This window comes from Tenrec ecaudatus, chromosome 10 (assembly GCF_050624435.1).
Source record: "Tenrec ecaudatus isolate mTenEca1 chromosome 10, mTenEca1.hap1, whole genome shotgun sequence".
NCBI lineage: Eukaryota > Metazoa > Chordata > Mammalia > Afrosoricida > Tenrecidae > Tenrec > Tenrec ecaudatus.
This window is the reverse complement of record NC_134539.1, coordinates 134,537,211-134,804,740: the sequence shown is the minus strand read 5'-3', so window position 1 is coordinate 134,804,740 and position 267,530 is coordinate 134,537,211. Positions and strand designations below refer to the sequence as shown.

Sequence of the window (267,530 nt, the reverse complement as noted above, 5' to 3'; positions counted from 1 at the left end):
GAGGAGAAGAACCCAGGAAAGGTAGAGAGGGGCAAGGTGCGGCCAGGCCTGGACCCTCTGCGGGTGACCCTGGCCACAGGAAGCCTGGCTGGCCCTGCCATGCGAGTGGCCAGCCAGAGCTATTTGGCCGAGACAGGCAGCTGGTTTGTTTGTAGCAAAAAGAACTACAGATGTGTCACCGAGAGGCCTCTAGACCTTCAACGCCTCTGGCTTTCTCTAGGGCAGACCCCTAGAGGCGAGAAAGAGGACCAAACGCGGAGACTGAGTGACTCCAGGTGAACAGGGTAGCTGTGGAGGGCCTCGTCCCTGGAGTGCGTGACAGATGGAGACACGGGGCTCTTGGGCTCCGGCCTACAAATTGGTCTGATGGCCTAGGAAGGCCAGAGGTCATACTTCACACACTGGGACGGTCAACTGTGGCTGCCAGACTTCCGACCCCTCCTTCGTGGGCATGTGCCAGCTACAAGGAGAGCGGGTGGCTGGCTGGCGGCGCTCCACAGTGGTCTGACTGTGGGGGTGGGGAGCTTGGGGACAGCAAGCTTCAGTGCGGTGAAGCCGGGCTGTGGGGAGTTTACCTGTGCTACAGAGAGACTGGCAGCTCTCAGGAAGGCCCTGCTTTATACTGGGACACAGGAAGTTGGCCTCCTGAAAAGAGTAGGGACAAGAGGAGGAATGCAGAGGCTGAGTAGGAGAGGGGACTCATGGCTAAGGCTGCAAGCCCAACTTCATTCTTTTGACAATTGGCTCCCCCTGGACGGGAGCCCTGGGGACATAGCGGGTTCTGTGTGGGGCTGCCAACAGCCAGGCCAGCAGTTTGATTCCACCCGCCACTCCACGTGTCAAAAGATGAGGCACTTGTTTATTCGACGCCTAGACTTGTGGACTCTGATTCTAGAACACGACTGTGAGTCAGGTCATCGACTCCGGTAGAGCAGGTGGACTTTCAAAGCTTGGCCACAGGCATCACCTATCAGCTCAGCAGGTCCCAGAGTTCCAAGGGCCACATCAGGCCTCAACCTGGTACCTGAGGTACAAAATAACCTTGAGTCACTGTTAGAGGCCCTTAGTGACCTATTAAAGCAACGTATTCACGTAAATGTGTGCGTGTACCAGGGCCTCCCCTGTGTACCACACACACACACACACATACACACACACCCCACTCCTGTGCATGCTATAGCCGTAAGCATTGGACAAGGCTGTCTCTGCTCAGCCTTGCACTTGCTTTGTTCAAGGAAGACAGTGGCGAAACTGCCAGCCAACGACACTATGTATACAAGCATCCGGCTGTGGGCTCGCTTCTCTGGACCAGGCCAAGCATGGTTGTCAGAGACTCCAGGCACACGGGACTGAGCAGGGGCTGCACCCAGATTCCACTGTCACAAGGCCCAGGGGTCCGTGTCACAGTTCAAATGCAGTCTCTCTCTCACCAAAAACCTAGCTGAACTTACAGCACAAGGCGAAAGGCTCCGGGACCGAGGGCACGCTTCCTAAGTGCTGCTGAGTTGATGTTCAGCCCCACGTGACAGAGTGGAACTGCCCCAGAGGGCTTTCCGAGCTGTCAGCTTTCCGAGAGCGGCTTGCCAGATCTGCCTCCCACAGAGCTGCTGGGCAGTTTCAAACCACCAACCTTTGGTCAGCAGCCGAGGGCTTAGCCAGGGCAACACCAGGGTTCCTGAGGGCACTCTAGCTCACCTGAGAGCGACATGTTCACAGCTTCTGTGTGACTTCTGGGCACAGGAGGGGAGCCCTGGGGGGTGGGAGAGTTGGTTTTGCATTGGGCTGCTAGGTCAGCGGTTCAAAACCTCCAGCTGCTCACCCCATGGGAGAAAGATGCTACAAAATAAAAGTGCCAAGGATTGGGGGTGACATTCTGCAAACCGCTGCCCCATACCTCAGTCCTGATGGCTGCTCGTCCCGGATGGCCTCACCCGGCACCGGCCTCCAGCAGTGGGCCCATCTGGAGCGCCTTTGCCCACCACCTGCCCCGCTGCCACCAGAAACAGCCTGGAAAGAGACCCCAGCCAGTTGCTTCTTTGGGCTTGTAAATCCCTGGGAGTTTGACCTCATGGGTTTGTAATCTATCTAGAACCACAAAATAAAACCGAGTAAGTGGACGTAGTCACTCGTCTGGGCAGTTCGCATTCGGGCAACGTCCGCAGCCTCGTTTTTGTCTTGTTTCCATGTTCTTGCACATTTCCCTCACCAGCCCCCGGGAAGCAAACCACCACAGAGCGGGGAAGCATCTGAACTCCTCACGGCCCCAGTCAGCCAGATCAGACTGCAGGCCGCAAGCAAGCCACCTTAGAAATAGAGAAAGAGGAATGTGTCGGGGAGAGCGGCATGGACGGCAGAAGAAAGCCTGGGCTGGGCTGGGGGCGCTGGCCAGGAGGGTCACCTCTAGAGGCCTCACTGGGCCCATTTCCACCGCTGTCAGACCAGGGAGGAGCCGGGGTGGTGTCGTGGGTGATGACTTGCAAAAACACCCCACGGAAGAAAGGAGGCTTCCTGCTCCCATAGAGAGGGACGGTCTTAGAACCCTCTGGCCGGTTCTACTCTGTCCTCTGCGGCCCAGCATGAGTCCGAATCCACTCCAAGGGACTCCAGTCAGAGGATTTGGATTAGGGTTTGAAAGTAAGAGCGTGGGACTCCCTGGTGCAAGCCTCTCCTGTTTCTACTTGACTTTGTCTTGTTTGGTTTTCAGTTCAAACAGCGACTCCGGCAATGTACCCCTTTCTTCATCCTGAAAGAGCTGCCTGGTCATCCCATCCTCAGAGGGGACCTCCTCCCTCCCACCCACTCACCCCTCCCCCAGCCCATGGCGGCAGAGGTCATGTTGATGATTCCGAACACCCAGAGGGCAGGTCCGAGGCTAAAACCCGGCTTCTCCGAGTGCACCCCAGGGATGGCAGTGTCCCCACCCCTGGGCGCGGATCAGAACTGTACCGTTTCAGCCCCACCCACCCCAGATGTACACAGCGCTTTCTAGGAAATCACTTTACCTACCTGACTGCAGCCTGTGCGGGAGGCTTAGTCTCCCATTTCCCAGACGACACGGAGGAGCCGCGGACACACGCTGCCTTGCTCGTGTGCTCACTTGATTTGTCTTTATCCAGCAGTGCCATGCAGTGACGTGCCCACGGCCACACAGCTAGTAAGTAGTCAGGACAGTCGCCAAACCCAAGTCTTCTGATTTCCTTGCCAGGTTACTCCCTGGCTCCCAATGAGGGCTGCCTAGGAGCAGATGGTGGGTTCTGAGGGTCCCCCAGGCCTGAGAGGACCTCAGAAAGATGTGCAGTGTTAGTGACGTACCCCCACTCAGGACTCAGGGAACCGGGAGGTTAGCGTCTGCTCATCTCGACAATCCCATGTCCTCTTTGTTGCCGCCTCGCTCCCACTTCAGCACCTCTCCGCCCAGCTTCAAGGAACATAGAGGCAGCAGCCCCGTGCTGTTCATCTCCTTCAACACAGGACAGTGATCACTTCATGCGCCTCAGTGGGGTAGGCAGAATTCTTCCTTGAAGAGAAATTCTTTGGGGGGATGATTTTTCCCCCGAGTTTCCTAAAATATGTTTACAATTGGTCCCTAGAGAGAGAAAAATGAAAACCAGTCTCCCACAAAGCTGAAAGCACTGAAAAAGAATGGTCTGAATGTAACCCATTAAAACGTTATCACCACCTCCCAACATGTCAGGTTAAACCTCCCCTCCAGCTCAGTCTGCTGTCACCATCATGGGATGTCCAGCGAGTACTCTAAAAGGCGTGGCTTCTGTTTTGACTTGTTGAATTCCTGAGCACAGCTTAGCCTGCGGTGCAGGGCAGTGGATGTTGCTGGCACTCCCTGGTGCCCTTAGGTTTAGACTGTCACTCGCACCAGAAGAAGGCTCTCTGCTGAGCTGGGAGCGTCCCACGGACCACAGGACGAGGCATCCTCTGTCCCCATGGCAGCCCCCTGGGCAGCTCTGGAGAGTCCAACGGAGACAGACCCTTAACTGTGGAGTCACCTTTCGGGCTAAACTTTTCTGTGTCTTCTGAACATCTGCACGCGCTTATGCTCGTCACAGGAGCTGAGAAAGGGATGTTGCAGGATTCACCTTGAAATCCAACCCTGGAGGGTTCCCTGGGGATGGACTGAACAGGACAATGGATTCCCTTCCTAGGGCTAGTGGACAACAGGTCCATGCTGGGTGGCTCAAAACAACAGAACTCTGGGAGACCACAACGCCACAATTAGGGGGCCATCAAGGCATGCCCCCTCCAAAGACTCAAGGGGGGGATCTTTCTTTGCCTCTCCAGCTTCTGGTCCCTCCCGGCCTTCCTGGGCTGGTAGACATAGCACCGAGTCTCTCCCTCCATCTCTTTGCTCCTCGCTGCTCGCTCTTCTTATAGACTGGCTTCAGAGCCTATGCTAACCCAGAGGGCTCTCCTCCACCCTTAACTAATGATATCTGTGAAGTCCCTATTTCCAAAGAAGGTTCCAAGTGGATATGAATGTTGGGAAGAGGGGGGTCACAGGGGGGTCTATTGTGTCAACCTGGCCATGGGAACATGTGGAATTAATAAGGTTGCAGTTTGATTGGAGGGCAAAGAGATAAAGACTCGGCAAGGCCCACCCCTCTCTATTGCTTGCTGGTGATCAGACCAGTGTGGGGCTGCCTCGACTTGTGAGCTGCACTACCTGTGGGATAAGCCAACTTGTGAGCTACACTACCTGCAGGACAAGCCAACTTGTGAGCTACACTACCTGTGGGACAAGCCAACTTGTGAGCTACACTACCTGCGAGATAAGCCAACTTGTGAGCTACACTACCTGTGGGACAAGCCAACTTGTGGATCGTGTAGCTAGAGCTTGAGGTTCCTTCGAGACCTGCTTCACCACACTGCTAGTATACATACACTGCTTGAGCTTGAGGCTGGCGGATCCTGTCGTCTTGCAAGGTTTGAGTTTGATATCCCATCTGGGTCTGCTTTGCCAAGCTCCTGAGCTGCTGTTGGTGACCCACCTGCTGTTTGCTGCCTGTGGCCAGACTGCCTGCATTGCTTATGATCAGTTCTGGCACACAGTAGGCACTTCAGGAAACTCTATAGGAATGGTGAGCATAGAACAAGAGATTGGGAACTTTTTCTAAAGGAAAAGAGACCCCAAATTCAAATCTAGTTTATCAAGAATCTTCTATTAAGTTTTTTTTAAATCATTTTATTGGGGGCTCGTACAACTCTTATCACAATCCATCCATGCATCCATTGTGTCAGGCACATTTGTACATTTGTTGCCATCATCATTCTAAAAAACATTTGCTTTCTACTTGAGCCCTTGGTATCAGCTCCTCATTTTTCCTATTAAGGTTTAAACAGGACAAAGAGAAATCATCCGGATGAGAGCGAGACCATCAGCATGAGGCCAGAAGGGTGTCCAGGGGGGCACAGACATGGGGCCACTTCAACAGGACATGGAGGACAAAGGAAAGTGTTGCAAACTCATGACTGGAAGCAAGCGAGTCATCAGAACTGCAGGCAGGACAACAGAATTGGGAAAGGGGCCAAGACCAGGATCTGGGTGCTTTAGAGAGTGGAAACACTCACAAACTTGGTTCAATGCCCTCCCACGCCCGTGGTCAGAGTATGACCAATGACCATGGCCCTTGTACCCCAGTTTCCATCAAGATCTTCCCAGCAAGTTCCTAAGGGTGAGATTGCCCATCCCTGGGACAAGGGCTTCGAAGCAAACAGGCTCTGCCTCAGCAGGACTTTTCCTGCAATGGCGCCAAGGGTCAGAACTCAATGAAGGCTGAATCTGTATGGAGACTCAACGTGGATGGAGGATTCCCACTATAAACCATAGTCTTCTGTGGGAAGCTACACCGGGGGAAATGTGACAAGGACTATAGTCCCTAACTTATAACAGAGGGAATCTGGAAAGCTAGTGTTCCACGGTAGGAAAGCTACCACTTTGGTCAGTTAGAGACAAAAGTCCAAGTACATGATCCTGCGTTAAATATATTCCCACAGATTCTCCCCTAACAGCTATCAGCCTTAAAGTGAGCACATGGTTGATTCCATCTCCCTGTGGAAGCACAGTCCTGTTATCTCCTCCTGCCATGGCATCCATGCCCCATCATGCCTTCTCCCATGCAGGTAATCGGTTTCCTCACCTGTGAGCTCAGGGACTTGACCGTGGCTACCACCCACTTGCTGATGTATGTTAACTACTGAATATGCATGACTTATGGCTACCTATAAAAGCCCCTGTACAGTAAAGATGCTCTCTTCTCCCGCACCTCCATGTGGACCACCACGAGGGGCTGAGGTGCGCATGCTATCATGAAATGTCCGACTCCTTTATTTTATCTTCTCCCCTATCTCCTATGACTTCACTACGATCTTTATATATTCTAACTCCACAGTCGCGCTTGTGGAGCCCCATGATCGTTAGAGACTGGTTACTCTAGCAGCCGTCCGCAATCCTGGTGCTCAGCATTTAAGCCCTAATAAGAGCCTCGCCCAATCAGAACACCCTTCTTTTGCTCACCTGCAATCCCTCTTCTCTCTCTTGCTGAGAGCCAGGAGCACGAGGCCCTGGGGGTTTTGCAGAGACTGGTGGGAGGCCAAGCCCCGAGGTGGCCTCCTCAGAGGCCTGTGCATTTAAGAAGGGAAGGCGAGATAAGGCCTCCGCACCTGAGTGAAAAGGAGGGCTGGCCAATCCCTCGGCCTGTGGAACAGCCGGAGACCTGCGCTTTAACTCCCCTTGAACACTGGCCTGCTTTCTCTCCTTCCCAAGAGAAGGTCCACACCTGCTGTGGCCAGCAGGCCCCGGACAACAGAGCACCGGTCATGGAAACATTCCCCACACACAGAGGCCCAAGGCTGGATCTACCCACTTGCCCGTGGTTGTTGTTTTGCTTTGTTTTTTTGTGGGGAGGTGAAAGCTTAAATGAACTCCCAGTCCCCAGCACCCAAACAGATGACTCGGAGGCAGCCACCCAGCACCATGAAAGACACAAAAGGAGGAACTGCAGAGTCAGGGGCCACAGACACCTGATTCCTCCCTGGTCCAGGTTTCCTAATCCAGATTCTGGTGGGCGGGGAGTGGGGGGGCTGTGTGCCGGAGAACCACTTTCTGTAAAATAAACACCAGCCTGGAGCATGGGAGACACGGAATCATGCCGGGGGCGGGACAGAGGCAAGGACTGGGAGCTCGTAATGTGGCTTTCCTTTGTTACAAAAAAGCCCTTTGAAGCCACAGTGCATCCTCCAGACCACGGAGAAGCAGGAGACCCCAGCAGGGCCCAGCCCAAGGCTTCTCCCGGTGCCAGAGGGAGCTACCCAGCACCCCGCGTCCCTGGCTCCCACCCTACTTTCTCCTTTCAGACAGCTGTGTGCACTTGACAACTAGCAATTACAAGAACCTGGGTGAGCGGGCCAGTCTAGTCCCCACCCGCCAGCCCGTAAAGCAAAGCTCATCAGCTTGGCACAGAGTGGAGCTAGCTCCCAGCCCGCCTCCACCCCCATGCATAATAAAAGGCTCCCTTGTAGAGGACTTTACAGCTTTCAAAACAGTTTCATACTCTCAAGTCTTCAAATCCAGGCAAGCAGAGCTCATGCAGATGTGGGGCCAAGGGAACACCTCGTCACTGAACTTGCCACGGCCATCCTTGCAGCTAACTGGAACGAGGGGAGGGGTGTGTGGGAGGTGCCCTTGAGCCCTGGCCTGTGACGACTTGAGTTCATCCTGGAACCCCATGAGAATCCAAAGGTAAAGAAGGTTGGAGGGGCCTCAGTAAAGTCTCCCCTCTGTCATGTCGCTGGAAGGCAGCCGGCTAGCATCTGCTGGAACACCTCCACCATGAGGAGTCCATTGCCTTCATCGGTAGTGTGTCCCGTGCGTGGCCCCCTCGGATGGGGCAGTCTCTCCGTTCTGCGTCTGCCCTCATTCTCACAGAGGAGCGTGCCCACTTGAGCTGAGCTGGAGGATGGGCTAGGGTGTGCCTGCCTCTGAGGAGAGGCTTCAGGTCCAAGTGCAGCCGGGCGGAGCTCACTCGTTCTCGGGAAGATACATCCCACTCCCACCTCCACCAGGCCCAGCAATTCCTGCCGACTGAGCCACGTAAACCTTGCCTGGCTGCGCTTGCAGTTTCAGGGAGGTGGCTTTGTGGCCTCAGCTGCTGCCTGGATTTCCATTCATGGGAAGGCCTCCCACCGCCTGAAAGGGTAATTAGCCGCCTGCTGTGCTGACAGGTCCCCATCTGGTAAGGGCTGGGCGTGATGGCTTTCGAAAAGGTCCCCTGAAAAGGCAAGCTCCAGGGCGGGCGACATTGACAGATTCCTTCAGCTACTGGAAGAAGGAAGAACCACTGCTGGGAGAGGGATGATGCAGGCGGGGCGAGGGGAGAGGAGAAGCCACACCAGGAAAGGAAGAGGCGGAATCCCGGATGCTAATGGATTCCTCTGCTCTCCCTCTGGCCTTCCGGCACATGCTCCTCTGCAAAACTGGGTGGGGCGGCCTTGCCAGCTGGAGAGGCTGCCTGCTGCCTGCTCATAGGAAAACAACTGCTAGTAAGTCCACCCCTCCTAATGTCACCCCGTGTGGGTCAGAGTGGGACCGGGCTCCCTTGGGTTTTCAATGGCTGCTTTTCCAGAAGCGGCTCGGTTGACCTTTCTTCGGAGGCACCAACCCTTTCGGTTAGCAGCCCAGCAGATGAACCGTTTGCACCAGGGTGCATGTAGGAGAACTCATGGCAGGAAACAAAGAGGAAGATCTGCTAAAAGGATTCTCCCCTGCCCCCTTGACCTTTTGTTTCAGAGGTCAGCTTTCCTGGCCTGTACTTTCCTCCCTCCTTTGCAGGGAGAGCAGAGCCATGAGCCCAGGGGCCCTTTCAGACCAGAGAAACAATGGCATCCCCAGATCCCGCCATGGCCCCTTCCCTCCTCTCACGGTCACGGTCAACATCAAAAAGTGGAAGCAGACCCCCTGCCACATTAAGGAAAGGGTCTCTAGGCTTTGAGCTGAATCTACTGAAGCTTCTGAGTGATCAAGATTGCCAGCCGGGTGACAGCGTGATCCTAAGAGCTGGTTTGGCTGGAGGAAACCCCCCACTGCGTTTCTGATTGCTAACCATACCCCAAGGAGCCCTGTGTCATAGGGGGTGTATGTTGGGCTGCTAACCTCCAGGTCAGCAGCAGTTTGTCTACCAAATCATTAATCAGCCAGCAAGTAACGTGCTTGGAAGAGATGGAAATGAAAGCCAGGAAACTAGCCAGGGGCTCTAACTCGTGGTTCTCAACTTGTGGGTCGTGACCCCCTTAGGGGTCAAATGACCCTTTCAAAGGAGTTACCTGATTCATAACAGTAGCAAAATGACAGTGAGGAAGTAGCAAGGAAAATAATTTTATGGTTTAGGGGTCACCACCACATGAGGAACTGTATGAAAGGGTCGTGGCATGAGGAAGGTTGAGAGCCACTGCTGCTTGTTCTATTGAATTTTCTGTGGCTGGCTTGTCTGTGGCCCTTGTCGGAAGGTATGCGGGCCTCCTGAAATAAGCCCCTACTGACTTTCGACCAAGGAGGCCTGGTGGTGTAGTGGGCTGCATGGTGGACTGTAACAGAACCCAGCTCGCTTTGTGCGAGAAAGACGTGGCTTTCTGCTCCCATGAGGATGTACGGCCTTGGAAACCCAAGAGACGGCACTGTGTCTTATAGGGTCGCGATGGGTCAGGCTCAACCTGCTGACAGTGAGTGGTTTGGGAGTCTGGGCTTTCCACAAGGAGTCCTGGTGGGCCAATGGGTCCGGGCACATTGGACGCCCAACAGCGAGTCTGATGGTTCAAGTTCACCAGCTACCTAGCAGGAGAAAGATGAGGTTGTCTACTCCCATAAAGATGACTACCTGAGTAGGGAACAGGTGGAGAGGTTTGGGGGGCTGGCCCCAATCCCAACTACTACGTGGACACCTGCCCCTCCCCCAGAATTTATTTCAAAGGACGGCATTGAAACTGTAGCTCCGGGAGAGGGGCATATCTGATCCACGCACACGGGAGCAGATGAAGGGGGAAGAGGAGAGAGTGGAGCAAATCATGGCCCACCAAGCCTTGAGGATGAAGTTCCCGATTAGAGCAGCCACTCCACAGAGAGGACCACATGGCAGGCCCCATTATGAGACATGATGCCCCTCACTGACGCATAGCCCTACAGTTGACAACATCAGAGACACAGTGTGGGAATTGCACCCGATCTGATCCTGCCACACCAAGGCAAAACACTAAAGAGGTGCAACAGAACAGCAAGGGAATGGAGCGGTGAGGTCCCCAGGGAATGCTGAAGGTGTACTTTGGGGTCAGGGCGTGGTGCCCCAACAGGCTGGACTGAAAAACACTCCTAAAGGCCAACAAACAGTCCTTGAACTAACTACAAGCTTTTCTTTCTTGTGTTTTGTTTTGTTTCTTTGTCATTTGGTTTGTTGTTTTGTTGTATATTGTTGCTTGGTTTTGCTCTGTCTTGTTTTTGGGCATGTTATTATCTCCACAGGTCTGTCTAAATAAGATAGGCTGGATGAACAATCTGGAGGAGAAAACAACTGGACCAACAGTTCCGGGGGGACATGGGAGATGGGGGAGGAGGGGGGAAAGGTAGTGATGTTAACAAACCCAGGGACAAGCGAACAACAAGTGATCCAAATCGGTGGTGAGGAGGGTGTAGGAGGCCTGGTAGGACATAATCAAGGGTAATGTAACCAAGAGGAATCACTGAAACCCAAATGAAGACTGAGCATGATAGTGGGACAAGAGGAAAGTCAAAGGAAATAGAGGAAAGAGCTAGGAGGCAAAGGGCATTTACAGAGGTCTAAATAAAGGCATGTACATACACAAATATATTTATATATGAGGATGGGGAAATAGAACTATGTGCTTATATTTATAGGTTTAGTATTAAGGTAGCAGAAGGGCATTGGGCCTCCACTCAAGTACTCCCTCAATGCAAGAATACTTTCTTCTATTAAATTGGCATTCTATGATGCTCACCTTCCCAACACAACCACTGAGGACAAAGTATGTGAATAAGCAAATGCGGTGAAGAAAGCTGATGGTACCCGGTTATCAAAAGATACAGTGTCGGTTGTCTTAAAGGCTTGAAGGTAAACAAGCAGCCATCTAGCTCAGAAGCAACAAAGCCCACATGTAAGAAGCACACCTGCCTGTGCGATCACAAGGTGTCGAAGGGATCAGGTATCAGGCATCATCAGAACAAAAAATAGTATCATAGTGAATGAGAGGGGAGTGCAGAGTGGAGACCCAAAGCCCATTTGTAGGCCACTGGACATCCCTTACAGAAGGGTTTTGGGGAGGAGATGAGCCAGTCAGGGTGCAGTATAGCAACGATGAAACATACAACTTTCCTCTGGTTCCTAAATGCTGCCTCCTCTCCCACTATCATGATCCCAATTCTACCTTACAAATTTGGGTAGACCAGAGGATGTACACTGGTACAGATAGGAACTGGAAACACAGGGAATCCAGGGGGAATGATCCCTTCAGGACCAGTGGTGAGAGTGGAGATACTGGGAGGGTGGAAGGAGGGTGGGGTGGAAAGGGGGAACTGATTACAAGGATCTACATGTGGCCTCCTCCCTGGGGGACGGACAACAGAAAAGTGGGTGAAGGGAGACGTCGGACAGGGCAAGATATGACAAAATAGTAATTTATAAATTATCAAGGGTTCATGAGGGAGGGGGGAGTGGGGAGGGAGGGGAAAAATGAGGAGCTGATGCCAGGGGCTTAGGTGGAGAGCAAATGTTTTGAGAATGATGAGGACAATGAATGTACAAATGTGCTTGACACAATTGATGTATGTATGGACTGTGATAAGAGTTGTATGAGCCCCTAATAAAATGATTAAAAAAAAGAAAGAGTAAATGTTTAAAAAATGATGGCAGCATTTGTACAAATATGCTTGATACAATTGATGTATGGATTGTTATAAGAGCTGTCAGATCTTTAAATAAAAGTATCTTAAGAAAAAGAAAGATGACCAACCCGTCGTCGTGGCTAGTGCTGTTGCAGTGAGGTGCCAGAGACCCCATTCCGACTCCCGGGGGTCTGACCAACAACAGGACTAACGCTCCCGGGCCCGTGCCTTCCTCCCTGTCCTGTGTTTCAGCACATTGCTGCAAGCAGTGTCAGTCCCTCTTGAGGGCCTGTCTGTGTCTTGCCGACCCCCTACTTGCCGAGGGTGAGGCTTGAGCAGTTCTAATCTGTCCTTTAGTCACGCGGAGTCACTCTGAGTTGGAATGGCTGAGAGCCAGGGGTCTGGTTTGGAGGGGGGGGGGCGTTTCACCTTCCGGGCAGGGATGTTTTATTGATGCATAATTAGTTCTTGATATAAAACTCTTTATCACACATATACGAATGTCACTGAATTTGTTTCTCTAGTCAGCCGGGCCTAACACAAACAAGTACACAGTATGTGTCTAATAAGTACTCACTGGAAGGAAGCGGGGCTGTGGGGAGACTGGAGGGAGGAAGGAAGAGAGAGGGAGGCCAACAGGAAGGAAGTCAAACCTGCCAGAGCTGGGGGCTTTGGAGCTGGCTTAGTGGCTTAGGGCGAGGTAGGGAAGGCCTTTGGGGGGGGGAGGGGAGTAGAAGTGGCAAGGTGGGGGAGTCAGTTATTTCAGTCCGAGTGTTGTCTACAGGACTTGGCGGTGACTGGCCGTGGGAGGAAAGCAAGAGCGAGGCATCTGGGCTGACTAGGAAGGAGAATGATGGGACGTGAACAGGAATAAGACCAGCCAGCAGAGAGGCAGATTGGTGGGGAAAGGTCGTAAGAGAACGACTTCCACTGTGGATATTTGGAATTCAAGGTGCCAACAGGGCAACCGAAAATTGGTGCTAAAGCTCCAGAGGGGGTGGGGAACTCACTGTGCCAACCGTGGAGGCATTTTCCAAGGGGTTCTAGAGGCAGGCAGACGTGGGAGGGAGGGAGCCCAGCAGGCAGAGCGGGGAGAAACAAGAGGCCCGAGGGCAGGGATTTGAGGGATGCCAACGCTTAAGGGGAGAGGTCTAGCAACTGTTGGAGAGAGCGAAGGAAAATCGGGAAAGTGCTGGATCACCACCGCCAAGGAGGAACATGTCGAGAAGAGTGGGGTCAGCCAGGCCAGCTGCTTCAGCGGTCCAGTGAGCGGAAGCCTGGAGGAAGGCCCGCGGGGCTTGGCCACAGAGGCCCCACTAATCCTCAGGGGACTCAAAGACGGCGAGGGCGGGATACAGAGCTACAGATTGTGCCAGTTAAGGAGAGAGTGGGTAGTACAAGCCGCAAGCAGCCAGCTAAACCCTCATGAAGGTCTTGGGCAGAGATGAGAATAAAGGAAGGATCATGGCTTGAGGGGGAGGCGGGGCTGGAGAGAGCCCGGCTGGTAGAATGGGGAGATGCAAGCAGCTCTGTTTGAGAAGGCGGCGTTTGTGGAGAGGAGCAAGACAGGAGAGGACATGTTTTCATTTTCATACCTGCAACTCAGAGCACCTAATACACGATGATAATAAGAAACCCTATCTCTGCAGAGAGAAGGCTGGTTGAGCACTCCAGTGCTAACTGGGAGACTAGGGCAGTGGGGGGGAGGGGAAGGACCCCAAATTCAAGCCTATTCTGTAGAAACCCTTTTATTAAGGCTCAAACAGGACCAAGACAATCCTCCACAGGAGGGACGCCATCAGCGGGAGGCCAGTGGGTTTCACCGGATGCACAGCTGTGGAGACACCAATGCATAATAGAAAGCAGAAGAAATCAGGGAAATCACACACACACACACACACACACACACACACACACACAGAGCAAATCCAGAAATCACAGACTCCTGACCGGTGGCAGATCGATGCCTGACCGGTGTAAACCGGACTTAAGAAGCAGGGCAAAGGCCCTTGACTGGGGCACACCCACAACTGCAGATTTCTCACATGGTCCAGGGTCGTCCCTGGGGCTTCGACCACCTGCTCACATGGTAGTCAGGGGATGACTCATGACCATGTGGCCCTGAGTCATGGCCACCAAAACCCCAAACTTTTTAGGTTACACATCCCCGCTCTCCTCAGTAAATCGTGAAGAACATGCCCAGGCTGTTCCCAGACTGTTATGTAAGCCTGAGGATGAAGCCGCCCACCTCCCTGGGCTCGCTCTGGAAATCCAATGGACCTTCATCTACACTTGAGCTGGGGCATTCTCAGATTGGCCAGCGCCACATTGTGAGAGGGGAGCATGGTGAGGCTTTATCGGAAAGGGCGAAACCCTTCAGTAAAATGGATTCACACCAGGGCTCCAACAATGGGTTTAAACAGTTAAAAAACAAACCAAGAAACAATAGGCTCAACTATAACAACCATGGTAAGGCGAGCCAGCATCGCACAGTGCGTTCTGTTGGACAGAGGGAGGGTCACGGAGTCAGAACCAGCCCGAAGGCTTCTAAGAGCAACAGCACTGGCAATTTGATGATCAGAAGTCACTCAGGTGGAGTCAGACCTTATTTCAGGGTTTGAAATGGAATCAGGGGCCCCGGTGTGGAGCGCGGCCTCCCACCACACACCAAGGTGCCTTCAGATCCAGCTGCAATCGTACCATCGGCAGTTTGAACCCAGGCAGCAGCTCCACAGAAGAAAGACTTGGGGATCCATTCCGGAAAAGATGGACACCCCTGGGACCTATCTAGGGGAATAACACACAGCAAAAGGCAAAGTAAACGCATGAGCCCTCATAGATGTGAGAAATTCCATCACAGGACTCACCAACAACAAAAACCCACACCTGTGAAAAGGCAAGCTACCATGGATCTACTAACCTCACATACTATAAAGCCTTTGCTAACCTAACCCCAATCATACAATAGGCAAAGGCCACAGAACACGTGACAGGATGCCCCGCATCTTCAGCCGTCGGAGAGATGCCACTCAAAACCACCATGAAAGATCCAACTCCTCTAGGATGAGGGATTGAAGAGTTAGGGAAAAAAAACAAACAGAAAATAGCAGGTGTTGGCGAGGATGTGAGAAAACTGGAGCCCTTCTCCATTGCTGGGGGGAATGCAGGATGGCGCAGCTGCCGTGCATCTGAATCGCCCTATGACGCAGCAGTGCCATGCCAACGAAGAGGCCCCCGAGTCTTTTTTAAAAAACGTCAGAAGACACGTGCTCTGTTAAAATAAAAGCAAAGAGACATACTGAAGGTTCGAAGCAGTAAACAGTTTGAACCGGGACGCCCCAGAATGGTGGAGCGAAAGAGGCATATTTATAAGGCAAAACCAAGAACTCACGTTGTTTGGAAGGTGTAAGATCGGAGGAGCTGCAGGTGGGAGAACGCAAAGTGGGAGAGGCTTTCCAATGATTGGTTAAATTCATGACTACGGGGTTGGTCGTTTTAGCTTAACACCATTCCCGGGGGCTGCTGAGGGAACGCCTGGTTAGGGTCGGTGTCAAGACCCCCCCCTGAGGAACATTCCTCCCAGATGTGTGGTCCAGCTGCTGCCGCTGCTGTCTTGTTATGTGCAGACGTCAGCTCCGACCCATAACGACATGGTGAGTCAACGGCACGAGATGCTACTGGGACTGCGCCTTCCTCCCGGTGGCTCCAGCGTCCGTGTCCATGGCAGCGGCCACGGTGTCCATCCATCTCACCGAGGGCCTTCCTCCTTTCCAAGCCAGATGTCCTCCTCTGGAACCCACCTCTCCGGCCAACGTTTCCAAAATATGTAAGACAGAGTCTCGCCATACTTGCCTAGTCTAAGAGGCATTCTGGCCCAACTTCTGCCGAGACAGATGTGCTTGTCCTCTGGCCGCCCATAACTCACTGCCACTGAGTCGATGCGACTCACGGCAACCCGACAGGACAGGGCAGAACTGGCCCCTGGGAATTTCCGAGACGTAAACTGCAAAAAGCCCCGTCTTTCTCCTGCAGAGGGCCTGGTGGTTTCGGACCTTACAGATCATGGACCGCTGGGGCTCCTTAAAACTTTCCAAATTCTTACCCAGCACCACAGTTCAAACGCATAAGATGCCACTGAAAAGATCCTGCTTGGGTCAGTGTATCTTAGCCCTCAAAGTAACCCCCTTGCCTTTCAACACTCTCAAGAGGTCCTGCGGAGCAGACTGGTCCAACGCAATACATCCTTGATCTCTTGAGCTTCCTTGAGCATCCAAGCAAGACAAAACAAACATGTCAATCTTTTCGCCATTGATGATGGTCCAGTGGCGAGGACCTTGGTCTTCCTTACACTGAGTGGTCATCCACACCGAAGACTGCAATCCTGGATCTTCAGCAGCAAGTGCCTCAAGTCTTTCTCAAGTCCGGCTAGCAGGATTGTTTGTTACTTCTCCCAAAACATTTATTTGTTCTTTATTTTTTAATTTAATCATTTTATTTGGGGCTCGTACAACTCTTATCACAATCCATACATAGATCCATTGTGTCAAGCATGTTTGTACATTTGTTGCCATCATTATTCTAAAAACATTTGCCTTCTACTTGAACCCTTGATATCAGCTCATTTTCCCCTTCCTCCCCACTGCCCCCTCCCTCATGAAACCTTGATAATTTGTAAATTATTATTTTGTCATATCTTACACTATCCAACGGCCCCTTCACCCACTTTTCTGTTGTCCGTCCCCCAGGGAGGAGATTATATGTAGATCCTTATAATCGGTTCCCCCTTTCCACCCCATCCTCCCTCCACCCTCCCTGTATCACCGCTTTCAGCACTAGGCCTTAAGGGATCACCCGTTCTGGATTCCTGTGTTTCCAGTTCCTATCGGTACCAGTGTACATCCTCTGGTCTAGCCAGATTTGTAAGGTAGAATTGGGATCATGATGGGGGCGTGGGGGAAGCATTTAGGAACTAGAGGAAAGTTGTATGCTTCCTCCAGCAAGCAGGTTTGTGTCAGCTGTACATGAAAGGTTGTTAATAAACCTTCCTTTAATCATGATGTCATATTCTTCCCCATATAAACCAGCTTCTCTGGTTATTTGCTCAGCATACAGACTGAATAAGTATGGTGAAGACACAACCCTGATGCACACCATTAGTGATTTAAAAAAATTAATCATTTTATTGGGGGCTCATACAACTATTGACACAATCCATCCATCCAGCCATCCATTGTGTACCGTTCGTGATTTTAAACTGTGCGATATTCCCTGGTTCTGTTCTCACAACTTCCTCTTGATCTCTGCACAGGTTCCGCACGAGCACAATGAAGTGTTCTGGAACTCCCGTTCTGCTCAAGGCCATCCATAGTTTGCTGTGATCCACACAGTCAAATGCATTGGCAGAGTTAATAAAAAAAAAAACACAAGTAAATATCTTTATGGTGTTCTCTGCTTTCAGCTAAAATCCATCTGTAGCTCAACTTCAGAGAATATTAATTCAGTCTGTTTAGGACCTTGACAGTAAAATAAAACAAAAACCACCCCTTTCTGCCATCGAGTCGATGCTGACTGATAGCACGGTAGCCTGGGGAAGCCTTAGCCCATCTGCTGCTCTCTCTACAGGTTGGGCTGGTCCAGTCACTGTGAGTCAACAGCAACTGGACCAGGCCTGCAACACCACCTGAAGGCTAGTTGCATTGCAATCCACACGCATATTTTGACTTCATTTTCTTTCATCCTTTCGAGGATCATATTATCATCTCTACTAAACATAAGAAAGGAAAACGACTTCTTCAGGATCATAGAGTTAAGGAAGAGACTGTGGGGTCAAAGAGACAGATGTTTATTGCGCCTTGGTTCCAACTCTTTCAACATCACCCTAAGTTATGCTTTCCTCTCGATGCTCCTTTGGGTATGAGATAACATATGAATTGAATTTTAACATGTGAACCTGATGTCTTTGGGGGGTGAAAAATCATGAATCGTTAGACAAAGGAAAACATCTCAAGAGCAGCCGAGGCCTGCAACATTCACAGAGTTTGGGATTTTTCCAGCCCTTGTTTTTGTCTACTATTTTATCTTTTGGTTGAAACTTCCAGTTTTAAAGTACTTCTCAATAGTCCCAGGGTTTATTCTCCTCGTTAACATTTCTGGCAAACGGAACAGTTTAATGTTTATCAAAGGAACATTTTTTAAGGACAGAATGGCCACATTGGATAGTCTCCCTTTTCGACATGTCTGCTTGTGAAGCACATCACAGAAATGTTTGAAGCAGCTGACCCTCCACATATCATCATCAAAGAGCCTGCTTTAGTTTCCGTGGATGCACTGATTGTTGCAAGGAGAGTTTAAAAGAAAAACCACGTGGCAAAGGGGCGAGAAACAAACATTCTCTTCTTCCATGTATTTATTTATTTAACTAAATGCTCTCTGATCAGCTTAGAAGAAGCCCCCCGCGCCCCCACCAGCGCAGCACAGGCAGCAAGACGCCTCCTCACGGGGGACCTCTTTCTCCAGTTTCTTTCCTAATTTTCCGGCCTCTCTTCACCTTTTCCCAGAGTCTCTCCTCGTCCAGCTATTCCTTCAATGTCCAATCGTCTCAAGTCCACTCGTCTTCACCTTCCAAACACTCAGCCCCTACGCCCACAGTGGCTCCGTCCACTCTATTATGTTGGTGATCCGCAGGGATCTATGTGCAGGCCAGTTCCTCCCATGAGTCAAGACCTCCGTATTCAGTTACCTACTGAGCACCTCCACCTTCAGTGGTTCTCAGCCTTCCTCATGCCTCGGCCCTTTCATACAGTTCCTCATGTGGTGGTGACCCCCCCCCAACCATAAATTTCTCTTCGTTGCTACTTCATCACTGTCATTTTGCTAGGGGTTGCAACCCACAGGTTGAGAATCGCTTCTTAAGTCAACATGTCCTCAACTCATTTTTCTTCTCAACTCCCTCCCACTGATATCGGCATCTCTTCTTGCTTCTCTTTCTGCAAAGCAGAAACCTGGGAATCCTTCTAGACCTGGGAATCCTTCCAGCTCCTATCTTTTTCCTCTAAGGCTGTTCAATTCTTTAGATATAGATTTATACACAATAACTATACTTAAAAATCTAAATAACATTTAAATTATACACACACACACACACACACACACATTAACAGTTCCATTACAAATGCTACTGCCCTGGTCCTAGCTCTCACCCTTGCTTGCCTGGGGTACACATCTGCATCTTAACCAGTCCCGTAACATCTTTTTGTAATCTGTTCTCCACACTGCTTCCAGGGTCCCCAGAATGCTTGCCCTGGGATGCAAGCAAATTTGATGATAACTTTCTTTGCTAAAAACCCCTTCACTGGTGCTCTATCACACCATTGGAATTCCTCAGGACAGCATGCTCCCCTCCACCCATCGCCTACCTTGGCACATTTTCTCCCTCTACTCTGCCACACCTACCCTGTGGTTCAGCAGAGAATTGCTGGCAGTTCATCCAATCCCTAGGCTCTCCCACACTGGCCTCTTCTACTGCGCATGCCTTTCCTCTTGTCGCCCACTTCTCAGCCATCTCATTTGAGCTAGCCCTTCTAGATCCTGTTTACACACCACCTCCTCTGGAAAGCCTCTCTTGGCTCCTCTTTTCCCTTCCTCGCTCTGAGTTCGGGGTCCTCCTCTGGGCGTATTTGTGTTTGGAGCAGACTTGTCAGTAGAGAGAAGCTTGGCCCACAGGGTGGTGAGCCCTTTGAGGGCAGCAAAGCTTGGCACCTAACACAGTGACAGGCTGGCACTTAACCCACGAGAACCCCAGAACACTTCATTGTGCTCACACGGGAAAGGAACGTGTGCACGGAGCAAGAGGCAGCTGGGAGAACAGAACAGGGTCACACTGCATGGTTTAAAATCAGGAAAGATGTGTGTATGCTTATCCAGTCTGTATGCCGAGCAAATAATCAGAGAAGCTGGCTGATACAAGAAAGAAGGTGGCATCAGGATTGGAGGAATTGATTAACCACCTTTGATATGCAGAGGACACAACCGAACCAGTAGGTCGCATCAGACGAACGGAGAAAAGACTGAACTGGCCAAGGATTTCATCTTGCTTGGATCCCCAGTCAGTGCTCATGGAAGCAGTAAACAAGAGATCAAGTGGCACATTGCCCTTGTTAAATCTGCTGCACAAAATCTCTTCAAAGTTTTGAAAAGCAAGGCTGTTACTTTAAAGACTACAGTGGTCCTGACCCAACCCCGGCCTTTTCACTCGCCTCATACGCAGGTGGCATTGAATAAGGAAGACCGAAGAGGAATCGATGTGCTTGAATTGTGGAGCTGGAGAAAAATATCGAAAGTCCCATGGGTTGCTAAAAGAACAAACAAATCTGTCTAGAGGCAAGGATGGCAAGACACAGTCTTCTGTGCTGATGTGTCACCTGGAGAGATCATTCCCTGGAGAAGGGCGCATGCGTGGTAAAGCCGGGAGCAGTGGAAAAGAGGAAGCCCGTCCACAAGATGGACTGACACAGTGGCTGTATCCATGGATCAAACACACGAAGAACTGGGTCACTGTGAGTGGAAACCAACTGGCCGGCACCTAACACCACCACCTCTGTCCGTGGTCAATAAATCAATAAAAAGGAATCAATACTTAGGAATTTTGAAAGCAAAATTAATCTAAAGGACATAGTAAAATGCCAAACTGACATTCCAAAACCCTATAAAGGCAGCGCAAGGAAGAAGACAGTCACCAAATGTGTCAGTCTGGGCAGACTAGAGAAACAAATTCATAAACACGCATATGTGTATCAGAGAATTTTATATACAAGAGCAGTTGAATATTGAGAAAACATCTTAGCCCAGTCCAGATCAAGTCCCTAAAGTTCGATATTAGCCCATATGTCCAATACTAATCTATAAAGTCCTCTTCAGACTCATGAAACACATGCAATGACACCAAATGCAGGAAGATCACAGGCCGGTGGGTGGAAAGTTTTGTGGATGCAGTGGCAGTAGAAGTAACTCGGCACTGGCAGGGATCTCCACGTGGCTCCTCCAGCTCCCAGGACACAAGGTCTATCAGCGTAGTGCCATGTGTCTTGTCAGTAGAGCATCTCTCCAGGGTGTGCGTCTCTCTCCTCCAAGGAGGAAATCTAGGAGTTCCCAGAATCCTCAGGAGAAGGCCATGTCCACACAGAGGCCTCATTGGCTCTGACCTGATTGAGAGACCAGACTCCACTTCTTCACTCTTAATCCTCTCAAGTCCCAAACTGACACCAGATTATGTAGCTACCATACCAAGTACACCATGTGCATGCTTAACATACATGCACATATCGTAAGTGAACTATCAGCCAGCTGAATTCAGCAGTTTCAAGATGGAGAATACATGATTATCCAGATGGATTTATCTCAGAAATATCAGAAATACTTTGTGAATTTAATATTAAAATAACAGCTCAATGTACATTTTTCTTAGGTATGATAATATGAGGGGATTTTTAAGTTTATGGAAAAATCAATTTAAAGGATAATGGAATTTTCCCACTAACTTTTTGAAGCCCCCTGTATATTATGTATTCGTAGAATATCCTTGTTTTTAAGAATTTTGTGCTGCAGTATTTATAGGTGATATGTCCTGATAACTGCAGCTATATTGTACCTTCAAACGGGTTAGAAAATGTAAGATAAAGCAAAAGGGGTAAAATGTTAGCAAGTATACTTTATAGGTAGGTTTATGGGTGCTCACTGCACTAATCTTTCAACTTTTATGTATTTAAAATTATTTTTATGGGGAAAAACAAGTAATAAAATTCACCACATTAACAGAAGAAAAGTACTAAAGTATTCGACCAAATGAGCATCCATTTATGGTTTTTAAAATAAATAAACCTCTTAGCAAACATTAAATGAGAGGGGGACAAAAACCACAGCCTAGTTGATTCTAATCCATAGCAACCCTATAAGACAGAGTAGAACTGCCCCATAGGATTCCCAAAGCTGCCTCGATGGAAGCCAACTGCCTCATCTTCCTCCCCTGGTGCTGCTAGAGGGTTAGAAGCCCCGCACCTAGCCAATCCCTGGGTTACCAGAGCCTTTAGCAAACATAATATATAAAAAAGCATTTCCTTCAAGATAACAAACAAAGATAGCTGAGGTCCTGGTCATCAAAGTAAGGCAAGGACAGCATCATAATGGGAGAAGCAAAGTAGCATTATTCGTAGATGATGTGATTGCTTACATGGAGAACTTCCAGAATCCACAGTCCTATTATGCACACTGTAAGACAAGTTAGCAAGCAAGTTTATTAGCTAGAATAAGACTCATAATTTATTTGTCCCAAATGGGTTGTGTATTCAATGCAAATTCAATCAAAATCTCTGTAGGTTGTGTCAAGAACGTGACATGCTAATTTTGTGATGCAATTGAAAGTGCTCATGGCCAGGGAGAGACAGGACTCTTCTTAAAGAAGGATACGGGTCCCTACCAGATCTAGCCTTGTGAAGAGGCAATAGCAATTAAGAGTCTGGAACAAGGACAGGAAAAAATAGAGCAATGGGGAAAATAAAGAGCTCAGAAGCAGACATCCGCAGACAGGAGCCCTTGATATACAGCAGAGCAAGCCTTCCAGATGAGTAGAAGAAAGATAGGCTTTTCAATAAATAGCACAAAGACACTGAGTATCCACATAGAAAAAATAAACTTAGCTTACTTCTCCCTACTACCATTAGTTCCAGGTCGATCAGAAATCTAAATGTGAACAGCAAGACCATAAGTAAAGCTTCTAGAGGCGAAGAAAGCTGATGGTGCCCAGCTATCAAACGATATAGTGTCTGGGGTCTTAAAGGCTTGAAGGTGAACAAGCGGCCATCTAGCTCAGAAGCAACAATGGAAGAAGCACACCAGCCTGTGTGACCACGAACTGTCGAAGGGATCAGGTATCAAGCATCAAAGAACAAAAACTCATCATTGTAAATGTGGGTCAGTGCAGAGTGGAGACTCAAAGCCCATTGGTAGGCAACTGGATACCCCCTTTCTGAAGGGCTGTGGGGAGGAGATGAGCCAGTCAGGGTGCAGGGTAGCAACGATGAAACATATAACTTTCCTCTAGTTTTAAAATGCTTCTTCCTCCCACACTATCATGATCCCAATTATACCTTACAAATCTGGCTAGAGCAGAGGATGTACATTGGTACAGATAGCAACTGGAAACACAGGGAATCCGGGACAGATGACTCCTTCAGGATCAATGGTGAGAGTGGTGATGCCTGGAGGGTGGAGGGAATGTGGGATAGAAAGGGGGAACCAATTACAAGAATCTATGTATAGCCTCCTCCCTGGGGGATGGACAGCAGAGAAGAAGGCAGGTGGAGACGTCGGACAGTGTAACATATGATAAAATAATAATAATTTGTGAATTATGAAGCATTCATGAGGGAGAGGGGAGTGGGGAAAATGAGCAGCCGATATTAAGGGCTCAAATAGAAGGCAAATGTTTTGAGAATGATGTTGGAAACAGATGTACAAATGTGCTTGGCACAATGGATGGATGTATGGATTGTGATAAGAATTGTACGAGCCCCAATAAAATGATTTATTTTTAAGTAAAGCTTCTAGAAGAAGAGAGGTGGGCTTCGGAAACGGGACACCCAAAGCATTTAAGCAGGGGACAATTTTCTCCCCCAGGACATCTAACAGCGTTTGAAGAACACACCTAGGAAACTCCCCCAGACAAGAGGACAGCCCAGGAGAGCCCCGGGGCAGGTCCACTCTGTCCTAGAGGGTCAGGAGTCAGCATCGCCTTGACCGCGCACAACAACAGCAACGTCCCGAGCAGTACTGGGGACAGACTTACGCTAACAAGTAAGGAGCGCTGATAGCGTAATGGGTACTCGTTGAGCTGCTACCTAGATCGGCGGTTCAAACCCACCAGGTGCTCTGCAGGAGGAAAGACAAGGCTGTCTGCTCTTGTAAGTATTTCACGTCTCCAAGCCTTAGAGAGCGGTTCCAGCCTGTCCTGGATGGCAGTGAGTACACGGGAAAGCGGTTTGCTCTTAAAGAAAGTACCCGGTCTCTCTCCGGAGCGGGTGGAGACAGGATCTACATTTATTCTCAGATAGGTTTGAGCCAAGTTCAAGGCAAAGAAGATCTCATTTAAAACTTACTCACAAGGATCTACATATAACCTCCTCCCAGGATGACGGACAACAGAAACGTGGGTGGAGGGAGGCATAAGACATAACAAAATATTAATAATTTATAAATTATCAAGGGTTCCTGAGGGAGGGGGAAAAATGAGGAGCTGATACCAAGGGCTCAAGTAGAAAGCAAATGTTTTGAGAATGATGAAGGCAACAAATGTACAAATGTGCTTGACACAATGGATGTATGGATGGATTGTGATAAGAGTTGTACAAGCCCCCAATAAAATGTAAAAAAATAAAATAAAAATTTAAAAACATTAAAAAATATATAAACTTTATTTTTCAAAAAACCAAACTTAGAACTTCCCTGTGGGAAGCATATTCTTACTTCGTTTCACTACATGAAGTCAAAGCTTGAGTACTTTATTCGAGGTAAGACAGAGGCAGAAGATAGGTGAGGCGTCTAAGACAGCTTCGAGTCCCAAAACTGTTCACTTGTCCGGACAGCGCCCTCCCCTCAGAAAACTTTCAGATGAGCACCCCTCAGGGCTTTCTTTTTGTTTTAATATCATGGGTTAATATTTCATGTGAAACACAACAGTTGTCACATCTAATTAAATGTGCTTGCGCTGAGTGTGTGTCGTAGAAATGAAAGTGCCATAGTCCCAACATGGTTCAAGGAATTTACTTTAACGAAGATGTTTGCCTTGGGAAAGCCAGGTGATTTCTTTGGAGCTGTGCCCTCATCTGTAAACGGAGGGTGTTCTGTGACAGTGAACCTGCTCTCCATCTACCTTTCAGATTCCCTCCCACGCTTCAGAACCCAGATGAAATCTATTACGGATCTCTGCTGCCATCTGCTGGAAACAATTACAGCATCCCTTGCTGTGTTCAGAAACCAGTCAGGAACCCTTTTTACTCAGCAATTGTATTCAATTGATGAAAATTATGGCTTTCTGGGTTTTCCAAGTTTCCATGTTTTCAATTTGTAAAAGATGCCAAGTGAGTCAAGCCTGAACTTTTGTGTAACTGTAGCCATCTGGAAATTAATTAATTTTTTTTAGCAGTTTCCCACAGGGGAGTATTTTTTATATTTGTCTAATGTTGTGCAATGACTATCCTGCCAAATCTACTCACTTAGAATTTGCTTTAATAATTGTTTTTGGTTCTGCATTTTATGAAGTCTGACAAAGTTTTCTAATATAACCAAAAATTATTTTAATGATTAAAAAAAAGATATTTCTGAAGCATTGCATGTTTGTACAGTGAGAAGGCAAGCCTACAATGCTTCTTCATTTTTACACACACACACACGATGACATTCATCATTTTTTTAAAAGTCTGACTGCTTTCTGTCTATAATGTCTAAGTGTATTACCACTGGAAAATGATTCCTACATTAAAAGCTAAGTATTAGTCTTAATTTTCAAAACAAAAACCCTTTCCAGAATTCCCCTCATGACACTAAAAGTGCAGCCCAAACACTCCGGTCATAAACTCTAAAGATGAGACTGAGTTTATTGGCAGTTGGGGTGGAGCCAGCTCAGGGGGAGAGGAGGAGCAACAGCCAGCCCCTTCGGAGCTGGATTCACATAATCTCTGGATCTTCTTGTCGCGTCGCTAGGAGTGTGATGCAATCAAAGGGATAATAAAGAAAAGCAGAACTGTATGCCTTTCTAGGGCTGCTCTTGGGGAAGAGAGACCTTTAAAAGGTTAGGAACATAGCCTAGGAAAGCAGGTGCAGCTCATGTACTGCTACACGATTGGTTACGTCCACATCAGGATGCCAAGACACACCTGTCAATTGGCTTCAATATTTGAATATATTTGTTTGTTTATTTTTTAAGGATCCCCTTATTTATTTATTTATTTATTCATCATTTTATTAGGGGCACATACAGCTCATCACAATCCATACATACAACAATTGTGTCAAGCACATGTGTACATTCATTGCCCTCATCATTATCAAAACATTTGCTCTCCACTTAAGCCCCTGACATCAGCTCCTCATTTGCCCCCTCTCTCTGCTACCCCCTCCCTCATGAAGCCTTGATAATTTGTAAATTATTATTTTGTCATATCTTACCTTGTCCGACATCTCTCTTCACTCACTTTTCTGTGGTCCGTTCACCTGAATATATTTATTTATTACCATCTTTCCCTTATGATGATGACATTAAAATATGCGAAACTCAAAGGACGACATTGACTCTGCAGCTCCGGGAGATGGACATATCTGATCAGAGCACACGGGAGCAGATGAAGGGGCAGGAGGAGAGAGTAGAGCACAGCCTGACCCACCAGGCCGTGAGGATGATGTTCCTGAGTAGAGCAGCCAGTCCACAGAGAGAACAACATGGCTGGCCCCACTCTGAGACATGATGTCCCTCAGTGACCAAGGGTGATACAGGGGACTGCACCAGAGACACAGTGTGCGAATTGCACCTGACCTGATCCCACCACACCGAGGCAAAACACTAAAGAGGTGCAACAGAACAGCAAGGGAATGGAGTGGCAAGGTCCCCAGGGAATGCTGAAAGTGGACTTTGGGGCCAGGGCGTGGTGCCCCAACAGACTGGACTGGAAAACACTCCTAAGGGCCAGCAAACAATCCTTGAACGAACTACAAGCTCTTCTTTCTTGATGTGTTTTGTTTTGTTCTTTGTCAATGGTTTGTTGTTGTTGTTTTGTTGTCTGGTAGTATACTGTTGCTTTATTTTCCTCTGTCTTGTTTTCGTTAATGTTTGTGTCTCCACAAGTCTGTCTAAAGAAGACAGGCTGGATGAACTATCTGGAGGAAAAACAACGGGACCGACAGTTCTGGGGGGACTTGGGATAGGGGGAGGTGGGGTGGTAAGGAAGTGGTGTTAACAAACACAGGGACAAGGGAACAACATGGGACCCAAAATAGTAGTGAAGGGGGAGTGGCAGGCCTGGTAGGGAATGATTAAGGGTAAGGTTACTTAAAGAAGAGGTATAGCTGTAACCCAGGTGGGGACGGAGCATGATAGTGGGGCAGGAGGAAAGTCAAGGGAGATGGAGGAAAGAGATAGGAGTCAAAGGGCATTTATAGAGGTCTAGACAAAGACATGTACATGCAAATATATATATGAAGATGGGGAAATAGATCTATGTGTCTATATTTAGAGGTTTAGTATCAAGGTGGCAGAAGGACCTTGGGCCTCTACTCAAGCACTCCCTCAATGCATGAATACTTTCTTTTATTAAATTGGCACTCTACGATGCTCACCCTCCTGACACAACTGCTGAAGCCAAAGCGGGTGAACAAGTAAATGTGGTGAAGAAAACTGATGGTGCCCAGCTATAAAAAGAGATAGTGTCTGGGGTCTTAAAGGCTTGAAGATAAACAAGAGGCCATCTAGCTCAGAAGCAACAAAGCCCACATGGAAGAACACACCAACCTGTGTGATCACGTGGTCCTGAAGGGATCAGTTATCAGGCATCAAAGAACAAAAAATCATATCATTGACTGCACACCTCCATGATACGATCGCTGAAGAGAAACGGGTGCATAAGCAAATGTGGTGAAGAAAGCTGATGGTGCCCGGCTATCAAAAGAGATAGTGTCTGGGGTCTTAAAGGCTTGAAGGAGAACAAGCAGCCATCTAGCTCAGAAGCAACAAAGCCCACATGGAAGAAGCACACCAGCCTGTGCGATCACGAGGTGCTAAAGGGACCAGGTATAAGGCATCATGCAAATATATATATATATATATATATATATATATATATATATATATATATATATATATATATACACACACACACACACACACACACACACCATAGTGAATGAAGGGGGAAGTGCAGAGTGGAGACCCAAGGCCCATTTGTCAGCCACTGGAGATCCCCTTGCAGAGGGGTCTAGGAGAGGAGATAGGTCAGTCAGGGTGTGATATAGTACCGATGAAGAACACAGCTTTCCCCCAGATCCTGGATGCTTCCTCCCCTCAACTACCATGATCCCATTTCTACCTTGCAGGACTGGATAGGGCAGAGGTTGTACACTGGTGCATATGGGAGCTAGAGGCACAGGGAATCCAGGGTGGATGATACCTTCAGGACCAAGGGTGTGAGAGGCGATGCTGGGAGAGTAGAGGGTGAGTGGGTTGGAAAGGGGGAACCGATTACAAGGATCCACATGTGACTTCTTCCTCCCTGGGAGACGGACAGCAGAAAAGGGGGGGAAGGGAGACTCCGGATAGGGCAAGATATGACAAAATAATAATCTATAAATTATCAAGGGCCCCTGAGGGAGAAGGGTGCGGGGAGGGAGGGGGGACAAAAGAGGACCTGATGCAAAGGGCTTAAGTGGAGAGCAAATGCTTTGAAAATGATTAGGGCAAAGAATGTACGGATATGCTTTATACAACTGATGTATGTATATGTATGGATTGTGCTAAGAGTTGTATGAGCCCCAAATAAAATGTAAAAAAAAATATCCAAAACTATTTTACAATCTTTCATCTCTTCCTTCTGTGGCACAGTAAAAGATAACAGTGCATCTTTAGCATTTAAAAATATTTAATATTACTAATATAGAGAGGTATACAAAAAATCAAATAGAACTGGTGTATTATTTTTCCCAAATTTGAAATGATAAAGAAAAATAAGAATTCCTTATTCATTCAAGAGAAAATTCATAAAGCCCTAATGAAACTTTTTATTTCTATACATTGGGAATACAATTTGGCACTATAACAGTGCATCTTCTTAATATCATTGTTTCTCACTACACAAATAATATAGACATGAATAACAGAAAGCATGAATAACCCGGAAATGAACACACACACACGAAGAACCTAAATCTCCTTTAATCTATCTAGGCAAATTTAACCATTGCTGACACAATACTGTCAGCCTTCCAGGACTTTATATTATCTATGCATCTCCGTTTAATACAGTATACTACTGCACATATTGTCTTATAGTTGACTTTTTAACATGCCATTTTCCGGACAAAATTTTACACAACCCAAATGCAATTATTCAAACAGGCTTCCCATCATGTTCCCCCTGCCATTGAGTCAATTCCGACTCATAGCAACCCTATAGGACATGGCAGAACTGCCCCGGGGTCCCAGGAAAGCAGACTGCAACTTAGTTCTGAGGAGCAGCTGGTGGGTCTGAACCACTCAAATACTTACCCAATGCACCACCAGGGTGCTGGAGTTGAAAACCTTGGGTAACCTCTGTGCACTTTCATATCCTTGAAAAACGACAATTGTATTGCCAATCCTATGAGGCCTGACACTCCTCCTAACGCCTGTCTTTGACGGAAATCTCATCCTCGTGTTACACCCTGAGCACGCTATGCCACGGACTGCAACTTAGCAAGTCCTCACACACACAAATGTTAAATATGTAAGTACATGGAATTGTTGTATTTTCCCTCAACTGCCCTAGAAATGATCTCTTGAATGTACTTTATTATTTTTGCTAGTGATTTTCATAATTCAGCTTCCTCTGCCTGGTTTTTTAAAAATACAGCTATAGCTTGTTTTATTGAGCTTTGCTTTATTGCTCTTCGCAGATGCCACCTCTCTCAGAAATGGAAAGTTGGCACCACCCTACATCGAGCAAGTCTGTCGGCACCATTTTCCCATCAGTCTGTGCGACTCGTGTCTCTGTCACAGTTTGATAACTCTCACAATATTGCAAGTTTTTTCATAGTTTTATTTCTTGAACACTTATAGACTACCACATAGAGTAACTTTTATGTGTGCTGGGAAACCCAAAAATTGTATGACTCTTTTTATGGTGACATGCACTTCACTGCGGCATCTGGAACAGAACCTGACTCTCCCTGAAGTATGCCTGCAGCCATCTTTCCAATAAAATCAGGGAAGACAAGGAAGGAATCGTGTTGCCCAAATAACAATTGTTGGGCATAACATTTAGTATTTAAAGAAAGAGATGCACAAGAATATAGGGGGAAAGCACTAACTTTGTAGGAAGAGAAGGTAACAAACACACCTGGGGACTAAAATGAAGTACTCTCAATGGAAGATGAGAAATAGCTTAGAAATAATAGGCTCCAAGGAAGCTAAACTAGAAATTACTTTGTCTAAAGAAGGGAAATAAGAAGGCGGATGTAATTATTATCAATTGTATAAACAACGTGAGCAAACTGTGTTTCATCTCTACCAAAAAGCAAACAGGAAATGTGTTCAGATGGTTGTTAGTTTAATTTGGACATTAGCAAGCTACCGGTTAAAAGATGAGAACAGAATGCACCTGAACGGAAACTGTGCTTGGTTTTGCAGAGGGCTGTGGTAGCCTGCGCTCACTCCCCTTACCGCCCAGGCATTGAACCCCTTATTTTCAGCAGGCACATGACCTCAGAAAGAAAGAATGCATTCCCCAGTTGGGGTTGACTATGTGACCGAGTTTGGCCAACATGATGTCATAAAAAGCGCCCTTTTTCCCCGTTTCCTTGTCCTGGCTGGGTCAAATGCATATAAAATAGCTCAAGGGCAAGCCATGTCCTTAGACCATCAGAAGAAAGGTACAGGTTAAAGATGGGGAGCAACAAGATAGAGGGAGCTGGGTTTTGGATGATTGTGAGGATGTCCCTAATTGTTTATCTCTTGACTTTGTTTATAAACAAAAATAAACTTTGTTTATTGAAAAATAAACTTATATGTATTTTTCAAGCTACTGTGATTTGGAGTTTTCTATCATTAGGAACCTGTCCTAATTCTAAGTGATATATCTTTAAAACCAGCCATTAACTCTTTTTAGCAACTTTTAAAAAATGCAAGTTTAAACTGTGTTAAGATTTGTATGAGCCCCCAATAAAATTATTATTTTTTAAATTCAAGTTGATTAATAAGAATGAAATATTTGGGGAGGATAAGATTTACCTTATTATAGTTCAAAGGCAGTGTTCTCTATCATCAAAACATTCTATTCATCTGTTTATACTGACCTGAGATTATACATATTTTTCATATTTCAGGTTTGGGAATTATTTTCACACAGATAGGCATTGCCAAACACTGTAGCTCATCAGCATATGATTTTATTAACTACTTGGAGGGTATATATCAAGTTCTGTTAGACTTTTCTCTTAATATTTGCCTCTTGGCATCTCATTACATTACAAATGAATCATTTCCAATAGACGGTGAAGTAGAAACTCCACAATTGCGTAGTTACCGGCAATTGAATTTTTAAAAATTGTGTTGTGTTAGGCTGGGTCTCCTAGTGAAGCAAACCCAGTGAGTTTCTACATGTATAGACACAGAAAGATTGATCTCAATTAAGAGGTTTACTCAGTTGTTGAGACCAGGAAGTTCCAAGTCATGGGTCAGATGTCAGGCTGGAGGTGTCTCCTGTCTCACATGGCTGCAGGGTTGAAGAACCCAAGGTTGACAGGTCAGACAGCTGCTGGCTGCAGAGGCAAATGAATCCAAGATCAGAAGGTAATATAGCAAGATCAGGAGGCCGCTGGCTCAAGACCAAAGGACCAGAGGGTAGATAATGAACCAGATGCAGGATTCACATCCAGCAAAAGCAAGCAAGATTTCCCAGGGGATCCATATATCAGGGAGCTTCAAAATGTTCATGGGGTTCACAAGGTGGAGGGGAGTGGGGAGGGAGGGGGAAAATGAGCAGCAGATATTAAGGGCTCAAGTAGAAGGCAAAGGTTTTGAGAATGATGATGGCAACAAATGTACATATGTTCTTGACACAATGGATGTATATATGGATTGTGATAAGAATTGTACGAGCTCCCAATAAAATGATTTTTTTAAAGTTCATGGGAAACTTCCATTGTCCTTTAGTTCCATTTTCCATGATAATCAAACATTGGGAAAATCGAATGATGCAAACAAATTTGTGTGATACAGTTTTATAGTGGAATACTACGTAACCAGTAAAAATATCTCTATAAACCTGTATTTATTGCCCAGGAAAGATTTTTATCTGGAAATAAATGTTCTAAAACGTTATTAATCTACCTTTGGGTAGAAAGATTAGACTGTTTGGGGGGCAGGCATCTTGGGGGGGGTAGCTCATGTGTATTTATCCAACAGTTAAAGAACCCTAATGGATCAATGGGTTAAACAGTGGGCTGTTGACTGAAAAGTCAGCAGTTCAAACTCACGAGCTGCTCGTCTGGAGAAAGATGAGGCTGCCTGATCCCCAGAGATTTACTGCACCTGAAGTCCTAAGGAGTGGTTCTACTCTATTCCACAGGGTGTCTCCAAGCCAGAATCAACTCAATTGTAGTGAGTGGTTTGGGTTGGTTATCTAGCAGTTAACACTGTCTGGCAGAAAATGGGCATGGTTCAAATAATCAATGAATGAATGAAGGCAGGAGAAATAGATTCCAGAGAATACTGAGAGAGGGAGAGTTTGATGTGGTTGGCAAGGTAAAGTCACACTATGTTCATGAAAAATAAAAGGACACGGTGGGCCTACGGAAGCACTTCCATGGAAATGGGAATCCCAAACCCAATAGACATCTTGCTGAGCTAAACAGCTCCCAACACGGTGTACCTATCTTAGGGTACAAAGGAGACCCCCAAATCTCAAATATAATTTAAGAAGAACATTTATTAAGTCTTAATCAGGGCAAAGACAAGATAAAAGCAGACATGTCATCTGGATGATGAAGATCACTAGCATGAGGTCATAATCTCATCCAAATATTGATGCTAGACAGACAAGTTTACAAGATTGGTTCAGGGCCTCAAAATAAGGCAGTCAGGTTATGACTCATGACCCTGCGACCCAAGCACCCCCACTTCTATTTAGGTCATCCCCTAAGGAGCGCGGGTACCTTGACCTATAGGGTCACCATGTGTGAATCAACTGGGTCACAGTGCGTTTTGAGTTTTGGAGACAATTGTAAGCAGATGGGTGAAATTACCTGGTTTACATCATTAAAAGAGTGCCTGGCTTTTATGTGGAGAATTCAGTACGATCTCTTAGGACATTACTACAAGGACCCAGCTGGTAGCTAGGATGGGATGAATTTGAGATATATTTGGGGGACAGAAGTAACTGAATTTACTGACGGGTTGGCCACTTCTCTCCTTGGACTGGTTTTGGGAGTGACAGTGATCAACTCTCTAACCCACTCAGCCTGAGGGAAAGGCCATTCACACTGTCAGTAAAACGGAAAGAATCCACTGGAGGTTGAATTTATGTGAAGACTCGTTTTGGGGCTTTCACTGTAAAGCCTGGACTTCTGAAAGCTCGGTGGTCAGAAATGAGGTTCTAATACAAACCATTTCCCATTCTTAAAGCACAATTTTCAGGATTCTATAACTCTGTCCTTCCGGGGGGGTTTTTTGTTTTGTTTTCCATTTACTTCACTAGACTCTCCTTTTCAACTTCTCTTGAGAACTCAGCACCTCTTCCCCCTATCTGAATTTCAATATTCCTCTAATGCTCAAAATTCTCCAAAAATATGCCTCCAGACTAGAGCTTTCCCTCCAAGCTCCAGGTTTATAAATAAAAATGCTTCCTTGACACTTCCTCTGGATGTCTCATGAGCATTTCAAACCTCAGAAATGAAACTCTTGATTTCCTGTTGGTAAAACTCCTGTCCTCAGTAAAAACAAAATGCTTCTTACGGTCAGAAACCTGAAATAATCATTACCTCCTTTCTTTCTCTACTCCTTACCCAACATCTAACCCATCCGTAAATTTAGTTACTTCTATCCCCCAAATATATCTCAAACTCATCTATCTCTCCCCCACCTGGGTCCTATAGTAACTGCCTAACAGATCCTACTGAATTCTCCCCCACACGAAAGCCAGATACTCTATTAATGATGTAAATAAGATCGAAACACTGCCCTCTTAAAATTCTTTAGTCGTGTCCCACAGTTCTTGAACAAAATTGAAACTTCTCGCTTTTTTGGATCCTTATATTCTTTAAGGCATTCTTGGCCCACTACCTAGTATAGTAGCTGAGGCCTTGTCTCTAAAAATGTTTGAGACTGAGGAGAAAGAGAATTGGCTCCCCCAAAACTGCAAATTGAAATTTCAATCCCACCTTTCTGTAGTAATCTACATATTTTATTTGAATGTGGGGTGTGGGTGCATATCCATTTGGTGGCTCTAATATGGAGCGGATTGCTAAGGGTTCCACTCTGTGCCTACCTCTTCCTGTTTCCAGCTGCTTACTCACAAAATCAGTCAGCCAGTTTGCAAATTCCAAAATCATTCCTTCCTCCAAGGCCTTTGCTCTTGCTGTTCCCTCCCTCCACCTCCCCACCCAGTCCCACTCCTTTCCTGGCTGGCTCTTCCTTCTTCCTAAATTCTCAAAGGTCGGTCTAAAGCAGCCCCCTCCCCACCCCACCATCAGCCCCTGTTGCTCACTGCCTTCCTCCCGATCACTGCACCCAACCTGTGATTATCTTCGTTTGGTTTTGTTTACTCTATCACTCCCCTTGAAGCTAGTAATAGTCCGTTAAAGCGGGAAACGTGTCTTTTTCTCTGTAGTATCCTCAGGATCTACTCCATTGCCCAATGACAAAGTGAACGCCAGTAAACCGTTACTGAGTTAATGGGTAAGTGAATAAAAACTTCATCTTCAAGAGAGGAGCGCCAAGCTGGACAGATGGGCCTTGGACTCCACCTTGAGAAGGTGATGGGCACTTAGTTGTCTTCTTTCGATCTGTAGGCACCCAGATCACATTTCAAAAGAAGTGCCTGGAGTTTTATTCCCCCCACCCCCCACCCCACCCAGGGACGTTCTGATAGGAGCTCTCCTAACTGACCCCACCAGAATGAGGCTGACAAGCCAGTGGCTCGGTTGGCTGCTGACCCTGGTGTGTTGTTGCTGACTCATGGTTGCCCTGTGCACAGCAGCACGAATCCCCGCGGAACCGTCCGCCCAGTCGCCGCCTTTAAGCCCGTGGTCGCAACCACTGTGTCAACTCATCTGGTCTACCAAGCGCGGGGTCGCCCCTGGCAACATGTCCCTGGAGGGCAGCCCGAGAGCGGCTGAGGGCTTCGAACTGCTGACCTCGTGGCTAGCAGCCCAACACCCAGCCACGGCGCCCCTCCCCTTCTGGTCCTCAAACGGGAGCAGAAGGTTCCGGGTCTCAGACCGAGGGGCGGGAGGCGCTGCGGGGGCCGAGGCTGCGCGCGGTTCCTCGAGAGGCGCGGTCTCCCGCCCGCTGGGGCTTCTGGGAGCGTCCGCCGCGTTTGAGCCCCCGGGGGCTGGACGGGACGCCGGCTCGTTTCATATTCATGAGTGGGCGTGGCTGTGCCCGCGGGGGCTCCTGGGAGGGTTCTAAGATCGTCCTGCGGCCCCGGGGACGCCTGTGAAGTGGCTACGCAGCTCCCGCGCGACCGCCGCCAGGCCCACCCCTCTTTCCGGTGGGAAACTTGAGGGAAAAAACAAAAAATTTTTTTAAACATTGAGACATTTGAGGATGGTGGGGACAAAACGACTAAATTTCATTTCTTTAGCCGGAAAACTATCACAACTTGTGGTAAAATGTGGGGGGAAACGACCTTTTGTGCCCCCCCCACCGTCTTTTCCTGAGGTGATCGGTCCATCGTTACGTGGTATCATGTAGTTTGAGCCTAATATTGACCAGCTTCTCCGTGGAGATGGTTTTGGATTAATAACCTAGCAGATGAGAAGGGTCCTCTTCAAGGGGGATTATGTACAAATACAACCGCAGAAGCCCCGGTGGGATTCTAGTTGACGTTTTTTGACTCTGGGGGGAAAAAAGATGTCCCTTCTCTGGGGTCCCCACATAACCAAAGGCCGAGGAAGGGACGCGGTGTGGAGACAGCATCCTAATTTTGGCTTGATTCCCTTCCTCTGGATTGGGTGAGAGAATTTAGGATGACACCTTCAGGGTTTTCAGAAAACCAGCTGTTTCCCCCTAACGTGTGCGGCTCTGAGCGAGGGAAAGTGATAAATTATGAGGAGCCAAGAGTTGTAAAGAATTTAAGCATACCCTCCCCTCTTTTTTTAGCCCCCTTGTTAAAAAATAGATAAACTTCGAGGCTGCCCCTGAAGTTGTCCTGGGAACCCCGGTATCAGTGTCTCAGAAGACACAGGCCCTATTTAGGAAATGGCAAATTGTGGAACAGATTTGAATTTTATTATCAAGAAAATGCTTTGAAACATTCTGTGAAAAATTGAAAGCAGCCTATGGCTTAAGTAAATTAAGACTCTTCCATTTGGCTAAATCACACAGCCATTAGATAGATAGATAGACAGATAGATAGATAGATAGATAGATAGATAGATAGATAGATAGATAGATAGATAGATAGATAGATAGAGATGGCATTTTTATTGTCATGGAAAGAGGTTATAATATAGTAGTGCTTGAAATAAAGCAAATTACCAAAATAGTATGAATAGTGTGACAACTTTTTTATATAACAATAGGAATTTTGATACATTTAAAATTCAGAAAGGGTATAAACCACAGTGTTTATAAGTGAATTTAAGTTTCTATTTAAAAAAACTTTCTATTTAACTAAACTTCATAAAATTTTCAACAGTAAGATGTTATTTGTGAAATTTTAATGATGATTTTAAAATGTCTGCTAATCAAACATTCGTTGAATGCTGAAGCAACGCATTGTGGTATCATTCCCTTTCAGATAATGCTTCTCACTAAGCACAAAATTTATATCATATTTAAAAATATATAACTATTAGTGGTATAAGTTGCTATATAACCTTTTAAGATGAATAAGTAACAAAATTATTTTAACAATTTTGTGCCCAAATGGAAAAATATATTTTGGTCAGCTATGTTAGTAATTACTTGATGTGCTGTTGGTTTTTTTATTTATTAAATACTTTTATTAAGGGTTCTTACATCTCTTATCGCAATCCACACAATCATCCATTGTGTCAAGCACATTTGTACACATGCTACCATCATTTTCAAAGCATTTTCTTTTTACTTGGGCCCTTGATATCAGCTCCTCACTTTTCTCCCTTCCTCCCTTTGATGTGTTTTAATGCCTTGGTTATTACTTTAGAAACAAGGAGTTACACATACACCCATATATATAATGCATATACATGGACAGATGTATATGCATATACATGTGCATATGTCTAGAGATATGCACAAAAGACAGTGTTTTTTAAATTGGAACAATGAAGTGAATTGAGGTCATTGTGATGCATAATATATATGTATTAAATCATTTTATTGGGGGCTCATATAACTCTTAATACAATCCATACATACATCAGTTGTGTCAAGCACATTTGTACATTCGTTGCCCTCATCATTTTCAAAATATTTACTCTCCACTTAAACCTTTGGTGGTACATAATATATTTTTAAGACTTAGTGTCTACTATAAGTAAATACTCTGATTTTAATAAATTCCTTTAGGAAATGTTCATCTTTGATATCAAGTGATAAGGCCTTTCCTAAGATTTAACTACTATATTAATACAAAGTAGAACTGAAAGTTGAGCTGTTACTATACATTTGCTTATTGTAGTTTTAGTAATTTTACTGCCTATTTATTGTAGAGTACATAATTGGCAATAGCAACGTGACCTACTTAAGCTATTAAACTAAACAAAAGCCAAACCCATTGCCATTGAATGAGTCTAACTCATGGCAACACTATATAGGATTTTTGAGACTGTACGTCTTTATGGGACTAAACAACCTCACTTTTCTTCCTGAAGCAGCTGATGGGTTTGAAGTTAAAGTCTTTCACATTTTAATTTTATTGTTTCTCATAACAGATCTACTCAGTTTTAATAGAAAGAATATTACTACGAAATTTTAAAGTATATTACTACATTAATTTTTAGATAAGGGTTAAAATATTAATTGATTAATAGTGAATGTTCTTTATATTATATTGATTTTGTGTTATATCTTTTACTTTTTTCTATTTTGTATATTTCTTTTCTCAAATTATACCTTATCCACATATAACATGCCTCATGTTTGAGTAAAACCCTTATTCTGTCCAGAGTATTTTAAAGTGATGAAAATTTTTGAGGTCTTAAAAATGATCCATAGCTGAATAAATAGATCCATAGCTGAATAAATAAATAAATATCCATAGCTGAATAAATTACTGTTAGAAAATGACATATATTGGCCATCATATTAAAACTTTTATAAATATGGAGAGACAGCTGTTGCCCATCCACATAGCAACTTCTTTATTGTAAAACAATTCTTCATTGCTTTAATGTCCTTTCTTCTATTTTGTGTGTGTATATGTGCTGTTTTTCTAACCAGAGAAATGGATGAGATAAGAAGAAAGATGACATCCAGAATAAACACCAGCTTCACCTTGATCCCTAGCCAGAAATATAGACGAAGTAATCGTCAATTCAGCTATCTTTCCAAAGTCTTTGACTCCAATTCTCACTTATCAACCCTCGGAAATTTCAAAGCCTTACCACTGGAAATATTTCAAATAATCTTAAGATATCTGTCAGGTGAGGTTTGAGGACTATCTTAGGCTACTGAAGACACAAATATTTGTCTTCTTTGGCCCTGATAAACTGTTGATAAAGTTCACATTACGTTTATTTTCTAATGTTTCAGTATTGTAAGCTAAAGGTACAGTGAGAATAAAGTATGATCTTTTTCACTCTTTTAAAACCATGCTTCTAATTTCAATAGTATGGCAACTTATTACATTCACCATGTTACTAATTCATTGGAAACTGGATTTGAAATAATTGAAATAAATCTTTTTCCCCTACTAGGCTTATTATTTTTCTATTATTATTAATGGGTTTATTTATAAATTAATAGACAGTACTAATAGTGATGTTCTTTTTCCATCCCTTTGGTAGTGAAAGATATCAGCATGCTAAGCATGGTGTCTAAAACTGTCAGCCAATACATTATTAATTATATCTCAAGCTCATCAGGAAGCAGAAGATTTTTACTGCAGGACTTCCATAAACTTGAGCTGTCTGACAGAAGCCAAGATTCTGCTATACTGGAACACTACAAATCTCTAGGTAATTTATGTAATGAGAATTTCAAGTAAAGAACTATGTTTAATTTGGGGGATTTTATCATATAATTCTGTAATATCAGTGGGAAATGATATATTTCCTAAAATATGACAATTTCTGTGGTGCGTTTAATCTTTCCAATGTGAGAACTTCCTCATAGCAACAGTCTCTTGTATTTATCGTTAAAGATAACAGGATATACTGAAATGTAAAGTGTCAGTCTTAGTCTTTGTGATTTCGTGTGAACGCACTGTCACCTATGTTTCTTCTCTTAGGTGGCTTAACAGTTTAAGAAATTGATGTATTTTCTTTTGATTCGTTTCTGTGGATCTAATGAGTTTATTTCTATACCTTCTTTTCAATCATAATCTAGGCCTTAAAAAATAAGAAATATAAACACATTATTGTGGAAGATCACTTATTCTCTTCTCAGAATATAAGGTTTCCTTATTTTTAAAGCACTCTGAACATTTCCTAAGAGATCATTATGCTATAATTAAATTGATATTATCAAAGAAAGTTCTATAGAATCTTTCTCCTGTTGGTTTATGGTCAGTTTTATCTTTTACCTCATTCATTGATTTCCTTCTCACAGTGTGAAAATAAATTTCTAAGTTTGACTTAACTAATGACACTAATTTAATTATAAAACCACTGTTCAAGTAACCCAGGCACAACAATAAAACCAAACATCAAGGTGATGTTGAGATTTTAATAAAAGCATGGTAGTAAGCCAAGTGAATAGTGCCTTTTCAAGGGTGCCCAGCTTTAAGATAATAAACTATGTAGATGTACATGTACATCAAACTATATTTGACAAGTATGCTTAATAAGACAAAATGAAAAGTGTGATATCTGATTAGCAGTGTTGGTTTCAGTATTTATGCTTAGGCTTGGCGTAAAGCCTGTGAAGAATATGGCGATTACGTTTTACTACTTCTATTGTGTCTTGTTGTCAAACACTGCTAGTTGTAGGGGAAATTTTCCTTTGGTTTTGATCTGCAAGGATAAACTGGTGATGTTTTTCTGTATGAGCAAGTCTTAATTGCATAAACAAAATAAAGCATTAAGACAATTATGTGGATAATTCGGTGAGAATTACAAATTGCAAATATATTGACCTTAATGGCTGGATTTTAAAATATTTTATTCATGCAATGACTTCACCCTTCCATTTAATTTTGATGTGGACATCTGGTTTATTATTGATTATTCAGGTACATGTTTGCTGTACCTACCATTTTCTCATGTTGCCATTCATGTCAGATCTGCTCCTTTTTCAGACAATAAAATAACATTTTCAGAACCCTGCACATTGAAGATTATAAATTTTAATTTGCTTCTTTATATAAAGCAGAGCAGATGGCCAATGTAGAGAGAACATTACATCTGACTCTATTTTTGTGGAGAAGAAATTAGCAAAGTTGGCCTGTAAAGGGTATAGGAGCACACCTGTTTTTTAAAAAGATAAGTCACCCTGTCTTGGTGTTTATGGCAAGCTGTAACCTTTAAAAATAGGAGTTGTACATTAGAAATGATAACCAAAATGTAATTCCAGCTTACAACCTCCTTCTCCCCCGCTGTGATGATATGACTTGGGTCTCGATGGCAAAGTATGAAGGGAAAGGCACACAACAGCCTAAAAATGAAACACTGAAGATGTCCTTTTATCTAAAAAATAAGGATACATGTTTAAAATTCAAATCTGGTTATGTGTTATCCCAACATAGCAATTTCTAAAAATAAATGAGATTCTCACAGATTCTCCAGAATTATACAAAGTAATATATTATGTAAAATGCAGAAAGATGAAAACTAAAATAAGTCATAATATTCATATTTTTTCCTGCCACACATCTTATTTTTAGTGTAAGGACATTTACTTTTACAAGAATGTTAGCAATGTATTGCCATTTTAGGAAAATAGACCACTTAAAGTTAGAGAATACAAATCATTCTTTTCCTATCACTGTAGTTCAAGTTACATATCTCACTGGGAAATTGAGAGGATTTTTAAAAATATTTGAACACATAACCCTATACATTCTTAACATGAAAACTCCATAAAAGGGTATTTTTAAAAGAAGAGATGGATACTTAATCTAAATTGGATGCTGTCTGTGAATAGAAATGACTTCAACCTTCTGATATGTTCAGTATTTATGACTTTACATTTTTGTGTTTGGCAAAAAAATAATACAAGACAATCTTTTCTTGCCATATTTCACATTGGCAAAATTTAAAAATGTGTTCCTTTATGGACATGACGTTACTTTTAAGAAATTGTAGAATTCCTTTTCTATGGAATAAAGACAATCAAGGTTTCCCTAGTATACTTTTATGTTTTGTTATTGTATCTTTTTAAATCTAAATGTTTTTTCACATCTGCCCCATAGTATCAAGTACTTTTTTTTGCCAGGTTTTATCGCAGTGCCTTTTGGATGAGCGCATCAGTCACTTGTTAGTTGCCATCGAATAGCTTTCAACTTAGAGTGGCCTTATGTACAACAGAACAAAATACCCCCATTCTCACGACTGTTGTATTTGAATCCATTGTTGCAGCCACTATGTCAATCAGTTTTGTTGATAGTCTTCCTCTCTATCTCTGACCCTCTACTTTACCAGAGTCACTTAGTAAACGTCATATATTAGAAAGGCTTTGTACCTTTCCTCCCAAACTTTCCCGTATAAAAACCACATCAGCCATTATTCAGCTATAAAGAGAAATGGCATTCAGATACACGCTAAGATGTGGGATGAGCCTTATAATAATTTTCTGAAAACAAAACAATTTTCTGAGTCAAATTAGTCAGATACAAAAGGATAAATATTGTATGATCCCAGTTACATAAGAAAACTAGAATAGGTAATTGCAGAGATGCAGTTGATTAGTAGTTACTGCCTGGAAGGGGAAATGTGATGGTACTTAGGGAGTACTGGATTTCTGTTAAAAGTGATGAAAAAATTTGGAAATGGATAATTTCACTGCATTTTACATGTAAAAATAGTTTAAATGGAAATGTTTTATTGTTCTATATATTCTACTACAACCATATATTAGGGGTACCTCCCCCCCAAAATGGAGAAAAGCGTTGCTGGGTGGATCTGTTGTAATAAGTATTTTCCCCCTAGGCGAGCAGAGAATCGCGCAACTTGCTCTGAGTTAGTGCATCCAGTGGTGTCACCTGGAAAGGTTCTCTTTGGTCCCAATGAATTTTTTCATAACAGCAGTTTTGCTCGAACCTTGTTTTTTGTGATGGCCAATTTCAGAGAACAGTGTGTAGAAAATGCCATAAAAACTGTTGTGATGTAGAACAAAGCTTATGGGTAAAACTCAAGTGTACGAGTGGTTTTCTTGTTTCAAAAAAGGTGAAATGTTGAATGATAACAAACCTTGTTCTGACGTCCGTCGACTTTCTGAAAGGACAATGTCTACTCTACTCATAGTGCATTTGGAGTTCATTCCACCAGGTCAGACTGTTAATCAGGCTTCTTATTTAGAGGTTCTAAAAAGATAGCATGTCAGTGTGTGACAAAAAAGGCCTGATTTGTGGCAGACGGACTGGTTTTGCTACCACGACAATGCATCTGGCCACGCAGCCATGTCATTACACCAGTATTGGGCAAAAAAAACCCAGCTTGCCTCTCTTGTCTCGCCTGCCTTAATCACCTGACCTTGCCCTGTGTGACTTCTTTTGTTCCTGCAAATGCAGAGCAACATGAAAGGATAGCAATTTAACACCATAGAAGAGGTGAAGAAAAAATGAGGTGCTGTTAGCCATCCAAACAGATGAGTTTGAAAAAATGTTTCCAAGAGTGAAATCACAGATTTGACAAATGTATTAAGTGTAAGGAAAAGTACTTTGAAGGTGATAAGATTGTTTTGCAAAACATTTACATGGCTTTGAAAAAAAACTCCATTTGTTTTGGGTACCTTCTTGTATATAAGATATATATACATATACACATATATATATATATATATATATATACTAGAGTCCACTATGATATACTGAATCCTTGACTTTCATGAAAAGTTTTGCTGTGCTTATTTATATTAAATTAGCTGCTATTTTTTCATGTATGTCTTTTACTTTCCAGGTCTACTATTTAAAAGATGCACATTGCTGCTACCCACAAAGGAAAGGCTAAAGTACATTCACAAGATACTTGCAGAAGTAAGATAATAATTCTGAATAAAATTAAAAACTTCATTTCCAATAAAGACATTTTATTAGACTAACTTTAAGTCTATCCTTAATTATAACTTTATGGATTATCAATAAGCAATGGACTGATGATAATCTAATACTTTATTAGTACTTAGAGATTACATATCACCAAAATATGTTATTATTATTAGGTAATGTCCAGTCAGTTCCAATTCATAGTGACCCTCTGTACATGCTCCCATAGGCTTTACTTCATTCAGGTCATTATGGTTGACTCTGCATTTCTTCCTCAGTCATATTTTGAGTGCCTTCTAACCCGAGGGACTCATTTTGGCACTCTCTCTGACGATGTTGTTTCTCTTCACTAGATTTTCAGTAACTGACAATATTTCATAGCATTTTCAGTGACTAATTCTTCTAAAGTGGACAGCCTATTCCTTCTTGCTGTATTTGCTGCCAGTTAATTCCAATTGATAGTAAACAGAACTAGCTCACAGGGTTTCCTAGGCTAAAATCAATGTAGAAGGAACTGTAGTGGCATAGTGGATTACATGTTGGGCTGCTAAACTCAAGGTCAGTGGTTCAAATCCACCTGCCACACCCCTTGGTAGAAAGATACAGCTCAATTTACAGGTGAAGAAATCCATGGGGTCATTCTACTCTGTCCAATAGGGTCACTATTGGTTGCAATTGACTTGATGGCAGAGAGTTTGAGTTGTAAAACCTTTCAGTGAGCAATTAACCACTATGCCACCAGGGCTCCAGAAATATAGTATCATACTATTACTTATAAAATAAATTTTATGTAACTACATCATTCCAATTTATTAGGTGTCTCAGAATATAGAGGTATTTTTACGTTACATTGGAATGCTGTGGACATTTCAAAGCAGTGTTTAGTGTTTTATTAAAATATAATAATTTCTGAATATTAGAATCTTATTGTTTACATATATAAAAACATAAAGCATTTTACATATATAAAATGACAAACATTTATTAGATTTTATTAAACATGATATTAAACTTGGAAATATGTATTGATGTTTGCTGAGCGTTTCCAGATAAGTGTTACTGTACAGACCCAGACATTCAGCTCTGATGGCTCAGTTCTGCACTCAGTCATAGGCTGACTGTTTCTGATGCCCTTGCTTTTTCAGTGGCAGTATTTGCATGGAGCTCAATTCTATATTATTACAACAGTTTCCTACCTGATGAATTTTCTGCCTTCTCAACTTATTCTGTGCTTTAAATAGAAAGTTATCCTTTTTTTCATTCTTATTTAAAATATTGGACTTCTTTTATGCAATTCCAGGTGGTTTTTTGTTGTTTTGTTATTTTTTATCATTTTACTGGGGGCTTGTACAACTCTTATCACAATCCATTTCCATCCATCCATCCATCCATTGTGTCAAGCACATTTGTACATTTCTTGCCATCATCATTTTCAAAACATTTTCTTTCTACTTGAGCCCTTGGCATCAGCTTCTCATTTTTTCCCTCCCTCCCTCCCTCGTGAACCCTTGATGATTTATATATTTTTTTCATGTCTTACCCTAACTGCTGTCTCCCTTCACCCACTTTCCTGTTGTTTGTTTGATTATATGTCAATCATTGTGATTGGTTCTCTCTTTCTCCCCCCACCTTCCAACCTTACCCTCCTGGTATGGCTACTCTCAATATAGGTCCTGAGGAGTTTATCTGTCGTGGATTCCCTGTGTTTCCAGCTCTTATCTAGCCAGATTTGCTCTGGTCTAGCCAGATTTGCCAGAATTGGGGTCATTATAGTAGAGGGGCATTAAAGAACTAGAGGAAAGTTGTATGTTTCTTTTGTAAATTTATTGAGGGCTCATACAGCTCTTATCACAATCCACCTATCCATCCATTGTGTCAAACACATTTGTATATTTGTTGCCATCACCGATCTCAAAACATTAGCTTTTTACTTGAGCCCTTGGTATCAGCTCCCCATTTTCCCCTCCCTTCTCTACTCTCCCTCCCTCATGAACCCTTGATAATTTATAAATTATTAGTATTATGTCATATCTCACACTGTCCGATGTCTCCCTTCACCCACTTTTCTGTTGTATGTCCCCAGGGAGGGGGTTATATGCAGATCATTGTGATCGGTTCCCCCTTTCTCCCCTACCTTCCCCTTCCCCTCCTGTATCGCTACTCTCATTGTTGATCCTGATGGGGATATCTGTCCTGGATTCCATGATTCCAGCTCTTCTCTGTACAGTGTACATCCTCTGGTCTAGCCAGATGTGTAAGGTAGAATTGGGATCATGATAGTGGTGGGGGGGGGGGAAGGAGCATTAAAGAACTAGAGGAGAGTTATATGTTTCGTCGGTGCTATACTGGACCCTGACTGGCTCATCTCCTCCCTGCAAAGGTTATGCTTAAAGTATCACTTTCATCAAGTTAACTTTCTTGCTTAAAAATCTCTCAGTGGCTATTTACTTTCAGCAAGACAAAGTTCAAGCTCTGTCACAGTATTTGTGGTTCTAACAGGTAATGCAAACTTACTTCCTACTACTTTGAGCCCAGTAAAGCCATTCATATATTTCTTTCCTAAATATTTAATAACATCCAATAAACTTGTTTAATACTGCCTCCATATCAATATATTATTTTTTCTTCAACAATTATTTTATTCATTTTATTTGAATCCTACCAATACTTTAAGACATTGCTTGTCTTATATCTTTAATAATTTTTCTTGACCATTTCCAAAGCTCTTTTCTTTTTTTTTTAATAAATCATTTTATTCGGGCTCATACAACTCTTATCACAATCCATACATATATCAATTGAGTAAAGCACCCTTATATATTCGTTGCCCTCATCATTCTCAAAATTCGCCTTCCACTTGGGTTCCTGGAATCAGCTCATTTTCCTTTTTTCCCCTCCCCCTCCCTCCCTGCTCACCCTTCCCTCCAAGTCTCTTTTCTTTGTTTTCATATGGTGTTAAAATAGTGCCTATTCAGTCATTTTAGCATTTATTCAATATTCTAACTGATATTATAATCATTTTATATGTGTACTTTAAAAAATACTTTTATTGGGGGCTCTTACACCTCTTATCACATGCCATACATTCATCCAGTGCATCAGCACCTTTGCACATATGACACCATCATCATTTTCAAAGCATTCTCTTCCCGCTTGAGCCCCGATATCAACTACCCATTTCTTCCCCCTCCCTCCCCCACCCACCCTCCCTCAGGAAACCTTGATAAGCTATAAATTATTATTTCCAAATCTTACATCATCCTCTGGCCCCTCACCCACTTTTCCGTTACTCTTCCCTCTGGGTGGGTATTCCAGTTTATCCTTATGATCGATTCCCTCTTTCTCCTCCCACCATCCCCTAATCCTACTGTATGCGTACTTCTGCTCTTCCTAAATAAACTTCAAAATCCTTGAGGGTAGGGATTTTGTTTTATACTTTTTTTTGTTACCTCAATTGGTGTAACATAATGCTAATCAGAATATATATGGGGAAAATCTTGCTTATTTTCATTACATTTGAATGTCAAATCATTGTACAGTTCCACTGAAAAGGAGGGGTTAACGGCTGTTCTTTCTTATAGGTTTCATGTTTTAAATTCAGTGGCTGTGCAGTTCCTTTACAATGTGTAGGATTACCATGTTATGGCCTGTTTTTACAGGTATGTTTTTTAATGAAAGAAGAATATATTTTGAATTGTTAATATATAGAACATGTATATCTATTGGCCCATAGGTTAAAAGAAGTCATAATAATCTTAGAAAGCACAAAGAGAAGTTTAAACATTTGAGAATGTATTAATCTAACAGTGTATTTTCTACCTAAGTATTTTTTCTCCTTGGGTTTCTTACTAGTGAGAAATGTTTAACATTTATTCACACCCTTGTCCTTTTTAAGTTTCTAAAAATCTTGTAAAACTAGAACTATTATGGAGTTTAAAGAAACAAAAACTCTTATGTAAACAAAGACTGAGGCTAGCTATTTAAGGTATGATTTTTGAAATCTGTGTAATTTCAAGAACATTTCTGACTAATATTTTATTGTAAGCAAAAATCATTGCCACCCTGTCAATTATAACTCATGGTCACCCTTTATCGGTCATCCAGGAAAGTAAATCTTTACAGAAGCAGACAGCCTCATATTTCTTACAAAGAGTAGATTTGAACCCCCAACCTTGCAGTCGGCAGCCCAATGGCTCACTCAGTGCCACCAGGGCTCTGGAGTAAGCAAAAAAGGTCATAAAAATTAGCATTTGTCGAGCCCTTGCTGTGTTGTAGACACTATTCTAAGCTGTTTATATTTGCTTACTAAATTAACATGTAAAATAACATGAGGTTGGTTATTATCCTCATTTTGCACACAAGGAAATTGAAGCACAGGAAGGGAAGTAATTTGCCTAATAGTTGGAGAGCCAGTAAGTGAACTCAAGAATCAATACTTTCAAAATAAAAAAGGCAATACTTTCAACCACTACCATACTGCTTCTCAAAGTAAGAACTATTTAAGAACTAAAATATATTACTTCTGAAATAAAAAGAAAGTTGAACTTTGTGGGACAGAGAGTGTTCACCCAAATTCTCAAATTTTATGACTTCTATGGAGCTATAGTTTTCAGCCCTCTAATGGCCTACTTCTTCTCTGTGGCCTCTTTAGCACCAGGGTGTCATTGTATCTCTCCTCTCATCAAGCTCTGGCACTTGAAAAAACTTGCCCTGGAGCTCAGCCTATCAGCTACCAGCTCCTACAAACCAGATCCCAGGACCATCAGCTCTTCTACTAGCCTACTCTTCCAAGTCAGATTTTAAGGGATTTTTTCTTTTGTTTTATATTGAAATGTCTTTGGACTAGACAGTACATGTTCATGTACAAAGGGGCTTCCAAAAAAGTTTGTGAAAAAAAATCTATTTTTCCATTTTTTCATGAACTTTTGAAGCCCCATTGCATTTGTGTAAAATTTGAAATGGTAGTCATATAAAAATATAAAATAATATAGTAAAAAGTTAACCTCCCTCCTAGACCTGTCCCTAATCCACTGATTTCCCTTTGTCAGAAGTTTCTCATGTATCTTTACAGAGAGAATTCGTTTCTTAAACTGGTGCAATCCTATTAAACTATTTTAAGAAAATGTTATGTGATTAATAAACTTTCAAAATCTAATTGTAGTGGCTTACTATTTTAATCTCCTTTTCTTATATGTTTCACTATCCATTCTATTTTGCATTAAAATAATTATTAAATTTCTAAGTGCTAGTAATCGCCACTTAGCATTTGCAAGCAGTATCATAAATGATAGCTAGACGGGGTTAAACCTTAGCCACAGTTTGTGAGTCTTATATCTAAAGCTATGTTTTAGAGTTTGGGCCTTACTTTGTTACCTTCTTTGAACTGTAAGAGGTCTTATATGTTTCACTATCCATTCTATTTTGCATAAAGACAATTATTAAATTTCTAAGTGCTAATAATACCATTAGAAGTTCTCTGAAAAGGCACTTGCTTTCAAACTAAAAGTAAATTGGATTTTGGAACATTTCTAGTTCTTATTAATGTATAGTTTCTTATTAATTTGAACAGTGGATAAAAATTGCTTTTGACCTTGATTGTGGGCTATAAATTATGATCATAATGCAGAAGTGACTGACATATTAATTATATGGTCTGAACACCTAATAAACAGTTAGATTTCAATTTTTCAAATTTATGTTCAGAGCATTTAATAAAATAAAATGTTTATTATCTTCAGGCCTTAACAGCAGGTTGGGATGAACTCGAGTGTCATCGTGTTTATAACTTCTTATGTGAACTGACCAATCTCTCACGCAAGATACAGACTGTTGTCTACAGCAAACCAGGTAAAAGAATTACAATTCACAGAAAATATTGCACAGAAATTAAGGGAGAAAAAATTTAGAATTCAGAAGTATAGATAAAAATCAAATATGCTCTATTTAGTAGAAGAACAAAGAAATGTAAGGGAATGATACATACTGAACTGGATGGGAGGGAGAAAGAGGACGTATGCTCGAGGAAAGGAAAAGTCATAGAGAGCTTCCACTGTATTAATACTCTTATTCCTTAAAGGGTGGTGGATACAAAAGTGTTCATTATAGCATTCTTTCAACCTGAAAGCACAAGCCTGAAGTATTTTATTTATTAAAATATAGAACTCTACAAGCTAACACTTTCACTCTGAGAAACATCTAGAATGTTTGCAAAGACATGTATCCAAGAATGATAATTACAGCATTATTTATAACCATGAAAAGCTGCAAAAATGCTTGACCCGATGTATGTATGTATATGTATGGATTGTGATAAGAGTTGTATGAGCCCCCAATAAAGAAAAGCTGCCAAAAACCTAACTGCCTATTGTCAGGATACTCGATGAATGAACTGTGGTGTAGTCATACAATTAACAGCATCAGTAATTGAAATGAATGAACTAGAGTCAGATGTATTAATATGGATAAATCTCAAAGCAATGTTGAAGAAAAAGGTTGTTAAAGGATATTTTCAGTATACTATTTATATGCATATTGAAAACAAAATAACACTATTCTCTATAGTTATGTATAATGTAGATTCTTTGTGGTTATAAAATAAGTAAAAATACATATATGTAAATGCAGTTGGGAGTGATAAAACCCAAATTCAGGATACTGATTACCTCTGGGGATCAGGATAATGAGCTTTAGAAAGGATATACAAAAAGCTTTAACTGTATCTGTAATGCTTTATTTTTTAGTCTGAAGCAAATGTAGCAAAAGGTAAAGCTCTGACAGAGCTATGTGATTGCTACTCAGTGTTTGTTATAGCACCTCTGTTTTCCTGTCAGTTTGAAATAACTTTATTATAAAAAAAATTATGGACCAAAGAGGCTGATTTAGAAACCCCATGAAAACAATGACAAAATTAATTTATCATGTTCTTCCTTAAACAAAAGTGCTTACGAACTCCCTGTTGCCTTCAAAGCAAAACCCAAACTATACTTCAAAGCAAAATCACATTTTGGTCCTAACCTACATTTTCAAACCTATTGCACACCAGTCTTTGTATCTGTATTACATTCTCAAATTGCTCTACTCAATGTTTCTCAGACATACCTTATATATTTCTACCTCGGAACCTTTTTTCATTCTATCACTGTTTCCTGAAAACCGTCTCTTTTCATTCTTTAATACCCAGCCTGCAGACACTTACCTGATCTCCTTACGATTGCAGTATCTCTTTCCTAAATTTTCTTGTCCCTTGGTTTAACACACCAGTGTGTATTTATATATGGCTTTAGATCATCAGTAGACTCTTCATTTATACTAATCTACACTGAACAAAAGGATTTTGATAAATATTTCTTCACAACATGAGCCATTGGGCTAGGAGCTTGGGGAACAGAAGTTCAGCAATCTGCATTCTCCTAAATTGCTGCTATTGTTGTTCGGTACCATTGAGTCGGTTCTGACCCATATTGACCCTTTATTAAACAGAATGAAACACTGCTCAGTCCTGTGCCATCCTCACAATTGTTCCTATACTTGATCCCATTGTTGCAGTCACTGTGTAAATCTATCTTATTGAGGACCGTCCTCTCTCTCGTTGCCCCTCTACTTTACTAAGCATGGTATCCTTCTCCAGGGACTAGTCGCTCCTGACAACATGTCCAAAATATGTAAGATGAGCGCTCGTCATCCTTGCCTCTCAGGAGCACTCTGGCCGTACTTCTTCCAAAACAGAGTCGTTTGTCCTTTTAGCCGCCTATGGCACTTTCAATATTCTTCACCAGCGCCACAATTCAAATGCATTGATTCTTCTTCAGTCTTCCTTATTCATTGTCTTTATTTCTCCCAAACAGTGCCTGGCACATTTATTTATTCGACAAATATTTTCTGAGATCTGCCACATGTCAGGCTCTATAAACAAGACAAACCTAGCACTTTTTCATAGACACCTCATACCAGCAATGTCCAGAATGCTGTGTCATTGGCAAAATTGCTGATGTTATTAGTATAATTGCCTTATACCCCAGGGGGATGATTGACAATGTTTTTTACTTTTTTGTTTCTACGGGTTTTTGTTTTTCTACTTTAGATTGCTTGTTTTTTTTTTGTTGTTGTTGTCTGCTAGTTAGTTTGCTGCTGTTGTTGGGGTAGTTAGTCGTTTAGGGTTTTGATTTTGAATAAAATATAACTGCCAAAGTAAACCTGAGTCATGTATATCCCATGGATTCTGGGTCCCCACTTAACTCTAACCCAAATCCAAGAACAATCAGTTCTGATAACAGGGTCCTGCACAATACTCACCTTCATGAAATGATCACTGAAGATAAGGGTGCTACAGCAAAGTGTGATGGTGCCTGGTTATCAATCAGAATAGTGTCTTGGGTCTTAAACAAGCAGCCATCTAAGAGAGGAGTCAACTAAGTCCACATGGAGGAAGCACACCAGCTTGTGTGATCCAAGACGACAGTAACAGAATATAAAGATGACAAAGGGAAAAGTATCAGAGCTGAAATTGTGAACACCCAATTTGTAGAAGACTGTGGAGGGTAGTGGGAGCCCAAAATCGAGTTATAGAGTATCTGGTCAGATTAAGCCTCTGGCAGACTCCTTTAGCCACAGACAAAGGTCTCAAACAGCTTCACTGACTCAAACTTGACACTTGGTCAGTTGATCTCCCTTTTAACACAACGTGAAATTATTCTAGATGCAAGTATTTCTTTTTTGTCCCATGACAAAAACGTTTTGTCCAGACTTTTAAATATTGATGGTGATCTTTTCTTTTTAACTCGTTATTTATATTTTTATCTTTATATTATTATTGTTTTTCCCTTACCACTTTATTTTGTTTCTGTTTCTGTTGGGTTCTCCAGTTTGTGAAGCACAAGATGCATAGACATAATAACTGATGCAAGGGTTTATATTGAAGGTAGGGGTGGGGAGTGGGAAATGGGAGGGTAAGGGGGTTGGGGTATGTGGGTAGGGGGAGGGAGCACTAGAATGGATGGTGATTACACAACTCTTTAACACTTTATTAGGGACTCATACAACTCTTATCGCAATCCATACATGTACATACATCAATTGTATAAAGCACATCCGTACATTCTTTGCCCTAATCATTTTCAAAGCATTTGCTCTCCACTTAAGCCCTTTGCATCAAGTCCTCTTTTTTCCCCTCCCTCTCTGCTCCCCTCTCCCTCCTGAGCCCTTGATAATTTATAAAGTATTATTTTGTCACATCTTGCCCTATCTGGCGTCTCTCTTCACCCCCTTTTCTGTTGTCCGTCCCCCAGGGAGGAGGTCACATGTAGATCCTTATAATCGGTTCCCCCTTTCCAACCCACTCACCCTCTACTCTCCCAGTATCGCCCCTCACACCCCTGGTCCTGAAGGTATCATTCACCCTGGATTCCCTGTGCCTCCAGCTCCTATCTGTACCAGTGTACACCCTCTGCTCTATCCAGACTTGCAAGGTAGAATTCGGATTGTGGTAGTGGGGGAGGGGGGAAGGAAGCATTTAGGAGCTGGAGGAAAGCTGTATTCTTCATTGGTGTCACGTCGCACCCTGACTGACTCATCTCCTCCCCTAGACCCCTCTGAGAGGGGATCTCCAGTGGCCGACAAATGGGCTTTGGGTCTCCACTCTGCATTTCCCCCTTCATTCACTATGGTAAGATTTTTTTTATATAATGATGCCTTATACCTGATCCCTTCGACACCTCGTGATCGCACAGACTGGTGTGCTTCTTCCATGTGGGCTTTGTTGCTTCTGAGCTAGATGGCCGCTTGTTCATCTTCAAGCCTTTAAGACCCCAGATACTATCTCTTTTGATAGCCGGGCACCATCATATTTCTTCACCACATTTGCTTATGCACCCGTTTGTCCTCAGCGATCGTATCATGGAGGTGTGCACCCAATGATGATTTTTTGTTCTTTGATGCCTGATAACTGATCCCTTCGGAACCAAGTGATCATACAGGCTGGTGTGCTTCTTCCATGTGGGCTTTGTTGCTTCTGAGCTAGATGGCTGCTTGTTCACCTTCAAGCCTTTAAAACCCTAGACACTATATCTTTTGATAGCTGGACACCATCAGCTTTCTTCGCCACATTTGCTTATGCACCCGTTTGTCTTCGGCGATCATATCATGGAGGTGTGCAGCCAATGATATGATTTTTTGTTCTTTGATGCCTGATAACTGATCCCTTCGGAACCATGTGATCACACAGGCTGGTGTACACACTAATTTTTTAACTTTTTTTCACAACTCATTTTTAAAGTGATTTGACCATTAAAAATGTTCAAAATAATTGAAGTAATGATTGTACAATTCTTCCTGATACAATTATACTATTGAGTTGTATTATATGTGGATTATGTGTCAATAAAACTTTTTTTAAAAAAGACAAACCTTGTCTTTTCCTCATGAAGCTTATATTTTAATTGGGAGAAGGAAATTTTTTTAAAGTACATTTTGTGGCAGTGCTATGAAGGAAGTAAACAAAGTGCTCTTAACATAAAAAACAAAGCCCCCTAAAAAAGATTGTTTCTGAGGAGGTAACATATAAACTGATCCTAAAACATTAAAAAGGAGTCAACCATCAGAAGAGATCAACTACAATGTTCGCGGCATAGAGTACCTGAAGTACAAAGAGAATTTGATGTGTTATGCCAAACAAGCAAACAACCACCCAGCTCTCTAGTTGATTCTGATGGATAGGACAGAGTAGGACTGCTGCATGAATTTCTAAGTGTGTGATCTTTATGGAGGCAGACTGCCACATCTCTGATGGAGTGGCTGGTGTGTGTAGATGCCTAACCTTTCCGTTTACAGCTGAGTGCTTTAGCCATTTAACCATGAGGGTGCCAATGCTGTAAAAATATCAGGGAGGCCAGGTCAAAGTAAGGGAGTGGTGAGTGAAAGACTAGCCCACCAAAGGGCAAACCTATACTTCAAAAGACTACTCCAGCTATTGGGTACAAAGTGGATAGTAAAGAAGCAAGAGTGAATCCATCTTATTATTTTACCCTTGCCACTTTATTTTGTTTCTTCTTCTTTTTATTAAAAAATTATTTTATTGGGGGCTAATACAATTTTTTAAATTATTTTATTTGGGCTCGTACAACTCTTATCACAATGCATACATATATACATTGTGTCAAGCACATTTGTACATTTGTTGCCATCATCATTCTCAAAACATTTGCTTTCTACTTGAGCCCTAGGTATCAGCTCCTCAGTTTCCTCTCCCTCCCCCTCCCCCTCCCTCAAGAACCCTTGATAATTTGTAAATTATTATTATTTTGTCATATCTTATACTGTCCAACGTCTCCCTTCACCTTCTTTTCTGTTGTCCATCCCCCAGGGAGGAGGTTATATGTAGATCCTTGTAATTGGTTCCCCTTTTCCACCCTGCCCTCCCTCCACCCTCCTGGTATTGCCACTCTTACCACTGATCCTGAAGGGATCATCTGTCCTGAATTCCCTGTGTTTCTAGTTCCTATCTGTACCAGTGTACATCCTCTGGTCTAGCCAGATTTGTAAGGTAGAATTGGGATCATGATAGTAGGGTGGGGAGGAGGAAGCATTTAGGAAGTAGAGGAGAATTGTATGTTTAATCATTGCTACACTGAACCCTGACTGGCTCATCTCCTCTGTAAGGGGATTTCTAGTTGTCTACAGATGGGTCTTGGGTCCCCAATCTGCACTTCCCCTCATTCACAATGATATGATATTTTGTTCTTTGATGCATGACACCTGATCCCTTCAACACCTCATGATCACACAGGCTGGTGTGCTTCTTCCATGTGGGCTTTGTAGCTTCTGAGCTAGATGGCCCCTTGTTTACCTTCAAGCCTTTAAGACCCCAGATAGCCATGCACCATCAGCTTTCTTCACCACATTTGCTTATGTACCCACTTTGTCTTCAGTGATGGTATAGAAAAGGTGAGCACACAATGATATGATATTTTGTTCTTTGATGTCTGATAACTGATCCCTTTGGCACCTCATGAACACACAGGCTGGTGTGCTTCTTCCATGTGGACTTTGTTGCTTCTAAGCTAGATAGCCACTTGTTTACCTTCAAGCCTTTTAGACGCCAGATGCTATATCTTGTGATAGCCGGGCACCATCAGCTTTCTTCACCACATTTGTTTATGCACCTACTTTGTCTTCAGCGATCGTGTTGGGAAGGTGAGCATCAAAGAATGCCAATTTAATAGAAGAAAGTATTCTTGCATTGAGGGAGTACTTGAGGGGAGGCCTAATGTCCATCTGCTACCTTAATATTAAACCTATAAATATTTGCACATAGATCTAGTTCCCTATCGTCATATATATAAATATATTTACATATGTACCTGTCTTTATTTAGACCTCTATAAATGCCCTTTACCTCCTAGTTCTTTCCTCTATATCCTTTTACTTTCCTCTTGTCCCACAATCGTGCTCAGCCTTCATTTGCATTTTTACATTACCCTTGATCACACCCTACCAGGCTTCTTGCACCTTCCTCACCACCAATTTGGATTACTTGTTGTTCCCTTGTCCCTGAGTTTGTTAACACCACTTGCATTCCCCCAACCTCCCCTTCTCCCATGTTCCCCCAGAACCGTCGGTCCCATTGTTTTCTCTTCCAGTTTGTTCATCCAGCCTATCTTCTTTAGACAGACCTGTACAATAATAACATGCACAAAAATAAGACAGAGCAAAAGAAAGCAAAACAATAAAAAGCCAGTGACAACAACAACAACAATAACAAAGAAAAGCCTGTAGTTAATTCAAGGACTGTTTGTTGGCCTTTAGGAGTGTTTTCCGGTGGAGTCTGATGGGGTGCCTTGCCCTGACCCAAAACTCTACTTTTGGTATTCCCTGGGGACTTCATTGCTCTGTTCCCCCAGTAGGACTATGGGTCAGTGAGGGGTGTTATGTCTCATAATGGGGCTGGCCATATGGTCTTCTCTGTGGATTGGCTGCTCTGAGCAGGAATGTCGTCCTCAAGGCTTGGTAAAGGCCATTTCGTACAGTTTTTACCACAATCCATACAGACATCCACTGTGTCAAACACATTTGTACATTTGTTGCCATCATCATTTTCAAAATATTTTCTTTCTGCTTGAGTCCTTGGTATCAGCTCCTCATTTTTCCCCTTCCTCCCCGCACTCCCCCACTTTATTTTCTTTCAGTTGGGTTCTCCAGTTTGTGAAGCCCAAAAGGAGTAGATGCATAGAGATAATGACTCTTTATAGGGGAGGTTGAGATGGGGAGTGGCAATAGGAGAAGCTTCATAAATATTGAGTATATAGGCCCTTGAGAATCCTTTTTTTTTTTAATCCTGGAGAAAAATAAAGTAACTTTCAAGTAAAACACATTGATACTGTTTGCATTGAGTTTCCTATAAAACTACAATTTCTTTTAAAATTGGCAGTCTATGAGATCCTGATGAAAGCATGTCTTACATGATCGACTTACTATTCAAAGTGTCAAATATAAATTAAAAAGGTAGAGGTAAGTAGACAATTAAAAACATAAGATTAAGGCAGTTAAAGAACAGATAATCTCCTGATTACTTCCTGTTTAAGATCACTAACCACATTTCTAAGACTTATTCTGGTCATTATCCAATATATCTTATCAGTTCAATCAGGATGTATTTACATTTCTGTCTTCCTAGGAAGCGCCAGGAAATTGGAGTTAAGGATCAGGCTATTCTGTAGGAATGTCTTGCTTGATCATTGGACATATCGAAGTGACTCTGCTTTTTGGTTAACTCGTATATTAAAACCATGGCCTATGGTGAATCAGGCAAGGTTATTGTATATTATCTTCGGGCCAATATCTCCTCAAGATGGTGAGCATCTGTTTATCAGAAATGTATGCTATATAACTGATTATTTCCACTTATGGAAACAATATTTGTACCTGCTCAGTTACATCATCACTAACAGCTAAACCGTTTCAAGATTTCATAAATGTGTACTACAGAAACTTACGCATTACTTAAATTTCAAAGCAGAACTATTCTTCTGAAGGCCATTACCAAATATATTCTCTGCTGTTCTAGTTAAATTCTGAGTAGATAAATGTTAGGAAAAGCGTGCATATCTTTAGTTCACATTGACTTCTATTAGGAGGCAGCCAGTTTAAATAAGCTGCGTAGTAGGAAGCGAGTTGAGGATTAGAAATCTGTTGTATGTAATCCACAAAGAATATTGGTAATAGGAAAAGAATTAGAAATGAACTTAGTTCTGATACTCAGTTCTGATAAAAGTGTTTTGGAAGTTTTAAAATATGCTCGCTTTCAGAAAGGATAAAAGTAAGTACTTATTTTAGTAAGACAGTATCAATTGTCTATTCTAATTTCTGTTATGGGAATAGCATTGTCTGAAGTAGAACACTGTTCTGCTTGGTGAAACTACTATTTGTTTCTGCTTCATCACAATATTGAGAGGCATTAAATTTATTATAATCACAATAGAACATCTGTAATTAAAGTCAAAATGAAAGCAATGTATATAATAAAGGGGTGCCATTTTCCAATCCAATAACCTTTCTTAAATGATCCCCTTTATTTATTACAAGCCCCTTATTCTGTCATAGACTAGTTTTTGTTCAATTATAATCCAGGACAGGTGGTTTGGCAGAAAATGATAGAAGGACCTACAGATGAATCCAGTCTAAAAGATTTGGCCGATGCTATTAGACTACTATATGACACAGACACTAAAGAGTGGACAGCAGATGATGTCATCAGTCTTATAGATGAATTATCAGGTAAAATATATCTTACCAACATAGAATGATAGAATATTTCTATTAGAATATGGTTATAAAATTGTAATGATAACTCTACAGGTATCAAAAATTGGCCTCATTTTTGCAGAGAATTAATATAATCAGTTTATTGTTGCCAGCAAGTTGATTGTGGCTCATAGTGACTCCATGAATAAAACTGATGCATAGGATTTTCAGGGCAGTGATCTTTCAGATGTAGATCACAGGCCTGTCTTAAGTGGTGACTTTGTGGGTTCAAACCATCTAGTGCTTAACCATTTTCACCTCCCAGGGACCTTATAATCAACTTACTTTCCTTCAGTTACCAATTTTTAAATCGATTTGTGTCGGTACTATTTGAATGCTACCTGTTTTAGTTAGCTTAAGTATTCCTATGTTTGCAAAGTCTCAGACACAACTTCCATGGTTACATAAGAAAGAAAGCCATCAACTTCCATGGTTACATAAGAAAGAAAGCCATCTCCTGTTGGCACCCGAGAGATTAAATCATTTTTTCCATTTCTGAAAAATTCTTTACATTCTGAAGTTTAGAAGATTTCTTTCCTTACACCATGTAGGGTATCTGTTCATCTACTAGATGGGTAGAATGGCTTTGGTTAAATTTCTAGATCATTCTCAGAGCCACTATGACGTGATAATAATTTGTATCTGTAGTTGAATGCTATAATTGAAACAAAAGCATTTTTCTGAGTTTTCACTTGGCACTAACTGTATTTACGATCAAGTAGTAAAATATTGTGTGTATTTAATGATGTTTACTACAGCTACTGTGTGATTTCTCATTGAATAAGTGTTCTTCCTCTAATAAAAGTGATTCCCCGTGAGTGGCTTCTAGAGAATAATGCACGTCTACTAATCCTAAGTGGGAACAGCATCTGTTTCACTTTCATGGCTAGCAAAGCTGTGAATGGACGAGTCTTTGAACTAGCAAAGCTGATAGTCTTTATTGCTTTGGTAAGTAAAAACAAGATTTTTTTCTCTTGTATATTCTTTAACATAACAGTTACCTACCAAGAAGCTCCCTTGGAAAAATAAGTATTTAAATATAAATGTTTTAATGTTTTTTGCTTTGTTTTAATGTTTTTATTGACAATATTAAAACTTGTATAATAAACCATCCCATTTAGAGCATTCCTTATATTCCTCTCCCTTCTTCATGTGTAGGTTGTCATTGTAAAAATTCTATTTGAAAACACCTAATTTGATTTGCTTTGAAATCATGTGAGGCAACAGGGAGATGTGGAAGTGAATGGCAGTAGAGCTAAAACAAGATTGGTAATTGTTGAAGCTGGAAGGTGATACTAGGAATTCATTATGCTGTGTTCACCATTGTATAATCAGTTTTCCCCCAAATTAAAAAATATACTGAATATTTATTCATTTAACACAAATATATTAAGTGCTTACTATAGGCCATAAATTGTAATCAGATGCTATGCTGCACCAATTGCTCATGTGTAAATTCAGGTTGAAGTTGAGGAAGATTAAAACAAGTCCGTGAGGTCCTAGAGAATACCCCCCTTGAATCCCGATGACAAGGACATCTCTGACACATGGACCTGGCAAGCCATGACTGACATCAAGAACATCCGACTTAAGAAAGCCAAAAGCCCTTAAAAAAAAGGAAATTAGAAGAGACTCTAAAACTTGATCTTGAAGGTAGGGTAGCGTACGCAAATGGAAGAAATGATGATGTAAAAGAGCTGAATAGAACATTTCAAAGGGCAGCTGAAGAAGACAAAGTATAATGAAATGTGCAAAGACCTGGAATTAGGAAGAACACCCTCAGCATATGTCAAGCTGAAAGAACTCAAGAAAAAATTCAAGCCTCGAGTTGAAATATTGAAGGATTATATTGAAAACAATGTTAAATAATTCAGGAAGCATCTAAAGATGATGAAGGAATACACAGAATCACAGTCCCCCCAAAGAGCTGGTTAATATTTAACCATTTCAAGAGGTAGCATGCAAGCAGCCATTTAATTGGCAAGAAGAAGCACACCAGTTTTCTGACCCAAGAATAATAAATAATAAAAACTAAACCCAGACTATGGGATGATGTTAGAGCTTAAATTGTGAATGTTTGGTTTTCAGAAAGCTAAGGATGACAGTGAAAGCTCCAGACAGGGGTCTCTTGTAAATTCACATTAAGCCTCTAGTGACGCCCTCTGACTATGGACTGGAGATGGGAAAGACCTTGTTATCAGACCGAGAACATTCTAGGATGCATTGCGGCAGTTGTCGTTATTTCCAAATGTGACACGTTGTTATTGATCTCCCTCTTGACACAATATGTAATTGCTCCATTTTTTTCCAATTCACTTCCCTTAGAGTTTATTAATTGCCCACCCTCATCGTAAGGAAACTTGGCTGTGTTCCGTAAGGAACGAAGGGCACTGGAACTCCAGTTTTTAATGTTTTCAGCTTTATTGATTGAGATCTTCCTTTGTTTCATCATGTCGTTGTTGGATTGTTTGTTTGTATTCTGCCTTGATTTTGAATGATTTTCTGTATATGGAACCCAGATTAGGTAAACCTATCAAGACAAAATATAGATCAGTTGATTTAAAGGGACATAACAGAGGAGGCTGACAGGAAAGGGGGAACTACAAAGAAGAAGAAATGTCCTAGAATTGATTTTGGTGATGGTTGCACAACTCTTATGAATGTGATTGAACTATTGAAATGTATGATACGTGGTTTGTATGTCTGTGAAGCAGTTAAAAATAAACTACTTTTTAAAATTTTAATAAAAAAAAAAAAGGTAACTTGTGATGAAGAACCAATGGTACTGAAGAAAAAAGTTCTAGCTGCACTGAAAGCATTAACAAAAAACAAGGTTCCGGGAATTGACAGAATACAATCGAAATGTGTCAGCAAACTGATGAAGCACTGGAAACACTCACTTGTCTATACTAAAAAACTGCAAGACAGCTACTTGGCCTATCAACTGGAAAAGAGCCGTGTGTGCCCACTCCAAAGAAAGGTAATCCAACAAAATACGGAAATTATACAATATCATCAATAACGCATGTGCAAGAAAAATTATCCTCAAGATAATTCATTAATGGCTGCAGTTCATTGACAGGGAGCTATTAGAAACTCAAGATGGATTCAAAAGAAGATGTGGCACAATGGATATCAGTGCTGATGTCAGACGGATGTTGAGTGAAAGTAGAGAATATAAAAAAGATATTTACCTTACAGATCCAGCTAGACCAGAGGATGCACACTGGTATGGATACGAGCTGGAAACACAGGGAATCCAGCACAGATAAACCCCTCAGGACCAACAATGAGAGTTGCGATACCAGGAGGGGAATGGGAAGGTAGAGAAGAAAGGGGGAACCGATCATAAGGATCTGTCCCCTGGGGGACAGACAACAGAAAAGTGGGTGAAGGGAGACATTGGACAGTGTAAGACATGAAAAAATAATAATTTATAAATTATCAAGGGTTCTTGAGGGAGGGAAGGAGGAAGGGCAGGGAGGGAGGGGAAAAATGAGAAGCTGATACTACGGACTCAAGTAGAATGCATATGTTTTGAGAATGATGATGGCAACAAATGTAAAATGTGCTTGACACAATGTATGATTGTGATAAGAGTTGTACGAGCCTCCAATAAAATGATTTTTTAAAATAAAGATATTTACTTGAGTTTTGTTGACTACACAAAGATATTCCAACTGTGTGTTCCATAACAAACAATAGATAACATTGAGAAGAATGGGAATTGTGCTCATCCAGAACTTACACATGAAATAAGAGACAGTTTAAAACAGAACAAGGAAATATTTCATGGTTTAAAATCAAAGGCTTGTACCCTTTCTCCATATTTATTAAATCTGCATGCTAAGCAAATATTCGGAGAAGCTAGACTATGTGAAGAAATCCTTCCTGAAGAACAACCTTCCATATACACATGACCCAAACGTGCTTGCTGAAAACATAAAGGATTTGAAGGACTTGCTGTTGACAATTAACGACTGCAGCTTTAAGTGTGGAAAGCCAAAGTCCTCACAACTGGGCAAATAGGTAATATCTTGATGAACGGAGAAAAGATTGACATGGTCAAGGATTTTATTTTGTTTGGATCAGCAATCATTGCTCATGGAAGCAGCAGTCAAGAAAACAAACAACGTAGTGCATTAGGCAAATCTGCTGCACAAGACCTCTTTAAATTGTTAATGTACAAGGATATCACTTTGAAGACTAAGGTGTGCCTGACTCAACTTATGGTATTTCCAATTGCTTCATATGCAAGTAAAAGTTGGACCATGAATAAGGAAACCCTAAGAAAAATTGAGGCATTTTAATTATGGTGTTTGTTTTGATCCACACAGTCAAATGCCTTGGCATAGACAAAAAAATACAAGTAAACATCTTTCTGGTATTCTCTGCTTTCTGCCAAAATCCATCTAACATCAGCAGTGATATCTATCTCTTGTTCCATATCCTTTTCTGAATCTGATCCGAACCTCTGGTAGCTCACCTGTCAATATACTGCTGCAATCATTACTGAATGATTTTCAGCAAAATTTTACTTGCGTGTGATATCCATGCTAATTGTTTTATAATTTGAGCATTCTGTTGGCTCACCTTTCTTTGGAATGGATACAAAGATGGATCTCTTCCAGTCAGTTAACCAAGTAGCTGTCTTCTATATTTCCTGGCAAGACAAGTAAGTGCTTCTAGTGCTTCATCAGCTGTTGAAACATTTAAATTGGTATTCTATCAATTCCTGGAGCCTTGTTTTTGGCTAATGCTTTCAGTGTAGCTTGAACTTGTTCCTTCAGTATGATTGGTTCTTGGTCATATGCTACCTCCTGAAATGATGGAGCGTCAGTTAGTCCTTTTTGGTACCGTAACTGTGTTCTATTTATCTTCTTTCGATGCTTCCTGGATCATTGAATATTGTGCCCATAGAATCTTCCAATGTTTCAATGTGAGGCTTGACTTTTTTCTTGAGCTTTTTCCAGTTGAGGGTATGCGGAGCGTGTTCTTTCCTTTTGGTTTCTAATTCTAGATCTGTACACATTGTGTTATAAAATTCACTATGCCAAGGCTTTCGGCTGCATGGATCATAGCAAACTATGGATAACCTTGAGAAAAATGGGAATTTCAGAATATTTCATTGTGCTCATATGGAACCTGTACATGGATTAAGAGGCAGTTGTGCAAGCAGAACAAGAGAATACTGCATGATTTAAAATTAGGAAAGATGTGCATTATGGTTGTAACCTCTCATCATACTTATTCAGTCTGTATGCTGAACAAATCATCAGAGAAGCTGGATTGTATGAAGAAGAATGTGACATCAGGATTGGAGGAAGGCTTATTAACAACTTATAAGCAAATGACATATCTTCGGTTTTTGAAAGTGAGAACTTAAGGCACTTGCTGATGAAGATCAAGGATTACAGCCTTCAGTATGGATTATAACTCAATATAACGAAGACCAAAACCCTCACAACTGGACCATTAAGTAACATCTTGATAAAAGGTTGTGGTTGTCAAGGATTTTGTCAATGCCCATAGAAGCAGCAGTTAAGAGATCAAAAAACAAAAAAAATTAGATAAAAAAACAAGTTGCATTAGGCAAATCTGCATGCCTCTTTAGAGTACTGAAAAGCAAGGATAATCTTTTGAGGACTGAGACATGCCTGACCCAAGCCATGGTATTTCCAATTACTTCATATGCTTGTAAAAGTTGGACACAGGGGAAGGAGAGGGAGGGGATAAGGGAAAATGAGGAGGTGATTCCAGGAACCCAAGCGGAAAGCAAATTTTGAGAATGATGAGGACAACGAATGTATAAGTGTGCTTTACACAATTGATGTATGTATGGATTGTGATAAGAGTTGTATGAGCCCCAATAAAATGATTTTTAAATGATATAGAATAAATTAAAATAAAGGGATGAAACTAAACAAAAAAAAGAAGTTGGACATGGAATAAGGAAGACCAAAGAAGAATCAATGCATTTGAATTGTGGTGCTGGAGAAGAGTATTCCAAGTACCACATACTGCTAAAAGAACAAATTGATTGTCTTAGAAAAAGCACAACCAAAGTGCTCCTTAGAGGCAAGGATGGCAAGACTTCGTCTTACATCTTTAGACATGTTAGGAGAGAAAGACAACATGTTTGGTTAAGTAGATGTACAGCAAAAAAGGAGGTCTTTAAGATATGGACACAGCGGCTGCAACAATGAGCTCCAGCATGGGACCGCATGTGAGGCGGCTCAGGACGGGGCAGGCATAAGGGCATGCCGAGTCAGAACTAACTTGAGGGCACCTAACAACAACCATTGTGGTGTTGGAGAAGAAGATTGGAAGTACTGTGCACTGCCAGAACAAGCAAATCTGCCTTGGCATACGTTCAGCTAGAATTCTCCTCAAAAGCTAGCATGGTAAGCCTTTGTCTAACATATTTTGGACGTGTTATCAGGAGACACCTGCCCCTGCAAAAGGACATCATGCTTGGCCAGTAGAAAAGAAGACTATCAAGGAGATGGACTGACACAGGGGCCACAATGGATTCAAATATAACAGCAATTGTGAAAATGGCACAGGACTGGGCAGTGTTTCATAAGGTCACTATGAGTTGGAACCAACTTGATGCCACTAAACAATTACAATAAGCCATAAGAAGAGCCCCAGCTCTAACTGCTAACTGTTAGGTCAGCAGTTTGAACCTACTAACTGCTCTGGGGAGAAAAGATGAGGCTTTCTGCTTCCATAGAGATTGATAGCCTCAAAAACTCAAAGGGGCAGTTCTATCCTGTACTATAGGGCTACTATGAATTTGAATCAACTCTATGGCAGTGAGTTTGATTTGGGGTAGGTTATAAACTGTGTGAGATTCTGCTACTATGGAAAGTAATAGTACACAAACCCTGACCACATGCCACTTACAATCTTTTAAGAGCTATCAATGTGTAGAAATAAATTAAAATTTAGTAAGTGCAAAAATACATGTTGAAAAAAATCCAGAGGTAGCAGCGGGAGGTGGGGGTGGGATGGGAGAGAGAGATGTCTGGAGTGGAAAAAGAGCACATAGAGGACTTCCTAAATCCCAGTAGATGGCGTTTTCTTGTCATACAGGAGGAGATCACCAGGCAGATGGCAAATTATTCAGAACAGCAGGGACAGCATATGCAAAGACCCAGAGAAGGAGAACAGAGTGGATATATTCAGGGGTCGATAACCAATTTAACATTATTTCTGAAGGGTAAAATGTACACAATTACACCAACAGAAGGTGAAACTAGAAAGTGAGGGAATGGTTAGACCAGGAAAGAACTGTGGGACATAAGCCTGTCCTCCAGTAGGGAGCTATTGAAGTTTAAAAAGGAGAAACATGATCAGCGTTGTGTTTGGAAGAACTCTTTGGCAGTGGTAAAGCAAATGGAATCAATGTAGAGGAAATGACTAGGAATAGAAAAGCTTTCTCTCATATTCCCCTCTGATTAATATCTCAACTATAATCATTAATTTTTGCTAAATCGCCTAGAATCTGTCTTCATTTACCAGTAGTGTTCTGAAGGCATTGTATGTAGAAGATAAGTCATCTCTCAAAGTAGACTGCAAGCTTTTTGAGATCCAAGATTGTGTCATTTCTTTCTTTCATTTTGCCTGCCTGGTACAGTGCTTTATACATCATAGGTATTCAATAAATCTTTCTTTAAGAAAATAAATAATAAATAAAATGAATCTTTCTAAGAAGATTGATATTTAGTTCTCTACTATATAGTTTATTTTGTGCCATGGATTATGCATTTGACTAAGTGAATTAAATTGACCTTTTAGAATGTTAGTAAATAATCTTTCAGTCAGTTTTAGTCATGAACATGTACTCTTCACTTTAAATGTTTACCTTTTTTTCTGATCTTTAAAAAAAATCATTTTATTGGGGGCTCTTATAACATTCCATACATTAAATATTTACCTTTTAAATGATGAAGGTAAGAGAGAGTTGGTTATCCATAGAGTTCTCCTGCCTACTGAAACTACCCATGTGTCCATCACTCACTGGACTCCTGGAGAACAGAGACCATGTCTTTATGGTTCATCGTTGTCTCCTGAAAGAATGAATGAATGAAAAAGTCTTCTTTTTCATATGCTCTATAATTATTTCCTACCTTAATAAAATAATAGTAGATAACTATATTGAACCAGGATTTTACTTAACCCACACATTTTCTCATTAAATTTGTACCATTACAAAGCAAAAGAACAGGGGAGGGAGGGGGAAGAAATGGGGAGCTGATATCAGGGGCTCAAGGGGGAAGAGAATGCTTTGAAAATGATGATGGTAGCTCCTCCCCCCCAACTATCATGACCCCAATTCTACCTTGCGGACCTGGTTATGCCAGAGGATGTACAGAGGTGCAGTAGGGATCTGGAAACACAGGGAATCTAGGACAGACGAACCCCTCAACACCCGTGGTAGGAGTGGCAACACCAGGAGGGAAGGGGGTGTAGAAAGGGAGGGCCGATCTTGGAGATCTATGTGTAACCTCCTCTCTGGGAGATGGGTGAGGGGAGACGCCGGGGAGTGTAAGATAAGATATAATAATTATAAACTATCAAGGGACCAGGGGGAAGGGGGAGCCGGGGAGGGAGGGGGCAAAAAAGGGAAACCGAGCTGATTCCAGGAACCCAAGTGGAAGGTGATTTATGAGAATGATGAGTGCAATGAATGTATAAGGGTGCTTTGCTCAATTGATGTATGTACGGATTGTGCTAAGAGCTTTATGAGCCCCAATAAAAATATTTATTAATTTAAAAAAAAGAAAATGATGATGGTGGCATATGTGCAGATGTGCTTGACACACTGGATGAATGTATGGATTGTGATAAGAGATGTAAGAGCCCCAATAATAAAAAAAGAAAAAGAATATTAGATATAGGAGATTTTTCATTCACAAACTCAATATGTTATGTAATAAATCATGTGAAATTAGAAACCATCCTTGTCAATACAATTGTCAAATCTAGCTCTTCTTTACATACAGATTTAACAATAATGCTTTTTATATCTAAAATAGGTATGCGAGAAAGAATTATATTGCATGGACTGGGCAGTTAAAATGATGCAGAAAGTCTGTAAAGTCTTTAGCACTCCCATAGAAAGGAATAGCTTCCTGCAGAGTGTGGCAAACGCGTTTGCATGTATTATAATGGAAACGATGCAGTCCGTGCTGTCTGGTGAGTACACTGTAACATGGTGCGCAGGGGCGAGGGAAAATGCATCGAGTCTCCACTGAAGAGAGCTAATTCTGTGCAGACTTTTCTTTCTGAACTAACAATAGAATGAGCAAGCAAATCATTTTGGGTTTTTATGAGATATACTTAGTTCCTGGTTTTTGTCATCTTTATTATCTTGTATTGATTTTAATGGAAAATGTAAAGTTTAATAGTCTACTTTGGAAGGAATCAATTATAGTTTTACACAGGAAAAAAAGGAATCAATTACAGTTTTACACAGGAAAAAAGTTAACTAACTCGCGTTTAACTATCACATCATTATCATCGTCATAACAATACCTTAGATTTATAATTTTCAACATACTTTTACATATATTATTTGATAGTTTTACTAAGCAGTTAACATAAGTATCCCTATTTCACAGATGAAAACACTAAGCTTTAGAAAAATTAACCTCTCTGCCCAGCATCATAAAGCTAGAAGCAATAAAACCTGAACCAGCAGACTACTCATCTGTTTTTTAATCCAATATTCTCATATAATTCCATGATTTCAGCAATTAACATTTGCTTAGTAAAGGTCACTAATTACTCTCCTGTTAAAATATTACAAGGGAAAATTGGAATGTCTTATGTGTCAAATAAATCATATATATATATGTATATAAAAACTTAACTGTCATTTTCTTTTCCCTACTGTACTTTTTGTGTACGGCATACAGGAGAGCGTGATGAAGATGACAGGAACTTTTTAAATTTGTTCCATCTTGTGCATGCACAGGCCAACTTCCATAAGGAGGTCCTGTATCTGACCCTGAATACACTCTCTCTCTAGGTACTCAGAAAGCCATGTCTTTAGAGAATACCTTACTGAACTAGGAAATGGCTACTTTTCACATCCAAAGGATAGCATCTCTGGGACTTTTACTATGTAAATCACCGAACAGTTCATCATGTGCATAGAATTTCAGAAGCAACTGTTTATGCCAACATTCATGTAAAATAACAGGCAGATTCAAGAATGTAATAAGGTTCTCTGGAAAACAAACTGTGTCTCTTCAGATTTTGATCAACTTAATACCAAATTGAAATGGTTGCTAACTGTACAACAACCCAACCTGTCTGTGTTATCTGGCGAGCAGGCCAAATTCACTAAATAGTCTGTATCCGTTCACTTTGCTTGGGTTGTGTAGATATAGCCTGGAGTGTTTTGTGAAGACTTGCAATATGGTGTTTTGGAATGTGCAGAATATAAATCACATCCTTTGCCACCTTCTTGGCATATGATTATAAAGACTATTACATTTTTGTTCATGTTTGCAGGAATAGCTCAAAAACCAAAGGAAATGTGTGTGTATAAATGGATATGTGTATCTGTGAGTATACACACACACACACACACACACGGAGGCTTCAAAAAGTTCATGGAAAAATAGAATGAAAAGAAAATGTTTATTTTCCACCAACTTTTTGAAGACCCCTCATATATACTGATCCTTCTTTAAGATGAATCATACAAACTATCTATAAATAAAGGAAGGTGCATATTGTCTCAATACAGTAAAACTATCTTTCATACTTTCCTGAGGAATAGAGTAACAGGTCTCAAATAAGGGAAAATATAACATGAAATAGAGATATTTGGTCAGAACCATCTTCACAAGTGATTTGCACTCCTTCCTAAAGGTTTTCTCTGTCTCAGAAAGTGGGGTTTGTTGAAGGACTGGAAGTATGAATGGTTAGAGCAGCCCAGGAAGGGAGGGGAACCTCTTTTCATGGAATTTAATGGACTGCTGGAAGCTCCAGGACTTTTCAGCCTGGCTAGCATCTGCTACCACCACTTTTACTACTAAAGCAAAAAAATAAATAAAAATTAAAAATACTGCCTAAGGTGCTAAAATAAAAATGAAAAATACTGCCTAGGGGACTGAAATATCTCTAAAGCCTGGGTTTTCTTATCCATGGCTTTGCTCACTTTATCTCTCCAACGACCTGCCCCTCACACTGGACTTTGTACAAGCTAGCTTCCTTCCCCAGCTTTTGCTTTCACTCACTTCTGCAGTGGATGAAAAGAAGCAACATGCAAAGACGACAGGGAAAAAGTCCTAACAGAATTGGGGTATAAATAATGGGAAATTCTCAAGCATTTGGCTAGAGAAGATGGGTAAGCTGAGGTAGTCAGAGGTTTAGTTGGATTGAGAACACATGAAAATTATAAATAAAATATAAATTGTGGTAACAGATTTTAGTACATAGAGGGTTTCAAAATTGAATTAAAAATAATGGAATCATTGCATTTCAGGACTTGAAGTATTTATTTTCACTTTTGGAAAGTAAATTAACCTGTCTCTCAATGAAAAAAAGTTTACCTGAAAATGTCTTAGAGCATTTCACAAAGAGAAAAGAAAAGATTGTTCAGTCATAATTGGTAGTGCAATCTTTTTCTCCATAGCTTAGTATTTGCATTTTTGTACAGAAAGTTTTTGCTTTTATCCTGATTTTATTTTCTTGTCAATTTAAGAATTTGCCAAAAACTAAATTATGAAGAATAAAAATTGGCAGATGCCAGGGTATAAAATAACACCTTAGACTTTTCTCCTCTCTTTTCTCCCTTTCTCCCTCCCTTCACTTCCTTCTTCCTCCTCTTTTCTCTTTCTTTCATGCTCTCTTTTTTGCCCACACATGCTTTGGAAAACCTAGTAGATTTATTTATCCAAATAAGTTGAGAATATGCCCATTTAGATATTGGAGAGGGGAAGAAATAAAAAAGTAAGCATTTTAATATAGTGAATATTTTAAATATATACTGGGAGATGTCACATTTCATTCTCTTAGAGAAAAAAAATTGGCATGGTGAAGCATCCTTGAATTATTAAAAATTATCCAGGTCTCCACAGCAGTTATTTTTGGCAAATGCACAAAAGAAGCATGCTTCAACTTTAAACATTTTTTAATCTAGATTTTGAATTTCATTACACACTTGACATGGTAGGTGCTCTAAATTTTTTCAAACTTAAATGATTTCATGATTTTAATAATAGTGGAATTACTGTTTCACCCTCCCCAGAAATTGAAAGTATCTAAAATATGGATCCTTTCTTTGATATGATTTTGCTACCAATAAACAATAACACTGACAATTTTTTCATTCTGTTATTAATAGATAATAATCATATATTTGAAATCAAATTGATAATTTCCTCAATTCAGTCGTTCAGTTTTGTCCTCAGAAAAAGGTCTGATATGCAACCTTAAGGTTGGGATTAGCTTGCGAGAGCGCACATTATTATTACTATGAGCAGTGACGTAGAGGCAGGCAGATTGCCTCCTAGAAATGAACACTGCAAAATGAATGCCTACAAACGCTAGGATGTGGCTGATTTTAACCCTAGCTACCCTCTATTGTTGTCCTTCATTTCCTCCACCTGCCGATTTCAGTTTCTAGATGATTTTTACTTCTATGAAAAGGTGCAGCACATCATTTCTATTTATTATTATTTCTACATATATATACACAATGCCTATTACATAAACTGCTATTTTTCTTAGAAACTACAGTTTATATCTTAAGCTAAGTACTCTCATAAATACCTTATGAAGTATGAAGCCATAGGACATCTACCATTACTTAACATTTTGAATGATTTCTTCTGCCCTCCTGTGCCCTGCCCCAACCTTATCATATTCATAATGCAGGCAGCAAATGATTGTGGTTTGGAATTGGTTCAAGCTGCTATTTAACCAGATTGTCTCAGTCGCATGAGCAGTAGGCAGCTGCCTCACTTTTCATGTCATGCTTCCTGTTCTCCTGTAATGACAAACATTGTATTACCAGGCTAATTGCTCACCTTTGGAGACTTGAGCAATTAGGCGGTGCCCGACAAAAAAGTGGAATAGGAAGAACAATCTTAGGTTGATTAAAAAAAACCAGACAGTTACTCTCTTCATCTCATGGTTATTGAAAAGTTAGCCTCTTTATGTGAGGACCATTCATTGTAGCAGTATGGATTTTTATGCCAATGAATACTGAAAATTGTGAAAAACAAAGCTGCTACCAAAACCTCTTTGGTTATTGGACAACTTACTAGCAATGTGGATTCTTTAGCAATTTCACTAGCAAATAGTTATGAAACCTGTAAAGAATGAAGATATTTTCACATTGCTCCTTGCTTTATTGAGACTTCACTAAGACTGGAAAGATGACCTGAAAAGCAAGTGCTCAAGCAGGAACTAAACACTAATCTACTTTTTCATCAAGAAAGCAAATATAACTACAAAGATGCATTAAGTAACTGGAGTCTTTATAAGCAAATTGTTTAGCCCTCAAAGAGCTCTTTACAAAAAAAAAATGTTAATACTTGTAGACATTCTGAGATCACTATTTTCTTAAAGGTGCATAAAACTGGAAAATGTGCATTGTTATTTATAAGGTTTTATATTGTAGAAAATACATAAATTGATGTTTTGATGCCTAAATATTTACTACTTGCTATTTATATTTACTTGTATTAATAAAATTAAAAGGAGACATATTTCCAACGTGTCCAGAGTTTGCCATGAAAATCATTGAGCGTATAATTCCTCTAGATATTTTACATATGCTGCAATGATAGCTACGCCACTACGCCATAATAACAAAATGAAATGTTTTCACGTAGAATAATGTTGCACTTACCAATATATTAAGCATATGCTTCATATTATAATGTGTCAAAATTAAATAATTTGACCTCACAGCAATATCTAGTAAACAGAACAGTAATCTATAAGTAGAACACTAATCTATAGTCTGCTATTTTACTCAGACACAAAATCCTCAATTAATACTTGCTAAATTATAAATGCTACAATTATTTCAGTTTAACACCAGTTAAAAAATCAAAATATATAATTAAGTATTGTAGATTACCTTCAATTTCCCATAATGAAAAGGTATTTTTCAGTATTTTTCTAAAAAACAATTATTAGCTATTTCTACATTTATTTTCCTTATCATGTTTGATCTTGTAATGGAAGTTGTGCCACTGACTTCTTGTGTGTCCCGCTTTATATATAACTTAAATGTTATAATCTGTTTAAAGGAGAAAGAGAAAAACTGACTTTAAAAAGGCCATTCTAGACTTAGCAAATATTTGGAATTTGATAAAGCCAAAGGATATTGCTTACATGGACAATTTTCCATATCAACTATGCTTTCATCTTTTAGTAGGGATATGTAATACCATTATCTTTGAATAATTTAAAATCAATATAATATTTTGAAGAGTTTTGGAAATATAATTGAGACACTAAAGTAAGCCTTTTGAAAGTAAGCACATTTTTGAAATTTAGTAAGTCATATCAAGTCATGTTTCAAACTCACAGTTTGGTCTTCATTCCATCTACCCAGAATAATGAATCTTAGGTCTTTCTAACTTAGTAACATGACCTTTCCATTTTTTAACTGTTAAAATTTCCAAACTAGATTCTTTTAGTGATCTTTTCCTCTAAAATAAAATAAATAATTTTCTCACATTTATTTCATCAAGAAAGCAAATAGTCTTATAACAATTCTTAGAATTCTATCATACTAATTATTTAAAGCAATTTTATAATCACTCAGAAGTGTTCTTGCCACAATGATATAAGCCAAGTATAATCACTGTTTTATAAGATATGACTGCCCTAAGATACAGACTTATACAATGCATATAAATTTTATATTATGGAAGTAACTTTTTAAAAATCATTTTATTGGGGGCTCGTACAATTCTTATCACAATCCATACATCCATCCATTGTGTCAAGCACATTTGTACATTTGTTGCTATCATCATTCTCAAAACATTTGCTTTCTACTTACTTGAGCCCTTGGTATCAGCTCCTCATTTTCCCCCTCCTTCCCCACTTCCCCCTATGGAAGTAACTTTTAAATTGTTTTAGGGTGCTAATATATCTAGCTTTAATGTGAAACTAAAAACAAATGATGAAAATAGTTAAAACTCTTATGAGTTATGAAGCAGTAGATATAGACACAGTCATAAGAATTATTTCAAAATGTTTTTTTAAAACTATGATCTATGACAAGTTACTGAAATCTCTCTCCTTATATTGTGCCCAATACCGGCGGTAGACATAACTGGTGTCTAACTAAAATTGGCTGGCTGTTTTTCACTGTAGTAACGTGGTGTTATTTCAACTTCAGTGGCTATAGTCTGAAGAGCCATGTCCTCATCTAAGACGTCAGATGGAGCTTGTTTGCTTAGAGACTCTGCCATGAAGACCTGCACCACCACAGTGAGCTGTGCTAGATGGACCTCTCCAAAATACTGCCACCACCTGAGGCAGTTAGATAAGGGCACAGGGCTGCTGGCTTGGCTTGAATTGGAAATTTTAAATTTGAGACACAAGGATCGGGTGAATATTTTATTGGGAAATGTCACTTCAAGGATTCCACAGATAACTGAAGATCATTCCTAAATATATTACTTTTCAGAGCCATGCTTCTTACATGAATGTGTGTCAGATACCTATCTTTTGCCCCCTGCCACCATTCAGTATTATTTTTTACCATACAGTATTATGCTTCTCAATACTTCCTACACAGCTTACACAGAGATATATGTTGCCATTTTCTCTTCAAAATGTGGTTGTTGGTACTAGAAAAGATGTTCAATTTTCATTATTAAGTGTCATGCTGCAGAGTGCAAGTAGGAAAAGGAACTACAACTGGTGAACCATGAAGAGTTTGTTCCATGAGCAGTCAGCTACCCCCAAAAAAAGTAGTTTCCAACCATGCATTTTAAAATTCTAGCATTTCAAAATGGAAAGAGGTATTAACAATCTTCTCATCCCTTTCATTTGCCAACTAAGCTGCAGTTCTGAAGGTTAAGTGACGTATTGGCAGTTACACAACTGTTTGCAGAGACAAAGCTTCCAGAACTGTTTTCTTGGTCAGAACTGAAAAATCCTCTTTTAATTGTAACATAGCAAACTGCCTTGTTTTTCTATTTAAAACACAGAAGTTGAACACAACGTTACTGAAAACAAAAACTATTCATCTCACCTCTTTGTTTATTGTTAAACTAGAAAGGAGAAGTATATGTAGAATAATTATGAACTTTTCAAATGAAAAGGAACCGATTCTAATCCAGACCCCAGGTTATATTTATGATTTCTTCAACTCTACTTGGACAGAGAAACATGTTGAATTTTTTCCCCAGAGAAGGAATATTTGACAATATAAATGGGGATAAGAGAGAGATTTTTTTCTCCAATAAAAAGCATAGCCATTTTACTTCAGTGATTTCTAATTCAGCCAGGCACAAAAAATGAAGACGATTTAAAAATCTCTCAAAGCAAGAAGCTGGTATACATGTGGTAAAAGGTGGGGGAAGAAATGATCAATCTTGAAAACTCAGATGACAAGTTATTTCTGGCTAGACAGTGAGACAAGGGAAACCACACAAGCCCAGATTGCACAATCTGCAGACCGTGATAAGATTACTCCTCTGTACATAGACAACTGCTCTTAAGTTTACGAGGAATCCCCTCTGTATGTGAGAAAGAAGTTTGGCATAATACACATCACTGGCACTTAGACCTAAGGAAAGGCTATCAAAAAGAATCTGTGAGCAGTTATCCGTGGTAACTTTAAGCAGTACATTTTAGTCTCTCTGCTCTTTCCAGTTCAAAGGCACACGGCATCGCCAGCCTTGTTCATGGATTCCTGAAGTCCAAGTCGAGAACCTCTGTCTCTAAGCTCAAAAGGCCCCTCGCTTGCCAGACATTAACCGTATCCGGAAGGCTCTGGAAGAGGTCAGCCTGGGCAGCCCGCTGCTGCTGTCGGAAAAGAGGCCTCTTGGTGAACTGCAGACCTGGAGCTGGGGAAACCGGGAAACAGAAGGGGCAGTAAAGCAGGTGCTCCCAAGAAAAGAACTAGAAATTCCTCCCTGGACTCTGTCGAATCCCGCAAAAGAGGATACGTATTTCCACCCTCCCTGCCCCTCCCCCAAGTACACGTCATTTGCCCCCTTATCCTCAAGTGGGAATGAGTCCCCAAGGAGGCAAGCACCTTGTAAGCCACTGTGCTGACAAGTACTGATGTGCTTGAAAAGGCCACCCGTTTGAACAAAACTAGGGAACAATGGTCCATGCACACCAACTCACCCAGCTCTAAAACTTGGCATTGTGGGTTTTATTTAAAAATCATACTTTAAGTCCCATTAAAGAAAGTTGGCATAAAAAATTATTTTCAAGGTGGTCTGAGAAATACCACATCAATGCATCTGAGGAAGTGGGGGCAGGGAGAAATGAAAAACAAGCTCTCTTTTAGTGGTGTTTTTGATTCAATACCCGGAATAATGAGCAGAAGCATAAATCCACCGGTGCGTCCGCAGGCGGGATGCTCTGCCGCTGTTCAGCTTCATCTTTCCCCTCCGAGCTGCGCTCTGGCGGGCTCCGAGCCGCCCATCCCAGGCAACTAAAGCAGATAGATAATGTAGGACAGGATGACCAGGCCTATGATGGCGAAAAACATCAGGATGAAGATATCCAGCATTATGGAGCCTGGGGAACGTCAGCTATGGACCTGGAGGTCGCCGTTGGTGCAGAGAAATGGCTCCCTCCTACCTTCTCACCGAGGCTCGCCCTTCCGTCTTTCCCCTCCCCCTCGAGTCCTGAGCCTAAGGGATGCCGCAGCTCCATCAGCAGCCTCTTTCCCTCTCCCTGCCTCTCCACCCCGCACCATCGCTGTCAACCAATCAAAACCCCGGGGTGGGTAACCAGGGAACTGCTAGATTCAGACCAGGCAAAATGGAAGAGATTCCATTTCTTCCCAGGAACCTTAAGCCGCCGCTCAGAATCTAACTGCAGGCGGCATGATGTCGGTGTAGGAGGGGAGCTGCTCTCTATCCAGATCCTGGAATGAATCAACTGCTCCTCTGCTTCCTCTTTCCTTTCTGGAAAATTGCAGCCACAGAATAAGAATAGCAGGGAGTTGGCTGGGTCATCGGTCACTTTCCACCACCTGTCTGTCGACGAGTTGGCTGTAGTGTGACGATTTGCATGCTGCCTGTTGGAAACTGTGCCTCCCCTGTGTCACCCGTGGTGGTCCAGTTCCTGCTGGTGATGGAGAGCTTCCGAACGGAGGCTGCCTAGAAGGAAAAGCCTGGAGCCGAGAAGCACAGTGTCCTGCTGCTGTCTCGAGAACCTGTTGGAATGCCTCAAATTCACAGTGGCCGTCAGGACAGAGTCAAGTCGACCAAGGGCTGCTAAGACGGCAGTCCGTTGTACCTGGGGTTGTCATGAAATGAAGCAGACCAATGGCGGCCACTCACAGCGGTCACTTTCTAGAGTGAGGATGGACAACGATCTCACCTGAATCTCAGTTGGCGACCCTGGGGATGACAGTCATGTCTAGATATCCTACACAGGATCTAATGTCCACCTCCTACCACTCTTGTAAGTCCTGGTAGTGTAGTGGTTATGAGTTGGGCTTCTACCCACACAGTTGGCAGTTTGAAACCACCAGCAGCTTCCTGGGAGGAAGACTGGGCTTGCTGCTCCCTCAGTAGGGCGTCACTCACTGTGAGTCACTATTGACTCAATGGCAGTGAGTGTTTCGGTTTTAACCACTCTGATCGAGAGGCTGTGGAATTGCCTGCCCTTCCCTAGCTTGGAAATGGCTGCGAGCAAGATTCAAACACAGGCTTGGCTGACTGGACAGCCCGTCCTCTTTCTACAAGCACACCCCTCTGAAAGGCTAAAGCAGTTAGCCGCGCTGCTTGGTTCAAGCGGCCTCTTGCTCTGCTCGCAGCCTCTCCGTCCCGTCCATCTCTCCACAGTCGTCACCCACAGGCTCGTCTCCTCTTGCATCCTCTCTGGAGGCCTCAGCCCAGGATGTACATAGAGAGGACACAGGAATGCCACGAGACCCAACCCTGTGAACGGGAGAGTGTATAGAAAGAAGCGCACATGGAAGAGTGGGTCCTCTAGGGAAGGACCGAGGGTTGCGGCTGTGTTTCTTAAGCTGGACGTTGAGTGCTCTGTTAGTACGTCTTGTGTTGCTTGGTTTCCTGTTCTCATTGCCTTCTAAATTGGAGGGGGGCGGGGGAGCGTTCCCAGTGACATCTCTGAGACTTTCTCTTTGGTGCCAAGCTGAATTCCTTTTTGTTTATTCTTTCTTTTCTTCAAGGACCAGGAATTTAGGCCACTTCTGGAAGTCCTCCCACTGGCCCACCTCCGGAAGGCAGGGCCCACACTCCGCTTCCGGGAGCGCAGACTGGTGCCTGGGTCCTCAGAGCCTCCCACCCTCCGATGGCGAAGGAGGGCCTGTGGAGACAAAAGCCGGTAGGTGACAAGAATTCCCTTCCACTGGGAAAGTCTTCAGCAGTCAGTGCCTTTGGAGGGGTGCTGGGGTCCGCCGTGGCTCTACTTACACGAACTCCAGTGATGCCTCGGCCACTGCCCCCGCATCTTCAGTTCAGCTGACTTCAGTTACGGACTAGTCTCCTGACGACAGACCAATGTTCCCTTCAGGGAAAACTCCTTTCCACCCTGCTGCTGTCCCACAGGGGAAACGCCCCTCTCCACGAATGGCTGGAGGTGAGACTGACTGGGCGCCCTCCTTGACCACTGCCCCTTCCCCACCCCCACAGCTAGAGGGGAGGCATCTGGCCTTCCCATCAGAGCTCTCAGACCCTGGGCACCTGGAGCAATGAGGTCGGGGAGGAGTGCCGATCTCAGCTGTCAAAGGCAGCAGGCACAGCCCTGGGCAGCCCAAGACCCACCGCTTTGCTCCTATCTCTGTGCCCTGCACCAAACCACCCGCTTTTCTGGTCTCAGTGTCAAGTCTATAAGGCAGGCCTCCCCTGGAAAGCAGAGACAGAATGTGTTGTGCAAGACCACATGCGCATGGCCTTGTGAGCACTGACTTGGGTTGCCAGGCCACCTGATAGTCAGGGTTCACCCTGGAGAATCCCCCTCACCCTCCCGCCTGCCCCTCGCTCATTTTGTGCAAGGGCTTATAGGCCAGGCAGTGGCAGAGCCCCATAATCATTCTATTCCCAAGCATTCATTCAACCAATTCTTATTGAGCAGGGAGCCACGCTGGTCCCTGGGCAGGTACTGGGAATATAAAACTGAATTAGACCCATCGTCAGGTCTCACGGTCCCCAGGTGGCACAAAGGTTAAACACTCAACAACTAGGAGGCCAGCTTTGACCCCACCCAGTCACCTTGGAAGGCAAGCTTGGTGATCAGCTAGCCCAAGGTCCCAGCCTTGAAGCCCCCATGGTGCAGCCAAGCTCAGTCTGCATGGGATCACCATGAGTCTGAATTAGGGACTATGGTAGTTATATCATCTATTGTCAATTTGAGACTTAAGAGTGAAGGGGTGGAGTTTAGCCTGTCAATCAGGTAGCAGCTTGATGACCTCAATTGAAGGTGCTAAGTTGATAAATAGCTTGTTGGAGGGGGGACACTCGCTCACTCCCTGAAAGACATTCCTATTGACAAGACACATGGGGCTACACTAGAGCCCTGGAGCTGAAGGAGCCACGTGGAGACCCCTGCCAGCACTGGGATGCTTCCACTGCCACTGGATCCACAAGACCTTCCACCCACTGGCCTGTGATCTTTCTTCCTGCTTTCAGCGTCATTGCGTGTCTGAAGTCTGAAGAATTTTATAGACTAGTAACAGTAATGGGTTTATACCAGCCTTATGGACTTGATCTGGAACTAGGCTGGGATGTTTTCTTAATGTACAATTGCTCTTTGATATAAAGTTCTCACACACACACACACAGAGTGTCTCTGAATCTGTTTATCTAGTCAACCCTTCTAACACAGTGGCCAACTACCAGGTCCTCAGGAGTATTTGGGGCAGCAGTCGAGGCAGTGGGAGTATTCCCCAACTGAGCCCGAAAGGATGCAGGATGAACAGGCGGTGCCAGGAGCAGGCTTCTGGGCCCAGAGTTCCCAAAGACAAAATTAGGGGCCACAGGCTCAGCCGGAAACCAGGCAAGCTGTTCCTCTCTCAGGCCCCCATCCTAGCAGTCATCCTTCCTTCTGAGGGGCAGCAGGGCACCCCGGCGGGAAACTGGCCAATGCCCCCAAGCCAATAAGACTCCAGCACCTCCCCCCCCCCAGCATTTCAAGAGCCAGAGAGGAAGCCAAGTCAGCAGGTAAAAATTATATTTTTATTTGAGTCACCAGGAGAAAGATTCACTTGTGGTTCAAGTCAAGTGTTCAGAATAAACAGGCCAGAGAGATGTGATCCCAAAGACAAGCCCATAGGGAGGTTGGGGGGGGGGGAACCAACCAAAGACAACAATCCCTTATAAAAAGATGAATGGACAGCGTCACGCGTGTGCACGCACACGTACGCACACACAGATGAAATGTTCGGACAGAGGCAAATTCCATATGGTCATTTCTGTTTTAAATACAGGTTTGTGGTGTGGTAGTTGTGTTTGTTTTTTCTTCCAGCTATTGAAAAAAAAGGTGGGGGGGGGTCCAAAAGTGCATGTGAAGGGAAAAGGCAGAAATTAAGCCATACAGCCATTTTCCCTGGAGGACGCGAGGGAGGGAACTGGGAGCCGTGCTGGGAGAACTCACCTCGCCCCCATTGGGTTTCTTGGATTTTCTTATTGGTCCACTGACATGACAGTCACATCCTAGCTTTGATGTACCTTCTCTCCTGGGGTGAAATTGACCAAAAGACCTCGGTGTACTGTCAGAACAGAACAGGGACTCAGCCCAGGTCTCAGGCCTCTGTGCTTTTGGGGATGGAACGTTCTGGAAAGGAGCAAGGACTCCCAGCAGCCCCTGGGTCCCTCAGCACCTGTGGATGACCCCTCCTCTTTCTGGGGTGTGTATAAGAAAACATCCTGTTTTTAAGGTAGAGGGAGTACAAGGGCAGGCCAGCAAGATTCCAGAAGCTGCCTGGCCTTGACTTGTTTCGGAAGGTAAATTTTGTGGTGTTTCCTGTCCTCCAAGTCCTCCCTTGTGAGGGAAGATAGAGCCCCTCCCCAAATCCCTACCCTTCCAACCTCAGGTGCTCCTGACAAATGTGGCCCTGACCTTTGGTCCCAGAACCTACGTTGTGCTTTAGGATCAAGAAGCAATGGACTGGATCTGCCTTCCCCAAGGCTCCCGCGACCACTTCCCCACAGGTCAGGGCCTCTCTGCTTCCCTCGTTCCCAAACTGCCCCAAATACAAGGCACCCCTCCTGCTCTCACCTCCCACCTCAGGCAGGGGCTGCTCCCCCAGGCAGTCCCTTCCTCACCCAGCAGATTTGAGGGGAAAAAAATCTCCCAAATCAGCGAACAAGCAGTTGATAAAGCCACCCGTGACGGCTTGGTTGAACATGCTCCACTGCATGTTCAGGTCCCCACCTCCCAAGACCTGCAGGGACCAAGTACACAAAGGGACAAACTGCCCACTGTGGGACCCGGCTGGGCTATCAGGGAGATGACAGTGTGGGGGGAGGGAGCGTGGACCGGTGGCAGGAATGCCCGGAGATGAATACAGCCAGGCAAGGGCGACACAGCTGCCAATGAGCGGAGGGTAGGAACCTGGAAATAGCACCGCCACTTCCTTCCCCTCCAGGACCCCATGCTTCCAGTTATGTAGCCCTGGGACCCCTCCCTCTGCTCCAAGGGGAGGGGGGCCTGAGGGGAGAGACCCCAGAGGGAGGTGCCCAAGAGGAAAGGGAAGGAGTTCAACTCAACACAGAAGGAACCAGGGCCCTCTGCTCCCACTGAGGGTTCGGAAGAAAACATCAGTGGAAGATGGTTCCAGGAATACTCACAGGTACCACCTGCGTGAACACACACACACACACACACACGCACGCTCCCTCTTCCACGCATGCCACGCCCCGGAGACACGCAGGTTCCTGCTGGCTTTGCCCATTTGGCTTTGGGCCCGGTGTGAGGGAAGGCTATGGAAGGCATCTTCCCATGAGGGGTCCGGAGGAGCAGCCCACCTGAGCCAGATCACAGGGGGAGACGCAGGAGCAGAGGGACCCCGAAGCCTGGGGGGCTGAGGAGGGACAAGCGCTGTGGGAGGGGACCCCCTGTGCCCCTCCTCCCTCGCAGCTCTCCCAACATCACGAAAGGCAAGAACAGGAGCCATGCCTGCTCTTGGCCTACGCCAGGTCTGCATGGGCAGGAGGGCAGAAATCACAGTGAAAAGACCACGTGTGTGTAGAGGGGGGGAATGTTGATGAACTTCAACTCCGGGGCTTTACTCCCCCTTTTATTGTCCTTGAGAGAGGGAGGGGAGAGGGCCAGGAGGAAGCCCTGGGGTTCCCCCAGCAGCCCTCTCATCGAGAGGCAGAGGAAAAGCCCAGCACACAGCTCACTACACAACGGCAGCCCTGCGCCTGCCCCCGGGGCCGGACCCCACTCCCCACGATGGGGATCCGGGGACTCAGCTTGGTCCCGCAATGTTTGGGTGTGCCAGGGGGTGGACAGCGGAGGCTGGGGGCAGGGGCCGAGGCTTGCCGCCCAGCCCTACAGGCGACGCCTGCCCTCCACAGAGAGAAAGCCCGGAGGATGGTCAAGGGGGACCCCGGCCAGAGGATGGAGCCCGCGAGGGCGGCGGAGCGAGACTGCAGTTGGCAAGAGAAGCTGGGAAGGAGGTGGGAGAAAGAAGCTGTCGCAGACTGAAAAAACCCAAAACAAACAGACTTCCGAGGGACTGGCGGACAGACGGGACGGAGAGCGGCCTCAGGACAGATGCGATGTTGTGGAATGCGCTGAAGATGGGAGGGTGGGGCAGGGGTGCCACCGGCCGGCCGGGCTCAGATGGCCTCCACGTAGTTAGCCGGCAGCATGCCCGTGTCGCCGGTGCGCTCCACGGTCCCGTACATCCAGCCGTCGTCGATCTGCTGCACGTTGATGATGGTGTCCCCGTCTTGGAAGGAGACCTCGTCCTCATCGGCCGCACTGTAGTCGTACACGGCGCGGTACCGCTTCTGGGGCGGCGGGGTGGGGGGGAAGCGGAGCACAGTCAGCCCACAGAACCATTTATTAGGACCTAACGCTCTATCTTGCGTTCTGGGAACAATCTGAAGGAGCCAAGAAGCACCCCACTGGTGTGTGGTTAAGCTCACGGTCGGAGAACTTTGATCCCAGCAGCAGCTCCGGGAGAATAAAGACCAGTGACCTGCTCTGGTCAGGCTGGGGCCCCTGAACCCTGTCCTATAAGGTGTCGCTAAGCATCATTGGAATTGACACCCAGCAAGGAAGCCAAGGGCTGGGCACTGAGACCACGGCAGGTGCTGCCCAACACCAGGGCAGTCAGGCTCGGGGGCACGATGCCGGGCACCACGTGGATCTTTACACGCCCTCTCAGTTGCTGTCTGGATTACGGTTAAGCACCAGCATGTTCCTCTCGAAGCTGCGGTGAGTCGGGGGGCTTCTCTACCCAGCTCCAGGCAAAGACATTTTTTGGGGAGATACATGCCCAGGTGGCACAATAAGTATTCACTAGCAGGCTCTACCTGCCAAAGCCCAAACCTATGCACAGCGCCTGGACTCCATCAGCGGTCTCGGAGGCGGGCGTCAACCTGATGTCCCCCCGCCTTTGTTGTACCCGCAGCGGGCCCTGGGTCTGTGTGAGCTAAGTCCTCCTCCACTGTTGGGACTGGGGCAGGGCGGATTTGGGCGCCCACAGGCCTCACCTTATAGATGAGACACCAACCCGTAGCTAAGGCATACATATCCCAAGTTGGAACTCAGAACCCCAATCTCCCTGAGCACTACGTCACCTTCATCTCAGCCAGAATGGGGAGACTCCTATCACCAGGAGATCGCAATCGGGCCAAGGTTCAGTCAGGTGAAGCCAGGCCTCCTGGGTGGGGTCCCATGAGCTATGTCTAGGGGGGGGTGTCTTTCCTCAGGCCCACCCGCCTGGGGCCTCCAGGATCCCTCCCCCTCTGGGCTGGCACTCACCCCGCCCCCGCCTGGGGCGCTGCGCTGTACGGAGACTGGGGCTGCAGGTTCCTTGTAGCCACCGTAGGACTGGGCCATGGGCGGCTGCTGTGGCTGGTGGTACACTGCACGAGGAGCAGACAGGCTTCCAGAGACCGCCCTGCCCACCCTCCCTCGGCAAAGCCCACCTCCCATCCCACACCCCTCACCTGTGACCTATCTACCACCCCTTGCCCACAGGCTTCTGTGTACAACTAGGTGTGCACATTTGCAGAGGGTCACCGATTCTCCAGCAAGCATGGTGTCCCATCCATTCCAAAGGGACATCTGGGGGAGTGGGGCAAGGCGGGGAGGGCGCCCGCAGCCAGACCTGGAGGTTCGGGAGCAACCATCCCATCTGTCTGTGGACAGGGCTTCTCTCTGGCCACCCCTGTGACCCTCACCTGGGGCGCTGGTCGGAATGTGCTGTGGCAGCTGCTGCTCCTGGGGCCGCCGGTAGCTGCCGCTGTCCTGGGAGTCCCTGCGCTCGGGCTCCGTGCCCTCACCCCCACTGGGGCCCATGCGGCTCTTCTCAAACTCCTCGTGGTACTTGATCTACAAGGGCAGAAGGTCCCGGGTAAACGATCCCAGCACAAACCCCCCCGGGGCCCTTCTGTCCCAGCAGGGAGACTCCCACCGGGGGTTTGGCCTGGGAGAGCTCACTGAATTCGGGACCTCACATCTGTAGTGACCAGTGTCCACCACTGGGCAGCGGGCCCTGGAAGGTGGTGAAGGAGCCTGGTTTTGTGACCTTCAGCGCCTTCCAGGGCATGGTGCCCCGGCACTGCTGCAGAGTGGCCTGAACAGACCAGTACCCTGGAGGCCCTCCAGAGCTGGGTCCTCAAAGACTCACCTAGAGACTGATTCCGTGTGAACCACCTGGGCTGCCTGCCGGGGCGCAGGTTTCACAGAAGCTATACAACCAAGGCTGAAAACCCAGACTCACTGACATCGAGTCAACGCTGACTCGGCGACCCTGAAGGAGGCGGGGAACTGGCCCTGTGGGTTTCCCAGACAGTAACTCCTCTGCGAGTGAAAGTCTCATCTATCTCCCACAGAGAGGCTGGTGGCTGGAACTAATGACCTTGTGGCTAGCAGCCCAACACCAACACCTAGATGCCACCAGTGATCCAGAGCAGAAGTCCATGGGCCAAATCTGTTCCAAGGTCTCTTTGTAGAAGGCCCATGAGCTAAGAGCCATGAGATAGTTCAGGTTTATTGTGCCAACCTGGCCAATGAACACATGTGGGATTAATTGATGGGTGGAGAGAGAAACGGCTCGGGGAGCCTCCCCTTTCTGGTCTCTTGTTCTCTGATGGTTGGACCAGTGTGTGGCTGCTTTAGCTAGTTCTCTGCCTCAGCTGGCAAGGCTCACTTCCTGTGAGCCTTAGCCCGGCCCCGATGCAGCCCTGGGTGCTGGAGAAGCCGAGTGGAGACTCCTGCCAGTGCCGAGATGCTTCCATGCTCACTGATTGACTTTCCTCCCTCAGTTGGCGTCATTGTGTGTGCTTTGTGAGATTGAGGAGGACTCTGTAGATCAGTGTCGGACATATGGGCTAATGTTGGACTTGTGGGCTTGGACTGGACTGGGTTGGCGTGCATAACGTACAATTACCCTTTATATAAAATTCTTCCTTATAAAATATGGGTGTTTATGAATTTTGTTTCTCTAGTCTACCCAGACTAACACCAGTCATGTCGACGTTTTTCGGCGTTAGAGGAAAATAATAATATTCTGTGACAAGTGAAACGTCTGACATTCAACTCTCAGTGTCTACAAGAAGATTCTCGAGGAGCCCTGGTGGCAGAGTGGGTTAAGGGTCAGGCTGCCAAGTGCAAGGTGACGGTTCAAACCTACAAGCTAGGCTGTGGAGGAAAATTAGGCTGCTTGTCCCCAGAAAGATGTTAAAGTTGGAAACAGAGACCCTGCAGAGGAGCCCTGCTCTGTCCGATGGTGTCGCCAGGAGTGTGACTGACTGGGTGACCATGGTTTAAGGGCAGTTTTATGGGAGCACAGCCACATCCATTCATGTGCCTGTACACCCCCCTGCTCTTCCAGGACAGTCAAATGCTGGCCTCAGAGACCACAAGGCTTCTTTAGTCTCTTCATGGAAAAAGCCTGTCCACCCATTGACCTTCATCCTCTTATTGCAGATTATTTGAGAGCATTATCTCACACATTGTCACTTTTATACGGTATCTATGAAGGGCTTTAAAAAGCTTGTGGGGCAGGGGGAGGAGGGGCGGGGGAGCTCGTCTGCCTGTTAATCTCAGTCCCACTTCCTCCCCAACCTCACAGAGAGAGGCACACAGGAGTCCTGTAACAGGCAGGGCAGAGGCGGAGCCCCTGCCTGCAGGCCTCCCTTGTCACTTCCTGTCACCACAATGGTGCCAGTAGACAAGGTGGTGGGGAGGGGCAGGCAGAGGAGGAGGGTGAGCCTCTGGGAGCAGAAGGAACCAGTGACTGTGCATCCCCAGAAGCTCTGGCCACCGCCTGACCACAGTAGTGCTGTCCGCCCACTGCCCAGGCAGGTCCCTTGGCCATCCGCCCTGACACTGTGGGCTCCCCCCGCCCCTTGGCATCCCCTGGTCAAGGAGGGCCAGAGCAAACGCCTGGCCGGGCAGGGCCTGGGCACTAACAGCTGGGCCACAGGAGCAGACCCTGGCCGATGGGGCACACCTGCTGGCTAAATGGCCCGGCCCAGGACAGAGCTGGGGAAGGGGTTGGTCTAGAGGCAGGATCAGGACCAGACCCCTCCTGTCCCTGCCCTTTCCCTTCATGTCCAGGCAGGGACCTGCCCTCATAGGGTGTAAGACCTGGTGGGAAGCCTATTCCTGGGGGAGAGACAGACACTCCTGACCAATCTGATACCCAGCCACACCCCAACACCCATGCCCACTGAGAAGGGCCCCAGGGTCTACTCTCAGCTCCTCACAAGAATAAAAGACAACTGTCCAGCCCCACTCAGGGAGGGACAGCAGGGAAGGGGACACGCCTCCCCTCCCGAGGCCCATCTTCCTAGTTCCTGTCACTTCCTAGGTTTAGAAGGCAAATCTGCCCTTCCGACTTTTGTCCTGGGGGGAGGGGGCAAAGGTCGGCTTCCCGTGTGAACTATGTTCACCAGCAGAGGCCGGACCGCTGGCGCACGGGAGCAGGGAGGACGTTGCTCCCTGTGCCTTACAGGGCAGGTGTTCCTATGGTGGCCGCCGCTGCCCAGAGTCAAAGCCCCTCCTCTCTGGGTGTCTGCACAGTTGGTGGTGAGGTGACAGGAGCCCCGAGGACGAGGGCAGGTGGGGTCCTGGTTTTTCCTCCCGGATTCGGGTACAGGCCCACTAGGAAGCAAGACCCTTACCAGCAGACCGATGCCACCGTCACAGGGTGCACCCAACTCGCTGGCCCCAGACTCATGCTTCAGCCCACAGGTCAAGAGGACCCCCAGCTGATGCCCATGACCTCGGGCGAGAGTCCCTTCTGCTCAGGGCCTGTTTCCTCATCTGCAAAAACCTGCTGAGGGATTTTTTCTGCATGACACCGAGCAGCTTCCAGCCAGGCTTCATGTTCGGGAGGAGTCTTATGGGTGCCATGTAAACCTGAAACTTCTTCTAACTCTCATAAAACTCACTTGGATCATGAAAAAAAAAAACCCCGCTGAGGGGCCACCTGCTGCCACGCGGTCTCCAGGCTCCTCAGCTGGAAGAACCCAGCAAACTCGACTGCTGATTGCAAGTGGGGAAGGGAAGCCTGGGCTTCTTCCACAGTCCCTCTGGCCCCAGACTGTGACCCTGAGTGCCCCTTCAGGTGTGGACACCACACACACACACACACACACACACACACACACATACACCCCACCCCCCTCAACTGCCATCCAAACAAAGATCACTATGCGGGGAGCACTAACTCTGGAGTTAGCTCAGGAGGGGCACCCCCCCCAGAATGATCAACCATGTGGGCTCAAAAGTCAGCATTTACCCAAGGCCCAAAGTCAGCAGGGTCAGGAGAAAAGGAGGAGGAGGAGGAGGAGGAGGAGGAGGAGGAGGGGAAACCGGATGCTCTGGGAGGAAGTGGGCTACGCGGTGTTGACAACTGAGGGAACGGTAGTCCGGGGGCATGCTGGACGGGACCTTCACCCAACTCACCATAAAAAAAAATCCAAACATATAAAATGAGGGCCAGCTGACCTGACGGGGGCCGGGTGGGGTTGCCGATCAGCCTAAACACAAGCGACATGCATGCACCCCCTGTGGCCACCTTTGTCACCCTTCCCAAGCAGGGTTCTTCACTCAGGGAACCCCGGATTGACTCCTCCAGGATGCCCATGAGAAACCCTAATCATCAATCTCGCTGCCACCGGCCAGGCCCCACTCACAGCGACCCCCTACAGGGCTTCAGGGGCTGTGCCTCTCTAAGGGAGCAGCCAGTGGGTTTGAGTGGAGGACCCCGAGGTCAGCCTGCACTCTGCTGCTCATGACGGTCCCGCCCCTTCCACCCCAAAGGAAGTAGGCGTGAAGCCTTTAACCCCCACTTTACAGAGGACGAAGAGGCTCAGAAGTGACACGCTTCCCAGGCAGAGCTTTCCTTACTCAACAGCGGAGGCAGGGGACGGGGGACAAAGTCCACAGCCTAACAGGCCTCCTGCTGAGCGGGCTTGGAGCAGGGCAACCCCAGGCCAGTTCTCCTTGTTCCAGGACAAATATGAAAAGTGTTCCTTTGGGAATCCAGGACAGGTGACCCCTCAGGACCAGTGGTGACAGTGGAGATACTTGGAAGGTGGAGGGAGGGTGGGGTCGAAGGGGGAACTGATTACAAGGATCTACATTAACCCCCTCCCTGGACAACAGAAAAGTGGGTGAAAGGAGACATCAGACAGTGTAAGACATGACAAAAATAATAATTTATAAATTATCAAGGGTTCATGAGGGAGAGGGGTGGGGAGAGGGAGGGGGAAAATGAGAAGCTGATACCAAGGGCTCAAGTGGAAAGCAAATGTTTTGAGACTGATGGCAACAATGTACAAATGTGCTTGATACAATGGCTGGATGGATGGATTGTGATGAGAGTTGTACAAGGCCCCAATAAAATGATTTTTAAAATAAAATAAAGCATTAAAAAAAGTGCTCCCTTGTACTCATAAGAAGGATCACCCTCATTTGAGGAGGAAACCAAGCACGCGGACCCTAGAAAGCCGGGGTCAATGGAGTGACAGGCTGTGGTGCTAATCCTCATAGCTTCTCGCCCTCCCCTCGCCATCGGAGGAGGAAATGTGGTCAGACTTTGTGGACCCACCTTCGGTGCACACGTTCAGGAGTGTGAACATCAGGAGAAGCATTTTCCAGATGCTCAGGGCCTGGCTGAGCCCTGCAGGAGGGCCACGATGCCCCGGAGTACCAGAGAGCCTCCATTTATCCACAGTCCCCATCCCACCATCACCTGCCCATGCGGTCCGAGTACACGTGGGCTTGGGGGCCCACAGGTGACAGGAGCAGACTGAGGCCCAGGAACCCAAGGTCAGTCTGGCGTAACTCCAGGACAACCGGGTGAGGGTCTTTAACAAGGCGAGAGAAACTGAACCTTCCCTGCCAGTCCAGCGCTGCCCCCACTGCCCCGCAGAGAACAGAGCTCAGCCTCTGCCCGGGGCTGCCCACATGATTCCTCATCACAGCTCACCAGGGCCGGGCTCTGCCCAGAATCATCACCTCCCTCACTAGCCAGGCTCTGCTTTCTCGAGCAATGGCTTCATTTGGAAGGTGCCCTAGTGGCTTAATCGGTCATCCACTGGGCTGATACACTAAGGTCAGCAGTTCAAAACCAGAAGACGGAGCTTCCTACTCTGAGAGCGTTCCATTCTCAGAAACCCACAGGGGCAATCCCTACGGGATGCTCCGAGTTCGAATCCACTGGATGGCAGTTTATGCCCCACGTGCTGGCGGGGAAAGACGCTCAGGAGGTGAGCAAATGGCAGCTCCGTTGGCATCCAGTTGTTACATGCAGTACTGCTCCCCATTTAGAGACGCACATTTTTATTTTTAAAACAAATTTAAATCTGGGCTCCGTTTCATTAGTAATCAGAGAAATGCAAACGAACACATCACAGGATACCATCTGGCGATCGAAATGGCTAAAATTACCAAGTCTGAGGTTGGGGAGCCGTGGTGGTAGGAGGGTAAATTAGTCCAGCCTCTCCGGAGACGATTAACTTGACATCAGCTAGTAAAGTTAAAGGAATGGCCAGGCTAACAGCCAGCAATTCTCCCCTCATAAGCACTGAGAAACACCTATGAGAACCAGAGTTCACCTAGTACCACGAGCTCCGGAACATGCGGTACGATCCTGCCATGGAAAACTAGTGAACAAGGAAAAAGAATGAGCTACCGCCACAGGCAACATTAAGTCCAACACTGACACAAAAACCATCGTCACAGGTTCAAAAACCAAGTCAACCAAAACCGCCATGCCTGGGGACACGTCAAATACTGCAGCGGAGTCCGTTTCTAACTCAGAGTGATCCTCCTATGCCAGGTTACTAAGGCCGCCAATCTGTAAGGGACAGGCCTTGTCCTCTCCCAGGACTCCTAAGGGATCAATATTTAGGTCTAAAACCATGAAGCGCATGCTGTCCTGGTCACACTAGAGGGCTATCTAGCAAGTTTGCCTATTGTTGCAGCCATGCTGTCGATGGCTCGGGCGCAGGAGCAATTATGAGGATGGTGCAGGACCGGGCAGGGTTTTGTTCCGTTGTGCGTGGGGTCGCTATGGGTCTGGGCCAACTCCATGGCGCCGGACCCCAGTAACAAGTTTGCCTACAGGCCTTCTGACTCTGGGGAATGACTGAGGACTGACTGAAGCATGTCCTCCCATAGGCCCGGAATCTGAAGGCAGGTTCGAACCTGTAGAATTGACAGAAAAAATGTTCCAACTCGCAGCAACCCCATGTGTGCCGGAGTAAAACTGAACTCCTTGGGGTTTCCACCCGCTGGTTTTGCAGATGTGGAGCACCAGGCCTTTATTCCGACGTGCCTGGGGTAGACTAGAACTGCCAACCTCTTGGTTGAGGAGCCCAGCACACGACCCAGGGACTCCATTGGTCAACACGGATTATTTTTGACCCCAAAGCCTTCTGCCCTCAACTTGACGACCCTACAGGACAGGGCAGAACTACTCTGTAGGGTTTCCCAGACTGCTGTCTACACAGGGGCAGAGTGGCTGAGGGGCCTGGACCCTGACCTTGAGGTTAGTTAGCAGCTCCGCCAGCTATCAGAGCCGACAGCCACATTTTGCCTTCCCCACTTCACTTTTAGGATCTGTTTTTGATAACCAAAAGAAATCTGAAAAGAATTTTCACTTTTATTGGTGTGTGTGTGTGTGTGTGTGTGAGAGAGAGAGAGAGAGAGAGAGAGAGAGAGAGAGAGAGAGAGAGAGAGAGCACTAGGCCTCTCTGTTTTGAAGCGAGCTCTCCTGGAGGCAGTGAGGAGCACCCCGAGCCGCGGGGCCGTCCCAAGCTCCTTCCCCGGGGCCCCACTGATTGTATATTGCTCTGACTTCCTACATGGACTCTGCATGTACCACACAGGGTCAGTCACACGACCAGACTGCAGGGAGCGTGGTTTGATCTAGCATCCGCCCCGCTTTCCTCGGACGTTAGTGCTACTGTACGTTTCAAGTTTTAGGTGTTACTCCGTACGAGCTGGTGGGTTAAGTTTTGAGTCTGGAAACGCTGGGGGGAAAAAAATCCCACAAAAAGGAACGGCAATTGCTTCCTTGCTTACAGTGGCGTTGGCGTTTGGGAAGGTTTCCTTCCCTGGCTCTGCGTTTGGATATCGGCGGAAACCTGGCTGAAGAAGGGGCTTGCCTTTTCAAACACTCTTCACTGGGGTGTATGCGTCCTGTTGGTCGACCAGCACCTTAGCTCCTTCTAGGTTTTCCCAGCAGCCAAAGCAGCAGCTCCGTGGTCCCTCATCAGGGTACCCGGCCCACAGGCTTATCCCCCCCCCCCCCGCCCCCACCACCCTCCGTAACTACTACTGGTCACTAGACCATCTTGGAAAATTACATGTTTTTCTTTTTAAACCATATTGTGATTTTGGTAAACGCATACACAGCTGACCATTTCCACACACACTGCTCTGACATTCCTCACATTTTTCACACGGTGTCGGCATTCCGTTGCCTTCTGCTCTGGGACAGGAAGACATCTCACTGTGCGCTCCTTCACACACTTCAGAGTGCCTTTCTTTAAACACACACACACACACACACACACACACGGAAGGATGGTGACAAGACCTGCACCCAACGAATCTAGTGGCCCCTCTTTCCCAATGGCACGAGCTCCCTTTGTAGCCCTGGGCCCCATTCTGGTTATTGCCAAACTTTCCTATCATGCTCTCGGCACGCGCAGTAGGCCCTGACCACCAAACCCCAAACCCCAAACCTGCCGCCCTCAAGCCGAATCTGACTCTTCGCCACCCTGTTCTCCTGCAGAATGGCTGGTGGGGCTGAACTCTGCGATTTGCGCCCCAACACCTTACCCTCAGTGCCAGAGTACAGTATAAACATAACTTTCATATGCACTGGGAAAACAGGAGCAAGCACCTGGCTCACTGTGCTTCCATCCTTGCTCTATTGCAGTGGTCTGGAGCAGGAACCTGCCATCTCGCCAAGGTCTCCCTGCCAGAGTCCACGCTGATCCACACTGACCCCATAGGGCAGGCTTAGAGCTGCCCCTGTGGGTTTCCAAAGAATCCTTGAGCAGCTGGTGGTTTTGAACTGCTGACCTTGTAGTTAACAGCTCAATGTGTAACCACTATGCCACCAGGGCTCCTGCCCTAAAGTTTCCTTGCAAACTGCATTTGGTCCAGTATGCTCTGTATCTTTACCTGCATGGTGAGCATACAGGCGTTACTATATGTGCACTACATTTCATTAAAAAAAAACAATCGGTTTACACAAGCCATGTGTAATAAGAGAGTGCTGGACCTCTTTCACCAATGGCTCCTTAAAATAACTCAGGTTTCCCATCCATCATTCCAGGCCATTAGAGGTTGTGACCAAACGCCAGGACTCTCCACATGTAAACCCTCAGGGAGCACGGCTACATTCCGGGAAGTGGGTTTTAACGCCCGTTCCTGGGTCCCACGCGCAGAAATGCTAATCCACACAGCTGTGAGTCTGCTTTGTCAAACTCCCCAGGTGACCCTGACAAGAGTTTTTCAGAGGTCTGCATTTGAGAGACCCTAATTGCCTTCACGAAAACCAAGTCTCCCACCCAGCCTTGTGGTCACATCTCAGGGGCCTCAGCTCAAGCTGCAAAAGGGGGGCCTAGGTCAAGTTCAAGTCACTTCGCCCACCTCAGCCAATCAGCTCATTGCAGCCTGCGGTCAGGTGTGTGTGAAGGGTTATCTGCCCAGGGTATTAACCCCTTCAGCAAGGAGGGAAGCCCAGCACGTGGGATGGGCCGGTTACAGAGTCTTCCAGAAGCTTTCCACAGAGAGGCAGAGATGACCAGACTTCCTTGTCAGTCCATACCCCACCCCTCAAGGCTGAGAAATGCCTGAGTGCATTTGCAGGAGGGTGGGGGTCGGGGAGCTGCAGGTCGGGGCAAAATGTCAACAAAAGGCAAGCATCTTCACAAGGAAGAGCCACTGGCTGGAAAGTCCAGATTCCAGCGACCGGGGTCTCTCCGGGTTTTCCTCATTCCCCACGGCTACCTTGAGCTGGTATCCACCAGCCACACCTTAGCCACAACTTCCCCTTCCAGTGTGGGCAGCCTGGGGCTCAGGCCTTCTTTACCCAGCTAGGCAGGGGAGGCCCGATTTATGAAGTGGCAACTGCAGTGGAGGGGGCCGAGCCCTCTGAAGGAGGCCTAGCTAGCCCAAAGGGGGGCTCTCCACTTCCCCAGGCTACTCTTTCACACCACAGCTCAACAACCAGGTCGCGCTGAGCCTGCGGCAGCTCCGAGACTGGCCACCGCAGGAATAAAAGAGAGCAGAAAATAGACGGCTCTCGCCCCAACACGTTCTTCCAGGGAGAGCCTTCCATTCGGTTTGCGCTCTAAATACCTGCAGGTGTGTCTGGCGGGTCCCAGGGTAAAACGGATTCCTGAGCTGCAGGCCTGGCTGGTCTGCTGTCTGCCTGGCTGCTCCCAGCTTCAGAAAGCTGACCCATAGCCAGCTGGGCTCAGCCACCCTCTAGGGGTGCCTTTCCAAAGAGGCCTTGCAGACGGGTAGGGGGCTGGAAAGCCTAGGGGGGAGACTGGGGACTAGCTGGAAGCCTGCCGCCCTCCCCCACCCCTTTCAGCCTTGTCCTTAGTCTCCAGGTCCTGGGACAGACGCCACCCCTCCCCACACACCTTCACCGTGGAAGGCCTCCTGCCTGGGCTGAATGGCCACACCCTGCCCCTCAGCCCCCAGTCCCTGTGCGTGGGGCACTGCCCTCCGTGCCCTGCCCGCAGACGCCCAAGCCCACACAGCTTGCTGGTCTGCCAGGCAGGAAACCCAGGCCTTCCCTCTGGTCAAAGGTGCCAGCGGCCAGTGCACCGCGTGGGCGCCGCAGCCAGGTCCTGTGGACCTCGCATCCCAGGTCGGGGCGGGCCGGGGTGGGGGTGGCAGCGGGCAATGCCGGCTGGGGTTTTCACACAGGAAGGAAGGGCAAGCCGAGGTGGAGGAGGTGGCGAGGGCGGGCGGAAGTGACTGCAATGTCAGCACCCAGAGCAGAAAGGCTGGGCTCTCCCCTCCCCGTCTTCCCGTGCTGACCTTTGTGCAGAGATGAAGCATCCGCCTCCATCCCTGCACCGGGACGCACAGAGCGCAGCCGTTATGGCGGGTGGAGGCGGGGTGGAGGGGTGCACACACACCCATACACACGAACACACACACACCAACCTTGCAAGACGCCGGTCCCTTCAAGGGGGCACACTCTGGACTCAGAGGTGGGGGGAAGTGGGGACCCGCAGTAAAAGGGTACCTGGAACCCCCACACCCCTGCTTTCCCTCTGTCCCAGCAGCCAGGCCCACTCAGAGGGCAGGAGCAGCAGACACGACTGGCCCCGTCTGCTCCTGGGGGTGGGACGGGATGGGGTGGGGTGAGGTGGGGTGGGGGGTGGGCGTGCACACGCGGAGAGCTTACGTTACTGATCTGGTCCTGGGTCTTCTTGATTCTCTGCAGTTCGGGCGTGTCTGCCACCACGCTGAAGCCTTTGCCCTTGTTCTTCTCAAACTCTTCCTTGTAGCGAACCTGGAGCGCCCCGGAGAGAGGGGAGAGGGCCGGGTCAGGCCAGGGGAGCACACGGCCAGCTCCGGGGCAGCAAGCAGCCAGGGGATGGGGGCTGGGAGCCAGGTGCAAACTCCCACCCAGAAATGCCCTCCGCAGAAATGCGCCCCCACGCGAGGCATCCGGCCAGCAGCCATAGCTGAGACTAGGAATAGGGCAGCGGTGGCTCAGTGGTCCTTCCGCGCAGGAAATCGGGGCTCGAGTCCGACCAGTGAACGTAGCTCACGCCCAGCGGTGGAGGCTTGCAGGCTGCCAATGTAAGGCTGACTGAGTTGCAGCAGAGCGTTCAGACTCAGGTGGACGAGGAAGAAAGACCTGCATAGCTATTTCCACAAATTAGCCACCAACGAAAGCCACCAGGTATTGCTTCTTTCCATTGCTCCTGGGCACCCCCAGGAGTTGGGGGCCAAACTGAAGGAAGCAAACAAACAGCTGGCGCCATGCGCATGAGCTACCTCACCCAACTCGGTCTATATACTCAGCCCCATCTCACAGGAGGCCCAGTCCGCGCACCGAGATCAGAGCTGAGCCGCAAATGCTGAGAAGCACAACCCCGCCAGGCTGGTCCTGACTCTGGCCCTGAACCACCAACTCACTCTGCCTGACAGCCCAGGAGGGGCTCTGTGCCGAGCTCCCAGGCTGGGTGGGACCTTTTCAGAGGCCAGCTGAGGGAAGGCTGTGCCACGGGACCACGGAGGTCTCCAGAGGGCAGGGCTGAGGCCTCCAAAGGAAGGCTCCATTAATGAGCCTTCGAAGCCCAGAGGCTTCCTGGGGCCTGCCGGGCTGGCTTTCAGAAGCCACCACCACAGAAGGGGAGGATGGCTGTGGGGGGACAGACAGCACTGGAGCACTTGAACGCCTCTTCTGAGAATTTCACGGAAAAGCCAAGTCCTAGAGGGGCTTCAGGCTGACATCAGAAAGGACTTCCCTGATACCAATGGGATGAGCAGCTTTTCCTCCATGAGCAGCTTTTCCTCCCGGGGTGTGAGGAACAGACGCCCGTAAGACAGGAGCGCTGTGTTCTTTGGCTTCCAAATACCACTGTCCACTTCTGCGGCCAGCTGTCCCAGCCCCACCAGCTGCCTGGACTTCCTCTGCAGGGATGCGCCATCCTGGAAGGCAGGTCAGCCCAGGACACAGGCCCAGGCCCATGGGACCTTCCAGGATGAGGGGCGCAGATGGCCCCCGGGCAAGGAGTCAACCAGCCCCTGCGCTGAGCTGCATCCTAACCCCACCTGCCAGGCCCCTGCACAGCCCCGTCAGGGCTCCAGCTGCCCATCTGCGGGTTCTTGGGGCGGGGCGGGGATAGGGTAGAGAGGCCGTCTGAAAGACCCAAATGTGCTCTGGACACAGAGACCAGGCAGACAGCACTGAGACCCTGCCTGGCACTGCCCATCCTGGAAGCCTTGGACACTTAGCTGAGGGAGGTGTGTGTACATGTGTGTAGGGGTGGTTGGGGTTCCTCAGGGAAGGGAAGGAACCAGAGTCAAGAAAATGGTGTTCCAGATGCCCAAACCAAAAACCAAACTCTGCCAAAGAGTTGATGCCAATTCACAGTAACCCTACAGGATGGGCAGACCTGCCTCTGTGGGTTTCCAAGGCTGGTGGCTTCAAACTGCTGGCCTTCTGGTTAGCAGCCCAACACGGGGCGGCCAGGCCTCCTGACACAGAAGTCCTGCAGAATCCAAGGCCTCTGGCTTCAGGTCCCTAACCTGTCACAGGAGCCTCCCTGTCATCAAGTGTGGGGCTGACACACAGGCTGTGTCTCCCATCTGCTGAATAATCTTGAGCTAGTACTCTAAACACTTCAGCCTCCGTTTTTACATCAGTAAAATGGGCATCACAACACCAGTCTTTCCGAGGCAGGAGCAGATGTTAAGTGCAGCTCGCATGCATACCATGGGGTGTGCAATGGGGGGCATTGGGGTGGAGGGGGCGGCAGTAAGGCTGCCCTGAGGAGGAGTGAGAAAGTGCTCGGTCAACACTAAATTGCTGGGCCAACCGTCAGTCCCCGCCCCTCCTTCCTTACTTCCCAGGCTCAGAGGGTCAGGCCCCTAATCCAGGAACAATCACCATGGCAACACCGCAATGACATCAGTCGGTTCCCAGGCTCAGGAAGTGCCTCCCCTCCGGGCTAGGGAAGGATACTGAGCTTCTCTCTTGACCCAGAGGGTGGGGCTGGGGAAGGCCTGGGCGGCACCACTTTGTTGTGCGTCCCTGGGCAAGTCACTGGCCCTCTCTGGGTCCCCAGAGGGGCTGGCTAATCACCTCTGAAGACCTCTCAGCTCTGGAGTGTGGGACTACGGAGAATCAGAAGTAGACAGTTCTCCAGCATCCTGCTGGCACTGGCAGGAGTGCAGAGAGAAAGATGTCCGGTACCCGCCCAGTACCCTCCCACGCCCAGGCAGGGCTCCCTCCCTCATCACCCACGCTGTCATTGCCAGGACAGCTAGTCAGGCAGGGTGGAACCCTGTAGAGGTGACTGGACCTGGCCCAGCTCACGTGACCAGTTAAAGCCAGGGCCAAGACAGATGCCTGGGACTCCCTGTCCCCTGCCCACATCAAGCAGCCCCTGTCCATGAAATGAATCACTCTACTGGTCTCATTTGGCTTACTTAATAAGTGACCCTCCCTAGATCTGCCTGCTCCCCACTTAACCCAGCACACACACACACACACACACGTGCGTGCGCACAAACAGAAAACAGACATCTCCCACTCACGGCCATGGAACTGATTCTGACTCACAGCGACCCTCCAGGGCAGAGTCGAACTGCCAGTGTGGGTTTCCCAGGCTGTAACCCTTCAGGGGAGCAGAAAGCCTCCCCACACAAGCAGTGGAATGAAGGATGAAGGAATCCATGGCGGCAGGTAATCTCTACGCAAACAAGGCAGCGTAAGTCATTCAGCACATACAGATGTTATGTATCCCGGAGTCTTGAGAACGGTGGTGCTGGGCCAGCATCACAGGAATGGTGGTGGCTTCGGACACATGGATGACGCCCAAGATGACAGGAACCATGTCTCCTGACCAGAGGCTGCCAGGTGCTGGGACCACAGACGATGGAAAGGACCCTTCCAACGGAAGAGAAGCCCGTTTTGATCCGGCACACCCCTCTGCGGACACCCCGATGTGGAAGAGTGCTGGAGACAAGAGTCAGACGGGCCCCATTTTCTCTCCTTCTCAGGAGCGTAATCAGAGTCTTTATTGTAGGACCGAGTCTCTGCCAGGGATTCACCTTCCAAATACTCAACCTTTCGAGAGGCCATAGGAGCCCCATCCGTAAGACGGGGCTCAGGGAGGTTCGATGGCTTCCCCAAGGCCACACAGCTAGTGGTGACAGATCTGTGACCACACCATAGGCCAGCGGGCTCCACTCTTAAAAGGGTGTGTGATGTCCCCTGCAGGTCACAAGGGCGAAAGAGAAGAGAGGGTCCAATGCGCGGAGGGTGAGTTGTGGTGCTTTCCCCATCTCTAGGTCAGGGGGCGGGCGCACACCCCCTCAGGGGCAACCCTCTGAAGATGAGGACAGTCAAAACCACCAAAGGCTCAAAGAAGCAGTCAGTCCGAAGGACCAGTGGGCCATGCAAACCACAACCTCCACTGCAATGAGACCAAGAAGAACTAGATGGTGCCCAGCTCCCACTACCGACCACTCGGACCAGGGTCACAGAGAGCAAACCAAAACCCAAACTCACTGTCAAGGAGTCAATTCCGACTCACAGTGACCCTATGGGAGGGCCTTCGCCAAGAGGGAGGGTGGGGAGTAGAACAAAATTCAAACTCAGAACAAGGACCCCACTTTTCTGGCTGGTCAGAGACTGGTGGAACCCTTGAGACCATGGCCCTTAGAGGTCCCTGTAAGCGGGACCAGCTTCCAGCCAAACAGCAGATAGGCCTACCTCTGCAATAAGTAGACAGTGGCAGTAGGGACACCAGGGAGGACGGCACTCCTCAGAGGCCCAAAGGGCCACAAAGCTCAGAAGGCAAGAAAGGGCAGGAAAGAAAGCCGAGTGGAAACGAGGCCCCCGGGGAGGAAGTCGGGGGAGTGCAGCTGCACAGAGGGCCCGCAGCGAACACCGTGGAACACAGGGTGTACAAGCCATTGGAAGGAAAAGTTCAGTGTCTCTGTAAGCACCCCCCCCCAAACTAAAACAAGATAGGGGAACAAAATGAAAGAGACACGCTCCCCACAGTTCTCTCTGGGCTCACGGGGAGCCACAGAGATACCCACAACTGAGTCCAGCCCAAAGCAGCTGCCTGGCCTGTGTGGTGCTTAGGGTGAGGACGAGGAAGGCCAGTTCCCCTGCCCCAGCCAGGCTTGGGCAGGGCACCCCGAGAGCCAGCTCTGGGTACTTCCTCTGCAGGGGAAGCGCCAGGTGCTCCAGACACAAAGTACCACTTTGGAGAGACTGGCAAACAAGTAAAGGTTGAAAGAGCCTAGGGCTGAGTCACGCCAGGCCATGTCTACCAGGAAAAGGACCCAGGAAGGAGATGAGTGATACCTTGGGGTGGGCGGGGGTGGGGATGTCGGGAACTAACCCTAATCCCACGGCCGACAGGAGCTGGAACCGAAGCCAAGCCAGACTGCCCAGTGAGCCCACGGCCCTTCCCCTTCCACCCTCGGCTCACCCGTCAACCCCCCTAACTGGCCACCTGCCCTCTAAGGTGCAAATCTTTGGGCATGAAGGCCACACCCTGAGTGTACAGCCCTAACTCAGCCGGCTCAAGCCTCTCAGAACAGACTGGGAGAGCCTGGGGAGTCTGTCTCCTCCCACCAGCCCCCTCTCCACACACTAGCCCTGATGGAAGTCTGTCTCCAGGGCTGCCTGGGGACTGGAAGACACCAGACCCACCAGGGGGGCCTGTCAAAGCACAGTGCCAATTCTCCCGGGTTGTGTGCAGGGCTGCCAACCAGAAGCTCTACCTACCGGCGGGGCCTGGGAATCTGCACTCTAGCGGCCTCCCCACCCAGCTGCTGGTGATGCTACTGCACGGGGCAGGATGGGGCAGCAGACAGACTGCAGAGTCCTTGAGAATAAAACAGGGCTTGAAGTCCACCTGCAAGGGGCTCGGGACATGTGTCCCCACCTGCACAGTGGGGGGGTTCAGAGTCCCTCTGTCAGTAGACTGCTGTGAGGACATCGGGCCTGGCCCTCCTTGTGCACCTAATCCAGAGTTCCTCCCCCCACTGCTCCCCCAAGGTACCCCGAGGGACTGGAACTGGGAGCCCTAGACGTGGGCAGCAGGCAGGCCCCTGCAGAGCAGAGGAGGTCCCTGCAAAGGCACACCCTGTCTGCCCACTCCTTGCTCTTCCTGTTGGGCAGGGAGCCAGTAGAAGGTGCTTCCCCAGCAGGCCCTGGCCCCAGGGATGGGGTCCCCACAGTGAAAGGGAACGGACTTCAGTAGGACTCACAGGCAGAGAATGGAGCTGCCAACCGCCGCCGGCCTGGCTGGAGGGCGTGTGGCCCTTGCTTCTGCCCTTGTGAACGCCACACTCCTGGGCCACTGCCCTTCCAAATACCCACCACTGCCTCCTCCCCGATCTCTTCTCCCAGGTCCCTCCGCCCTGACTCCCACCACTTGGAATCCTGGACTGTCCACCTCAAGCTGTTGGGTGAGTACAGGCTGCCCCATGGTGCTCTCTGGTCCACCTGCCCTGGGAACACCTCCGCTTCTCCCACACACACGGGCGGGCAGAGGGACAGGGCCCCAGCCATCGCTGTGCAGACCAGGCTGGGGCCCAGCTGCCTCTGGCCCAGTTCCCTGCCAGCTGGGCCACCCAGCCCTCCTCAGAGGCCTGCACCCCCCTCCCCCCCATAATTGCTGCTTTCACACCACAGCAGTGGTGGGCTCTGGGGCTAGCAGATGCAAGCTGCCACAGCAGAGGACGCGGCGGCTCCCACTTCCTCTCCACCAGTGGGACACAGGAGGAGGTGGGGGTGCTGAGCCAGCACCAGCTCACCACACGATGGGGAAAAGACCAGAGCCCAAATCCTGAGCCATGTCACAGGGCAGTTCACTGGGCAGCACCCGGCCTTGCTGGGCCTCAGGTCCCCATCTGTAGGATGGGGCCCACAGGTCTCTGACCTACCTGGGAGTCAGGTCAAGGGAAAAACACACACAGGAATGGGGAGCACTGCATAAGGGTGTCATCCCCATGGGTCACTGACAGAGGCACTTCTCCTTCGGGGCCAGGGCAGAAAACTCCAGAGAACTGGAGCCTCCAAATGAGACAAACCTGCCTTCAAGGCCAGCTCTGCCACCTGCAGGTGTCCTCACCTGAAAGGGGATGGTGGTGGTCGGTGAGTGACATGCCCACTGCAGGAGGCTGTGGTGAGGCTTACACAGCTGATTTGTGCAGAGCAGTAAGCTCTCCGCCCGTCAGCTTTCCCTCACTGATTCCTCTACTGCCACCCGGATCCTCTGAGCAGGCCTGCTAAGGGCTCAGAGCCTCAGTTTCGTGGTCTGGGCAAAGGGACTAAGGGCACCCCTTTCTTTCCAAACCTAAAGAGAAGGTATGTCCAGGCCTATCCCGGCTGAGTGCATGCTCCCTGTTTGGGGCCTTCAGGAGATGGGGACCCAGAGAGGTGGCCTCAAGGTCAGGCTGATAGCAGCTGTGTCACCACAGGCTGACATGGGACTAAGACATGGGGTTCTCTGGTCTAAACACCAAGCCTGTGCGTCCTGTGTTGGAGGGAAGACGGGGGAGAGCAGCCGCTTTCTGAAGGAGACAAGCTTTGTTGGGGGAGTCCGTGTCAATGCTCAGAAAACATCAGAGAAGCCTAGACATGTCCACACCCCCCAAACCCAAGGGGGAGCCTTAGCTGCCCCAGCTCCATGCTCAGGTCAAGCAGCCTGTGGGGGCAGGGAGCCAGGGCCAGGGATTTCAGCACAAAGCAAGCAGCCACAGGGGAAGAAGCCCTTGCCAAATCAGGGGGTTACAACAGCACCGCCCGCCTGCCCCGCCCCCGGCGCCCTCACCTGACTCTGGAGCTCGCTCTGCTGCTTGAGACGGAGGTTTTCCGGGGTGTCGGCCACCATGGTGAAGGACTGCTTGGGGTAGTGTCTGCAGGAGAGAAAAACCAGGGGGTGCAGGGGGAGTCACTCTGGGGCACCAGCGAGGATCACTGGCCTTCCTCACAGGCCGGGGCTCACCCCACCGGCTCTAGCAGCAAGGGCTTCTCCAGTCAAGGGCAGGGAGGCTGTCGGGGGTCGCTCTCTGAGGGTTCCCAACGACCCTTGTTCTGGGATAAACCCTGACATGCCACAGGGTCCACAGTTAGGGAGGAAGCAGGGGCCGAACCACCCAGGAAGGTCTGGCCGGGTTGGGCTGAAGACTGGCAGAGGAGCGGGCAAACCTCTCCGCTAGGGCCAGAAATGGAGGCCAAGCCAGCAGAGAACAAGAGGGACGGAGAAGAGAAGACAGGAAGAGCAAATGATTGGCAAGATCCATCTCAGCACAAGGTGGGTGTTTCACCACAGCGACAGATAACACAGCCAACGCTCATCCCATGCTACGGAAGCCCTGACATGCCTTTCCCAACACCAAGACCGCTGCACCGAGTCGATTCCAACTCCCAGTGACCGACAGGACAGAGCAGGACTGGCCCCTTGAGTTCCTGAGACTACCATCTTTACAGGAGCGGATGGCCTCATCTTGGGCCGTGGAGCCGCTGGCTGGCTCGAACCGCTGATCTTGTCATTAGCCGCTCAACGTGTACACTCACTTCTTGCAGCCACCCGGGGTGGCGAGGACTGCCACTGCTCCCCTTCGACAGGTGGGAAAACTGAGGCGGTCAGAGCTTTAACACAGTGGCTGGGACACATGGCCAAGAAGTGGTAATGATCCACATCTGCAGCCAGACGCTCTGGAGTCCAGCACTCTCCACGGCTCAGGCCCAGGACAGACCCGGGTCCTGTCCTCCAAAAGACTAGTGTGCAGGGAAGAGAAGCCGGGGTGGTGCAGAGTCCAGTCTGCGTGGGGAGCTCTGGGGCCTTCCGGTTCCTCTTCTTCAGATCCCAGAGAAGCAGTGAAGAGCGCGCTGGCCCCAAGGCCTCCACACCCACACGCGTCCCGCTTTGCCTCAGCTAGCATGGCGGTCACTGTCTTCTCTCCACTACTTCTCTGAGAGGGGAGCTGGGGCCTCCTGGGATCACTGATTCAGCCTCACACTGGTACCTGGAGCTCACAAAGAGCTGCTGAATCAATGAAGGGCCGATCAGCGGTTGAAGCCAGAAGCCAGGTCCCCCAGCAAACCAGCTACAGCAGAGGCAGCCCTGAGTCGCTGAGGTTCCTATATGAACCATGTGGGAGCGTTCTCCAAGCAGGAGCGCAAGTATGTCCATGTCCAGTTTGGAATGGCCACAGCCCACCACAGCTGTGACCACCTGCCCACTCCGCCGGCCCCCCAGCTGCCCCCAGTAAGATACAGTTGGCCTCCTTCAAGGCAGTCCCTAGCTGCTGGTTGGATAGGCCTTACCCACCTGCCTCTGCGCCCTGAGCCAAACCTGGCACGTCTCCACACACCAGCAACACAGAGCTGAGCTACCTGCCAGCCCCAACTTCCCTGTGGACCACCGCTTATGGAGGAACAGGCTGGATGTGGAGAACTGAACCGAGGGGGGCAGGGCTGGCTAGCAGGTGGCTGACACTGACTAGCTAGGTGGCTTCGGCAAATCTACTTCCCCTCTGGTTAGTCTCACCAAGCTGGGCCCGGACGATTCTAGTTGGTGCCCTTCTCCGCCAGCCCCCACCATCTCACCAGGGTCCCTGCCCTCCGGGTCCGCCCAGAGTTTGCCCAGGATCGCAGCCCCAAGCAGAGGGAGAAGGAGAAGGCGAAGGCAGGCACCCGAGGCTGGTTGGGTGGGCATGGGGGAAGATTGCAGGCTGAGGCTGGGGGTCCTGGTCCCAGGTTTGGCTCAGCTCCATTCAAAATTCCAGAGGCCCTCCAGGAACGGAGGATTGGCTGTTGTTGGGGACCCGGAAGAGAACGGCACATAGGATTGGAGGGAGCTCTCTAGCAGAACCAGTTGGTCCCAAGGTTGGAGAAGAGTGGTTCTCAACCTTCCTCATGCTGCGACCCTTTCACACAGTTCCTCATGTGGTGGTGACTCCCCCAACCAGAAAACTATTCTCATTGCTACTTCATCACTGTCATTTTGCTACTGATAGGAATCAGGGAACCCCTGTGAAAGGGTTGTTCGAGCCCCACTCCACAGGTTGAGAACCGCTGTTCTAGAAGGGCTTCAGCTAGGGCCCTGCCCCTGCTTCAAAGCCAGGTGGAAGGCAGCCTGGGCCACAGGCAATGATGGTGACCATGAGGAGAGCAGATGTTAGCAGAAACCCGTGTAGCAGAAACAGGGGGGCAGGTCCTGAAGTGGGGGGGGGGGTTGACGGGAACCTTCAGGGCAGTCTGCCTGTGAAGACCTGCTGCTCAGTATGTGGCGGGGAGGGGCAGAGGCAGGCTGAGCAAGCAGACATCTGTGGGAGTCCAGTTACCTGCGCCCCCTGCGGGGGAGGGGGGCAAGCCTTGGGATTTGGACTGAGGGAGGGGGGTGTGGGGCGTGGAAGGGGCTTTGACTGTGACCTACTGAATGACCTCAGCACCTCTGGCTCCCCTGCCGCTAGTCTTGCCATCCTGGGCCCAGGTGATGCGACCTGCGCTCTTCTCAGCCTGCCTCCAAGGATACAAGGTGAAATGGATATGCCAGCGGCCCTGCACGGTGGGTGGCTGTATGGACAGACCCTTGGCACCAAGGACACACACACACACCAGCCATGTGCACCTGCCACACTGCCACCGCACCAAACCATCGAGTCGATTCTGACTCACAGCGAGAGGGAACTGCCTCTGTGGGTTCCCAAGACCGTGAACTCTTTACAGGAGCCTACACCCCCCAACCTTGGGGTTAATAGGCCAACTGGAAACACACTGTCACCATGGCTACTCCATACCACACCGGGTCCTTAAACTGGAGCTCAAGGGAAGCTGCAACTTGAAGCAAGTGCCTTGGGGCAGTACCGTCACTGAGACCGGTACCAAGCTCCTTTGCACACACCCCCGCCCCCAGCATCAGAACATAGAATCCTGAGTAATGCTTGTGATCCTACTCACAGAAAATGGGACACTCATAAATGGCTTAAGCATAATATTTCTTAAACTACATTAATACTAACTAACGAGCACTAGTAGCCTAGTGGGTGACGTGTTCGGCTGCTAACAGCAAGGTCAGCAGTTCAAATCCACCTGGCGCTCCAAGGGAGAAAGATGAGGCTTTCTACCACTGTCAGGAGTGCCAGTCTGGGAAACCCGCCTGGGCAGCTGTGCAGTGTCATGCAGGGTCATCACGAGCAGTGAGCAACACGTCGCTGTACAGATTCTTTCTACATGGAGTGACCTTATTGTAACTGCGCAGAAGCACCCCCCGCCCCGTCTTTTCTTCTAACGACTATTTCATCCTCAAAGTTCTCGAGTGTCACAAAGACTAATACCATAAGACTGTAGCCAAAACGCAGGACAATTTGATTACATTATTGACTATCAAAATACCAGCCACACAGAAACCACGTCAGCACAAGAAGACAAGCGCGGAATCGTGAGGGCTCTGGCCAAGCACAGGGGCACAGCAGTCTGGCTGCGAAGGTCTATTCAGAAATGCTTTGTGTGTTTGCTGTTACAGATATTTATCTATCTCTGTGTGTGTGTGTTTTCATGGCAAATTTCTACAGAAACAGTGAACAAAAATTGATTGAGTCATTTTGGCATCAGCCCCTCTGACAATGCCACTCGGTAAATTCTGCCCTCCGGCCCTCCCCCCCCTCCTCTAGGCATGCCACTGCTCTGGGTGGGGACTGCGGTGGGTGGGTGGCCTTTGGTCCTCTCTTTGGAGCCACCAGCTAAGAAAACCACCATCATTCCAGATCTTAGTGGGAATCTCCACTGGGGTGAGCACAAGCCTAGATGTCGGCTTAATCCAGGCATCGATTTAATGAAATGGAAGACAAGAGGAGCTCCACAGCCCCTCCCCCCACCCCCAAACCCCAACCCTGGGCAGTGGACGTGCCTGCGAGTGGGGTTACTCCTAGTGGGTCAGCCCGATCCCTTCCCCACAGCCCCCAACCCTGGTGCGAGTACCCAGCCTTCCCCTTCGCCCGCTCACTGCGCTTCAGGTTCCCATGGCAACCTCAGCCTGGGCTCTCGGAAGGAGAGAAGCCCAGAGCAGGCAGAGAGGTCTATGGCAGTGGGGGAGGGCCACCGACAGCCGGGTGTCCTTCCTGCAGGGCTGCCATCAAGACAAGGCCAGGAGAGGATCCTTGTGGGCATCTTGGGGGAAGAGGCTGGGGGCTCCCAGGAGCGGGCTGCTTTCAGAGGGGAAGGCAGAGGAACATGGTGCAGCCCCTCTCCCCCCACTGCCATGACTGGCTTCAAAGAGGGCTCTGAGGGATCTGACCTCTTTCCAGAAGCAACTGCTGCCAGTGCCACACCCTCGCCTTCCCTCTCTGTGCGCAGGCTAAAGCTCCCCAGCCCATCCCTCTGGGGTGCCACTGGGATGGAAGAAGGACCCTACTGGAACCCCAGCCCCACCACCTGCCTGGGCATTTCACCACCTGCCTGGTCCAGAGCGTGGCTGTGTTTTGTCCCCTCCGTGGGCTCTTTGCTGAAGCCCTCCCCCATTCGCCCCTGCCTGGGAAGCAGCCTGGGCCGCCCACACTACAAACACGCAAGGCAACTTCGTGGGACACTGTGTCCCCTGCCACCTGCCACGAGGCCCTGAGCTGGCGAAGGCAGGCGATACCTGAGCGGTGTTTTAGAGATGAAGAAACTGGACTTGTGTGTGGAGAGCAGAGACTTTGCCCAGTGCCCCTACACCTGTGCTAAGGGCACAGGCTGACACCCCCGTCACCCAGGCTCCCAGAGCTCTCAGGAAAGATGTGCTGGGGGGTGGTTGGGGATCGAGCCCCCTGACCTTCAAAACCTGTTTGTTTCTAAGTTTGGACAGCATGAGAGACCCCAGGCAGGAGCCACGGCCACTTGGCACCTCTCCAAAGCAAGTATTCTAAGCAGGTTTATCCCGGCAGGACTGGAAGGATGGTGAGGATAGTGAGAAGCTTCCATACACCAACCCCACTCCCCAGTCCTGTCCCAGTTACATTCCAGAGCCCCACCCCCTTCCTCCCAGCAGCCAGCCCTTCCAGCTGCCTTGGACATCCCCCCCCCCCCAGGAAAACCACAGCGTTTTGTTCAAGGAAGAACAAAAATACATCGATAAAAGCAACAAGGGCCTTTGGTTTAACCAAAATGGGGGGGTGGGGGGGTGCGGAGGAAAGAAATGATCAAATAAGCCCTACACACCCAGGCCCTGGAAGGAATGGAGATGGCCCCCTTCTAACCAGCTTCTCAGCCCCAGCCCCCAGGCCTGAGGGGCTGAAGAGGCAGGGGCTGGGCACTGGAAGCAACAAGGAGCTACTGTTTGGCCAGAGACAAGACTGAGCAGCCAGAAAGAACAAAGCTAGACTTCAGGAAGAACTTACCAGCCTGCAGAAGTTGAGGACAAAATGACAAAGAAGGAAAAAGCCTGTCCCAGCTTCTTAAGTCGAGACATAAGGAAAAAGCCAATTTGGATAAGGTGCTGACCCTCCCTGCCTCAGTTTCCTTGTCTGTAAAATGAGGATGTTACGACCTCCGCCACCCTTGAGTGTGGGGCCTGGGGAGATGTGGAGGGATGGCTAAAGGCTGGCTGGAAGCTGCAAGGGGTCACCTGGCTGCCCCTTTGAGGTTGCCAGGACTCCTGGGGACTACAGACAGGAAGCTCTGCTGCCAAGAGAAAGCTTCGAGTCCATCCCGAGGTGCCTTGGAAGAAACGCCTGGTGATCAGCGGCCCAAATAGCAGCCACTGAAAGACCTAGGAGCACAGGGAGTTGAAACCAACATTACTACCGCAGGGTACTAGTTGAGTGCGCTTCCACCCCCCAAACACACACCACACACCACACCCCTCTCCCAGCCCACTCCAGCTCTGTAAGACAGTTGATCTCATTTTCCCTGGTCGGAAGCAGAGAATCCTGGGGAAGCAGGAAATCCCCAGACCACAGACTTGGATTTGGACCCCCCCACCCCCACCCCACTGACCCACCCCCTGAAAAGAGGGGGATGAGACAGTTTCCTGGAACCCAGGGACAAGTGAGAAGCCAATCCTACCCGCCCAACACAGACCCCACCCAGCCCCCAACTAAGGCCCAGAAGGAGGGGCAGGACCCCAGTCTTAGAAACACAAACATCTCCACCCTCCTTAGCCCCTCACTTTGGGGGAAAAAAAAAGAAAGAAGAGAGGCTGGGGAAAGTGAAAGCTATACCCCAGACGTCTGCAGTCAGCGCCCACGGGAAAGAGTGTAACAAGTCCCCAGCCTCCAGCCAATTCCTTCATAATCCATGCCCACCCAGTTGACATCCCAAAGCTGGTTCCCTGGTTCCCTGGTAATCAACGCCACTGCCTTCCCAGGAGCAGGCGAGTACCTTTCTGATCTATATACTGTCAGAGACCATCTGCGGAGACAATGAAGCAGATCTGTGGTGTGTGGACCATGTGCCCCACTTCCAGAGAATCCAATTTACAAAACAAAAAATAAGCGAGGGCGTAAATATTTCTCTGATAAACAGAGGTGCCTCACCCCACCCATCCAGAAGCTCCCAGAAAGCATGTGATGAACCGGTGGTTCTTCCATTGCTTCCACTGGAAAAGCCAGCGTGTCCCTCCCCCCACCACCCCACCTTGCTACAGCAAGGCCTGGGTGGCCAGCCTGGAGCGTGCAAACACACACAACCGATGTCGGCGGGCCTCCCCAGCTCTAGAGTGTGTGTCTGGGTGTACCCCAGTGCACGCACACAGGGGTGCCCACCGCCAACCTGTGCCCTCTCCCCTGCCTCACCCCAAACCAAAGTGTGCCCCATAAAAGAGAGAGAAAAGAGTTGGTTGCTGCTTGCAGTCACTTTGCAGGAGAGAAATCCATCCTTCTCTCGCCTCTGTATACGTTCTCCCCCACCCCCCAATCACTCACTCACTCAAGTCCCCATTGGAGAGGAGCCTATGGTGTGAACTGGATGTCACGGAGACCTCAGGCCAGAGGGAGGGAGAGAAGGAATGAGTGTAAACACCCGATTTAGTCCCTGGCACCTCCCAGGTGCCCAACAAAGACCCCACGTTCTGAGGCTCAGCGCTACTGTGTAGAACTTTTATTCCCAGCTCACGGATGGGGCCCCGAAAGCTCAGGCAGGGCCTGGTTGGCATCTGGTGGAGCCCAGTCTCCCCGCCTCCCCTCCCCCTTCAGTACTGGCACAGTCCTGCTCAGCAGATGCTGGCTGAGAGAGTGTCAATGCCCTGAGCCAGGTGCTACTACTACTGGTTATGTATGGAAGCTGGATCCTTCCCAGATAACAGCGCTCTGGATCCCCTGGCAGTGTGGTGTGGCGGGAAGGAGGGCTAAGGATAAGCCTGATTGCGGGCTGGAGGGCCAGAGAGCGCTGGAGTGCCTCTGTCTCAGCAGATTAGAAAGCACCCAGGAAGGGGCACTTCATTACCGCCAAGTCCTGGTCTCTGTGTCACGTGGGGTCAACACAATCAATTTGGGGACCTCTCATACTGAGTCGTCCACCCTGTGCCACCCCCGCAAGCAGAAGCAGGTAGAAAAAGTAAGCTTGGACTCTGACACTTTGGCTCTAGGCTAACAAACTACAGCTCAAACAAGGACAAGCCTCGGATTTCTCTTTCTCCAACTCCCAGAGCTCACAGATTCTAGGCTACAGGCGAGTCTGCCGGCCTCCCAGGCAGACTTCTTCCACAGGGGCTGGAAGTTACCAGAATCCAGCCTGAAGTGATCCAGCACTCCAGGGGTTAAAGGCCCCAGCTTCTCAGAACCCCACCCCACCCCCCACCCCCAAGGAAGGGAGGCAGCAGGGCTGGTGTGAGCCCTGAAGAATTTGAAGAATGTCCCATTTCCCTTGAGGGGTGGGGAAGGGGGGAGAACTGGAGAAGGGGCAGCGGAAGGAGGGGCTGGGACAGAGCTGTGACCCTTTCTCCATCCAAGACAACCTTCTTTGGGGTGGGGGTAGGGGCGGAGGCTTTCCAGAAGGAACAGCATCCTTGTGGTTGCTTCTTGGGCTTGAGATTTTATCAGCAATCTGTTTTCCCCATGCACCTGGCACAGGTAGGGGGTACTGCTGGCTTGGGGGTGTAATCAGGCAATCCAAGGCTGACATACACTCAAGCCCCCAGGAGAAGGAAGGGACTGGGAAAAGGGAAGGGGGCCTTCCAGAGGAGCTTGAATGCCCTGAGTCTATGAGAATGTTTTGAAAGTCAGAGGCTGACTTCAGAGACCTTGCCATCTCCTGATAAGTGGCTTGACCTTTGGACGCCATGGTTGGCAGAGCCCTCACCCAGCAGGGTGGCTCTCTCTCTAAGGCTGCACATGCCACCAACTCCGCACTGAGTTGGCACTTGGCTAGGCATGAGGTGTGGCACATGAAAGTGTGGCACTCTGGAGCTGGGAGGAAGGACTCTGAGGGAGGGGGCGACGGGAGAGACACTGCTTCATCCACCCCCAGGTAGCCCGGTGTGGTTAGGCTGCGGTGCCCAAGGGGCAGTCTACTCCGGCTCCATCAGATAGAAGAGGCAGGGGGAGACCCATCTCCAGCCATGCCGCACTCTTCCCGGCCCCCTATTTTCTCAAGAAATAACATCAGGAGGGGCTGCTGAGAATCCAGGGCCCCAGAGAATCTGCTGAAGAAGAGGGAGCCTCAAAGTCAAGTGCCTAAGCCCTCTGTCAGGAAGAGGCGAGGCTAGGAGACCACCATTCGTGTGAGGCAGGCAGGAAGGGGAAAAACACAGCCCCCAAACCCTAATATAACTGGGCAGAAAAGAGCAGAGGTGGGGGCACTTGCTCCCTTTCCGGCCCAGAGACGCCGCTTGAATGAGCTTTTCTTGGGGAAGCCCCTCCCTGTCTCCTAGCCTCAGCTTCCTCCTCTGGAAAATGGGGACAAGTCACCTAGCCCTGGGGAGGGCGGATGGGCTCAACGCTGGCCGAGGGGCCCGGCCAGGACTCACGCATTGCAGTAGGGCTTCTTCTCATAGCCTTTGTAGTTCTTCATGTTGAGCGTCATCTTGCAGGTCTCGCAGTGGAAGCATGCTTTATGCCAAAACTGGGGACAGAGGCAGAGGGAGAATGTCGTCAGCCATGGGACTTCAGGGGAGGGGGCGCAGGCACGAAGTCCGAGCCAGGGATGCTTACTTAGGAAGGCTCCATTCTGGGGTCAGGCCCACAGCTGTGGGGCCAGCATCCAATTAGGCAGGGTGGGCTGGGGGCATCTCAGGTCATAGTCAGGCAGCTGAGGACACTCCCCTCCCCGTTCACGCCCCCCACCCCTCAGCCATTTGAGCTGTCAGGAGAGGGAAAGGGGGCAGATGTGAAGGGTGAGTGGTGAAGAGACCAATTATGGTGGTGGCAAGCAGCCCCCCAAGGTTGGCTCCACCTCCCCCAGACCACTCCTCCTGCCTGCCGGGGAGCCCTAATTGCTTATGCAAAGCTGCAGGAGGGTTGCTAAGAAGCAGCTGCTGAACACCAGGGACAGCAGCTCCCCGGCCACAGGGCAGGCGGGGAGAGGGGGGCTGCTGAGAGGAGACCAGGCCCAGCCCCCACTCGCCCAAGCCCCGCAGCCCAGGCGCTGCCAGCTCCCACCCAGGACCTCATATCACACCAGGGCTTTGAACCTCGTTCATGCCGAATATATTAGACAAGCGATCTTGTCAAAAGGTACGTTCTGATTCCGTATATCTGAGGTGGAGTGGAAAATTCTCAGCGAGGGGTCAGAACCACAGTGAATTGGCTTCAACAGTAACCTAGACACAAGCCCACACGAGCCCCTCCCACCAACCCCAGCTCTGACACCAACACCATGCCCTGCCTTCCTTCTTCTCCTCCCCTGTGGGGGCCACCAGGTGGGAGAACCCCTAACTGCCCAGCACCCCGGAAGGCATTAAGAGCTCTGCTTGGATAGCACCCGCAAAACTGGGGTGGAGAAAGCTCCACCCCAACTCCCCATCTACCTGTGTAACCATGGACAGCGCCCCACACCTCAGGGCCAGTTTGTTTCCATATCTGAAGAACTGTGTTGATCTGCTCACCAGAGGTTCAAGCCCACCAGCTGCTTGGTGGGAATCAGATGAGGCTGTCTGCTCCCATAAGAACGGCAGCCTCGGAAACCCTCTAGGGGTCGCTGTGAATGCTAAGAGAGTCAGTGGCAGTGGGTTAGGGGGCTATCCTTTCTGAGAACAGGGTGAGGATGGAGTGGGAAATCGCCTGTCCCCTCTCAGGACACAAATGCTCAGTATTAGATACAGAGGGGGTGACCCTGACCCAGGGGCTCCGTGGGGGATCCCACTGTGTGTGTGTGTATTCTGAGGTGTCAATGGGGCACCTCTCTGCTCAGTCACAGTTGCAACTTATGCTTTGTAGAGTGAGGGGGAGGGGAGGACTCAGCAATGTCCAGGGATCTGCAACACCCACATCCTCAGGGCGGTGGACAGTGGGGGTGGGGGGACGGGAGGGGGCAGGGGGCGGGGTAGTCAGCCAGGGCAGGAGCCAAAGTGGCAGAAGGGGCCCACCCCTGAGAAGAGAAGCTGCCCAAACAGATGTAAATGTGATATAAACCCTCCTCCGGTGCCCCAGCGCCAGGCAGTGAAGTCAGCTGCCCAGGATGCCTGCTGAGCAAACCTGCCTATCCTCCCATGCAGAAAGGGATACTTCTGACCACTGCCCCCCACCCCTCACCCCGACCTCCCCCCCAAAGACAGCCCGCCCGGCCAGGAATCGGGCAAGGATCCAGGGAGACTTCGGATGGTGCCCAGCCGCAGGGCTGATTCTTGGCCATCTGTCAAGGAATTCCCCCAGACAGTGCTTTTCAAAATGAGCTTCCCAAGCCAAGAGGTGCTTCTGAAACACTTTTTTTTTGGGGGGGGGGGTGTTGTTAGGAAAAAAAAAAGGAAGCTGAGAAATTGGGCTAACCCACTGGAACTAGAGATGGGTCCCGGGGGTAACCGCCCCTAACAGGGTCCTTTCCTCACCAGGAACACCCACAGGAGTCCCTGTGGCGGATGACTGAACACGATGGCAGTAGGACAGCTCTTTGGGGAAGATCAGTTGCCAGCCTGGAAGCAGGATCCCCAGAACGTTCCAGCCCCCCACCCCAGCCAGTCCTGTCCTACCAGGGCTGTCCCCATTCCCAGCTACTCCCAGATGCCTCCCGGCACATAGACCCAATACCTACAATCTTCCCTAAGACAGGGAACCAGTAGCCCCTGCCCAGGTGGCAGCCCCTCTCCTGCCCCCATGCCTAGGAGGCATTGGCAGAGTGCCCCAGCTCTGTCACCGCCCAGTCAGCTGGCCTCTGCCTGCCTGCATAGCCCCACATGCCCCTGCCTGGGCCCCCGCCTCCCCCCACCCCCACAGGGGCCTGGCCAGGAAAAACATTCTCCAGAATCCAGACCATGGCCCACTTTCAGACACTGGCCCAGGAACACGCGCCGTCCTCCCACAGGGGAACCTCCCAAGGCCGCCTCCAGATGGACTTGGGGTAACCAAGGCAGACAGACAGGCAGACACTGGCCCCAGCAAATGGTCATGTCTCTACCCTGGAGCTCAGCCCTCTGGGAAGAGGTGGAGCATATACAGGCCAGGCTAGCAGCTGACACCTTGGAGGCTGGGGGGGGGGGGGGTCCTGACACCTGTCCCCTTGCTGAGGGAGAGCAGAGAACAATGAAATCGTAGCCTAGGCGCTTCCTAGCTAGCTACTGACCACAGTCTTCCCAACTAAGTAATGCCACCCTCTCCCCCTGGGGCTCGGGGTGGAGGTTGCTGAAGAGAGAGGTGACTGCCTCCAGGGGCTCCTCCCCTCTGGTAGAGGGCCCAGGGTTAAAGGAGATCGGGCAGCACCAGCCACTCTCCCCTCCAAGGAAGCTGCGCAGAGGGAGGCGTGACATCATTCAACAGCCCAGGGCCGCCAGGCCCAGGAATGCAGGATGCAACAGAGACCCCGACCCTGCCTCAGAGATGAGGGCTGCCTGTGGAAGACAGTCATGGAAATCAGTCCATACCTCTGTCCCTTCGCCAGCCCCGCCCCACAGCCAGAATCCTGCCTTCCAGAGGCAGGTAAGATTGCAGAAAGCCTTCCTGAAACCCGTGGCTTCAGGGGAACAAAGTTCACCTCTGGGTGTGCAATTCTAATCTGTCCTACTTCCTGCTCAGTCCACACTTTCCCTGCTTACAGGAATCCAAACTGCCCCCCCCCCCCGAGGAAACCAGCAGCCCCCCCTCAGCTTCTGGGGAGCAGCTGAAGGCCACTCTGCAGAAGAAACGTGGAGGCTAAGAGTGTCGCAAGTCCTGCCTGCAACCCGCCTGTCCCTTGGGCTAACCTCACCCTTCCAGAATCACCTTTGGAACTAAGGGGTCGGTGGCCTGAAGAGGCTCTGATGGGGTTGGGGGCAGGGCAGCACACTTCAGGCCACTGCTGGACTGCAGCCTGGCTCCTGGCCCTCTGCACCCGGCCGCCTGGGACGGGTGGCCAATGACTCAGGCCTGGAGTGGGGGCTCTTCTCCTCCCTTCCGGCCTGACCAGGATTACAGTTTCTCCCTTCTCTGGGGCAACAGCAGCCCCACCCCTGTTGGGATGGGGGTAGGGGGTGTCACCAGCCTAGCTCCCTGTGGGCCACCTGCTTAAAGGCACACACCCTCTCTGAACCTGTGTAGGAGTTTTTAATGGCTATTGGCTGGGTCAGGAAGGGCTGGGGCTCTCGACACTAAAGAGACAGTGTAACTAAAAGTTATTTATTTGCTTGTTTGTTTGTTTGCGGATACAACATACCAAAAAGAACTGTGAGATTCATTCCACATCAGCAGTAGGAGTCCTGACTCACAAGAGGCTCGTGATTCATGGAGCAGGACCCAGGAGCACCTGGTGCAAGGTTGTGAAGTGGGAGTTTTGGTTTTTTGTGTGTTTTTTTTTAAGTGGGAGTTTTTATGAATGGAATCGACTCCGTGGTTTGAAGGCTTACCCATAGAAGGTCACAGTTACTGCAAAACCAGGAAGTTCCAGCACTACAGTTCCAAGGACCTTTCCGTGTCCTTGGACCCAGGGGTCACACTGCCCAGCCCAGCCTACCCACCCCCACCCTGCAGATGACAAGAGCCAATGAGCCCCACCTTAGTGGAGAGCTTAGGGGGGACCACTGGGCAGCCCAAGCCTCCACCTTCCCAAATGCTCACTGCAAGAGGCTTGCCCAACAAGGCCAGGGTAGAACCTCGCACCTGACTCAAATGGAAAGGAGACAGCACTTCACCTCCCTCCCTCCCTCCTCAGCACTGAGAGTGCCTGGCACAAAGTAGGTGCTCAATAAATATTTGTAGAATGAATGAGGGAATGAGGTCACCTTGTTTCTCCCCCAACCCTAATCCCCAAAGTCCTGTGGAAAGGCAAAACCTCAACCTCCTTCTTCAAACACAGTCCTCAGCAAGCTGTATGTATCCCGTGTGCAGAGCACACAGGGTACTACTGTAGGCTGGGGGCTGGGCGGCCAGTCAGAGATGACAGCTTCTAAGCACCTCCACCTCTGGGAGAGAGCTCTGCAAAGTGAAAAGGTTAAACTGGGGGAAGGAGCTTGTTCTTTGGGCTGCCTGGTAGGTTAAGTGTCATAAGGGGAACAGGTAACCCTACCTTGATTTTCCTGTCCCAGTCATTCTTCTAAATGAGAAGCCTCAGGGAGTTGGCTCACACTGAAAGTTCCCCACCCTGTCCTCACTGCCTGGAGGGACTTGGGGAGATTAAGTCTGATGCCTGGATATTCCAGACCTGTAACTCAGTGCAGGGCCGAGGTCTCCCCATGGCGACCTCTTGTAGGAAAAGCTCTAGGAAGACCACCTCCATGAAATGTCCTCTTCCAGCCAGCGAGGACAAGAGAGAAGCTGGGGAGGGCACCTTGAGAGATCCCTGGCCCCCTCCAGAGAGCCAGGTTAGGGTTCTGGGCACAGCCTACACCACACCACCTCCCCAGCATTTTGGTAGGCACTTTCCAGGCGCAATTCCCCACCTCCAAGGAAATGCCTACCCCTGACAGATGGCCAAAAGGGAGGCCCAGGGCCACTCACGAAGGTGGCAGGAGCCAACCTGGAACTAGGACCGAGTCTTCCACCTCCTGGGGTAGCAGCCTCCATCCTACAAGCCTTGTGTAGACAGATGAACTGCTCCCCTAAGTACACCCCCACCAGTTCAGTTCATGATGAAGGAAGACCCAGGGAACTAGAGTTTCAGAGGCCAGAATCCCTGCCACCAGAGAATCGGGGGAAATGCTGGCATGCAAAGAAAATCCTTCTAGTCCCTCCAGGCTCGTCCTACCCTCCAGAGGCTGGAATGGTCTTGGGAAGGCCTACCTTGTGCCTTTCTACCTGTGTGTGTCCCCCCTCCTCTCCTCCTGCCCAGACAAGTGAGAGCGGTCAGGAAAGCACAGCGATTCTTTACACCTTTCGCCTAGAAGCAGGGTCCCATGTATTTCAGAACCTCACCCTGAGTCAGGAAGCTCCAGCCCCAAATGGGAGAGGAGACACAGAAGCATCCAGTGACCTATCTTGTCCCCACCAAAAGCAGCTCCAGGTCTGCCATGAACTTGGTCCCAAGGACTCTGCGCCCCTCACCCCTGCCAATTCTGGCAGAAAGTGGGACTAGACATGGAGGCAGCTCTGGGAGATGGGCGAAAGGGCACAACATGGAGAGAAGATAAAATTCCTCTAGTCTGAGGGAGGGGTGCCAATGGGGGCAGATGATGCCTTAGGATCTCAGGGACTTGCAATAGCACAGGATCCCGCCCAAAATATGCTGGAAACACCCAGTTCTACTCTCCCCTCTCCAAAAAGTATAACAGCAACCAGATGAAGGAGTCCAGCGGGGAGGTGGGGGGAAATAATAAGGGCCCCCAGGGGACAACGGATTTCCATTAAGCCACCCTCTTTTTCTTCCATATACCTTCCCTTTGCCTTGGCTTCCCCGGAACTCGGCCAACCCCACCCTCCAGTGGGGAAACCTGCAGTGAAAAGTTAGCTCTTTGTTCTACAAGCCAGTCTCCAGGCTCTGAGCACAATTTCAGGAGCTCTCCGCGAAATAGTGCCCCCCCACACACACATACACACACACACACCCCACTCCAGCACCCGACCCCTCCCCGTTCAGGGTGGGCGGCCCAGCACCGGCGGGGCTTTGGAGTTGGGGGTTGGGAAGCGCAGGGAGGACGTCTGATGGGCCAATCACCAAGGGGGCGGCCGGTGATCCAAAACGGGGGTCCTCGTCCAAAGCCTCTTCACCCGGTGCCACACTCCGCCCCCAGCCTCCAGGCCCAAGAGCCGGGTCACCCGCACCCAGAAGGGACCGCTTCCAGGGGGCCCCCAGCCTCTGCCCCGCCCCCCGCCCCCGCCCCCTCCCCCAGCGCCCCGCGCTTCCGCCTACTTGGCGCTCGGCGCAGCGGGGAGAGGGAGCGGCCGTCTCCACTCTCTCCCGGCCTTAGGGGGCGGAACTGCACCCCTAAATACACCCCCACCGGACAGGCTTCCCCGCTCCCCTCCTCCCTCCCAGCCTCGGAGCACGGAGCCCACTGGCCCCCCAGGAGTGGCTGCCCGCCACGCGCAGACCGGTCGCCTCGCCGCCGATCTCGTGGATTCCAGACAGGGGTCTGCCCCCCATGACGCCGCCCTCCCTTTCCCCCTCCGGGGGTCACTAACGGCCCGGCCCCTCCCTCCTCCCCCGGCCCGAGCCCTGGGGCTCCGGTCGCAGGCTCACCTTATCCAGACAGTTCACCTTCTCCGTGGGGTACACGATCTTGCCGCACCGGGCGCAGTTGGGGTTCATGGCTCCGGGAAGGGCCGGGGCGGGGGCGCCCGAGCTCGCGCGCGTCCTCGGTCCCCGGGGCGGGCTGGCGGGAGGCGGCCGCGGCTGCGACTGCAGACAGCGGCGGCGGCGGCGGCGGCGGCGGAGCTGGGGAACTGGCCTCCGCCTCCGCCCGCCTTCCCCTAATAAACACGGCGGGAGGAGGGGCTGCACCGGGCGGGGACGCGCCGCGGGCGCGGGCAGGGCGGGCGCGACGAGGCGCGCTCCCCGGGCGACGTGGGGCTGCGCGGGGGCGGTTCCGGGGCGGGCTGCGGGGCCGGGGGTGCGCGCCGAGGTGCATCCAGAGGGTCCCCGCGCCCTTGCGCGCCCTGGCGGACGCGCCCGGCGGCCAGCGCGGGGACCCGGCTTTACCCGAGACCCGTGCCGCGCTGGGGGCAGCGTGGCGCGCCCCACATCTGGGCGCTGGAGCTGCGGAAGGCTGGGTGGCCCCGCGCACCCGAGCTGAACGCCCGAGCCCGTTCTCAGCGGGGCATTTTTCGGGGATTTTCCGCGTACCCCTCCGTACCTGACTTGAACCTGCCGGCCAAGTGGGAACCCCCCTGCCCCGCCCCTCAGCTTGCTTCCCTCTGCACCCAGATACCCTTGCCCACATTTGTAGGGCGGGACCTGTCCCTTGCGCCCCAACTCTGCGCTTCACTACTTAGAGGGGGTTTTCCCGCCCCGCACCTCGGCCAAGAACCTCTCCCTGGGGCCCTCTGGATTGGGACGCGCTTGCTTCTCCCTTCGCTCCCTTTCCTCCATTCCCTTCTCGTACTCCTCACACCTTATGCTCACTTGCGCAGCGGTGCGCGCGGAGCACTCAAAAGGGCCGTTTCCAAGCCCTGCAGCGGCGAGGGGGTATAGCTCAGTGGTAGAGCATTTGACTGCAGATCAAGAGGTCCCTGGTTCAAATCCGGGTGCCCCCTCTCTAGGACTTTTGGTTTTCCTCTTCGTACGTACTGTACTTCTATTTTTTTCCGACTCGGTATTTTTAACATTACATCCAAGGTTAAAAGGCAACAGAAAAAGGACGGAAAAGAAAAAGCTTCCCTCATCTGCAAACGTTAATGGAAAGCTTTCGGTTTCGCTGTGTGCTCCACAGAAGGAGGGAGCGCTGTGCGCCCAAATCCGGAGCTGGGGACCGTCGGGATTTCGTGGTCGCGGGCCCGGGTGTGTCCCCTGCACTAGGGGACAGGATGACTTCTCCCAGTCGGTTTTCTCTTCCCAGTGGGAGGTGGGTTCAGAGGGAAAATTGCACGGACAGGCCCTCTCCAGCCCCGACTTCCCTTATTCTGTTACGGGAGACCGCACCTTCCTGCGACCGCCCTTCGAGAATGTTCGAATGGCCAGTGCGTGCCCACAAGCGCGTCTTGAACCACCGACGTGTCTCAACCGGATGCAGCTTCTCAGATTTGAGGGTGTCGTTGGAATCACCCACAGAGCTTATTCACACACACCCCCCAGTGTAAACATCCCAGAGCGTTCTTCGCCCCCCCCCCGCCCCCCTCTAATCCACACGTCTAACAAGTTCACAGGTTATTCCCATCTTGCTGGTGTCTGGGGCTCCCACGCTGAGAACCACGTGAGCGAGCGTCGCAGCCTCCGTGGGAACAGACACTGCCCAGGCACGACCCGCTGACACCATTCCTGACTGGGCCCCGGAAAATGTAGGAATGCACCCTCCGAGGGGGCTTTGCCCCAAAAAAGGAGAAGAGGCTGCCTAGGTCAGAGGGCAGCTGCGGGATATTTTAAACCTGGAATCTGGTTCTGTCATGCCTCTGTGCCCTGGGGGAATAGTCAGGAGCCTTTTCCAATGTTTTCCCTTTTGTAAAACGTGGTTTCCATTACTGTGAGCTGCGTAGCAGAACCGGACGTGTCGAGTGAGCACAAAGCGCGCTCTGCCCAAATGAAAGGGTGAAGCAGGAAGCCCGTGGGCACAAGCGCTTTCACCACGCCGGGTCTCGAACCTACAGACTTACAAATCCTTAGGCCGAAATCTTAGCCTGCAAACCAAAATAATAAAGGACAGGAAGGGTTAACTCTCTGCAAACAATCCTTGCAAACCTGGATTCCTTTCTTTCTCGTTTTCCCAGTTAGAATATGAGCTAGGAAAGATAACGCTGCTTCACCCCAAGCCCTGCTCCCGACACGCCGTTTTCAGCCCGAAGCAAATTACAAACATTAAGCCGGTGCTAACCAACGGGTTTGGAGTAGCTTCGCAATTTACCTTCAAGCAGAGCGCAAGGACTGCTCGCTGGCGAGTCCCGGTCCTAGTTCTCGGATCCCGGCAACATTTGAGGAGGGAAGTCGGCAAGTGAAATAGACTGCCCGGGGCTGCAAAGAAACTACGGTTTCCAGAATCGGCAGTTATTGTGATGAAAAACAAATAAATAAGTAAATAAAAGCAGTCGAGGGGGCACCCGGATTTGAACCGGGGACCTCTTGATCTGCAGTCAAATGCTCTACCACTGAGCTATACCCCCTCTACCGCGAGCAGCCTGATAGATTCTTTTTACAACAATTCCATTGTATCAATTCCAAAGTTCCTTTATACTGGAAATTGCTTTTATATTTAAAATAATATCCATCAATTAATAAATTAATATACTTCTTTCTAATACAAGATCTCATTTTAGACATCAAATTGAAGACACTATAGTTAGAAACATTAATTTATTTACCACTTTAACTTTTCTAGGCTCAATTCTTAAAAAAAAATTTTTCAATTGTTTATCTCATTTATCTCTCTCCTATAATAGCAGCAACAAATGGAACAATCTCTTTTTTAAATCATTTTATTGGAAGCTCATACAACTCTTATCACAATCCATACATCCATCGTGTCAAGCACATTTGTACGTATGTTGCCATCATCGTTCTCAAAACATTTGCTTTCTACTGGAGCCCTTGATATCAGCTCCTCATTTTCCCCTCCCTCTCTGCTCCCCTCTCCCCCATTAACCCTTGATAATTTATAAATGATTATTATTTTGTCATACCTTACACCATCTGACGTCTCCCTTCACCCTTCCCTGGGGAACACCCCAGGGAAGAAGTTATATGTAGATCCTTGTAATCGGTTCCCCCTTTCTCCCTCACCTTCCCTCCACCCTCCCGGTATCACCGCTCTCACCACTGGTCATGAGGGGTTCATCTGTCCTGGATTCCCTGTATTTCCATTTCCTATCTGTGCCAGCGTACATCCTCCAGTCCAACCAGATTTGTAAGGTAGAGTTGGGATCATGATAGTGGGGGGTTGGGGAGCATTCAAGAACTACAGGAAAATTGTATATTTTATCATTGCTACACTGCACCCTGACTGGCTCGTCTCCTCCCCGCAGCCCTTCTGCAAGGGGATGTCCAATTTCCCACAGATGGGCCCTGGGTCCCCACTCCGCACTCCCCCTCATTCACACTGCTATGATTTTTTTTTTTTTTTTGGTCTCTGATGCCTGATACCTGATCCCTTCCATGCCTCTCACAGGCTGGTGTGCTTCTTCCATGTGGGCTTTGTTGTTTCTCAGTTAGATGGCCGCTTGTTTATCTTCCAGCCTATAGGACCCCAGATTCGATAGGAACAACCTCTTTTAAAACTACATAGGAGGTTCTCTTTTCCAGGTCTGTCTATAAAACGAATACACACTCCAGCTAAGAAGGCCTCCTGGTGTTCACTGAGAGTTCCCTGCTCATTGGCTCTAGGAATCCCTCTCTTATCGCAGCATTTGCTGTGTGTAGACTTGGTTCTGGATGCAGAAGATACATTCAGTAGCAAGGCATGTGGTTCTTAGACTCACTGAGTTACCAGTCTAGAAAACAAATGCACAAATAAAGTCTAAAATACCAACAGTGCTAAGGAAAATGAGCACAGAACGAGCAGTCGGAAAGGTATGGGAGGACTAGTTCAGGCGAGACAGCATAGAGGACCTTTCTAGGAAGGTAATTGTGGAGCTGATCTGTGATATGAAGGAGATCAATTACATAATCTCCTGTCACGTGAGCGAATGGGGTACAGTCTAGCCTGTCAATCAGGTCCCAGCTTGATGACCTCATTTGGAGGTGAGATGGAGATAAATAGCTCACTGGAGGCCAGACCCACTCTCTCTGCCTTCCCTTTCCTGCTGTTGAGAAACGCAGGGAGCTGGCGGAGCCACTTTGGAGACCATGCCAGTGTTGAGGTGCTTCCACAGCCCCTGGATCCACAAGACCTTGTACCCACTGGCCTGTGATCTTCCTGCATTCAGCATCATTGCATGTGCTGCATGAGTCTACAGAGGAATTTATGGACTAGTATTGGACATATGGGCTAATATTGGACTTATGGACTTGATCTGTACTGGGCTGGGATGTTTTCTCAATGTACATTGCTCTTTGATATAAAGCTCCTTCTTAAACACATATGAGTGTCTATGAATTTGTTTCTCTGGTCAACCCGGACTAACACAGCCATCTGGGAGAGGTGGGGCATTTAGGTAAGAGAAATCAATGACTACTGCAAAGGCCAGGTGACCACAGAAAGATGGACAAGGGGGAGAATCCATTGAATCAAGAGAAGTAGCTAGGGTTGTGGAGGGTCTTGTTGATCTCAGAAAAAAAAATTCTATTTTCTCCTGAATGTATAGAAAACCACTGGCTGGTTTTGAGCAGGATTTTTTTTGTTTTTATCATGACCTAGAAAGACTGCTACAAAACGATTCACAGGAAGTCAACAGTGGACTTAAGAGACCATTCTTAAGATTAGGAATCTATTGCCCTAGTGCACGTGAGAGAAGATGGTGATGTTTTAGAGTACTGGGTATTTGTTTTCTACAACACACATTTAGTATCTGAAGGTTCTGGGTTCTGAAGGTCAGTGTTCTGGAATGTTTCACTGGGCTACCATCAAGGTGTTGGCAGGCCTGCATTCCTTCGGAGGACCCTAGAGCAACGGTTCTCAACCTGTGGGTAACAACTCCTTTGGGGGTCGAATGACCCTTTCGCATTCGCCCGACTCATAACAGTAACAAAATGACAGTGATGAAGTAGGAACAAAAAAATTTTATGGTTGGGGGGGTCGCCACCACATGAGGAACTGTATGAAAGGGTTGAGGCCTTCGGAAGGTTGAGAACCTCTGGCCTAGAAGATCATTTGTTTCCTTGCCTTTTACAGTTCTTAGTGCTCACCTGGTGGGCTCATGTCCTCTTCCTCTATCTTCAATCAACAACATAGTGTCTCCTTTCCCTTCGACCTCTGCATCCACCCTTCCATCCTCTCTTCAACTGAGCCCGCTATTTCCCCCTTAAAAAGACATGTGTGATGGTATTGGGCCTACATCGCAGAATCCTTCATTCAAATCGCATCTGCAAAATCATCATTTTCTTTCTATTTGAGCTCTTGGTATCAGCTCCTATTTTTTTCCGTCCTACTCTCGTGGACCCCTTGATAAGTGATCAATTATTATTGTTTTCATTAGATCATTTTTTTGCGCTTAGGGGAAACCTGTTGACCTTGGAAAGAGTAGGCTGCTGGAGAACTGAAGATGTGGGAGAGAATGGGGACAATGGAGGCAAATCTGAGATAGGAACAGTCTTCAGAGAAACGAACGAGACACTTTTCCCTCATGTGCAAATAAATCACTATGCTGCTGAGCCAAGGCAGGCAAGATGGAAATAAGACTTGAAGAATTGCCTGGTGCCAGAGGTTAAAAAAACGTTGTAGTGATGGATGAGAGAAATCCTATCAAGGAAGCCTGGCTCAGAACCAACTTCTCTCTCCTCTCCCATCACTTGGGGCCAGAGTGCTTAGGGACACAGGTTGTGACAGTCTCTGTAATTTCCTCTTAGTTCTTCAACGTCATCCATTCTTTTTCTCTGACTCAGGGAAACCTAAGGCAGTTCCTCAGAGGTACCAAATGATTACCCATCAATCACCAGAAGACAATGTGCTCAGTAGCTATTGCAATTGAGTTGCAATGCCCTCTTCCACCAGAGGGGGTGTAGCTTGGGGATAGAGAATTTGACTACACATTAAGAGGCCCCCTGTTTGTTCAAGTCCATGTGCTCTCGCCCCCTTCAAATCCGCATGGCCCCAGGAGCCTTAACTTTTTTTTAAATAATTTTATTGGGGGCTCATACAACTCTTATCACAATCCATACATCCATCCATTGTGTCAAGCACAAGGCCGCTTGTTGCCCTCATCATTCTCAAAACATTTGCTTCCTGCTTGAGCCCTTGCTATCAGCTACTCATTTTTCCCCTCCCTCCCTGCTCCCCGCTACCTCATGAGCCTTTGATAATTTATAAATTATTATTATTTTGTCCTATCTTACACTGTCTCCCTTCACCCACTTTTCTGTTGTCCATCCCCCAGGGAGGAGGTCACATGTAGATCCTTGCAATTGGTTCCCCCTTTACACCCCACCCTCCTTCCACCCTCCTGATATCGTAACTCTCAACACTGGTCCTGAAGAAGGGATCATCTGTCATGGATTCCCTGTGTTTCCAGTTCCTATCTGTACCAGTGTACATCCTCTGGTCTAGCCGGATGTGTAAGGTAGAATTGGGATCATGATAGTCGGGGGGAGGAAGCATTTAGGAACTAGAGGAAAGTTGTATGTTTCATCCTTACTACACTGCACCCTGACTGGTTCGTCTTCTCCCCATGACACTTCCATAAGGGGATGTCCAGTTGCCTACAGATGGGCTTTGGGTCCCCAATCTGCACTCCCCCTCATTTACAATGATTTGATTTTTTGTTCTTTGCTGCCTGATACCTCATCCCTTCGACACCTCGTGGTCACTCAGGTTGGTGTGCTTTTTCCCTGTGGGCTTTGTTGCTTCTGAGCTAGATGACTCCTTGTTTACCTTCAAGCCTTTAAGACCCCAGACGCTATAGCTTTTGATAGCCGGGCACCATCAGCTTTCTTCACCAATTTGCTTATGCACCCGCTTTGTCTTCAGCGATCGTATTGGGGAGGTGAATGATATGTTTTTTTTGTTCTTTGATGCCTGGTACCTGATCCCTTAGTGGAGCCTTCACTTTGAAAGACAGACTGGATATTCTGTGGGGATAATTGTATTCTGTCTTTTACAAGATCGCCATGATGGGGAATTGGATATAGGAGGCAGTTGGGGTTAGGTTGCTGTTAGTGCGGTCGGTCCAGCCTAACTGATAAGAAGTCAAGGAAGCCCTGGCGGGGTCCTCGCTGGAGTGGTTAACCGCTCTCACAGGAACACAGTGAAAGATGCAGCCTGGCCAGACTCACCTGGAGATTCTGAACCAGAGGACGCATCACCGGTACGCAGAACCAAACTCAAACTTCCCTCTCACGGGACGGCATATAACAGAGGAAGCGTTCCGCACCAAACATTCTGTTGTGTGTGCGGAAAATCGGTGGTATTAAATGTTTTGAATCCTCATGTGCTTCATAGGCTGTAACATCGGGTAAACATATAAACAAGTGTTATCCGTAACATTTGAGTCATCCTCTACATCAGTGGTTCTCCCAGGTGATCAGGGACCCCCAGGTATCTTGAGATTCTTTTCAGGAAGTCTTTGAGGAAAAAGGAACTATTTCCCTAAGAATACTCAAGACACTATTTGCCGGCTTCATTCATTCATGAAGAGTTCTCCACAAGGGAGGTACCTTAACAGATTCCTCACCGACTCTAACTGTAGAAGCAGATAAAAACATGATTGTAGAGGTGCGGGGAGGGGCGGGGGGAGGGGGGCTGGGAAATATTTTTAAAAAACACAACACGATTGTAGTGGGGAAAATATGGGTCCCGGAGGGAGATTGGGGAGAGGGAGGGGATAAAGGGGAACTGACATCCAGGAGTTCAAGAAGAAAGAAAACGTTTTCAAGCTGATGCGATTGGACTACAGAATGTCATGGTCTCTGTAAGAGCTCCCAAGAAAATGATTAACTAGAAAGAACAATAAATGTAGAAGCAGATATGAAAATCTAGCTCTTTGTCATCAGGCTAGGTGTTAAAGCAATGTCTTTAACATGCACAGCAACGCGGCTGCTCTCACTAGCTTATTTTTGTCTGGAATGATATCCTTTTTTTAATTCAAAACTTATTTATATTAGCAGGTAAGAGGGTTTATCATTGTCTTGAATTAATGAACATTTAAACCTTCCTCATTTTTATTTTCTAATTTGGTACATGTCAATAGGTATAACTCATACAAACCACAATTCTTTGGGACCCTCCATAAGGCAGGAGGCTGAAAAGTTCTCAAGGTAAGTGCAGCATGAAGTCAAGCAGAAGCTGGGGGAGAGGATGCTGGACTGGTGAGATGTCAGAGGGAACAGGCGACATTTCACCAAAGTGTTGCAGAACTTGTTGGCGATAAAGCAAGAGAGAGCAGTCATAACAACTGTGGAGGGAGGTCATACGCTTACAGACATCCTCTCGGAGGGCAGTTAGTCACCAGACTACAGGGTAGACCTCGCTCCCTGCTCTGGGGGACAACAAACTATTTCTCCCTGAGGCCTACGACCAAGCGTTCACACCCTACCAATGATAATCTCTATCAGATGAGTCAGGGAACAGGCCAAACTGACTCAGTGACATCCAAAGTTAAGTTGCCATCCTAAATCTAGGATCTGCCCATCTTGTCACATGTGTACCCCCAATCCCTCCTCTTACTGTTGCATGTATGTCCCTAGACCACCTGCTCTCATTACTGTATTACCTGTAGCACAACCCCTTCCTGTGATGTATGTCCTCACCTGTAATTAGGGGCTTGCATGTCCCCAGAGAATATAAAAAGCCTGGGCTAGCATTAAAGGGGGGCTCTCTCTCCACGCGGACCACCCAGCGGGGCTGAGGGGAGCATGCTGCTATAAATCGTGTCTGACTCCATCTATTTCTATATTTCCCTTCTATCTCTCATGCTCTCTATATCTTTACTATAATCCTTGCTTATTATCGCTGTACAATTGCGCCTACTGGACCGTAATGACAAACAACAAGGATGTGGGTGTTCAGAAATCTTACACAGTTTGGAGTAGGAAGCATGAGAGGCAGGGTGGAAAGAGATGAGGCTGGGAAGGAAACAGGTCATTTCCTGAAGAGCCACAATTGCTGAGCTAAATAAAAAAGCACTGGAGGGTCGGCACGGTATTACCCCGGGAGATAGAGGCCAGACCTTCCTGATGACATTGCAATAATGTGAGGGGGTGGACCAAGGGTAGGTCATGGACAGAAATGTTCACAGAGTCACAAGCCCTGAGGGAGAGAGGGAGAAGACAATCAATCGTGTCTCCGGTTTCTGGATTGAGACACTGGGAGTGACATCAACCCCCCAGAAGCGAAAACAAAAACACAGGCAAAAGAACAAATCTTAAAGGGGAAATGGTTCTGTTTGGGGCAGGTTGCATCTGCAATGCCTGTGAGGTGGGGATTTCCAATTCACAATTGGAAATATGAGTTTACAGCTAAGGAGAGATATCTGGTTGGAGATAAGTACTGGAACATTTTTAATACCCGACCCAGATGAAATAACTTTACAACAAATAAAAGTGAGAGCTTATTAGTAGGATGTTGATATATTGAGATACGCCTCTCCGTTTATTCAGTAATCACTCAGCATCAGCATGTTTCCTACTAAGGACTACGAATGGACTGATGAACGAAAATGACACAGATGCCTCTTGGGGACTTACAAAATAGTGGTAAAGCCGTTACATCTAAAATCCCCCAAAGACACTTGTCTATTTAAGAATTATAATAAATGATGTGAAGGGAAAATAGAGAGTCCTCAGAGAACTCGTAATGGGGAACAAGATCCAGTACGGGGATCACGACAGATTTCCCTGAGATGAGAGGTGAAAGATGGGTGGACATGAGATGGGTGATGAGAGTCGGCAGGGTAAACTGTTCCAGGCACGTGTGAGGCCTATCGATGGGCTCTCACTCACTCACTGCTATCGATTCAATGTGGACTAATAGCGACCCTATAGGACCGGGGAAACTGCCCGTGGGCTTCTGAGGGTGTAATGGCTGCAGGAGTAGAGAGTGTCCTCTTTCTCCTGTATTGGGAGACAGGAACATGAAAAGTATCTGGAATTTAAAAAACAGTAACAACAACCAAACTCCCTACTCCCACAGACTCCTCCTATCAACAGTGTCCGGAGCACTGTGTCATTGGAAAAATTGATGATGTTATCAGTGTAATCGCCTTATGCCCGAGGGTTGATAGAAAATGTTTTACCTTTTTGTTTCTCTGGGTTTTCATTTTCCTGCCTTTAGTTTGTGTGTTTTTGTTTTGGTGGCTGCATAGTTTGTTACTGTTGTTGGGTGTCCTTGGTCTTATGAGGTTTTGATTTTGTCATAATACTACAGCCAAAGTAATCTGAGTCACACATATCCCATGGACATGCAGATGGATTCTGAGCTCCCACTTAGCCCTAGCCTAGGCCTAATTCAGGAACAGTGAGTTCTGATCACATGGCCCTGCTCCATACTCACCTTCCTGAAATGATCACTGAAGATAAGGGCGCTACAGCAAGGTGTGGTGAAGAAAACAGATGGTGCCCAGCTATCAATCTGAATAGTGTCTGGGGTCTTAAAGGCTTGTATTCAATCAAACAAGCAGCCATCTAAGAGAGGAGTTACCTAAGTCCACATGGAAGAAGCACACCAGCTTGTGTGATTCAAAGATGACAACAACAAAACTAAAATATGAGAAGGGAAAAATATCAGGGCTTACATTGTGAACACCCAATTTGTAGATGGTTATGGAGGACAGTGGGAACCCCAAACCCATCTACAGAGTATCTAGTCAGATTAAGCTTCTGGCAGATCCCCTATAGGCACAGGCAAGGGTCTCAAACAGCTTTACTATCAGATAGAAATCATTGTAACCCTGATGATACTGTATCAAACTTGCCAACTTGATTCTTGGTCTGCTGACCTCCCGCTGGACCCAACCTGAATTTGTTCTAGGTGCAAGTATTTTTTCCTTGTTCCATGACAAAAATTTCTTCCCTGGATTCTTACTGTAAATATTGATGGTGGTCTTTCCTTTCTGACTCATTATTTGTATTTTTTTCAACATTCTTTTTTTTTTCCATTCTTTTTTTTATGATTATTTGTATTTTTAACTTCACATTATTATTATTTTATCCTTGCCACTGTATTTTGTTTCTGTTTTTTAATTGTTTGCTAGGCTTTCTAGTTTATGAAGCACAGAAGTAGATACATAGAGATAATAACTGATTCAAGGGTTTATAGGGGATGTGGGAGACAGGGAGGGCGAGGGGATTTGGGGAGCAAGCCATGTACGTGGGAATGGGGAGGAAGCACTAAAACTGATTGTGATTACACAATTCATTTTAAAAGCAATTTAACCATGGGAAAAAAAAGAAAGAAAGAAAAAAGAGGACCTGATGCAAAGGGCTTAAGTGGAGAGCAAATGCTTTGAAAATGATTAGGGCAAAGAATGTACGGATGTGTTTTATACAATTGATGTATGTATATATATGGATTGTGATAAGAGTTGTATGAGCCCCTAATAAAATGTAAAAAAGAAAAAAAAAAAGAAAGAAAATGCTCAAAAATTGATTGTGGTAATTATTGTACAATCTTCTTTAAATGATTGAAATATGGAATTATATGAAAGGTGGATTATGTGCCAATAAAACTGTAAAAATATCATATTCTAGTAAGGCAATTTTCAATATATAAGTATGATAAAAACAAAAAAACTAGAGCAGAGCAGGACCTAGTCAATTTTTTAAAAAAGATTTATTTGGATGAGATTAACATAAAATTAACCATTTTAACGCGTCAAATTCAGTGACATTTCATATTCACAATGTTGGTTCTCCCCTTCTTCCAGTCCTGCACAACCAGGACTCTGCCGGGAGGATTTACCCTCTGTGGATACTAACGATGTACCTTTTTTGCTCCTAGCTTCATCCACTGTGTCCCATGTACCAGGTTCATGTAGCAGTGTTGCATTCCTCTTCCTGCTCCATCATACTCCATCACTGTCCTCCACCACAACTTGTTTCTTTGTTCATCCGTCGTAGGCATTGGGGCCATTTCCACTAATTGACTATTGTGGATTCTGCTGCTATGGACATGAGCGTACATATATTTATCTGTTTTCAATGATTTCACTGGGCATTCTCAGTCAATCGCTGGGTCATTTGGCAAATGTAAAGAGTCCTGGTGGTGTAGGGGTTAAACCCTCCTTGGTTTATCAAAAGGTCAGCAGGAGGAAAATGTGACCATTTGCTTCCTTAAAGATTTACAGCTTTGGGAGCCCTCTGAGTTTGCCCCAGTCTGTCCTTTAGGTTTGCTGGGAGTTGGCATCCAGGGACAGCAGGGGGTATTGTTGGGGAGGGAATATTCAGAAGCTCTGGAGGGGCAACAATAGAACAGAAAGGTGGGCAGTTTGAACACACCCAGTGATTGAGTCCTCAGAAGCACATCCTGGTCTAGAAAGCCCTCTGGGGCATTTCTACTGAGTTTTGTTCCATGGGATCATTAAGAGTAAACAATCTACTTGAAGGCATCAAGCATGGACAGGACAATTTTTTTTTTTTTTTTGCCATGAACAATTTCCACTTTATTTCCTTTCAGGTTTTTCTTCAGCTTCTAATCTTTACATAGGCTTTGGAGGAGGTCGTGGGGCAGCACCTGCAGGTCTAAATCGAGGTGGCGGGGTTCGGTCCTTCCGGGCTTCGCGTGACCGGTTCCGGACCACCTTGCTGTGGATGGCACAACTCACACAGTAATGCAGCTTCACGTACAGCTTGGGAAGCACGTATGCGTCGAAGACACTCGCTTCGGAGATGTCTCTGACGGCCGCGGCCTCCACTATGTTTCTTATGACGAACTTCTTAATGGCCTTGTCTTTGGGCACGCAGCGGGCGCAGTTCGTGCAGCGGATGGGCTGCACATGGCCGCGGCCCTTCTTGGCCCGGCCGTTGTTACGCCTTTTCTTTGTCATCTCGGAAGCGAGGACGCGAGAGAGGACAGGACAATTTTATGTTGAACTTTCTTTTTGTTTTTTTGTATAGTAGCTTTAGTGTTGCAATCTCTTTATTCGCTAAATATTAAATATCTACTTAGTAGTCAAGGATTTAATTGTACTTGGATCCACAACCAACACCCATAGAAGCAGCAGTTAAGAAATCAAAGCTGCTACAAATAGCCCCTTTAAAGTGTTTCACTGTTTTTAGGGAACTGCCAAATTCCTTTCACAGTGGATAAACCACTTCCTGTTCTCATCAGTGTATGATAGTTTGCTTTCCATATCCCTCTCAAAATATATTGTCTTGTTATTGGGCATCTTTTTCATGTGCTTGTTGGCTATTTGTGTATCTTCTCTTACTTGCTTTTTAATTGAATTACTTTTAGTTGCTAAATTCTAAAAGTACATGATATATTCTGGCGACTAGACTCATACATTGATGATTTGCATATATTTTCCCTTTTTTGGAAAGAATGCAGTTAGAATTTATTTTCTATTATATTATTATTTTTGTAAATCATTTTATTTGGGGCTCTTAAAATCCATACATCAATTGTAACAAGCACACTTGTACATATGTTGTCATCATTTTCAAAACATTTTCTTTCTACTTGAGCCCTTTCGATCAGCTCTTTTTTCTGCTTCCCCCATCCTCCCACCCTCGTGACCCCTTGATAAATTATTATTTTCATTCTGTAGGTTGTCTTTTTTTCCATTAATATCCTGTGATTAAAAATCTTTTTGATGAAAAAAACCTTTTTAGTTTGTGCTTTTGTTGTCCGACCAATGCCAACAAGGTCATGAAGATTTACCCTTTTGTTTTCTTGTAAGAATTTTAGTTTTCCTCTCGTATTTACATTTTTAATCCATTTGTGTGGGTCTATCTGCATGTGGGCGGACCCGCCTGGAGACAGACAGAGGTGCAGTGTCTCGGTAAGACCAGCGGAAATATGTGTTTTCCGATGGTCTTAGGCGACCCCTGCGAAAAGGTCGTTCCATCCCGAGGGGTCGCGGCCCACAGGTTGAGAACCGCTGGCTTAGCGCTCTCTTCCCTCTGTCCGATCGTAGGGGCGCCTACGGCACAAATCGTTTAATCGGTCTGAGACGTGCCTGGCGTATATTAATCACGTAGAAGAGTTTACCAACAAAGCAACTTCCTTGTCCCAATTAGTCCCAAGCTGCACCTCCAGAAGGTCCCAGTCAAGTTTAAACGGCGAGCAGGTCTGAAAACCATCACACGCCGGGGTCGGGTCCTCATGACGTGATCACCCCGCGCCCCGGGGAGAGAGGCGGGGTCAGCACACCGGGACCACGTGACCCACGAGTGGGCGGGGCCACCACGTTCATATCCCAACGTCCTTTGCGCCGACTTCCTTTCTGTCTCTTTCCGGCGTTCGCGATGTCGAAGCGAGGTGAGGCTTGCGCTCTGGAGAATCCCCCGCCATCTGCCGCAGGGTGGCGGCCGGCTAGGCCGGGGACGGCGGTGCTGGGCAGCTGGGGCCCTTCGCTCTCCTCGGGGCTGGGGCGAGCGAGGCGGGGCCCGCGGGAGCGCCGGGGAGGCCCCCGAGAGTGGCCCGGGGAGGACGATGGCGTTGTGGCGCGTCAGCCTCGCAGGATCCCGCCCTGATTCCCGGCAGCGCGCCGGGCTCGCCACGCGCGGAGCGCTGAGGTCGCGGGGCTGAAGTTGGACGGTTTTAGTTCAGAGCGGGCGTCCGTGGGGGTCCCTCCCTTAGAGGAGGGAGCTGTGTGGTGCAGAGGCTGGAGCCAGGACTCCTCGTCCGGGCCCCCAGTTCTTGATGGACCCGCGTTAGTAAGTGGGACCCGGGGCGGGTGGGCGCTGGAGAGCTCACCTGTGGTCCGCTTGCTCGGAGCGGTGAATTCGTGGTGCGGGGGAGTCTGAGCCACGGCTTGTCCACCACCACCTCTGGTCTCCTTCCCCGCGCAGGACGTGGTGGGTCCTCCGGTGCAAAGTTCCGGATTTCCCTGGGTCTTCCGGTCGGAGCGGTGATCAACTGTGCTGACAACACGGGTGAGTCCTTGGGCACGCCGTCGGGCACTCCCCCTTTTAAAAGCACTCAGTGGGCCTTTTGCCAGTGACCCACTGAGCCGTCAAAAAGGGCAGATTAAAAAACACCACTTATGGGTGAAGCGGCAACATGTCGTGTTGTTCAGCTTCAATCGGTGATGTGACAAAAGTACCCACCTTGGGGATGAAAGCCAGAGTGAATCATGTCTTGTTTTCGTTCTTGTACAGGAGCCAAAAATCTATATATCATCTCCGTGAAGGGGATCAAGGGCCGGCTGAACAGGCTGCCCGCTGCCGGAGTGGGTGACATGGTGATGGCCACCGTCAAGAAAGGCAAACCCGAGCTCAGAAAGAAAGGTGAGTAGCAAGACTGAATCTGCTGTGTGTGATTGGGATTTTCCCATTGGCCCACAAAGTTCCACAGAGCACGTCTTTATTGTCCACTCCTGGCGGCAAGTACTGCCCAGCACCCAGGAGGAGCTCTGTCTGTTGTGTTTGACTGATACGCAGGCCTAAACGTGGTGTGTCCACAGCTTTGAGGCAGTGGGTAGGTGGCCAAGACGAGCTCCCTTTTCTGGAAGTACAGCTTGGAAGGAGAGTGTGTGTGGGGGTGCTCAGTTGATGTGAACCCTCAGGGAGCATGACCATGGTCTGGGATCTGCATTGGTGCCTGGCTGTCACTACAGATCATTCTAAGGACACCATGAAAAGCCCTGGATAGGTCAGACATACTAGACCAAGGAACCACCAAGGAAATCATCCTAGCACATTAAAGACTAGATTTTTTTTTTTTTTTTGGCCAACTTACCCAAATGCCCGTGTATTTTTTCGGCTGTTAGGGTTTTGGGTTTTTTTTGCCTTAAACCATAAATGGGTTTACATTTCATCACCTTTTAATAGTTAAAACTTTTCAGTTTCGGGATATAAAACATCTCACGTTATGAAACTATTTTGCGATGTATGCTACTCTATGAACTATAATCTTCACGAAATTATAAACTTGTAAAATAATCAACATAATCCATGTTACTTTAAAAAAACAATAAAAATACAGTATATCAAACAAAAAATACATTCTTTGTTCCCCAGTGTTCGTTTGTTGATAGGTTCTTTTGTTATACAATGTACTGTTGCTATACAACTCCTTGCAAAGCAACTCAAACAAATAGTAACTATTTGACTTAAACTAAAATGCTAAATAAAAAACATGGAAACAATCTAGTTTGGTACATTCACTACTGATGTAAACACCTAAATAAATGAACCAGTTAAAATATGTCCAGACAGATGGCATCTGAAGACTGTAGAAATCACGAGTAAACTCGGGATCTGTCCACACTGTGCTGAGATAGACTATAAACCTGGAACTGAAGCCCCTCTTAGAAGCCACCCCTCATCCACATGATAGGTTGCTAAAATGCTGCATGTACTCGAGTGTAAGCTGACCTGGATGTCAGCCGGGAGCACAAAGGTGAGTAGGGTGATAAGACATTTCCCATGGCTTTGAAAGCTTGACCGGATTTGTTCTAAAGCACATTTGAAGGATGTGGTGCTTGGCCATCTCTTACCTGGTGGAGGAATTAGGGCAGGAACATAGTGGTGTCGTGTTGGGCTTGTAGAGCTTTTGGGGGCTCTGTATTAACTTAGCCACTTGTGGCCTACAGGACAGATTCTGTTGGTCAGCTGTGTTCCCTTTACTCTGTAAACCTGCATGCTGCCCCCGCCAGAAGTCATTGTTCCTTCCCCATGTGTCCTCTTGAGGATTTTGGGGGCCAAGGCCTTGGTAGCATTGGAAGAGTCAGCAGGTGGAGTGGGGTGGTGTGAATGGGACAAGCTTTCCTCTTAGAACACTTGCTGGGTCTGGTCAGTGGCCTGGGGAGCTGTCAGGGAAGGGCAAAGCAAATGATCACCGCTTTCTGGGTGAGATGGCTGCAGGCTGTGCTGTTGGTCTCAATCAGTGGTGGCACATTGTGCTTGTGTGGCGTAGTACAGGCAGTAAGTGTGGAACCAGGCAGGACTAGAAACCCAAAGGCCCTCGTGCGTGGCCGTCATTTCTCCACTGCTGGGCTCAGATTGCAGGGTGGGGGTGAAAGGGCTTCTAAATAGATGAGACTCCCAGCCGGGGAGGGCCTCGGTAAATATTGCCATAAGGAGTGAAGTCCGGTTAACGTGTGACTACATGGCTGTCCCTGGAAAACCCGCAAAGGAAAATGAAATGTCTACAGAAACACACATGCAGAGGCAAGTTACAGGGTCTGTTTGGGGTTAAGAGTACAGAGTGGGTGATGAAAAGATTTGGGGGGTTGTTCCTAATGCTGCTCTGTGGTACATGCCACTGAAGTGTACGGTTAGTAATGTTAAGCTCTGGTATCTGTATTTGACTGTTAGGTTTTTAGAATTCTCAACTGTTGGTGCTTCCTGTCTAGTGTTTTTGCCTCAAAGCAGACAAGCCCCTGTCCCTAAAAATCCTATACAGGTAGTACCCAGCTCTCAGCCCTCCCACTTGTGAGCCTATCCTGTTAAGAATTTGAAGTACACAAAAGGGTTCAGACGGTCTATTCTATATCTTGTTGCATGGGAACTGTAAGACTCAGTCTTGACAGAAGCAGGCGGACATTCATTTCTCCATTGGGGTGGCTGGTGGGTTCCACCATTGACATTTTGCCTGGCACCTCAGTCTGCCATCAGGGCGCTGGGAACAGTGAGAAGGGTGAACAGCTAGTTCTTGAGTGTGAGGGGCCCACCTCTACTGGTGATGACAGCCAGGAAGCAGAGAAAGTGCTGACAGGCTGCAAGGTGTGCTCCCAGAAGAAAGCACAGTTCTAGGGAACCATTTTGGTGATTTGATGATGTTTGCAGTTTTTCAAGAGCTCTTAGACGTGAAAAGCTAATGAGGTTCTTTGATTCTGTCTGGGGAGAGGGCTGCTTTTGTGGTGGTAATGTCTGCTTCCCTCCCCTCTAGTCCATCCTGCGGTGGTGATACGGCAAAGGAAATCCTACCGGAGAAAAGATGGTGTGTTCCTTTATTTTGAAGATAATGCGGGGGTCATCGTGAACAATAAAGGCGAGATGAAAGGTAAGGCAGCCCCCCTGCCCCAGGTCCCGGCTTCCCTGAGATTGGTGGGTGGTGTCAGTAAGGACCTCTGCTTAAATTGGGCCCATCCCCCTTTCTTGCAGGTTCGGCCATCACAGGACCCGTTGCAAAGGAGTGTGCGGACTTGTGGCCCCGGATTGCGTCCAATGCCGGCAGCATTGCGTGATTTTGTCATGTTTGTGAAAACCTCCAACAACCCTATTAAAAATTATTCACACCCATTGCTTTTGCCTTTTCTTGTTTGTGTGTTTGTGGGCGCTAGCAGTTACTTCATTTGGGAAGATTGGTAATGTGAGCGAATTCTTAGCCTAAATAATATGTGATAATTGTGTGAATTTGCTCATGGGAAATTGTCTAATTGTTAGCACTGCACTCTTGGTTTTAATAGAATGAGATTATAGTTGATCCCTCGAAACCTAGAAGTAATACCATTGGTCCTTGAGAGCAAGTCCACACTGACAGACTCTGCTTGTGGGATCCCAGGACTGCTGTGGGTGGGGGTGCTCAAGAGAGCATAAGCTCTGACCATGGTGTGAGGGCACCTGCGGGTGGACTGAATCAGATGGTGGTATGGCTCAGCCACAGACGGGCATGTGAGCGGTAGCTGCCTAAGCACTTGGACGCATGGGCTTTCAGGGCTCTGGTGGCACAGTGGTTCAGCACTTCTTTGAAAGGGGATGCCAGTTTCTCCAGAGGGAAGGATTGCCATCTGCTTCCTTACAGGTGCCCTTGGTTACCGTAAGGCTGTGCTACTGCCCTGCAGGATTGCTGCTGTCAGGGCTAGGTTTAGTTTGAGGGGCCTCGGCAAGTTTTTCAAGAGCCCTTGCTAGGTTAGGTTGGGCAGCGCTGGCGACCTGGTTACACCATGTGCTGCGATCTGCAAGGTCAGCTGTGGCACTACCAGCCCTTTCCGTGAACCATGTTACTAGGCGCCTGAGGGTTTCCCATTGGTCAGTCCAGAAAGGGTGGGCCTGGTGCCATTTGTGTCGTGGCTTTCTAACAGTGGCACCACGTAACAATGCGCAATGCGCGCGGGTTCAAAGGACAGCGCCCCTCAGGCAGGGCTTTCCCTGCCACCAGAAGGCCTTCCTGGGTCCGGTGGGCGGCATGGCGAACCAGTGGGAATGTGCCCTGCGGTTGGAAAAGGGCTTCATCTTGGATGGGGTGGCCGTGAGCTCCGTGGCCCGCTCCTACGAGCGCACGAGACCCAAGCTCTGGTCGGCGATCCCTCCGTACAACGCGCAGCAGGACTACCACGCCCGCCGCTACTTCCAGAGCTACGTGGTTCCGCCCATTTTGCGGAATACTGAACAGGTACAGTAGCGGCCCAGAGCCCTGCTCTGCCCACAGAGATTGGCCCCGGTGGTGGGGCCGACTTCCAGGAACGCAGTCCCAATCCGGGCATTGCCAGCACCCTCAACAACAGGGAGGCTCCCCATTTTCACCCCCTCCGGTTTTCCGGGATGGAGGTAACGGTGTTGAGCGAGACAGAACCACCTTCTATCCTAAATCGGAGGATCCTATCTGGGTTTCTGCAGCTGTGCCCATTGGGCTGCGGCCCGCAAGGGCAGGGGTTCAAACACTCCAGCCGCTCTCTGCGCCTGTAAGGAAATTCATGCGCGCAGTTCTCTGAACTCGCCAAGAGTTGGAATTGACGGAGGAAGCTGTGCTCAAAACCCACCTCTCCCAAACCAATCAGGCTCACGGCCCTTGTGACGTCACTGGCTCCCCTTTCTGGGCAGCCTGGAAAAATCCTTGTGATGTCCATGCACAAGATGCAGAGACCGGACCTGACCCGCCAGCCGCCCGGTGACGGGATAGTTGCAAGCATGCTCTCGGCCTTCTCCCTTGTCTGCGAGCTTCAAGCTGCCTTACCCTACCCCCACCCAGCCCACCCCACCACCCCGGGCCTTTTCCGGGGGCGTTGTTGGACCACTCCCTAGCTGAGGTCTCCCACCGTGGAAAGATTCCCAGACCAACTGTGGATAGTTGCAGTGTTTTCCAAAGGCACGTGCCTCCAACATTTGTGCACGCATACCGGCACATACTCATATAGAGCATGGCCGTACACATGGTTAGGTAACTGGCTGCTAGTCGAAAGACAGGTGCTCTAGGCCCACCCAGCTGTTGGCGCCAAGGGAGAAAGACGTGGTGGTCTGCCTTGAGAAGAAAACCCTCTGCGGCAGTTCCACTCGGTCACACGGGTGCTAGGAGTCACCCTCAACTGGACGGCACCCAACAAGCTCCAGGCCTGATTCTCCAGGCGTGGGGTGGAGCCCAGGGGGGGCTCAGGAAGGCCGGGCCGGCACAGACCCTGGAGTATGTCCTCGTTCCGGGAGTTTGTGTGTGTGCAGTACATGTGTGTGGGCACACAATCTGTGTGTTCCCTACTTGTCTGTACCTGCTGTCTCTGCAGGTAACTTTGATGACGCTAGAAAGGAGCTGGGGGCGGGGAGGGGCGGAGAGAAAAGAACTTAAACATTGAAAAGTGTTCATTTACTCCGGAGTACACACATTTGAGAATTGTTATGTCTGATTGCATGAGCATTCTTGAATCGACACAAGCACCATTTGCGGCAAGTATTGCTTCCGTTTAAATAAGGCCCCCTCGCTGACCTACCTCATTTAAGACTCCTGCTAACTCTCATTTTATGAATGAAGAAACGGGGGCCTAGAAACGCTGTGTGATCGGACCAGGCCAATGACAATTCCTTCACCCGGCTTGTCGGGCGCAGCTGGTACTGGGATTGGTGCCCACCGGGTCTGGCCGCAGAGACTGAGCTTTTAGCTGCCAAGCAAGGTGGCTTCTCAGAACATTGCTAGGATTTCAGGTCCGTGAGTGTATTTAACCCGAATCACTCTGTTTTCCCAGGCTCGGACCTCTCTCCCTTCCCCACCCCAGCAAGCCTCAGGGGAGTTAGTGCTGTCCCCTCTCAGTATCTATCCATGTGTTCTCTCCCCTTCAGGATCGCGGCGGGACAGGAAGGGACGGCTGGATCGTGGACTACTACCACATCTTTGGACCAGGACAGAGATACCTCAACCGGAGAAACTGGGCAGGGGCAGGCAAGTGACGCCTCGCTTCCCAACCTCACGTGGTCCTACATGGGACAATCCGCATGGGCTCGGTGGCTCACAGAGAAGGCTGCCTAGGGCCTTGCACCCCAGTGTCCCTCCTCCTCTGTGAATGCACGGTGCCACAGAGTTCTCCCCGTCCAGCGACTGAACCCCGACTGTGTCTGGTGCTTTCCACCACCCTCACGTCTCCCCCTGGGACAGCTTGGCGAAACTGAAGTTCAGGGAGTTAAGATGATGTACTAAGAAGATTCCAAATCCGATTTCTAACTCCTCTGCCCCGTCCATTCATTGCTCCAGGAGCAAGCTGGGTTCGGCTCCCTTTCCAGACCTGAGTTAGCCGCAGGAGGAAGGGAGATTTGAGAGGTGTTCTTCTAATGGGATGAGCTCTCATTCCACCCTGCCGCCGCCACCCTGCTGCCACCAAGCTAGTCACACACTCCTTTGCACCATTTGGCTAAACCAATCGTGTCTGTTTGGTCCAGATGGGTCAGAGGCGGGGTGAGGTTTTCTCAGTTCTCCTGGGAACAAGACAAGTTCAGGAAGCCCAGAACTTCCCAACCCCTTCTGCCCCAGCACGTACCAGTCACTCGTCTATCGCAAAAGAACATTCTTGGTAGTGGCTTTGGTTTCTAGGAAGTCTTTTGTCTCCTGGACCGCACCAGCCCTTAAGGCAGTGGTTCTCAACCTGTGGGTCGTGACCCCTTTGGGGGGAGGGTCGAACAACCCTTTCACAGGGGTCGCCCGATTCATCACAGTAACGAAATGACAGTGATGAAGTAGCGACGAAAATAATTTTCTGGTTGGGGGGTCACCACCACATGAGGAACTGTATGAAAGGTCGCGGGATGAGGAAGGTTGAGAACCACACCGAGGCCCAGGACACTTGAGGACTAAGGGGTTTAGCTGTTGGCACAGGGACCAAAGTGGGTCTGTACCAGCATCCTGTAGTGCCCTTTGTCGGACAAGCAGGGCCTCTGTCTGTTCCCCAGGGCACTCCTTCCAGCAGGTGACCGGCCACGACTTCTACAACACTGAGCGGAAACCGATGAAGGGGTTCAATGGTCCCTTTGGCTACCGCCGGAACACTCCAGCCCTCCGCCAGCGCACGTCGGTCTTTGGAGAGGTGACTCGGTTCCCTCTCTTCTAAAAACGTCTTCTCTTCCCAGCCCTCAACGTGAATATGTGTTTACGTGGAATCCCAATGTTATTTTATATATTAAAAAAAATCTGACTTGTGCCTTCAGTGTGCTGGGATTTTTCTCCAGAGGTGGAGGTGGGAGGCTAAGCTCCTTGAGGGGAAAGAGGACAGGGCTTGGTCGGCCTGCCTCTGACACCACTTCCCAGGGAGGAAAGGGGAGCCTCCTTCTCCCCTGCTCTCGGATACGAAGCAGTGTTACTTCACCCTCAGCCGCCCCTTCCCAGGACTCAGCAGAGCTGCCAGGCCAGAAACTGGCTATCCTTTCCATCAGGAATAGAGCACACAGTGCAACTAGCTGCAGGCCTTCACCATGGCTGTCCTGAGGAGGATTTCCTGGTTTCCCGAGAAGATCATCCCATCCAAACTAATAGATTTCTTTTCCTTCCACCCTACGTTCATCAGAAGGCAAGGGGTGAACAAGGTGACATCTGAAGGCGCTTTTTAGTCTAAGGATTCTGAGCCAGTGATCCCATGCTAGTACAAAGCTGGGCTGTGGAATGGAATCTCTCTGCTCTGGCAGTTTCCCCGCCAGCTAGTTTCCAGGCTGTCATTCTCCAAGATGTCCCTTTGAAATTGCCCCCACCCAGTTTATTAGTGGCCAGGAAAAGTCAAAGCCGTGGATGGATATACAAGAAGGTGGGGCTTTAGAACACAAACTCTCCAGAGTTCTAGTGTGGGTGGAACCTGATTGTACTGAGTCACCATAAGTGGACAAGGAAGAGATCCCTGGTAGGGCCTGGGGGTATAGCTCAGGGGTAGAGCATTTGACTGCAGATCAAGAGGTCCCTGGTTCAAATCCGGGTGCCCCCTTCCCAACTCCTTTTCCCTCCTTTAATTAAGACAAAGTCCCCTCAGAATATTCTGTATTTAAGCTTAGATTTAGGGACTGTGGAGATAATTTGTCCATCAGTTGTATGCAGGTAAAATTAAGGTTGTTCATTCAATATTCCTATGAATGGTCAGTATATGGGAGATTTTAGGAGATACAAGACTACATTGAAGCAAAAGATAAAAGAACATCCCTGTCCTCAGCGTGTTTACAGTCTAGTGGGAGTTGACATATGCTTATTTGGTTGTAGGCAAAATTCAGAGGAAACGCATTTGTTTATAGCTCAAGAAATATCTTTTACAAATACATACCCACTCTAGGTACAATTCAAAACAGACCTTACTCACTGGCGTTGAGTTGATGCTGATGTATAGTGACCCTAAGAACAGGGTAGAATTGTCCCTGGGTTTCTGAGACTATAAATCTACTGCCACTGTGAATCCAACTCATAGTGATCTTACAGGGCAGAGTAGAACTGTCCCATCGGGTCCCTGCGAGAGTGATCACACATGCTGGTTAGCAATCCAGAATTTAACCCCTTGTGCCCCTCTGTGGGTTAGGGGTAGGACCCAGGAATCTGCGTACTAAGAAGACTCATTCGAAAAGAATAGTGTTGAAAATGGAAAGACACAGGGAAACTGTGAGTCCATGCAAACGTGTCTCCACAACCCCGAGACCAGAAGAACTAGATGGTGCCCTGCATGCTCTCAACTGCTCAGAAAGGATTATAAAGTCCTGGAGAGAGTGGGAGAAACCATGGAACGTAATCCAAAATCATAAGGGACCAGGCTTCCTGGTTGTACAGAAGCTGATGGAACACCCCCCAAGATCATGGCCTTTACGCCTCATATCGAGCTGAATTTACTGCTGAGTTTGAATAGCCAACCATTTAAGATCAAAAGGGCAAATAGTATTAATCCAAGGACAATATTTGGAGGGTTAGGAAAGAAGGCAGAAGGGAACCAGAGAACATAGGAAATGGGAGGAGGGATGGTATTAAGGAGATTGCACTGGATGAGATGTATCAGAATATGTGTGAGTTGCTGAATGTAAAACTATGATCTCTTTCACCTAATTGACAAAGTTTTTTTTAAAGACCCTCGGAGGATTCTATGATAGGTAGCTGCTATTCTAAGTTCACATTTTGAGAAATTAGAACCCCAAAACCAAACTCACTGTCATTGAGTCAATGCCTACCCCAGGTGACCTTCTAGAACAGAGTAGAAGCACTCCTGTGGGTGTCTGAGACTGCACCTCTTTACGGGAGTAGAAAGCACCACTTTTCTACCTCGGGGTGGCAGGTGGTTTCAAACTGCGGACTTTGCCGTTAGTAGCCCAACGTGTATCTGCTTACCCACCAGAGTCCCCTCTTGGAGAAACACATAAAATACATCAATTCATGTTGTTGGCAGTGGTTCTATGGTTTTAGTTATATCTGCTAGGAAGAAGAAGAAGGAGGAGGAGGAGGAGAAGGAGAAGAAGAAAGAGGGAAGAAAGAAAGAAAGAAAGAAAGAAAGAAAGAAAGAAAGAAAGAAAGAAAGAAAGAAAGAAAGAGAAGAAGTAGTAGTCCTGGTGGCTAAACAGTTAAGAGCTCCATTGTTTGATTAATTTGGCCAATCCGACCCACTCAGTGGCTCTGTAAGAGAAAGAACTAGTGACCTGCTCCAAACCCTGAACCCTAGGGGGGCTGGTTCATGCTCTCAGGCGGAGTCTCCATGAGCGTACACATCCCAAGACTCCTAACAACAGAAACTATTAAAAACCAGCTCTCTCTTTCTTCAAATATTTTCCATGACAATACCACGGCACCACTGTTTAGAACCATCGCTTCCTCCTGCTCTGGTATGGAAGCCCTGGGAGAGAAGTTGCTAAGGGCATGGATGACATTGTGGAAAGCATCCTTATAATTTATTGACACTATCAGGCAGGCACTAGATGAAAAGCTTTACAAACATCAGTCAATCTAACTCCCTTAACAATCCTGCACAGAAACTATTATGCTTGTAACACCGATGAGAAAAAGTCCGCAGAGAGGTTATATCACCTTAGACATGATAGAATTAGGACTCCACGTGAAAGCAAAGCTATTGTCTTTTCATGTCATGAATAACGCTATATTAATGATTAGTACTATTTCTAGGAGTCATGCCCCAAGGAAACCTACTGGTCAACTTTTGCCTCCAGGACGAGAGTCTGTCTTTAAAGACGCATGCATGCATCCGCCATTTATTTAACAATACTTTATTGAACAACTACTGTGTGCCAGAAACTAGCCCAGGTAGAAGGGACCCAAAGGTTTCTATCGTTATGGGATATACAGGTATGCAAATAAATGAACAGGCCTGAAGAACAAAAGCATTCTGGGCGAAGAGTCCAGGAAAGGCGAAAAGAAAACCTGGAGGGCAGTAAACAGCAGCCAAGGGCAAAGTGTTTCAATCAGGAGGGAGTGGTCATTAGTATCAAAGGCTAAGGGATGGCAAGGTGATGTAATAGGGTAGATAAAAGATGATTGTTACAAAATCATAGATGCCTTTATTTAATAAAAATATCCATATGTGAGGCTATTGGTCCCCAAAATATCCTTTATCTAGGTCTCTATAATTTGAAAAATCATTTTATTGGGGCCTCCTACGACTCACAATCCATCCATCCATAGATGCTTCCTTTGCTCCATCACTCTCCCAGGGGAACCCTGGCGGGGTAGTGGGGTAGAGGCTCAGCTGCTACCTGCAGCAGTGATTGCTCCAACCCACTGGTCATTCCCTGGGAGGAAGCCCCAAGAGCGGTTCCAACTGCGCTGTAGAGTGGCTCCTGGGCTGTAGGATGCCAGGAGCTAGAGTGGACTTGATGGCATTAAGGGTTTATTCCCCGTCATCCTTCGCTGAAGAATTATGTGCTCTCTGTGCTGTGAGGTGCTGTCAAGTTGGCACACGGAATGAAACAGTGCCCAGTTTGGGCATCTTTCAGGGACTCAAGGTGTGTTCCTTTAAACAGAGTTTGGGGAACAAAATAACTCAGAAGAGGCAAGATCCGGGCTGTAGGGTGGATAGGGCAGGACAGACCTTATCAACCCGGACGAATGGGAATTTGCATTGTTTTGTTTGTTTTTCGTCAACATTTTAATTTAGCTTCTTTTTTTACTTATTTTTTAATTGCATTGTTATGATGGAAAAAATTCCTTAGTGCAATTTTTTCCCTGGCCTTTCACTAATGCAGCTTTCAATTAAAAAAACAACTACATAATAAGCCTCAATGACTGTGTCCTTTGGGGGTGGGAGAATCAAGATTACTATATTGGAATCACAACAACAACAACAAAATTCACTTTAACCGTCTGAAAAGGAGCCCTGGTGACATAGTGGGCTGAATTTTGCCCTACTTGCTGCCTAAAAGGTCAAGGCCCTGAAAGTCACCAGCTGCTCTCAGGGAGAAAGTCGAAGGCGTCCCCTTAAAGGTTTACCATCTCAGAAACTTGGGGGCAGTTCTAACCTGTCTTACAAGGTCTCCATGAGTCCATTTGACTATGAATCTGAATCAACTCCAACACAGTGGGTTTTGTTTGTTTGTTTTTCATAACCTTCTGAACTCTTTGATTTTAATTTAACTGGACAAGTGGATCCCCTTAGAGACATCTTTTTTTTTAAACAATTTATTGGGGCTCATACAATTCTTATCACAGTTCATACATATACATACATCAATTGTATAAAGCACATCTGTACAGTTTTTGCCCTAATCATTTTTTTCTCCCCTCTTTTCTTTTTTTACATTTTATTAGGGACTCATACAACTCTTATCACCATCCATACATATACATACATCAATTGTATAAAGCACATCCATACATTCCCTGCCCCAATCGTTCTCAAGGCATTTGCTCTCCACTTAAGCCCCTTGCATCAGGTCCTCTTTTTTTTTTTCCCCTCCCTCCCAGAGCCATCATTTTGATTGGAGGTTTTGTTTTTAAGACACGCTAATGAGTCTAATTACGTTAATTTTTCCATTAATTTCTTTTAAAAATCATTTTATTAGGGGCTCATACAACTCGTATTACAATCCATACACACATCAATTGTATAAAGCACATTTGTATGTTCTTTGCAATCGTCATTCTCAAAACATTTGCTCTCCACCTAAGGCCCTGGCATCAGCTCATTTTCCCCCCTCCCTCCTTGCTCCCTCATGAACCCTTGATAATTTTTTTTTCTTTTTTTTTTTTTTTCTTTTTGTCAAACTTTACTGAATTCCACGTCGTTGGGGTGTGGGGGGGCGCAGGTCTCTTATATTCCGTAATTGCAGGCATGAACCCTTGATAATTTATAAATTATTGTTATTTTAAAATTTATAAATTATTATCTTTTCATTTCTTACATTGTCTGACGTCTCCCTTCACCCACTTTTCTGTTGTCTGTCCCCGAGGGAGGATGTTATATGTAGATCCTTGTAATCGGTTCCCCCTTTCCATCCCACTCTTCATTAATTTTTAATTACTGAGAAAATTTGTCTGCTATTCATTGAGCACATAGGAATATTCAAATATGTTTTGTTTGGAATAAACTCATGTATATGCGATTGGAACGCTAGAAGCAATATTTTTAATGACTTTAAAAAAAGCTTTATTGGCACTTAATCCACATATCACACAATTCAGTATTTCAATCATCTCAAGAAAAGTTGTACAATCACCACCATATTTATTTTAAAATTTATTTCAGAATATCCCCCGCCATGGTTAAATCGCTTTTAAATGAATTGTGTAATCATCATTAGTTCTAATACTGCCCCCACCACTCTCACATAAGTAACAGTAGTTCTTATCTCTGTGCATCTACTCATTCTGTACTTTACAAACTGGAAAACCCAACAGAGACAGTAAAAAAGCAGAAACAAAATAAAGTGGTAAGGATAAAGTAATAGTATAGAGATAAAATTACAAATAATGAGTAAGAAAGAAAAGACCAGAAATAATATATTTTTTACTTCCTCTGCTTTGTCCTTTGGGATTTAAATACAAAGGATTGCTGACAGTCATAGGGGCAATCCATCTATGGCCGGGAGAACGAAGATGAAGTGGAAGCAGGGCCTGGGTAAAGACAATCTGGCTTGGCGAGGTTAAATTTAGGAGCCCTGGTGGCACTGTGGATGAAGTATTGCATAGCTGCTATTTAGGAGATAGATGCAGGCGTCCGCGCCTTATAGATTCATAGTCTTAGAAACCCTACACAGGGCGCAATGAGTGGAAATTAACTGGATGGGAGTGCAGTAACCCAGCTTAGCCTGAAGAACTCCACTTTGTTAGAGCTGCTGTCTTGTAGGACCTCAGCTTGCTAGCTCTAGTCCCACCTGAGAGCCTGCCAAGAGTCTGCCATTCACAAATTCTCTTGCCAGATGAGCCCCTTCCCAGCCTACTGGCAGATCTGGACCCACTATGCCGTGGCCCCCCTAACCCTTCCAGATAGCCTGTCTGCCAAATAAGCAAGGAATGTAGTAAATATTGACAGGCCCTGACACCTCTGAAGGTGTCCCTTCCCAATGTCCTGTCTGCCCAACAAGCAAAGACTGTAACTACTGAATGTTCCCTCCCAATCTAGCCTCCTGGTGTAACTATTGTATAAAGTCTGTGTCCTGCCCTTGATCAGCATCGGCGTGGAGAGTGTTTTCCCAGGTGCTAGCCTCCTCTCTCCGCCCAGCGAACTGTACTAAATGGCGCATTCTTTAATTATCCAGTATTACAGTAGTGGTTGGGTTTGATTTTTGAGTGTGGTTAACACGAGATTGTGTGTGTGTGTGTCCTTTTAAAAAAAAATCCATCATTTTATTGGGAGCTCGTATAGATTATAGCAATCCATAATTCAATTAGATCAAGCATAATTGTACAATTGTGGCCACCATCAGTTTCAAAACATTTTTTTCTTCTTGAACTCTGTGATATCAGCTCCCCTTTCTCTCCTCCCCCCATACTCTTTTAATATTATTATTATTGCCATATCTTACACCATAACGCATCTGTTCTCTTACAATTCTGTTATTCATTCCCCTTGTCTGGGGTTATACAGTCATCATCGCTGTAAGTTTCTCCTTTCCTCCCTTCCCATACCCTCAGGGAATCATTACTTCTGTTACTGTTCCTGAGGGGTTATCTATCTTAGCTTTCATGCAATGAAAAATCTTAATTGTACAAATGAACACAGGCAAATCTAACAAGATTAATGAGGTAAAACAATGACCATAATGGTAGGAGAGTTAGGTATTTCATCAGTGCTATACCACACCCTGGATATATCATTCCTTCTATGTGGCCCTTCTTTGAGGGACTGTCCAATTATCTTACAGGTGAGTTTTGGGTCTCCCCATTCCTTCACATCAATTTTATTGCTTATTTTTGAACTTCTGATACCTAGTCCCATCCACACTTCATGATCACACAGGCTGATATGCTTCTGTTGCTTCCCGGTTTTGTGAGCTTTGTAAGGATAAATTGAGCTTGTTTAAACGACTGATGACAAAGAGTTAATATGGAGGGAGACTGAAGAGAGGAGACAGGGAGGTCTCAGAATATAAGCGATGAGATCCTGAACAACGATGAGCCGCGGGGCTGTAGAAAGGGCTTCTTTTCCACTGTAACTGAAAAGAAAGGAAATGGGGGCCCTGGCCGATTTGTTGCAGGGAAGCTGAATTTCGGACCAATGGTTTTTATGATCTTGGTAAAGCAGTCCTGAAGTGAGCACGCGTGTAAGAGAACACAGGCTTGAAAAGCTGCTTCTGTGCAGGATTGCACAGGCGGCCTGGCCAGCGCTGGTTCACAAGGTGTCTAGTCTTCAGAGGATGACAGTGCGCTGTCATGGCAACAGAATCTCATGGCGCGCCTCACCGTACCAGTCGCAGTCACGGAGCGAGGGGTGCCGTCTGGACTGGGGTGCCGGTAGATCAACTGACCTCAGACCGAAATATACCGACAGGAGACCTAAATATGACCACCGAAGACCGACAGCCGGGCCTCAGACGCCGCGGAAGCAACACCGGGCGTGACGTCACAGAACGCGACGGAGAGCGACGCACGCCATTGTTCCCCGACGGCGGCGCAGCAATGTGACGCGACCCCGGAAGTAGTCGCAATAATTTTCGGTGGAAGCAGCCGCCGGCGGCCTTCGAGATCCGATTCCGCGGGTCGCACCTGCACTGTTCTCTGCGCTTCCTCTCGGGGGTCCCCGATCTCGGTTCGGCCGGCGAGGAAGCGTCTCCACCGTCATGGGGGGCGGAGACTTGGTGAGTCTTGGCCTGGGCGCGGGCACTGAGGCCCGAGACCACCGGGCCGGGTCCAAGTTGCCGGGGAGGGGGTTCTGGCGACAGAGCCTTGCTGTCGAAGGGAGGGTACCGGAGCTGTGGAGACAGGGCCGAGAGCGAGGGCTTGAAGGGACCGGCTCTGCGGCTCGGGACACCCTTGAATAAGGTGTTTGCGGTGTGTCACAAACCGTGGCGGGTGGGGGCTTGTATGTTTGTTAGCCTTGGCGGTGAGGAAGAAGGTGGGGCTCCCAGCTGGAAAATCGGAGAACGCCGGGAAGGGGGTTGGTTGGAACCATTGCTTGGAAAGAGGCAGATATGGAGAGACCTTATCACGTGTCCCTTTTTTTTATATCTCTTGCCTTGGGGACCCACCTGCCTTCCTCAGCTAGCAGCTCACAGTTACGTCTGGGCAGTAGTAGGTGGTTGTGCTTCATTCTCCCAAGCCCCTGAGCTGTGCCCTGGAGTCCACTTTAAGCCTGAAGGGGTCTTTTTCTTGTTTTGACGTTTGATTGTGAATTAGGTGAGGTTTACATATCAGATCATTGTTTTGTTTTCAACCATTTAAACAACTTAGCAAACCTCCCAATGCCTTGACATCTTCCCGTGACCCACCCCCAATTTTTTTTCACCCCACACCTATCTCCCCCTTGTGAGCGTTTATCTTCCCTTTCTCCAGAGTGAACGCCTGTCTAGTTTCTAGTGTATTGCTTTCCCTCCCAAGCCCGGTGACCATCACAATGTTTCTCTTGTTAGGAAAACCCGTTTTTGCTTTTTTTGTTTTTTATAACAGTGGTCTCATACAATAGTTGTTCTTTTGTGAATGACTAACTTCATCCAGCATCATGTCCTTGAAGTTTGTCCATGAAGAGTTTCACAGTCGCATCGTTGTTATTTAATGATGCGTACCACGCCGCAGCGTGTCTGTGCCAAAGTGTGCTTACCCATTCTGCCACGGATGGGCATTTCGGTTGTTTCCATCTCCTTGCTTTTGTCAACAGTGCTTCTGTGCACGTGGGTGTGCAAATGTCTCTCCATACCGGGTTATTTCTGTAGGGTCTCCACCAAGTCTCGAGATGGCTGCTTGTAGGGGGTGTTTCTTCACCTGGGGCTGGGCTCGACTTTGGCCATTCCTTTTCAATTGTGAATTGAGTAGGGGGTTACATTTCAGACCGTCAGCAGTTCAAACCACTCACCAACTTCCCTCTGCTCCCTGCCTTAGTCCACCCCACACCTCTCCTCTGATCTCACCTCTCCCTTTCAAGTTAATACCTGTAGACCCCCTAGTCCAGTGATTCTCAATCTGTGGGTCTCGACCCCTTTGGCCGTCAAATGACCCTTTCACAGGGCTCGCATAACAGATATGAAAATGACAGTTATGAAGTAGCAGTGAGAATTTTATGGTTGGGGGGTCACCTGTATGGAAGGGTCTCACCATGAGGAAGGTGGAACCACTGCTCTCGGCTGTTGCTTCATCTTGCCTCCCGTGTCCTCACCCCTTGGTAACCTCAAACTCTGTTCCCATTGATATGCAAATCTGTCTTGGTTTTTACCTTTATAATACTTGTCTCATAGTATATGTGTCTTTATAATTTATCAACTTCAGTCAGCATAATGATCTCCAGGTCCATTCCTATCCTGAGGTGCTTCATGGTTTCATCGGTGCTTTTTAGTGATGCATAGTATTCCACTGTGTAGATGCACCAGAATTTGTCCATCCATCTGATGGGCATTTGGGCTAGTTCCAGCTTCTCATTGTAAACAGGGCTGTGGTGAATGTGGGATTGCATTGCATCTATAAGGAATTTCTGAGAGTGCAGTGGTGACAAGGTCAGCAGTTTGAAACCACCAGCCACTCTGAGGGAGAAAGATGGGATTTATACTCCCATGAAAAGTTACAGTCTTGGGAACTCACAGGGACGGTTCTACCTTGTTCTATACTGTCGGGCCACAATGAGTTAGCATTGACTCCCTGGTAGTGAATTTGGTTTGATTTTTATGAGTGCTGTTTCTTACTTCTTTAGGGCATACGCTCAGTAGAAATATTGCCGGATCTCATGAACTTTGTATACCCAGGTATTTGAGGTAGCGGCCATCTCGCTTTCCTATTGGCTGTCCCTATTTGCATTCCCACAGCAACGTAAGAGGGTTCTAATCTCCACACCTCCTCCAGCATTTGTTGGATGTGGTACATTCATTCCCAATTGTTTGAGGCCTCACCATACCGCTTTCCACCATGGTCGTACTGTTTTCCAGCCTCACCAGCAGTGCGTGAACGCTGGTGTCTGCGCACTCCCTCCAGCTTCGCTGTCAACTGTAGTCTAAAATGTTGCTATCGATGCTGGCATTGGCTGCCAGTTCCCATCATTGCTTTGAATTTGACTTCCTGTGTTTGTTTGCCGCCTGAATGTTTGCTTGGGCAAACTGTTCCTGCCCTCTGCCCACTTTTTAATTAGGTTACTCACCTTTTTCTTGTTGAGATATTGAATAATTTTAGATATCCGTTCCTTTTCAGATGTCTCATTGCCAAAGTTGTCTGCACCCCCTTCCCCAGTTGGTGGGGTTTTCTTTTTTGCTGTTTTGTGAAGTCTTTTGATGCACCTTAGTGTCTTGCTTTCAGAAGGTCCCGGTTAGCTGTTTTGTCTTCTGCTGTGTGTGTTTTTCATTGTTTGAGAGTGGGTTTATGCCATGTATTAGGGCTTTCTAAGTTTGTCCCTATTTTTTCCACTGATTTTTGTAATTCTAGGGTTTACATTTAGGTCCCAAATCTACTTTGGGTTCATTTGTGTATTTGCAATGAGATATGGGTCCTATTTCCGTTTGCTGGCAATGGGGACTCAGTTTTGTGTGTGTCATTTGTTGGAGAGACTCTCTTGTCCCTTTCTCCTGTGTTGCGGTGCAGGGATCTTTTCCACGGCCACCTCTGACTCCTGTCTGCCCTTCAATGCTGTATCTTGATTTGTGGTGACAGAGCTTTCTGAATTCATAGCATGCAATAGAGGTTCAATTGGGTCGTTTAATGAGATGTGGGAGAAAGGAGTGATTATCTGACCCAGTAAAGATCACAGTCTCGGACACCCTGTGAGGCGGTACTCCTCCCCTGAGTTTAAGTTAGAATCGACAGTAACAAGCAGCCACAAGTCAGGCTCCGCTCGAGTACATGTACTCAGAAGACTAGGATGTCAGGTCAGGAAATGCTAGCCTTCCGAAAGTGCATCTGATTGACTTAGCTATATAAACCCCTGCACCTGTCCGCTGGTCTCCTTACGGAAGAGTAATGTTGTACTTAAACATGATGTCAAATATAAAGGAAAAAACAAGTTGTGAAAATTCATTAATAATTCGAATGTGGAATACACAACGTGAAAAAATGGAATTGAATGCATACAGATCAATGTCTTAGGCATTCGTGAGCTGGATTGGGATTGGCCATTTTGGATTGGACAGACTTCTGGCTTACTCTGCTGGGAACAAGAGGTTGAAGAGGAATGGCATTAGCTTCATTGTCCAAAATAATAATTTTTTAAAGATTCATCCTGAATTACAATGCTATTAGTGATAAGGTACTAGCAACACGCCTGTGAGAGACACCGGTTAATATTAGGACGATTATTTACAATTATATGCCAACTACTATTGCCAACGATGAGGAAACTGAAGATTTTACCAACTTCTTCAGCCTTCAGTTGATGCATTGATAATTCCTGGTGATTAGAATTCAAACGTTGGAAATAGTGGAAGAACCTACAGCTGGAAAATAGGGCCTTTGTGATAGAGGTGATGCCAGGGACCTCATGAGAGAATTTTGCAAGACCCATGGCTTGTTTGTTGCGAATCCCTTCCTTCAACAACGTAAATGGTGACTCTGCATGTGGAGCACACCAGACAAAATACGCAGGGATCATATTGACCCCATCTGTGGAAGAGACGATGGGGAATCTGATAGCGACACAAGCCATCCATTGCTCATATGCAATTTCAAGTTGGAGCTGAAGAAAGTGAAGTCAAGTCTACAAAAGCCAAACTGCAAGCCAAAGTATATCTTTTTTTTTCTTCCCAAAGTGGTGTATCTTATCTGAACATAGAGACCATCTCAAGGATAGATTTGGCATATGACATCATGTGTTTTGGCATGAAACATCACTAATGCTTTCTTTAGAGATTATCCCATGTCAAGGACATCATACATTAAAAAAAAGTAAGAAGAAAAGAGCACGAGGATGTCACAAGTGATTGAAACCTGCTCTTGAATGTAGTTAAAGTAAATGGAAGAAATGATGAGGGAAAAGGTTGAGCGGAAGCTTTCCAAGGGTCACTTGAGAATCCCGACCCATAACACCCTGCAGGACAGGCTAGAGCTGTTCCGTAGGGTTTCTGCGACGCAGACAGCCTTGTCTTTCTCCCATGGAGCTGGAGGGTGTCAACTGCCGACCTTGTGGTGAGCCTTCTGCTTCCTTCACCCGCTACATAACCAGCACTCCCTTGGTGAAGGCAGAATGAAAGCGTTAGGGAACCAAAAGAGAAAAACACAGAATGTGGAAATCATTGAACAATATGATTCATGTCACTTGTAAGTACAACCATTCAAAAAATTGAAGATAATTTAAAAATAGTTGCAGCAGTACATTGATAGGTAGTTAAGAGAAATTCAAGCCAGGTGGAATGAGGGGTGCTGTTGCTGACATCAGACATCAGCTGGATCTTGGCTGGAGGCAGAGAACACCACAAAGATATTTACCTACTCTGCCCTATTGACTGTGTAAAGGCAATCAACTGCCTAGATCATAACAGACTATGGGTAACATTGTAAAGAAGCGAAACTCCATTAATGGAGCTTATTAGGAAACTGTCTATTGGCCAAGAGGCCGTCCTTGGAACGGAGCAAGGGCATACTGTTTGGCTTAAACTCAGGAAAGGTGTGTGTGTCAGGGTTGTCTTCTTTTACCATGTTTATTCAATTTGTATGCCAAGCACATAATCCGCAAGTCTGGACCATATGAAGAAGAGTGTGACATGGGGATTGTAGGAAGGAAGACAAGTTGACACGTTGTGCTATGCAGACGACACAACCTTGGATGCTGAGAGTGAGGTGGACTGGAAGCACTTAGTGATGAAGACAAATCCTACAGCCTTTAGTAGGACACCTGAACCCCCAGAAGATAAACAGTGACTGGAATGTATCCTCCCACTGGACAGATTGAAGTTGCCAAAGGTTTTCATTAGGAGTCACAATCAATACTCATGGAAGCAGCAGTTAAGAAATCAGACCGGAAGGGTCACAAGGAAGAGACAAGACAGTCAGGGTGTAGTATAACCCCGATGAAACACACAACTTTCAACCAGGAGGGGAAGGAGAAAGGGAAGGTGGGGAGTAAAGGGGGAACTGGTCACAATGATCTGCATACAACCCCCTCCCTGGGGGACAACAGAAAAGTGGGTAAAGGGAGACATTGGACAGTGTAAGACATGAAAAAAATTATAAATTATCAAGGGTTCATGAGGGAGGGAAGGTGGGGGGGGGATGAGCTGATAACCAAGGGCTCAAGGAGAAAGAAAATGCTCTGAGAATGATGATGGCAACAGTTGTACAAATGTGCTTGACACGATGGATGGATATATGGGTTGTGATAAGAGTTGTACGAGCCCCCAATAAAATGATTTAAAAAAAAGATAATACAACTTTCCTCTAGTTCTTTTTTTTTTTAATTTTAACAATTTATTGGGGCTCATACAATTCTTATCACAGTTCATACATATACATACATCAATTGTATAAAGCACATCTGTACGGTCTTTGCCCTAATCATTTTTTTCTCCTCTTTTCTTCTTTTACATTTCATTAGGGGCTCCTCTAGTTCTTTAATGCTTTCCCCCATCCACTATATTGATCCCAATTCTACCTTATAAATCCAGCTAGACCAGAGCATGTACACGGGTACAGATAAACTGGAAACACAGGGAATCCAGGACAGATAAAGCCCTCAGTACCATTAATTCTAGTATCGATACCAGGAGGGTAAGGGGAAGGTGAGGGGAGAAAGGGGGAACCGATCACAATGATCTACATATAGCCCCCTCCCTGAGAGATGGACAACAGAAAAGTGGGTGAAGGGAAACAGCAGTCAATGTAAGACAGGAAAAAAAATTTTTTTAATATTTTATTAGGGGCTCATACAACTCTTATCAAAATCTATACATATACATACATCAATTGTATAAAGCACATCCGTACATTCTTTGCCCTAATCACTCTCAAAGCATTTGCTCTCCACTTAAGCCCTCTGCATCAGGTCCTCTTTTGCAAAAATTTTTAAATAAATTATTAAGGGTTCCTGAGGGAGGTTGGGTGGGGGAAGGGGAAAATAAGCTGATACCAAGGGGTAAGTAGAAAGAAAATGTATTGAAAATGATGGTTAAAAAAAGAAAGAAAGAAAATGATGATGGCAACATACATACAAATGTGCTTGACACAATGGATGGATGTATGGATTGTGATAAGAGCTATAAGAGCCCCCAATAAAGTGATTTTAAAAAGAAATCAGGGCGTGTTGCCCCAACAGACTGGACTGGAAAACACTCCTAAAGGCCAACAAACGATCCTTTAACTAACTGAAAAAATAAAAGAAGAAATCAGATGTATGTCATGATTGCTGAAGACAAAATAGATACATAAGCAAATGTGGCGAAGAAAGCTACTGGTACCCAGCTATCAAAAACTACAGTGTCTGGGGTCTTAAAGGCTTGGAGTTAAACAAGCAGCCATCTAACAGGGAATCAACAAAGCCCACATGGAAGAAGCACACCAACCTGTGTGATCATGAGGTGTTGACGGGAAGAGGTATCAGAAGTTCAAAAAACGCACATTCAAATTGATATGAATGGGATTAGATATAATGGAGACAAAGTCCACCAGCAAGACAATTGGACAGTCCTCTTAGAAGGACTTCACAGAATGGAGGATAAATTGAGGGTGCAGTGTGACACTGATGAACCACATAACTATAGTTCAGTGGTTTTCAACCTTCCTAATGCCGAAACCCTTTAATACAGTTCCTCATGTTGTGGTGATCCCCAACCATAAAATTATTTTTGTTGCTGCTTCATAACTAATTTTGCTATGTTATGAATTGGGCAACCCCTGTGAAAGGGTCGTTCAACTCCCCAAAGGGGTCATGACCCACAGGTTGAGAACTGCTGCCCTAGTTTTTTTAGATTTCTTCCCCTTACTTTTGTGGTCCGTCTGTGACATGCCGTACCTCATTGGTCATGTTAGACTTGTGTATGTTCATTTAAGATCGCTCAATACAAGGCAGTCAAGACAGATGACCCCTCAGAGACATTGACAAGAGTAAGGGTTCCCAAAAGATACGGGAAGCGAGGTGGGTGGTGGAGAATTGACAACACCGATGATTGTATAGCCCCAACCAGAGGGCTTGAGCAACAGAACTGTATGGGAAGGGATATATTGGAATGAGTAAGATATGTCAATAAAAATATTATTTGGGACTGAAGCTAAAGCGGTGAACAAGCAAATGTGCTGAAGAAACCTGATGGTGCCTGGCTATCAAAAGAGATAGTGTCTAGGGTCTTAAAGGCTTGAAGATAAACAAGCGGCCATCTAGCTCAGAAGTAACAAAGCCCACATGGAAGAAGCACACCAGCCTGTGTGATCACTTGGTTCCGAAGGGATCAGTTATCAGGCATCAAAGAACAAAAAATCATGTCATTGGGTGCACACCTCCATGATACGATCGCTGAGGACAAATGGGTGCATAAGCAAATGTGGCAAAGAAAGCTGATGGTGCCTGGCTATCAAAAGAGATAGTGTCTAGGGTCTTAAAGGCTTGAAGGTAAACAGCAGCCATCTAGCTCAGAAGCAACAAAGCCCACATGGAAGAAGCACACCAGCCTGCGCAATCACGAGGTGTCGAAGGGATCAGGTAGGTATAAGGCATCATCAGAAAAAAATAAAAATCTTACCATTAGTGAATGAAGGGGGAAGTGCAGAGTGGAGACCCAAAGGCCATTTGTCAGCCACTGGAGAGCCCCTTGCAGAGGGGTCTAGGGGAAGAGATGAGTCAGTCAGGGTGCGATGTAGCACCGATGAATACAGCTTTCCTCCAGTTCCTAAATGCTTCCTCCCCACCAGCTATCATGATCCGAATTCTACCTTGCAAGTCTGGATAGAGCAGAGGATGTACACTGGTGCTGAAGGCACAGGGAATCCAGGGCAGATGATACCTTCAGGACCAGGGGTGTGAGGGGTGATACTGGGAGGGTAGAGGGTAAGTGGGTTGGAAAGAGGGAAACGATTACAAGATCTACATGTGACCTCCTCTCTGGGGGACGGACAACAGAAAAGGGGGTGAAGTAAGACGTCGGACAGGGCAAGATATGACAAAATAATAATTTATAAATTATCAAGGGCTCAGGAGGAAGGGGGCAGCGGGGAGGGAGGGGAACAAAAAGAGGACCCGATGCAAAGGGCTTAAGTGGAGAGCAAATGCTTTGAAAATGATAAGGACAAAGAACGTACCCATGTGCTTTACACAATTTATGTATGTATGGATTGTGATAAGAGTTGTATGAGTCCCTAATAAAATGTTTAAAAAATATTATTTGGGGGAAAAAAGACGGAAATCAGCGATGTATTACAAACCTGCTGCAAAAGACCTCTTTAAAGTGTTCAAGGCAAAGATGACCCTTTGATGGTTAAGATGTGCCTAACCCAAGCCAGGATGCCCCGGTGGCGCTGTTGGGTGAGCATTGGACTGCTAACTGCAAGGTTGGGGGTTCAAGCCACAAGTTCAGAGGTTCAAACCCACCAATCATTCCTTGGGAGAAGGTGATGCTGTCTGCTCCTGTAAAGATTTCCAAACATCTTGGAAACCATGAGTTGGAACTGACTTGATGACAGTGGGGCTGCTAACCGGAGCCACCGTGTTTTCACTCGCAAACACTCGCTTCTTGTCCGTGTGGAAGCCGGCCAATGCATGAGGACCAAAGAAGAAGGCGTGCGACTGAATGTTCCGATGGGCTGAGGAATATTGCGTGTGCCGTGCACTGCCAGAAGCATGGACATAGCGGCCTGGGAAGAAGCTAACCCTAGTGCTCCTTAGAAGCGTCGTAGCGAAACTTCTCACACACTTCGGGGGTACAAGTCCCTGGAGAAGGATAGCATTCTTGGAAAAGTGTGGGGTCATTAAAAAAGGAAGATTCTTAGCAAGATGATTGACAAAGAGGCTCTAGCCATAGGCTCAGATATAGCAACTATTCTGAGATGACTGCCGGTCTGGGCCATGTTTTATTGTACGTCGCCACGAGTCAGAACAACTCCATGACACTTAACCACAGCAACAGTGAAGCTTTTCAGCCATGACCTGTTAGGTTGAGTTCTAAGACTTCACCAAGATAGGTCTCATTAATGTTTTCTTTAGGGATTATCCCAACTCCTCGTTCTCCTGGGACGATAGGGTAGAACTGCCCCACAGGGTTCCTAAGGCTACATCTCAGCAGAAGCAGCCTGTCACATTTTTCTCCCCTGGAGCAGTGGATAGACTGCTAAAAGTTAGCAGTGGAGCACTTTAACCACTGTGCCACCAAGACGCCTTTCATTTAGGGACCAGAAAGCTCTGATGCAACATTTCTCAGGCTTGCGCTGTTGACATTTTAGGCCATATGATTCTTGGGGGGGTGTGTATGGTGGGGTATGCGTGTGTTGTCCGTGCATCGTAGTTGGTCTGCTGCATCCTTGATCCTCTAATGTGGACATGCTGGTAGCGCCTCCCTACTCCAGCCGTGACAGGAAAAAACAGTGCCCCAGGGGACCAATAGTCCATGTCTGATGGCTATTGCCCTAATCTGTGTAACGGTGGCACCAGGCACAATCCAAGTGAGGTTGTATTAGCCTGAGCGTAAAATTGCCCGAGTTAGCCCATCTTCTCAGGAAGCAAAGGAAAAGAAAAAGAGGAGGGGTGGGGGTGGGGTGGGGGTGGGACAAAGGTTGAGAGAAGGGAAAAGACAAGGAAGATGGAGAAAGGGAAGGATCAGGAGGACAAGGAGAGATGGGGAGGAAGGATGGAAGCAAGGACAGAAGGATGGACCAGCTGGTGGGAAGGAAGCTTAAGGAAGGAGAGATATAAAAAACAAACCCCAAAAATCATATAAAAGGGAATGAAGGGGAGGGTGGAGTGTAGACCCAAAGCCCATCAGTAGTCAATTGGACACCCCTTAGAGAAGGGTCACAGGGAGGAGACGAGCCAGTCAGGGTGCAGTGTAGCACCGAGGAAACACACAACCTTCCTCTAGTTCTTTAATGCCTCCCCCCACCCCCCCACTATCATGACCCCAATTCTACCTTACAAATCTGACTAGACCAGAGCATGTACACGGGTACAGATAAGAGCTGGAAACACAGGGAATCCAAGGCAGATAAGCCCCTCAGGACCAATAAGAGGAGCAGCGATACTAGGAGGGTAAGAGAAGGGGGGTGGGGTAAAGGGGAACTGATTACAGTAATCGACATATGGCCCCCTACCAGGGGATGGACAGCAGAAAAGTGGGTGAAAGGACACAGCGGTCAGGTGTAAGACATGTAAAAAAATTATAATTTATCAAGGGTGCATGGGAGAGGGAGAGTGGGGAATGGTGGGGGAAATTAGCTGATACCAAGGGCTCAAGTAGAAAGAAATGTTTTGAAAAGGATGATGACAACATATGCACAGATGTGTGTGACACAATGGATATATGGATGGATTGTGATCAGAGCTCCAAGAGCCCCCAATAAAATTAAAAAAAAAAAAAAAAGGAAGGAGAGGCACAAGAGAGCTGTCACTGGCCTTCCAGTATGTTGTTTAATATTTAGACTTCTTAACTCACTGGCCTTCCAGTATGTTGTTTAATATTTAGACTTCTTAACTCAGTGGTTCGCGACCTTCCTAATGCCATGGCCCTTTCATACAGTTCCTCATGTGGTGGTGACCCCCACCATAGCATTTTTGTTGCTACATAATAACTGTCATTTTGCTACTGTTATGAATTGTCATGTAAATATCTGATGTGCAGGATGTATTTTCATTGTTACAAATTGAACATAATTAAAGCATAGTGATCAATCACAAAAACAATATGCCATTATATGTTGTGAAATACTGATTTCTTATGACAGATAAATGAACTTTTGTCTGGAAGCAGGGTGTAGCATGGGTAACACTCTTCACCCTGGGTAGGTGGGTGTATCCGCGTGTGGGCCGACCCGCCTGGAGATGGACAGAGGAGCAGTGTCTCGGTTCCTAAGACCATCGGACATAGGTGTTTTCTGATGGTCTTAGGCGACCCCTGTGGAAGGGTCGCGACCCACAGCTTGAGAACCGCTGTGTTGACTGGTCTGTTCTGCAAGCTTGGCCCTCATTGTGCCCCCCCTACCTGCCGATGACCACTCGGCAGTTCCTACCGGTGAGAGCATCAGGTCCAGCCCTGGAGCGCGGCTTACGAGCCCTTCGTGCTTCTCTTTCTTAGCTGGCTTTGTGCCTTGGCCGTCATCTCAGCGTGCACTGCACCTCCCACTGCCGACTGGCTTGTCCCGCACTCCTTCTTCCCACGTGCTCCCCCCTCCGTTTAGAAACCTCCCCTCTGCTCTCCCCATCCCACCTCTTCCAGCTAACTTGCAGTCATTCTTAGATGGCACTTCCTCCAAGCAGCCTTCCCTAATTGGGAAACGGAAGAAAACCGTGGCGGATGGGGAGAGGGGAAGAGATCAGAGCCATCGTAAGGGAAGAAGAGAGGTGTGGTCATCCCCCGGGGAAAGGGGTCGATGTGGGGCTGTAAGGTAGACAGATTGCGAGCACGTGGAACGGATTCCGGGAAAGAAGGTTGCGTTCCGAGCAGTAAATGGAGGGCCATCGGCGCTGTATGGTCTGCCTTTCCAAATACGCCCCTGCCCCACGCCGGGCCCCACTCCCCCTGGATGGTCATCACAAACCCCCAGCTCAGGCACAGAGTGGAAGTCAGACCTTGCCCTTGTTCATGACCTCTTGCCCGTATGGTGCCTACCTGAGCCCGAACCAGGGACTCTGAATGGGGCGCCGTGGGTGGGTGAGGCCGAGCCAAGTCTGCCTGCTCCCACCCCCTCCCAGCATTTTGTCCCCCTCTCTCCGTGTCCCGCAGAACCTGAAGAAGAGCTGGCACCCGCAGACCCTCCGCAATGTGGAGAAAGTGTGGAAGGCCGAGCAGAAGCATGAGGCCGAGCGCAAGAAGATCGAGGAGCTTCAGCGGGAGCTGCGGGAGGAGCGCGCCCGGGAGGAGATGCAGCGCTACGCAGAGGACGTCGGGGCCGTCAAGTGAGGGCGGGGCGCGCTGGGCGTGGGGGTGTCCTGGGGTTCAGGGTGTTAAGGGCTTGCCTGCGGGCCCATCATCTACCTCCTCTCCTCATAGCCGAGCTCAGTTAGCTAAGAGGAGGCCCTGGGACTCCGACTGACCTGGGGCAAACCTGGATTGGCAAAACTGGATTTGTTGATTGCATGCATGTTTGGGGGCCTTGGTTACCTCAGGAGAACTAAGGAGTGGTGACGTCCAACCCCTTTAGGGTCCTCAAAGGCAAAGCACATGTGAAGGACTCATTGTGGGCCACGCCCATAGTAGGGATGGACTGGTCATGAATGGAACGGGAAACCCACGTTGGCGCCACTTGGCCTCCGTGTGTGTCAGCCACGAGCAGTGCTGCGTGAGTGTATGTACGCACTGAAGGTGCGTTTGGGGACGCAGGGGCTGGGGGGACAGTGAGGTCCAGTGGAAGGAGGTGTGGCCTGGAAGGCAGGTGTGACTGTAAAACCTGTGTGACCTTGAACTAACCCCCCTGGCTTCCTCCCATGTGACCTAGGAGTCGGTCTGGACTCCTGGCGGCCCCAGAGTGAAGCTGCTCCAGAGGCTTTTCAAGGTGTTGCCTCTCGGAAGCAGCTCCCACGCCCGTCTTCCGAGGCGCACCTGAATGGGTCACACCGCCAGCCTTCCTCTGGGGTCCAGTGCTTACCCACCTGCCTGTGACACTCAGAGACGGCCTTATGTTCGGGGCTGCAGATAATAGTCTCAAAAAGAAAACAGAAACAAAAGGCAGTGGCAGCACCATACATTTTTGTGTAATATGCACTCACCTCGGTAACATTTGCATGGGGATACAGCATGCCCAGTAACCAGGCACACTATGCTTGAAGGTCTTAAGTGGTTTGCCCAAACAAAACAAAACCAAAAAAGCCTTGTAGGACACACAATTGAAAATAGGAAGTTTAAAACCAGCAGTACGTTCCTGGATCACAGGGGAGCGCCCACAGCAGGGAGTCTGCCAGGGCACAGCCAGTCTGTGCCCACGCTCCTTCGCTCCCTCTGGCAGTGTCCTCAGGGCGGGCTGTGCACGCGGCCACCCCATTGGGTATGCCAGGGCTTGGCCTTACTGATTTGATGGCACAAGCATTTGTGACATTGGCGTTTGCGTGCAGCTCTGCTCTAATTCACGGAAAGGGCATTTGGTTTTTGACTTTTTTTTCCCCCTTCCTTTGCTCTTTTGCTTGAACTAGGAAGAAAGAAGAAAAACTCGACTGGATGTACCAGGGTCCTGGTGGGATGGTGAACCGTGATGAGTACCTGCTGGGGCGCCCCATTGACAAATACGTGTTTGAGAAGATGGAGGAGAAGGAGGCGGGCTGTTCTTCTGAGACCGGACTTCTCCCAGGTTCCATCTTTGCCCCGTCCGGTGCCAATTCCCTTCTTGACATGGCCAGCAAGATCCGGGAAGACCCACTCTTCATTATCAGGAAGAAGGAAGAAGAAAAGAAAAGAGAGGTGCTCAACAACCCCGTGAAAATGAAGAAAATCAAGGAGCTGCTGCAGATGAGCCTGGACAAGAAGGAGAAGAAGAAGAAGAAGGAGAAGAGAAAGAAGCACCGGAAGCGGAAGCACCGGAGCTCAAGCAGCGAGCGATCCAGCAGCGAGGATGCGCGCAGCCGGGGGAGGTGAGCTCCAGAAATGTATCCCCCCCCCAATCCATCCATCTGTGATTCACCCCACAGATGTCCCCTGCACGCCGCTCTAGGCCAGGGATGGGCAGGCTCCCAGGGGCCACAGCCCTGTGCCCACTGACCCTGCCATCCAGCTCCTGACTGTCTCAGAGACCATCAGTGCGGTTGACTGGGGTGCCCCGGAGGAGAGGCCACTAGCGGAGCTGTTTGCCTCTGAGTCTTGGTGGGACTCCCCCAGGACTGCAGTGGATTTTGTGTTGGGCTTTTTCTTTCTTTTTTTTTTTTAATGGAGTCATTGGCCCATGTGTCTTCCCCGTGGGAGCAGTTGTTGCTGCTGCTGACTCACGGCTAGTCCCCGGAATAGCAGCACAAGGTGAGAGGCAAATGTATTCAGGGGGTGGGGCTGAGAAGCTAAGCCCACGGTTTTCACAGGAAACCACAGCTGCTGCCGCATCGCCCCACAGAGACCATCCACGTCCAGGTGGAGTGGGGGTGGGCTGTCTGGGAGAGGCAGTGCCCTGTTGGAAGCAGGAAACGGGTCCACTTTCTTTTTCAATGAGTGAATGTGTGTTCCTTCCTTAGGTCTCAAAAGAAGATGGCCAGTCCCTCCCCTGTGTTGTCCAAAGTGGCTGGGTATGGCTTACAGGTAGGGATTGGGCCTCCCAAAGGGAGTGGCAGTGGAATGTGCTGCTGGACCACCTTTGGGAGGGATGCAGCACAATTTCAGCCGCCAACCAGACACCAGGCCATGGGGGGACGGGGGCTGCTGGGGAGCAGGCTCACTTTTTTGCCCTGATCCTCTTCCTTCACCTGAGGGCCCTCTGAGCAGAGAGGGGGCAGTGGGGCTCTCTGCTGGGCATGGTGCCCTGACTTCTGCTCCTGGCTTAGACCACGGACAGTGGCTGGTGACTCTGAATAAGCCTCTGTTCGGCACCTCTGGGCCCGTGCTTTGTGCTGCTCTGAAGAGCCAAGCCAGGCAGTCACTCGAGGTGGTGGCGTGGGCTTGCCCTTCCTGGGCCTTCAGAGGTGACATTCCCTCGGTGGCTTTGGGTCTCAGGAAGAACTCAGCAAGTGTTGTCCTCACTCATTTCCCCCCCTGGTGCCTCTGCTTCTGAGTCCCCAGGCTTCCTCACAGCTTGCTTTCTTCTCTTTCTCCAAATGACTTTTCTCCCTCTCCCTCAATGTTCCAGGTCCGGGACTCGAACCACGGCCAGAGACTGCAGGGTCCTCTGGCGGCCGAGCCAAAGGGGGTGCACAGGCCGAAGAGCCATTCCAGGTCCAGAAGCTCCTCCCACTCGCCCCCCAGACACACCAGCAAGAAGAGCACCAGGGACAGGAGGTCTCGGTCCCCCAGACCCAGCAAATCGTGAGTGTGGGACCCCCAGGAAGTAACCTGTGAATGGGGGGCCTGGTCACACCAGGTCGTTGCTCCCAGTGATGTCGTCATTGACTTTTCCACGACTCTCCATTTTTGTTGTTTCCCTCACAGTATTTTTTTTTAAACTACCATTTCAAGCTCCGGCCCTGAGACCATCTGTGTGGGTAGAGACAGGGAGAGCCAGAACGGGACGGGACAGCCTAGCTTTTCTGGGTCTCACCATCGTTCCGCCTCTGTCAGTCTGCTGTGGGGATTTGTGGAAAAGAATGGCGTGTGCCCCTGCCACAGACTTCAGCTTCCGCAGGCCTGTCTGTCCAGCTAGTGAAATCTCTGGGGTCGGTTTTCCGTCAAGTCCTACACATCCTCCTGTCTATTCTTCTGCCCATTCTGCTCCTCGGTCTGTTGAGACTGTCGCTCGTCCTCCAGTGCGTGAGGAGCAGAAAATGAGCCCGTGTGTTGAAAAGGCTTTTCTCCCCTCTACTCTGTGTCCACTGCAGGCACAGCTCCAAGGCCAACAGGAAGGAGAGGGGCCGAACTAGGAGCCCGTCGCCTAAAAAGGAGGCCTACCAGCGACGCCACGCTTCTGGCTACACCCGGTAAGCCTGGAGCCCGGGAGGTCATGTCCAGCCTTGCAGCCTGAGCCCAGGAGGCGCTCAGACCAGGGCTGGGGGGCAAGCTAGATCACCTTTGTGCCCAGCTGACTCTTACTCACCTTGCCACTCGGCACCATAGCAGGCACACAAATCATTCTGACTTCATGACCAACTAGTGAAGTGACCACCTGTCTGTCAACATCAGTGACCACGGTTAAGTCTCCGAGAGATTTCCAGAGAGAAGCTTGGCTCAAGAGAACGCTCCTTTCTTTAAAAAGCAAAACCCCTTTCCATTGTGATTTGGGGTGAAAACGTACAGGTCACTGTGGTTTTCCACTCATCGCACAGGCACACCTTGCTTCCTGACTTTGACTGCAGCCTTGCCGTGGGAAGCAGGACCAGGCCTTCCTGGGGGTGTCTGCTGGTGGGGAAGCGGGCTGGGGCAGACAGCCTGTGAATGATGTGCTTGTCTGGGCCGGGGCTGAGGAGGGTTGGCGGTGCCTGTGAAGGTTGCTCTATGTGGGTGGAGGTGTGGAGACCCCCTGGGGGGCTTTCAAAAGAAACCCAAAAGCCTGCTAGGCCACGTGTCCAGACCTCAGCCCCATTAGCCCCTCGGTGAATCCAGTGTGAGGCCAACATGGAGAGTCACGTGTGTCGACAGTCACTTTGCATTCACCACGTTCTGAGAGCAGAGGTGGGCCTGGGGTCCTCTGCAGCTCTTAATTGTCTGATTTCCCAACTTTTCAGGGGGCAGAAACTTTTTTAAAGGGTTAAAGTATTTGGATGGGTCATGTCCAAGATCTGTCACATGTCTATTTCCCCACCTTCCCAGACACAGTGTTTTGGACAAGATGGATGGACTCTCTTGTCCCCTTGGTTGGTGACCGGAGGTCTGCCTTCACAGTGGGTGTGCTGTGATCCAGGCTGCCCTGGGGGAGCCCCATGAGCGTGTGCGTGTCTTTTTAGAGGGAAGGCTGTTGGTCACTGCATGGCTGTGATCTTTCTATTGAACAGCCAAGTGGAATAAGAACATTCTCTCTCAGAACAGCAGTGCCTTGGCCCTGCATGTCGCCGCGCACATGCGCCCTGAAAACATGACCATGAGGGGGCGGGTGAAACCCAGAAGGACAGCTGTGGACGCTGTCACTGGCACATGTGTTGAGGCCAAAGGAGATGTGTGCTCACCCGCACCTGGAGCAGCAGTTCTCAACCGTGGTCGCGACCCCTTTGAGGATTCATAACTGATTCATAACAGTAGCAAAATGACAGTTACAAAGTAGCAACAAAATCATTTTATGGTTGGGGGGGCCACCACAACTGGAGGAACTGTATGAAAGGAACGCAGCAGGCATTAGGAAGGTTGAGAACTACTGGTTTGGAGGGAGTTGTAATTTTAAAAATAAATGATAAAGATCACCAATAAAAAAAGGAAAAAAAGTGCTCGCTTCAGCAGCACATATACTAACATTGGAACGACACAGAAGATCAGCATGGCCCTGTGCAAGGATGACACGCAAATTCGTGAAGCGCTCCATATTTTTAATAAAAGGAAAAAAACCCCAAACCTGCACGCACTGTCTGGAGGAGCAGAGCCCGTGTTCTGGCGTGTGGGTGGGTGAGGACTGGAGTTTGTTTTTGTTTTTCCAGGAGAGAAAGTTTGATAGGATGGGTTCATGTCCAACAAGGGGCAGATTTGGGGCCAGTCATTTGGGGTCTCTCGTCTGGAGGGCCGTTCGGTTTCTTCCGAGGAAAAGCGTAAATCTGGGCCGTAAATCTGGCTGTTGGCTTTGGGGAGGCAGCGCAGTTCCTGGTGGGGAGCCGGTCTCAGTGGGATATGTGGACTTCTTCATCTCCTCTGTGCAGTCTCCTGGCCCTGCCAGCTGCCTCTGCAGTCCCTGCAGCTTCTGCATCCTCTGAACACCTGTCTGGCTCAGTTTTCCCCGAGAGTAAACCGTGCATCTCCTGCAGACATCCCAGCGTAGTCGTCTGGCGTCCCCAAGGTTGGGCATGAGGACCCAGCGCTGTCTTTGTGTTTCTGACCCTGAGCCTGCCCTGCCTTGTCAGCATGAATCCACTTGCTTCTCAATATCAGCACTTGGGATTCTGTTTTCTCTCATCACACCTTCGTCCCTGTTCCTCTTTGAACACTTGGTTGATAGACCTCATCCTATGTGTTTTCTCTCACATTTTCTGTATGGCTCTGCATCGTGTATATCGTGGGGCTTTTAGAGGGACGTAGTCATTTCGCCATGGGTAACTAGAGGTCAGGTTTCTGGAGCTTAGGTGTGTTTCTCAAAACAGGGTTCCCAGCCCCATATGCAACCCTGATCATGATTTTCTTCTTCCTTGGGGAATCTGTCCATCGTGTGCACTTGAAAAACATTGCACTCGGAGGTCCGACAATGTTCCATAGTTGATTGGGCTGCCTTATTCCATCCTCTTGCTTTGACTCTGTACCTGGTGTGCGTGACAGTGACGAGCTACCAATTTTCCTCCAAGGTGAGGTTCAGCTCAGACATTCTGGGCTCTGTTGGTCCTGCCTCGGTGTCTCGTGGGTTTCTCAGCATCTCCAGTGGGGCGATGGTAGCTATTAATAGGTACACAAATAACGTAGTCTTCTGTAAGTTCTCGAGCTTTTATAAGTCTGGGGGAAATAATTTCTATAAACGTAGGCTCCTGAGTAGTTCTCAGTTGGCAGAGTAATTGTGTTGCAGAATAATCACTTCAGAGACTGCGGAGCGAGAGTTTGAAACCCTTTGCTGGAAGTCTCTGAAACTTGGATGAAACCCCTTGACTGCTCTGTTTGGGGGGAAGGAAACGGACGCTGGGCTTGACCCTGGGCTGGCCAGTTCCTGGGGAGCTGGAGACCCTAGAGCTCTGTGCCCCCGGGGCCTCGGGGCTTGTGGGTGGTTTCCCTGGGAGGGAGGCTTGATGGGATGGTTTTATGTTCCACAGAAAGCTCTCAGCAGAGGAACTGGAGCGCAAACGGCAGGAGATGATGGAGAATGCCAAGTGGCGGGAGGAAGCGAGGCTGCACATCCTGGAGGAGCATGGCAAGGATGAGGAGCGGGAACGGAGACTGGAGAAGCTGGACACCCGCGAGGGAAAGTTCATCCAGTCAGTACTCTCTCCCGCCAGGACCTCGCTTGCCCGGCTCAGGGAGGCGGCTTGGTGGCAGGCTTTTGGGGTGGCAGGTGTTTCTGGGTTTGTGCAGAGAGAGCTCAGCGCCCAACTCTGAGCTGGTACCGTGCCCAGCAGCTGGCCAGACAGTGGGGTGTTTTAAATTTGTCTTTACTCAATCACTGAAAGTCCCCAGACTTTCTTTTAAATAAGAATTTATGGCGCCGGGAGCCTTTCACCAGGGGTTTTGACTTACTTTTCCAAGCAGGTTACTTTTGCCTTATGGAAAGTTACCTATGCGGTTTCAGTGCTTGTGTATAGAGAGCAGCTTTAAGGCAGTGTCTCTGCATTCTGCCAGGTGATTGGCCAGTTGAAAGCAAATGTTTCTGACAGCAGCTTGTCTTTTGTTCCTTAGCCGCATGAAGCTGGAGAGCGCATCCACCTCCTCCCTGGAGGACCGGGTGAAGCGGAACATCTACTCCCTGCAGAGGACCTCAGTAGCTCTGGAGAAGAACTTCATGAAAAGATGAAAACCATCCCCTCTCTTACTGGGTGTCCAGGGAGGCTGCTGACCCCTCAAGCATTCTCTTTATAAGAGTTCAAATGATGTCTTCCCAAGACGTCAGCCCACCACTGTTCAAAGTGACCCTCCTCCATCGGCTCCCGGCACAGCCCACTTACTTTGGGACCAGTGCGACTTGCTTCATGGGACCCACCAGGCAGCCCTCCCTCAGGAGCGTCTTCGGTGCAGAGTGGGTTTGGACCACAGTGTTTAGAATGGGTGACCATCTTGGTGTGAGCTCCCATCTTGCTCCGGAAAGCTGCTCCCTGTGGCCTTGACCCTCATACAGTTCACCTGTGTGTGCAGACCCCTTCTGCCGCCTCCCAACAGACCAGACCTTTCGGAAAGTTCTCTCCAGTCACGCAGATCGCTTGAGTGTCCTGAGGTGAATGGTTTTATTTGATCCAGTAGATCACGTGAATCGCTTCTCGGCCTTTTGGCTAATATCAAGTGTAGTAGATCATGTGAGACTGAGATTAGGTTAGGGAAGCGGGATAAACAGTCTGGAAGGGAGAAACACACACAGGTGAACCGTTAAAACTCCACTCTGGTCTTTCAAACTGTACAATGTAGTGTGTATATGTGTAAAAGTGTACTTTTTACATGCTTTAAAAACCGTTTTAACTTGGTAAGCATATCTTGTTTGACAAGTGACTGTGGCCTGTCATGGGGCCACGTGGAACCACACTATAGCTCAGTGAGTAACACAGGGCAACCCTCTGCCCTCAATTGGCTGGTTTGGGGTCTGCAACCTCCATTCCTGGCTCACATCATTGCAGGTTGGCACACGGGGGTGGGGTTGGGCTGGGAGAGTCCCCACCAGATTGCCAGTGTTTCTCTGAGCTCCCAAGAGAAGATAAAGTAGAAGGTGCCCAGTTCATGGCTTCTCTTTTTTATCATAGAGTAACCTTATTACAATGGTAGGGTTTCTGAACTTGTTTGCTACAATTTTTTAGTCAACTATTTTTAAAAAAGCCTCCTGGATAGATCTTTAAGCCGAGGTGGACTATGCAACAGCGTGGGCAGTCCAGGTTTTCAGAGAAGACCGTTATCATAAGTGTCTTAAGGTGCTAGCGGCCCCAGTCTCTCTCACTGGACCCTTCGGCGGGAGGAGGCTCGCAGCAGGTGGGTGGGTGTGAGACCCATTCATAAAACCCAGGGTTCCCGGCCAGCTGCTCATTGGCCTCGGGGAAGGGGGCGTGTCCCGCGGGTGGAACGCGCCCGGGGCCCGGGGGAGTGGGCCGGTCCACGCCCGGCGGGGTGAGGGCGTTCCGGGGTGGTCCAGCGGGACCCCTGGCCCCCTCGCCGTGCTCCCGCTCGCTCCCCCGAGGTGGGGATGGTACGTCCCACCTCGTATTCCCCGCCCCGCCCCTCCCCTCCCCTCCCGGGGCCGCCGCCATCTTGGCGCGTCGGGCTGAGGGAAGCACCAGCCCCGGCTTCGGGGGCCTCGGACAGGCCCACCTTCCTGTGGCCGACGGCAAAAGCCCCCAGACCCCGCCCCGGCGCGGCGTGGCGCGGGGCTCCTGGCGGTGGAGGCCGGGGCGGCTCGTCCCTGCCGGGCGGGGCGACCGCTACCACCCGGGCGGGGAGGACCGGGCCGGCGCTGGCGGGGCGGCGGCACCGCCCGGGGGCGGGGTGCCGAGCGGGACGGCCGACTCCCTGGGGCGGGGCCCCGGGCCGGGGGCGGGGCGTGGGGCGGACGGAACCACCGGGGCGGGGTGGGGAGGTAACGGGACGGGCGCGACCATGGCTCGGTGAGAGAGAGGGGGTGGGGATCGGTCCGGGGGAGGCCTGGGGCCGCTGGGTTGTGCGCGGTCTCCGCCGCCCCCCCTTCCGCCGCCGCCGCCGCCGCCGCCGCCCCGGGCATGTCGTCCAACTGCACCAGCACCACGGCGGTGGCGGTGGCGCCGCTCAGCGCCAGCAAGACCAAGACCAAGAAGAAGCATTTCGTGTGCCAGAAAGTGAAGCTATTCCGAGCCAGCGAGCCGATCCTCAGCGTCCTGATGTGGGGGGTGAACCACACGGTAACCAGCTCCCCGGCGCGCGGACCCCCTCCCCCTCAGGGCGGCCCCTCGCGATCCCACGCCCCCTGCAACCTGGGACCCTCGCCCCCAGGGCCCGGCCAGCGACGTCTGCCACCCTTCGCCAAGCCACTTGCACGCCCACCCCACCCCACCCTTGCACGCCGTCCCGGCCGGGCGTGCGCTCCCCGCGCTCCACTCGAGGCCTGCTGCCTCCGTGGGGCGCCGTCGCCGCCTCCCCCGCCCTGCGGTCCCTCTAGCTTCCTGCGCCTCCTACCCTCGCTTCGGGCAGCCCCTGGAGGCAGGGGGAAGGCCCGGGAGCCGGGGACGGCTCGCATCCCATCCCCGCTCCCCCTCTCCCGCTTGCACCCCGCGCCTTGTAGTGGCCGCCAGCTCCCTGCCTGGTGGACGGGGCGACTGGCAGTGGCCCGCCTGAATCAGCCCGTCTTTCTTGTGGGATGGTTGGCGTGGCAGCATAGTTTCCCACCCACGGGGCCTCCTCGCCCCTGCCTGTGGATACTCCGCCGGGATCCCCTTTTGAACAAGACAAGTGCAGCCTTCCTCGCCCGCCCCTGCCAACCGCAGACACCTTCCTAGGGTCTCCGTGGCTTAGCTAGGAGAGAGAATGTAGCCGTTTGAGAGAAGGCTGGTTATAAAGACTATTCATAGTAGCAAGAATGTGTCTTCCTCTGGAGTTCCTGTCAAGGGGCTGGACTTCTCATTGGCGGAGCTCACGATTGTGTGGTCCTGAAGAGGTTGCTGGTGGGTGGCCAGTGGGCCCTGTGAGAAGTGCCCTGCCTCCTTGGGATGCTGTAGGATCACCCAAGGGCCTCGTCCAGGAAGTTGGAATTCCAGCACTGTGTTTGAACACTCGGACTTGAGGGGCTATCTGTTTCTGGGGGCTTTCTTCTCTTTCCCAACCACTTGCCCAAGCTTGGCCTTATAATCATTTCGTGGTCAAAGGGTGTGTGTGGAGGGAGTGAAAGGACTCAAGACTCTTAACTTCATCACCTAAGAGATTTGGAGGGTGGGGGGCGAGCGGTGAAGCCAGTGGCATTGAGTGGTTTGGGTTTTCTGTGGATTTTAGCCACCTCTAACTTTTCTGAGCACTTGAACTTGCCCACAAGACCAAGTGATAACAAGGTTCCTCGGGGCCAGCAAGTTCTATGACTTATCTTTTAAAGGTGAGTCTTTGGCAGTTTCCAGAGTATAGGCAAGCACCTGAGAGGGGCGGTTGGTTTCTTGATGATGAGCAGATTCCTCTTTGCAGCATCGGCACTGGGGTTAGTGAGGCCGTGGCCAGGGTAGCGAATCCCCTAGGCCTAGGGGACTTGCTTTGGACTCTTGGTCCAGCAAATTTTGCTGCTCCTGCTTCCTGTGGTCTAGGGCTCCTCAGACAATTTCAGAAAGAAAACTGGGTCATCACAATTTGAATTCTGTATCCCTGCCTAGAAGTCCATCCTGGATTTTGGTCTGCAGCCCTCTTCTGACTGGAAAGCATCCTACCTGTGTAGGGGTCGAACTGGCCAGTGAGTAAGGAGTTGTACAGCAAGTACCAGGGACCGGGGGCCCCTTCTGTGACACACGAAGCAGTGGAGGTCCCCAGTCAAGGAACCGTTTGTCTGTGATCATAACTGAAGATGCAGCTCGTTGCCCAGCACCACGAGACTGCCACGTAGTAGTGGTATTGAGTGCCCAGTCTTGTTTTCTCTGACCCAGAATTCCTTGTCCTATCTTTCCCAGCCAGCTTCCCAGGACAGTTGGGAATGAGGGTCTTGCTAGAGAACCTGAATGCATATTCAAGTGTGTATTAAGCCTGGGCATGCATCCCCCCGGGAAAGTGTGTGAGTGTGTGTGGGGGGGTGGATTCTTGCCTTTCTGATCAGCAGACAGTTGGTCTGCCCAGATGTGGGCATCAGCTGGCAGTTGCTGCATGGCAGGTGATAAGAATCTAGGATTTCTCCTCTTTCTTCGTGACGGAGGCCTTCACCAATCACTAGGAAGGCTGGGAAGACATGGCTGTAGACCAGGCCCATGCCTCCAGCCCACGTGTACCCAGAGCCTGAGCCTCAGGGGAGATGCACAGAGCAGTGCGGCCCATGGCAGGCTGAACGTGGAGGTCAGTCAGTCCAAGTTTGCTTCAGTGTGGCCTGCTGTAAGATCTAGTGCTTCAGTATCTACACTGGGCAGTGAAGACTCACCCCAGAAGAAGAGTGTGAGGTCCTACCAAGGCTCCATACACACTGTTCTTGGGGGGTTGCTACCCTTCTTGGGGGCAGGGGCTGCCTTCCTACATCTGCCCGCTTTTTAAAAGGCGCAACTTTGAAATGTCTGTCTCCGATCGCTCCTTGCTATTTATGTGAGGTTCCTCACCCGCGTGGCCGTTAGGCCTTGTTGTGGGGGGCCGGGCAGCCGCCTTCAGCTCATCGCGGCCCTGCGTGTTGAGAAGGGAGCACCCTCCTGGTTTTCTTGGCTTTCATTGCTGAAGTCCCCGGCCCGCTGCTGGTGGGGTTTGAATGGACAACCTTTTGGTAAACAGCCAAACTTCACCGTCTGCTCTACCAGGGCTCCCCTAGGCCCCGGCGTAGATGACTAATGGTGAAGGCTCTGTGGATGCAGCTTTACCGACAGCAAAGGTCAGCTGCTTGTTCTTTGACTTCTAGGTGGAAAAAGAGGTGTTTGCGTTTAGTGTTGTTACAAGCGTGCTCTTGTGCACAGCAGATACTGCCAATGGACTTGGTAGGAGAAGGGTGTGTAGGAAACTAGGGAAGAAGTCAGAAGGCTCGCCACCTGTTAGGGAGAACTAGCGAGGGGTGCGGCACAGTGCAGAGGCTCTGGAGTTGGGGAGAGACGCCCTTCGAGGGCAGAGTGGAGACCGAGAGGACAGACGAGGCTTGTTGCAGTGCCATTGTAGGACCAGGGGTGACTCTTACATTGAACCAGCTGCCAGGCTGTTTTGCAAAGCAGCCGCACCATTTTTACATTCCCACCAGCAGGTTGTGGGTTCCAGTTTTGCCACATCCTCACCAGCACTTGTTATTGTCCTTTTTTTGTTGTAGCCATGACTTGGAGTGGACCTGGCAGCTGGCAAAGTAGGTAGGAAGTGCTGTCTCACTGTAATTTTGGTTTGCATTTCCCTGGTGACTGGTGCTGTTGAGAATACTTTCATATGTTCCTTGGGATTTGGTATATTTTCTGGAGGAAAGTGTCTCTTCAGATCCTCTGCCCACTTTTAATAGGATTATCTACCTTCATGTTACTCAGTCTTAAGAGTTCTTTGTAAAGATCAGATGCGTGCTCTTTAGGTATTTTATCCCAGTCTGGGATATTTCTCCCTCCTCCTTCTTTTCTTTTTTCATGTGAGCTATATTTTCTTTTCTATAAATCATTTTATCCTTTTTAAAAAATCTTTTTTTCCTATAAATCACTATTTATCTTACAGTGCTTGTAACAATATATATATCAATTGTATCTCACTTTCTTGACTGTATCTTTGGAAACACAAAGGATTTATTTTTTTAAAATTTTGATGCAGTCCCACTTGTTGTTGTTGCTGTGCGCGGTTGATTCAGATGAAGTCAGCTCTGACCCGCGCCTGTGACCCGTGTGCTGCACCTCCCTCACAGTCGTGGCCAGGTCTGAGCCCATCCTTGCTTCCCTGTGTCAATCCGCTCACCGAGGGCCTTCCTCATTTAACTAGCTTTTCTTTTGTCCCTTATGCTTTTAGTGCCCTTTCGAAGGAGGCTTTGCCTAAACCCAGGGCCTGAAGATTATGTTTTCTTCTAAGAGTTTCATACTTGTAGCTCTTGCATTTCGGTAACTCATCTGAGTTAATTGTTGGGTATGGTGTGAGAACAAAGTCATTCTTGAATCTGTTTCCAGTTCCTTCCTGCATTCCACCCCAATTCGATCCCTTGTCTTCGTTGCTGACTGTAGCACCAGGACTTCCTTCACCTCCCTCTTTCACTTAGAAATCCTTGGTAAATGGTCCTGCTCTGGTGAGCCCGAAACAGGAGAAGGAAATCCAGTCTCGAGTAAGAAGAACCGACGCCGGGCTGGGTTCATTGGCCTCTGTGACCCTCCTTTGACGTTTTCTCTGCAGAGTTTCCAGGCTTGCTTGGACCTCCTTGGGCAAAAGAATGCACGTCCCACCATGTTTGCTGGTGTGGGATGCGTGACAAATGCTGGCCAATGGGAGCCAGGCGTCGGAGCCCCTGGGCATGTCCGGAAGTCTAAGAGCTCAGCCTGTATTCCCTAGGTAGCAGTGCCTACGAAGGTCACCCAGTGAAGTACAGGCCTCCAGAATCAGAAATTCACCAGATGAAGAGCTAGGGACTGAGTTTTCATCTCCAGCAGGATGGCAGGCATGGAGTGAACTCTCTGGCCCCTCTGTTGCTTGTCACTCCACTTGTTTAGCCGCCTTGTGGTGCCTGATGGTGCACTAGTTAATCAGGCGGATAATCCCCAAACCCCTCGCTTGACTCTCAGGTACAGCAGACGTACCTTCGGGCTGTGTTGTATTTAGCCTGACCATCAAGTGCGTTTGTGTCCCACAAATGTGCTACTTCCAGGGGAAGGAGCTCAGCCCAGACAGGAACTAGCTGGTTGTGTTAGTCTGGGTAGACTAGAGAACCAACTTCATAGACACTTTAATAAAGAGGTTTATATACAAGAGGAATTGAGCATCAAGAATGCATACCAACCCAGTCCATATCAAGTAAATCCCTAAGTCCAACATTAGCCCATATGTCTGATACCAATCTATGAAGTCCTCTTCTGACTCACGAAACACATGCGATGATGTCGAATGCACGTTGATCACAGGCCAGTGGGTAGAAAGTCTTTGGATCCAGAGGTGTTGTAAGAATCTCAGCGCTGTCAGGGGTCTCTGCGTGGCTTCTCTGGCTTCAGAGGTCTGGTTGCATCAGGGTAGGTCCATGTGGCTTCTCCATCTCAGGACACTAGCATAGCCCCATGTGTCTTGTCAGCTGCAATGTCTCCCAGGGAGTGAGCAGACAGAGAGAAGGTGTCTCCCGCCTTCAAGGAGGAAATACAGCAGTTCCCAAAATTCTCAGGAGAAGGCCATGCCCACACAGAGGTCTCATTGGCTATCTCCAGATTGACTGGCTAGACTCCACCCTATGGTTGGAGGGGCCAGCCCCCACCACTAATCACGGGTTTGGTAGACGCAATTGTACGGTTGAGATAGATAAATACTATATTAAAGTCATCGAGAGCATGAGAGGTAGAAGAGAGAGAGAGAAATAATGGAGTCAGGCATATTTCATAGTAGCATGCTCACCTCCTGGATGACCATGATCTTACCAGCCAGGTCCACGCACAGTGTGGGCCGAGGCGAGGTGGGGCGGAGACCAGGCAGGAGGCTCGAGGACCCCGTTTATTGTTAACCAAGGGTCATATCTCTTTAGGGGTGTGTGATTACAGTTAACCACATGTACAGGAAGAGGCAGTACAATAGGCAGACACATCATAGGAAGGGGATGTACAATAGGCATAAGTGTGACAGGAAGGGGATGAGTTAGGGCTGTATACATGATAGGGGGGGTGGAAGTAGGGGTATACATATGACAAGAAGGGCGGACCCTAGATTCATGATGGCAGCCTAACCTTGGCCACCCTTGGGTGGGTTTGACCTCTCTGGGTCTCCTACAAGGAAACAGTCAGCTACTATTCTCATCAGAAGGGAGTGGGTCCTTCTTGTTGTGGGATAAACAGTGGTGACTGCTTGCTGTGGATGGCTGGTAACCCTTAGGGAGAATGACCCCTGATCTACTCCTGATGACCTCCAAGTGTATAGTCATTCGCAAGCAGCTAAGTTTGGCATCTATTTGGGGAGACAACTTGGGAGAAATCCTTCTGTTTGCCACACCACCCCTACACTCTTGATCCTCAGATTGACACCAGAGTCTGCAACTGCCACACTGGTCAAGGGAAGGCAGGAGCTCCTGAAATGGTGTTTCCATTGTGACCTTTCAAGCATCTGAACTTCACCTGTAGTTTTCACATCTTCACCTGGTTCCCCTCCAAAGTGCATTTATTTGTTTTGTTGTTGACGAGATACGTATCAAACTCTATACCAATTCAGTTATTTCAGCTTGTACAATTTCAGGGGTTCATCCACCGCCATGCCTGGAGAAAGTCTGGGGTCCACGGGAATTTGAGATTCTGTTCTGCATTTCTCCCCATTTGCCCAGGATTCTGCTAGGGAATCTGATCAAAATGTTCAGTGACGGTACATGCTTCAGAACTTCTAATCACGTGCCACCCCCCCACCCCCACCCCCGGTCTACCAAGTAAAGCTCATTCATGGGAATAATTACTCCAACGGACTGATCAATGGGCCACGTCAACCTCAGCCTCCATCACCCTGTTATCAGAAGAGCAAGCTGGTGCCCTCGCCCCTGCTGACCGCTTTGCAAGGCATCCCTGTACAGGGTCCTGGATAGAGTGGGAGGGAGAGGTCTGTTCCACAAAGCACAGAACCTCAAACCACCAGGCTTACGGGTCAGATACAAAGTCGTGGGACACTCAAGACTCTGGCCCTTAGTTACTGTGACCTTCAGGTATGGAAACAAACTCCTTTCTGCCCCAAGAGACGTCTACGTGGTGAAAAATAACATGAGGGAGGGATCCACACCACACAGATGGGTATGAGTCTTCTCAGACATGTAAACTGTACCCAAGTGAAGGTGATAGTTAGAATACGAAGATGGGTGAGTGTGATTGACCCCACCCACAGGAGACAGGGACCCGCCTACAGAAGAGTGGCCTTTATCCAGGTCTTGGGGGAGTTTCCGGGGTCGTCTTGTATTCTTGTGGCCACAGTCTGCACAGGACTATGGTAAGGGCGCTACAAAGGATCTCTGTGCTCTCTCCAGCTCTTACTTGAGTCTGATGGGGACAGGGTTACCTCTCTGTATCAGCCATCTGGACATGCGAATTCCCATCCTTTTTTTTTTAATCGCTTTATTAGGGACTCATACAACTTATCACAATCCATACATACATCAATTGTGTAAAGCACATTTGTACATTCATTGCCCTCATCATTCTCAAAACATCCGCTCTCCACCCAAGCCCCTGGCATCAGCTCCTCTTTCACCTCCTTCCCCGCTCCCCCCTCCCTCATGAACCCTTGATAATTTACAAATTATTTTGTCATATCTTGCACTGTCCGACATTTCCCTCTACCCACTCCTTTGTTGTCCATCCTCAGGGAGGAGGTTATATATAGATCCTTTTAATTGGTTCCCCCTTTCCAACCTACCCTCCCTTCACCTTCCTGGTATCGCCACTCATACCACTGGTCCTGAAGGGATCATGCTCCCTGGATTCCGTGTTTCCCATTCCTTTCTGTACCAGTGTACATCCTCTGTTCTAGCCAGATTTATAAGGTAGAATTGGGATCATGATAGTGAGGAGGGAGGAAGCATTTAGGAACTAGAGGAAAGTTTTTATTTCATCGTTGCTACATTGCACCCCGACTGGCTTGTCTTCTCCCCGAGACCCTTCTGTAAGGGGATGTCCAGTAGTCTACAAATGGGCTTTGGTTTTCTACTCCGCACTCCCCCCCATCGTTCAATATGATACAATTTTATGTTCTGATGTTGCCTGATAACATCCCTTTGATACCTCGTGATCGCACAGGCTGATGTGCTTCTTCCATGTGGGCTTTGTTGCTTCTGAGCTAGATGGCTGCTTGTTTACCTTCAATCCTTCAAGATCACAGATGCTATATCTTTTGGTAGCCGGGCACCATCAGCTTTCTTCACCACATTTGCTTATGCACCCATTTTTCTTCAGTGATCATATCAGGGGTGAATTCCTATTTTTAAACACCAGACAAAAACAAACAGCCCAAACTCACTGCCATCGAGTTGATGCCGACTCCTGGCAACCCGATAGAGCACAGAGGAGAACTTGCCTCGTTCAGGCTCTGACATAGGGACTCTCTCTCCTGAGGAGCAGCTGGTAGTTTCGAACTGCTGACCTGGCGGTTAGCCCAACTCGGAACCACGATGTCACCAGGGACCTTTTTTAAAAATCATTTTATTAGTGGCTCATACAACTCTTATCACAATCCATACATACATCAATTGTGTAAATCACATTTGTACATTCATTGCCCTCATCATTCTCAAAACATTTGCTCTCCACCTAAGCCCCTGGCATCAGCTCCTCAATTCTAGCCCCCCCCCCCCCCGCCATCCCCTCCCCAGGGATTCTTTTTTTTTTCTTCCAATGTCTTTTATTTATTTTTTTAAAACAATTTATTAGGGGCTCATACAACTCTTATCACAGTGCATACATATACATACATCAATTGTATAAAGCACATCTGTACAGTCTTTGCCCTAATCCTTTTTTTCTCCTCTTTTCTTTTTTTACATTTTATTAGGGACTCATACAACTCTTATCACCATCCATACATATACATACATCAATTGTATAAAGCACTTCCATACATTCCCTGCCCCAATCATTCTCAAAGCATTTGCTCTCCACTTAAGCCCTTTGCATCAGGTCCTCTTTTTTTTTTCCCCTCCTTCCCCTCCCCCCCCCCAGGGATTCTTTTTTATAGTCAAGTTCAAACATCTCATAGAGTGGACAAACCTAAGTTCAAACGCAGGCTTTGCCATTTTTCGGTCATGTGGTTTAGAGTGGCGTTTTTGTTTTTGATGTATGTTGCCTCTGAGCTCCATTTTCTATGAAGCGGGCAGAAAATATATGGCTTGCAGGAGTATCTGGAGCGGGAAGGGCTGAAAACCCCAACCTCAGGCAGGGTAGCAGTCTGGAGGAAGGATGGCACAGCACCGTTTGAAAGAACCCAAGTCTTGGCACCCCCCAGGCCTGGGATTAAGGCCTGCTTCTGCCCAGACAGTCAGTGTGGCCTCAGGCAAGGCACCGGCTTCTCTGACCCTCTATCAGGTGACTACATGAATATTTTAACTATTAGAAACAACAGCACAGAACACATAATATAGCATATAATCATGTACTATAAATCATTGACCATTTATAGGCAACCTCTAAACAGAAGTGGCGGTTATTCATGAATATGTATAATGTAAGGGGCCATCCCCGGTCTTTCCATGGGTGCCCCCCTCCATTCCCTAGTGTGACTGTGCTGCCTGGAGTCCCCTTGCCTGCCTCTGTTTGCAGGGTGGGGCCTTACTCCGAGGTATTATGTGTCTGCAGCTGCTCTGGCCCCCAGCTCGCTCCCTCCCACTCCCAGGCAGAAGCAATCATCTCTCGATCAGCTTTTCCCTCTTCCTTTATACTAAACTCAATGAGTGCTCTCATCACATTTTATTGGAGTTTTGTTGTCTGTTTTCTCAGCCAAATGGAGACTGTTGTCGTCATGTTATTTTATACCCAGCTGGTAGCCCGGCCTCCTTATAGCAAGTCCTCCTAACATTGATGAGAAGTAATTTCAGCAAATGGTCTTCAGGGCCTGAGCCTGCGCATGAAAGGCCTCGGGTGCTGGGCAAAGGAGTTCAAACCTCATTCTGAGCTTGGTGAGGAGCCATGGGACTTTTACACGGGGACCGTGACATGACCCCGTGGTAGATTCCTCCAGTGTCATTAGGTGCACTGTCTCTCCTGAAGCACTAGGGATGACGCGGGAGTGTGACTCACACCATGTTTACCTTACCCTCCTCTGAGCTCTGCTCTTCTCCGACTCTGCCCTGTATTTTCACAGAGCTGCATACTCCTCTTGACTCAGTTTCTCTGTGACGTGTGTTGGCTCATCTAAGCCTCCCGTTTCTTGCATGTGAATACCACTTCCCCCCTTGTTCCTTCGTGTACCTAACAGAGTCGACTTTTCAGTAAGTACTTGTTAAATTAAAATCGATAGAACTCTCTGGTGATATACAATGTATCACAACTTAAAAACAAAACCCAACTAGTCCCCGGAGTGAATCATCTATCTACCATGGCCCCGTAGAAATGAGTAAATTCATACAAAACCAGAAAATGCACCCCAAACTCACACTGCCATCTTGCCGGTGCCGACTCACAGCCACCCTACAGAACAGGGTAGACCTGCCCCTGGAATAGACAGCCCCATCTATCTCCCTCAGAGCAGCTGGTGGCAGACCCTGCAGCCCAACTTCCACCCCCTGTGCCAGCAGGGCTCCTCCAGTTCCTATCAGGCTACCTCTTCCAGGATAGCAGTGTCCCCAGCCCCTGACTAGAGACGCAGTGAGTCCTAACCACCGGGGTACAAAGAGAGGCTTCCCTCGGAGTCACAAGACAACCAGCAAGACCTGAGACCTGTGACACCAACTCCGGATTCAGGCTAACCCAGAGTGGAGTTGTAGCAAATTCAGCAACATTTTAGTGTAAAACCATACGCTTTGTCCCGCTTTCCCCTTTATCTCGCAGAGCCAGGCTCACTGTACCAGGAAAAGGAAGTGAGAGGCTTGTGGATCGGTTCTGTTGGCAGGGGAACCAGGAAGTGGAGTGGTTTCCTCTGAAGGCACAGGCTTAGCCCCTGACACGCTCTCTGTGAGCGCCGGCCCCATGGAATGGGACCTGGCTCACTGCTGCCCTCCCACCTCCGCCCCTGCTGCCGCCCTTTTCAGTGGCTGGGAGGGTGTGGCCAGTGGGCAACATCCTAAGCCTGGATGTTAGAACGTTTTAAAGTCCACTTTATTGAGACATAGTTTGCACACAATAAAAGGTATATGTTGTAAGTGTACGGTTTGATGGATTGAAACAAATGTAGCTGTCCTGGTAAGAATTCCCCTCATCAACGTAAAGACCATTTCTACCAGAGAACGTTCACTGAGGCCCCGGGGATCTCTCATGGCAGAATCCTGCTCCGGCTTTCCCTACAGGTGGGGTCCTAGGCCAGTGCCAGTCAGTTTTGCCACTGCTTTCCTGAGTCTCTGATGCCCTCCCTAGGACCCCTGGTGGCGCTGTGTGGGAGGCATCGGGCTGCTAACCACAAGGTTGGTGGTTCAGACCCAGATGCGGCTGTTCTGGCTCTTCTAAAGATCTAGGCATGGAAATCCTATCGCGGGTCACTGTGAGTCAGAATCCACTCCTGTGCCAGATGTGTCCCCCCTCCCTGTATCCCCAGGAGGAAGCTACAGTTCCCTAGCCTGTTACTGCATTAACCCCGAACCTCCTCCCGCCTCTGACATTTCTAAAGGAAAAAGCTTTGGAACATAAAAGGGGCAGCAAATTAAATGCCGCTTCCCCCACTTGTGCTCCCGGAGGAGTCCTAATGGCCGGAGGTGGTTCCCTGCCGCCACGTGGGGCCCCATTGAGATAATGGGGTTTACCAGGAAAGTAGTTGGGAGAGACAATACCCACCCCATCCCTTAAGGCAGGCTAAGATTTCCTTTCCCAAATCCGGGACACATTAGTGCAACTGGGCTGAGGGTCAAGTGTCAGACACTGCTGCCGGGAGTGCACATCTGCAGCTAATCACACCGCTAAGTGGCTAAGCTGGGGACCGGGTCAGGTACACCCTCTCAGCTCTGCACCAATGGGAAGCCGATCCCTGACGGGAGGGCGAGGGGGGAGGAAATGGGGTGTGTGTGTGTGGGGTGTGTGTGTGTGTGTGTGTGTGTGTGTGTGTGTGTGTGTGTGTGTGTGTGTGAAGGCATCCTGCCCCAGCGCGTGCCCCCAGTTTCGCAGAAGATAGGACCAGAACATTGGGAAACTACCCTCCTCGGAACAGTTAAGGCAGAGCGAGCCAGTCAGTGGTTAGAACCCCGCCGGCAGACGTAAGCTAGCAAAACCCGGGGCCTCCATTTCTCTCCTCTTGATTAGAAAGCGACCAGGTCCGTTTCCCATTCAGTGATGCAGACCCTTCCTAGTCCATCTCATGGATGCAGTCCTTAGGACACACGCCCGTCATTCCTCCCGGAGTTTCCTGCTTCTTCCTTCCTCCTTGCTAATCCTTGTCACATGCTGCCCCACCCCTGGACACGAAGCGGTTGGTTTCCCTAAGGTGCCCACACCCCCTCTGTGTCAGTGTTCCCCTTAGACCTGCCTGGGTTTGGCTGAAATTGGAGCCAGGCAGGTGATTTCCTTTCCAGGCCTGAAGGGGGACGAATCAGGACTGCCACTGGTAGTTGGCAGTTCAACTAGTAAGTGTCTTGTGTTAACTAGGATTGTCCAACCCCGCCTCTAGACTCTTTTACTCGTTTCGGTATCTCTAGGTGCTAATGTCCACACAGAACTCAGGCAGCAGTCACGATGAAAGGGCTCGTTAAAGAAGTTACCGCAACAGGTGGTAACGCAGGGGAGCAGTGCTGGGGACAGAGTTGGTCATCAGGACACATGACAGAGTTCTGTCAGGGCTGCTACGAGATCCTCAAAGGGCATTCCACACTGTTGGAAGCCTCAACCCGAAGACATACAGCTCAAGTCCCATGGGTCAGCAAACCCAGCGCCCGTCATGAAATGCCCAGGGGCGCCCTACTCCACAGCCAGCATGCTGCCCCAAGGCACTGCTCGACTGTACTCTGCACGCTGCATTGCTGGGAAGCCCAGCTCTCTGTTCCCTGCTCAGCTCCTCTAGTGTTACAGCTGCCTTCTGGATCCAAGAGGTTCGCCGTTCAGGGATTTGGGGTCCGGAGGATGCACTCCAGCCCTGACTTGCTGGTAGAGAGATACCCCCACAGGTTTCTCAGAGGGCTCATTTTATAGCAGCAGGTGAATCCGGTCAGTATCTTAGCCTACCTGTTTACCAGACCCTTGGAGGGAAAGGTGGCTTGTCAGGAGGTGGAGACTTTGGCTCCTGGTCAACACCGTCCATTGCCACTGAGTCCCTTATGACTCACAGTGGCCCTCTAGGACAGAGGGGAGTTGCCCCAGTGGCTGTACAAGGCTGCACATCTTTGCGGAACTAGATGACCGTGTCTTTCTTCTGAGAGGCTTGGTCGGTAATCATGGTTACGTCTTTTGCCTTTAATGCTTGCCTTTCTCCGGGCCTCTCCCCCAGCGTCCATCCTTTGTGCCTGCCATGGCTGCTGTCTAACCAGGAGTTCGTTTTCCCCGCCCTGGTAACCTTCTAAGAATGTTTCTTTTAGTGTGAATTCCTTGTCTCAGCTTTTTGCTCAATGGTGGCTTCATACACTATCTGTCTTTTGGGAATGGATAGATTTCACTCGGTACAATGCCCGCTATGTCCGCCCATGATCTGAGGTGTTTCGCAATTCACCCTTATTCTTTGACGTGATGCCGTATCCCATCGTCTGTCTATTTATTCTTCCATCGGGCATGTCTGCTGTTTCCATCTCGTTGCTGTTTCGATTGGTGCTGGGATGAACGTGGTGTGCATCTATGCATTCATGTCATGGCTCTTATTACACACCCACACAAACCCATTCAGCTTTTTTTCTGCCCCAAGCTGCCACTTGCAATTTGCATGCAGAATGTCGGAGTCCTTAATTATACTCACTTAGGTATGAAAGGAGCCCTGGTAGTGAAGTGGGATACACACTGGGCTGTAGCCACAAGATTAGCAGTTCAAACCCACCAGCCCCTCTGTGGGCTGAAAGATGAGGCTTTCTGCCCCTGAAAAGCTGTACAGCCTCCGGAACCCACGAGGTTAGTTCTGCTCTGTCCTGTAGGCTTGCTCTCCGTCAGAATCGACTCCGTGTTAGGAAGTTTGGTTTGTGAGTTTAGGTAGGGTGAAGGAGCCCTGGGGGAACTGTCAAGTAAGTGTTGGGCTGTTGACCTCAAGGTTGTGGGTTCAAACCCACCAGTCATTCTGCAGAATAAAAGATGAGGCTATGTGAGCCTTTAAAGATTTACGGTCTGAGAGACCTTCTGTGGGGCTACTCTGAGGCAGAAACAACTTGATGGCAGTGGATAGGCAAAGGGGAAGGGACCCTCATGGTGTACTAGGTCATGGGCTGGGTTGCTAACTGCAAGGCTACAATTCAGCAGTTTGAACTCTCTAATTTTTTCTGAGGGCGAAAGATGAGGCTTCTCAGTCAGAAAGATCTAGAGCCTTGGAAACCCAAAGGGCAGTTCTTTCTGTCCGTCAGGGTTGTGGTGAGTTGTCAGTCAGTCGGGCTGCAACCCATCCGTTGCTCTGGGAGAAAGACGAGGCTCTCTGCTCCTTGTAAAGACCCGCAGTTTCGGCAATCCTCCCTCCATCAGGGGACACTGAGCGGGAATCACCTTGGTGGCGGTGGGTTTGGTTCTGGTAGGGTGCTCTTTGTTCCAGCCATTTCTTATCGCATTTGATAACATTACTTTCTATATGGTACCAAGCACTGTGGAGTTCCCCCAAATCGGATCATCTTTGCTTTGCAAAGATCAGTAATGTCTTACCTAGCTTACAGTCTTGCGAGGCTTAGTAACACTGCCTACAGCTGTGGGGAAGGCGGTGAGCCCTTCTGGGCTAGAGGATGGTGGGAGGCGTCATAGGCGTCTTTTGCATTGGACCGTGGCAGATGTGGAGAGTTTAGATCAGTGGAGGGGAAGCTGGGGACTCTGTAAGAAGACCAGCCGAAAAGGGGGCCATGGCAGGCATGCCCTCCTCTGGGGCATCTGTATCCATCCTCTTTAAGAACTTCGAAGGCAAGCAGCCTCCTGGTCAAGTCCCTTACTTTCCTCTTGCCTTTTGCAGATCAATGAGCTGAGCAATGTCCCTGTCCCTGTCATGCTAATGCCAGATGACTTCAAAGCCTACAGCAAGATCAAAGTGGACAATCATCTCTTCAATAAGTAAGTCACCCGCTGAGCGGGCTCCACGCTGCTGAAGAAGGGCTTTGAACCAGTTCATTCCGGTTCCACGGTTCAACTCCCGGCTGAGCATTTGCTGTCCACCCCAGATAAACGGAGCGAGCCCCGGGCTGCTGTGATTGCATAAGACCCCCAAGTGATTCTTGTCACCCAGAAGCACCTAGAAGAATCACCTAGGGCTCATCTTGTTAAAATGTGTAACTGGGTGGAGAAGCCAGTCCTCAGCATGGGGTCGAACCAGAATGAACTGGTTCAGAGCCTTGTTCTGAAGCCTCATCCATGCTGGCTGCCCAGCCAGCAGCTGGAAGGGTCTGAGAGTGACACCTGGATTGCAGAGCCTGTGAGCGAATGATACATTCATCGTGGGCCTCTGTCCCTCCCTCATATTGTCTTGTCATCTCATGCCTTTAGCAACCTGCCTTCAGTGCCCCCTGGGGCTCGTGCCTGGGCCCAGGGTGATTCATCTAGGGCCAGCGCCCGTAGAAATAAGTGACCCTAGTGCCGAGGTATCTCGTATGAGGCTGCCAGCAGGGCGAGCTTTGGCAGGAAGCTGCTAGGCACGGTCCTGACGTGGGCTGTAGCCATGAAGCTGCTGTTTCTTCCCACTTCATGAACCAGTGCTGCCCCAAGGGTACTGTCAGTGTAGCTGCTCAGCAGGGCTATCTGTGGCTTCTTGGATTTACACCATGCCTAAAACTGGGCGCAGTTGGGGCCCACCTTAGTCTGGGTCACCCCAGGAACCCTTTGTTACTCACACCTGCCTCTTCTCTGTGTTTGACTCCTGGTTCCCATTGCGAATGTCCTATCGTCCCCACCTGTCACCCCACCATTCCTTGAGGATTAGCCTGGAGGAGAAGTGGCTTCTCTGACCATAACAAGCAGTAACATCTTGTTCTGGAAGCTGTCGGTCTCCATAGCTGCCACCTGCTGACTCAGAGGAGCGGCTGCCCTTGACTGAGGTGGGAGACAAGGTGCTGCTGTCCCAGAGGTCAGGGCTCCCGTGATGGGCGTTGAGCCACCGGCCACTAGCTCTTCCCCCTTCACACCTTGGCCTCCAGCAGATCCAGAACCTCTCCTCTTCTTTCCTCTTTCTGGATTCCTTTTGTCCTTTCAACTAAGGTGCCGTGCCTGCCTGCTGCAGATCAGAGGACAGCGCTCTTTTCAGGAAGACAGGGCATGAATAAAGCCAAGGCTGACAAGGCCCTGCCCTCCTGAGAGGCCATGCCTCTTCATGTCCTTCAAGTCTGCCGTCCTGGGGCTGGAAGGCGTGTTTCTGAGAGGGGATCCCTAAGCAGGCGGCAGTTGTAGATGGGGAGTGGGAGGAGTCTTCACTTCATGACGACCTTCTGGGGGGGGAGGGGTCTGTCGGCTGGTGGATGAAGAGCCGAGATTGGTAGGCCCAGCCAGTGGACCAAGGACACCCTCCTTCTAGTCCAAGTGGGAGCTGCTGGTGCCTTCCTGGGTGTTGCATCTCCAGGATGTTCCCTAGGCTTTTCCCTGCAGGAGAGGCCCCTGCCTGGAGGGCCTTTTAGCCAGTTAGAGCATGGGGAGGGGGAGGGGCCTTGCTCATTCTCACTCCCAGCAGGTAGGGCAGTGGCTCTCAACCTTCCTAATGCCATGACCCTTTCATACAGTTCCTCATGTTGTGGTGACCCCAACCATAACATTATTTTTTTAGGTTTTATTATTTTTTTTAATCATTTTATTGGGGGCTCTTACGCTTCTTACAATCCATCCATCCATCCATCCATCCATTGTGTCTAACACATTTGCACATTTATTGTCATCATCATTCTCAAGACATTTGCTTTCTACTTGAGCCCTTGGTATCGGCTCCTCATTTTTTCCCCTCCCTCCCAACTCCCCCCTCCCTCATGAACCCTTGATCATTTATAAATTAATATTTTGTCATATCATAAAATTATTTTTGTTGCTACTTCATCACTGTCATCTTGCTACTGTTATGATTTGTTCAACCCCCAAAGGAGTCATGACCCACAGGTTGAGAACCGCTGAGGTAAGGCTTTTTTCCCTTGAATGTAAATCTTATTCAAGGTCCACATAACCCATAGCAAAGTGCCCGCATCGGCAGAGTAAGTACTCACAGCTCATGGTGACCTCAGGTGTGTCAGAGAGCTGGGTTTTCCGTGACTGGGTCCTTCAAAAGTAGAGCTCCAGGGCTTCTCCGTGAGTAGCCTCCTGGGGGATTTGAACCACCAGCCTTGCACTTGGAGGCTGAGCACCCGAGCACAGGGTGTGCAGTGTGACAACATCGCCGGGCTCCAGCGCTTCCCAGAGAGAGTTACAAATGTGGCTCTTCTGCGCCCTCTGGACCAGACACACCCTCTGGGGACTCAGAACTTCCCCCGAGGCTTTGCACACCCAGGCTTTGAGGGGCAACGCAGGCTGAGGCTAGAGGCGTTCACAAAGGCGGTTTCTGCTTTTCCCCAGGGAGAACCTCCCCAGTCGATTTAAGTTTAAGGAGTACTGTCCCATGGTGTTCCGCAACCTCCGGGAGAGGTTTGGGATCGATGATCAGGATTACCAGGTACGGGGTCTCTGCAGGATCGGAGGGGCTAGGGGGCGGGCTGGGCCCGGAAGTCACATACAGCACAGAGGAACCCAAGAAGTGGCCGCTATTCTTGTGCTGTCTTCTTGCCGAGGGCCGCCCCAGCCTCAGGTAGTCTTTCCCCAGGACGTGGAGGGCTCTGAGGGGCAGGGGCTCTGCAGTGCTTCTGAGGGCGGCCAACAGCCTCAGGCTCTGCCCCTTGGGAGGGACCGCAGCGGGCGGGAGGGCGGCCTGGGGAGGCTGCTTCAGTTTAGTCTGGCATTCCCGGTCCGGTCCAGGCTGAAGAACCGTTCTCCTTCGTAGTTTGACTTAAGAGAGAGAATTGTTGCCGTTAAAGCAGATAAGACAGATTAGAAAAGGAAGACGCCAAGGGTAGTGTCACCTCTTGCCAGGTATGAGTGTCACCTCCTGCCCCTGTCCCCTGTCCTGGCGGTGGGAGGTGGGGTAGGCAGGGCAGGGCAGCTGCCCCTACAGGGGGTGATGAGGTCATCACATTCTGGGTCAGGAGGGCCAGAGGCCTTGGTTCATTGGAGCTCAGTCCCACTGTTGAGGGACTGGACTATGAGTTGGATTCAGAGCTGCTCAGGGATTCTGGTGTCCCCCCCACACCCCCACCCCAGCTCTGCCCCTCAGACTATCTTCCTCTGCCAGGGAGCCTGGTGGTGGGTTGGGGAGAACTTCCCACCGCATCTGGATAGCAGTAAAGAAGAAAGTTGACTTTCAGCTATTGGGGGGCATGAAAGAAGTACGAGACCTGGTGACATCTCACATTGATGCTGAGCGTTCTTAAAAATACTCCTTCCCCTCGCTCGCTGCACTCCAGGATGCCTTCACAGAGTTGTTCACAAGCAGCAGGGTCTGGGCCCAGGGCTCCCTGGAGTCAGAGCTCCCTGCCCTTCCCTCCCCTCCCCTTCCCTCCCCTCCGGAAGGCCCACGGGTAAGCTCATGTGGCCTTCTCCTGAAGACAGGCCTGCCACTTGAGGAAGGTTTAGGTCTAAGAGCAGGAGGAAGGCAAGGCTTCCTGCCCCGCCGTGGGAACCCAGGGGCAGTTGGACCCCTCCTGGCAGGGCCGCTGGGAGTTGGAACCGACTTGATGTCAGAGAGTGTGCTTTGGTTTATGCTTAAGAGGTGTGGAGGCCCCAGCCCCCTCTGTAAGACTGACCCTTAAGTTCGACCATGGCCTGCTGGGAGCCCGAGGGTTTCTGAAGACTCCTTGCCTTTGCTGCAGTGCCAGGTGCCTGGGACATCTTCCCTCCTCTGTGGCTCCTTCCTCCCCCTCCCCCCACACCCTTGCCCTGTGGTCTCAAGGCCTGTGCGCTGCTTCGCCTAGCCTGCGGGTAGATGACTGCACTCAGCTCTTACCTGGGCACTGGGTGGGTGGTGTTGAGGGAGGGGCTGCTGTGCTCCTGAACCAACAGGGCTGCCTGAGCATGAGGCGGGCATAGAACTCTGCTTTCCAAAGGGACTGTGGCAAGTCCGTCTTGCTGGTAGAAGGGCCAGGCTGGCAGCGAGAGGCAAGTCAGCTGCCTACTCAGCACCCTGATTGGAGGAGGGGGTGTTTGTCTTTAATGGAGCGCCTTTGTGGGGACCTCCCAGGCCCCGCCCACGTCAGACTTGGGCTGCCCCGGGTTGTGGGTGGCAGGTGTCAGCTCCAGGGTCTGGAAAGAAGGGTGTGCTAAGGGCGGCAGTCGGGGAGGGCGGAGAGGCGGCCTTGCTCCGAGCAGATCCACACATGGCTCTCTGGGAGCAGGGGCACCTGGGATCGTCCCAAAGGCCTTCTGGGCCCCTGCTTGAGAGCACGTCCTTGGGTTGGGGCCTCCACAGGGAGACGAGGTGGCGACTGTCTGTTGCTGCTTTCATGCCCGGCCTCTTCTGTCTCCTGAAGCTTCCTCTCCGTCACCCCAAGGTCTAGCGAGCTCAGCCCCGCCCGCCACCTGCTTTCCACGTGCATGTCTGGAGGTGAACCCAGTCTGCTGCCACCAGGCAGTCTCTGTTTGCCGGACAGGACAGTTCCCTAGGAGCGGAATGCAAGGAGATGTTGTCCCATAATCCCACCCCACCCAGTCCAGGTTTAGGAGCAGGAGTTAGGGAACAGCTTTTGCCACCTTGGAGCAAGACTTTGGGGAGGGCTGTGAACTTTCCACAAGAAACGGGGTGGAGAAGCTCCCCCTCTGGGAGCCCCTTTATCTCCACACTGTTGGCTTCAAGGTGACCCTGCCCGTAAGAGAAGACCGGAGTGAGTCGGGGACCCCGCGCCCTCCCCAGACCAGCCTGCTTTTGTCTTGGGCCCTCAGAACTCCGTGACGCGCAGTGCCCCCATCAACAGCGACAGCCAGGGCCGCTGCGGCACGCGCTTCCTCACCACCTACGACCGGCGCTTTGTCATCAAGACTGTGTCCAGTGAGGATGTGGCTGAGATGCACAATATTCTAAAAAAGTACCACCAGGTATGGTGAGTCCCAGGCTGGGGCTGTAGCGAGGGTGGGCTGCGAGACAGGTGGAGAGGCCCAGGTGGGCTTCTCCACAGAGGCTCGCCTTCTCTGGTCCTGGGAGATGCTTCCTGATGATGTCTGCGAGGTGAAAGGGCACCTCTGGACAGGGGGGCCAAGGAGAGGTGCTGAGTCAGTCCCGCCAGGCAGCTGTTCCTGGTTGGAGGCAGGTGTTTTCACACGGGCACTGCCCCCCTCGTGTCCCCCCAGGGAGTCCCGGCAGGTCAGCAGTTGCTCTCCCCTCCTCTGGTCCCTCATCCAGACCCTGTCTGTGAGGAGAGCAGGCAGGGGGTTGGCACCGCCAAGGGCCTGTCCCAAGCCTGTGCTACGTTTTCAAAGGGCTTTCTTCTGGGCACCTGAAGGGGGGCCATGGGGACCTTCTGGTCGCAGAAATGGATGCAGAAACCCTGAGGCATTGCCATGGGCAGGCGCTTTGGCTGGAATGTCACTTTATTTTCCCAGCTGTGCCCGGGCACCCGCCCTTGCTGCCTTTGCTCCCCCGGGAGGCCTGGATCCTTGGATCTTCCTGTGGCTCAGTTCTGTTCCCGACAAAATCAAAACTGGAGTCCTAATCGTAGGAACCACAGGAGTTCGGTCCCGGCCACTCAGCTCGCCTCTCACTGTGTCACACCAACTGGGGGAGGAAGGGGGGTGCATCTGACTGTCCATCTCTGAGGAGCCCTGGGTCTTAGCGGGGTTCTCTGGGGGAGCCTAAGCCGTGGAGCTGGTGTCTATGTAAATAGGCACACCCTGGAAGAACTTCACCGCTGTCCACTTGATTCTAACACAGAGAGACCTTGTAGGACAGAATCTCTGCACGGGAAGGCTTTCCTGAAACACGTAGCCGTAGCTTTCTCTCAAGGCGGCTGCTGAGTACAAACCATCCACCTTGGTGTTAGCCGTGCATGCCTTCACCACCGCGCCCCAGGCTGAGTGTGAGGAGAGGGCCTCATTTCAAGGACAGGGCACACACATGCACACGCACGCACACGCACACACACCTGTGCTTGGCGGAGAGGGCCTCATTTCAAGGACAGCACACACACACACACCTGTGCTTGGCGGAGAGGGCCTCCTTTCAAGGACAGCACACACACACACACACACACACACACACATCTGTGCTTGGCAAGCCCCACCTCATTGGGCCAGGGGGTAGCGGGAGACTGGAGACGTCTACTCAGGTGCTGACAGGGCTGACAACCCCTGAGCTACACTGCAGGCTGTCGGCAGTTGACTCCCACCCGTCCAGGAATCGGCGGCGGGAGGCCAGCTCTAGGGGGCCTGCATGTCTAGATGTGCATATGTATTGGATGCAGGCCACGCCCCTCAAGGAAACCCCCCTTGCCTCTGCTCACGACGGGGTGCCTGATGACGGAATCCTGGCCGAGCCAGGTGGACCCAGCAGTGACCATCACACGAGTCTGCCACGTTGAAAACCATGAGCCTCGATGAGGCGTCCGCATGCCGCGATCTCGTGCCCGGTCTGCTGTGCGTGCATGCGGCTCTGAAGTAAAACTGAAAACACTGAGGTTACCAGATGACGGTGATTTCATCTGTGTGTAAAAGTAGACATTTATGGCTCTCGAATAATTTTTAAATTGTTTTGAGGGGCAGATCGACTCTTTCGTCTTAGAAGCTTGCCGACCCCTGCTCTGGGAGGTGGCGTTTCAGCGAAGCTCGGGATTTTCGGGTGGGGTGGGGGTGCACCTTCCATCCCGGGCCCCTCCCTGTGCCCCTGAGCTGCCACCCTCCCCTTTCTGCTCAGTTCATCGTGGAGTGCCATGGCAGCACCCTCCTGCCCCAGTTCCTGGGCATGTACCGCCTCACCGTGGACGGAGTGGAGACCTACATGGTGGTCACAAGAAATGTGTTCAGCCACCGGCTCACCGTGCACCGCAAGTACGACCTCAAGGTACAAGCTGGCCTCCCCAGAGCGCTGGAAGAACCCTGGCCCCATGGCCGGGAGAGCCGTGCTATGCTTTGCAGTGGCCAGGTGACTCTGAGGTTGACAGGCCTAATTCCTGTGGCCAAAAGGCTGTGTGAAGTCCAGGTGACATTGACAAGAGGTTATTTGAACCTAGGTGTACCATTTGACCTAACCATCAATGCTCCCCATCTTCTTCCAGTGGGATGTGCAGGCCAAGGGCGGCAGACTGCTGATGCATGCACCTTGGCATCTGCCCAGGCCCCCATCAACTGACAGCACAAGTGTGTTTCTGGGCACCCAAAAGGGTATTCCTGTGACTGAGTCATGGTGTGCCACTGCCCTTGAGCAAAGGACTGGGCTTCTAGTTGCTCTCCCCTCACCCTCCGCTGCCACTGTGTGGATCCTGGGTGATTCGGGAGCACGCCCTCCTTCCTCTCACCAGGACTGTCATACATGCTTGGGATTTTGCCTGGCTGGAATATTTTTGCTCTCAACCCTGTCCCTCTCCAGAGTGCCCTACACAACACCTCCCGCTCCCCTTCTGAGCTGAGCTCAAATATCACTTCCCCCAGAGAGCAGTCAGTCCCTGGCCACTGCTCCTCCCCAGTGGAGACCAGGCCTACCTGTTGCCCTCTCCCCTGTTAACTGCGTTAGCCTAACAGAAATGCCATGGGACTTGGCTTTAAGTAGCAGAAGTGTATTTTTTTCGCAGTGTAGGAAGCTGAAAAGAATCCAGGGTCCAGGCTTGGGTGGCGTGGGGTGGGGAGGCTTGTCTCGCTCCTCTGTCCGTGCCTGCTTCCTTCCATGCCTAACCTGTTTTTCTGTCTCCAAAGGGATTGGTCTAAGAGCCCCTGTGCCAGTTTGCCCTACCAACATAACATGTATAAGGGGTTCCCCATGTATAGGGGGTTAGGATCCAAGCTGCCACCAGCAGGTCAACCAGGGCTCAGTGACCCGTGATGTGGGAGGAGAGCAGTGTTTGTAGGGCTTTCAGTGGCTGGTGTTTCAGAAGTAGATTGCCAGCCTTCTCTTCCGAGGTCCCTCTGGGTGGACTGACCCTTCAACCTTTGGGTTAGCAGCTGGGCACAGTCACCCAGGGCCTCCCCTGTGATACTCAGCACCCCCGTAGTGCTTCCACTGTGTGGCTCCTATTAGACGGAGGGGAGGGAAGGGACGGCCCCTGTGGACGGGAGCTGCGTCTCTCGGGGAAGTCGTTTCCTGAGCAGCAATGTGTCTCTTGTCCGTAGTCAGAGCTCTCCGAAGACTGTGCCTGAGGAGCTGACCAAGCGTCTGCCTCCTGTCCCCTCGAGGGGTCAGGCCCGCCAACCCCACCTCACCAGCTGACCTCCTCTAAGACTAGTGCCTCAGCCAGCTGCACTTCTCCTCAGGGGTCCAGGTGGCGCTGTGGGTTGGACTTTGGGCTGCTAGCTTCAAGGTCACCAGTTCAAATCCATCAGCCTCTCGAAGGAGACCGCTGAGGCTTTCGGTTCTGGTAAAGAGTCACCATCTAGAAACCCTACATAGGGTTTGGTTCTGTCTCTCAGGAGCCCTGATGATGCAGTGGTTAAGCGCTCAGTTGATAACCACAAGGTCAGTGGTTTGAGCCCCCCAACTGCTCAGCCTGCTTCAGTAAAGCTCATGGCCTTGGGAACCCTCTGGGACAGTCCCCTGGTTACTGTGGTGGCACTGACCCGAGGGAAATGGGTTCAGGTCCAGGCCCGCCTGATGCTTTTGTTCCTTTCAGGGCTCTACTGTTGCCAGAGAAGCAAGTGACAAGGAGAAGGTAGGTCGGGACATGGGTCTGCTGAGCACAGCTGGGGTGGGTGGCTCGGAACTGGAAACAGCACCTGGTGGCTCTCCTGTCTTTCACCACAGCCCCTAGCCCAGGACCCCAAGCCATCTGGCTTGCCAACATAAAATCTGTCACCACCCACCCTCCTGTCCTCAGCTTCCGCCTCGGCCTGGGTCACCTACCTCTGTCCTTGTTGGTTCTTCCTAGTCCTGAAGGGTGGTAGGCAATTCCCAGCCCATAGCCCATCCTGAATCAGATGGTGGCTGTCTGAGCCCTGGGTTGGGCCAGGCTCAGCAGGGAAGGTGGCCTCGGCCAGTTTACAGTGTCTGGGATCAGCCACCTATTTGCCCCAAGTCTCGGACTGTAGTTTCGGTGCTGAACTGCTGATTTGGAGTTTTAGCTCAAGGCCCTCCCCTCCCCTAAACGTAGCCTCACCCCTGCAGAGAACTGACTTCCTGGGGTGAGGGCCTTGCTGGCCTCCTAACACTCTCACTGCCCCTGCTCTTCCAGGCCAAGGACTTGCCAACCTTCAAGGACAATGACTTCCTCAATGAAGGACAGAAGCTGCACGTGGGAGAGGAGAGTAAAAAGAACTTCCTGGAGAAACTGAAACGGGATGTGGAGGTACTGACGGAACCTTGCTTTCGCCGTGGTTGGGCAGCGCCCCTTCTTGAACCCAGCAGGAGCCCCTGTCGCCCTAAGATAAACAGGATTGACTGCTTCCTTCCGAGACCCCTCTGGAAGAGTCACACGGTGACTGTGGGCATCACCGGGGCCTCCCCTGTAGAGCGCAGCCCCGTCGTCAGGTCCAAATGGTGTGACCACGCTTGATGTCCGTCTGCCCTGTGAGGAGACGGCATGTTCCTGAGGACTGTTTCACCCCCGGAGCGTGGCAGGATCCTGAGCTGGCAGTCTGAGTACTCGTGGCTAAGGACCGGGCAGGGCAGTGTTTCCTTTTTGTGGCTTTCAGATGGTCAGAAACCAGAGCCGAACCCAGCCCATTGCCATCAGCCTGTTCTGATTCCTTAGACACAGAGCAGAATCCACCCTGCGGGCTTCCCCCATGAGTCAGCCTCTGCAGAACACCTGGCCATAGCAAAGCTCCAGCTGGCCAGCTGCCCATCTGGGGACACAGTTTGTGCCCTGGGATCTTTGTAACTCAGTTTGGGGAACTTGCCCTGTGCTTCTTTATTCACCCATCCCCAAACCCTCTGACCTGTGCCCACTGTCACCACCACCACCACCACCCGGGAGGGCTGCCAGCCCAGGCACCAGCCACTCCAGCCCACCAACAGGCCCTGCGCCACTGCTGCTGCCTTTGTGCCTTGGCCTCTGCCCTCGGGAGCAGGACTTCCAGGGAGGGCTGGGTGCTGCTCGGTGACAAGGTGTGGGCTCCGCTTTTGTTTGGACAAAGGGAGCCTGCTCCTGACAACCAGGGTTTGTCCCCAGCCCACCTGGGGGGTGCCTGCATTCTGCCCTCGGTTCCTCTCAAGTCTCTCTCCTGCTTCCCCTTTTCCACTGTCCCACCCCGAGTTCTGGGAGATCTGATGGCAGGCCCTTTGCTTTCACTTGCACATGACTGTCGTATTCTCAGGGGCGCGGGAGTGGGCTCCCTGTGCTGTGGGCCTAGAGAGCCTCGTGCAGAGGAGCCCCTCTGACTCTTGGCTGAAGAGCTTCTGCTGGGCTCCTGAAGGCGGCCTTGGGCCTTCAGCTGTTTTCTGGGTCAAGGGACCTCTTGTGGTCTTCATTGACCCTTGGTCATAGCGGTCAGTCTAAGAGTTTCCGGCTGGTACTGTCTCAGGGTGTGACCAAAGACCAAACGAATGCCTGGCACATGGCTGAGGCCGGCTGGTCGCTGACTGAGCAGAGGGAGTGGAGCAGTGCGCTGGCCGCCTTAGTTCAGCTGACCGCTGCAATCAGAACCTTTCCCACCCTAGCTTCTCCTTTGAGCATGGACTCCCAGAAGGGACCAGGCAGGAGCCGCCCCCAGCTCGCTCTGCCCTGTGTGAGGAAGCCCAAGCTTGTCCTGCGGACTCCTCTCACCTCCAGGGCAGAGGACCGGAGACGGGCGATTGGCTCTGGTTGCCATTCTTAAATGGTGGTCTTTTTCCTCGTCTCCCCGGTTTTATCCTGCTGGCTAAGTAAGCTGGATTAGATGGTTTCACACTTTGACCCCTGATAAGAAGTACATTCTGCGTGTAACCCCAAACTCCCATCCCATCCCACACAAAGCTGAAGCACCGGGCCGCCCTCTTTGGTTCTGCCTCCTTTCATAGCAGTAAGTCTGGGCCCCAGGAAAGTCCCGGCCCAGCTCAGCTGGGCGGCCGCTCCACTGTGCTCCCCACACACGCTGGGCTGCGCGCTCGCCCAAGCTGCTGGCATGCTGATGGACCTCCTCACCCAGGGCAGCCGTCTCCTCCATCGTGCCTCGGAACTGCTTGCCGCCCGCACGTTCCCATTTCCACGTGCCACTCGGCTGCCCCATGTAACTGCCTCCTTCCCCCTGCCACGCTCTAGTTCCTGGCCCAGCTGAAGATCATGGACTACAGCCTGCTGGTGGGCATTCATGACGTGGACCGGGCCGAGCAGGAGGAGATGGAAGTGGAGGAGCGGGCGGAGGACGAGGAATGTGGCAATGACGGGGCGGGCGGCGCCCTGCTCTGCCCCTACGGCACGCCTCCTGACAGCCCTGGGAACCTCCTCAGCGCCCCCCGGTTCTTTGGGCCCGGGGAGTTCGACGCCTCTGTCGACGTCTACGCCATGAAAAGCCATGAAAGTAAGCAGCAGGCCTGCCCTGCTCGAAGAGCCCCTCCGCCCTCTGCAGCCCCGGGGGGTGGGTGTGTGGCCCGCTGCGTCTCTCACCCTCCAGCCTGGAGCTGGATCCCCAGCAGTTCTCTGAGGTCCCTTCCTTCCCCGCCTCATTGAGGACAGACACAGCCTTGTCTACGCAGTTCTGTCGCCCCACAGAGCCGTGGGCTGTGAGGGTTGCAAGAAGCTTCTGAGCGGGACCCAGTGGTCCTTCCATTTCTCAGATCCCAAATCTCGTATCTGGGCGGGGGAGGGGTTGGGGGGTGACCATGCTGCTCCTGACATCTCTTCCTTTGTCCACCCCCACCCCCAAGACGCCCCCAAGAAGGAGGTCTACTTCATGGCCGTCATCGACATCCTCACTCCCTACGATGCCAAGAAGAAAGCTGCACACGCTGCCAAAACCGTGAAACACGGGGTGAGTCTCTGCCCAGCCAGGGTCCAGGCCCTGTGTCCTCTGCAGCCTGCCCGGTTCTCTGGCCTCCAGCGCCCTCCCCAGGGTGGCTGAACAGCAGTGCAGCTGGGGGAGCGGCCAGGAATTGCTGATGGCTTGCCCACACTGTGCCCCCCCCCCCCAGACCCAAGACTCCCCACTCCCCTGGCTGCAGGCCTGGGGCTTGGGCCACCCTCCGAGGCAGGTGCCCCCTGTGGACAGTAGCAGTGTGGTCAGGCTGATCCTGGATCTCTGGTATGTTTCAGGCGGGAGCTGAGATCTCGACTGTGAACCCCGAGCAGTACTCCAAACGCTTCAACGAGTTCATGTCCAACATCCTGACGTAGCTGTCTCCTACCTTCAGCCTCCGGAGCCAGAGCTGAGTGGGGGGCTGGGCTGGTGAGGGGGGCTGGGGAGGGGCTGGCTGCGGGCTGCAGCCTGGGACCGGAAAGAGGCACTCCAGCTGTGGGGGGGCCGGGGACGGGCCACTGTGCACGTGCCCACAGGCTGTCACTCACCTGTGCGTGCCTCTGGTTTTTATTCCCACGGGACCCTCTTTGTTTCTCAGCTACCTTGGGGTGAGAGATGGTCTTGTGGGTCCCTTGGGCTTTGTTTCTGAAATTCTGTTGCTCCAGGTTTGCTATTTATGATGATGTATGTCATCACCATATATGTCGTCCCCACCCCCTCCCCACTCTGCACCAAGAGGCCTCTGGAGCAGAGCTGACTCTCTGGCGCCGGAAGGGGAAGGGCAGCCAGAGCCCCGCCCCTGCCGCAGCAGAGGGCTCCTTCTCTGGCCTGTCATTCTGTGGAGCACTGTGCACACCCGCTTCCCCTGGAATCAAGTGCAATGTTCTCACAGTCCTCCCTCCCCAGGGGGCGCTCTGGCCTAAGATCGTGGGGTGAACTAAGGCACCCTCATGTGACAGGAAAGATTGGGGACTGCTGGGTCCCCGGACAGCTGGTTCTCAGAGAGCACCCCTGGTCATCAGCTAAGCCCCTGGAGTCCAGCTGGTCTGCCCTGGGTCCAGAGGAAGTAGAGGGCACCTTCAGAGATCAGTCCTGGTACCCTCACGGGTGGACGGTTATTTCCCCTTGGGAGAACCCCAGAAGCTGACAAGCATCCCCGAGGCCTCCCTCCCCTCGTTCCCTCGGGACTCCTCCCCCCACCCCCTGCAGGCCCGTGCACCAAGCGGAGTGTTTGGCAGGCCCATCACCACGGAAGTGAGCTGGCTCCCTGTGCCCGTGGATTTTCACCTGGATGCTTCCAGAATCCCAGCGCTCCTGAGGTTAGCCAGCAAGGAGCAGTGCGCCTCCTCTATGAGGGAAGTCTAGCCCCTAGGCCAGAAGTTGCTTCTGAGACCTAGAAAAGCCGATTGGAAGGCTTGATGTGGGGCCTGATGTGGTCCCAATGGTCAGCAGGTCTGCTGTCAGCTGGCTGCCTCGGGAAGAGTGGCACCTTGCAGGGTCCTTCCCGTCCCATGGGCCACCAGAGTGCTCCTGGGCCGTGGCACCCTGCCCAGTGGCAGCAGCACAGTCTGGCCCTGCTGGGGAGGTACATTCCTCCTCTACTCACCCCTCACCAGGAGCTGGGCCTTTGGGGCAAGATACGGTAAAACCTGTAGAGACCCCAAAGCTGTGAAGCTGGTTCATGGAGTCATTTTGAGTGAGTGGGTTGGTCGGCGGTTCCCCCCACCCTCACACATCTGGCCCCGCTCCGAGTCTGTTGCAGGTACGGCAGCACGTTAGAGCTGCCCTGAGTTTAGGTCAAGGACTCCCTGGGGCTTCGAGGTGGGCTGGAAGGCCCTCTGCAAGAGGCTGCTGGGCCGCGCTGCTGGCCTGGCCCTGCGAAAGGCCGCTGGACGCTCGGCCTGTCTGCAGCAAGGCCACTTTGTGGTGGGGAACAGCCTGGAACCGAGCAGGCCATGATGGAGAAAACAAATCCAACTGAGAAAGGGCTTGTGTTGGAAGGTTTCCTCGACTTCCCGGCTTCATAATCAAGAATGAAAATTTGGGTCTGCTTGTCGTCAGACTCGGCATCCCCAGAGCTTGGAAAGCTGCCCCCTCCAGCCCCCGCCGGCTCCCTAGCCCTGTCCCCCGCCCCCGTACTCTGCTGATCATGTTGCCATAACGTGTCTGAAAAGTGTAACATCATCTTATCATGTAAGACAACTTCCAGGTATCTAACTTGTTTAACAATGAGCTTTTGTTTGGGGCTTATTTTTTTGTATATTGTTTACATTTTTGAGAGGTAGCATTCTGTTTCAAATGCTGTCTTTGTTCTCCTGACAGTATTGCTTGGGTCAGAACATTTGAACCGCGCAGAAGTGTGTTTTTAAAAAGGTCCCTCGCCTTTCTGTCCCTCTTCTTTCCACACCTTGCGAAGGCCGAGCCCTTTGGCATTCACGTGTTCTCACCTGGGTTTAGACAAGGTTTTCCCTTTTTGTTCGTTTTATACTGAAGATATTTTATTTGGTTTGCAATCTGAATGTAGAGAAAGTGACCCCCCCCAAGGTTTTGTCCCCCATTCTTTTCCCTCTAAATGTGCCACCCACCATGCCCTTCCTGTAAAATGCCTCTGCCGGCAACTGGCTGGCCTCAGCCTCCCTCCTGGGCCGTAAAGAGCAGCTAACAACCCCAGACCCGAGGGAGAGGAATGGGACCCGGCTGGTTGGGGGAGGCCTGGCCTGTGTGACAGGGCATCTAGTCACCATACCCCACTCCCCTCCCCTCCCCTCCCCTGAGGAAACGGCAGTCCCGCAGCCCAACTGAGCATACTCTGCAACTCTCCTCAGACCACTGGACGAGGCCTCTGGTCCTTCCCGCCCAGCACCGGTGGTGTGGGGCACTGGGCCTGCTGGAAGGCAGCAGCTGCAGGGCTGCCGAGACAGCCGTGCTCCATCTCCTCCTATCTAGCTCAGGGGTCACTGGCCTGTGGCAGGTGCCGCGAATCGCCCTGGGGCTGTTCTCAGTGGCATCTTTGTTCCCACCAGGCAGCTCTTCCTTTCTCCCACCTTCACTTCCGCCCTGCGCTTCAGGCCTCACGCGGGGCCCTTGCAGTGCTCAGGCGAGACCAGCGCCTGGCTGGAAGGAGCTCTGGCTTTAGACCTGAGGCCCTCCGAGTCGGGGTGGGGGTGGGGGTAGGGCCAGCCTGAACACTGGGTCAAAGGGAAATAGCACGCAGATAACTGGCCAGTCTATCACCTGCTCCCGAGATGCACCACTTAAAGGAATCGTGCCCCCCACATGCACACCCCAGGGGAGGAGACGGTGACGGACACCTCCAGGGGCAGCGGTGCTGAGATCCCAGCAAAGACCCCAAGCGGAAACTTCCAGGAGGCCCTGCCCCTTGCTCAGTGCCATCTTACAGGGCAGGGGAGCCAGCAGCCGGATCACTGCAGTCAAAGCCACGAAGGAAGTTGAGTCAACTTTGCGGGAAGCGGATAAGCACCCACCCCACCACGTGTGTGACTTCTCATTTCCCCTCTGCGATTTCCATTTTTTAAACAGGAATTTCCAGCCCTCTGTGCTTGTCATGTCTGCTCGGAACAGTGCGAGAGCCTGTGACGTTTTAAAATGCATGCATGTTAGGATGACTCTCCCATCCGAGGAAAAAATAAAACTCAAAAAGCTTTGTGTACATCTGCTCCGCGTGTTTGGATAGTGGGACAGGGGCCTTGTCTTTTTAGCGTGAGGGGTCCCAGGGAGCAGGCGGCAGCCTGGGCAGCCAGTGTGTGGGGACTGGCCTCGGGAGTGGGCTCACCGATGGCCCCCTCGGTGTCCGTAGGCAGTCACCGCTTCAGGGACAAGCTCCAGCTTGTCCGCTGACTTTGGACAAGACATCTGGTCCCTCAGGTTCTCCATCTCGAGTAGCTACGAGCTGGCTTAGCTAAAGAGGTAGTGGCTCTCCCAAGTGTGGTCTGGACCAGATGGGTCAGTAGCACATGAGACTCGTTGAGAAAGGCCATGTTGAAGGCCTAGCCCCGAGCTGAATATGGTTTCTGATTCCGATGGGGGGGGGGGGGTTTGACACTTGGAAACATTTGAGAGCTGCTTAGCACATTCTGTCTGTGTCTATTCATCCAGCAGATGCTCTGGTGATTCCCGTGTACCCTGCCCCTGCCCTCAGGCTTCCATGGGAAGGTGAGACCTAAGGGGCAGAAAGACGGACCCTGGGCCTTGGAGGCAAATGGGCCCATGTGCTTTCCGTCCTCCCTTTTCACATCTGTCACCAAGGACAGTGCTGAGGGCTGAGTGATCCGATCCTAGTGGGTGTAGAGTACTCTGGCAGCACCTTGCTTGCCACCGCCGGCAACCACAGTAGGGGTACGTTCTGCCCACCAGGGGACCGGGGACGCCCATGGGGCATGCTAAGCCTCAAGCAGCTAGCTATTTCCAACTGCCCGGCTGGGGATGGGCCAGAGGTGGAACTATCAGAGCCAAAGAAGCCACAGGCAAACGTGAAAGAAAAACTTATTTAATTAAAAAAAGAGAGAAAGAAACAAGACCCTGGGCTTTGCAGGAGGGAAAGAAAAAGGAGTACCCGGGGCTTGGAGGAGGCACTTAGTCCATTCGGGCCTTCAGTGTCCGCGTGGTGATTCTGTCCTTCTCGCTGCAGAAAGAGTCAGGGCAGCACTCAGAACCGCCCACCTGCCGCTCTCCCCGCCCCTGCCCGCCACATTAGGGACTTGACATTGCTGTGTCTGCAGGGGGGGAGGGGAGCCCAGTCAAGGCTTCAGAAGTGGCACAGTTGCAAGCTGAGGCCTGGCTGGAAGCCCGCCGCTGGGGAAGGTGCTCCCCAGGCCTCCGACCAGAGGTGGGGTGAGGGGTCCACCCCCGTGTTTGCCACAGGCCTGGGTGCTCAATTCTTGGTCAGCACCTAGCTACCCTGGTAATCCACAGCTGATCCAGTAACCCAAAGGGTCTAGATGCTTAGTCTGGGATGTCTCAAAGGAAAGCAGATGGGACTTGTCACCTAACCAGCCACGGAGGAACCCAGTTGCACCCCTCCCTAGGGAAGCAGGGTTTCCGGTGACCCCAGCCACCCAGGTGCCATTCTCACACCCCACCAGCGGGTTGGGGAGTCAGGCTGGGTGTTTAGAGGGCGGAGGGAGAAAGGGGCCAAGTTCTAGACCCCTCCCAGCGAAGCTCACATGATGTGGACGACGACTCCCATCCCGGACACCGCGTCCCGGTCCACAGCATTCAGCATGGCTTGGGAGATGGTTTCAAATAAGTGTTCCGGATCCTGCCGACAGAGGGGAGCCCTTCAGACCCCAGGTGCCTCGCAGCCCTCCCTTGGCTTGCCTCCCGCTGCCCGGGTCGCTGAGGCCGGAAGTGAGGGCAGGTCTTTGGATGGGAAGCCCCCTGGGCTTCTTTGGGAGGAAAAGTGAGGATTGCAAGCCCAAATTCCCTCCTCTAAGCAGCCATGTGGCTTCAGCTGCATCCCATGAGGACATTTCCCCTGGATGTCTGTCCTACAGGGGCCTCACACTCAGTCTGCCCGGCCCTGAGCCTGCTCAGCCCTGGGCCCTTTAGCCAGCTATCTGCTTGCCTCCCTCCCTCTTGCCATCCGTGCCTTTGCTCAGGAGCCCAGCACCTCCTGCTGGTGCCCGCCACTGTCCCTCACATCTGACTATAGGCTTCAGGTCCCCTGCTTCCTAATTGCCTTTGGCAACAAGCCAAGGAACAAGTCCAAACTCTTTGGCCCAGTACTTGGATCACCTCCCCGGCTTGCTCACTTCACACCCGGCCCCCACCTCCTGCACTCTCGGTAAACATAGGTGGCAGGCATTTGGGTGCGTGGCTGACTTAACCAGTAGCAGGAGGGAGCTGGCAGGGCGGCCCTTGAGTCACCACCAGCCAACCTGTGTGCTCAGGCCGCATGCACACCTCTTTACCTCACACCACCACCGACCAGGTCAATCCTAACTTGTAAACCCACTTCACAGCGGGGGCACTTGGGCACAGACTTACCCAGAGCCTCACTAAATGGCAACAGCGGGGGCGGGGGGCCCTCAGGTTTCTAACCTCCCACAACCTGGCTGCAGAGCCAACTTGGCCATTCTGCTAACGCCACGGAAACCAGACCCTTGGCTGCCAGGTCCACACCCACGCAAAGCGACCCCATGCAGGGTGTCAGGGCTGGGAAGCCTCACTGCTCAGAGGAGGAACTGGTGGGCTTGAACCAGCAACCTTACCTGAAACCACCACCAGGGCCTAAGCTCACACAGCTCCTTCGGGGAATGGTGAGAGCATGACCTGCTGTCTCCGCAAATACTCAACTGGGGTCTCCTCCCTGGGCTGCTGCCCCGAGCCAGCCAACACCATGGCCCACAGCAAAGGGTGTTTCTGGACAGTCTCCCAAGAACCAAAAGCTGCGTCTTTCTCACCTACCTGCATGACTCCTCCCTCCCTTCCCTCTTACCCAAAAACAGAACTGCCAAGGCACTGCCACAAGTCAACGCCGATTCACGGCAACCCTCAGGACGGGGAGCAGCTCCTGCGCGTTTCTAAGACTAGCTTTTTCGGGAAGCAGAAAGCCTCATCTTTCTCCCAAGGAGTGGCTGGTGGTTTCGAATTGCTGACCTTGCAGTCAGAGCCTCATGCGCAATCCTCGTGCACACATGGACACCCTCTCAGAGCCCACCCTGCCCCGTGCCTCCAACTCACCATGTTGGGCTCCCAGAGGGACTCACACATCCCGTACATTTGCTCAGCGCAGGTGCCGCTGACCACAAAGTCGTCAGTCACCATGGGGCAGCCGATGAGGTCCAGAGAGCAAATGAATGGCTTGAAGGTCTTTGGGTCCAACCCGGCAATGACGGGCTCCGTGTAGTACGGGCCAAACCTGCAAGGCCAGGGCAAGAGAGACATCTGCCTCAAACGCTGGCTTCCCACCCAGCCTTCAGCGAGCAGGTCCCCACCCAACTGGCTCTAACCCATCGCCTCCTAACATCTGCCCTGCCACCCCCTTTCACAAAAAATACTAACCCCCTGTCTGCAAAACCCAGGACAAAGTGTAGGTATCTGCTCTTACAGCGCCCCTGCTGGATGGGGCTGGTATCGCCCCTCGGGCAGCACTAATCCACCCCTTTCCCTCTGCTACCATCTGGGAAAGCTCTAAGCTCTTTCATCCCCTCCTTTCTTTTTTTTTAAAATCACTCTTATCACAATCCATACGCACATCAATTGTGTAAAGAACATTTGTACATTCGTTGCCCTCATCATTCTCAAAACATTTGCTCTCCACTTAAGCCCCTGGCATGAGCTCATTTCCCCCTCCCTTATGAATCTTGATAATTTATAATTATTATTTTGTCATGTCTTACACTGTCCGACATCTCCCTTCACTCACTTTTCTGTTGTCGGTCCCCCAGGGAGGTTATATGTAGATCCTTGTAATCGGTTCCCCATTTCCACCCCATCCTCCCTCCACGCTTCCTTTCTTTCTTTAAATGGGAATGTTTGCTTTCTTAAATGACTTTCTATTGTGATTTGGGTGAGAGTTTGCAGAGCAAATTGGTTTTCCATACATAGATACGTTGGTTGTGACCAGGCCTGCAGGCCCCACAATTTAACAGCCTTCTTCCTACCTCCTCCCTTCATCCTGCTTCTTGACCCCTCCTGCCTTCTGCACTTCTCCCGGGCAACTGTGCGCTTCCTCGTTCTAATCTAAGGCCCGTGTCCCTCTCCCTGCTGGGAGTTGCTCACTTCAGGTTTGTCTACTGCTTGGCTACAAGGTGAGCCGGTGGGGTGCTCTGAGCAGGCTCCTCCCATAGAGCGTCTGCCGTCCAGACTGTCAGACTAGCAGCCTGGCCTTTTGTATGGCACTGAATGGCCAAGGCGCTGCGCATTGTTTACCCAGAAGAACGCAGCAGCTCACCAGAAACTGTTCTGGATCTGAACCTTGGAAATAATCTTAAGGACCTTCGTGACAAAATACTGCACAGAAGCAAGAGGTGGAAGAGCCCTTCTCCGTCTGCTAAGGAGCCCTGGCGGCACACGGGCCTCTAAGTGCCGGCTGCTAACACAGGTCACGCACACACACGCATTTGCCCCGGGCCGGCCGCTCTCCTGCCAGTGTGACTCGATGCCCAGCAGCAGCATCAACATTCATGATGCTTTTATCGGCCTCAGAAATTTCTAAGGACTTGATCTGAAAGACTATGTAAAAACCCGATAAACACGTGGAGCACTTATGAAGGTGATGGAACTACTAAAGTGTGTATGTGAGTTATGTCGGCAGAACTGTTAAAAATGAATCTGAAAAAATTTGCTTGAGATTGTACTAAGAAAAGTCCATCAATTTTAGAATAAAAATGATCTACGATGTTGATCTGCAAAAGACCAACTATTGATACTGCGTGCCGCTAAAACCTATTTAAGACGAACATTTTGGGGAGCTTAGATCCCTGAATATGTGAGCCAGAACAGTGATTGCTTTTTCCCAAAGTAGATGGATTCATAGGGGAAAATGTTCTTTTGTTAAATATCCAGGGAAAGAAAAGAATGAACGTGTAGATCAATTACTCTGCTAACCAACATGATCAGAACGCAAGAGTAACAAACCTTTCTGAGGGATAATATGCAATGAGCTTATGTAGACAGACAGTTCGAGGTCACATGAAGAGCAGCTCCAAGCTCACTGCCGTGGCGCCACGCCAACTGCCCTGTGGGTTTCTGAGACGAGAAGCCCTCCATGCACACCAGTAATGACTGGTGGTGTTGAACTGCCGCCCTTATGGTTCGAAGCCCAGCTTGTCATCACTAGGAGAATTTGTTTTTTTCAATTGAAGGCGCTGAACTGTGCGCCTCACAGAGGGGCCGGGTGAACTGCCTGGGGTCCATAAGGAGCTTTCCCCCCACTGCTCATGTGTAGCAATCACCACTCGAGCCTCTCCTGCTAGAAAACCCATCCTCCTCACGGGCACGGTCCTGGCCAACCTCAAGGTCCCGTGCCGCGGTGATTCTTCTCAAGAAACAAGTCAGCACATAGATAACCAAATGCGAGTCATGTTCCCAGTGGGCTGGGACTCCTCCTCCATGTAAATCCATTTTAAAAGTCCGTACGCCCTTCTCCATTTGGGGTTTTTGGTGAGCAGGGTGGCCGTCACTCATGCATATGCATTTCACGCCTAAGGATATTAACAGATGCTGAACGTACGGGTGACCTTCGGGGGTTTAACTCCTCAACACTACCAAGAGAGCAACACTGAGAATTAAATTATTTTAAGATAAAAAAGTAACCAGCATGTGGACCTACGAATTGGTGTACATCTATCTCGGCTTGATGAGTTATAGGTTTTAACTTCACCTAACGTGATTAACTTACTGTTACCTAGAGTAAAAGAAGAAAACCAGTTAATTAAAAAAACCTTAGTTTGTAAGAAAAAAAAAACACCACCTTAGTTTGTGGGGTAGTTACATAATCTGTTGTCAATTTGAGAGGAGTACAAGTGAAGGGGTGGAGTCCAGCCCATGAATCACTGTATAGCCAATGAGGCCTCTGTGTGGATTCTAGGAATTCCTGTATTCTTCCTTAGAGGTGGGAGACTCTCTCTCTCTCTCTCTGTGCTGACAAGACACATGGAACTACGCTAGATCCCTTACAGCAGAGATGCTTATGCTGCCATTGGATCCACAAGACTTCCCACCCACTGACCTGTGATCGTCCTGCATTTGGTGTCTGCATGTGTCTCCAGAATCAGACGTGGACTTTACAGATTGGTATCAGACATGTGGGTTAATATCGGACTTATGGACCTGATCTGGACTGGGCTGCTTTCTCAATGTTTATGACTGCTCTTGTATACAAACCTCTTTCTTACACGCAGATGAGTGTCAATGAATTTATCCCATCTCCCCAGACTAACCGTTTGTATTTTTGTGACCAGCTTTTGTGCAGTGGTGAGTGGGGGTTGCTCAGTTCCACCCCACTATCTGCACAGACTCCTTAATTATAAGGCTCCTCCTTGTCTCTTGGTCAAGTCCTTAGAAAGGGTGCTCTCAAATCGAACACAGCCAGTTCCCAGGCTCCCTCTGCTCCACAGAACCAAGCTCGCCCGCCACCTGTGCTCCCCCTGCCTTCTCTAGAAGTCAGCCCTTCCTTTCCTGTCTGATGGTCAGATAGGCCCAGAGAAACCGGGCCCATGAGCCAGGAGACCAAAACCAAACTCATGCCCATCGAGTCCATGCTGACTCCGAGCAGCCTCCAGGACAGGGAAGAAATTGCCCCTGCACGTTTCTGAGACTAACTCTTCACCTTTCTCCTGTAGAGAGGCTGGTGGTTTTGAATCGCTGACCTTGAGGTTAGCAGCCCAATGCTTCACCACTACTCCACCAAAGGCTCCTTTTAAATCACGTTATTACCCTCCAAGTGAGAAGCAAGAGAATAAAGGGGGACACCTCAAGGGTCCCCATCCTTACCAATACTACAGTTTCCCGGGTTGCTAGAACCACCTTCCCACTCACCGTTTCTCATACAGGAGGTTGGCCACCATGCTCATGAGCGTGTAGGGCTTGATCTGCCGACCTTCCTTCAGTTCGTAGAGGTTCAGCCGGAACTTGAGGCGCTGGGCACTGCGGTGGGAGGGAAAAGTGAAAGATGAAGTCGTTGCTGCCTACCCCCTAATGGGCACCTAAAGGCCAGTCTGTGGAAGCCAAGAGGTAAGGTGAGGGACATACCATCTCAGTACCAGCCAAGAGACGCTCCTTCCGAGTTGGAGACTCCTCAAGGCCCCACACTATCACCTGTAGATATGTTACTCTGCTATTCTTCCTTCCCATGCTCTTTTGGGAAGTAGGGGGAACAGGAAATGACACACCCCCCCGACACACACACAGTTCTTAAATATTGTTTGTAGGAAAACTTACACAAGGCAGAGCAATGGGTAAGAGAGCCCAGACTTACTGAGGCAAGTTCATCTTTCCACTAACCTCCCTGTCCACGGGAAGATGGGACACAGTGAATAAACACCCTGGCAGGGAGAGACAGGACGGAGCCATTGCAAAGTCCTCTTTTACCAGCTTCAGGATGGGCCTGGCGCCTGTGAGCACATCATCCCTGGCCCTCTGCCTCAGCCTCTCTACTCCCTGCGGCACTGCAGGGCCCAGCTTGGGAAGGGCAGTTTATTGTCCTCTTCTCCATGCTTTGCGGATCCAGAGTCTGCTCCCACAGACTGAGACCATCACTTCCTCTCCATTCTTGAGAGGTACTTTCAAAAGCCTACCTGCTTGTATGTTGCGACTTGGTCTGCCCTGTCACCTTAACACTGTCATCAAAACGCAAAGCCAGTCTTTCCCTCAGAACGGGTCCTCCCAACACCTTTGTGTCAGTTGACATGCGCACAAGGGGGAATTACCTGTGAGACCGCCCAGGCTTGTGTCTATGCCGGGTTCTGTTCTACAGAGCAGGCATGTGGAGATCCTAAAGACCCAGGTTCTTTCTTTGCCTCTCCGCTACCCAAGGACTTGTACGGCTCGTTAAAGGGCCCTGGTGGCATAGGAGCTTATATGTTGGGCTGCTAACCGTAAAGTCAGCAGTTCCAACCCACCAGGCACTTTAAAAACATGAAGCTTTCTGCGCCAGTAAATATGTGTGTTTCAGCCTCGGAAACTCACAGGGGCAGCTCGACCATGCCCCATATGGTGACTGTGAGTTAGAATTCATTGGACAGCATTGGTTTGCTGACCACCACCACCTCATTCCCTTTCCCGCCATGACTACCACACCTGGGCCATTACCACAGCGACCTATTTCATCACCCAGCCTCGTTCTCCAAGTCATGTAATCACTGTCAACTAGCTGATTACCGGTTATTAATATCCACCAATTCCTTATGCACTAGTTACCTTCTTGCCCTGCCTCTCAACTAGATCTGAAGTTCTTTAAGGACTGATTTGGGGCTCCAGGAGGCCTGGCTCCTGGCTCTGACATTCATCTGGACATTTTCGGAAATCCTGCCTCATCTGTAAAATGGGACGGCAGCGGGGTGATGTTGTTAAATGGCTTAATGAGCTCCTTCCTCCATGTAAGGTGGGTAAACGCTGGGTGGGGTACCTCTCTACATCATTGGAAAACGCCAAGACCCATTGCCAGCGAGTCGATTCTGATTAAAAGTGCCCGATGACACACATCTTTCTCCTGTGGATCAGGGGACCTTTCGGTTAGCAGCTGCGCCCTTAAGGACTACACCAGCAGGACTACCCATGGATGGTGCCGTCAAAGCCTCGGACACTGGACAAGCCCAAGAGATGGCTGTCAGCACGAACAGGCCTGGGTGAGGGCTGACACTTACACGGTCTGGACGTCCGTGGCGAGTCCTGCCAGGCCGATGTACAGGCGGTCTCCCATGGGGAAGATCTTCTGGAAGTCCGTGGTCACCATCTGGGCCTGAATCCCGAAGCGCCTGTCCGCCGCGATAGCCACACAGTTCTTCCCTTTCATGGCCATGACGGCCCCGCCATTGTAGGACATAATCGACTACGGTAGATGGGGCGAAGGGGCCCAGGGTGAGGGGCCTGTGTCCATAGCCCTGGGTCCAGTGCCTGCTCTGGAGGCGGCTGGACGCCTCGAGCTCCACCTCTGCGACTGCCCGGTGTGCCCGCGAGAAGCGCCCATCATCGCCCGGTGGGTCTTTACCGCGGTTCGTTCCCTTTCAAACTGGTGCCTCTGCCTTCCATTGACTACAGGCCCTCTACGCCCCCCAAGCCTCCCTTCTCCCTCCTCAACTCCTAGCCCACGTCCCTCTTCCTCGAGCCCTCTCACCATGATTGCAGTGTAATGGAGCCCCCAGTCTCCGCCGCGATTCCTGCAGACCCGCTCTGGTCGTCGCCGCGCAACCGTCCTCGCTGCTGCCTTTTCATTGGGCGAGAGGCTGATTCTTCCGGGCAACCCGGCTTCCGGTTGGCTGCACTTCTCTGTCAATCAGCAGCACTACGTAGTTTGGCTGAGAGGCCAAAGCAGAGGGCGGAAAGCGTGAAGTGAAGAGTCACGGCCAGCGCGGAAGTCGCCTGCTCGCGGAGCACGCTGGGATCGCGGCGGACCTGCGCGGGGCGGGGCGGGGCGGGGCGGGGCGGGCGGGGCGGGGCGGCCCGGGCGGAGGGCGGGGCCGGGGCGCAGCGCACTGGCTTCAGGAGCACTTGCCCGCACTTCGCAGGAGTCAGGCGTCCTAATCATTCGGCACATTTATGTATTCTAGGAGTTTTTATTAGACACTTATTGGGTGCAAGGCTAGAATCTAGATGCTCACTAGCTTAGAACAGTGCCTAGGCTGTGGGAGGTAATAGGTTTTTATGTGTTTACTATCATGGTAAATGCGTATTTAATGACACGAGGATGAGAGAGTGTTGAGGGCATTCCTTGGCTGACGTTTTGAGCTAACTGCAAGGTCATCGGTTCGAAGCCACCATTGGATCCACCGGCAAAAGAGGAGGCTTCCTACTCCCTTTAGTGAAGAGTTACTGCCTCTGAACCCCACAGAGGCCGTTGTGTTCTGTCCCAGAAAGTCGCAATCTCCTAGATTGCAGGGAGCCAGTTGCTTAGCTGCGAAGGAGAGATTTGAAGATCGGCGGAGGCTCTTTAGCAGACCCCCCCTCCCAGGTCGAACTATGCTCCCACGTCTCAGATCACCTTAATGGAACGTTCCGGGTCTCCTCAAACCCAAAGTAGATTCTGGGCGTAACAGACGCGGACCGTGCTCTGCACTGCCCCGCTGTGCCAGCCCCCTTCCCTTGCTCTCTCAGGTTCAACCTCTTTAACCGCATTTCCCAGCTTCGGGTGTAGTTCCTGCGCCGTCACAGCCTCGCTCCCATTGACTTGACTCACAGCTACCAGTCGGTTGCCGTGGTCTCTGTGGCGCAATCGGTTAGCGCGTTCGGCTGTTAACCGAAAGGTTGGTGGTTCGAGCCCACCCAGGGACGCAGCGGTCCTTTTTTTCCCCTCCGCCTTTCTAATGAAAATACAGATTCTTCTCCCCTAGTAAAAGGGTTTGTTTTTTACTCCTAAGTACTGAACAGTGAGATTTTTTTTTTGTAATGGCAGAAGCAACTATTTTATATAGCAAACTAGAGGGCCACCGTTGAAAGTTCACTGTTCAGTCTGTAACTAGGATAATTTCTCCGTCTCTTCCCTCCATCATTCCCTGCCCCCCCCATCACCCCCAAGCTGGAATTGCAATAAAGGCAAAGACAGATTTTCTGTCTGGTGGCTGTATGTTTTGTAAGAATAAGTACAAATTTGCACTGGAGGCGGGTCAGCTTCCCATTGTCTGTTTCAATGGATGTAACGATTGGAATATTCCAGTTGGAAGGAAAGAGACTGAGGGGAAAGGCAGTCAAACCGAGGCAAGAAGAGACACGTGCTAAGAAAGGGAGACCCTGACCAGATATAGGGAGCTTCAACGGAGTGGGAGGAAAAGAAGCATGGTGAAGGGGAGAAAGGGGGCTGGGGGAGCGAAGCATTTCACACGAACAGCATCCTACACGGAAAAAAAAAAAAAACAAAAGAAATATTTTCTCCCCAGAAATGTTCAACACTTAAACGGGGAGGTGGGTGGGGAGGTAGAAGCAGAGACCCTGGAGGAGAGAGAGGTTTACATAAAGCACAGAGAGGTTCCTAAACCCAAACCCTGTGTGTGCTGTGAAGGCAGTTCTGACTCAGCCTCCGTGAAGAGAGGATAAAAACAGTTGTAAAAGCACCAGGCACCGTCCTCTCTTACCCACATCACCATCTCTCAGGGGCCTTCCCCTCCTGGTAGCTCATCATGTGCTGGAAGTTATTCCCTAGGTTTCTGCGCCCTGGGAGCTCCTACTCCCTACTCAGCTGGCACAGTGACTCTTTGATGGGTAATTGTCAGCTAGAGTGCCCCGTGAGATAACGCAGCTAACACCACACCCAGAGGGATGTACCCGCTGCACTGCTAGTGTTACCAGAGACCATCCCAGGGCGCTGGGCAGCAGCACCTGGTTTACCAGGGAGGGCTCTCTAAAGCAGCTCCCTTGAAGCATGCCTGTGGCTTAAAGGAGGCTTCTAGAAGTCTCTGCTCAGTACTCACCCACTCTCAGCAAGGCGAGGGTCACTCTTGCAACCACTAGCAACCTAGCCAACCCTTCCCATGAGCTCCCCTGGCCCTGGCATCCCTCAGGGTTTAGCTTCTGAGTTAAGCAGCACACAGAGCTCAGCCAGAGCAACTGCTTTGTCCCCGGCTGGAGCCCACAGTTTGACAGGGGCTGGCTGGCGGCTGGTGCTTCTAGATGGGTTGATGGAATAAAGCCTGGGAAACCAAAGAATATCAGGTGTGAGGAGGGTTTGGTCAGAAGGTTTTCCTGAAAGAGAAAGGCCCAGTAAACTGGGGACAGGTTAGTGAGGACTCAAACAAACAAACAAAAAATAAAACTGGTTAGAAATTAGGTTCCCTAGCTGAGGATCTTCAGCATACTCCTGGTCTGTGACAATTTAGACCTGTCTGCAGAATAAAACAATGGACCACCCATGAGCACTGGCCCCTAGGCCAAGATTCCAATGGAGTGAGCCCAAGGGGGGGGTGGTGTGTGTGTGTGTGTGTGTGTGTGTGTGTGTGTGTGTGTGTGTGTGTGTGTGTGTGTGTGTGTTAGGGCTGAGAGCTTCCCAAAGCTTCTGCTGGCTTCTCTTACCCTGGGGCCCCTTCTAACCAGAAAGGAGGGGCAGACAGAGAGTACCTGTGGAGCTCAGGTGAGTCAACTCTACTGAGCACCTGGGGGTCAGAGGAAGATAATCTTTCCAAACAAGAGACTAGGATGCGGTAACACACTTGCCCTTGGGACAGTGGGCGTGTCCGCTCCAATAGCTCCTTGTCCTTTGGGGTCCCTCCTGGTGCCGGGACTTGGAAGTAGGTGACCCGATCCTCTAGGGTCCTCCTGCGGCCTTCGTGGGGTCCACCCACTCTGGGCGGTTATCTCTCGCGCCCATCCTCTTCCTCCCCGCCACCGCCACCATTTAGCTGGTGTGGGCTGAAGCTGGGGTCACTTGGCGGCCAGTGGCCGCAGCTCTCCTGGACCCCGACCAGAGGGTGAGGCATTTTGTTCGAGGCCCAGAGCAAGGAGGGACGAGGAAGGGGCGGCATTCGCTCCGAAGCTACGTTTCCTAAATTTCAAAGTAGCCACTCACCGCCAGAGCTTAATGGCGCGCCCGGCGGGCAATCGAGCTCTGTGGAGGGACAGACGCAGCGTCCAGCCCTAATAAATCTTGCCTAACGAATAAGCGAATCCACCGTCCTCTCGAGCCTCGCACCCCGCCGCCGAGACGTGGTATCGATTCGCTGCACCGGCGCCGGCCGGCCGGCCGCCCCTCCGGCTTTCCCTGCTCGCCCTCCCCGGGCTCGAGCCCCTGCGGACCGGAGCCCGTGCCGGGGGCCCCGGGTGCTCCCCGGCCCCGCCCGCCGCGCCGAGCGCACCGGCTCCGAAAACGCGGGGAGCGGCGCTCGGCGGGGAAAAGCGCGGGCCCAGCCTCGGGCACTAGCCGCTCGGCCCGTCAGGGTGTCCGGTCCGGCCTCCGCGGGTCGCTCGGCGCCGGGCCGCCCCCGTCGGGCCAGAGCGCGCGGGGACCTCGCCCCTGACCCCTCCCGGCGCCACGCAGGTAGAGGGGCGCCCCACCGCTTCCTCGGGGCGCGCTGCCCGGGCCGTTTCGGGGCCACTGATCCGGCCGCGGCGAGGAAGGGACAGGCTTGTCCACGGGAAGGGGGTGTCACGGAGTGAATGGGAATAAGCCGACGCGCGCCTGGGGGCTGCCCGGCCCCCGCCCGGGGCCCCGGGGCCAGGCTGAAGCGCGGGGTCTGCGGCGGGAGCCCCATGGCAGCCGGGCCCTGCGTGCACATCGCGGGCGCCCGGGCTCCGGGTGGGATTTCAGGGTCCGGGGGCGTGGGGGGGACGGGGCACACATTTGGGGGGACAGGGAGTTAATTGTCCAGGGCCAGAGAGAAGCGACTTCGTCCTTGAGTCGCCGAGGGGGCTGCTCGGGAGGGGGGGTCGGGTCCTGATTTGGGGAGGGCCCAGCACCAGGTGGGGGGCCGGGGGGCACTCCGCAGCGCCAGCCTTTCCCCCTCCGGGGCTCCGCTCCGCAAACATCCTGAAGGAATGAGGTCACGTGGGTGAGGAGTGGGCGGGCCCTGCTCTTGTCTGGAGGAAAAAAGCCATCTTGTGCCCCCCTCCAGCCCCGTCCCTCCCCTCCCCTCCCCTCGCTCCCTCCCACCCCAAGCCGCTTTCACAAACTCCTTTCTGACGCTAGCTTTCTCCCCGCCCGCTGCCAGGGCGAGCGACCGGCTGCGCCCCCTCCCTTCCCTTCCCTCCTTCCCTCCCTCCTTCCTCCCCACCCCCCTCCCCGAGACCCGCCGGACCCCGAACCCAGGTAAGCGGACGCCCCTTCCTGTGCTTCCCACCTCTCCCACCCGTTTGAGGATCGGGAGAGCGCGGAGCGGGGCGGGGGTGGCAAGCCTTCTTTCCAAACCCTTGTGGAGGGGGGAGGCTTTGAGCGGGGCCTTCTGGGGGGCGGGGGGCGCCCTCCCACCCCGAGCCTCGCTCGCCCGTCCGCCTTTCTTTCTCCCCTTTTCTCTTTCCTCCCTTCCAAGATGGCCGAAATGGATCCTCGCTTTTAACGATCGGCGTCTCCCCTCGACCACCACCACTTTGTGCCGAGCCCCCGGTAGCCCTGCCCCACGAGGTAGCGAGGAACAGGGTCCGGAGCCGCCCCGAGTGCTTTGGGGGTACGGGCTGGGGTGTATCTCTGATCCTCCGCCCCCCCCCCCACGAACCAAGTCACCCCGCGTTGGACTCGATCTCCCCCTCGCCTGGGGAAGGGTTCCTCGCTGCCTCCCCCGGGGCCCGGGGCGTCGTGGACGGGGCGGGCTTCAGGGTGCGACGCAGGGGCTTGCTCTCCGGCTGCGGTGGGCCGAGGGGCGCCCGCCCCGGCCGGGGTCCCCGTGCTCTCGGGCACCTCCCCCAGCCGGTCCTTTCCCGTCCCCCCCCCCGGGGAACCCCGCCCCCGCCGCCCAGCTGCTTTCAGCCCAACTCCCCTCTTCGGGCCCCGCCGAAAGTTTGGCTCTGGGGAAGGTGGGAGCGGCCACGGTAACTGAGGTCCCTGGTGCTCGGACCCGGCCTCGTGGGGCCAGAGCGGGGAGAGGCCAGCGTGGAGGCGTCGAGTGGCGAGGTGGGAGACCACCGCCGTCTTTCCCAGCGCCCGCCCGCCGTGGCAGCGGGGTCTCATGGACTGGCCACTCTTGCACCACCAGCCCCCAACCCTGGCTCTTCTGCCGCTAGCTCCGAGGGGGTGGGACCCTCCGGCCAGCAAACGCCCCCTGCCTCTCCTGGTGGGCCAGGCATGCCTTTCTCCCTCTCCCACTGACCCCCAACTGCCCAGAATTGCTCTGGCCGCCCCAAGTGGGGGTGGAGAATTTGCCTATAAATACAGTGGCAGTGTTACCCCGCCCTTCCCCTCTCTTTGTCTCGGGACAACCCCCTGCTGTGGCCGGGAGGGTCTCCTAGACGGCTCCCATTCTGTCCTGGGGCCTCCTTCCCTGGACCCCTTGCAGTCTGCCTTTCCTGAGAGTAATGTCTTGCCTCCCTCCACTCTGTTCCAAGGTGTTGGTACTTGGAGGAGCCTAGAGCCAGCCTTGCTGCAGCTGCTTGGTGGGAGGATTTCCCCCAGGGGGTTCCCTGGTCTGGGGTTGGAGCTGTATGTAAGACACCCCAGGTGAGGCACCTCGGTGGCTGTGCACCGCTGGATGGGGTGCAAGTTGAAGTCAGGCAGAAAGCCGGGCAACCCTCTGCTGCCCCTGGCCTTGCCAATAGCTCTTGGTTGATGGGACTGTGGTCATGGGGCTGGAGCCCTCCGACGTGGCCAACTTCCTCCATCAGATGCCCCCCACTCCCCCAGCCTGCCACCCCCAGAGTGGAGGTTGAGTCCAGCTGCCTTCATTGCTGCCAGCCTTGTGTTAACCAATTTTGTGGGTGAACCAGGTGTGTGTGTGTGTGTGTGTGTGTACACTTGAGCACCAGGAGGGGCTCTGGTTTCTGGCAGGGGTGTCAGACTATGGTCTGCTGGTGGGTGTGGCTTATACATCTGGCAAGTGTGGTCCTGGCTTGGTTTGGCTGTGTATGTGATGGGTGTGTTTAACCTCCTGTGTGTCTGGCCAAGTGTCTGGCCCTGTTGTGTGTGTGTTGCTTGCTTGTGTAGTGTCTGGTCTCGTGTGTTGTGACTGGGAGAGAGATGAATGGTGTGTGTGTGTGTATGTGTGTGTGTGTGTGTGTGTCTGGCAGTGCAGCTCAGTATACATCGGGGTTTGGATGTTAAGCTTGGGGGAGCTGAGTTAGGAAAAGGGGAGGGTAGTGAGCCCAGCTCAGGGAGGCTGCTTTTCAGTGCAGGGGTGAGGGTGGGGGTGGGGGTAACCGAGGGAAGCTTGAGAGATTGGAAGTGTTCTCAGGTGGACCCCTATAACCCCAAATACACACGAACCTGCTAGCTTGCAGACACACTGGACTTGCAGTTGGACCCTTTCAGCAGGAAGAGGGATGGAGTCTGGGATCCGGAGGTTTGACACTGGCCACTACGCTCTGCTTCCTTGGTGGAGTTTTTGCCATCCCCGGAGCCTCAGTTTCTCCATCTGCACCACGGGGTGAGGCGAGGGCAGCTAGCCTCGGTTCCCTCTTGCTATTTCAGAGTGGGAGACCTGGCTGGCTGCAGTGAAGCTAGATGTATTGGTTCTGTAGATAAGGGAGGTCCCTAGTCAGGTTGCCAGTGTGGAAAGTGCTCTGGAGTGGAGCCAGAAAGCTGCCAGCCTCAACCCCCCCCCCCCCATACCACCACCACCCTGCCCTGCTTTTCCCTGTGACCTTAGGCAAGTCCCTTCCCTCGGAGTTTCCGCATCTGTCAACTGAAAGTTGAGAGGAGACAAGGTGCTTTCTAAGAGCACCTGCTTCTGCAATTCCTGTGACCTTGAGTGACTTTTACAAAGCCTGGGAGTTTCTCATGAGGGGGCTGGGCTAATTTTGCTTGCAGGGGAAGCCGGGCAAAGAATGCAGTTGGCTGGCCAGAAGAGCCTCTGGGCTGGCAGAGGCTGGTCGTTTTAGCAGGGAGGACCCCAGAGGTCTGCACTGGGGGAAGGGCTTCCAGAGAGAGACCCATCTGAATGGAGAGGTGGAGGGTGGTGGTCTACTAGTGAGGAAGAAGAGGGAGACCGCTGGGCTTGGGCTGGCTACCAGTCAAACTCCATTCCCCCTTCAGGCCAGGAGCATGGTCCTCCCCAAGACCAGTCCTTCCAAAGACAGTGGGTTTGGGGCAGCAGATCCTGAAGAACGTGGCTCCTGGTCGAGGTGTATCGGGTGGGTGGGAGACCCAGGTGGGGTTGATTTCAGAGCCTCCCAACTCCACAGCGCCCTACCCCCACCTTTCTCTATGGCCTTGGTCTCCCACTTTTGTCTCTTTGGCCATTTCTGCCTCCCTCCATCCTCTTTAAAGCGATGTCAGCTAGCAATCCAGCACCCCTCTTCTCTCCTTGACACAGTGGAAGGAATTGGGGAGCTCCTTCGGGAAGGTGTAGGGAGCTGTGGGGAGGATGTGGAACCGAGCTGTTTACTGTTGCTCTAGGCACCTGCTGGCAGGGCCCTGCAGGTAACCATGGCAATCAGGTGAGGAACCAATCAGTGTTCCTTCCCACCCCCAGCCCCAGAGGTAACTGCTGAGGCCCCTGGGGAGGGGAGGGGGTCAGGAACACACACGGGAGGCTGGCCCAGTTCTTAAAGGGAAGGAGGAAGCCTATTTCATTCAGCAAAACCCTGCAGCTCTTTCCCTGGCACCAGAGAGAGAGGGCAGCTCATGGTCTGCATTCCCACCATGCTCAGCACAGCCCACCCCCAACTGTCAGTCAGATGGGAACTGCCCCTGGGGTCTGGGGGTGTCCTAGGAACAAATCAGTCAGTGTGTGAATGAGGTGGCAGAGGCTTTGAGAGGAGCCCAGCTCCACATGTGTGGGTGCACGTGTGTGGATCCTACAGAGAAGGGGGTGAGTTTACTGGTCACAACAGGGGCCCCTAGCAGGATCAGCCCCTGACATGTTTCGGGGTACACCTTGTGTGGTCCAGACGTGGACTCCAGAGGACTGCCCCACCCACTCCAAGTGACAGCGGTTTGCAGTGGGTTTTCCAGTGTTCTTCCTGGGGATGGTTGTAATAATATTTGGGCATCTTGCCAGGCTCAGAGTTACTATGGAAACAACCAAACAGTGGAGTAGCCAGCAAGCCTTCTGCGTAATAGTGAGAGGGGACCTTGCTGACCAAAGTTGCCTTTTGGGGGAGGACCCTTTCCCTTAATGCGGGTCTTGAGCTGCTCCGTCACTGGGGGCTCTGCCCTGCCCGGGGACACGCTTACATCTCTGTCTACTCTCCCACCTGCTACCTCTCCCAGTGTGGCCTTTGTGTCTCTCATCTCTCCAGTCTCTGGCCAGGCTCCCTGTGCCTCTGTTGGCTGCTTGGGTCCTGGCCAGGCTCATCCTGGGGTCTCTATAGAAACTGCTGGTCCCGGCTGTGAATTTCTTGTCCTAGAAAACCCAGTGCGGTGGCTTAGAAACCCTCCTGGCAGGGGGAGAAGGGGCGTGAGCTTGTTGTGAGGAACTGTTGGCCACCTTCCCGAGTCCACTCCATCCCTGCACTTCTACTCTGGGAAAGCTGCGGGTGGAAGAGGCTGCCCCTCCTCTGGGCAGGTCAACTCCTCTGCTGGGACTTCTGTAACTGGCCTCTCTTGCCCAGGCTGGGGGCCCTGGCAGGGTGCGCAGCAGCGGGATAAGGCCCGCCTGTGGGGACTGCGGTCTGTTGCTGGGGCAGGCCCCTTATACAGGCATCACCTGTGGGAGATGGCCATGTGGGAAAGGCCTCTGTCCACGAGTAGGGTCCTGGGGCATGGGTGGGCGTCTTGGGTGGGCGCCCTTTGGCCTCCTTCCTTGCCTGCCTTCACCGGCAGAGCCTGGGGTTGGGCCTGAGGTCAGGTGTGTGGGACCCTGCCTGAGCCCCTGCCTGCCAGAGAAGGCAGCTCTAGGGAGCTGCTGTCTCCAGCAGGCGATGGGAGAAGGGGAGGGACGTCCTCCAGGGCCTGGGCAGGATGCTTTCTTCCCCAGGTTTTCAGGGGAGGCCGGCCTGGAAAGACGTGGTCGACTTGGAGTTTTTCCCCTTTCCCCCTCCTTAAGTGTTCTCATCCAACGGCCCTGTGTGGTGGGTGGATTCTCTGCTCCGGCGGGCGGGGTCTTCAAGGCTGGGATCTCTTGGTTGCAGATTGCACTCCTGTCTTCTCACGCATCTCTGGGTCGGTTCGAACCGCCAATCTAAGGTCCAGTGCCTGACCATTGGCGCCACCCACCCAGGGGCTACCTAGCCCTGGCCCTGTGGGACCTGGTAGGACTGCCCCAGAGTGCTTCCCAGGCTGCCGGTTGCCTTTTATAAAAGCAGACGGTCACTGCTCTCCAGAGGGTCAGCTCAGCTGCACACAGTTAGCCACTGAGGGCTTACCCCTTCGGGGAAAACAGATTGGGAGCAGGGAGATTGACAAAAGCCCCGTTCTCCTGTCTCTCCACAAGCCTCTGAGAGCCGGGAAGTACTCTGTTGGTCTAACCTCAACCCATCCTGCTGTCCCTCCCTGCAATGGAGCCTGGCCTTGTTGCTCCGGCTTGCATGGCTTGCCAGGATCCCCGGCATCACCCAAACCCAATCAGACCCCCTGCCACCCAGTCCGTTGCAGCTCACAAGGACCCTACATCGGATGTCCCCGGGGTCAATCTCTACAGGAGCAGACGGCCTCCCGCGGAGTGGCTGGTGGATTTCCTTACCTGACAGTGCCACCGGGGAGCCCCCCAGCCACTTCCCTGCACCCCGTCCTGGTTGGAGGGGAGCCCTAGAGGGAGGACCTTGGGTTTTGGGAGCGATGGTGCTTGGCTAGATGGGAAGTGAAGTATGTGACAAGCCATCGGGGCCTGGGTTTCTGATCCCACTTTTTGTTTCTCAGGGTGACGCTTCCCGGCCCCTCCACTCCCTACCCTGGCATCATGCATCGGACCACACGGATCAAAATCACGGAGCTGAACCCTCACCTCATGTGTGCCCTCTGCGGCGGGTATTTCATTGATGCCACCACCATCGTGGAGTGCCTGCATTCCTGTGAGCTGGGGGCCTTGGGAGCGGGGTGGCTTCCTCGGTAGGCGGCCACTGTTCCCAGGCTGCAGGGTGGGGTACCCGTGCAGGTGGGATGGGAGGCGTCAGCCTATCCAGTCCTTGCAGGGACTTCCATCTGAAACCTCGGTTCTGTCTTTGAATGTCTGTGGGCATGGTGGCCCAGGGGTCAGGTACCTAGGGAGGTGTTTTAAGAGGCTGGCTTTTAGTTTATACTCCTTGGGGCTTAGGATTCATGTTACATGTGGTGGGTGACAGCATTCTGTCCATCGTTTGCAGACAGACACGCACACGTGTCTTCCCCCAGGGCTGGATCCAGGGGAGCTTTATTGCTAACATAGTCACTGTGTTGGCAGGGCAAGGGCTCTGTGTACCTCAGTGGGAGAGCACAGGGGTTGGGCCCAGGGAGGAGGGACCAGGCCTGACACTCTCCTCTCGCCACGCCGCCCCCCCCCCCAGTCTGCAAAACCTGCATCGTGCGCTACCTGGAGACCAACAAGTACTGCCCCATGTGCGACGTGCAGGTCCACAAGACCAGACCCCTGCTGAGCATCAGGTGGGTGGGCCCGGGGTACTCCTCACCTGGCCCTGTCACCAAGGCAGCCCATGTGGGAGAAGCGCTGGCCACGCTTCTGGGCCCTGCCTGTCCCACCCCCTCGTTGTCTGAGGGGTAAAGACAGACAGGCCTACAAGGGCCCCCAAGAAGGAAGGGCGGGGAGCGGTCACTTGACCAAGGTGATTGGGGTGAGGGAGCTGGGGACAGACTGCCGCACATCCCCCACCCCCCTCAGATCTGACAAAACCCTCCAAGACATCGTGTACAAGTTGGTTCCTGGGCTTTTTAAAGGTATATGCCCCTTGCTCCTCCCTGCCCATCCCCTGCCCCAGTCTCCTGGCCTGCCACCTTCTCCCCACCGTTTCCCTCTTGCAGATGAGATGAAACGGCGGCGGGATTTCTACGCAGCGTACCCTGTGACCGAAGGTGAGTGTACGCAGCCTGACGGCTTCTCGCAATGGGCTGCCCACTCCCATGCGCCTTCGGCTCCACCACGCCTGCCCCCCCAGAGCCGGGCAGGACAGGCCTCGCCAGTTGTGTGACCCCTGAGTCCTCAGGGGGGCCCCCTTCCCCCCTCCTTGGCCTGCTCCTCAGAGCTCACACCTTCTGCAGTCCCCAACGGCTCCAACGAGGAGCGAGGCGAGGTCCTGGAACAGGAGAAGGGGGCCCTGAGTGACGACGAGATTGTCAGCCTCTCCATCGAGTTCTACGAGGGTGTCAGGCAAGTGGGACCCCCCGCTCGGTTCCACGGCACCCAGATGGGGTCACCCCCTGCTCCCCGCCACCCCAACCCCCAGCATCATTCTCTGCCCCACAGGGACCGAGAGGAGAAGAGGGGTCCCCTGGAGAACGGGGACGGGGACAAAGAGAAGGTGAGTGCCTGGCCTACCCAGAGGGGGACTGGGGCTGGGCGCTGGTCCTCGGCTGGAAGCCCACAGGCCTCTCCCAGCAGACAGGAGTGCGCTTCCTGCGCTGCCCAGCAGCCATGACGGTGATGCATCTCGCCAAGTTCCTCCGAAACAAGATGGACGTGCCTGGCAAGTACAAGGTGGGTCCCAGGCCCGAGGCCTTCAGAGAGTGGGTGGTGGCTCACAGGTGTGTCGGACAGACAGCCTCTGCCCTAGACTGTCCAGGGCTGGCTGGTGTCACCAAGGGCTTGGCAAGGGCTGTAGAGGAGGCCAGGCCGAAGGGCAGAGGAAACCACGATGGGGGAGGGGCGCCTGTGTCTGCCAAGTCAGTGTTCACAGCTGCACTGTGCCAACGGGGCGGGGCAGGACGTGGCGTGAGCCAGCTCTCCTGCACTGTGGTCTGGGGTGTAGGAGCCCTAGGACAGTGCTCCTCCTTGAATGGGGACCGGGAAGCCTGGGCGAGCTTATTCAAGGGGTGAACCTGAGAACCTGCACTTCTGATGAGACTCCAGCGATGCCAGTCCCCGCCCGGGCCACTGCACAACTAGCAAGGCCGTAGGAAGACTGGATCCCCAAACTTGCCGCACATCAGAATCCCGGGGAGCCTTAAAATGCCCGGTGCTCGGGCCATCCCAGGGCAATGGGAGCCAGCCCCACATGGTGTTTTCTCAGTATCTCCTGGGTGGGCCCCTGTGGTCCGCTGGGGACCCCCCACCCCCGGGGGCTGGACCACCTGTCTCTGCCCAGCAGCTCCTACACCACTGGGGCAGGGGCTGGGGTGCTAGATATTAGCAACGTGATCCCTTCCCACCGGTGGGCAGGAGTTGTGCTGGGGATGGTCTGATAAGCACACCAGGCCCTGGCGTGAGGGAGGACCGGACATTCTACCAGCACTCCCACCAATCCCCAAGGGCTCTGTCACGGTGGCGTTGCCTCCCTCTCCCAGGTGGAGGTTCTCTACGAGGATGAGCCCCTGAAGGAGTACTACACCCTCATGGACATAGCTTACATCTACCCCTGGAGGCGGGTGAGCCCAGCGGGGGTTGCCCTGTAGCACCAGGAGGGGGTGGGGGACAGGTGGGGAAGGGGCCCCTGCAGCATCTGGCACTAGGCTGTGGTTACAGGTAACCAACCTCCTGTCATGCCAGACAGTCCACCCCTTGCCCCCCCCCAAGAGCCACGTGTGCCCATTCCTGGCTCTCTTTCTCAGGTCATCTCTCACATGGAGGAAAGGACCTTTTGGCCCGGGGCCTAGTTTGGGGTCAAAACAGGGTTTGGGGGATGTGGAGGAGTACATATTGCTTTCTGCACCTCTGCCCGCATTCACAGTAGCTGTTTCAGTCTGCAGTATTCTAAGGTTCAAGTCTCTCTCTCTCTCTCTCTGTTGGGCTCCCTGTCTCCCATGGTCTTTCCAGGCCCCTCTGGGGTGGCTGCCTCACATCCTGCGCTCTGGTCTCCTTCTGTCTCCCGCCTCACCTCTAAGTACACCGCCCACCCCCCAGCACACTTTTGTTTTCTCCTTTGGGCAGCTGCTGCGGGTGGATGGTCCATGGGGACCCCGTTGGCCCCTGACATTGGCCCCATCTCTCCCCACTGCGTCCCTGCAGAATGGCCCCCTCCCCCTCAAGTATCGTGTCCAGCCAGCCTGCAAGCGGCTCACCCTGCCCACAGCGCCCACCCCTTCGGAGGGCACCAACACCAGCGGGGCCTCAGAGTGCGAGTCGGTCAGTGACAAGGCGCCCAGCCCTGCCACCCTGCCGGCCACGTCCTCCTCCCTGCCCAGCCCTGCCACCCCCTCCCACGGCTCTCCCAGCGCCCACGGCCCCCCGGCCGCCCACCCCACCTCCCCGACTCCCCCTTCGACGGTCAGTGGGGCGCCCACAGCTGCCAACGGGGTCACCTTGAACTGCCTGCAGACACCGTCTTCCACCAGCAGGGGGCGCAAGATGACGGTCAACGGGGCACCTGTGCCCCCCTAACCTGAGCCAAGGACCCTCTGCCCAGTCTGGCTACGCCCCTCCACTTTTTCTGGGCCCTTTTTCCACCTCTTTTACTTGTTCCCAGCTCCTCCCACCTTAGGGGTGGGGGGTGGGTTTTATAAATAAATCTATATATATATGTACATAGGAAAAACCAAATATACATACTTATTTTCTATGGACCAGCCAGATTAATTTAAATGCCACAGGAAACAAGACTATGTTTGTGTGTGTGTGTGTGTGTGTCTGTGTTAACTGATAGGGGGCTTGTGTAATTTGCTCTCATTTGGGGGTGCTGGAGGTGGACAGGAAGGCCTGACCCTTCATCCCTCTGTTCCCCAAGTTAGATGGGGTGTTGGGGGGGGACTCCCGTTGGCCCCCCCCAAAGCTTTAGGCACAGCTCTGACCTGGTTGTGTAGAGGGGTTCATCCCGTGTTTCTCCCCATCTTGGCTGCTGTCCTGCCCCTTCCCCCCATTACTGAGTGTCCCGCGCCTTTTACAAACGCAGCCTGTCCCTTCTTCTGAGGAGCAGGTGGCCTGTGGAGGTGGCTTCTCCCTGGCCTCTTCCTCCTGCAGTAGAAACCCGTGGGAAGATTAGAGTTCTGCCTTGCGCCCCACCCCCCCACTTCCCCTGTGCGTGTGGTCTTTGCATCCCTTGTCTTGTGGGAGAGACGATTCCGGCCACAGGCAGCCCTTAGCTTTAGCTCTGAACACCTTTACCTCCTGCCCGTCACCGGGAGTGGGGGTGGGGTGTGTGTGTGTGCCTAACCTCAGACAAGCACAGACCGCCCCCCCCCCTCGCCCCCATCAACCGAGGTGGAGTCTGGTTAGGGGCAGGGGCGCCTAAAAAGCACAAGGAAGCACACCTGTGACCTCTGACCCACCTCCAGTCTCCCAAGGGGCAGACCCAAGCCTGCCTGTGCCCAAGTGTCTTTCCTCAAATGTACATAGACTGGGAGGAGGTGCGGGGATGGCTCTAGATCCCATCACAGTCTAGGTGTGGGGCTGGGGGCCCCCGGGGGGCTTGTCTGTGTTTGCACCTCGTCCTGGGACTTGCTCTCCTCCTACCCCGGGACATTTGTATCTCCTGGCTTTGCAATAAATGCTGCCTACACTGGTGCCTGCAGTTCTTGGGGGAAGAAGGGGCAGGGGAGGGACGGATGCGCCCCCTGGCTACCTCCTGCCTTTGGTATCAGGGCCCAATTCTGTCTCTGGGGGCACCACCCCCACCTGAGTGGATCAGAACTGCCCTCTTGCTAGCTGAAGCCAAATGTGTGCCCTCTGCCCATCCACAAGGTGCAATCTGGAACAGGGGTGGGGCAGATGCCTCCCACCAGTGACCACAAGACCACGACTTTGGATGGGCATGTTTTTTTAATCCCATCATCACCAGCAATAGGTGCTGAGCCCAGGGGCCTGCTTCTGGTTCCCCCCGATTGGAGAGCCCAGGTTCTGGGTCCAGGTGTACCCAGACCCCTGGGTGATCCCTTAGGTTCTGAGCTCAGTTTTCATCTTTACAAAAGGGGGTACCTCTCAGAAGCCTGCAGCCAAGGCCCCTGGGGCTGGGAAGCACCCAGTCCTTCAGAGCGGGGAGCCCACTTCTGCCTTCTGTATCCGCTCGCTCCTGTGGGTGCCATCACAGTATGGGGGGCGCTTGGTGGCCTTGCAGGTACAGAGAGCTACTGTGCGAGTCTCCTGGACCTTGAACTTGAGTGGGGATAAGCCAGTGAGTTGGAAGAGGTGGGAGCCATCGCAGAAGGGCTGGTGGAGGAAAGAGAGACGTCAGACTTGACCACCTACATAGACGTGGGGTGGGGAACTCAGTCTAAAGCCAGACTTTCTGGTTTGAATAAAGTTAAGACTCTGGGTCCACTCTGACCAGCTGATGTACGTCTGCGACGTTGGGGGCTGAGTGTTCTCACCACCCACTGTCGTTGTCGACTGACTCACAGGGGCTCCCATCGGCCGGGCCTGCACCAACCTCACAATTGTTACGTTGGAGCCCAGGGCCACAGCCCCAGGCGTCAGTCCATCTCTGCCTCCTCCTTGCTGCCCCTCTTTATGGCGCACCATGCCCCTTTCCAGGGACAGCTTCCTCTCCCGATGACATGGCCAATGTACAAGAGATGGAGTCAGCCCATCCCTCCCTCCCAAGGAGCAACCTGGCTGTACTCCTTCCAAGAGTGGGTTCTTTGGCAGGATGGGGGGGGGGTGGGGTGGGCTTCAGGATTCTTCCCCAGCACCCTCAGGCAAATTATCAGCCCTGTGGGTTTGTTCCTCCAGGGTCCTGCTTTCACACGCATAAACCCAGACCCCCAACTCAGCACCTCTGAGTCGGGGTAAGGTGGGGTGACAAGCTGGCTCGCCCACAGCAACACCAGAGCTACTGTAGGCATTGCCAGGAAACAAGATGAGTGACGGTCCTTAAGCACATTGCCCAGACATGTGTCCAGGCAGAGTTTCTGGAGCCATCATTTCTGCAGGACGCAGAGGGCTGCACAGGGGCAGAATTGTCCAGGTGGAAAGTCTGCAATGGTTAAGGAAATGGGTGGTTACTGCCTTGTATTTTACATGGCTCCGGAGTCTCCACTGGTTCCTGAAATGCCTTTCATGCCCGCAGGAGGCAGGAGAGCCTGTTTGTTCCCATTGATTGAGTCTCGGAGCCTTAAGGAGCAGTTCACCTGTGTCCTGTAGGGTCGCTATGAGCCAGCGTGTGGTGGCTAGTGAGGGTGGGGCGGGAGGAGAGGGACTGGGAGACTGGAGTGCACAAGCAGAAATCAGTGGTCTGCCCAGTCCGCTATGCCTCCCTATGCTGGGCCAGACTCCTGGAGGCCGGCTCCCTCAGCCCCGTCCCACCCTTAGAAGCGACTCAATGACTCATGGCAATCAGTGACTGGGCTTCGGATACCTTGATACCGCGGAGAGGCTCACAGTTCAAAGTTCAGCTCAGGAAGAAATGGAGCTGGAGAGGCAAAATGGAGACGCAGTGTACTAGGAAGCAGGTGGAGAGAGGATGGCAGGCTCAGCCGATGACCCGGAAGGAATCCCAGAAAGGCAAAGTGCTCTCTGGGAGAGGACTAGGGGGGAGTAGGACAGGTGGGAAAGCAAGAGCCTTCACGGACGATCCAGATGCCTCCTGGAAGACGGAACGTGGAGTGAGAGACAAAGTGGGCCAGAGCTTGGGCTCTGCCAGTCTACGTGGCCAGGGTCTGCCTGGCTGGGGACTCCAGGAGTGGTGTTGGCCTGGGACCTTTTCACCTCCACTCCCCCTTCCTTGTTGGTCTCGAAGATACGTGAAGGGAGACAGGGCTATCTTGAGGCTCTCGGAAACAACCACATCGTCCTCACCCCACGGACGCCACATGTCAGCAGGGAAGGGGGAGTGGAGGCCTCTCACCTGCTTTGTGCTGCGACCACACACACACCACCTGTATGTGGTACCAGCCACCAGCTCCACCTTGATGGGTGTTTTCTGGGCCACCACGGCCTTGGCCGGGGCTTTAGAGAACCATCGGGCCTGTGGAAATGAAAGACGGGGGCTTGTGGGCAGTCGAAGCCCTGAGAGCCCTTTCCTGCCTTGTCTAATTTCCCACAGGCCTGGGCCTGGGCCTGGGCCAGGCTTCCTCCTGAGGGGGCTGACCCAGCACCACCTGCAGGGCAGTTCCCCCAGGAGGAGAGGCACTTAGGTTCTGAGGGCCCAGCAGCCTTCAGTCTAAACCCCAGCCCCCTCCCTGGGTGGTAGGGTGGGCAGGGCTGGGGTCCCTAAGGCAGGGCCAACTTCCCCCAAGGCTTGATCTTTCAAGCATTGTTGTTTGCAGCCCCGAACCTCCGGGTCTTACTACGTGGGGTCCAGTCCACCTTCTAGACCAGCGGTTCTCAACCTTCCTCACGCTGCGACCCTTTCATGCAGGTCCTCGTGTGGGGGTGACCCCCAGCCACAACATTGCTTTCGTTGCTCCTTCATCACTGTCATTTTGCTACGGCTCTGAATCGGGGGACCCCTGTGGAAGGGCCGCTCGGCCCCCCGGCTGGGAACCGCTGTGTGTTGCTAGGGTGGCCGGGCGGGGTCTCCACCCCGCACCCCACGCCCAGGCCGGCCCGTCCTTACCAGCCAGGAGGAGAATCCCCGCCTCTGGCTCAGCTGCTGAGCGGCGGGCAGGCGGGCGGGCAGGCGGGCATCCGGGAGGAGGCGGCGGTTCGGAAGAGGGAAATAACATCAGCGTTAAGCGAGGGGGCCCACGCGGGAAACGGGGGGCAGGGCGCGGGGCAGGCCTCGTGGGGAAGGCTGGAGGAAACGCGGCGCGCGGGGGAAGGCGCCCACCCCGGCTCCACGCGCCGCCCGCAGCACGGCCGCTCCCGGGCCGCCCATGGCCGTGCGGGCTCCGCGCCGCCCTGACCGTCTCCTCGCGCTGCCTCCGCCGGCCGGAAGCCGCCCTTCGCTTCCCCGCGCGCGCCCGCGTGCGGCCGACGGCCATCCGGCCCGGGGGCGGGAACCAGCCGCGCCGCGCACCCATGGGCGGGGCGGGGCGGGGCGCGCTGTTATTTCCAACATGCAAATCGCCGGTCTGTGCTGCACCGCGCTGGCAAGGTCACCGCTCCCTCCGCCGGCGCCCGGCGCCCCCCCAGCCCCACCCCCTTCCCTTCCAGGAGGCCAGACAAAGCAGGTTCTCGGTGGCATTTTCTTTTTTTTGTAAAACATTCTTTTATTAAAAGAACAAGTGCTGTTTACGATTTACCCTTCGTACAAATAACATCCGTTATACAAAGATACAAGATCCGGGTTATGCACAATTCCAGGCTTGGAGGTGGGGGTGGGGGTGCCTTTTGGGCTGAGGATTTAAAGGAGGTGAATGGGTTTGCAATCCGTGGCTTCCCTCCCCGCTCCCCAGGAAGGGGTTGCTACATCTAGCCAGGTGGTGGAGGCGGCGGGGTAGGGGGTGGTCTGGGGGGCTGCAGGCTGGGGATGACAGCCAGGTTTGGGAGCCCAGTCTCACCCCCCAGGAGCCAAGCTGGGCTGGCAGAGGTGAGGGAATGGGAAGGAAGACCCCCCCCCCCCGTCCCCCACTTTTCAGTGGATCAAGACTAAGTGGTTGTAATCAGTCTGTGGCTTGAGGTGTCAGGGCTACTGCTCCCCACTGTCCTTCAAATGGACCCCTTAAAGAAGTTCCCTCAAGGGGGGTGGGGGAAATGAGCTGACAGCAAGGGCTCAAGTAGGAAGTAAATGCTTTGAAAATGATGATGGCAGTAGATGCAAATGTGCTGGACACACTGGATGAATATATGGATTGTGATGAGATGTAAGTAAGAGCCCCCAATAAAAGTATTTCTTTAAGAAAAAAACCTGTATTAAACAAAACTAAAAGAAAAAGACATCACCTCAATCCTTTCCCCCCAGGAAGTTCAGGATGAAGGAAAGTTGGGAACAAATTCCTTAGGCCTAGCTCCGTCCACCCCACTTTATACACACCATGAACTAGGCTGGGAATTGTAAGGAGGAAAGCACTGAACTTTTAAAACCTTGTCTGGGTTTCCAGTGTGGGGGGAATGTTACCCTAACTCAGAGCTGGCCCTGGTGCTGCACCCCTGTCTTGTCGAGGCCCTTCCTGTGTCCCGCCAGTCCAGAAACCTCAGTACAGGAAAGGGCATGGAAGGATGCCTCGGGGTACCCATTAGTTTTGGGGGGAGGCCACCTGGAGGCAGCAATAGGCCCAGGAGCCTGAGGGGGATGGGACACCCACAAACAGGAAAGGCAGATAAGGCTAAAAAAAATCCAGAAAAACAACCCCAAACCAAATCAAAAAGGCAGCCTTTAAAGTGTCATTGTCTAGGAGAGGGTCGGTCGCTCTGGGCTGAGGGGGATGGGGGGAGGGGAGCCTAGGACCAGGAGGCCAGGGTCCTGAGGGCTGCTCCAGGCTCTGTGGGTGGGCCCCTGGCACACCCAGATTTGGAGCTATCCTGTGATGTGAGGAGCCCGTCTCCAACTACCCCTAGACACACACGTCCCTTCCACCTGTGACACGGCTCGCCAGGCCAGACACCGGGGTCTGCACACCAGTCCCTCTCGCTTGGGCGCTTGTGAGAACTCCGCTGCCGCTGCCTCCTTACACCCAGACAACTTCAAATGCTGCTACAAACCACATCCTCTCCCCACCCCAGACAGACAGATCTCCAAACCGACCTCATTCTCCTACTCCCAAACAAACTCTCTTCCCCAGAAGGGAGCCGAGGCTGAGGCTGGGAGAGGTGGGATCATTACAGCCATCCTCCCTCCTGATGTGGAACCCCGTTTCCACCTGAGGAAAGATGCTCCCAAACTCTTTCTATCATTAAGCCCCCTCCAAAGTAGGAAACCTTGGTCTCAGGGCTCTGAGAAGGGAGCCTGGGGAAGGACAATTCATGCCAAACCGGCGTCCCTCCTTCGGTTCCAAGCTGGCAGGGGTTGCCAGTCTGGGCCATGCAAGGGCTTGCTGGAGACACTGGAGACCTCAGCCCGAGGGATGAGACCCCCAGACTCTCAGGGGTGGGGTGGGGGAAGGGAGGCTCCATTGCACTCAAGCGTGGCTTTTTCACTCTCAATCACAGCAGCCTTGGTGGGGGGTGCGGGCGGGGGACACACTCACTTCCCTTTACTGGAGAACAGCCAGACTAGCTCTCAGTCAGCTGGCCTCCTCTGAGGCCAGGGAGAGTGAGCCTTCTTCTAAAGAATCTCCACCCCCCAGACCTCACCCCCCCCCCCCAGAGGCTTGTGAGCAGGGAGCTTAGCAGGAATAAGATGCTGACTGACTGTTACCTTTTCTTTCTAAGTGCGACTTAGCATGAATAAAAACGGAGTATTCAGGAGGTGGTCGTCCCAGCTGCCCACCCCACCCACCTCCACCCCCACGCCCTTGCAAGTGCCTAATTAATTGCCTTTGAAGGATTCCCGCCCGACCCACTCCAACATATTACAAAGTCTTATCAACAGGAATATTAATATTATTTTCAGTATCAGAAAAAAACCAGTTGAGCAGCACAGGCAAAAATATATCTGCACTACGTTTCTGTCATTGCCAAAAATATACACATCTTCTTTTCTTTATTAAAAAGAGAAAGAAAACCAACAACAAAAAAAGAAAAACCCCAACAACAAAAACCTGAACAGAAACACACAAGAAAGTCCACACATGCAGAGACGGACGCGACAAGAGCGTGAGGGCGGGCAGCCCCGCCTGCCTTCCCCGCTCCAAGCCCAGTGCAACCTAAACAGACAAGGTGTCAGCCTGGCCCCTCCCTGGCCTGTCCCTTTGGTGGCCCCAGGCCAGTGGGGATCTGTAGGGTGAGAAATGCCCACCACACCCCAGGGGAAATAGCTGGTGGGGGAGGGAAGACTTAGCAGGCCAGCTGAAAAGGCCATGGGGATGGGGTCAGGAAGGCAGGCTGGCTGATTCTGGAAGAGGCTCCCCAAGGAAGGGACACTTGACTCTCCCTGGCCCCTCCCCCAATACTTGGAGCTCCCCTGTGCCAGGGAAGCAGGACCAGACTCTCAGTGGAGGAGGGGGGCCCTGAGGGAGCACTGAGATCATAGTGGGGTTGCGGGGACAAGAAGGTGGGATATTACCCTGATTCAAAGCCCCCGGCTCCCAGTTATTCTCCAATATTGGAGTACTGTTCTGGTTTTTGTTAACCATTCATGCCCCATACCGGGACCAAAGTTGGTGAGGTGGGGAGGGTGCAAACAAGAGCTGAGAATGCCCCGCTCTGGTGCTGCCTGCCTGGGACCATTGCTCCTCTCCCTGCCCTCAGCTGGCCCAGGGTCAGGGGAGGCTTGAGAGCACTAAGAGTGCAGGCACACGCTCACACACGCGTGCACACACCCCATGCACGCGCACACACACCATGCACGCGTACACACACACACACACCGTGAGTCACACAGCTCCATCTCCCCACCACCAGCACTCCTCAACCCAATAGTGCAAACAAGGGGCGGGGCACCGAGGACAGTGGGAGCCTCCCCACATCTGCTCCCCTGCCTTTTCCTGGGCGGTAAGGGGCCCAAGAAGTGGGGAGGCATGGGCCAAGTTAGATTACTCCCCTTCCTCAGCCCCCTGACTTCTCTAGGCTTTTACAAGCTCAGCTTGTGACCTGTGTTAGGGGCTGAGGTGACAAGAGGCTGTTCAGGGGACCCCTCCTTTTGCCATCTGCAGAAGGAACAGCAGGAAAAGTCAGGCCACACCTTCATCCACAGAGAACTCCAGCGCTGGGGTGAGGCCTGCCCAGGGCTATCTCTCCACAGGTCCCCTCTCAAGTGCTGATCCATTTAGGTGGAGGGCCTAACTGACCTGCGCCGCCCCCCACCACCACTTATACCACAGCCCACCTTGCTCTGGGGGGGATCCCAAAACATTTGCTGAGGGTGGAGGTTTCGAGGCAGACTTAGAGCCTGCCCTCCCTCTGTGTCCCTACAGAGGGGCCAGTGCAGAGGGGCGGGGGTCCAGGTGGGTCAGGGGCCCCCCTCTCACTCAGTCCTCAGTACCAGGGGTGCTCATTGCTCCTTGAGCCCCGGCCCTTGCTGCGGGCCAGGGCTCTCCAGTGTCTGGGTGCAGGTGCCTGCTCCAGGCTGGGACCCCTCGGGCCAGGATTACCCCTGCCATCTGGGGGGGACGGGGTCAGGAAGCGTGGGAATAGATTTAGCCTTTTTCCTGGTTAGCCGAGGCTCCTTTGTCAGTGGTCTGGAAAGAGAGGAAGGCACACTGGGGTTGGGGGAGGTGTCTGGCCTGGACACCCCAGTTGGAAACAGCTTCTTGGGGACAGAACTGGAGCCCAGACTCCGGCCGGTGCACACCAGGCCGGCCATGGGAGGGAGCAGATTGTCCCTGCCAGGGCGCTCAGCTGAGTAGACATGATGGGTCAAGGCCAGCACTCCTGGGTGTGGGCTTGCCCTCAGAGGACCTCTCTCACGGCCACCAGAGGGGCTTTCTCTGACGAGTCTGGGAGAAAGTAAACAGCCTTTTCCTCTTGGTCTTCCCAGAGGAAGGTCATCTTCAAGTTGGCCTCTTTCCCAGCAGCCTGAGCTCACCTAGCTCTTGGGCCTGTTGGAGGGCGCCCAGGAGCTGGCAGGGACACCTGCACCAGCCAGAGGGTTAAGAGAGGGCCCTTCCCTGCGCTGGGGTGACTTCCGTCTTCCTGAGGTGGGTGTCCCTAAAGCCAACTCTACTCAAGACTTGTTTCTCTCGGGGAGAGATACAAGAGCAGGCAGGCCTGGGAGCCCTTACTCACCCCTCCTTTGGGGACACTGCCACTGCCGTCCGCCCCCGACAGGCTGAGGAAGGGGTTGGTCTGGGCAGTGAGGACTGGAGGTCCGCCTGCTGCTGCCACTGCAGCCGCCGCAGCTGCTGCAGCCATGAGGCTCGCGTTGTTGCCTAGTGAGGGGGCCACCAGGGCTCCGGCCTGCAGCAGGGGTGGTGCAGACGCTGTGGGCAGCAGGCCAGGGGTTCCAGCAGACAGCAGCGGGGTCGAGCTCCCCGCCAGCAGGCTGGCCATGGGCAGCTGGGAGCCCCCCGTCATCTGCAGCCGCTGCAGCTCCCGCTTCTGCTGGATGTGCTGGATCATCTGGCAGACGACCGTCTGGTGTTCCTAGGAGGGCCCAGCCGAGCATTGGCGGAGGGATGGGGTGTGCCCAGGGTCTCTTCCCAGGGCCAGCCTGCCGGGTTCGCCCAGAGCCTGTCCTTGGAGGCAGGTGACTGGGAGCCAGGCAGGGTTCTAAGGTCCCACTCTTGGTCTGAGTCTCTCCTTCACTTAGAGCATGAACAGTGGGGGTGGGGTAGGGCAAATGTGGCTTGGTCAACAGCTCCATGACATGGGACTCTGTCCCTCGGTCATTGTGACAGCTATCTATGGCCTCAGGATGGTAGCCGCCCCCATACCGGACCCCAGCTGCAAACCACTCAACTGCTCCACCCAGTCCCACACAACCAGGAAGTTCTTCCCTGAAGGTTCTGGAAACGGGCTAGAAATGCTTACTAACTGAAGATCTACCACCCTTCAGTCCTCTCACTAGGCTGGGGTCAAGAGAGACACCGCCCCAGCATCCCTTCCCCAAAGCCCAGGGACATCCTGGGAGCAAACCTCAGCTTTCCCCGACTCGACAGGGGCCCAGCCTAGAACGGTCCTCCCTCCCTCCCTTCTGACACGCAACACCCCCTCCCCCCACACACACTCTAAAAAGGGGCTCCTCCTCTTGTTTAGCTGCAGTGGGCCTCTCAGGGGCTTCAGAAGGTGGGGCCTTACCGGGGTCAGCTGTGGGGAAGCCAGGAGTTGCTGCAGCTGCTGCAGCTGCTGCTCTTGCTGTTGAAGGAGGTGTCGCTGCTGCTCGGTGAGGCTGAGGGTGGGGTGGGGAGGACACAAGACATCAACTATGGGGAGGAGGCAGAGCAACACGCCTGGACCCTCCCCCAGCCAGGCTCCCAGGCTTCTCAGACCCCCCACCCCTTAAGGAGAGGCAGGAGCTGCAGAACTTAGAGAATTAAAAGAGAGTCGACTGAGCTCAAGGAGTGCAGAGGGTGGGGTAGGAGAGCCAGGAGATGTGGGCCCTAGACAGCCACCATCGGGGGCACTCAGCTCCAACGGTCTAGGGGGCTAGGGCAGGTAGGCCCCTTCTGAGCCAAGAGTCTTCTATGCAATAAGACCAGAGGGAGGGCATTTCTCCATTGTTGGGATGTGGAGTTGAAGGGAGGGGGGCCTCCAGGAGCCAGTCTCCCACCTCCCTCCCCCAAGACCAGCTCTCCCCTCACCTGCTGAGACAAGCTGGAAGCTGCAGTGTGGGGGCCCCACCAGCCTGGCTCAAGCCTGCAGGGTTGGGGGTGGCAGCCCCATTCAGCCCCCCCAGGAGCCCATTGAGGGGCAGGGCACTGCTGCCCGCCAGCCCTCCCAACAGCCCATCAGCCATGGGCATGGCCCCCAGCCCTGCTGTGCCCGAGGCCTGGCCCAACCCATTCTGCTGCTGGGGTGGGAGCGAGGCCGGGGCCCCAGGCAGGGCCAGGGGCAGGGTGGCAGGGCTCTGCTGCAGCAGGGGTAGCGGTGGGGGCGTGCTGTGGAAGGACAGCGACGAGCTGCTGCGGCTGGGGCAGCCTGAGTGTGGGTCCTGGGAAGGGAAGGGAAGGGAAGGGTCAGAGGGGCGGGGGGCCAGCCAGACGTTCCTGGCCCCCCGGCCCAGCATTCTCACATTGGGCAGTCACCCATGCCTCACCGGCTGGCCAAGGCCCCTGGGTGAAGAATCTTCAACCAGCCTTCACAAATGGAGAAGAGCGCTTCCCAGGGGCCCAGCACCCCCATCACCCGTGTTTAACACCCAGGGGCCTGAAGGCATGACCCCCCACCCTGCCTGGGCTGTGCATGTGGCCTATGTTAGCTCGCTAGCCCCGTGCTCAGGGTAGATCATGGGTTCCTGCACTCGCTAGGGAAGAGCAGGCAAAGCCTGGCAGCTGGAGTGAATGGGATCAGGTTTGCACCCCGCCTCCACAGACTCCCACCCCGTGTGTCTCCTGGGTTCCAGCTGGGCCTATTCCCTCACTTGCAGCAGCTACAAGAGTGTTCAACTAACTAAATCAACCAACGTGTGAAGCTCGGGCCAAGTGGGCAATCAATGGCAGCTACTACTGGGATTATTTCTGCCCCATCACATAACTCAAGAAGGAACACAGGGCGCTAACGAGAAGCTCGTGTTTGGCTCCAATAAGAACCACAATATAACGCTAACAACCGCTCCCCTCGACACCGCCAGTCACTATAATAAGCCTTCCCACACAAGGCCCTTCCTAGAGACCCTTCTCTAACCACCGGACCCACAGAACGGCAATGCCCTTCCCCCAGTTTAGTTCCACCCTAGCGCGTCCGTCTCCCACTGGGAACGGTTCTCGGTTCTCTCTCTAGCTGCGCCTTTTGTGCATTTCCTGCTTAGCCAAGTGCCAGCCACTAAGTTCGTACTTTGATGAAAAGAGCCAATCAATCGACCAATCAGTTGCTCAACCAATTGTCTTCAGGTCCAGCATTCGAGCTTCCAATAGCCGCGATCGCCCTAATGCCCCCCACCCCCTGCTCCCTCCCTCCGCGCCCACCTCGGAGGATGCGGACAGCGAGTTGTCCAGACCAAGACTGTTCTTCCCTGGGGGGCTCTTGCTGGTGCTCAAGGAGTCGCTGCTGCCGGCTGGGGGTGGGGATCGGAGAGGGCGTTCAGGAGCTGGGGTGGGGCCAGTTCAGGCAGCCCGCGGGACCCCTGGGCCCAGGGTCAGGGGGTCTCCATACCCTGAAGAGGCAGGCCGTAGGGACCGGGCACAGGGCCATTGGCGGCAGGCAAGGCGGCCGGCAGCGCGGGGAAGGGCACGGCGAGCTGCACGTTGAGAATCTGCAGCCGCTCCTTCTTGGCCGTCAAGCTCAGGATCTGCTCCTGCAGCCGCTGGTTCTCCTTCTGCAGCGCGTGCAGCGCCTTCAGCATCTCCACGACTGCAAAGGGGGTGCGTGAGGCGGAGCCGCGCCGAGAGGGCGGGGCGGCACGGGCAAGGGGCGGGGCCGGAGGACCCAGGGCAGGCGGAGAGCATTCCAGAGACAGCGCCCCGTGGGCGGGGCGTCCAGGGGCCTGAGGTGGGGGGGGGGGCAGGTGAGCTGGGAGGGAGGGGTGCACCTGGAGACAATCGGGAGTGTGTGTGTGTGAGAGAGAGAGAGAGAGAGAGAGAGAGAGAGAGAGAGAGAGAGAGAGAGCGCGCGAGAGAGCGAGAGAGTATGTGTGTGTGTGTTCAGGAGGGTGAGCACCCAGGGGGTGAGCACTCAGGAAGGTGGGGCTTGAGGCGTAGGGTCAAGTCATTAGAAAGGGAGAGATGAGTGGGCAGAAATTCGGGCTGCTATCTGTATGGTCAGCAGTTCGAAACCACCAGCAGCTCCGCAGGAGAAAGACTGAACTTTCTACTCGGAAACCCAGGGGAGGTCACTATGAGTCAGCGTTGACTTGGTGGCATTGAGAGCCCTTCAAGGGTTAAAGGTGAGGCCTGGGTTTGGGTGAGAGTTCACGCTGGGGGCGGACCCTTAAAGCCATTTGCGGATTTCTGGGGGGTGGGGGTCCCTGGATGCTCTCCCAGGGCCAGGTGGGTGGGCAGGCAGCACCCCTCCTCACTGTTGACGCCGGCCTCCCCTTCGCTCTGCTTCTCCAGCAGTTGCTCCATGTTGGTGGTCCCAGGGGCCGCAGGGTCGATTTGGCTGCCCCCGCAGCCTGACGCTGTCTGGTCGAAAATTGCTGGAAGGCTGCTGATGGGGGACCTGGGTCAGAAGGGAACACCAGGCTCAGGCTTACCTGGTCCTCAGCCCTCACTCGGTCCTCCCCCCCTCCGCCCCCCCCAGGGGTTCCATCTTCCCCCTGGGCCCCCACCTTCCCCCCTGCCGCTCCAGCCCCACTTCCCGTCCTCCCCCAGCCGCTGCCCCCTCCCTCACATGGAAGACAGACTCTCCTGGGGGGAGGTCCCCCGACATCGGAAGCTGCAGTCCTCCAGGTCTGGCTCTTGGAAGGAGAAGGAGGAGCTGGGATCAGCGGGGGCGGGGTGCCATCCATCTCGCAGCCTCTTGGTGGCAGGGGTGGGTGTGTGACCAGGGACCTCACCACAGACCCCTGGCCCAGGAACTTCCAACCCAGACCGGGAAATTCAAAGTGGAAAACACTGGGAACCCGGGCTCGGAAACTGGGTCCCTTGGGTGGGAAGGCCCCATTTATTCTCTTTCTCTGGGAGGGGGGCTCCTTCCTGACCACCACCACCCCTTCTCAGTCTCTCTTCAGGGAACTTCAGGGCTATAGGAAACTGGGGTTAAGACAGACCTAGGCTGAACTTGGCTCTGACACTCAGTACTTATGTGACCTTGGTAACATTACCTCCTGCCTTCTCTAAAGTGCTGGGTAGGCAAATTCCACCAAGGTAATAAATGTGTAGTATTTAACTGACAGGAAGCATGCTCATAATTGTAGCTATTAGTCTAATTGCTTTTTTTATTTAAAAAAATATATATATTCATAAACTCACAAGTCAGATGGCCATGCCGGCTTGGACTACAGGATGCTGATTTGGGTTTTGAAAAAGAGAGTCGCTGTGGGGGAATTGGATTCGGGCTCTTTAAGGCCCTACCTGAATCCATCAGCGAACCCTGCCCTCTAGCCTGACAGGTGGCATCTGGCACCAATCAGCTCTGTGGGGCTGGGCTGACTTTGGGGGGGGGAGAGGGAGGGGTGCTTGAGGATTGCCTCTTTGACTCCTAAATCCCAGCAGAGAAGGTTGCCCTGCAGGGAAGACCTTTGGTAACCACTGATCCCAAGGATGCGGTGAGAGGTTGCTAAAAGAGCAGGGGTCAGTAAAAGTGGGGCGCTGGCAGTCAGAGGACCAGAATTCGACCCTGGCTCTGCCATTCTCCACCTCAATTCCTAGAGATCATCTTTGGAGATGGAGCAGTCACTGGTCCCTGCCTTCCCCCTCACCAGGTTCTAAGGTGAAGATGTACCCTGATGTGATATGATTCAGGGTTTTTTTTTTTTTTTTTGGCAAGGTGGACAGAGGGAGGGGGCAGCCAGAAAGCCCTCCCCTCCTTTCTGGGGTTCCGTGGGGTCAGAAACTGTCATACCTGTGTGGCTGCTCTCGGCTTGGGTGAGGAGGGGGTTAACGGTGCCCAGGGGTGTTCCAAAGACGTGAGTGGAAGGGAGGCTAAAGGTAGAGCCAGCCAGAGAAAACACCTGAGGGAAAGGAGGGAGTGTCCTGTGCAGTTATTCTTGGATCTAGGGCACAACTGTGTGTCCTGGGGCTATGGGGGAGGAAAGGAGAGGAGTGGGGTGGAGAAAGGAGCCCTTCTGGTGGGGAGAAAGCCCAGTGGGGGGGGGCAGCTCATCAGTCCCCACAAGGGGGGGGCTCAGGAGTGTGGCCTCACCTGAGTGGTGGAGATAGAAGCAGAAGACGAGGGGAGGGTGCTGGTGAATGGGGAGCGTCGGAGGCAGGGCAGGGCAGAGGTGCCCCGGGGCCCCAGCAGGCTGGAGGAGAGAGGGGTGCTGCAGACAGCCCGAAGCATCCCACCCCCGTGGGAGATCGGGTCCTTGTTACTGGTATAGATGCCTGTGGGCACAAGATAGAAGATGTGAACAGCCTCTGGTCAGGACACACCTCCCGCCAAACTGCTCCCTGCAAAGATGTCACTTCTTGCCTGGGTGACCTTTGATGACATGCCTGACAATTGATTAGGCTGCCAACCTGACCTGAGGACTTCCTTGCTTTTTGAATTCAGCTCCCCAAACTAAGCCAAGTCCTGTTGACCGGACAGAAGATTGGTGTAGGGCAGAGGTTCTCAGCCTTCCTGATGCCTCGACCCTCATGTGGTGGTGCCCCCCCAACCATAAAATTATTTTCTTTGCTACTTCATCACTGTCATTTTGCTACTGTTCTGAATTGGGCAGCCCCTGTGAAAGGGTAGTTCGACCCCCCTCAAAGGGGTTGCGACCCACAGGTTGAGAACTGCTGGTGCAGGGTGTGCCTGGGATCTGTCACCTCCATCCTTTGTCCCAATTCTTTGGAATGCTTTCTAAACATGTTTCTAGCCCCCTCACAAGACTGGCTAGCCCAGGACCTCTCCTCTCCCCATTCTTAAAGGGTCACTAACCTGCCCCTAGTAGGGGGGACTCCAGGCTTAGGCTGGGTAGGCTCCCAGAAGGCCCGAAGGTGCGGGAGGCCAGCCCACCCAGGCCAGAGCTGACCAGGGAGCCTCCGGAGAAGGGCGAGGCGGCTGTGGCCGTGAAGCCAGCCAGCTGGGCATTAGGCAGGGTGGGGGTGGCTGGGTCCCCTGCACCCTCTTTGTTCCGGCTGCCCTTGGGACGGCCTGGCCCATGGCGGCTCCTCTTGCCGCCCTTGTGCTTCTTCTCCTTCAGGCCCAGGGTCTCCGGGACCTCCTCAGCAGCGGCAGGGGCGGCGCTCAGTGTGGGCATCCGTTTGTGGGTGCCTGCCAAGGGCCCGGACCCCGAGGCATGAGAAGACTTAGGGTCCCCAGGGGAGGGGGCCCGAGCCCGACTCGAGCTGGAAGTCGTGGTGGAGAAGCGTATGATGGGCCCAAAGCCAGAGAAGACCACTTTCTGTTCAAAGAGATCCGCCTTGGGGGGCTCTGGGGCCAAGGGAGAGGGCGGGGCTGAAGGGGTGGGGGCTGAGGGCTTGGAGTACTTGTCCTCCTCGGGCTGCTCCAGCTTGGGGAATGCAGAGAAGTCAGGGGAGCTCTGCAGGGATGAGGCTGTGCCGGGGAAGAGAACTGCTGTTAGACCCCAGGCCCCTCAGGGCTCCACTCCCCTCCCTGTAGGGGCGGGGCAGCCTGCTTTCCTGAAGCAGTCTGGTCACCCACTGTCCCTGTGTCCCTGGCCAAGTCTCTGCCACCAGCTTTCCCACCCCACTGACCTCCCCTGGTGACTGTGAGAGAGAACATTCGTGTCGGGGCTTTATCACATGGTAGCTGGGAGTCCTGTGTATGAGGGTGTGGGGTGGCACCCCACCCCTGCGAGGGAGAGACTGAGGGAAGGCTTTGGAGAGGACTCAATGGTGGAATTGGATTCCCCCACTTTTATCCTGAACCAAACAGGTAAAGGAGATGCAAAGTGTGCTGGTGGGGAGAGCTCAAGGCAGCAGGCTGCCCCCTCCCAGCTTCCTCTAGGATCCCCACACTCACCTGCAGGCTGGAAGGGCCCCCCAGAGGAGGAGGAAGAGGAGGAGGAGGAGGTGGAGGTAAAACTGCTCACACCTTTTCCACTGCTCAGTTTCTTCCCCTTGTGACTCAGGCTGTGGCTGGAAGACTTTTTCCCCTTGGAGTCCCGGCTGTTCTCGGAGGTCTCCTGACTGCTGGCTTCATGGTGGGAGGAGGAGGAAGCCGAGGAGGAGACCTGAGGATGGAGAGGAGAGAGGAAGACTCTTAGGCCTTCTGGGAAGGGTAGTGGAGTAAGCAAGTCCGGAACCAGGTTCAACTGGGAGAGCCCAGAGTGAGCGGGTGGTGTCCTGTAGGTGGGGAGCTGAGACTTCTGGCTCTGAGGTAGAGGGGAGAGCTGTGAATCCCAGAAAGCATCTGTCTTTGTTCTCAAGAGATGATTTGGGCAGGGGAGAGAGAACCAGTCCCGAAGTTGGTACTGATGTGTTCCTTTGTGCATTGATTCATTCAGGAAACATCTAGGGGGCCGTTGAGGGCTGGGCCTGAGCTGGGAAGTACCATGGGCAGGAGAAGCCACAGGGAGAATGGGCTTCTTGCCCCCCTGCCCTCCTTGGCCCTCCAGCTCCCTGGCCCCCCACTGCTGCCATCTGGCTCACTCCTCATTCATTCTCTGAGCGCCTAAACATGCATGAGCTACCCTCTGACAGAGCCGTTTTACCCCTCCACGGAGGCTTCTCTTGGCCGCCTCCTCTGTGAAGCCTCCCTAGATACATGGAATGGCAGAAGGCACTCTGGCCTCCTCTTTCCAGGGCACTGTGTGCCACATTTGCCATGTCAGCAGTTGCCACACACTGTCCTGGAAGGAACTGTGCCCTAGTGACCCTCAAGGAGCATGGACTCTGGAGTGGGACAGATCAGAGCTGGAGCCTGGCTGGCCATGCTGTGCCTGAGGGGCAGGCCTCAAACTCAAGGAGCCTCATCACCTTCCTCGGGGAGGGTTCATCATGCCTGAGGGGTGGGGTGGGACTTACAAGAAGCGTAATGCCCTCTACAGAGCGTGAGATCAATCAAGTCAACAAACTCACTGCCATCCTGTCTATTTCAACTCAGAGGGACTGGTATAGGACCCGGTGGGTTTCCCAGACTAACTCTTTCGGTTCCCAGCCCAACGCATAGTTACTCTGCCACCAGGGCTCCTGTGGGGTCAATCCAGGGGGGTGGCTGTGACTCCTGCCGCTGACTCACTGCAGGGACAGTGTGCGTGAGGGTCAGCAGCACAAGTCCTCAAAGCAGACACCTTGGCTTCCGATCTCAACTCCCGAGCAAATCTCTGCGCCTCAGTGTCTTCTTTATCCATTTAGTGGAGTTAGTCATGCACCAGCTCTTTTGGATGATTTTGAAATTTCAAAAGTTAATCTGTCCCCCACCCTCCCAGTGTTGCCCTTTTACCCGCTGCTCTTGCCTCCAGAGCCTGGCATGTGTGAGTGTGAGTACTTCCTCCTCCAGCCGAGCTGAGCTCCCAGGGCCAGGCCTGGGCTCTGGGGACCTCCCCACGTCCTGAATGTACAAATTCTAGGGGAAGGGGGTTCACCAGCCACCCTACATGCCCCTCCCTGGGTGGAGCCCTGGTCTCTGTCTTCCTCTTTGTTCTTTCGACAGCTGGAGTTCTGAAGGGAGCCAGATGTGGTCCTGAGAGCAAGAGGGGAGAGGGGCTGGGGGGAAGGGCAGCTCAGATGCTGGGCAGGGGAAGGCGCTGGGCAGAATGCTCGGGTGTGTCCAAGGGACCGCCCAGCCCTGGGAGGGGGCACTCCCAGAGCAATGGATGCCTCCCCACCTGCCTGCAGAGCTGGTGCAGGGCTGTGCCCCCACCCCAAAGGTCAGAATGCCTGGATAGCAAGCTTTCCCAGGCCAGCCTTGGGAAACAGGGAGGAGAGAAAGGCCTACTGGGGCAGTTGCCACAGCAACATCACCCTAGAAACCCGATACCTGCACCTCCTGCTAAGATGCCCAGGGCTCTGCCCACTGTCTCGGGGGCTGGGGGTGGAAGGGAATGGGGCAGACAGGAGGAAGCATTTTCTCCAATTTCCTTCCTGGGAAGGGCAGGCTCCAGGGAGGGTTGCTCTGGCTTGCATTAAAGACTCCCTGGCCCAGGGTTGGGCCTTCTGGTTGCTCACCCAGATGGTGCCCATTTCTGGAGACAGGCCTGGTGTACCATGCCTCCATGGGAGGGGTAGGATGGGTCCTGGGTAGCAGGCTATCCCTCAGGTCACAAGACCAGGACAGTCCCAAGCGGCATGGGGTGGGAAAGATGACAGGCTTTGGGCTCTCCTTGACAGCAGGGGTGGGCTGATGGCCAAGGGATTCTCTGTCTCTGGGGGAATGGGCCCAGGAACTTGGAGAACCAGCCTGAGGGCTGGACCCCACTCTCTGCTGAGGACAGCTGCGGGCTGAGGCTGATGTGAACATCTGGCAGCCAGCAGTCAGGGTGGTGCCCTTCAGCCAGCCCACCCTCATGGTCAGTGACTGGAGGGACCACAGGGGGCTGGGAGAGCTGGTGAGGGGTGGTCACTTTACTCTGCAGCTCCAGGTAAGACACCCAGGTCCCAGGCCCTCCCCAGCCCCTCAGGCCTTGCTCTTCCTTCTCCCCGGGACCAGGCCCAGACCCTCCCTGGATGTGGGCAGCAATACCTTGTCAGCGGTGGGGACCACCGGCAGGGTGAGGATGCTGGGGGGTGACTCAGGCCGCTTCTTGTGCTTCTGCTTAAGGCGCTCTTTGTCCTTTCGACTCTGAGGAGGCAAAGGCCACACCAGATATTGGCGCTGCTGGGGTGAGGACTGAATGTGACAGCTGGCCATGGGGAGCTGCTGGCCTCTCAGCGATGGGTCTTCCAGGGAGCCCTCTCCTCTGTGGAAGAACTGGGGACTCTGGCTGGACAGGAGTGGCACCTTCCTCCCCTGGGGGAAGGGGCGGTTTTGTTGTGTTAATGAGTTGAGCCAATGTCTTTTGAGATATAAGAGAGATTAGACATGCAAGCAGGTCTTACAGAGGTGGGGCAGCAAGAGGCCAGGCCCCAGAACTAGTGGAGAGAGAGCCCACCCCTAGAGCCAGTCAACACCCTGCATTCAGACTGCTAGCCCCCAAACTGCCTGGGAGGAAAGAAATGCGTTTAAGGCCCCTCCCTCATGCCATTCCTCTGAGAGCCACACTAGATGACAGAAGGTGGAGACATACTGCTCTACCAAGCACCCAACACACGCAAGGAGGTTTCGGACAGGGCCATGGGTAGAGGCGGGAAGAGTTTAAGGGTCAGAGGCTGGATTGCCTCGATGAGGCTGATGGTAGAAAAATGGACGGCCCAGGCATTTCTGGGCTCCGGAGGCAGGGAGGAGGGCTTCAGAGGACAGGTCTGTCATAAGGCACCAGGCTCAGAGTGTGGCTGGGAATATGGACTTTCAGGGTGTTTCCGTTCAAGGCGATGGACCCGCGTTTGGTGCATGGGGTGGTGGAGAACTTGTCTGGATGCTGCGCCGCTGTCTGGTGGCAGGTAGACCCTGGAAGCGGTGGACTTGGATGTCCAGCTGATGAGTGCGGTGCACAACCGGGCGGGGCCGTGAGTTTCTCCCCTCTGCTCAGAGCAAAACTGAAGAAGGAACAGGGAGGCAACGGACGGCTAACTCACAGAGCTGGGAAACCCTGCGGAACAAACGAAGGGCACGCGGTCTTGGAATCCTTGACCAGGTATCTGGCCCACCTCATCTTTGTTTAAGAGAGAAGACGGCTCAGCCTGTGACTACAGGAGCAAACAGAGTCCCACAGCAGACAACGCATCCGCTTAGACTGCAGGGGAGAGAACGCCACGGGGCAAAGGAGCCGCATCTGCTGTCCTCCAGGAAAAGGCAAGGACCATCCTTGGCGCCACAACGGTGTCCACTCAGCTGTTTGGAGGAGCTGGGGAAGCAGGGCTGCCTGGATTCCAAAGGGCAGAACCAGGACCCGCTGAATGTCACAGGGTGAGGTCACGACTTCTGTCATGGAGCAAGATCTTCACCAACTTGGTTACAGAGTGTGGGAGGACTGTCCCTGAGTGTGGGGAGGTAAGGCTGCCGCCCAAAGGGGAGGAGGCAGAAGAGCGGGGCCCGCCGGGGCTCAGGGAGTGGGGTTTCTACTCAGATGGACTAGAACGGGGCTGCCCAAAGCCACAGGAGCAGAGGTGCCCTCAGTGGGCCTGGAGGGCAGAGCTTCCGAAGCCCAGAGCCACAGGGCCTCCACTCAGAATCGGGGGCCTGACCAACACCCAGAGACCAGAGGGCAGACCACTGCCTAGGTGGTCTCAGAGAGCAGAGGGTGCTTTTCAGGCCCTGGGCGCAAATGGAAACTGTTCTGCTGGGTTTGGGGCTTGCTTGGTGCCCGGGATCCATCGTTCTCTCCGATTGTTCCCATTTGTAGCGGAACTTTCTACCTGCCTACACTACCATCATCTTTGGAAGCAGAGTGCCTGTTATTTTAGAATTCCCAGGGTCCCGGGACGGAAACCACCTAAAGTCTCACCCACATTGGTTTCAGAGGACTCTGAAGAAGGTCAATCCTTTGGACTTGGAGTTGGCTTAACACGTTGAGGATGATAGGATGTGTTCTGCATGTGGCCAAGACAGGATGTGAGGCTGAATCGTGTCGTTGTGGCCCGCCCAATCATACGTTGAAAATCCTAACCTCTCTGCTTGTGGGGATCAGCTCATTAGGGTATGGACTGCCGTCCTAGGTTAATGAGGCAGGGTTAGTGTAGGGGGTGTGTTTGAGTTGATCTCTTCTGAGATCTAAGAGAGTAAATAGGGAACAGAGCAGACATGGGGATGAGAGATGCCACCTGAGGATCACCAGGGGCAGGAAGAAGCTCAGAAGCGACAAGGCCCTTCCTCCGGAGCCGGCAGCGAGAGAGCCGCCCGAGAGCTGGCGCCCTGCATTCAGACTTCTAGTCGCCTGAACAGAAAATAGATTCGTTTGTTCCAGGCACCCACTGCATTTCTGCTAGAGTGGCACTAGATAACGCAGACAGACAGGTTCCTATGAGAACCGACAGTCTCTCCCCTGCATCCTTCCCGCCTGCTAAAAATGGCCCGTCCCATTATCACACCAGACAGAGACACACAGACAGACACACACAGACACACACACAGACACACACACACACAGTCTCTCTCTCTCTCTCTCTAGCACCTGCAAGGCCCTCTACCCGGGGACATGAAGCTGCGCTGGGAACCAGGCATGCTGTGATGCGTGGCCTGTGGGGACACTGGCAGGTACACTTACAAACTTGGTGAACTCGGCTCAAGGATGACGATGAACATGAGGTGAGGTGGGCCAACAGGCTGGGCTTTAGGGACACTCCCTGCCAGGGGAACTGCACAGACCCAGAGAGAAGCCAGGCCCTCACCTCTGGCCCCTGGAGTCTCAGCTTTCACTTCTCCGCCCCTCCTGTCCCTCGGGAGTCTCTGAGGAAGGGAGGGGGCCCTCAGGGACACCCATGGCCGCCTCGACAGAGGCGTGTGATTGGGGGGGGGGCGGGCAGAAGAGGAGACTTTTACCTTCTTCTGAGCCTTCTCATGGTGGGCAGGGTGCTTCTCCTGCTGGGTGGACGGTGAGGCTGACCGGCTCCTCCGGCCAGGGATGAAGCCACTGCCGCTGCCCACTGTGCCGCCGCCTCCTCCTCCTCCTCCTCCTGTGGCCCTGCCAGTGTGCCTCGATGTCTTCTGGGGGAGAGTGAAAGGAATGGCCAAATCCTCCTCTCACTAGAGTAAGGAAAGGTTCCTAGCGGTCACATGACCCTCGGGCCCACCCTCCTACCCTCCCCATCACGAGGAAGACCCCATGTGGACCAGGCTCCACTCTCAGCAGGAGGGGACTGTCACACACCGGAAATCCCCAAGCTGACGTAACCAAATCACTGATTTGATAACCCAGGCCAGGAGGGGCCAGGGACTTGTCTCCCTCTTCTGACTGCACCTCGGACAGGGCCCAGGACATCTGCTCTCCACGGCCCCTCTCTCCAGGGCACCTCCTGGGCCCATCTCTCCTTCCTTGCCTGGGGTGGGCAGTCCCAGCTCTTACAGGTCATGTCTCCTCTGGCTCCACACACCACCCCTTTGCCTTCCTTTCCGGCCCTTCCCCAGGATCTATCTACCTTTAAACCACACTGTGCTTGTTGGGGGAAGCAAAGGTCAACCACAAAAACCTCATGCTGCCTCTCCCTCTAGGCAGGCAGGACCTGGCCTCCATGCTCAGGCTGATGGCTTTGCCTGGCCCCAAGCTCCTTCTCTGGTCACCAAGCACCTCCCGATGGCTAAACCAAGGGCTCCTTCCAGGCTGTATCTGACCCAATCCTACTCAGCCCTCCCATCCTGAGGGGCTCTGGACCTCCTGTCTTCTGCCCCTCCATACCCCTTGCCTCACCTTCCCTATGTGGACACCCCAGGCCTGGCCATACTAGCTTGGGGCTGTCAGTGCCACCCCATGGTGGTGGGCGTGGGCAAAGTGACATCATCAAGCCTGGGCAGCTCCACTTGGTGCCTCTTAGAAACCAAGCTGAGCACCCCAGCATCAGACCAGGAGCCAAGGGTGGCCATCAAATGCAGGCTCCAAAGCAGGCGACTTTAATAAAACAAACAGCGGAGCTATTAATAATTACACCCGGGCAGCAGGCACAGCCCCAGGCAGCCGGGCAAGCAGGACACTTGCTCACCGGAATGAAGCTTAGCTGCCCTTCCTGGTCACAGTGCCCACAGGGATTCATGCCCCAGCCACCCAGTGGCTAGAGTCTAGAGCCTGTGTGTCACCCTCAACTCGTCTCCCCAGAAATAGTCCGTGAGTCTACCTCTGCCTGGCAGCACCCTCCCTTCTCGCAGCTGTCTTCCACACCAGCTTGAGGTCCCCCCCTACCTGCCCCCCCATTCCAGTCTCCCGAGGCTGCCAGAGCAATCTTCCTAAAACACAAATCTGATCAACCTCCTGCCCTGCTCACAAACAGCCGGCAGCCTGCGGGTGAGGGCCAAGCTGCTTCCTAGTCAGGCGGCAGCCGACTTCTCTAGGACACTGCAGCCTCTCTAAAAACGGGGACCCCCAAAAGCCAGGAGCAAGGACAGCAGGGACCTGGCCTGGCTAAGCATTTCATCTCGCTGGCCTTGCTCCCAACATATACACCATGTTTTCCAGCCACTTCTGCATTTTCTCATCTCCAGCCCTGTGCCCGTGCTGGTCCCTCTGCCTGGACGGCACTCCTCTCGGTCCGTGTAGGGCAGCAGACTGCCCCCTCTGAACCCCAGACACCAGCTGTGAGTCCTGCGGTAACCTCCAGGAGTCTCAGTTTACTCAGTGTGCATTCTTGACTCGGGATTGCTGGGAGGCGGACACATCACAAGGGGCCTGGTGGCCGAGTGGGCCATCACAGTTGCTCAAAACCTCCCGCCCCGCGGAGGGAAAAAGAGTGACAGTCTTGGAAACCCGGTCCTTGCAGATCATTCTGAGTGGGCCTCCACTCCGAAGCAGTGAGTTTGTTTTTGTTTTGGGACACAAGCAGAGCCCTTCCTTCCCAGGCTGGGAAACCCCAACTGATGTGGGCTCTGATGATCAGTTCCCCTCAGGCCTCAGGTTCAAGACACCTCCCCGGCACCCTCCCAGTACTGACAGGGATGGCTGTGTGGTTCCACTGCTTTTAGCCCCTCAGGTCAGGTTCACTCTATTCCTCAGCCACGGCTTGCTCCTCAAGGGCAGGGCCAGGTCCTGCCCATCTCTGCTCTCCCAGCACCGGGCACCCGGTCTGGCCCAGAGCCCACCCTGTACCCAGGAGCTAGCCGACTGACGGAGTGACGCCCTGCAGGCACGACTCACCATCTTGCTGAAGTGGTACTTGCAGTAGCCACAATACTTGACATTGTCCACCTCCAGTACTTCTTCCTCACACAGCAGGCCTGCCATTTGGGCGCTATGTGGGGGAATGCAGCCTGAGAGGAGCCCAGCCCAGCCCAGCCACCTCCGTCTCACCCCACCGAAGCCCTGCTGGGGTGAGCCAAGACTAGCTGAGGTGGCAGAAGTGAGGGAGAGCTGGCTGGGGTGGGGGTTCCAGGGCGGCGTCTCACCAGGTGACGTGGAAAGCTTGCCGACATCCGTGGCGATTACAGGTCATGCAGGCTCCCGAGGCTGCTTTGCTCTCCCGGCCCTGCTCCTCGCAGATGTAACAGGTCTGCAGGACACAGAGCGATGGTCCCCGCCTCCTAAGGCATCGACCTTGGCCTTCTGCCTGAGGGATCCTTCCTCCCAGTGGTCTTGGATCAGTGTAGTCCAACAGGGCTTTTTGCGATGCAATGCTCTATAACCAGCCCTGTCCCATCCAGACGCCATCAGCCCCGAGGGCTAGAAGCACTTGAAATGAGGTGGGACGGAGGCACTGACGTTTTCTCGGTGTTGAATTGGGGCTAATAGTCCCCTGTGGATGTTGGCTACTGGATCAGACTCCGCGGTCTGGAGCAGTGAGCTCTGCCAGGCCAGGGGCTGCCCGCCCGGCTCACTGAGGGACTTATCGCTGCCTCTGGGCATCTGCACACCGCTCTTCATTCGCCTCGAACTCTGAGCCTCCAGCCCCCCTCTTCAAGGCTGGCTCCTCAACATCCCTGGGGCCTCGCCCTCCGTTTCTCCTTCTTTGAGGACTTTATCTGAAGTGAGCCACCCCTCCCACACACACACAACCCCCTCCAGGGATGCTGTATTTCAGAGCCCTCTTTGTTTTCTTCACAGCACTCACCACACTTTGCCTGGACTGCTTATTGATATTTACAACCCCCCCTCACTGCCACAACCACACACACACCAAGAATGTACGTCCCCCAGGGGAGCAGGACCAGCTGAGGGGGAGATGAGGTTGGCAGCAGGCGTGCCCGGAAGCAGGGCAGTCTGAGTGAAAGACATAACTTGCACCCCAGTTAAGCATGGTGGGCTGCTCCGGCACATGGTCAAAGATGGTCGGTGAAAGGATGGATGAAATACTTGCTGAGGGCCCCCCTCTGGCCAGGGAACCTGCTGGCTTGCTCGTGGTATAGAGTATGAGTGCATGTGTGTTTGCCTGTCCGTGGTTCAGTGGCAGGTGCCCACCAACCTCCTGTAGGCCCTGCAAGTGGTTGTGGGAGGGGATAAAGTTACAGGGGATGAAGAGAGTGGTAGGGACCTGAGAATGGGCCAAGGGAGGGGGCTGGGAAGGACGCATGGCAGGGGTGACTGACCTTGTTGAAGCGATCGTGGGGCACGTACTGCAGGACAATAGGCTCCATGGTAAGCACGTTGGCAAACTGCACCTCGGGGATGTAGAGGGCACACACCACGTGGGCCCAGCCTGCAGCAGTGTGAGGCGGCCTCAGCTGAGGAGGGCCAGCCTGAGAGCCTGCCCCTTGCAGCCCCAAGGAGGTACTCAGGGCCCTCCCCCAGAGCCGAGCCATCAGATTTCAATGTCACCCAGGGAAGGGCAACCCATCATCCACCCCCACCCCAATCTCAGTGCACCCCTGCTCTGGGGGCCTTGCTGGCCTGGAGAGATGAGCCCTGAGGCTTGGGAGTCCCCTCACCTCCATTGTCTGTCCTCTTCAATGCCCCATCTTTGTGTGGGCACAGCTCACACCTCTGCCAAGACAAGGAGGCACAGGAGTTTGCAAGGGGAGGGGCTCTTCAAAAGGAGGTTGGGCCAAGCCCTCTCCAAACCACCTTCAAGGGACCCCAAGAAAGGATAGGATGTCAGTGGGAGGGGCAGGGGAATGGGTGAGGGCATCGGGAAGACAGGATTGGCCATCAACGGACAGTTCCTGGAGATGGGCAATGGGGGCGCGTAAGGCTCCTTAATAAGACTCCCTCCACTTAAGTACGAGTCAGAAATGTTCCATGATAAAAAGTTCAACAGTCAAATACAAACAAAAAGGCTGAGCAGCGTCTGAGTTGGGGCGGAGGGAAAGGCCAGACTTAGGTGTACAGGAAACAGGAAGACCTAAGGGCCACCCTGCTTAGTCTCAGCCTCAGTCTCTTGCTTAGCCAGGAGGAGCCACTCAGGTGTGTGAGTGACAGGTGGTGAAGGGGTGATGGGCAGTCTCAAACTCACCACCCTGGCCGCTCGCTCCTGAGATTCACATTTCCGGCAAAACCAGGGTCCAGTTGGCACCTGGACGATGCCATAGCAAGCTAGGGGCGAGGGAGGAAAAGTGTTTAAAATTAAGCCCACCTGTCAGTCAGTAGCTCTTTCCTATGGAGGGCCATTGGGGGATGGGGGCCTAGGGATACCAAAGAACTAGACCCACTTCCTGCAGGAGGATGCTCCCCATTGGGGGTGGGGGTGGGGGAGTAACTGACTAGACAGTGGGACCACAATGCATGTCTAACAACAAACAGCTACCCTTCAAGTGCACAGCTAATTCAGCTGACACTCCAGACAAGGGGGCTGTCTGAGTCCTTGACCTTAAACTTGTAGAAAATCCTCCCTCCACACCTTTCCTGGACCAGGTTCCAGCTCTCAGTCCTCATCACCAGGAACAGAGGAAGCTGGAGGAATACTAGTCTCCGAAACTCAAATGTGTTTTCTTTGGAGGGGGGGGAGGGTGCGTTTCTTAAAGGGCCAGTAGTAAGCGAAGAGGCAGGAAAGTCGGGTCCAGGGACCTCCTCGTCTGCCCCTAACTATTACACGCCCGGGTCGGAGATGAAGGCCCGGGCCGGTGCAGTGCGGGTAACTGGATGGAGGGGCGGGATGGGCCAGCAGCCACAGGATTAGGGGTTGTCCCAGAGAGGGGTGGGGGTGGGGGTGGACCCAGCTGGCTGTGCCAGGCAGGCGGGAGATGCCAGCCTGCGCCTTCGGCAAGATTCCTCAAGGAGTTAACTCCCGAACCATGTGCTGCGGGTGGAAACTCCAAACCTCCCTCTCCTCCGTTCCCGGCCCCCTCACAACCTCCCTCTGCTCTCCAGCTCTTCCCGGGAGGATTTTAGGAGTCCCTTCTCCTCGGGGACCCTTCTCCTCCCTGCCCAAGTCAGCTCCTCCCCGTATCCGGAAGCTGGGAGGAGAGGGGTGACCCCCCCCTTGCCCTCTCCCTGTGGGAGCCCAGAGCCCGGACCAAAATAACCGGGCAGGAGGGGACACCTTCCAGGTAAACACGCCCCAGCAGCCCCGACACGGGCGCAGTGGGGCACTGCGAGCGCTATCAGTACCCCCTAGACTCTCCCCAAACTCCCTCAACTTGGGGTGGGGGCGCAGGACTGGAACAATAGGCAAGAAAACAAAGCCTGACCCGGTCCTCCAGGACCCGGTGTGGGGGGGCAGTCCCCACGCCTCCCTTCCCTTCAGGTGGAGTGGGGGAGGGGCGCGCGAGCCCCGGGAGGTCTCCCGAGGGCGCGGCTGGGGGTGCCCGCGCGCGCCGCCCCGGCCCCGCCGCTCCCCGCGGGCCCCGCGTACCTTGGTGGACGGCCACGCTGCACGCGTGCCCATCGCAGTAGACCAGCGGGTTCTCGGCCCAGCCCCTCTCGTCCGAACATACGCAGCAGCCTCCTACCATCTCCTTCATACTCCCATGAGCTGCCTCCGGGGCTGGGGCGGGGGGCCGGCCGGCGAGGGTCGGGGGTCAGGGGGGAGGGAGGGAGCGGGGGGCCGCGCGCCTCCTCGCCCCCTCCTCCTCCTCCGCCGCCGCCGCCGCCGCCGCTTCTTTTCTTTGCCTCCTCCTTCCTCCTCCTCGGCGTCCTCCTCCTCCTCCTCCTCGCTCGCTCTGTCTGGCCGCCCCCCCCGCCGTGCTCTCGCCCTCATGCCCCGACGGGCCCCCCCCCGCCCCAACAATGCGACCCGCGCGCCGGGCTCGCCCCCTCCGCGCCGCCGGCCCGGCTACCAGGGCCGCCGGGTCGCCGCGCAGCCCGGGCCCGGCGGGGGAGGCGCCGAGTGGCACATCGCAGGCGCCCGCCCGCTCACGCGCCGCCCCCCCGGCCCCCCTGCCCGGCCGCGGCAGCCATGGCCGCGCGCCTCCGCTCGCTCGCTCGCTCGCTCCCGGCCCGCCCGCCGCCGCCGCCGCCGCCGCCGCCGCCGGGTAAAGTCTTAGGTTCAGGGAACAAAGCCCGGCTTGGTAGGGAGCATTTCGCTCGTTCGCTCCGTGCCGCGGCCGCGTCTCCCGCGTTCGGAGAGCCGGGTCCCGCCCGGTCCCGCCCGGTCCCGCCCGCCCTTGGCTCCCGGAATCTTCAGCGCGGGTCTCCGTCTCTGCGTCCCGGCCTCCAACTCCAAGGACACTCGAAGCGGGGGACCGAGGAAGGGGCGTCAGAGGTGCGCGAGCGACGTGGGCCGCTGGCCCCTCGGGGTCTGGGAGTCGCTCTCGGATGGCCGCTCGTGGACCCTTCGCGGAGCCCCCCCGGGGGGGGGTAGGGGCGCTCTCGCTCAGTCACCCCGTCGTGGAATATTTTTGGACTGTCTGGCCCGGTGCCAGCCCGTGGGATACAGCGCTGGGCACCACACACCCCGGCCCTCGGAGAGCGTCCCGTCCAGCTCACCGACGGGGGTCGTTCGCCCGGGGACTCGGCCACAGGCACGCCCAGGCGTCCGCAGACACACATTTCCCCGGGACCCCATTCGGCCACACCACTGGACCCTCCCCGCGACACATCCCCAGCTTCTGCCCCCCCCCCAGGCTCGCTCAAGACACAGGCCAGTTAGGGACCTCCAACCACCTTGACGCTCTTGAATAAACTTGACCGTTAGCCCGCACACCAACAAAATAACGCACACACGGTAAGTACCCCCAAAGGATTAAAAGTCCCGAAATTGGGCCTGGGGGTGGGTTGCGGGAAGAAGTCAGGGGGGAGTTCCCCCAAGGGTTCATTCCCCCATCAGCAATCACCCGTGGGGGCACAAAGGACGGAATCTACGTCTCCTTTTCCTAAAGGGGGGACCGGGCCCGCGGGGATCAAAGGTCAACACTCCCCCCAGCTGGAGGTGAGGTGGGGGAGGGGCGAAGGCAGCCCTGGGGGCTTCGGCGACACTTCAAAGGCCTCGAGGCCGGGGACGCTTCCTGCGGGGGAGGGGCAGATGGGGAGGCGCGGGGAAGAGTGGGGTAGGCCGGGGGAACTGGGGCTGTGGGGGGGGGAAGAGGCTGCCCCCTTCCAGTGCGCGGCCCCTTCGCGCCGTCCCCCCACCTCCCGCAGACGCTTCCGCCGGGTCCGCCTCCTTTTCACCAGCACCTGTTCAACCGGAACATCTAGGGCCCGGGGCCTGCCGCCCCCACCCCCCCATGCATCTCTCCAGTACCTTTCATCCTGGAAGGGGGCGGGGTGAGATTCCCCCGCTAGGAGGGGGAATCGGGAGGGGGAGAACTTGTCCTTGACCTGGCCTCTGGCGTCGGGGATTTACTCCCTTAATCCCCTGGAGAGGCGGGAGATTGGGGAAATCGGAGAAACTGGAGTCTGGGGCTGTAGCCCCGACCTCCCCCGCCCTAGGGATGCAGGCGATCCCGGTGGGCTGCCGGGACGAAGGCGCGGGGCGGGGTGGGGGCGCTGCCTGCAGCCCCCTCCGTGCGGGATTAACGGGGACTGTCTGAGCCCGGGGTTTTGTTACCATTTGGTAACTTGGCTCAAACCAAAGTTTCCTGACGCGCAGGAGAGAAAGGCCACTTGGAGTTTCTAATGAAGCACCTTTACTGTACAGATTACAAGTGCAGAAAGTTAAACTTGAAGTTGTCAGTCCCAGCCATGCGCCAGCTGCTTCACGAAGGATGGTCGGATGTTTGCCTCCAGCTGACCGGGGCTCCCAGGGCTCGGCTGAAGTTTCACTTTGCACGGGGCGGGGCCGCTGGCGGGTCGCTCGGTCCCTGCGCCCCGGAGTGCGTGCGGGGTCAGGCGCCTTTTATTTGGGGTCCTCACCTGATTGGCCCCTCCCCAACAAGCGAGTGGAAGGAACGGCAGACCAGATGTGTGCGCTTAGTACGTGTTTGAAGAAGAATGTTTCATTTCGACTTCCCACCCACCTTTGGAGTGGGTGTTACATTGTTGTTTTTTTAAGGGTGGTGAAGCTGAGGTTCCCACGGATCGAGCCATTTATCCATCGGGGGAAGTGCGCCGGCGGCAGCCGGGATGTGCACCCGACCTACCGGGCTGCGGCCGCCACGCCTGTGCCCACTGCCGGCGCTGCGCTGAGAAGCCGGGCGTCTGTCCATCCGCCCCTGTGACTTCTGGACGCGTGGGGAAACCCAGAGCCGCCGGCGGGCGGAGTTGGATCCGCGGCGGAAACCCCCGAGCTGAGCTGTCAAGTTCCAGTGGGCAGCGTTTTACTAAGCATGCACTGGGCGCGGACCCACGTTCGTTCTGTCCGCCGGGCCTCCCGCGGCATTGCAGGGCAAAGCTTTGCGGGACTCTTTCCCGGACCTCAACTTGCCTCTCTGCAAATGGGGCGCCCAGGCGGTCCTGCAAGGGTGGCCGTGAAGAGCGGAGAAGCCACCCCGAAGGACCCGGGCCCACAGCTGGGGTTCCGTCCCCCCGCTCGCTAAACACGTCCGGGCCGCGCATCCCCGCGCCGACTTCCCGCCGCCCGCATCTTCGACCCAGCCGTCCGGGGCTCGGCACTGAGGCAGCGCCGGCCAAACAGAAAATTATTTCCGCCCGCTCGGCCCGCCCGTCCCCGGAGCCAGAGGGGATTGTGGGGCCGCCGCCGCCGCCGAGCGGGACGGAAGCGCGCGCCGCGCTGCTGCTCGGGCCCGACCGCGCCGGCCCCGCACCTCCCGGCCGGGCTGCGGGCTGGGGCGGGGCGCCCCAGGGCCTGGGCGGGTGTCGCGGGGCGCCCTTCCGCGAAGCGCACCTCGCCGGTTCCCGGAACAGAGCGGGGGAGGCAGGAGGATGTTGAGGTTTTCGCTTCCACTAGCCGGCCCGGCGCCTGGTTCCGCCGGCCCCGGGGGTCGGGGGCGCTCGCCCGGCACCCGCCCGCGGGCAGGCTCGGGGGCAGGGCCGCGCCGGCGCCTGCGGGTTTGCGTCTCTGCAGAGCTGAGCACTGGCTCTGCTCCCCGCCCCCGCCCCTCTTCCGAAGCCAAGCTTCTGACCTTGGGGGCGTTGGGAGAGGTTAAGTTACTTTCCAGAGGTCACCCAGCGGGGGTGTAGCTGCCAGCGGTGGGCCCGCCCGGTGGGCGTGGTCCAGTAGAAGGGCCTGGGCCTGGGGTGGCACCAAAGTGGGGTCCAGTCCACAGCCCTGCCCTAGGCCCAGGCTGAGCAGTGCCTCCAGCAGGAGCCCCAGTTGCCCGGCTCAGAATGAGAACCGCGGTACCAACCGCAGCCTGGCTACAAGCAGACAGGAGGCTGACATTCCAGTCAAAGGTTATGACTCAACCAGGCCTCTCCAGTAACTTGTTTGGGGTGTGAGGGTGGGTGTTTAGGTTGTTTCCTAAGTTAGACACCCTGAGTAGGAAGGACAGGGGCTCAATCTGCAGGGGAGCTGGGCGGGAGTTAAGGGGTTCCCCCTGGGCATCTGGGAGGCTATGATAGTCACCAGTGCCAACAGCGAGTGGGCACAGGTGGGACTCTGGGGCTTTTCAGATCACTCCACAGGAAGAGCACCGTACCGTACCACCGTGAAGTTGGCCTCTGCCATGAGCTGGCAGCAGGCCGCCAGGGACTGGCACGATGAGCTTTGCCAATCTGTCAAACGAAGATAACTGGAATCCGGTCCTCCCGTCTGGGTGGTGTGAATGGTTAAGCTTTAGATTCGTAATCTAAGGGCCTATGGTTCGGCCCGTCTGAGGCACCAGGGACCAACTGATGGTGTCCAGTTCTACACAGAAACATGGGTTCTGGGGTAGAAATCCAGGGGAGCAAGTGTTTTTGGTTGGGCTTTTGTTCGGAACTGTACCACATCCTCCAGTCACTGCTCCCAGACAAGGTTGATGAGGGAGCCTAGGGACCCCTTGGCTACTTCAAGGCATCCCTATGTAAAGGGACATCTTTTAGGGAGTTAGGATGGGTACGAGGGAAAGAAGTTCATGGGGTGAAGCAGGTAACGGCCTACACTTTTTCAAGAGTGACTTGGAGTTTAGGGAGTTCTGGGGATGTAAATCATTTTATTGGGGCTCATACAACTCTTATCACAATCCATACATACATCAATTGAGTAAAGCACCCTTATACATCCATTGCCCTCATCATTCTCAAAATTTGCCTTCCTCATTTTCCTTTTTACCCTCCCCCTCCCCCCTCCCTCATGAATCCTTAGTAATTTATAGATTATTATTTTATCTTATGGGGATGTAATTTTTTGAGTGTTCAGCTTCTAACCCAAATGTCTGGTTCAAACCCATCAGCCACTCCACAGGAGGAAAGACCAGGCAGGCTGGCCACATAACGAGTTCCGCCTCGGAAACCCCGTGGGACTTGTCATGAGTGGGAACCCACCGGCTGTCTCGTCATTTAGAGTTTAGTCCCAGCAGGAGCCAGTTGCCTTCTCTGTTCTTTGGGTGGGTGACAGGACCTTGGAAGTTCCCTTGGAATTAATATTCTCTGGGTTGATGACTGTGCTCTTGGGGAAGTTTCCAGGCTCAGGGATGACAGGTGACGCATAGCCTATTTCCCTTGCTAGAATTCTCTTTCCTACCAGTTCCTCCTTAGGTCTAATCTTTTCCCCTCCTGTTACCACCAGGAGTTGAGACAGCTCTGTTAGTCAGGCATTCAGCAGGCACTTCCTTGGCTGGTCATGAGATGATCATGGAGATACACAGACAGCTCCTTGCCTCATGGGGGTGACAGGCGTATGGAGAAATAGGTTCAGTTTCACAGGACAGTGACAAAGGGCCGTGGTGGCACTGGGAAGAGGTGTCGCTGGAGGGGAGGAAGGTGCTGTTTCAGAGGTCCGAAGTGGCCTGAGCCACGGGAGTGGAAGTGTTTAGAGGCGAGTAAGAGGCGGAAGAGTGTAGCGAGCGATGGAAAGGCAGGGCAGCTGGACCGCTCCAGAGGGTGCGGTGGTGGTGGTCACTGTGGTGTGTGTGTGAGGCACGCAGCAGCAGGAGGGAGTTAGAGGGACGGTGAGGAGCCCAAAACCGTTTAGCAAAAAATTAATTCCACTGAGTCAGTTCTGACTCATCGTGACCCTATAGGACAGAGGAGAACTGCCCCCGTGGGTTTCCAAGACTACCTCTTTTGGAGAGTAGAAGCTCTTTATCCCGGGGAGCAGCCGGTGGATCCGAACTGCTGATACAGTGTGGCCCAATGTGTAACCACAACACCCCCCAAGGGTCTTTACAAAATAAAAGTTGAAGGAACCTTAAAAAGGAGTTAGAACTTCCTCCTGGGGACACTGGGATCCCTGAAGGCTTTCAAGTAAGGGAGGTCAGGCCCATTTGCCCTTTGGTGATGATCCAGGCAGGGATTGGTTAAGGGTAGAGAAGGAACCCGGGGCTGGTTAGGACATTGTGTCCCTCAACATTTCAAATGCACTGACTCCCTAGAGGGAGGGGGAGAGAGGGCAGGTCTTGTTAATGCAGATTCTGACAACCAGCTCTTTTTTTTTTTTTTAACCTTTCAAAAAAAAAAAAACTTCAAATGGATTCCAACTCATTAGAATTCCTTAAGAAGCAACTACAATAAGACCTGCAAAAGCCAAGCCCCGTGTAAGGCAGAAACCTGTCCCAGAGAAGGCCAATGCATCTGAGGAAAGCATGGGACAGAAAGATGTGAAGACGGAGCTCTGGCGAGACCTGAAACAAGGAAGTCCCAGCAAACTCGAGATCCCAGGGGTCTGTGCTGCGCCTGCGCCCAAAAAGCCCTCCAGAGGCCGAGGCTCTCCAGGACTGCCTGGCAGGGGCAGTCCAGACCTGCCTCTATCCTAAGCCCCCAGGGAGTTTACCTCCCGGCAGGGAGGAGGGAGGCTAACATTCAGTGAACCGCAAGTGCATTAACATGGTGGTAATTTACAAGCAGTACCAGAATATGGTGAACAATAGAGAAGCCACAGCCACAGGGTTGAATCTGTTGCATCAAGACCCTATAGGACAGGGTAGAACTGTCCCTGTGGCTTTACTGAGACTGTCACGCTTTATGGGAACACAAAGCCTCATTTTTATCCCATGCAGCAAGGGAATGGTTTTGAACTGCTGACATTGGGGCTAGCAACCCAGTTTGTAACCACTACAAGACGAGGACCAGGGAGCCTCCGAATCACGAAGAAGAGAGGAGGACAGCGTAGGGAAGACCATGCACGAATCCTTCTCCCTGCTCCTCCATGCCTGCTCCCATTTGAGGGCCTCTGCAGCCGACTGGGCCATTTGTCAGCCCCAGGAACTTCGTGTAAATGTGACATGTGCCACTTGCATGAGAGTGCTTCATAACAGGGCCGCAGCAGAGCCATCTGGCTTGCTCTCTGCTGTGACCGGCAAGGCAAAGGGCCTTCGGTGCCATCCTAGCTCTAGGCCTGCAGCCCCTGACAGTCCTGAGAGGACCCTCAGCTGACCTATGAACATGCTGCCCTAGCAAGAAGTGAACCACAGTGGTTTGAAGCTGCTGCAATTAGGGTTTTAGAAGAATCATTGTTGAAAATATTCATAGCACAACCTCCATCCATCCAACAATTACTCTGTGTACAACTCAGTGACATTGTCGTGCTTCAAACTCGCCCTCCTTTTCTGAACGAACGTAAAGTCGCTGTCCCCTCGGCTTCCCTGGGAGCCAGTGCCCATGTTGAACAAGTCCAGGGAGCCTAACTGGAGAAGAAGGGGCCGGGACACTGAGGATCCTTCCAGGACTGCAGGCTGTGGGGCTGGGTGCCACCAGGAGGGGAAGGCGCTCAATAGGACACGGGATGGTGAGGCTCAGGGGCCGTCAGTTCGGGTCTGGCGCAGTAGAGGGCAAGAGGGCAGTCTGAAAAGCAGGCTTCAGGGCTTGGAGGATGCCGAGCAGATGCACGCTCAAAGTTTACTGTGGTTGCCACCAGGTTGGTGGTCAGGGGTCAAAGGAAGAAGTAGAGGGGGTGGCCTTTGCGATCACGGTGAGTACTGGAATGTGAATGCCACAGTGTGGTGGAACTTCTGTGTCTTCTCCCCTGGCATATCTCAAGCTGAGGAGTTGGGTTGCTAACCAGTTCAAACCCATCAGCTGCTCCAAGGGAGAAAGCTGAGGCTGTCTGCTCGTGTCCAGATGTGCAGTCTCGGAAACCCTCAGGGGGTCTCTATGACATGGGATGAACTGCACGGCCGTGACCTTCCTTTTGGGCGTCTCAATCCCAGGAACACAGAGAGCACGCAGGAGATATTTGTGGAATGAACAAACATACATGCACATCTCGGGGAATGAGGACAGGTCTAGCCTGTGGGCTAGAGAGGAACTCCATGGTGTGTGTGTGTGTGTGTGTGTGTGTGTGTGTGTGTGTGTGATCAAGCAAGGGGGGTAATTGGCAGTTGACCGAAGAGTGGGAGGGTGATCTGATTTCTTTCTTCATTGCAGGAATTCTGCAGTTGGGAGGTGCGGCAGACTTGAGAGAAGGTGTTGAGTTCAGGTGGAGGCTGGCTGAGCTGAGGGGCACATCTCTCTCACACACACAGTTTGAAGCCTATGGAATCTCTTAACTTTTCTCTCCTGCCCTCTATCTCGCTCAGAGATCTCTTTCAGCACTGCCAGCAAAGGACAGTAACTAAAATCTGGGAAGGGGTAAGGTCCCTCTGGTGCAGGGTGCAGAGAGCAGAAGGCCCAGGCCAAAGCCCCAGGGAACAGGGCATTTAAGCGGGGACAGAGGGACAGCCAGGACAGAAGCATGAAAAGTAGCCAGCGGTGAAGGAGCAATCCCAGAGAAAGTGGTGACATGGAAGCCAGGGAGTGGGAGGAAGGGGATGTCCTGCAGCGGCCATGTCTCAGAGAGGGGTGACTAGTAGGGCAGGGCAGCAAGAGGGTGGCAATGAGAAGGGAGACAGCGAGTACAGACCAACCTCGAAGAGATTGCAGGCTCGGGTCATGTAGCGAGTCGCTCAATTTCTGGGGTAGTCCAGGCCCTGTACAAGTTAATGTTTAATAGGGAACTCTAGCGCGAGAATAACCGGATTAATGGTTTATTGGGCGGTGGGGAGGGAGGATGGAGGGAAACGGGGAGCCAGTCACGAGTACAAGAAAGAAGAAAATTGCCGATTGGCATGATGATTATACGGCCTCTTAATAGAACTGAACTATGGAAGTATAAGACCGGTGAATTATGTCAATCAAACAACTGAACTAAATAAACAAGAGCGACGTGTACACCATCGTCTATTCCGTGAGCAATGGCCTTATGAAGAAATGCATGCCATTGTGAGAATTATCACCATGGAGCACAGACAGGAAGTGAGTGCTTGCTGTTGGGAGAAGGGAGCCGGCCGGCTTGCTCGGAGCCTCTCCTTGGTCAACAGTGCAAGCTCCGCGAACTGCAGTCCACCCGGGTCGGCCTGTGTAGACAGCCCCCGCAAGGGTGGCCTGTGCTGGAAGGAGACAGGACAGGAGTCAGGGGAGTCAGGTGTGGTGTGCGTTGGGAGTGGGGACAGCCTGGGGCCTCTGGGTGTGGTTGAACCACAGGGAGCAATCTGCAGACACAGAAAGTAGGAAGGGAAGGATGGGGCCAGAGGATGGAGTGTGCGTGTGGGCATGTGCACACATGTGCACTTGTCTGTGTGTGCAGGGCTTTGCTGCTTGGTAGCCTGCTTTCGCTCTTTCAACTCAATTCAGTTTTCCGATTTGAAAAAAAAAATGTTACTCAAGTATCCTTCGTGGATAATAAGGCATACACCTTAAATCTGCAAGTGATGATTTCTGACAGATGTCTTCAGCCCTGTCACTATTACCAGTCTCAGGCATTTCCATCTCCCCAGAAACTTCTTTCATACCTGACAGCAGTCACTCCTCCCGCCCCCAGCCCAGGGCAGCCCTGTTCTGATCAAAGAGAAATCGCTGTAGATCACAATGGATTCCTGTAGATCACAATGGATTCCTCACTGGCTCCAGGACTTCCAGGACCTCTGTGGACTGTGGAGATGGCACAGGGCCAGCCTGGGTCTGGTTCTGTTACGCTAGGAGTCTCTCTGAGTCCGAAGGGAGTTGAAAGCCGACTCTCACCAGCACACAGGCTTGCGGGCCTGGTTTGTCCTGCTCAGCGCCTTTTCTTTTAGAGCTGGGGGCAAGGTCGGTGCTGAGAAGGGAGCTGGGCAGGAGAGCGGGTGGGGGAGCCCCTGAGGCTTTAGGGTGCACGAGCAACAGCAAAGGTATAAGGTCCCGGGTGGAGGCACACAGCAGAAGCGGAGAAGGAATGGCCCTTCCCTGGATTTGGGCGCTTAGGCGTGAGACTGTGGTCGGAGGGTGGGGCCTTCCGGGGGCAGGCATCCGTTCTGGCAGGCGCAGAGTAGGACCTGGGGTGTTGGAAGGACGTGGCAGCCTGGACAGAAAGGGGGCATGGAAGGTCTGCAGGATGATGGCGGGAGCTGGCTTCGTATCAGCCCGCAGTCCAGCCACCTCTGTCCCCTGACCCTGGGACTCAGCACTTTCCATGTGAGCACCTGCGTTTCTCAACCAAACCCATAGCTGGGACTTAACCTCTCCTCCGGCTTCAGGAGTCTCTTTCTCTTGATCTGTAGCCTCTGCCTCTCCTGCTCTCTCCTGTGTTATCAGACCCCACCCCAGCCCCCCTCCCCACAGCACACCTGTTTCCAAAGTGAGACCTGGCTTGACAAGGCAGAGCCCTTGACCTGGATTTTGACCTCTGGCTCACATCCCTGCTATGCTTGGTGGATCTGGATCCACACGCACCGCATGCACTTCCTCTAGGGCTGCACCTCACTGCTGCCATGCGGCTCTGCCAAGGGCCACGAGGAATGGCCTGCTGTGCACACGCTTGCAGCTGTTCGCCCCCTTGAGTGAGCTCATCTGGCTTCGTGGCTTTGAAATACCAGCCACCATCCAAATGGGATGCTCCAGTCCTGGCCTCTTTCTAACTGTCCACTCCGCTCACTTCTTGGATGACCTAATCAATATCCTGAACTAAACATATCCATCCACAACGGAGCTCTGCGTCTCCCCACCCCCCAACTGCTCCAGCTACAGTCTCCATTCTCCTCGATGGTTGGCAGCTTGGGCTTTCCAATGGTTCCGGCTGAAAACCCTGGAGGCATTACCAACTCCTCTGCTACATCTCCCTTCAAAATATGCATAGGATCCAAGGACTTCCCGCACCCCCACCACCCTGCTCTCCCGGGCATTAGGAGGGTAGTCACCTAACTTGGCCTCCCCGCCTTGTTCCTTGTCCCTGTACTGTTTTCTACAACTGAGACCTAAGTTATCTATTGAGCTCCGAGATGATCGGGTCACCCGGAGGCTCAAAGTCTTCTGGGGACCCCCGCTGCACCCAGAGGGAAGTCCCAGTCCTGATAGGCCAAGTCCAAGTTGGTAAGCTCGTCTCCCATCTGTTGCCTCAAGCTTTCTGGCCCCCTCTCCTCCACTTGCATCCTTGCTCCCTGGGGATCTGCTTCCACGAAGGTTTCAGCCCTGCAAACCACATGGGACAGTCCTACTCTGTCCTATAGGGTCCCCGCGAGTTTGAGTCGAACAACACAGACACACAGAGAGAGACCCGCAGGAGGGGTGGGCGTTCAGTCATTCAATGATGGAGACACATCTGTGAGCAGGAAGGGACATCAACCATTGCTGGCAGTCATCAGAAACTCCCTCCAATCCTGATGCTGCATTCTTCTCCCTCCAACTTCTCCAAGTGTTTACTCCACATGCAGATGGAAGAACGCGGCGAGGGACTACCGCTGGCACACACAGACCCTGATTTTTAACCAGGCAGCATTCCCTTGTTCTGTTCAAATAAGTGTCTCTCGATGGAGCGGCATGAGTTCAATGGAGTGTCCTGGAAATTCTAGTCTTTACGATGCTATCCGTAGTTTGTTAAGACCACATGCCTCGCATGGTCAGGAAAACCCAAGTCATTCAGAAGAAGATGAGGGACAAGGGATATCATGGCTGATGTCACGTGGATCTGAAAGCAAAAAAAACCCAAAAAAACACCAGAATGATGTTTACTTGTGTTTTGTCGGCTCTGCCAAGACATTGGACTCTGTGGATCACGACAGAGTAAGGACGACCTTCAGCAGAATGGGAATTCCACACCACTTCACTGCGCTCTAGTGGAACGTGCACATGGACCGAGAGGCACGTGAGAGAACAGAACAGGGGATTAAAGTCAGGCATGGTTTAAAATCAGGAGAGGTGTGTGACAGGGCTGTATCCGCTCGCCCCACTTATTCAATCTGTGTGCCGAGTGGATCACCAGAGAAGCTGGTTTAGATGAAGAAGAATGTGGCATCTGGATTGGAGGAAGGCTTATTAAGGACCTGCTGGACCCATCGGTACCATCATGATGAAGGAACTTGTCAGGGACTTGGTCTCCATGACCATGGAAGCAGTAGTCAAGAGGTCAAAGGCAGCGTTGCCTTGGGCCAGTCTGCTGCTCGAGGCCTCTTCAGGGGATCGGAAAGCAAGGCTGTGACTGGAGGACTAAGGTGCACCTGACCCCAGCCCTGGGCTTTTCAATCGCCTCACATGCATGTGGACAAGGAGCTCTGGTGGCTCAGTGCTTACAAGTTGGGGTGCAATACTCAAGGTCAGCGGTTCAAACCCACTAGCTTCTCCATGGGAGAAAGAAGGTGCTTTCTACTCCCATGATGAGCTACAGTCTCGGAAACTCCCAGGGGGCAAGTCTGCTCCGCCTATAGGGTTGCTGAGTCGGCATTGACTCTGTGGCAGCGAGTCATATGCAGGTGAAAGTTGGACATTGAATAAGGAAGACCTAAGAAGTATCAATGAGTTTGCATTGTGGGGCTGGCAAAGAAGACTGGCAGTACCAAGTCCCGCCAAAAGAACGAGCAAGGCTGTTTTGGAAGACATAGGCCAGAATGCTCCTTAGAGGCAAGGATGGCGAGACTTCATCTCACGGACTTGGATAGATTGTCAGGAGAGACCGGTCTCTGGAGAAGGCATCTTTGGTAAAGAAGAAGGGCGGCGAAAAAGAGGGCGGATGGTCTATCCGTCTGACAGATGGACCCAGAGGCTGCCAACCAGGGGGTTAAGCCTGAGGACCAGACAGTTTCATTCTGTTGTGCATAAGTCACCGTGAGTTGGAGCTGACTGGACGTCATCTAACAACAATATGCAGAGGACACCGCCTTGTTTGCCGAAGGCAAAGAGCCTTTGCTGATGAAGATGAGGAAGCATTACAGCCTTCTATATGGATCACAACTCAAAGTAAAGAATACAAAAATCCTCACCACTGGACCAATAGACAATAGATGCCCTTGGATTGGGGGCTGGCCAAGAATATTGACAGTACCATGGACTACCAGAAGGGTCTTGGGGGAAGTCCAGCCAGAATGATCTTAGAAGCCAGGGTGATGAGACTTCCACATACTTCGGACAGGTCATTGAGAAAGGCCAGGCTCTGGAGAAGGGCATCAGAAAAAGGTCACTGACGAGGAGGTAGACCTGGACAAGATGGACTGACACAGCGGCTGCACTCGTGGGCTCAAACATCGCAACAGTTGTGAGGACGGCACAGGGCTGGGCAGTGCTTCTTTCTGTTGCCCATAGGCTTGTCTGAGTCAGAGCTGGCTCCATGATGCCTCACACCGCCAGAGAGAGCGAGATCTACAGAGAGAGCCAACCTGGCTGAGATCCGGACTTGGACTTTTTGCCTCAAGAACTGTGAGCAAGTTTATTTCTGTTCTTTAAAGGCACCCACTTTGTGGTGTCTGGTTATGACAGCCGTTAGAAATTAAGGCAGCTTCTCTATTTAAAGCCTAGAGCGGCACCTGGCACATACTTAATCCTCCGTACATTTACCGAAAGAACCGAAGGATATCATTAAGTTATACACCTTTAAAGAGGTGAATTGGCAATAGTTGTGTGAGATATGTTTACAATGATGAGAGAAAGAGAGAGCGAGAGAGAGAGAGACTGCTTATGCATAACCAAACTCCTCATGGGATTTGGTCCCTCGCTTTGGAGGTTTAGGGTCATGGTTTCAGGGAGCATCCCAGGTAGTAACGGGGTCAGTGGTTCTAGTCCACCTCCCTCGCTTGTTGCAGAGTGCCCGGGTCGTAAGCACTTGCAAGCAGTCATCTAATGTACAGCCACTGGTCTCTCCCCCTGGAGCCACAGAGGAAGGAGAGTCATAACCAGGAGGCGGAGATGGAATGTGTAGCAAGTTGCCTCCTTTTGCCTTGAGACCAGAACTAGATGGTGCCCAGCTACCGTTCCTGAAATTTTTGATCAAAGATTCCATAGGAGAATTCTGATTAAAAAAAAAAAAAAGAACTCTGATCAAAGGTGGTAGTGGAGGCATGTGTGTGTATATATACACAGAACAGAATTACAAATTTTCATGGACTTCAGATTTTTTTTATAAACCCCCGAAACTATTGCCCTGAGATAATCTTTAAACCTTCAATCAAACATAGACCCTGAAATCTTCCTAAAATCAAACGATAATTAATCATGAATTAGTAAATAACGCCTTGAGTATTATAATCTTTTAAGAATTACCTGATGGGAACAAAGTGACTACAGCAATTCGAACGACTGAAGGGGGGCATTAGGGGGGCAGTGAACTTATGACAATGGCAGAGGAACAACTCAGAAAAGAGCGGTGGTTTAAGTTTATAGAAAACAGCAACCCCTCGATCAAAGGAAGATGAAGAACCCAAGCAGAAAGCGGGCAAAGGACTGTCTGCTGACAGTTCCCCAAAGGAGACATCCAAATGGCCAACAAACAAGAAATGCTCATGATCACCAGTCGCCTGGGAGCTACAAATCAAAACCATGTTGCGCTATCACCTCACACTGACCTTGAAGGCCAAGTTCAATAAAACGGAAGGTCTAACCCACGCTGGAGAGGCTGAGGAGAGTCGGGAACCCTCATACACTGCTGGTGAGACTGTAAATAGAGGCAAGCACTGTAGAAGGTGATAAAGCCCTACCTCAGACAACTAGGAATAGGAGTCCCATACAACCTAGCAGTCCCCCGTGGGCGTTACATAATCTCAACTTGAAGTGTCGGGGTGGAGTCTAGCCCGTCCATCAGGTCACAGCCGGATGATGCCTCCTTCTGGGCGTGACCTCCTCATAAGGAGGGTCCTGGAACCTCGCCCTCTCTCTCTGCTTGGCCTTCCTGCTGGTGAGACACACTGAGCCCTGTGAGCCCTGGGGTGCAGCCACCACCGTTGGATCCACAAGACCTCGCACCCACCGGCCTGTGATCATTCTGCATCTTAGCATGTGGCTGCGTGAGTCGGAAGAAGGACTTAAGGACTAGTACCAGACGATGCACTTGATCTGGACTGGGTTAGGGTGTTTGCTTGATATATAATTATTTCTTGATATAAAGCTCTCTCTTACACACACATGTGTGTATGACTGTCACTGGATTTGTTTCTCTAGTCAACCCGGCCTAACACACCCTCTGCTGGGTATATCCCCGAAAAAGTAAGACTTTGAACACAAACCGACACATGCTCACTCATGTTCAGTGCCGTACGGTGTGCAATAGCAAGACCATGGGAACACTCTACATGCCTACCGGTAGAAGAATGGATAAAAAGACTGGTAGATAGATACACAGAATGGAATACTATGCACCCCTAAAAATGCCCGAACCATGAAACACCTCGTGACTTGGATGGGCATGGGGAATCTCATGCTGAATGACATGGGTCAATCACAAAAGAACAGCTATTAGATGAAAACACTGTCATCAGGGAACAATTCTTAAAGCAACAATAAGGAAAAAAGAACAACTTTCATCCTGAGGGGAACAAGCTTTGGAGACTGCCAAGCGGGGGATGGGCCAGGAAAGAAAAGGAAGCAATGGGCTCTGGGCTTGGGTGAAATGAAAATGGCATTCCTCAGGAGGGAGAAGAGAAAGCAAGGAGCCGGCAAAGGGTAAACTATTGAATGTCAAGTTGGGAGTTGGTGTAAAGCCCGACCTAATTTACAATAAAAAAATTGGGAAGTAAAATATAACTTTATAAAAGGAAGTAAGGGTAGTTGCATAACTCCAGGAATGTCACTGGTGTCACTGAATTATCTGTGTAGAAGCTTTGAACTAGTATAAATGTTGTGCTAATTCTTTAAAAAAAATTCAAACTTAATTATTTTTTCTTTAAACTTTTTTTTATTGTGAGTTAGGTGATACTTTACAGATTAGATCACAGTTTTATATTCAACAATTCATATCCATTCTGATTCAACTCAACATGGCCATTCCCTCAATAGGTCATCCCTTATCCCACTTCCTTCCTCTGTGTCCTGTTTTTATTCCTCCTTTCCTAACCCTCTGAACTTTGAACTTGGGTAAAAGCTGCTGTTTTGATTTTAAATGGTTGATTTTCTAACATGGAGATGAGCTCAGTTCCAATCCCAAAGGGCAGGAGCTGTAGTCTGGGGGGTCCTGCCGTCTGTCTGATCAGGAGGCCTGGTCTACTTAGGACTTGGAGCTCTGTGCCATGTTTTCCTCTCTGCAGGGCTGTCTCATGTGGTCATTTTCAGAGCAATCAGTAGTGGGGGAGTCAGACCCCTGCCTGTTCTTTTGATCTTGCGGCTGCAGCGAGTGATGTGTGCAGGGCCCATCAGTCTACTGTACTCATTGCTTCCAGGGGTCTTTTTTTAATTTTAAAATTTATTTTATTATTTTTAAAATCATTTTCGTTCACATAATTTTATTGGGGGTTCTTACAGCTCTTATCACAATCCATCCATCCATCCATTGTGTCAAGCACATTTGTACATTTGTTGCCATCATCATTCTCAAAACACTTGCTTTCTACTTGAGCCCTTGGTATCATCTGATTTACCCGCTCTCCCACCCTCTCTCCCTCATGAACCCTTGATAATTTATAAATTTTTTT

General features: G+C 51.0%; 11 protein-coding genes and 6 non-coding genes across 28 annotated transcripts; 11 read left to right on the top strand and 6 right to left on the bottom strand.

Annotated features, from left to right (window-relative positions):
• The first annotated feature begins 35,338 nt into the window (after positions 1 to 35,338).
• Positions 35,339 to 70,184, top strand: FBXO47 (F-box protein 47). Its single transcript, XM_075561748.1, has 11 exons — positions 35,339 to 35,400; positions 38,277 to 38,479; positions 38,843 to 39,013; positions 43,112 to 43,188; positions 46,779 to 46,856; positions 48,936 to 49,044; positions 56,864 to 57,040; positions 57,817 to 57,963; positions 58,796 to 58,938; positions 67,035 to 67,194; positions 67,917 to 70,184. The coding sequence occupies exons 2-11, from the start codon at positions 38,281 to 38,283 to the stop codon at positions 68,027 to 68,029; spliced, it is 1,374 nt and encodes a 457-aa protein (XP_075417863.1). The 5' UTR covers positions 35,339 to 35,400; positions 38,277 to 38,280; the 3' UTR covers positions 68,030 to 70,184.
• A 9,167-nt stretch (positions 70,185 to 79,351) lies between these two features.
• LASP1 (LIM and SH3 protein 1) lies at positions 79,352 to 117,526 on the bottom strand. Its single transcript, XM_075561747.1, has 7 exons — positions 117,296 to 117,526; positions 110,526 to 110,620; positions 101,409 to 101,493; positions 94,280 to 94,387; positions 83,559 to 83,709; positions 83,137 to 83,240; positions 79,352 to 82,157 (listed from the first exon to the last, which is right to left on the bottom strand). The coding sequence occupies exons 1-7, from the start codon at positions 117,362 to 117,364 to the stop codon at positions 81,984 to 81,986; spliced, it is 786 nt and encodes a 261-aa protein (XP_075417862.1). The 5' UTR covers positions 117,365 to 117,526; the 3' UTR covers positions 79,352 to 81,983.
• A 710-nt stretch (positions 117,527 to 118,236) lies between these two features.
• On the top strand, positions 118,237 to 118,308 carry TRNAC-GCA (transfer RNA cysteine (anticodon GCA)). Its single transcript has one exon. It is a non-coding gene; the product is annotated as a tRNA-Cys (tRNA).
• A 1,485-nt stretch (positions 118,309 to 119,793) lies between these two features.
• Positions 119,794 to 119,865, bottom strand: TRNAC-GCA (transfer RNA cysteine (anticodon GCA)). The gene has a single exon. It is a non-coding gene; the product is annotated as a tRNA-Cys (tRNA).
• A 10,079-nt stretch (positions 119,866 to 129,944) lies between these two features.
• On the bottom strand, positions 129,945 to 130,367 carry LOC142459810 (small ribosomal subunit protein eS26). The gene has a single exon (XM_075561745.1). The coding sequence runs from the start codon at positions 130,327 to 130,329 to the stop codon at positions 129,982 to 129,984; it is 348 nt and encodes a 115-aa protein (XP_075417860.1). The 5' UTR covers positions 130,330 to 130,367; the 3' UTR covers positions 129,945 to 129,981.
• A 1,317-nt stretch (positions 130,368 to 131,684) lies between these two features.
• On the top strand, positions 131,685 to 135,694 carry RPL23 (ribosomal protein L23). Its single transcript, XM_075561744.1, has 5 exons — positions 131,685 to 131,765; positions 132,299 to 132,382; positions 132,608 to 132,736; positions 135,342 to 135,455; positions 135,557 to 135,694. The coding sequence occupies exons 1-5, from the start codon at positions 131,753 to 131,755 to the stop codon at positions 135,637 to 135,639; spliced, it is 423 nt and encodes a 140-aa protein (XP_075417859.1). The 5' UTR covers positions 131,685 to 131,752; the 3' UTR covers positions 135,640 to 135,694.
• LOC142460571 (small nucleolar RNA SNORA21) lies at positions 132,413 to 132,548 on the top strand. Its single transcript, XR_012786751.1, has one exon. It is a non-coding gene; the product is annotated as a small nucleolar RNA SNORA21 (small nucleolar RNA).
• An 886-nt stretch (positions 135,695 to 136,580) lies between the features above and the next one.
• SPMAP1 (sperm microtubule associated protein 1) lies at positions 136,581 to 139,747 on the top strand. Its single transcript, XM_075559319.1, has 3 exons — positions 136,581 to 136,787; positions 138,440 to 138,539; positions 139,541 to 139,747. The coding sequence occupies exons 1-3, from the start codon at positions 136,581 to 136,583 to the stop codon at positions 139,696 to 139,698; spliced, it is 465 nt and encodes a 154-aa protein (XP_075415434.1). The 3' UTR covers positions 139,699 to 139,747.
• A 740-nt stretch (positions 139,748 to 140,487) lies between these two features.
• Positions 140,488 to 140,559, top strand: TRNAC-GCA (transfer RNA cysteine (anticodon GCA)). The gene has a single exon. It is a non-coding gene; the product is annotated as a tRNA-Cys (tRNA).
• Positions 140,560 to 147,684: 7,125 nt separating this feature from the next.
• Positions 147,685 to 168,306, top strand: CWC25 (CWC25 spliceosome associated protein). Its single transcript, XM_075561743.1, has 8 exons — positions 147,685 to 147,844; positions 160,025 to 160,197; positions 161,428 to 161,862; positions 162,451 to 162,514; positions 163,059 to 163,234; positions 163,744 to 163,842; positions 166,795 to 166,956; positions 167,375 to 168,306. The coding sequence occupies exons 1-8, from the start codon at positions 147,827 to 147,829 to the stop codon at positions 167,487 to 167,489; spliced, it is 1,242 nt and encodes a 413-aa protein (XP_075417858.1). The 5' UTR covers positions 147,685 to 147,826; the 3' UTR covers positions 167,490 to 168,306.
• LOC142460413 (U6 spliceosomal RNA) lies at positions 165,277 to 165,380 on the top strand. The gene has a single exon (XR_012786624.1). It is a non-coding gene; the product is annotated as a U6 spliceosomal RNA (small nuclear RNA).
• Positions 168,307 to 169,274: 968 nt separating the features above from the next.
• PIP4K2B (phosphatidylinositol-5-phosphate 4-kinase type 2 beta) lies at positions 169,275 to 199,942 on the top strand. The gene is made up of 10 exons (XM_075561742.1): positions 169,275 to 169,545; positions 184,166 to 184,263; positions 186,733 to 186,829; positions 189,145 to 189,297; positions 191,108 to 191,254; positions 193,014 to 193,052; positions 193,572 to 193,685; positions 195,579 to 195,837; positions 196,184 to 196,287; positions 196,569 to 199,942. The coding sequence occupies exons 1-10, from the start codon at positions 169,387 to 169,389 to the stop codon at positions 196,647 to 196,649; spliced, it is 1,251 nt and encodes a 416-aa protein (XP_075417857.1). The 5' UTR covers positions 169,275 to 169,386; the 3' UTR covers positions 196,650 to 199,942.
• An 821-nt stretch (positions 199,943 to 200,763) lies between these two features.
• On the bottom strand, positions 200,764 to 209,229 carry PSMB3 (proteasome 20S subunit beta 3). The gene is made up of 6 exons (XM_075561741.1): positions 209,072 to 209,229; positions 208,602 to 208,786; positions 206,776 to 206,883; positions 202,975 to 203,152; positions 201,456 to 201,550; positions 200,764 to 200,914 (listed from the first exon to the last, which is right to left on the bottom strand). Exons 1-6 carry the CDS (start codon positions 209,072 to 209,074, stop codon positions 200,866 to 200,868), a joined length of 618 nt encoding a protein of 205 aa, XP_075417856.1. The 5' UTR covers positions 209,075 to 209,229; the 3' UTR covers positions 200,764 to 200,865.
• A 922-nt stretch (positions 209,230 to 210,151) lies between these two features.
• TRNAN-GUU (transfer RNA asparagine (anticodon GUU)) lies at positions 210,152 to 210,225 on the top strand. The gene has a single exon. It is a non-coding gene; the product is annotated as a tRNA-Asn (tRNA).
• A 3,289-nt stretch (positions 210,226 to 213,514) lies between these two features.
• Positions 213,515 to 223,111, top strand: PCGF2 (polycomb group ring finger 2). Of its 8 annotated transcripts, none has more exons than XM_075561736.1 (12): positions 213,515 to 213,685; positions 213,906 to 213,997; positions 214,915 to 215,026; positions 219,323 to 219,474; positions 219,946 to 220,042; positions 220,278 to 220,333; positions 220,418 to 220,468; positions 220,637 to 220,763; positions 220,860 to 220,914; positions 220,992 to 221,090; positions 221,897 to 221,977; positions 222,558 to 223,111. In XM_075561736.1, exons 4-12 carry the CDS (start codon positions 219,363 to 219,365, stop codon positions 222,927 to 222,929), a joined length of 1,050 nt encoding a protein of 349 aa, XP_075417851.1. In that variant the 5' UTR covers positions 213,515 to 213,685; positions 213,906 to 213,997; positions 214,915 to 215,026; positions 219,323 to 219,362; the 3' UTR covers positions 222,930 to 223,111. The 8 variants fall into 8 exon arrangements, with proteins under 8 accessions (XP_075417851.1, XP_075417849.1, XP_075417854.1 ...); XM_075561734.1 differs by having other exon boundaries at positions 213,906 to 214,040; XM_075561739.1 differs by lacking the exon at positions 214,915 to 215,026 and having other exon boundaries at positions 220,655 to 220,763.
• Positions 223,112 to 224,284: 1,173 nt separating this feature from the next.
• Positions 224,285 to 227,400, bottom strand: CISD3 (CDGSH iron sulfur domain 3). 3 transcript variants are annotated; one of them, XR_012786483.1, is made up of 5 exons: positions 227,251 to 227,400; positions 227,038 to 227,073; positions 226,327 to 226,446; positions 225,838 to 226,065; positions 224,566 to 224,690 (listed from the first exon to the last, which is right to left on the bottom strand). XR_012786483.1 is itself a non-coding variant. In XM_075561731.1 (4 exons), the coding sequence occupies exons 1-4, from the start codon at positions 227,296 to 227,298 to the stop codon at positions 224,511 to 224,513; spliced, it is 381 nt and encodes a 126-aa protein (XP_075417846.1). In that variant the 5' UTR covers positions 227,299 to 227,400; the 3' UTR covers positions 224,285 to 224,510. The 3 variants fall into 3 exon arrangements, 2 of the variants coding, with proteins under 2 accessions (XP_075417846.1, XP_075417845.1); XM_075561731.1 differs by lacking the exon at positions 225,838 to 226,065 and having other exon boundaries at positions 224,285 to 224,690; positions 227,038 to 227,070; XM_075561730.1 differs by lacking the exon at positions 225,838 to 226,065 and having other exon boundaries at positions 224,285 to 224,690; positions 227,251 to 227,399.
• Positions 227,401 to 229,799: 2,399 nt separating this feature from the next.
• On the bottom strand, positions 229,800 to 251,372 carry MLLT6 (MLLT6, PHD finger containing). Of its 3 annotated transcripts, none has more exons than XM_075561729.1 (20): positions 251,072 to 251,372; positions 249,734 to 249,813; positions 249,210 to 249,264; positions 248,871 to 248,980; positions 247,734 to 247,837; positions 247,486 to 247,579; positions 245,187 to 245,351; positions 242,292 to 242,390; positions 239,703 to 239,841; positions 238,584 to 239,201; positions 237,861 to 238,042; positions 237,561 to 237,669; positions 236,388 to 236,454; positions 236,074 to 236,216; positions 235,212 to 235,409; positions 235,025 to 235,113; positions 233,702 to 234,051; positions 233,199 to 233,289; positions 232,188 to 232,544; positions 229,800 to 231,640 (listed from the first exon to the last, which is right to left on the bottom strand). In XM_075561729.1, the coding sequence occupies exons 1-20, from the start codon at positions 251,178 to 251,180 to the stop codon at positions 231,599 to 231,601; spliced, it is 3,201 nt and encodes a 1,066-aa protein (XP_075417844.1). In that variant the 5' UTR covers positions 251,181 to 251,372; the 3' UTR covers positions 229,800 to 231,598. The 3 variants fall into 3 exon arrangements, with proteins under 3 accessions (XP_075417844.1, XP_075417842.1, XP_075417843.1); XM_075561727.1 differs by having other exon boundaries at positions 229,801 to 231,640; positions 239,631 to 239,841; XM_075561728.1 differs by having other exon boundaries at positions 229,801 to 231,640; positions 239,631 to 239,841; positions 245,187 to 245,348.
• Between the last annotated feature and the right edge of the window lie 16,158 nt (positions 251,373 to 267,530).

What these genes read in the sequence shown, in the direction of transcription:
- PIP4K2B (XM_075561742.1), top strand. Translation starts at nt 169,387, where the DNA reads ATGTCGTCCAACTGCACCAGCACCACGGCGGTGGCGGTGGCGCCGCTC. An exon ending in TGTGGGGGGTGAACCACACG is followed by an intron (nt 169,546 to 184,165) that starts GTAACCAGCTCC and finishes TGCCTTTTGCAG; the next exon opens with ATCAATGAGCTGAGCAATGT. An exon ending in CGCCATGAAAAGCCATGAAA is followed by an intron (nt 195,838 to 196,183) that starts GTAAGCAGCAGG and finishes CCCACCCCCAAG; the next exon opens with ACGCCCCCAAGAAGGAGGTC.
- CWC25 (XM_075561743.1), top strand. An exon ending in TGGCTGGGTATGGCTTACAG is followed by an intron (nt 162,515 to 163,058) that starts GTAGGGATTGGG and finishes TCAATGTTCCAG; the next exon opens with GTCCGGGACTCGAACCACGG. An exon ending in CACGCTTCTGGCTACACCCG is followed by an intron (nt 163,843 to 166,794) that starts GTAAGCCTGGAG and finishes TATGTTCCACAG; the next exon opens with AAAGCTCTCAGCAGAGGAAC.
- LOC142459810 (XM_075561745.1), bottom strand. Translation starts at nt 130,329, where the DNA reads ATGACAAAGAAAAGGCGTAACAACGGCCGGGCCAAGAAGGGCCGCGGC.
- RPL23 (XM_075561744.1), top strand. An exon ending in ACCCGAGCTCAGAAAGAAAG is followed by an intron (nt 132,737 to 135,341) that starts GTGAGTAGCAAG and finishes CCTCCCCTCTAG; the next exon opens with TCCATCCTGCGGTGGTGATA. An exon ending in CAATAAAGGCGAGATGAAAG is followed by an intron (nt 135,456 to 135,556) that starts GTAAGGCAGCCC and finishes CCTTTCTTGCAG; the next exon opens with GTTCGGCCATCACAGGACCC.
- SPMAP1 (XM_075559319.1), top strand. Translation starts at nt 136,581, where the DNA reads ATGGCGAACCAGTGGGAATGTGCCCTGCGGTTGGAAAAGGGCTTCATC. An exon ending in TTTTGCGGAATACTGAACAG is followed by an intron (nt 136,788 to 138,439) that starts GTACAGTAGCGG and finishes TCTCCCCTTCAG; the next exon opens with GATCGCGGCGGGACAGGAAG. An exon ending in GAGAAACTGGGCAGGGGCAG is followed by an intron (nt 138,540 to 139,540) that starts GCAAGTGACGCC and finishes TCTGTTCCCCAG; the next exon opens with GGCACTCCTTCCAGCAGGTG.
- MLLT6 (XM_075561727.1), bottom strand. Translation starts at nt 251,180, where the DNA reads ATGAAGGAGATGGTAGGAGGCTGCTGCGTATGTTCGGACGAGAGGGGC. An exon ending in AGGAGCGAGCGGCCAGGGTG is followed by an intron (nt 249,265 to 249,733) that starts GTGAGTTTGAGA and finishes TTGTCTTGGCAG; the next exon opens with AGGTGTGAGCTGTGCCCACA. An exon ending in GTCCCCCCTACTAGGGGCAG is followed by an intron (nt 238,043 to 238,583) that starts GTTAGTGACCCT and finishes TTGTGCCCACAG; the next exon opens with GCATCTATACCAGTAACAAG.
- LASP1 (XM_075561747.1), bottom strand. Translation starts at nt 117,364, where the DNA reads ATGAACCCCAACTGCGCCCGGTGCGGCAAGATCGTGTACCCCACGGAG. An exon ending in AGGTGAACTGTCTGGATAAG is followed by an intron (nt 110,621 to 117,295) that starts GTGAGCCTGCGA and finishes CTCTGTCCCCAG; the next exon opens with TTTTGGCATAAAGCATGCTT. An exon ending in GCGCCCCAGGCGGGGGCGGG is followed by an intron (nt 82,158 to 83,136) that starts GTGAGTGCCAGC and finishes CCGCCGCCCCAG; the next exon opens with AAGCGGTACCGCGCCGTGTA.
- PCGF2 (XM_075561735.1), top strand. Translation starts at nt 219,363, where the DNA reads ATGCATCGGACCACACGGATCAAAATCACGGAGCTGAACCCTCACCTC. An exon ending in AGACCCCTGCTGAGCATCAG is followed by an intron (nt 220,043 to 220,277) that starts GTGGGTGGGCCC and finishes CACCCCCCTCAG; the next exon opens with ATCTGACAAAACCCTCCAAG. An exon ending in ACATCTACCCCTGGAGGCGG is followed by an intron (nt 221,978 to 222,557) that starts GTGAGCCCAGCG and finishes GCGTCCCTGCAG; the next exon opens with AATGGCCCCCTCCCCCTCAA.
- PSMB3 (XM_075561741.1), bottom strand. An exon ending in GCCACGGACGTCCAGACCGT is followed by an intron (nt 206,884 to 208,601) that starts GTAAGTGTCAGC and finishes CTCCCACCGCAG; the next exon opens with TGCCCAGCGCCTCAAGTTCC. An exon ending in CCCTCTGGGAGCCCAACATG is followed by an intron (nt 201,551 to 202,974) that starts GTGAGTTGGAGG and finishes CTCTGTCGGCAG; the next exon opens with GATCCGGAACACTTATTTGA.
- CISD3 (XM_075561730.1), bottom strand. Translation starts at nt 227,298, where the DNA reads ATGGGCGGCCCGGGAGCGGCCGTGCTGCGGGCGGCGCGTGGAGCCGGG. An exon ending in GGGCGGCGCGTGGAGCCGGG is followed by an intron (nt 227,074 to 227,250) that starts GTGGGCGCCTTC and finishes CCCGCCGCTCAG; the next exon opens with CAGCTGAGCCAGAGGCGGGG. An exon ending in GTGGTCGCAGCACAAAGCAG is followed by an intron (nt 224,691 to 226,326) that starts GTGAGAGGCCTC and finishes TTCCTCCACCAG; the next exon opens with CCCTTCTGCGATGGCTCCCA.
- FBXO47 (XM_075561748.1), top strand. Translation starts at nt 38,281, where the DNA reads ATGGATGAGATAAGAAGAAAGATGACATCCAGAATAAACACCAGCTTC. An exon ending in GGAACACTACAAATCTCTAG is followed by an intron (nt 39,014 to 43,111) that starts GTAATTTATGTA and finishes TTTACTTTCCAG; the next exon opens with GTCTACTATTTAAAAGATGC. An exon ending in TTCACAAGATACTTGCAGAA is followed by an intron (nt 43,189 to 46,778) that starts GTAAGATAATAA and finishes TCTTTCTTATAG; the next exon opens with GTTTCATGTTTTAAATTCAG.